The 267,135-nt window shown below is 36.3% G+C and overlaps 15 protein-coding genes across 38 annotated transcripts; 7 read left to right on the top strand and 8 right to left on the bottom strand.

Moving 5' to 3' along the window:
• The first annotated feature begins 6,286 nt into the window (after positions 1–6,286).
• On the top strand, positions 6,287–11,946 carry LOC306854372 (uncharacterized protein). Its single transcript, XM_079392314.1, has 3 exons — positions 6,287–6,513; positions 8,530–10,562; positions 11,432–11,946. Exons 2-3 carry the CDS (start codon positions 8,717–8,719, stop codon positions 11,452–11,454), a joined length of 1,869 nt encoding a protein of 622 aa, XP_079248440.1. The 5' UTR covers positions 6,287–6,513; positions 8,530–8,716; the 3' UTR covers positions 11,455–11,946.
• A 538-nt stretch (positions 11,947–12,484) lies between these two features.
• Positions 12,485–24,633, bottom strand: LOC306854589 (transmembrane protein 87A-like). 3 transcript variants are annotated; one of them, XM_079392734.1, is made up of 21 exons: positions 24,424–24,633; positions 24,046–24,115; positions 23,664–23,755; positions 23,465–23,584; positions 23,218–23,271; positions 22,464–22,529; positions 21,961–22,014; positions 21,736–21,859; positions 21,032–21,093; positions 20,694–20,877; positions 19,416–19,515; positions 19,136–19,229; positions 18,910–18,977; positions 16,444–16,556; positions 15,232–15,290; positions 15,042–15,145; positions 14,881–14,951; positions 14,297–14,358; positions 14,025–14,077; positions 13,809–13,839; positions 12,485–13,382 (listed from the first exon to the last, which is right to left on the bottom strand). In XM_079392734.1, exons 1-21 carry the CDS (start codon positions 24,559–24,561, stop codon positions 13,341–13,343), a joined length of 1,761 nt encoding a protein of 586 aa, XP_079248860.1. In that variant the 5' UTR covers positions 24,562–24,633; the 3' UTR covers positions 12,485–13,340. The 3 variants fall into 3 exon arrangements, with proteins under 3 accessions (XP_079248860.1, XP_079248861.1, XP_079248862.1); XM_079392735.1 differs by having other exon boundaries at positions 12,671–13,382; positions 16,444–16,552; positions 18,906–18,977; XM_079392736.1 differs by lacking the exon at positions 18,910–18,977 and adding an exon at positions 16,871–16,935 and having other exon boundaries at positions 12,671–13,382.
• Positions 24,634–25,788: 1,155 nt separating this feature from the next.
• On the top strand, positions 25,789–30,536 carry LOC306854103 (calpain small subunit 1-like). The gene is made up of 11 exons (XM_079391929.1): positions 25,789–26,063; positions 26,454–26,510; positions 26,620–26,650; positions 26,832–26,924; positions 28,265–28,322; positions 28,409–28,473; positions 28,568–28,636; positions 28,753–28,831; positions 29,021–29,137; positions 29,241–29,299; positions 29,395–30,536. Exons 2-11 carry the CDS (start codon positions 26,464–26,466, stop codon positions 29,419–29,421), a joined length of 645 nt encoding a protein of 214 aa, XP_079248055.1. The 5' UTR covers positions 25,789–26,063; positions 26,454–26,463; the 3' UTR covers positions 29,422–30,536.
• LOC306854104 (synaptosomal-associated protein 25-like) lies at positions 30,065–38,054 on the top strand. The gene is made up of 8 exons (XM_079391930.1): positions 30,065–30,178; positions 32,892–32,975; positions 33,622–33,663; positions 34,729–34,777; positions 35,144–35,261; positions 36,744–36,881; positions 37,357–37,501; positions 37,600–38,054. Exons 2-8 carry the CDS (start codon positions 32,904–32,906, stop codon positions 37,663–37,665), a joined length of 630 nt encoding a protein of 209 aa, XP_079248056.1. The 5' UTR covers positions 30,065–30,178; positions 32,892–32,903; the 3' UTR covers positions 37,666–38,054.
• Positions 38,055–39,254: 1,200 nt separating this feature from the next.
• LOC306854040 (uncharacterized protein) lies at positions 39,255–43,992 on the top strand. Of its 3 annotated transcripts, none has more exons than XM_079391825.1 (5): positions 39,255–39,568; positions 41,240–41,401; positions 41,527–41,982; positions 42,087–42,137; positions 42,780–43,992. In XM_079391825.1, the coding sequence occupies exons 2-5, from the start codon at positions 41,263–41,265 to the stop codon at positions 43,274–43,276; spliced, it is 1,143 nt and encodes a 380-aa protein (XP_079247951.1). In that variant the 5' UTR covers positions 39,255–39,568; positions 41,240–41,262; the 3' UTR covers positions 43,277–43,992. The 3 variants fall into 3 exon arrangements, with proteins under 3 accessions (XP_079247951.1, XP_079247952.1, XP_079247953.1); XM_079391826.1 differs by having other exon boundaries at positions 39,484–39,568; positions 41,178–41,401; XM_079391827.1 differs by having other exon boundaries at positions 39,519–39,564; positions 41,178–41,401.
• A 536-nt stretch (positions 43,993–44,528) lies between these two features.
• On the bottom strand, positions 44,529–49,755 carry LOC306854338 (XIAP-associated factor 1-like). 2 transcript variants are annotated; one of them, XM_079392263.1, is made up of 8 exons: positions 49,666–49,755; positions 47,382–47,517; positions 47,129–47,185; positions 46,791–47,022; positions 46,594–46,661; positions 46,268–46,498; positions 45,650–45,712; positions 44,529–45,556 (listed from the first exon to the last, which is right to left on the bottom strand). In XM_079392263.1, the coding sequence occupies exons 1-7, from the start codon at positions 49,698–49,700 to the stop codon at positions 45,674–45,676; spliced, it is 798 nt and encodes a 265-aa protein (XP_079248389.1). In that variant the 5' UTR covers positions 49,701–49,755; the 3' UTR covers positions 44,529–45,556; positions 45,650–45,673. The 2 variants fall into 2 exon arrangements, with proteins under 2 accessions (XP_079248389.1, XP_079248390.1); XM_079392264.1 differs by lacking the exon at positions 49,666–49,755 and adding an exon at positions 48,724–48,772.
• Positions 49,756–96,779: 47,024 nt separating this feature from the next.
• On the top strand, positions 96,780–136,564 carry LOC306854517 (rap1 GTPase-activating protein 2-like). 8 transcript variants are annotated; one of them, XM_079392611.1, is made up of 24 exons: positions 96,780–97,042; positions 111,717–111,801; positions 118,302–118,337; positions 120,121–120,153; positions 120,600–120,632; positions 122,712–122,936; positions 123,345–123,448; positions 123,553–123,631; positions 124,696–124,749; positions 125,082–125,165; positions 125,258–125,358; positions 125,576–125,705; positions 126,619–126,774; positions 126,852–126,923; positions 127,007–127,093; positions 127,281–127,421; positions 130,036–130,182; positions 130,293–130,408; positions 130,974–131,069; positions 131,316–131,433; positions 132,933–133,041; positions 134,066–134,133; positions 134,358–134,396; positions 135,305–136,564. In XM_079392611.1, the coding sequence occupies exons 1-23, from the start codon at positions 96,819–96,821 to the stop codon at positions 134,364–134,366; spliced, it is 2,307 nt and encodes a 768-aa protein (XP_079248737.1). In that variant the 5' UTR covers positions 96,780–96,818; the 3' UTR covers positions 134,367–134,396; positions 135,305–136,564. The 8 variants fall into 8 exon arrangements, with proteins under 8 accessions (XP_079248737.1, XP_079248740.1, XP_079248739.1 ...); XM_079392612.1 differs by having other exon boundaries at positions 96,784–97,042; positions 132,933–133,032; XM_079392614.1 differs by lacking the exon at positions 120,121–120,153 and having other exon boundaries at positions 132,933–133,032.
• Positions 136,565–136,606: 42 nt separating this feature from the next.
• Positions 136,607–138,575, bottom strand: LOC306854074 (uncharacterized protein). 3 transcript variants are annotated; one of them, XM_079391873.1, is made up of 5 exons: positions 138,160–138,575; positions 137,563–137,898; positions 137,285–137,458; positions 137,083–137,111; positions 136,607–136,987 (listed from the first exon to the last, which is right to left on the bottom strand). In XM_079391873.1, exons 1-5 carry the CDS (start codon positions 138,215–138,217, stop codon positions 136,886–136,888), a joined length of 699 nt encoding a protein of 232 aa, XP_079247999.1. In that variant the 5' UTR covers positions 138,218–138,575; the 3' UTR covers positions 136,607–136,885. The 3 variants fall into 3 exon arrangements, with proteins under 3 accessions (XP_079247999.1, XP_079248000.1, XP_079248001.1); XM_079391874.1 differs by having other exon boundaries at positions 136,611–136,987; positions 137,285–137,455; positions 138,160–138,548; XM_079391875.1 differs by having other exon boundaries at positions 136,611–136,987; positions 137,285–137,452; positions 138,160–138,474.
• A 7,261-nt stretch (positions 138,576–145,836) lies between these two features.
• Positions 145,837–153,943, bottom strand: LOC306854214 (tsukushi). 3 transcript variants are annotated; one of them, XM_079392047.1, is made up of 2 exons: positions 153,710–153,943; positions 145,837–147,770 (listed from the first exon to the last, which is right to left on the bottom strand). In XM_079392047.1, the coding sequence occupies exons 1-2, from the start codon at positions 153,710–153,712 to the stop codon at positions 146,721–146,723; spliced, it is 1,053 nt and encodes a 350-aa protein (XP_079248173.1). In that variant the 5' UTR covers positions 153,713–153,943; the 3' UTR covers positions 145,837–146,720. The 3 variants fall into 3 exon arrangements, with proteins under 3 accessions (XP_079248173.1, XP_079248172.1, XP_079248174.1); XM_079392046.1 differs by lacking the exon at positions 153,710–153,943 and adding an exon at positions 148,940–149,013 and having other exon boundaries at positions 145,843–147,770; XM_079392048.1 differs by lacking the exon at positions 153,710–153,943 and adding an exon at positions 148,988–148,997 and having other exon boundaries at positions 145,843–147,770.
• A 2,747-nt stretch (positions 153,944–156,690) lies between these two features.
• Positions 156,691–167,513, top strand: LOC306853935 (retinal guanylyl cyclase 2-like). Of its 2 annotated transcripts, none has more exons than XM_079391646.1 (19): positions 156,691–157,283; positions 157,846–158,639; positions 159,703–160,004; positions 160,083–160,437; positions 161,219–161,303; positions 161,407–161,503; positions 161,600–161,728; positions 161,828–161,908; positions 161,999–162,175; positions 162,278–162,434; positions 162,550–162,699; positions 162,862–163,010; positions 163,791–163,954; positions 164,301–164,493; positions 164,565–164,739; positions 164,834–164,932; positions 165,020–165,114; positions 165,486–165,571; positions 166,138–167,513. In XM_079391646.1, exons 2-19 carry the CDS (start codon positions 157,895–157,897, stop codon positions 166,220–166,222), a joined length of 3,324 nt encoding a protein of 1,107 aa, XP_079247772.1. In that variant the 5' UTR covers positions 156,691–157,283; positions 157,846–157,894; the 3' UTR covers positions 166,223–167,513. The 2 variants fall into 2 exon arrangements, with proteins under 2 accessions (XP_079247772.1, XP_079247773.1); XM_079391647.1 differs by having other exon boundaries at positions 156,702–157,312.
• A 1,823-nt stretch (positions 167,514–169,336) lies between these two features.
• LOC306854204 (serpin H1-like) lies at positions 169,337–173,374 on the bottom strand. 2 transcript variants are annotated; one of them, XM_079392033.1, is made up of 6 exons: positions 173,242–173,374; positions 172,485–172,532; positions 171,329–171,942; positions 170,669–170,767; positions 170,346–170,578; positions 169,337–170,254 (listed from the first exon to the last, which is right to left on the bottom strand). In XM_079392033.1, the coding sequence occupies exons 3-6, from the start codon at positions 171,909–171,911 to the stop codon at positions 169,952–169,954; spliced, it is 1,218 nt and encodes a 405-aa protein (XP_079248159.1). In that variant the 5' UTR covers positions 171,912–171,942; positions 172,485–172,532; positions 173,242–173,374; the 3' UTR covers positions 169,337–169,951. The 2 variants fall into 2 exon arrangements, with proteins under 2 accessions (XP_079248159.1, XP_079248158.1); XM_079392032.1 differs by having other exon boundaries at positions 172,485–173,374.
• A 2,407-nt stretch (positions 173,375–175,781) lies between these two features.
• Positions 175,782–225,645, top strand: LOC306853893 (glycerophosphodiester phosphodiesterase domain-containing protein 5-like). Of its 6 annotated transcripts, none has more exons than XR_013782781.1 (18): positions 175,795–175,835; positions 176,021–176,108; positions 192,433–192,607; positions 205,047–205,150; positions 207,670–207,763; positions 208,003–208,062; positions 208,341–208,439; positions 209,139–209,232; positions 210,567–210,712; positions 212,391–212,473; positions 214,846–214,996; positions 215,574–215,795; positions 218,275–218,432; positions 218,625–218,772; positions 219,151–219,233; positions 221,388–221,500; positions 223,029–223,261; positions 224,432–225,645. XR_013782781.1 is itself a non-coding variant. In XM_079391578.1 (17 exons), exons 3-17 carry the CDS (start codon positions 192,491–192,493, stop codon positions 224,497–224,499), a joined length of 1,740 nt encoding a protein of 579 aa, XP_079247704.1. In that variant the 5' UTR covers positions 175,794–175,835; positions 176,021–176,108; positions 192,433–192,490; the 3' UTR covers positions 224,500–225,644. The 6 variants fall into 6 exon arrangements, 3 of the variants coding, with proteins under 3 accessions (XP_079247704.1, XP_079247702.1, XP_079247703.1); XR_013782782.1 differs by adding an exon at positions 220,493–220,507 and having other exon boundaries at positions 175,795–176,108; positions 224,432–225,644; XR_013782780.1 differs by having other exon boundaries at positions 175,782–176,108.
• LOC306853894 (heat shock 70 kDa protein 13-like) lies at positions 225,580–230,401 on the bottom strand. Its single transcript, XM_079391579.1, has 5 exons — positions 230,277–230,401; positions 229,509–229,849; positions 229,216–229,429; positions 228,473–228,640; positions 225,580–227,330 (listed from the first exon to the last, which is right to left on the bottom strand). Exons 1-5 carry the CDS (start codon positions 230,299–230,301, stop codon positions 226,762–226,764), a joined length of 1,317 nt encoding a protein of 438 aa, XP_079247705.1. The 5' UTR covers positions 230,302–230,401; the 3' UTR covers positions 225,580–226,761.
• A 784-nt stretch (positions 230,402–231,185) lies between these two features.
• Positions 231,186–240,620, bottom strand: LOC306853806 (SAM domain-containing protein SAMSN-1-like; the record flags this gene model as incomplete). Its single annotated transcript, XM_079391458.1, has 15 exons — positions 231,186–231,587; positions 232,104–232,254; positions 233,097–233,315; positions 233,441–233,592; positions 233,679–233,784; positions 234,592–234,720; positions 234,932–235,012; positions 237,425–237,720; positions 237,811–237,913; positions 238,414–238,476; positions 238,608–238,699; positions 239,529–239,612; positions 239,935–239,972; positions 240,135–240,181; positions 240,486–240,620. 15 exons carry the CDS (start codon positions 240,618–240,620, stop codon positions 231,484–231,486), a joined length of 1,800 nt encoding a protein of 599 aa, XP_079247584.1. The 3' UTR covers positions 231,186–231,483.
• A 3,518-nt stretch (positions 240,621–244,138) lies between these two features.
• Positions 244,139–246,257, bottom strand: LOC306854172 (lymphocyte antigen 6D-like). Its single transcript, XM_079391988.1, has 3 exons — positions 246,167–246,257; positions 245,339–245,434; positions 244,139–244,846 (listed from the first exon to the last, which is right to left on the bottom strand). Exons 1-3 carry the CDS (start codon positions 246,249–246,251, stop codon positions 244,764–244,766), a joined length of 264 nt encoding a protein of 87 aa, XP_079248114.1. The 5' UTR covers positions 246,252–246,257; the 3' UTR covers positions 244,139–244,763.
• Between the last annotated feature and the right edge of the window lie 20,878 nt (positions 246,258–267,135).

Genomic DNA, 267,135 nt, shown 5'->3' with positions numbered 1-267,135 from the left:
TGATATAAAAAGCATTTGGATTGGGTGGAAAAGGATCATGAGGTAATAGTTTCTGTGAAAGATGGCTTTTTAATAAAACATGCAAATGAATTTATCTGGGCTGCATAACTTGCATGATCTCGAACCAAATGTGACTTTATTTTTTTTAATGAGTGTAAATTCATTTTAAATTTGGCTTCTAACTCGCTCTTGCGGTTGATATACTTTAAATGTGGCATTACAAGTTGACAGGGCAGATGTGTATCACAAAATGCAAAAAACGTGAGTAGGGACAACCTGACTCTGATTAGGCAGCATCACTAACTCAGTTTTGCGATGGTTGCTTAGAATTAATATGATGCCACTGACCACAACAGGCCTTGCTTATATCGAGGGACTTGCCACGCTTGAGAAAAGAAAAAGCATTTTGTTTGTGCACCATTCAGCTGAAATGTGCAGCAATGTGCATTCCAGTGCCTTCCATTAACATTAATAAAACTGTAAAACAACACACCACATAATTATATATATATACTTATTAAAAAGCTATATATATATTGTATTATGACTAAAGTATACTTATAAATGTTATTAAATATATATCTGAATTAAATGTAGTAGTAAAAATACAAATATATTATTTATATATATATATATAATAAAACAAAAATAAATTTGATAAACAAAACTTTAAAATACAAATATCTTTATGAGAGAGGGAGAGAGCATTTTAATAAATGGGTTTTATTTACAGTATGATCATATACAGTATGTAGTCTATATAATTTTAAAATTAATGTTCTTACAAATATTATGTGTATAATTTTTTTTAACATTTAACTAAAAAGTTATACATAGAAAGAGAGCCCTCTCTATCAATTCATTTGACCTATATATATTTATAATAGTTTTTTCAACGTTCTGTTTTGCTCCCTTTTCACCCTTACTAAACAGTAAGCTAACACCATTTCATACTGTTCTTACTAGTTTTAGAAATGTCAATATTGTCTGAACTTTGTTTTTGTTCCCTTTAATATGGCCACGATTCATTGGTTATAGACTACTCAATATTCAGACATCAATCTGGCATCAGAACCATGTGTGCACACATTTCACGCTCTGCATGATGGACAGCGGCGGCACCGAAGCCTCTGTGATCAATACTAAAAGAAGCGCTTCACAATGATTAGCTGTTGTTTTCAGATACCATTTCTGCATCCTGCCAACACAAGTGGGCAAAGGTACTCAAGTAACTTAATGAGATAGCATGGAGCTAATCGACAGGATAGTGCACCATTGGGTGGGACCTTGGCTCCCAGAGCCCCCTCCCACACAGCAGGGCTCGGTCACAACAACACCAGTGATTGAGACTGACAGGCTGTGCGCTAATAAAGAGATTACACGGAAATCCCTCTGAAGCCAACACTTCAGGACTGCGTTCGTTTAGAGATCTAGAACAGCTGCACCTCAAAGGTTGTCCATGCGTGAAGTTAATGTTACGTTTAGGCCGCAAGGGACACATTGACTAATCAGCATTATACTATAAAAGGTCTGTGAACAGTGCAACTTGTCTAAGCTGTCCACCAGGGCAGTGGGATGAAAGATCTCAGCTTGCTTAATCGACAAAAGTCCCACAAATGAATGGCTGTCAGGTACAAAAATAGCTTGTAAAAATTAACAAAAAATATGTATATATATAAAAAAAAACTAAATATGACAAAACACAAAATTACTAAAACTTTAATTAAAATTAAAGTGATAACAGAAAATATTACATTGAATTAAAAAATGTTAACAAAAATTATAGTAATATATTACTGATATTAAAATAACACTGGTTCACCATACGATAACATGCATTTCAAAAATAGATTTCATTAATGCCGACTTCTCAGTGTTCCAGTGCATGTTATGATATCACCCGGCCAGCAGCAGGCCTAGCATGGCCAGCTCTTATTTTGGATCAGATCAGGGCTGATGGATGTTTGGGGCTGGCAAGGGCAGCCAAAAACTGTTCATTCCACCAAAGTTCTCCTAGGTACAGGTTGCAGAGGAGTAAAGTATGCCAGAGCAATCTATTTCACACGGCACAGCTGAAACCTAATTACACAGATTAATGTCCCATGGAAGGTGCCATTACTTAAATAGCCTCCTAAAAAAGGCGGAGACTTCGCTTCAGCCCAAATATGCGGTTTAAATGCTAATGGATCCTTCAAATCTAGATTTGAATATGTACATCTTGACTTTCTCCAGTCTGCTGCTGGAGTAAGATTTTGTGCAGCCTTTAATTCCTCCTCTGCAGGCACTTCTCTTGACAATGACAGTAAGCCTGGATAAGTCTCCTCTCTGCCTTCTCCGACGTGAAATATTTAACCAGGCCTGCCAGTGGCAGAGTGAAAGGCTAAACTTATCATTTAATACTGATTTCGTTCCCATGTCTTACCTGTTTAGTGTGCAAATGCCAGACTGATTAAACTTTTACTTCCCCAGTGAACCGTCAGGGACCCGGCGTTGGGGGGGCGGACAGAAGTTGATCGGCTCACTTCTGATCCCGGTGTTTACAGCTACATGTGGAAGCACGTGCTGTCAACCCGCCACGACACCGGCTTCTTAAAATAAGACCTCGGTTGTGGCGGATGAGAGCTCAGGAAATGTAGTTGACAGTCGGAGCCATGAGCTTGATGCGGCCTTCGGTTGAATGTATCAGACCAGAAGCAACCCACCCCCAGCTTCACCCCTCTGCTCACACACAAGCGTGCTGTCGCAAGTCATTAGTGTGGCAGAAATACACACACTTGCTCCTTCCACTCCATCCGAAGCCCGCATGGGCATTTCACAACAGCGGCGCAACATCTTCCCATCTCCAGAGCCATCTAGAGCCTATGTGACATCAGATGTGCATTTACAGGCTTAGTGGCAGGATTTTGTGGGCTGTTGAAGGAAGAAGCTTGTGCATGACCTATGTGTTTACAGATGCCATAACTGTGGGAAGAACAGTGTTTTTCTGAGGAATTCCTGTTGTTTGTCCTTACAATCTGTCATGTCTGATTGCAACCAACAGTTGACCTTCACATCCTTCTTCTCTCATTGCTGTGTTGCTCATGACATTGAAACACAGGTTAGAAAAAAAGTCTCAAATCAATTCAATCATTATTTGTTTTATCACTTTTGCATCACAAATGATGTGAATCATTTATTCATTCATCCATTTGGCACTTTTGATGCAATGTGGCAAGGCATTGCATTGCCTTAAAATTATTTTAATAAATCCATCCATCCATCCATCTATCTATTTGCCTATCTGTCTGTCTGTAGTTGTTTGCTTGTTTTTATTAATTAATGAATTAATTCTCAAATTAATTAATCACATTTCATACACAGTGGTAAGACTCTGGATTGTCTTAATATAATTATTATGAATTTTATTAATTTACAAATCACGTTTCAGACAAAGTGCAAGACATTGCATTGCCTTTATTTTATGTGAATTAATCACTTATTGATTGATTGATTTATTGATTATTTATTCATTCATTGATTCACTTTTTAAAAAGGCATTTAAATTTTCTTTCAATCACATTTCATACACAGTGGAAAGACATTGAATTGTCTTTAAATATTTCACTTTTTTAAAATTATTAATCAAATTGCAAAGAATGATTTAAAAATAATGCATTCATGGATTAAAATTGATACAAAATGAATGAAAAATACATTAAAATAATATAGTGTAATTAGCAAAGTGTAACATAGTGCTCATGCAGCCAATGAATCTAGATATATTTTTATGATATTGTTTTTATATAAATTATTTATATTTCCCAATCCTAACCATGTTTTATCAAGAGGCAGTAGCCTATACCTGATCTATCATCTCTGAAGTGCAGTGGAAGGTCAGACAAAACCTCTGTTCATCACGCATGTGCACACACAGCCACCTACACAATCAGAACTGTTACTTCATGTCCTGTAAAAATAATCCCCTGTTATCCTGCTATTTATAGATCGCTCCTTCAAACTGACCAATCCCTCATGCTCCTCCCCTTCGCTTGAATGAGCATGATTTTACTATGATTCTTTGGCAGCTTGATAATCCTTCAGCGTCGCTCAGTTGCACCATGAACCAGACCGAGACTGAATGTCTGACTCGATGATGCCTCCAGACAGATGTGGCATCCTCCATGAGGAAATTAAAGCTCAATGAAGGAGCGCAAAATTCTCTTGCAGATGCTCAATCGTATGAAATATTCATCACAGAGTGATGCATTTCCAGTGAAACGCACATATTATTCTGGCCTTGGGGCAAATTTTGTCCGATATTTTAAACAGGCCCACAATAAAACATTATTTTGGCCTTGGCACAGTCCTAAATATTCCATTTCATTCCCTGGCTGCTTTAAGGTCTCAAGAGCAATTTCTGTGAAGTAGATACTTGTAATAATCTTTCTTACTGTCCAGTTGCATAAACCCAACATGCACACGGGCCTTTGTTCTGATTCCCCAACAATTAGCTTCAGATAATGAGGTCAGTTGTTCACATTTCTATTTGTGGAGCCTGTGCAAACGTCTTTTCATTTTGTAAGGGAGCGTGTAACACAGGGTGAGATGTAACACCATCAACTTAACCAATTAGAAATTAGCTACAGCGGTGACATCACTATCATAACAGCCTCCTCAGGTGAGAGTAAAAACAATAAACTCTGGTTTATATATTAATTTGACATATTAACAAACATTAAAGAACAGAACCAGCATCTAAATCATATACATTTGATATATCCACACCAATGATCGTGTAAATTAAAAACATGAAATCTCATGGCTGACTATATAGGAAGGTACTTATTATCTGTATTTTGTACTTTATTGCATTTGTGTTATATAAATAAAAAATATATATTTTCCCCCTCACTCTATGAAAAGATAAAATAAAAAATACAAATTGAAGCAAATATATATATACTTATTTTATTTTTAATTTTCTTCTTATTTTTACCCCAATAACAATGTACATAATTTACGCCGGGGCGTGAAAACTTTTAGAATTTGAAGATCAAGGTAAATTTAACTTAATTTGTCTTCTGGAAAACATGTAAGTATATTCTTTAGATTCTGAAGGGCAGTACTAAATGAAAGAAATATGATATTTAGGCAAAACAAGAAAAATATACACATCTTCATTCTGTTCAAAAGTTTTCACACCATGGCTTTTAATGCATGGCTTTTTCTTTCTGGAGCATCAGTGAGCGTTTGAACTTTCTGTAATAGTTGCATATGAGTCCCTCAGTTGTCCTCAGTATGAAAAGTTGGATCTCAAAACCATACAGTCAATGTTGGGAAGGGTTCAAATACCCAAAAATGCTGGAAAACCAAAGAATTTGTGGGACCTGAAGGATTTTTCTGAAGAACAGCAGGCAGTTTAACTGTTCAGGACAAACAAGGGACTCATGAACAACGATCACTAAACAAAAAAACACAGCTGTGGATCATTCAAGGTAACAACACAGTATTAAGAATCAAGTGTATGTAAACTTTTGAACGGGGTCATTTTTTTAAATCCAACTATTATTTTCTCTTGTGGACTATATGTAAACATCTTTTATGTGAAATATCTTATTCAGGCCAGTACTAAATAAACAATAACATGCATTCTGTATGATCCCTTTTATTTTGGTAAAATAATTAACATTTTGCAGATTCTGCAAGGTGTATGTAAAGTTGTATATGCCTCCATAAAAAAATCTATTTTTTATCACAATAACTTTATGCAAATTTTTTTTAATGTCCTTAGTTTTTACATCCCATCATTGCACATTATCTATCATAGCCTACTGAAAAAAGAAGAAAAGCATATAGGCTATTTTTCCCCTTTTTTTATTCTCATTATTTTTTACCATAACTGCACAAAATTTTACATTTATGTTTTACAGCCAACCCCTCTTGTTCACTCTTTATACTTGACATTAATTTACACAATTTATTGATTCGTTGTATTTTCTAAACTACTTCAATTCACAGCAGACAAATCACATCAAAGTTTAAGACATAGCAGTGAGTTACAGACGTTACAACACTCCCCAGTCTCCCCGACCACTCGATCTGTTGCCCTGCGCCAATCTGAAGGGTCGTGATGCAACATCACCACATTTCACGCAAATCAGGGGAAGTGGCTGAAATTAAAGTTACCATCTCAACCCCGTACAGTGTTGGGGGCGTGTGTGTGTGGTGGCAGGGTGTGTGTGGGTGTGTGTGTGTGTGGGGGGGGGGGGGGGGGGGGGTTCTCCCTGGTTGCTAAGGGCAACAGGGTGAGATAGATGGAGCCGCAGCTGCGCGTCTGTTAATACCAGCGCTCGACCCTCAACGTCTCCGCGCGCGCAATTCTCCACACACACACACACACACACACACACTGATCTCTCTTCAGTCAAGGCATGAGGATGCGAGAGGGGATTTAGTTTCAGTGTCTTTTCCAGTCTGCAGCAGATTATTACCTTTCCTCCAGCACACGGGTCGGATTTAGACACGAGGAACAAGGTTCGCAGACTATTTTCTTAGTTATAATATTTTTGTTGTATTATTATGAGTATTTCTGTAGTGCAGAACTTCATTTTGCATTTATGTGTCAAAATACGTGTTGATTTGAACACTTCTCCTATGCAATGCATTTACAGTGGTCTTATAAGGAAGTGCAGAGATTTATTTGGAAAGGACAATAGGCGCGCAATGACTGCGCACTGGATTTGAATTCGTAGACATAGTGAAATTGAGTATTTGGTTCAATGAATCCGTTTCCAGCTTGTCTTGCTTTGTGTTTATGTTTATGAATAAGGACATCTGCTTCACTGTTGCGTGTTTGCTCAAGCAACTGTTACGAGTTCGTTCATTCATTCATGCGATCAACTTCGCCAAAGTGCCAGACTGTCCTCTCGCATGTTATTATCAGACGCACTCAAGTGTGAATTTGCTCCCAGTTGCGTCCAGTCTGTGGTGTAGACTACGTGTCAATGAAATACCTTTTTACAAAGCAAATGCACTTCGGTCGCTGAATTGGATGCTAACGAGATTTCGAGAATAAAACAAGCATGGCTTTACCACAATAGACACGGAATGCGCGCGCGCGGGTTGTTGTTTTCCCACTGCATGATGATTTCATAATTCCCACATCACACATTTACACGGTGACAGACGTGTTAGCGGTTACCGTAAGCTTCGTGAATCGAAATATATATATATTTTTTAATTATTCACAAACTACTGTGAGGTCCTATAAATTGGTGATCTGAATCAAGTGACATGAATGAGCATTGTTCAGGGTTGTTTTCCAGACACAACAGAAGTAGGATGTTGCCTCGAGTCTTTTCGACGCTTTTTTTGGCAAATAACGTACTGCTCGTGCAACGCCGTCAATTAAAACAACTTGGGTGATGTTGATATCAACACATTTTTACAAAATGGAGGATATGGTTAGGGACGCATTAGCAATGCAAATTAGGTTTTGAAGCGCACTGGCACCTGCTGTCTCGAGCATTTGCATTGGCTTCTCCCTCGTTTCTCATTAGAATTATGTTCTACTTCTGCAAAGCAAGGTTAGGGCTTTATCGAGGGAGCTTCTCCAAGTCTCTTCTACTGCGTTTGCATAACAAAGGGAAAGGGTTTTGTCCATGAAAACAGGGGACAAACCCGTCAAGCGTCAATTGTCCCAGTGTCAGTCGGATGGGCAAGCAGGGTCTTGTGCCCCATCAGTAAACAGACTCAGTCACGGCGAAATCCAATTAAGCCATGTTCTTTCCATCAGGCTTTTCACAAGGCAATATTGCTTCTGTTTTTTTATGCTACTGTACTCATTTTATGGTGCATACAGTCATAAGGTTCCTTGAATAAATCAATTATGTAACTATGTCACATGTGGTTTCACCTCTAGCGTCTCTGACCAAAGACAACGTAAAATTATTTGAAATTCGAAAGTGGGTCATTCAGAGGAAGAATTAAATTGCTTCAAGCATCAAGAAAGCCTGACGAAAGATCATTTCAAAAGAATCCTCTGTGTGGAAAAAAAAAACAGCCCGAGTGTTAAGCGATATGAGTTGACCTAGGGTGAAGAGTTTAGAGGTTTATGATAAGATCTTTCATCGTCATATGGGCAATGCTATGTGGACTTATTTTTGCGTTTGCCATTTTCACGTCCTTGCCTGACAACAAATATGTAAGCATTTACGCAATGAGATCAGCTAAATGTCAACAGAAGATGTGGTGTATTCAGATCAATATCTTATATCTAGATTATATCTAGATTTTCTAAAGTACAAGAAAAACTTCAAATACCCTAAATGGTAAAACACGTCAGTGATCATGTGTACACTGTGACTCCAAGGTGACTGGAGGCACTTAAAGACAGCATATGTTTGTCTAGTACATACTTTATTTTTACCCCATGTAGAACACAGCAGTACAGCTAAGATACGCCAGTTTCAAGCATTGTAAATACAATCATTGCTGATTTAAATACATGCAGCCATTTTAAAACTAATTGTTGTTGTTTTCTCCTTCTAGCTTTGAAGTCCATCTACTCCATACGGAATATGATGCAGAATTGCCCATTTCTTATGGAAATAAGTTGGATAGGAACACTCACAGAGCTGTTAGCTGATCATCAATGAACTCAGTGTCCATAAAGAACTCAGGGAAATAAATATATTTCAACAAGCAAGACCTGATAGTTGGAGTTTTTATTTTCGATATGGCAGCAACCGAGGCTAATGCAGAGCCTGTCCAAGCAGACATTGTCGAGAACAAGGCTGAGGTAGAAACCACAAATCCAGCCCCAGCTTCAACAGAGGAAGCCCCCGCTTCAGCAGAGGAAACACAGCCTACTACTGAGGCACCGCCAAGCACAGAGCAACCAGCTGATAGCAAATCCAAGCCAGCCTCTGAGAAAATATGGGACTCTTTTTTAAATAAAAGTGGGCTTGGAAAAGTAATGGGAGGGAAGAAAAAGAAGGAGCAGCAGACAGGAGCTGAGGATACTACTGGCGAGGAGCAGGATAAGGTCTCTAGCCAGAACGATCAAGGGGATGCTGCAGACCCTAAAGAGCAGGAATTTAGTCAGCCAGCAGAAGCTGGCGAGGCTGCAGCTGATGGGCAGACTATTGAAAAAGCACCAGAAAATGAGGAGGCTTCCCAAGAGCAAAAGGCATCTGGTGCCAAGCCAAAGCAAGGAGAGAAATCTAGTGTTAGGGCCTTCATCCGCAAGCCTGTTGCTAAAATTTTCTCGCACAAAAGCACAGACAAAAAGGAGGGAACAGGGGCACTCCAAAAACATGGCAAGGTTCGGTCAAAATCACTAGACAGGCTGGAGGATGCTGATGCCAGTACAAATGTGGCAGACCAAGCAGAGGAGCCTCAGACTGCAGACGAGCCAGACAAGTCTAACCCTCAAACAACGAAAAACATGAAGCGCTGGCACTCTTTTAAGAAACTCATGGCTCAGAAAAGTCACAAGAAAAGCACAGACGAGTCCAAGGATGCTGAGGGTGCAGAAGGAACCAGTGCAGATGGAGCAGGAGATAGTGGGACACTGGATTCCACTACAAAGTCAGAGCACTCTGGGCAAAAAAGGTGGAAACTAAAGAGATCCTGGACATTCCAAGGTCTGAAGAGAGATTCATCAGTTGTTGGAATTCACAAACCAAAGGACAAAGACTCTTCGGATGTTAAAGATGAAAATGCCCCAGAGGCTGAACAGGGGACGGAAGATGTAAAGGTAGCCAGTGACGTAGAAACACAGGAGAAGACTAACGCTGAGAGTGAGGAGGAGAAAGGAGCAACTGCTACTACACAGCATGCAAAATCGGTGGACCAGCATGCAAATGAGATCTGGACCTCTTTCAAAAAACGAGTTATTCCCAAATCAAAGAGGGCAGCTGACTCTGGTGGAGTAGAGGATGAAGCAGCGGGTGAGCAAGAGCAGACTGATGAACAACAGGCGGGTAAAGACTCAGGCAAGACAGCCAAGGCAAAAAGGACACACTTCAACCGTGCTGTGTCACTAAAGAACTTCATACTGCGAAAGGGGAAGAGCACCAGCATGGACTTGGGGGAGGGTACAGCAGCCCAGAAAGATGGAGATGGTACTGGTGAGAGTGAGGCTAAAGACGTGGATGGCCTTGATGACACAGCTGGGGCAACTGATGTCCCACAGACTAGATCAGAGGAGCAGACTATGGCTCCGAGTGGGAGCAATAATGAAGCTCAGGTGGCAGGCGAACACAAGAGTTCTGATGGAGAGGAGAGGTCCCACACTAGTGCACCATCTGATCAGCCATCAGACAAGTCTCACGTAGTGGATCCAGCACCAGAGGGTGGAGGCCAGACAGAGCCAAAAGCCAATGGTGAGAATGGATGCTCGGATGCTACATCAGAGGACACCGCAGCACACAATCATGAAGCAGCAACCCAGAATGACGTGAAGGATGAGGAGACCAACCAGGAGACCATAGACTCTAGTGGCAAAACTTGTCCGAAGGACGGGAAGATCCTCAATCAAGACAGGAAGTGCGATACTGTCAATGCAGTTGCCCAAAGCGGTGAGTGTGAAGCTCCAGTTGACTCGAGAGATCTACAGCAAAATGGAAATGACAAAGCAGAGTCTAAAGTAGGAGTAGGTACTAGTGTTGAGGTAGAGACTGGGGGGGATGGGGCCCCTCAATGTGGAGGGACCCTTTCTGGGTCAGCGAAGCCCAATACAGATGAACAAGAGGAGGCCTTGAAGAGGATGTTCTATGAGGTTGCAGCTTCCATCGTTCGTGCAGTTGTATCCTCAGCCACTGAACAGTTAGCCAAGGAAAAGGACGTTCTGGACAGTAGTTTGAGGTGTTTCCAGCCTGAAAACAATAGCAGTTACACAAATATTGATGTCAGTTACTGTCACAGAGAAGTTACTTTAAAACAGGGATCTCTGTATTGATCCTTGGCGATCCTGAGCGCCTTCATCTGTGTTTGTGGGAACATGTTCTGGTGTTGTGGACACATGTGAAAAAGATATTGCTACACTCTGTCACCCCTTTAAAACGTTGTGAATTTTAGGGTCAGTGAATTCTAAGGAAGATACAGGTGCTTTAATTGAGCCGTTGTGAAGTTATGCAAAGTAGCAATTTGTGTATTCTCAAAAAGTATTCTATACATAGTAATTTATTCAAGGAAAGATTACAGCATGTCTCTATGTTAACATGGAACCACTAATAATTGAGTGTTTTTGAGGTAGAGGTTTTTCACAACACTGTCAGATGCAGTTGTGTAGTGTTTGCTGTCCTGTATTATAAAGTTGACCATTTTTATTGGTGAATCTAAATGAACCTCTTCTCTATGACAAAAATGTGTGTATAATTAATGAAAATTTTAAATGTAGAAATATATTGTAATATATTCTGAAATCTCTTCTGTTATCATTTACCAGAAAAAAAGGCGGGAAACGTGTGACGCCACACAAAGAGGATTAGATCTGCATGGGATTCGTTCAGCGAGGAGCTTTGCCCCCCCTCCCCCCAAAATATGGAGTAATCACATGTTTACGCCACAATTCACCATGGTGAGAGATGCAATCCACATAGTTTTAAAAAAATCTTGAAAAGCAATAATTCAGAATCATCAATCGGTGCAGTTCTTGCTTCCATTCCATCATTGTAAATGTTTTGCCTGTCTACTAGTGAGATTTTATATTGTCATAAATGACATTCCTTTGAAATGTTAATCTCAGTGATCACAAAGTACCGTGATCATAAAGACTGTTAGTTTTATATTAATTGCCATTATGTTTGTAGTTTTCCTTTGACTAGATATATGTGTATATATATATAACAGCCCGCCAGACTGCCCCCAAATTGTAAATTCAATACGGAATGTGCTCTAATCTCTGTGTTTTTGTTTTTAGACTGTTATCATGTGTACATGAATAAACCACCATTAAACATTAAGTACTTCTCTGGGTTTTCTTGCAGATTATGCCATCGTTGACAGATTTGAGAAAATGCTGACTAATATCAGATTAACTAGGTTTGCCGTTTGGGGCAGTTGTAAAATACACTCAGCTAATGCAAATCAATGGAGAGAATGTTTAGTTTCCGTCCAAAAAAACTGTTTTGCAAATAGTGCATAATTTGCATCTTGGAAATGGGAATACACATTACATAAAAACCCTAATATGAACACTATATTGTGGCAAATGTCAATTTATATTGGATTACTTTAACTGTAATTTAATATCCTACTCTATCCCTTTGATATTTGTATTGAGCTCAGGTGATTATGACTGTACCATCCTTGATGACCATCACACTGTCAACTTTTTACACTAAATCATGCTATTAGAACGTTAACCGCAGCTTAACAGAAATCCTAGCAACAGGTTTGGTGCAACACTCCCTGTAGATCACCGCAGGGTCAGGGTTAATGAAGAACCGTGTGGAAGTATTAACAGATAATGAGCTGATTTAACAGGGACAAAACAGGACAGAGATATTGAGACTGTATTGGCAAGTGGGTGAAACTGACACTGCATGACAGACTTTTGAATGTGGCTTTGAGAATGAATCAATATACCTATTGACAACACGACCCGGGTGGACTTTAGCATATGCAGTCAAAGCTTTAGGTCTCTTCTTGCATGTCAAGAAGGGTCAATAACTTTTTACTGTTTGTCTTGGTATAAAAATACTTTTATTTGCAACAGGCATTGTCATATGCTGCTAAATATACTGTGGCCAGCAGTTTAACTGGTAAAAATCTAAAACCTCGCCATCTAACTGTACCCAGGCGAGTGTCTATTAACTATGACACAGAGCATTAAAAACTCACACCAGATAAATCCATTGAAATCCATTGCTTAATGGTGCACAGTCCAACAAGATGACACTTAATGGCCACTTTTACTGAAAATACCACCAGGTCAGAGAGGTACTGTTAATTTGTGAAAGCATACTGACGAATTAAAGAAAACCAGAAGAGAGAGCTTTTATCGTACATGTTTTCCCATCTTTATGTAATTAATAAGAGGATTGTTGTGCAAAAGCCTCTTAGTGAAAGAGCACAATGCACAAACTAATGTGTTTTAATCACATTTTGTACTGTAGATATGTAAACAACAGTCAAAGGCAATTTACAGTTATGTTTTAAGAAACTCTTACAACATTATCTGAGAAAATATAAATACAAACAGGCAATTAAAAATAAAACAAAAGTCCTTTAGTGCATTACCCTCATCGTATCACATATTTACAGACGTTGCTTATGAAAAGCTCGTGTTTTGGGATAAAGCAGTTGTGCATCGTCGTACACATTTTATATATATTACATACATCTTCATAGATCTACTCCATTTTGGACATCTCAAATTTTGTAGTCATGATCTCCTGAGTGGGGAAAAAAGAAAAAGAAAATCAAAATCATGAAAGGAAATCATCTTTTAAACAATGAGGAAAGCGAGTCATTTAAAAAAATGCTGTGCAATACAATGAAATTCCTAAAATAAATAACAGTTACAATTTAAAATCCTGCATTTGTTGTAGTATGTAATCTCTGATCTCCTCTTTTAAGAGATTTATCCACATTGGCTGCTGTTCGATATACGAACACATCCAATGTTAGCTTAAGTGAGCTCTCATTAGTCAGACAAAACCTCCAAAGCCTCAGCGCTCCTTTTGTTCCAAGCAGAAAGAAAACAACTGACGGAGAGGGAGCGAGGGTAAACACTGACGTGACAGGCTGAGCGCTTTCTGCTCTACTTTAGGAGCTCAAAGGGTGCCCACTGCTGGCCAATCAGAATATTAGACACTTACCTCGTCTGAGTCTAGCAGTGGAGGCAGTGCGCTGCAAAACAAAGAGAAGGACACGTCAACGACAAGGCAGAGATTGCTAGTGGCTTTTTCAGGCAAACTGATGACATGTTTGGGTCTACAAATAATCAGGGGACATACTGAATAGTGCTATTAGTGCTTATATCTATTTATCATTCTAACCATAATTTCTATACACATATGGCTCCCTGGACTTACACATCAGCCATTGATGAGGGAATGTTCTCCTCAACCCATTTGAGATCTTCATCCTGGATGGAATATGAAACAAATTTACCATGAGGTGAAGGCCTTGACATCACCAAAAACATACACAACAATAAGCAATTGTTTCCACACAATATGGTGTTTTTGTTTTTATGTAAACAGCATGTCTAATCCTTTATAAGGCATTCTTATACATGGCAATACAACATGCTTATTTTCATGAAACAATTACATTTTTTAGGCCAAGTATTGATATGAATTACCACTTTGCTGGGTTTTGCACTTCCATTGGTCTCTGGTTTCATTCCTCTCATTTTCACACCCTCTGTGAATTCAAGTTTAACTGGTTAGAACCAGCTAAACACAATCAAATGAAAGTACAGCAAACAAAGGCTGATAACCAGATCTGCAGACTTGATAGGCAGCATTCAAGTGTCCTGATGAAATGTAAACTGCATGTTGTTTATAAGTTGGCATGAAATGAAAAATGACCCTATTTTCTAAATGCACGTTATAGATCTTATTGTAAACTTTCTCTATGTATATGTTTATTTAAAAAAAAAACTGACCTAGTAATTTTTTGTTCAAATGACAATTTGTCATCACTTCACCAATCATTTAGTTTGTTTAAACCCATCCCTGCAAGCTCATGTACATCTGCCTCCACTTTTGAGCGCATAAACCGTGACAATTCTGTTTCATCACGACTTTAAATCAAACACATCCTATTTAGTGGAGAACGAAAGGCAGCTTGTGAAGATCCCATGTGCAGAATTATTTCTCCATCTTTAAATACAGGCCACTACTTCTGTCTCACACCTGCTCATTTTTTAATTAAGACTCTTACCGAAGGCTTCATTCATTAGCTGCTCCTCCTCTTCCTCACTAACCTCATCCACCAGTGGACTGAAGGCATATCTGAAGGGTTCAGAAGGACAAAGATTGACAATCTTGTTTCTGCTATTAGCGGAATGGGGTTGACCCATGGGTAGAGTTGAAGCTCTTTACCTCTGGTTGTTGGCTGATGGCCTCCATAAGAACATGATGACAAGCAGGATACTAGAGAACAGGAAGCGCCAGAAGGCGTCATCTATCCACAGCTCTCTCCAGTCCTACAAGAGTAGTTGTGAAGCCAAGGAGGCGTCATTAAAAGTAGATGGACTAGAAGACATATTACATATAAAACGAGAAGGCTTACAGATTGGCACTTGGATAACTTGAAGGTCTTTGTTGTCCACACAATAAATATAACAGAAGCTGAAAGAGAATAAGAATTTCATTATGAGAATATGTGACAAAAAAAGAAAGCAAAATAACTATATATGGAAACTCTTTATTTCAAAAGTTTGGGCTAAGTAAGATTTTTAGGTTACACTTTATTTTAAGTTGTCCTTGTTACAGTGTAATTATACATTTAGGCACCGAGTAATAATAATTAACTAAATGTACTTACTATATGGTTAGGGTTAGGATTTGGCTTAGGGTTACTTGCATGCAATTATGCATAATTTATTGTTATTATAATAGTAAGTACATGTAACGTGTAACAAGGACACCTTAAAATAAAGTGTTACAGATTTGTACGTTTTTGTTTTTTAAAGGTATCTCTTATGCTCCCCAAGGCTGCATTTATTAGATCATTAATACTGTTTGTTTGTTTGTAGTTACCAGTTATAACAGCTATATTCATGGCAATGAAAAAAAGTTGTAAAATTTATTTCAGACAAATTCTAAAACTAAAACTAGTTTCACTTTATTGAATATCTTTTATCATTAATACAGTAAAACAATAATATTGGGAAATATTATTACAATTTAAAATAACTGTTTTCTATTTTAATGTTTTAAAATATAATTTATTCATGTGATAGCAAAACTGAATATTCAGTAGTCATTACTCCAGTCTTCAGTGTCACATGATTCTTCAGAAATCATTCTAATATACTGATTTGGTGTTCAAAAAGCATTTCTTATTATCCATATTGAAAACAGTTGCATTGCTCAATATCTTTTTGGAAAACTACATTTTTCTCAGGATTCTTTGATGAATAGAAAGTACAAAATAACAGTGTTCATTAAGAAATAGAAATCTTTTGTCTTACTGACCCCAAACATTTGAACGGTAGTGTATCATTAAAGAAATATCAGTGCTAGCAAGTTTTCAGTAAAATGATAGTTTGAAAATTTGTAAACCTAAATATAGCAAGAAAGAGAGACGGAGATTGAATGCCCCCAATTACGGCTCACTTTCCATTAATAAATCATGTAACCCAGATGTTTGACACAGACCAATCATAATTTAGTATGTGAAAATTACACAGACATTAATCACTGGCATTTTCAGTGCAGTACTGTAATCCTGTCAAAGACACTTTGCACAATAATGTTGTAGTGGGATGCATGTGCTCACCAATGACAGCGAATATGAGAGTGTTGGTGAAGTGTCGGTAAAGGGAAAGCTTGATCACATTTCTCCTCAGCCGAAGGAGCTTCATCGTCTGGGCCAGGCTAATGAAGATGTGACTGAGTGTCAAGGACTATATCTGATCACTAGGGCTCAGTGACTTCCTGTTCATACACAATCTAATACAAACAGTTTACAGACGTGAAACAGAAAATGTAGAGAACTGTATAGAGTTTTCCAGATTGTAAACGTGCACAGGTTTGTCCCTTAGGTGTTTTCAAGCTTTAGGAGTACGGAAAATCACAGAAATCGCAAAGGAGGACAAAAAGAGGGGTGACCAACATCCCACACACGCAGGGTCACCGTTACACAACCCATTAAAAGAGAAAGAAGGACACACACAAACAGCAATGGAGAAACGTAGGATATCCACCAGCAGAGGGTAGAGTCGAGAACAGCCAAGGGGATGGCAGCCAGCAACACCAGGTCATCTTCAGCCTGGCAGAACAATAAGGGGAAGAGAGAGGGAAAGACAGAGAGAGCCAGAGGAAGAGAGAGACGAGTAGCACCATCACACATACCATCAGAAGGACCTCCATCGGGCTGGGCGATTGCTTATGATATTCAGCACCTTGATATTTAAGTATTTGCTCTGATATGGCTTGAAACTGTGACTTTTATTTTATTTACTTATTTATTTTTTGATCATGTGTTACGGTTTTGGCAAAGCTGAATTTTGAGCAGCCATTAATCCAGTGTTCAGTCTCACATGAAATCATTCTAATGTGCCGATTTGGTGCTCAATAAACATTCCTTATGATCAATGTTTGAAACAGTAGTGCTGCTTATTTTTGTAGAAATCATTAAAAAAAAATTTGACGAACAAAAACTTGAAACAGATAGAAGTTACTATTACTAAAAAAATATTTTCCTATTTTGAAGTAAATCGCTGAATCAGAATTGATGTACAGTTAAACTGATTAACAGAAATGAACAGATCTTACCAACTATTGTAATGATACATTTTCACCTCCAAATAGTGTTAAAACACCTACTGTGGTGTTTAATATTGCAATCAAGACTGAGAGTACCATATGCCAGATTGAACAGATTACGTAAATCTTTTGTTCATTAGACAGTAAAATTAATTGATCAGAATAGGGGGTCTAAGTAGGCAGCAAAATTCTGAGGAATGGAAGGTACTTAAGCTTTTTGCACTGCAGATGGATGTGTACCAATATGTACTTTTGTGTGTGGACTGTATTGTGTAATGTGTGCTGCTGTGAATTAATGTTAGACAGTAAACACTATGGGATGCGAGACAATTTTTGGAAGAAATTCCAACAATAAAGTGAAAATTGAAATTGAATTGAATCATCGGAAATACATTTTAATATTTATTACATCGCCCAGCCATAGTTACTCAGACATTCAGTGTCGATCCTAGGATTCAGGGGGCCCTATGAAAAACTGGCTTCCAATGGGGGGGGGGGTTAGTTAGTATGGTTGGGTTGAAAGAATGGATGAATTCACACTGTTTAAAAAAAAAATAAATAAATAAAAGTTGAGCCAACTTAAAATTTGAAGGCTACCAGCTTCAGCAGATTTTTGGGTTCTCTCAACTTATTTTTGTAAGAGATTCTCAACTTTTCGTTGTAGAAACAAAGTTGAGAAAACTCAAAAATCTGCTGAAGCTGGTTGCCTTCAAATTTTAAGTTGGCTCAACTTTTTTTTTTTTACAGTGCAAAGTCTCTTGAAACGCAGTGTCCGTGTTTCTTGAATTGCGCTCGCGGAAAGCGTTCGAGAAACAGTATCTCTTCCGTGGCTCGGTACGCTTTCAACTTTTTTGTTTTTTTTGGCTCGAGCCTTTGTCAAGAGACTGTACGGCATTCACTTAACAAGATTTGACTGATTTTTACGTAGAGAGAGTGACAGCGCACCGCATTAAAAGAAATGATCATTCATGTTTTCATAACCGCTGGCCAAACTCTAAAACGAAACTAAAATTAAAACATCTTTGAGAGCAAGGGTGCCCCCTGATGTTTCGGGGGCCCTACGCAACATGCGTATTCTGCGTATAGGGAGGATCGGCTCAGCACACATTGCGAAACCATTCAGCCCAACAAAGGTAGATCATGCTACTAGCTTTGAGGTAAGACTGAAAAAAGATATTTCACAAAGTATTATCCCAGCTGCACAACACCATCGCACGAGCCAAAGAAACAGAGAAGAGCAAAGAGAGACTCAAATTTCCATAACATGGCTTCCTAAACAGAATTGAACAGAGTGAATTGTGTGTAATTGTGACCGTAGCCAAAAAAAAAATAGAACTTTAAAAGTTGGATCTACACGGTTCGATCTACTTTCATTTCCATTTATCTGTCCCAATCTACACCATGCAGAAGTCACTGTAATAACAGCACAAAATGAACACAGTCTTAACAGATGATCGACTTATGAAAGGATATCCACCACACAATACAAGAGTCAATGAGGGCCATAACAATGTCACAAAGCAGCCTGCTTGAACCACCGTGCTCCTGCGAGAGAGAAACATTAAGCTTCAAGTGACATTTGGTGCAGAATAATCATTACGTTAAATTAGGTTTGTCACAAAGGTGGACATGTTTCTCCATTGGTCACTATTTTTCATTTTTAGTGAAATTGTGTTCAGTTTCAGCTGTGAGACTCTCCTTACCGTGTTGACTCTCAGTACACCTTCAATGATGGAGAAGATAAGGTAGAGCAGTCCTACCCCCACCACCCTGTGCAGCAATGCTCCTAGTCTTGGTCTGCAGCGAAAAGGCGGAGTTATTGAAAGAGAAATCTACAAAACTATTTACTCAATTTAACAATGTAGTAACAAAGTGTAACTTTTGATCAATTTAATGGATTCTTGGTTAATAAAAGTATTACTTCTTAGATCAGATCCATTTTGTTCAACTGCCTCAATATATTACTGTTTCGAAGCAACTTACTTGACTATGCCATATCCAAGGCTAGCAATGATGACCAGCACTCGAGCCAAGGTTCTTTTTACAGCTGAAAGCACCTCTGCAAACACCACTGCACCTTGAACTGCACACACAAATAATGCACCATAATGACTGCATATACTATAGTAAACTTATCAATGTTTAACAGCAAATTTACACAATCAATAATATCAAATATTAACCCCAGGATTTATTCATATTATAGACAATACCATACTGTACATCAAAACACTTTGTCTTCGTGTTAACCATAAAGCAGCTTTATTTTTAAATTTACTAGATTACTAGAATTAATTATAAAAATATTAAAAAACTAAATATTAAACAGCCCTCAGTTTTCTTCACAATGTGCAGTAACTGATTACATGTAATCTGGATTACATAATCAGATTCCAAAAATTAAGTACTTGTAATTTAATATACTTGTAATCAGACTACAGTTACTTTTATTGATTGCATGATTACATATTCACACAATAGCAATAAACTATTCATATTATATTGATCCTCCTTAATACCTCTTTTTCATCCGCTAAATGTTCCTTTCTAAAATAGGATGCTTGTTATATACATTCAGAAAATCTTCCAGTTTTGTGGACATTGACACAAAGACCAGTCACTATGTCAGGTGGCTCCACAGCATTTAAACACTGGATTTACAAAAAAATGATATCAGGTTTCAGAAGTGTTTCAACATTGTATCAACTACTGATGACCACATTCATTTTTATTTGAATTATCAGGTTATTTAACCATGTATTAGTGTTTAGAGGGCTTTTATTTTTCAAACCCTTTTAAATGCACACATTCACTTTATTTCTTATTTACATGTAATGCAGGCATTCCTGAACTATTTTTGTGATCTGAACATGATATATTCACTTGAAGTAACCCTGAGATTTTAAAATAAATATTTAATAATCAAGTATCACATTTGCACGTTCATGACTCGCTCGCAGGTCAACAAATGTTTACTTTTTTTTTTTTATAAGCGTTTTTTTTTTATTGATGTTATTTTAAAATGACTTATTTTCATTTGAAATTTTATGATTTAATTAATTATTAGCTTTCATTAAACTCACAACCCCCTGCAGTTCATTTACGAACCCCAGTATGAGAAACCTTGATGTATGCACTTCATGTTGTTAATTACAACGAATGGAATATATTTCCTTACTCTTTGTATGGTCTAAATTCAAGTTGTTTGTGAAATGAACAAATATAACAAATATTTAACGACACATTTTTAAGTTGTGTTACCTGAGAGGCCATCATAACGGATACTCTGGAACTCTGCATAGTAGACTGCCTTCTCAATCATGCCCAGGAAGATCACTCCTCCAATCCAAAACTGAATCCGAAGTAGGTCTCTCCAGTAACACGCAGAGAGAGCCAACCACAGCACACCCATAAACACATAGATGATGCACATCACCATGTAGAACTGAAGACAGTGGGCATTGAAAGAAAAATACGAGTGGAAGCTTTGTAAATGAAAGAACCTCCCAAAATGCCACACAAAATGCTAACATGTTGCTACTGAACTACTGCAATTAGACAACTAAAAAAAGCAAAAACAGAAGAAAAAAAAAACTCACAATCATCAATGGCCATTCAGACGCTGAGATATATTGATAGTCACCGTGCATCCTGATCTCCACTGTATAATACATTTTTTAAAATGATTATTAAAATATTAAATATATATTTCACTATAAATATTAATGCATTTATAAAACGTGACCCTGGACCACAAAACCAGTCATAAGGGTCAATTTTCCGATAAATAAGCTTTCCATTGATGTATGGTTTGTTAGGATCTGACAATATTTGGCTGAGATACAACTATTTGGAAATCTGGAATCTGAGGGTGCAAAAAAATCTAAATATTGAGAAAATCACCTTTAAACTTGTCCAAATTAAGTTCTTAGCAATGCATACTACTAATCAAAAATTAAGTTTTAATATATTTATGATAGGAAATTTACAAAATATCTTCATGGAACATGATCTTTACTTAATATTTTAATGATTTTTGGCATAAAAGAAAAATGGATAATTTTGACCCATACAATGTATTTTTGGCTATTGCTACAAATATACCCCAGCGATTTAAGACTGGTTTTGTGGTCCAGGGTCACAAACGGGTTAGTAATTGTACACGTTATTCAAAAGGCCCCTTGTTGTCAAAGCAGGCTGTTCTCTTTCATAAGACATTATAATGGCTTTTTGAGTTCCACAACAGTTTATCACTATATAAACCTCATTATTACTGTTAAGGCATGCCTAATTATAGTCTTACATTGAAAGCTTGGTTTTTTCTCTTTAGCAGGTGGAGGATTTGATGCCTCAATTTTGATGATGAACATATAGGGGCTGTCTTCCCAGGTTTGTGCCACTGCAAAGTCTGATTTAGACTGTTTTTGCTGCAACAACAAAACATGCATGTAAAAAAAAAAAAAAAAAAAAGTGAGAGAGATATTAACCTTTTTGTGAATCATGATTCTGTCTGTGCTTTAATACTCACCGAGGTCTCCACTGATGAAGGGCCTTTGCTTTTTGGAGCATTTGTTGCTGACGGCTAATCATGCAAACATTTGAAACAGTGAACTGCATAAATCTTAACATTGTTGGCATGGAACTTCATGTTACATCATATTACATCATTGCTTCCTTTACAACAAAATGTACTATCACTTAATAATCATATCAAGGCAAAGGAGTAAATCATCCAAAAATTGAAATTCTGTCATTATTTACACACTCTCATTAACATGTAAGTTGCTCTTTTCCATACAGTGAAACTAAATGGTGACTGCAAAAATAACTATATATTAGTTTTGATCCATTTTGAAGCCTGACAGTCCCTAGTCCCTTGTATGGCAGAGAACCGCTCAGATATTCTGCTAAAGATTTCCTTTTATGTTCTACAAGAAAAAAGCATCACATAGGTTTAGAGGGTGAATAAATGACGACAGACTTTTCTTTTTTGTAAATTTTTGAAAAATATTAAACAGATTATGAACCAACATTTTTTGTCTGCTCTTCTGTCTTCACTGCGTCCCTCCTTCTTCTGCCTTGTGCATTTGGGGTTGGCTGAAACACAAAAGAGCCGACAAAGTTTCCCAAGGTGTTTTCTACAGTAAAGCCCAAGTAAAACTTTGGACTGCAGCAATCTTACAAATATTTGATGCTAATTTGCATGGTCATTTCTGATTTCGCAGTTTTAGAAATTTGGCAGAATTCCTTCCACACTGGACTAAATCTAATCAGGATCAATAGTTTAATAGCTTGACAGTAATACGTTTATGAAAGATGATCCTGGGCACACACTTGACTGAGCCAATGACTGATTAGACCAGGCATTCAAATTAACAGCAAAATCTGCTTGTTGTTTAAGCTTTGGCTATTTAAGTTAACAATAAAAACAGTGAGAAAACAGTGAGACAGAATCTGTGTCAGATAATCAGAATGACAAGTGAAATGCTAATTAACAAGGCTCTTTGGAAAACTGGATTCTGATTGATCAATCACAGCATTCTGTGTCGCTGAATTAGGCAACTGATTTCCAACATAGCTAGCTGTTCTAGTTTCATACATCACTCTCTTTCTTCACATATAATCATCTCAAATCAGTATTTCATATAACACATTTCATGTGTTAAATAGTAGATTCAATTATGTACTCAATCAACTTTGCAAAAGTGGATGACCATACAAGCACAAGCTATCACTATTTTTGACCCCGGAAAAACCCTGGTTTAAAAGCATCAGTTCAACTTACTTCAGCAAGAAATGGATTCAGCGGCTTAGGATCATAAAAATCTTTTACTCCAAGCTGGGGAGTCAAAAAAAAATAAAAAATTAAGATCTTTTGGCATTCATATTCATTTATCAGACCTGTCTGACCTGACTTAACTAAAACATTTAAACCTAACACTAAATACAAACACTTTTATGTTCATTAACACAGTGATAAACCGTACATTCATTCAACAAGTTAAGTATGAGAGAGTGAAGATGCCATGTACCTTAATTGCAGGATTACTAACTTCACACATTATAGGCTCATACTCGTGGTACATGTAGAATCCAGAGCTTCCTTCACGGAGCACAGAGTCGCTCTTAAAATACACTTTTGCTGATTCAAGCTTTTTGAAGAAAAGAGAATAATGCATATTAAACTTCTGTAAATTCAAAAATAGCACTTTTTGGTAAAAATACACTCACACCAAGTCCAAACACTTCATCGTAGCAAGGAGAACTCCGCAAATACCATTCTATAGTGACGTTTACAGGAACAGCGCACACTGCAGTGTTCACTGAAATATATACAGCATAAGAATACAAATAATAATCAGAACAGTCAAAGCATGTCATTTCCTGATGCACTGGATTCAATTATTACACAAAATTATAAATTAAAGAGCATATATAAATAAAAATTATATTTTATTTACTTACTTTTCTAAATTTAACATACTGGCCTTTTGGCATGTGCATTGTTACATTTACAATTCTTTTCAACGCTAATAAAAAAATGTCCTCGTCAGTGTCAGAGAAAACTGGGAGAAAAATATAAGAAAGCAGATCCAGTAAAGAGCATACTCACATTTAACTTCAATCATAGTGTTTTTGAACATAGTCTTTGGAAAATAGTAGAACTCCGGGCTCCCATCTACCTAAAATACACAAAAAGAAGGATTCTTACAATTTGTTGAAATACTTCATGCTTATATATTACACAAGAAATGTATTTGTAACTAATAAAAAGATTAGTATCAGACTAAGAAATCTCTGCCTACAGCTTAGCCTCATCTCTTATTACACATGTTCACTGTAGGCAGATAACATCATATTATCAATCCCCGATATATGTTCTACACATTCTTCAATTCTTTTAATTCAGGTGTTGTGTGGGTAAAGACAATAGACTGTCGCGAGACTAAAGATACAACACTAGCGTCACTGCAGGTGGTGATGCACTTACATTTTCCACATCCAGGACCCATTTTCCCGGCTCTGATATAGCAGTCAGCGGTGGTATTAATACAAAATGAAGAATGCCAACAAGCAAAGCTCCTCTGAATCTTGCCAACACCAATGACTCGATCGTGACAGTCGCCATTGTTAAGGAAGCAGTCGACGCTACAACTTTGCGAGCTACACTTCCCTGTGCAAATCTACATCCTGTTCGACGTCACTTGGTGGGCGGGGACCCAAAATATGAAAGATTATAGGCTACTACAGTTATGCATAATCTTAAAACAGAAAAGGAACATGAAAATAAAAGAGAGAAAAAAATCATATAAAAGTATTAACATAAAAAACAATCAGAACGGGGTACAGTCAGGTATTAAATATTAAATTAATATTTTGCATATGTATGCACGTATATAAAAGTAAACAAATACTTTATATATAATTAAAGTAAATAGATTAAATAAAAAATATGTAAAATATTCGTTGAATCCAAAAAGCTAATCTTCCCATAAAAGTGAGAAGATTCTTGAACACTGAATATATTCATTGTTAAATTTCTGTCTAACACCACAATATAACTGAACGAGTACAATGCCCAAACAAATGCATGGTCTCAACATACTCATTACAGAAAGTTCAGTGTATATTTATTTATTTTAATTTTTTATTTCTGTAAATAGTCATTTACTGAATAAAATCTGTGAATGCAAACGTGAATGTTTGATGATCACAGTCAAATCAAATTCTCTAATTCCATACTATATTATATTGGCATTAAAAAAATAAATAATAAATAAATAAATAATAAAAATGCTAGATTTGTTTGCTTTTTCAGTTTTTTGTTGAATTTGATAATTTATAACTGTTTATAATAATGATCATTTATTACTGTTTGTAATTTAAAAAAAATATTTATTTATATAACAATATCATATTAAACCACCATTAGCCTTTTTGGTATTTTTTTATAGTTTGATTTTTGTGTTGGTATTCCAAACGGCCTTTTCAGTGTTAATAAAAAATTACAGTCAGTCAAACTATTGACTTAAAGTAATGTTACAACAGTTAAAATTTGTTTTACTCAAAAATCAAAAAGTACCATTCTAAGGCCCGGTTTCACAGACAGTGCTTAGACTAAACCAGGAGTAGGCCATAGTTCAATTAGGACATTTAAGTCATTTTTATAAACGTCCTTAGAAAAAAAAACATTGCAGGTGTGCATCTTGAGACAAAACAAAGGCACTGATATATTTTAAGATCTGTCAGTGCAAGAGGATTAGGTTTAAACCTGGTCTGTGAAACCGGGGGTAGAATAATCTAGGCAAAGCTACAAAAACTGAATACAAGATTTGCGCACTAGGGGACGCCTAACACACACCTATATGAAAAAGGCATGGCAACTAAGCAGCCTAGCCTACAAATTGACGTCTTGACGCAAAACCTCTGCAGTGTTGTTCGTGAAACTTGACTGGCTGGTTTTAGGACCCGGAGTTTGAGAAATCACTGAACTGGGTGTGTAGAGCTGCTCTAGCCATAAAGAACAGATCGCCTTTGGGAAACTGCTTCTAGTTTTATTTGTTTACCTGAGCAGCTGGTCTTTTCTTCCTCTGTACCTTTCCGCTGGACCTATTCAGGGTCTTTGTTCCGGTAAGTTCTTATTTAAACGTAGTTTATTTTGAAAGCATTGCCCATTCCTGATGTGCGTCAGGATTAAACCACAGCGGCCTGCTAAACTGTAACTTTAAATCTGATTTTACAGTAGTTTAACCAAGACAGCAGCATAAACATTAAACTCGTTTTCATATAAACTCAAATAACTTGACAGTCATAATGCAGGAAATGGTTTGTTTATTCTGTGCAAAAACCATGGTGAACACAGGCAAATACCATAAATAAACTACTGGTACTATGTAATGATAAAGGAGTTTTGTAGTGAGCTGACTGTCACAGCTATTGGTCTATGTATACCTAGTGCAGTAAATTAAACTACAAACATAAAAAATATTGCATAATCATTTGTCTAATCATTTTGTTTAGAGTGCTCAAGATGTTTTTGGCCAACAAACTTATTAAAGGTTTCATAGATGTTGTCAGGTAAGCCTGTTCTCTCACTACTGCTTGTCCAAAGAAAAACAAATACATTTTCAACAATTCATCAGTGAGTGATGATCTATATATACATTTCATTTTTTATGCATAACAGCAACGTCGACCAGTTTATTCCTTCTGATCCTGTAAGTTTGAATATTCCTATATTTATTTGTTTATTTATTATTTGTCATTGTGTTGAATGGTTGTGCAATGACGATAAGCACTTTGGTGTATCCAGGAAGTCAAATATAGTGGTCCATTGATTTCTTACCTTGAAAAAGTTTAATGCACTTTTCACAGTACTTAACTTGTCTGCTCTTCTAGCCTCCTCCCAGAAGACCACTCGCATACGCAAACCAGAATGAATCCGATGAAGAAAGGCAGTTTCGCAGGGTGTTTCAACAACTTGCAGGGGATGTGAGTAAACCTTCCATGCCCACAGACCTTTTATCTGTTCTTTCCAATGTTGTTTTTAATTTCCATTTTATTGCAGTGTCTGATGCAATTTAAACATTCAGAGTTCAGTCAGGGGCCTAATTAACATTTAGGAAGGTTCTAAGTTCATTATTCTCTTGTTTTTGGGAGATTAAATATCATTTTCTATTATCTGGGTCTTAATGTACGTCCCAGTACTTCTCTAATGATCCTATCACCTGCATACAAAGGTCCAGCAAGGTATATGAGTCTGACTACAGGTTTACAAATCAGACACTTCAACACTTTTATGACATGTTCTGGTTTCAACCCAGAAACTTCCACAGGCATTGCCTGCATTCCATCGCTTCACTCCACCCAGAAAGGCTTTCCCTCTATTTTCAGAAAAGTCTGTTGCCATTATACAGGCTTGTATATGTTATTCAGAGTTACTGATCTTCAAACAGACAAGACGGGTGTGGTTATACCATGCAAAACTAGTCCAGGGGCAAGAAGTATGACTAGATCTTCCTCTTTTTCACATTCCTGCCATTGTGAAGTAGATTGTCCCGATGGGGTTGGTTTGTGTTGAGTCATAGAGGGGCGTGGAAGCCTGCTTTACTGGAGTATTGGATTCATTAGATGTGGGAGTGCTCTTAAAGTTAAAGAGAGCACTCTTTCCTTTTTACGCTAGTGGAAAATTACTGTCAAAACACGATTAGTATTAGAGGGATCATGTAAGTGATTTTTCTTGTGACACAATGAAATATGAATATGAAACACTGGTTCTCAAACTTTTGGACACAAAGGCCCAAACTGAACCATTATGACGAAAACACTGTTTGTTTTCAAATTTGATTAATTGATCTATTAAATTCAACAAATACGTTTGTGATTCTATAATATTCCACATTTAGATATGGGGAAATATATATTTTACATCTTGATATTTTTGTGTGTGTATTCAGCCTTTTATTTATGTTTTAATTCATTTATTAAATTAATTACAATTATTAAAAAAACATTCAGTGTTTCTGGTAGGTAGAATGAAACTTTGTATTGCTTACACTTCTCATGTTATTGCTTCCTTATGATAAATAGCTTGTATTCGTCATTTGTAAACGTCTGATAAATTAATAAATGTATTTTTTTAACCATCCCATCCCCTTGCCCCCTGGTTTGAGAACTACTGTAATAAAATACATATTTTATATGCATGTCCATGTTCTGTCTCAGTGTTTTAGACATTGCTTAGTCTCTAAAAATTATAAAAAAATTGTTATTGATTTAAACCTGAAAGACGAGCCATTCTGAATTCTTTCATTCATTTCCTCTTATCATAGGACATGGAGGTGAGCCCTAATGAACTGATGGGCATCCTTAACAAGATTATTTCCAAACGTGAGTTTCTTCAACATATATTTATGACACAAATGAGTCATTATGTAAAAGATTCCAATAACATGATCCCTGGTTTTCACCTCTAGATGGTGATCTGAAGACAGATGGGTTCACTACTGAGTCCTGCAGAAGCATGGTGGCAGTAATGGATGTATCCTTCAATATAATCATGTTAACAGAAAGAGGCTGAATATTACATTTTATGATTACTGTATGTCAGTTTTGCCTTAACTATGTGCTCTCAGAGTGACAGTACTGGAAAACTGGGATTTGAAGAATTCAAGTATCTTTGGAATAACATCAAGAGGTGGCAGGTACGAACATTGTTAATTTTATACTTTTTATACTGGGGGACTATTTTGTCTCAACTTACTATCATGAATATCAAGATTTTAATAATGAGTTTGCAACCTGTTTTTGATTAATCCAGGGCATTTACAAGAATTTTGATGCCGATCGCTCTGGTGTGATTGGGTCCGATGAGTTACCTGGAGCTTTTAAAGCGGCAGGTGAGTAGTGTTGTCAGTACTGAAGTGGTTGCAGTTTGCGTTGCTATTTTGAAAGGCATGCTTGAAGTATGTTTTTTTTTTTTCAATATCGTGGAAAAATGCTAGTGTCATTATTCTCAGTCAGCAAGTCAGATTGAAATCGAATATAGTTTGTTGGGTCTAATTTGTAATTTCCCATTCCTCCTTTAGGGTTCCCACTCAATGACCAGCTTTTCCAGTTAATCATCAGGCGATATAGTGATGAAAAGGGCAACATGGACTTTGACAATTACATTGGGTGTCTTGTGCGCCTGGATGCTATGTGTCGTATGTTGACAGATTGTTTTGCCATCTTAATTCTTTTATCACACGCTCACTATATTTTTTAATTTCAGCATGAATTGCCTGGCTAATGTTGTTTTTTTTACAGGTGCCTTCAAGACACTTGATAAAGACAACAACGGCACCATTAAAGTCGACGTTCAAGAGGTACTGTATGCAAACTATAATTTAAGACTACAAAGTAACAGTATCTCCTAAATTAGCTCCTATATAACTCTTTGTTTTTTTTTTTTTGTTCACAGTGGTTGCAGCTGACAATGTACTCCTGAATATAAAAGAATATACTTGGCCATCTTGATTTAATTCTTTTGTCAGTTCCTCTTTGTGCCCTGTCATTGTCAAATGTCTTTGTTTTAATAACTGACATGATTATTTGTTTCATTGTTAGCTATGACAGCATGAACATACTGTGCCTGCACACTAGATGGCAGCTTTGTTGCAACGCTTATTTGCATCTGTGTAGGTTGTTTATGCCATCATATTTTATTCCATGCCATTGTGCCCTTTTCATTTATTTCATGGTTTCATAATTTACAAAGAGCATTCAACCAAAGTTTAAAAGCCATGTTCAGAATAGAATAGTTTTAGAATACATAATAGCTATTAATTACATTCCAGAGCCATGTTATTTAATCACTGAGAATGAGTCCGCTATCAGTTTTGTGCTGATGCTCAAATAAACGTTATTTGTTTTGAACATAAAGCAGATCTCCACTCATTACTTGTGCAAACACTGTTGCTCTGAGCAACACAAGTTAACCACATTGGGAGCTGATGCAGAAAATGACTGGCATTCACAACAGCCAATTAAAATCCCCAGCGCAAGATAATGAATATAACAACCAATCAGCTTCGCGAAGGGGCGTGGCCTCCGAGTTACCTGTGATGAAGACAGCCGCCTGCTCGCGAGGAGATGTTAAATCAGAATCTATAAGCAAACACAGGTGTTGAGCGCGAGGGTGAACAAAACGGCTTTGTCTTTGCGCCATCCTCAGGGAAAATAAGCGTGTACCTGCTGTCATACATGTAAGTTGTTTATAGTTTTTTTATGAAAATAAATCAACTTTAGGTAATTTTTGTGACCTAACTTACTGAAAAGTAGGCTATATACGAGAATAGGTATGGTGTCTGATAATACTTGGCTTTAATGTGGCGTTGGGATGCTATTTGTTTTCAGGTTATTTTTCATCGCTCCTGTAGTTTATTCTGATATGGTTGCAGAAATGTTTTGAGAGATTTTTATTCATGTAATATAGATGCGAAAGCAAATAATAACATACTCATCAGAGTTTCCAAAAAAACAAACAAACATGTAATATAATTTAAAATGAAATGTATTATATAAATGCAAATGTAAATGACATTATAGTATAAGATGTAAATCAAATGTTTTGTTTCGTGAGATTATTATTAGTATTATTATTATTCAGTGTTATAACAGCTCATGAAACAGGTCAAAAGTTGCTTTTAAAATATTGGTGGTGTTGTTGGACTTGCAAGCAAATTTAGTCTGGCTGTTGTGTTTGGACAGCGGTCTCTCATCAATGAACACATTAAATCTTCTCATTAAGTCCATGTCCACCTGTGGTTTAAAACCCACAGGCAAACCAGTCCAATAAATTATACAGCAAGGCGCTGTGCCCCAGGGAATGCAATAAGATGAATAAATCTTGCCCTTTTCAAGGGACTGATTTGATATTTTCATGTATTAAATGTTGATGATCAGTCAAGATGTGTTCTTCCGCCTTGGTATAATGCAAATCAAAAAACAGAAAATGGTTTGTAGACTAATCAATAATTAAAAACATGAAAAGAATAATTAAAAGTTAATAAAGCCGCCCATCATAACTTGGTGCAATTAATTCCACTCAATTTAGGCTAATGTTTTTAACTTGAATCTAATCAAACAGTCTTCACAGACAATTTGCGTGAATTAACCATTTCAGTGGTTTACCCTAAAAATAGGTTCCTGGGTTTGATGCCATTTGTTTCTCACCTGATTGAAACCACATTTCTTAATCATTTGCAGTCTAAAAAATAATAATGAACCTATGAACTTTTACATTTGTGTTTAATGATGATATTGACATAACCCCTCTCGTCCTGAACCACAAGCAGTATGAACTTTAGTTAGTGATCTGGTAGAGGTGAGAGCCCACCAATTCTTGTTATTATAGATGATGTTACCCATATGCCATGACATGATTTATTGGTCCATCAGCTTGTTGCTATGGTGAACCAGATAATAGGTAAATGTAATTTAATGAAAATAACAATGTTTGTGTGGAGTGGCATTTAGGGTGTACTGCTGATGTAAATTTAAAATCAAAAGACTATAAATACATAAAACTACCCACAGAGGCAGAATATCAGTTTCCTTGAAAAAAGGTATGGGTCTGGTATTGTGGTGCGTCTTGGTTGTTCAGAGTGGAATATGATGATCTTAAAAACATAAACATCATAAAACTTTTTAAAATCAATATGGAATTAAAGGGAAAGTGATTATTGATGTGAAACAATTGTACTTTTAAAGAAATAGCTCACCCAAAATTTTAAAATTGCTGAAAATGTACTTGCCCTCAGGCCATCCAAGATGTAGCCTAGATGAGTTTGCTTCTTCATCTGTGCATCCTCTACAGTGAATGGGTGCCGTCCAAATGGCTGACAGAAACATCACTATAATCCACAAGTAATCCATAAATCTCCAGTCCTTCAATTAACATCTTGTGAAGTAAAAATCTGCACATTTGTAAGAAACTAGTGGCCAATACCAGTTCATATTCCGTAATAATGCTTCTTCAAGTGAAAAAGTCCATCCCCTATTTCCCTTTCACATCAAAATCCACCAACAAATAAGAACGCTTAAAAAGTTTAGAACTGGTTTGGACCATTTTCTGTAATTTCTTTTTTTTTTTTTTTTTATCAATGGAGAGAGCAATATTATGGATAGAGGACTCGTATTTTAGTCGAAAGCTAGGGTTTGAAATTTAAAAGATCTTGACGGATTTGTTTCTTAGGAACACGCAGCTTTTTACTTTACAAGATGTTAACTGATGGCCCAGAAATGTGTGGATTTCTTGTAAATTGTGATGCTCTTATGAGCTTTCGTTCTGACAGCACCTATTCACTGCAGAGGATCCACTTGTGAGCAAGTGATGTAATGCTGAACTTCTCCAAATCTGTTCCGATGAAGAAACAAACTCCTCTGCATTTCGGATGAGCTGAAACGTTTCAGCAAATTCAAATTTTTGGGTGAACTGTTCCTGTAATATATTCATATCATTTCCATTATACATGTTCGTAATTCAGATTATTTGCCATTGCATATGTCTCATAAAGATGCCTCAAAGGATTCAGAATAATTAACTAGCTTCATTGCTTTGTTTCAAATGCCTGCTGCTGTTTTTCTTTAGTCACGAAATAAAGGTGCAAGACATTGTGACAACTTAAACACACCCTCTAAACACTAAGCTCAAGGACTTGTTAAGGTTTGTGGAGATATATAATTTTCCAGCCTATGTTCAGGATGCATGCTGATTCTGAGGTGCTCCTAGCAATTAATAAATGATGGTTTTTGTCTTGCATGAGGGGGTCTGATTTTATGCAACACATCAGCTCTGCCGTTTCTTCTCCGTTGTACCATACCAATTATTGCTGTCAATCTGAGGCATGCTGAGTTTATAAAGCCTTTGCTCTAAGAATAACCACGTCCCTCGACCTGTCCTCCCCCCTGCTGCAGTTCTCAGCTAGGATGGCTGCCGACTCCACCATGAGATCTGAAGTAGAGGAGCTGCAGAAGAGGGCCAATCAGGTGACAGATGAGGTAATGCTGCTAACAATCACCAAAGTAGCAAAGTTCAATATTGATTTGCATGGGTCTTCAGCTGATGGTGTATTTTTTCTATCCTGTTTTGATGAGACTGCTCATCAACAGGCCTACAGTGATGACATCAAACATTTTCCATTCTCAGTTATTCCCATGGTACATAGCAACTAGGATGATGACGCTAAACATATTATATATGCACCTGCAGTATTATTATGATTCTCACTGTGACGAAGTCAGGTAAATCGTAAATGAAGCCATTATTCATCGCCAGATTTTCCACTGGGTGTTATGTAATGGATAATGTACAGTCCATCAGTCTTTATTGCAAAATAAACCCCAGCAGGGTGATCTGGACCCTGACGTGGAGCGCTTATTACACAGCTACTTGCCAAATAAAGAAATATTTGCACATGAAAGAATGGTTTGAAATTGTTTTGTAATTCTACTTGTGGGGCTATATTGTTGTTTTCTGCTAATTAAAAAAAAAATCGGTATACAAAACAAACGGCCTAGAAACAATATTACAGTGATATTAAAATACTGAGGTCCTCCCTTCACTTCAGTCAATAGCTATGTTTTATACTGAGTTTTAAATGTTCTTTTTAGTCACTGTTGTGTTTTGAATTTTTGCCTCCATCAGTCCCTTGAGATCACTAGAAACATGAAGCTTCTGTTGGAGGAGGTGAGTGATCATTATTCATAACAGCATGTATAATAGGTTTAATAATTGCAATTACCTCATCCTGTGTTGTTGAACAGCTGTTAGTGATGTCAATCAGTGTGTATCTCATGGGACAGGTTGAACCTGAGACCACAATGAAAACCTGGGATCTAATTTAAACCTGGAAATAAAAAAAATATTCTAGTTAACTAAAACTAGAACCATTAAACAACCATTTTTGTTACTTAAAATAAAATGAAATATATAAAAAATATAAACACACTTATTTTAGCTACCAAGGCAGCATTTCTTGTTTGTATTTAGTTTTACTTGATGTACAAAAATATCTAAAACTAAAACTGAAAAATCTATTAAATAAACTATATAGACATATTTACAAAACACAAAATAATAAAAATTACAAAAAATTGTTAAAACTAACTAAAATTTAAAACAAACAGAAAATATTAAAATTAAATGAATTAAAAACAGTAACTATTATAGAATCTTAATTAAAGAAGAAATTAGAAAAAAATATTTATTCTGCAATATTTCAAATTGTTGTGCTGATATAATTTGTTTTGATCTGTTTTTGGGAAAATGCTAAATTCACTAAAGGGCTCAAAGTTTTGTACCCCACTGTTCAAACAATCCAAAAAAATCTGTAATACTTAAAACATAATGTCCCGGGTTTACAAATGGGACTTAGCTTAAGCCAGGACTAGGCCTTAGTTAAATTAAGATATTTAAGCAACTTTTACAAAAAAATACCTTAGAAGAAAACATTACAGGTGTGTATCTTGACACAGAACAATGACTGTGACATATTTTAAAATATGTCAGAGCACGATATTTTGAGTTGACCGCTCAAACATGCATTTTAGTCTGGGACTAGCTTAAGCCTTGTCTGTGAAACCAGGGGAATGTAAAATAAATGTGATCATGTGTTTTATTTATTGTTGAGCAGCCCTTCTCTTAAATTGGCTTCTGGACACATTTTTTTTTCATTCATTCAGCTGCAAGAAAATTCATAAATTGTCTACTTTAATGTGGACTCGTACTGAATTAGTTTGAATTCTTCAACAGAGTAAAGATGCAGGGATCAAGACACTTGTTATGCTGGACGAGCAGGGAGGTAATTAATTATCTTCATACATTGTATAAATAGAGAAAATGTACCACAGCTAAACAATCAACTAATTACTTTAAAATGCATCATTAGTTGTTCATTTATCCTGTTGCATCTGTATGACAGGTAGCTATTATCTTTAAGCTAATTATACAGAATATGCACAAGATGTGGGAGTACAGACCGTGTGTTCTTCATCCTTTGTTATTTACTCGTCCTTTCTGTACGACATATATAAATACAGCCATATATGATTACATGCATATGGAAATATGTACCCTTTGTGTGTTTTTGTGTGCATGCTTGCATATTTCCTTTCAATTCCCCTTCCACTGCCTCCCATGCCCTTCCCCATCTCCCTTGCATGGGCAGAACAACTGGACCGCATAGAAGAGGGCCTGGATCAGATCGACAAGGACATGAAGGAGGCTGAGAAAAATCTCACTGACATGGCCAGGTGTTGCGGTCTGTGCATCTGGCCATGTACAAAGTAGGTCTCCTCCCAGACACCTGAGCCATGGCTGCTTGGCGGTCAGTGACGTCACCTCTCTGCCCATGCCTCTGTCCCACTGATAACCTGTCCTGCTGTGATGTTGCTACACGTTAGTCTTTTTTGGCTGTTTTGTGAGCAGAGGTTCATGCAGGACTCCGTGTAAACATTTGAAATGAAGATAAATGTTATGCAACTTGTGCTCACACAACAAATGCAGTGTTTGTAGATATTAATAGCATCATTTTTATATCTGTCCATTTCGCTTGTCATTTGGAGCTAGAGCTGATGTTTAGTCGCTTATGGGCATGTGGCACTTCTTGCTGAAAAAACTTGGATGTGTGGGTTTTTTTTTTTTTTTTTTTAATCTCGTCTCCATACTTTAACCTCTGAAACGCCATACTCTGCACCTTCCATCATCCAGAGCAGCTTGAGCGGATTGAGGAAGGGCTGGACCAGATCAACCAGGACATGAGGGAAGCTGAGAAAAACCTTACAGATTTAGGCAAATGCTGCGGTCTGTGCTCCTGTGATAAGTATGTGACGTTAGGAGGGGCTTGGCTTCTAGTTGCTTGCATGAAAACTCATTTTGTGCCAGTAATTGCTCGTGTGAACTCATGAAATCACAGGAAACTGGTTGGATGTAATGTCTTTTTTTTTTTATATTGTGTATGTGTGTGTATATGTATGTGTGTGTATGTGTGTGTATATATATATATATATATATATATATATATATATATATATATATATATATATATATATATATATATATATATATATATATATATATATATATATATATATATATATATATATATATATATATAAAATAGCTTGGAATAATTAAAATTCAACATATTAGAATGAATTCTGAAGGATCACGTGACACTGAAGACTGGAGTAGTGGCTGCTGAAAATTCAGCTTGGCCATCACAGAAGTAAATTACATTTCAAAATATATCAAAATATAAAACAGTTGGTTTAAATTGTAATAACATTGTAATAACATAACATCACAGTATTACTGTTTTTACTTTTATCAAATATATATATCATAGTGAGCATAAAAGTCTTCTTTCAAAAACATTTTTTAAAACACTTAATTATTCCAAAATTGACTGGTAGCATGTATAAATATATATTGCTCTGTATAAGAAATGTTTTGAAAAGAACAATACCTTCTAAAATTTTAAATGTCAAAAATATGCACACTCACTGGTCTTTAACATCAAAATAATGCAACTCATGACTTAAATTACATAACTATTGTCAGACAAACTCCAACCAAATAATATGTACTGTGATTTTTGTGTGGTTCATTTAAAACAGATGCAACACCAACAACCTGTGTCTTCAGAAACAGCATTGAATCCTCCTCAAACAATTTAGGCAGTTACAGCCTAAATTCCACAGTTTTAATATTAACAACTGGTATGACTAATCTTGTCAATTTTGTCTTTCTCCTTTGGCTTGTCTCAGACTAAAGGACCTTGAAGCAAGTGGGGCATATAAGAAGGTTTGGGGTAATAACCAAGATGGGGTGGTGTCTAGCCAGCCCTCTTCTCGAGTTGTGGATGAGAGAGAGAAGATGACCATGAGCGGTGGATATATTAAAAGGTGCCAGAACTTTTGGCTTCTCGTCCATAAATTGACTACCATTTCAGATCAATCATTCACATTTAAAGTAAATAGTTTTTTTTTTTTTTTTTTACAAGTATGCATTTATTGATCATGTGTCAGGACATTTGTTGCAAAATACATATCAAATAAATGCTGTTCTTTTGAACCTTGCATTCCTCTCAGAATATATAAGTTTCCATTTGTTTTTGAACATATAGAATGAAGGTTCTATATGACCCTGAATTCTGCTAATGGCTGCTAAGAATTCAGCTTTGCTAACACGTGAATGAATTACGTAAATATTAAAATAGAAAAACAGTTTTAATTTGTGATATTTCACAACATTACTGTATTTTTGTTCAAATAGTTGCAGCCTTTGTGAGCAAAAGAATGTTCTTTCAAAACATTTAAAAAAAATCTTATCACCCCCGAACTTTTGAACAGTGTATAAACAATCGTTTCTCTTTGATAGAGTGACAAATGATGCAAGGGAGGATGAAATGGAGGAAAACTTGGCACAGGTCGGCAGTATCCTTGGCAACCTCAGAAGCATGGCACTTGACATGGGCAATGAAATCGACACTCAGAACGTCCAGACTGAACGCATTCAGAGCAAGGTCAGTGTTTGGAAGGGGTTCACAAACATCTGTTCAACAAAGAGCAGCTGAACCTTTTAATATTAACCGTTCTTTTATTGTTTTTGTTTTTTTTGCAGGCCATGGTCAATGAATCCCGCATCAATGAGGCCAATCAGAGGGCCACAAAGCTAATATCAAGATAAAACATAGGATTTTCCTTTGTGAAAAGTTTACAGTCTTCTGTAGGAAAATGTGCGCACATATTGATACAAATTAAGTGGTTTCTCTTTTAAATGACTATTTACTGAACTTGGATTACTGCCTACTGACATGACAGTAAGTTATTAATATTATGTTCCAACAACAGCTCTTCAATACATCAAGAAAAAATTGAATGAATGTTAATATGCTATCTCTAGTCTGTAATTGTAATTTGAGCATGTATTGTACAGGTCTTGTAAGCCCGCAGAACACATGGCTTATAACAGCTGACTATTCGGACAAAGCAGTGTCTTTAAGTTGTATTTGTAAATGTAATTTCTTTGTCTAATTTGAGTAGCTTTTTAAAAAAATAAATCAAGTTTAAAATTTCAAGGGTTTGTTTTCATGATGGACAAAATGTTTCTTTTTTCCTGCTAGGCCTATACCACTTGTACGTTCTTCAAATCTTTCTTCTTTTATTTATTTTTTAAATGAAACTAAATAGATATTTTCAGTTATTCCTTTAATTTTTGTTGTTGAACGCAACCTAGTCACCATTCACTTTGATTCAGTCTTGTTTTATACAATAAAACTCAAGGTTACTCAGTGTTGGACATTCTCCTAACTAACTAAAACAAAGTCAGCCAACTGAGACTTGAAAAAGCGTGAAGATGAATAAATAAGTTCTAATTTTGAGGTGAACTGTGCCTTTTTTTTTTTTTTTTTTTTTTTTTTTTGCAGACTCATGCACGCATATGAGGAACTCACTACACCCACCTAACGGGTGCCACAGACAATTACAATACCACTCCCCACGTCTGACAGAGACAACCTCAAAATGGTGGCGTTTTGTTGCACGACCACCTCATTACAAAACTGTTTGATGGTGAACATTCAACGAATACTCAATTTATTTCATTTTGCTGCCCCCCAAACTTCTGCTTGAAATATTGATAGAATACTCAAGAAGATAAGTTTGAACTGATACGACCACAGATAAAGAACAAGAGATGCAACACAATCCAGTGTTTCTACTTCAATCGCTTCTGTGTAAAGGCCTAAATTCATTCCAGCATTGTTAGCCTACTATGAGGAATAGCCAATTGTGATGTGTAGTTAAATGTTTTATTTTAACCATTTAATAATCTTAGTTGCTTACACATTCTCTTTAATAAACATAAATATATCTGTACAGTATAGCACAAATCGTTGAAGTATAGCATCTGTTTTGTTAATACAGTTTATATAAATTACACCCAGGGCGCAGATCTTTTGATTTATATATTTCCATGACATGAACAGGAAATATTGGATCTTTTAAATATGTGTATATATATATATATATATATATTTTTTTTTTTTTTTTTAACAGAGATTGCACCCTAAAGTAGTAAAACTTATGTCTAGCCGATTATTTTACAGCTGAGCACAACCAGAAAAAATATATATGGATTTTTGAAATGCCCACGCATTTTATAAAATTTCACATCAGGCAATCACTTAAAAAAAATACAAATCGTTTATTTGATAAATTATTTTTTTATAACTATTGGGGGACTGTAGTTTTAAAAATTTCCAAACACCACAAAATAGACATTTAGACGGGAAAAAACGAGTACAAAATCCACAAATATTTTACGCGATATATTTAACTTGTATGTGAATAAAAGGCGACTTAAATGTACTTTTATTAATTTCCATGCTTCTACTGGGCCACAGGGTTTGCATGTATCGTTAGAACTGCCTCCACGCAGGCAAAGGGAAGAATAGAATGTTGGCGAACTATCGTTGTGGAGGGAAAAACACGTAGAGCTGAGTCTGCGCGACGCAGGGGATCACTGCCTACGAAGTTTATCGGGCAAGACTACGCCGACAAATCCTAGGACACATTCGGCCGCACTGTAGGTAATTACCACTCAATCTATCACTTATATCAATAGCAATAAAGTTTATCGCCGTTCCGATGAACGCAGTTTCGATTTGACTCAAAATTCGTTCGTATATATGTCTACGAAATGCGTGCGTAGTCCATTTTTCTACGGCGGGCTAACGACAAACACATACAAATCTGTTCGCGTTTCCTGGTGGAATATTCGCTTATTACGATATCTGAATCTATCTTTACGCGTTCGATTGAATACTGTGCGCGAGATTTTTGAGAAATGGCAGATTAGAACGCTCGCGATAGATGCTGTGTGTCCGTGATGGCGATCGCTCGATTCTCTGTGTTCCTATTGCTCGCTGACGATTAGGCAGGAAAACAACAAAGAAGCAGGAAGCATATGGGCACACCGGCGAGGCGGCGTGAGATCACGCCGCAATTAGTTGTAACAGTTAATTTAAAGTAAAAGGATCCTCGAAAAATATGATTCTGTGCTTTGCCCAAATAATCTCTGTCTGTGCCTGTTCTGTCCTTTTAAAGCGAAGAACAGAAGCAACATTCATCACATGACCATAATAAATCAGAGGGACAGTTAGTTTATTGTACAACACAATATATGTAATTTATTTATACATACATACACAGAACATGTATGCAATGCTAATAGTAATACACTGTATAATATAATGGAAATATTAAATATAGAATATTTAAATAAAATTAATATTTGTACTCCAAGCTAAATATTAAGATGTTTTGCAATAGACATTGTGTGAGGAAGTAAGAACTAGGTAGGTGTATTTAATTAGTATGTCACATTCGTTTTCTTCTTTGCTAGGTAGTTTGAAGAGAATGGATTAGTTAATGTTGAAAGCTTTTGAAAGAATATCAGTGTTGATTTTAAATTAGTTTTTAAAAAAAAATAATTTCAGCCATAATAATATCTGTCTGTGCCTGTTCTGTCCTTTTGAAGCACAGAACACAAGCAACATTAATCAAATTAGGCAATTGTGTGTGTGTGTATACGATAATAATTGTAGGTATCCATAATATACTTTATAATATATATGTATAATAGTGCTATCAAACGATTAATCGCATCCAAAATAAAAGTTTTTGTTACATAATATATGTGTGTATACTGTGTACATTATGTATATATAAATACAAACACATGCATGTATATATTTATATAAGAATATACATTTATATACATGTAAATATTTTCAAAATATATACTGTATGTGTGTGTGTATTTATATATACATAACAAATATATGCAATACACATGCATATGTAAACAAAAACTTTTATTTTGGATGCGATTAATCATTTGACAGCACTAATGTATAATTAAAAGAATATATTTAAATGCATAGAATATTGAAATAAAATTAATATTTTAACACCACTAAGAAGGTAAATATTAAGATGTTTTGTCATAGTGTGTGCGTAAGTAAGAACAGGTTAGTTGTAATAATTAGTGTCACACATTCATTGTCGTCTTTGCTGGGTAGGTTGAAGAGAATGGATGAGTTAAATGCTGTTGAAAGCTTCTGGATGAATATCAATTTTGATTTTAAATGTAATATTTTAATTAAATATTAAAAATTTAATATTTTATTATTTCAGCCATATAATTCATCAAGCCTTCTGATGGATGAAGTCTAGAAGCCCTGTTTGATTGTGATTAGTTTTGAAGAGCGGAGGAAGGAGGATGTCGGAATTCATGCCATACCCTTACAGAGGGCCAGGAGGTGCTTTGATGCGCTTCAAGAAAAGAAAGTCACGTTTCACGTTCCAGGAGGTTGAACTGCTGCTCAGTGAGGTGCAGAAAAAGCGCCACATTCTAGTTGGTAAGTCAAACCTTTTTATTTTCATATCACAAAATTCAACACTATCTGAAAGCGCACTGAAATTATGTAAATTATGCTTTGCATATGTGAAGGGTAATAGTTAAATGAACTGATGATTTTAACAGGAAAGTTCAACCGGGGCATTTCGAAGGATCTGAAAAACCGCACATGGGCCGATGTGACTGCACGTATCAATGAGGTCAGTGAGTGTCATCGAGAAATTATCGAAGTCATTAAGAAATGGGCAGACCTCAAATGCGACACCAAGCGGAGGGTGGCAGCCATGAGGGCATCGGGAGCCACGGCCGCCCATATCGCACAAGAGCTGTCGCCTATAGAAACTATGGTGCACCAGATCCTTCAGATGTCTAACCCTAACAAAAATGTGAGCAGTTTGGCAAATGATGACCAAATGGATGATGAAGACGAGGACATACCAGGTCTCTCTGAGATTCCACACAGCTTCTCACACATGGCAAATGGCAGGCCTCATTCGTTTAGTTTGCCAATGCCACCTCCCTTCCACACTAGTATCCCAGGCAAAAGTGATACAGAGCTTCCTGCACACATGATGTTCAGCAGTGAGTTCTATTTTTATTTGATGTGTAAATTAGTTAGGTGATTCATTACTGAGTGTTTGAATGTTCAAAATGTAATCAATTTGTTAATTTTATTGTATTGATAGATTCATCAGTGCCTCAAATAGATGTCCAGACTGACACATCAGAAAAGCAAGGTAAGAAATAATGCAAAGATACTTGCCACACAATTTTGGTTCTTTTAATGGGTCAATGGCATGTTTATTTTTGTTTGTTTTTTACCTCTATCAGCTTATTTAACTTGTTAAAAGATTTGCATTAAATATTTTATTTTTTATTATTTTCATAACTTTTTATTAATATTTGAAAATATTGTATTTGGGACAGTAGATGATTAATATTTATTCGATTATTGCTTTTTTATTTTATAAAAAAAAATGTAATATTTGAAAAACTCCTTAACTTAATTATTTCATAAATATATTTGAAAAGAGAAAAAAAATACTTTTACCTTACAGTATGAAGATGAAGAATAACACACACACACACACACATATATAATATATATATATAAAAAAAAAAACAAACAAAACAAAAAAAAAAATATATATATATGTATATATAAGTTTATTATATTTTAACGTGATGTTTACAAAGTGACATTTTTAGTTTTAGAAAATTGAAACTTACTGAAAATTGTATTGTCCATTATTACAGACACTCTTAATGTTTATTGACCATAATGTTTTATGTATCCATTTTATATAATAAACGACTCTTAAGTTCTCTTTTAAATATGATGTTAATGTCTTAAATGAACATGTTTCTTATCCTTCCAGGCAGTAACATGCAGTTTATTGAACCAAGAAGCCAACCAATCCAGAATCCTATTGGTATTCCTGGATTCCTCAGCCATCCTATGGCTGAGAAAACCCTTGTTCGAGAAAAACCTAATCACAACACAACATTTAACGGCCCCTCATCTGCCAGTATCCCAACATTTATTGCACCTTCTGCAGTGGGCGCCTCATCATCACGTTCAGCTCCCGCTCGGCTCCCTCCCCAACCTGCTCCTGTGGAGCCTCGCAGTCTGCAGGAACGTTTATCCCAGAGTGCCTCGCTCAGCCTGCAGGAACAGCAGGCCACCACACTGCTGATAGGGTCGCTGTCTCGCTCACTGGAGTCGCTTGCAGAGTCGGTGCAGAGATTGGTCCACACCCAGCAGCAGTTTTCACGCGACACCTTACAACTGCAGCGTGACACACTCCACGTCCTGCGTGACTTCTCCTCCAACGCCTTGACTCTTCTGCAGGACAAGGTCAATGGACATCCGTAGCTCTATCAACAGCTACATTTGGGAGCAAGTTACACAAACAGTGAATGCTGATAGCAAAGAAAATACAATAAGCTTGAGGATATAGTGACACTAGAGTATATGGCAATCTCTGAAAATGTTTTAAGATTTATAGAGCTGACAGGACTAAAAGATTTCCCTATTTATAACATAATAACCAAAATAGACTCAAAATAAACTCTTCTTTGTAGAGTTCCTTGTATGTACCGACTGAATATTTTCAGTAGATGGCTGGGTCTCATAGACTGTTGGACCAATTGTGTGCTGTTTTAAAGTTAAAAATTGACTGGTAATTTAATATAATTATATTTGTGGTGCTTTTTAACATATTGCAAAGTGGCCATTCAATTGGCTGCTTTTAATTTATGTACTCTGATTTTTCTTTTATTTAGCTTTGTTATTCTGATGGTTCTCCTTGTTTAACTTTTAAATCTGAAGCATTGCTTATCAGACCTGCTGTAAATGTTTGTTCTTTTAGCCAGGTGCATTATCTGTTTTAAGTTGTTTCTCTTAACTTGAATTTCCAAAGACTCATTATTGTGTTTTACTTTAAATTCTGATTGAAAGCACATTATCTTAGCTGTAGCTCCTATGGACCTGTGTTTGATCTCCCAGAAATGAAGTCAGCACACTGTTAAAAATAAATGTCTCCTGCTTTAAAACCCAATGTAAAGGATGGGAATAAAACATATAATTTGAAATAATACTGACTTTTATTTAAACTGTTTTCTTCCTTCAGACTAAAGGAATAATCTACCCAGAAATGATAATTTGCTGATGATTTTCTCAACCTCAGGCCATCCAAGTTGTAGATTAATTTATTCCTTCATTGGAACAGACCTTGAGAAATTTAGCATTATATAACTTGCTTATCAGTGGATCCTCTGCAGTGAACGAGAGCCCAAATAGCTGATAAAACATCACAATAATCCACATGACTCCAGTCCATCAATTAATGTCCTGTGAACTAATCTTTTAAGTGTGACAGAAAATCAGGATAAAGGGTTATGGCTACCATATGTCTCTTCTGTAGCGCAGCAATCATTATCAGGAAATACAGAAAGTTCAAACTCTTATACAACATAGGCTAGTTAATGCTGCAATAGTGTGACGGTTAAACAGTCCATCACAAATTTTTATCTAACATGTTAAACTCAAAGTGGCAACTCATTAAAGTTTATGAAGAGACAAAGATTTATATAATGGTTTGTCAACAGATGAGAAAAAAAGAGCTCCGGTTGCTTATAAACGTTTATTCTTGAATTTGCACTCTCAACACTGATCTTTCACAAGAGGAATACAAAAATATCCACTAGATGTCTCTCTTGCACTTTTGTTTCCAAGTGCAGAAAAAAACTCCCAAACCTCGTCACATAATTATATTAGATTAAGTCATTACTAGGACTAGTTTACCACTGGCAAAAAATTAAAATAAAATTCTAATAATAAATTGTAGTAAATTTCTACTCAATTACAAATGAACAAATAGAGCAATAAAAGATATGAAGAACAAAGATATTGAAAGTGACGTGGCTAAGTATGGTACTCGGAATTTGTGCTCTGCATTTATCCCATCCAAAGTGCACACACACAGCAGTGAACACACACACCTGGAGCAGTGGGCAGCCATTTATGCTGCGGCGCCCGGGGACCAGTTGGGGGTTCAGTGCCTTGCTCAAGGGCACCTCAGTCGTGGTATTGAGGGTGGAGAGAGCGCTGGACATTCACTCCCCCCACCTACAATCCCCACCGGACCTAAGACTCGAACCCGTAACATTTGAGTTACGAGTCAGACTCTCTAACCATTAGGCCACGACTGCCCCAAGATAGCATAGAGAGAAATAGTTTAAAGTCTAGAATATATTATGCACTAAATAATTTCACGCACATCATACAAATAGTTGTGTTATCTTTATTTTTTTTGCTGTGGTCTGAGGTTTGTCTGGATTTAACATGCAGTAAGGTTTAAACAACAGATTTATGAAAGAGCCAAATAACTGCCTCATAAATTGGGTAAACAGTCAGTAATAAAATTAAAACAATAAAGTATGCATATAAAGTACCCTTACTCAAGATGTTATTTTTCCTTCACTTGGACTATTATGAAAATGTTAAAGAGCCATTATTTTCTAATTAAAATGATACAGGGATTATAAGAAGCATTGTAAACATGTTTTTAGTTAGTTTCAATACATTTATTCAACAACAAAATATTTAAAATTGTATTTGCGATGATTGGCGAGTTTGCAGTTTCCAGCAACCCTGTAAAGGTAATTCATACACATATTATAATTCATCAATTGCACTGCAAAGTTATATTGGTGATACATTATAATATATTATTTGTATACTTACAGTTAGCTTTGATTTCACCACCCATCATGCCATGCTCAGATGTCTGTGTAATTCACATTTTTTCTTTAAAAATAAAATTGAAAATAAAATATAAATAAATATATAAACACATGAATCATTAACATTATACATTATAACCTACATCAACAGCAGAGGCTGAAATGTACATAAATGTATCATTTACAGTACTGATGAAAAGTTTGGGCTCAATTTTCTAATGTTTTTGTTTTATTATTTATGGAAAATTGATTTTTCATTGTTACAAAAAAAATCCTATTTCAAATAAATGCTGTTCTTTTGAACTTTCTATAGATTAAAGGAACCAGAAAAAAAGTATCACAGTTTCCACAGAAATATTAAGCAGCACAACTGTTTTCAGCATTAATATCAAATTGATCAAAATTTGAATATGATAATACAGAAAACATTTATTTTAAATTAATTAAATTACATTAATTAGTTTTTAAATGTACTTTTTGAACAATAGTGTATTATATTGGTATAATAAATTTACCAAGTTAGTGATATTTATTAAATCAACAACAAAATGACTGTTCAGATTCAACCTGGGGCTGCACAAGTTTAAAATATTACTATGTACAGAACAGTGAGTTATACCTCATGCCATTCCAGTGTCTTTACAGGAAGAGCCAGATGACAGAGCGGGCAGGTGCTTATCTTATCCAGGTCCATGTCAATGTTTCTGTCTCTCTTCACCTTTTGTAATGATGAGAAGGAGAAATCTGTAGTGTCTGGAGTGCTGCCATTAACAGGATTGAAGTTTTCATCCTCATCCTCAGTGTCAACATCCTCATCGCCTGCATACTTTAAGGACTGTTTGCAAAGCAGCTGGTAAAAAAGAATAACAGAAAGATCTGAGGTGTTAAAAATAGATTTTCATAATTACATATCACTACATATTCTTATTTATTGATACATTTTACCTTGTGTTCCTTCAGCTTGTCTGAGGGAATGTATTTCAGACAATTCTGACACTGCAACATAGTCTGCTCTGAAGATAACAGATATTCCAAATCAGTATTTTACAATCACAATTTCTTTGAATACCTTCAAATATGCAGAACTACTAAGACCTATAACATATCTATAACGTTTCAAACTAATCATGTCATTGCCTAACCATCTGTGTCAGAAGTATCATCCTCAGGGACAAGGTGTTTTGATGCTGTGGGGGTGGTAGTAGAGCAGATCTGAGCGTGATCAAGCTGGTCCTTCAGCTTAACGTACCGGCCACAGTCAGAGCAGTGCTCCGTGCGACTCCCACAGGATACTATGTGCTCTTTTAGATTGCTCAGAGGAAGCTCAAGCTGACAAAACTCACAGATCTGAGGCCTCTTGGTGCACTCATCTTTCTTTAAACAAGAAGAGACAGAAACAACAAAGGAATAAGTGTGAAAACACTCTGAGAGAGAGCAGCCTCAGACATGAAATTTTCACGGTGTGAGATTGAATATTCACCTCATGATCCAACAAATGCCTTCGCTCTATCTTTTTATTGCACATCTTACATTTTACCTGTGGGACATAATGAAAAATGAGACCACCGACATGGTTTCTCAGAGGGGGAGATTACAGTGATGAGTAATAAGCATGTCTAGTGGAAAACGTATAGCTGGAAAATTCATCCCAAATAATCTTTTGTGACATACAGGGCCAAGGGCCTGTAAAAAGCAGCAAAGTGTTAACCAGTGTTGAGTGGTGTGATCGTGACCTTTGTGTGCTGTTCGGTTTTATGCTGCTCCAGTTGATCTCGAGGCACAGTTTCATCGCAGTCAGGGCATATGCAAAGAAACCTCTTACAGTGTGGTTCGTGCAGCTCATAGTTTGCCTTCGCCACCTCTTTATTGCTGCATGAAAACATTGGAGAGACTCTTTACAGAGAGTGGAGAAAAGGTGTTATGACACTACAATGTTACGGCACTTAAAGGAACAGTTCACCCAAAAATTTTAATTCTGCCATTATACAGCCTACACACACCAGCATGCTGTTCCAAGCCTGTATGATTTTCAGTTTTTCTGTTGAACACAAAATATTTTTGGAAAATATCGAGGGTGCTCGCTGCAGAGCTCTATAGCTCCCCCACGCTGGAGGCAATGCGTGGAGATAGACACCTAACCTAAACGCCACCCATTAGTTCACATAGAGGGGGAGCTGGAGGCCATTTGCTCTGCAGTGAGCAGTACTTGGATAAAGCAACTTTTGTGAGCACAGTGCTGCTTTGTGTACAGCGTTACAAGGGAAACAGCTGGCACCTAGTGGCAAAGAATGGATTTGCATAAAGACCAACAAGTGGGCGGCAATATATATTTATATATATATATATATATATATATATATATATATATATATATATATATATATATATATATATATATATATATATATATATGCTAATGTTAATGTTGACATCAGCATGAAACGGCTTGGGATTCGTTTTAAAAACGACTCGTTTCAATGATTCAGAGTCGACTCTTTCTTTTGAGAGACAATAATACACGGTGCACTTTCAGATTTAAAACTTTGCAGGATGTTTTCATTCACTTGGTATGGTAATTTTCAAAAATCCATAAAGGGGCACTTTAAGAGTATAAAGATTTACATCGGCCTGTTTATATAAAGCTATAATATCGCTTGAGGAGACTTGGAGTATAGAGCACGAGTCGTATGGAATAGCTACTTCTATGACTCTTGTATGGCAAGTTTTCGGCATCTTACATAAAAAAAAAATCAGTTCCCACATAAAGTGGCCAGTACGGTGTACATTTTAGGACATCCTCAGACCTCAGTCATAAAATTATTCGGTGTCGTGCCTCAGACTGAAAGGCTTCAGGTGTCAGGAAAAACGACATCAGGTCTCGTACAATTAGGCATCAGGCAAAACGGACTCAGATTAAAAGGCATCAGATTAAAAGGCATCAGGCGAAACGGACTCAGATTAAAAGACATCAGGCGAAACGGGCTCAGGTAGAGTATGACGTGTCGCGCTGCCTCGCCCCGCCCCATTAGTTTAACATTTAACTGAAACTGTTAGAATATATCAGGAGCGGCTTACCTCCTTCCGCCATCCTCAACCATTCCACACCACTTGTTTTGAACCGCGTGCGTGTGACGTCACATGGGGCGGGGCAGCGCGACACGTCACACTCTACCTGAGTCCGTTTCGCTTGATGCCTTTTAATCTGATGCCTTTTAATCTGAGTCCGTTTCGCCTGATGCCTTTTAATCTGATGCCTTTTAATCTGAGTCCGTTTTGCCTGATGCCTAATTGTATGAGACCTGATGTCGTTTTTCCTGACACCTGAAGCCTTTCAGTCTGAGGCACGACACCGAATAATTTTATGACTGAGGTCTGAGGATGTCCTAAAATGTACACCTGAAGCCTTTCAGTCTGAGGCACGACACCGTTTAATTTTATAACTGAGGTCTGAGGATGTCCTAAAATGTACACCTGAAGCCTTTCAGTCTGAGGCACGACACCGTTTAATTTTATCACTGAGGTCTGAGGATGTCCTAATAATTTTATGTCTGAGGATGTCCTAAAATGTACACCGTAGGCCAGGCTCTCCTTGTAAAATCCACTTGCTGTGTTTCATGAAGAAAGGAAGTCACAAGGGTGAACATGCACGTGATTAAATGATGCTAGAAATGTTGCTTGAACTATTCCTAAAACCTAATGTTAGCAACAGGCTTCAGCCCGAGAGTGTTTACGTGTTAAAATCTTTCACTAATCAATCCAGCTGAATATCAGTGATAATCCGTCGTACAGTTTACAGTTGGTCCCATCTTTGTTTAAATCAGGTTATCGACAACATAAGGTAGTCATTATTGTTGAGTATTGTTGATTATGTAGACTATGTTTTTGGTTTCGATATTTTGTTGTTGTTACACTCGACGAACACTATTTAATTAGTTTACATATACGTTGGCAAAGCATAGACGTCTTACCGAAACTCTGCGCGTTTGTATAATTACAGCAGACCTATAAAACACTTACCAGTGAGCACATAAAATCTGTTCTTCTTCCTCCATAGTTAGAGTGAGATGACTGGGCTACTGTGTTGGGGTTGATATTTTCACTTATCCTAAACAGAAAGTGGAACCGAAAGCTAACAGGTGTCGTAAAGAACAACTCTTATTGCTAAACGTCTGTTGTTATCCAACAATACAACATTGCATTGTGTTGTGATGAAAAACAGACTCAGCACTATACTTGACATGTTTAAGGTGCACTGTATCTCATCTAGTATGTTCACCATAACTCCTGCTTAGTAACCATTGATCTATAATAGAGAACTGGATTGCTCATGACCTAATGAAAGTGAAGCCGAGCCATTTCAGTGATAACAATCCTGTGATGCTGCATGTTAACCTACCACAGGTTTTTATAGTATAGGCTTATATGTGAGTGAGTGTGTGTGTGTCTATATATATATATATATATATATATATATATATATATATATATATATATATATAGTCTATTATTGTATTTTAGGGAGCATTAGGAGATGCTTTTATTGAACAAGGACACATTAATCAAAGTGACATTTGTAATGTTACAAAAGAATCCAATTTCAAATAAATGCTCTTCTTTTGATCTTTCTATTCAACAAAGAAACTTAAAAAAAAACTGATATCACGGCTTGCACAAAAATACTAAACAGCGCAACTGTTTTCAACAGTGATCATAAGAAATGATACCTGAGCACCAAATCATCATATTAGAATGAATTCTGTTGTAGTCTAGAGTAATGACCAGTGTTGGGTGTAATTAGTTGCTAAGTAATTACTGTAATTTAATTACTTTTCCCTTGAAAAAGTAAAGCGATTACTCTTATTTTTTTCTGTAAATTACTTCTTATGTAATTGAACTTAATACTGTGTATAGACTAGTAGAACATTCATACACAATGCAGTGGATTTAACATAAAAATTCTAACCTTAAAATGCGTGCTTTTTATGTACCCTTCTCGCTTTCAATACTTTGAGTAAATAAGAATATTGGTAACACTTTAGTGTCCAGTTCTCACTATTAACTAGTTGGTTATTAGCATGAATACTCGGATATTGGCTGTTTATTTCTTATTATTGCTTATAAGGAGTGTGTGATTGGGTGATAGTGAGATAGTTCTCAGCTGTGAGCGTGATTAGTGTAATCAGCTGTGTGTGTGTGTGTGTGTGTGTGTGTGTCGTCCGTGCAATGGATGATGGGAAATGCAGTCCAGTGTGCTGTGTGGTGTGAGAGTCAATATGATGGAGGCGACCTCTGGTGGCTATCGGGCGGAAGGCCACAGACCGGATTCGTGACAACCTTATTCTAAATCCTCAATCCTACCCAATTCTTAAATTTAACAACTACTTTACTAAGTATTAGTAAGCAGTAATTAGGAGTAGCCTATATTGAGGCAAAAGTCATAGTTAATAGTTAGTTAATAGTGAGAACTGGACTCTATCTAAAGTGTGACCAGAATAATTTATGTAGTTATCTATTATTTATTTCAAAGAATTAAATCAAAGAACCGTTTCATGCCTATCCTTGTATCTTTAACTTGTCGAGGTTGATATAGGATTTAGAAAGTAATTAGTAATAAGTAATTAAATACTTTTTGGAGAGTAACTCTCACTGGTAATGACTGCTGAAAATTCAGCTTTGTCATAACAGGAGTAAATTACATTTTAAAATACATTAAAATCAATTATTTTACATTGTAAAAATATTACACAAGATTACCTTAAGCTGTGTTTATAAGGTAAAATTATTTTAAAAAGCACTGACCCAACGGGATAGGTGGGTATGTTTCATACATGGCTGTATCTAAACAATTTTATAATATGCTAGTTTGCAGTCAGATTTATTTATTTAGTATTATTTGCCAAACTGTTGCTATGAGGAAAGCAAATTCCAGACTTGTGTTTACCTGCATTTAAACTATAAATTTGACCTTCTCAAGTGAAGTAGTTTACTCATTTACAATGTGTATGCATTAGTATGGAATGGATCAGTTCATGATGTTCAGTTTTGTATCTGCTCTGGATGATTATTGCTCAACTCACGTATGCTGTCACTTTAGTCAACCATTAGGAGTCTGATGGACTTCTGGTTGGATGTCCCTCATTGGCTCCATTAGCAGATACTCACTTATGTTGACTCTCCAGCTCAAGATTTTATTGAGCTGTTAGTTTTGGAAAAATGTTCTCAAAATAATTATACAAGGCTTTTGTATCAAGGCCTCTGAGACATCAGACATCAGCAGCTAATGGATGTTTGTCAGCAGAAACAGCACAGGAGCAGACAGCTGTGTCACGCCAGGGGAATCACAGTAATTACGGTATTGAGTTTCGCATTTTCACTCTTGCCGCAGATGGGTGTGGACAGGGAATTTACACAGACTGGTTCGTTCTCTAATTCCTGAGTGGGTCATCTGTCGCCTGCAATCTCTGATCAGAATTGTGATCAGCATTAGCGCTGCTGCAGCCAAATACACATGAGGTTATCTGGCCGGATGTTGTTTTACATAAACAAGGGAGTTATTGGATTGTACATTTGTGTGTGTGCGTGTCTCTTATTATATAATATTAAAGTTCACGGTTCCTCGCTCCACCAGTCAGACCAGCCAGCAAAGAGCAAATCAAATAACAGGGACGTTAGCATCAATTCAACAGTCAAAGAGTGAGGAGTTCTAGTCTTACATCCTTAATCTCTCGCCGCCTCCTCCTTAGCCCCCCTTGGTGATTACATTATTAGTTTCTGATCTCTTTAAAGTTTTATTGCACTAGAGCAAATTGCTTTTATGAGCACATCGGAGACATCTGAGCTGTGAGTTCAGAAAGAATGCATGAAACTAAATATTGTTTTATTGCACTGCAGACCAATGTCACAACAATTTCATAAAATGACCTTGGGATTGATTTCAAAATGATTTTGAGCTAGTTATTAGGATGCATATTATGCTTCTTATATTAGATTTTTATAACAAACACCTTTCATTTATCCTTTTTTAATAATAATAATACATTTTATTTGTCTAGCACTTATTATACAAGAAATTCAAAGTGAAAGCTCAAAGTGATTTACAGTAAAAAAAACAACAACAAGCACAGTAGTTACTGTTATAATTGATAATTTATTCATTTTTATTTTATAATATATATAATAATAAATATTTTTTTTTATTTGCAATCTAATTTAAGCAACTTGACTGAAAAAACAGTCAAGGTTAAAGTTGAAATAAAAAATAAAGTTTAAAATGTGTATAATTTTATATAATAAATTATATAATTATAATGTAATTTATAATAGAATTTTATACAATGTATATCATTTTTAAATGTATTATTAAATATGTATTCACATGAGTACAAATAAACATGAAAATATAAATATCGTAATTAATATAATATTACATAAAACCTACTTTATAATGATAGTAAAAAAATACTTATATTTAAATAAAAATGGATTACACAAGATGGAAATTAAAACGTAATAATAAAAGTAACACTTAATAATAAATAAAAGCCATTTGATATTTAAAAGCTAAAGTAAAAATATACATTTTCGGCTTTCTTTAAAAGATATTTAGTGCATTTAAATATTGATATTTAATTGATTGAACAGAACATTAAAAATGGCCTTTAAATTGGTGCTAATATGACTCCAGACCATCTCATTCTGGGTTTTTGGCATATACATGTGAATTAAACTACAAGCTGATGGATTTCTTTTCAGAGAGAAGTCACACCTCTGGCTGGCTGTCAGGTGTTGCAGAGCCATATGCTCATTTTTATTTCCTGTCAAATCTAGTCATATGATTGCAGGGAACAGAACGGGTTGATAAAATGCAAAACCTTATTTGAAAAATGCAGTCGTATTTGGATTGATGCTATATATACATATGTTCATCCAACCAAACATTATGGCAAAACACCAAAGAACATTTCCAAAGAGGGTTACCAAGGCAACCCCAGAAAGTGCACCAATTAGAAGGCGCAATGGCTCTCAAACACTGAACTGCCAGGAGATTGAAGGAGATGGAGACAACAGCTCTAAACAAACAGACAAATGAAAGAACCAGGCAATGTCCAACAGGCTCTTTTAGTGGAAGACTACATTAGCCACTACTTGAGGTTGTTGCTGAGCACAGAGGATACGGTTTTCTTGCCTATGATGTTTCCACAAAACTCATCAGATATGTCATGTACCCCTTCATGTCTATGATGTACTGCTTGTGAATCCAGATTATTGATGTTCCTCCAGTACATGCGAGTGAGAGTGTATGTGAGTGGACATTGATCTGATTGGACCCCAGCGGTGGCCAACCGCATTGACCACATGCAGTTCTAATGGCCCGTGAGGCACATGTGTCTGCATGTGAAAAAACAACTATGGAGTGGAATCTTCTTATTTGAGCAGATTCATGTTCTCATTGCATTGCAAAGCTCTGGACTGTTTGTTTATGTGTTGTGAATCTACTGCCCTCCTTACACTGCAAAAGCAGAAGCTGCATCTGAAAATGCATTTACAGACTTTTAATGTTGCAGATATTTTTATTTTTTATTTTGTTGCACAATGTTACTATATTATCGCCCAGCTCTTCATATAAACTTATATATAATATGTATAACTTTATATAATATAGAAAACTTGCATAGCATATCTCAACTGCTTGATTGCTTACATCGTTGAATGTGTAATATCATATGTAAATGTAAAGTATATTATCAAACAGCTCTAATATACTAAATACAACTATAAGGCATGAACATATTAAGATGTTATAAACATTAAAATCATTATTTTCTTTAAGGATAGCTTTGAAACAGTGGGCATTGTGAAAAGTTGAGAAAAAATACAGTTACACAGAAATTTCAATAGCAAAAACAATAGTGTTATAAAATTATTATTATATTATAATTGTTTTTATATTTTTATATATGATTTTATAATCATTTTTAAATGCATAGTATATTTTGTCATGAAAGGCTGGCTGCATTAGCACTTGAACAATATAAAAGTACCATAGGTTATTGACTAATATTAGATATTTTTTATTTGAATTTATTAATGTGTGTGTGTTGTTATTGTATAGCTGTCACGGTGCACACACGAGGGAGGAACCAGGAACACGCAGACGAGGATATAAACTCAAATAATAGTCTTTAAGTTACTTAACATCAGGACAGGGCAGGACAAGGCAAGGCAGACAAGGACATCACACACCGGGGTTAACGAGTAGACCAGACAGCACGAAACTCAACAGGCAGGAACTTAAATACACACGCTAATGAGACGAACACGGCTAGACAAGAATTAACTGATGATTACATATGACAAGGACAGGAAACAAACCAAATATGGGCACAAGGGGCAGGAACACATGACAGACACACAACAGTTCCCTGACATAACTCCCCCCTCCCGAAAGGCTCGTCCCGAGCCTTAACAGTTCCATCGGGGAGGGGGGGTGGGCGCTCTGGAGGCCTCTCAGGACAGACACGGACCACAGGACGGGGACCTCCAGAGCGTAACAGACAGACAGGATCCATGGCGGAGCAGGGAGCTCAGGAGGCCATGGCAGGTGGTAACTGTGGCCATGGCATCCTTCTTCGGCCCACCCACTCCACCCAGAGCTCTACTACCCCCCCCCAAAATTTCCATGGGGAATCCAGGGGGTATCAGGAGCCCTCCGGGGCTAGACGGACAAAACACGACAAGACACGACAGAAACCCTCCAGGGTCAGACAAACACGACAGGACATCCCACAGGAACCAGAAGCCCTCCTGGGCTGGCTAGGAAGCTGAGTCTTCCTCTGGGCTTGACGAGGAGTCAGGGGCCCTCACAGGGTCCCTCAGCAACCTCCTCCACTTCTGCGACAGGGGGGGCAAGCGGCTGCGACTGGCCTCCATGGCCACAATTCAAGGAGCCGCCTGCCCCAGACGAGTCTCCATGGACAAGACAAGACATGGCATGACAAGGTAAGTTTAAAATGTTCCTGTGGGCACAACAAACACAAACACGGCTCTCCTGGCCGTGACATGTGGACTTGATCCACGGAGAGGGTATCGGCGACCGGCAGGCTTGAGTCAGCGGCAATCCGGTGGGCTTGAGTCAGCGGCAATCCGGTGGGCTTGAGTCAGCGGCGGACCGGCGGGCATTGAGTCAGAGGCGGACCGGCGGGCATTGAGTCAGAGGCGGACCGGCGGCGTGCACAGGGGAGCCGCGGACGGCGGCGTGAACAGGGGGAGCCGCCGACGGCGGGTTGGCTTTCCCCGCGGACGGCAGCGTTGATCTCCCGCGAACGGCGGGCACGGTGAAGCCGCCGACGGTGGGTTGGCTTTCCCCACGGACGGCGGACTTGGGTGCACCGCAGGTGGCGGCGTGAACTCCCGCGAACGGCGGCGTGAACTCCCGCGAACGGCGGGCTCGGTGTGCCGCGGACGGCGGCGTGAACTCCCGCGAACGGCGGGCTCGGTGTGAGCGGCGAGGTTGGGATAGCCGCGGGCAGCGGCGGATATCTCCCGCGATCGGCGGGTAGGATGAGCCGCGGACAACGGCGAACTTCTCCCGCGATCGGCAGACTTGCAGGGCTCACGGCCAGCGGACTCGCGGCACTCGCGGTAATCCTGCCGAACTCCCACGCCGACTTGCAGTGGGCTAAGGCGGGATGTCGAGTGGCGACTTCCATGCCGCGAGTAACAAACAAAACAGGAACAAACAAAAAACTTTTCAAAAACGGAAAACAAAACAAGGTGAAGGGGCGCCGCTTACTGTTTAGGTCTGGTCTTCTGTCACGGTGCACACACGAGGGAGGAACCAGGAACACGCAGACGAGGATATAAACTCAAATAATAGTCTTTAAGTTACTTAACATCAGGACAGGGCAGGACAAGGCAAGGCAGACAAGGACATCACACACCGGGGTTAACGAGTAGACCAGACAGCACGAAACTCAACAGGCAGGAACTTAAATACACACGCTAATGAGACGAACACGGCTAGACAAGAATTAACTGATGATTACATATGACAAGGACAGGAAACAAACCAAATATGGGCACAAGGGGCAGGAACACATGACAGACACACAACAGTTCCCTGACAATAGCCTACTCGCTAGCCGATATTGAATATTTCATTGTGCATATTAATTTAAAGTTAATTCTTTAAAAACACTGATTTGGTAACTCTAATAAATGTAATTTTTAGCTATCTTGATTTTAGAATGAAATTTTAAAAAAAGTTAATCGTGTACATTATCATTTTAAGATGCCTATTCATCAAATAATTTATTTACATTTTTAGTGATTTCTTTGAATTTAATTATATAATGCAGAATTTGGTTACACTTTATTTTAAGGTCCATTATCGCTATTAACAAACCATTAACTATGACTTTTGTCTCAATAAACTCCTAATTTTCTGCTCATTAATAGTTAGTAAGGTAGTTGTTAAGTTTAGGTATTGGGTAGGATTAGGGATGTAAAATATGGTCATGTGGAATATTTGTTTATGATAGACATGCTAATGATAGACATGCTAATAATAATCAACTAGTTAATTGTGAGAATTGGTCCCTATACTAAAGTGTTACCCAGAATTTTAATATCAGCCATCTAACATGATAAATTATTATCGGTATCGACTACATTTTAATATTGGTGATTAATTAATTTATTGGTCTAATTAACACAGAGCGAAGCAGCATCAGAGTCACCTTTGACACTTGAGCCTTAAATCTGTTGAAGGTGTCATAAATCTGTTGAATTCTGCATGCATTTAAATGGAAGATTCAACAGAGGTGCATTTTGCACATGAGTTATTAATGCTTTATGCTTTTCCAGCCTCGTGTGAGTGTGCCTGTGCCATAAATCTTCTGTAAGTATGGCTTTTGAGGCTCTATTCAATTTTACGCATGAGAAAGGATCCGCACCCCCTCACAAGCCCATCACGTATTCAATGCCATAGCAACTACTACAGCTACTACCTGCATTCTTACACACATGCACTCTCTCTCTCTCTTGCTCTCTCTCCTCACGATTCACTCACATTCTCTCAGCCTTTTCCCTCCCTCCCTCCACAGTTTTGTTCTCTCTCTCTCTCTCTCTCTCTCTCTCTCTCCCTCTATTTCTCAGAGCGATTCTCTCTCCTCACTCGTGTTGAACCAGTCGTTTCATGCAGCACCGCTGTGTTTACTCAGTCCTACGAGCCACTGATGGCAGATTCAAGGTAAGGTGATGTTTTAATAGATATTCAAGTGCATGATGGATGAGAGAGTAAAGCGTATTTCCTGGTGATGTTTGCCACACTAATGGACAGCAGCGTGTGGGTTTGAATGGGACCTGACTAAACTGTTGTTGTTCATCTTAGGGTGTGTTTTTATTTGTATCCGTATTTTCTTTCTAGCTGTTTTTTGGGAGCCATACATCATGCTCATGAGTTGCATCAGGCTCCCTAAACTAATTTAGAGTTTTAAACTCACACATTTTCTCTCAAAAAGTCCTAAACCGCAACCATGTGAAATTAAAACATAGTCAGCTATCTAAATTAATATCTTGTTTTTGGCTTGTGTGTATGTGTGTGTGTGTGTTGCGTTAGTGACTCATTCCCTTAGTGTATGTTATTGTTTGTAGGAGCCAGAGGGACATTTTCAGCACGATGGCTCAATTTTTAGAAATAAATACAATATGTGGATGATGCACATGAGTAATTCTTCACGGGTTGTGTGAGATTTGGTAAACAAAGGGTGATCATAAATCATAAAGAGCCTTGTGTATTGATAAAATGAAAGGCACTGTCAGCATCAAAGGTGTAAAACTGTTAGCATAATTTATACACAGTTTAAAAATATACACATTTCCTTGTGGTTGTAGCAGGAAACGAAATATGATCTTGGGTTTAACATGACAGAACATTTTGCTGAACAACTGCGGCTATTATTGCAACCTGTAGCTTGAGCTGCTGAGAGTAATTATAGTTTGATTACTGGGATGCACATACATTAGAGTGGTAAATGGACTATATGTTCCTGTCCTCCTGAGTGCAAGAGTGTCACGATGCACAGTTCACCTTTACACCATAATTATGTCTTTTGTGGGTTCTGCCGTGCACATCAGCCTCGTCTGCTCTCTCTGTTGTTCTTCTATCTGTCTTTATCCTTCCATTATTGGGATACTCATCCAGTCATTTCTCCATTGCTAATTTTCTCACTTTCTCTCAAGTCTCTTTCACTGTCTTCCTCCCCTGCGGTCTCTCATTAGTTTGCGGCGTACTCGCTCCATAGCCCAATTTCTCGGCTTCCTCCCCCTCCGTACCTCTGTTCTGTACCTGCCCTCTCTTGATTCGCTTAAAGGAATGAGTGATGAGCAGAAACTTAAATGGAGAATGAGTCACTGTAATGGCAGGAGTGAAGGGTGATAATTCTACTTCTCTTCTCTTCTCTTCTCTTCTCTTCTCTTCTCTTCTCTTCTCTTCTCTTCTCTTCTCTTCTCTTCTCTTCTCTTCTCTTCTCTCGCCTAGTGTCTTGTTCTCATCTTGTCTCGTTTTTGTCTCGTTTGTTTCCTGTTTCATATTTTTATCTCACCTTTTCTGTTCGCTTTCTGTTCTGTCCATGGCAACAGCTCCCACCAAAAAGACGTCAGCGTGCGTACTTCTGTCAATGCGTAACTTTAATTCGTAATAACTGTCAATAACTTAATAACTGTTATAATATCAGAGGTGAAAAAAATGATTGAACTAATATTCATTTTAATGGTATCCCATGGCCACAAATCCCCCCCCACCCCCAAAAAACCCCCAAAAAGAAAACAAGAATGTGGCAGCAGCTAAAAATGAAGTATAAAAACACAATACAATCCAGGTAAAGCTTTAAACATGAAAGGTTCATGGGTGTGGGCTAAATGACTTTAAACACATTTGACAACATTTGTACAAACATAAATGTACAAACATTTGACATTAAATTTCATTCAATGTCTATTTCAATGCGCTGCAGCTTTTTCCTCATAGCCTAACACTCTTTTCACATAATTAAATATTCTCTAATCCAACCTGTTACATTTCTTAATTAGAGTAATAAAATTATCTACTGACTATACCACAGCAAGAAGGCAGAGGGAGAACCAGTGCCCCAGCACCACTGACAGATGAAGAGGAGGTGGTCAAGTATTGGAAGATTTCTAACATCCAAAAGTAAAAAGAAAAACTTTTGCTTTTGTATCAGGAAATAAAGATGACAAAAATCTTTTTTAATAATTTGTTGAGGTGGTGGTTACGGCTCGTACTACTTCTCCATCTGGCATACTTCCATTCCATAATCAGTTTCATTTTCAGAAGGTGTTTTGCTGGCTTTGTCATCAATGCATCCAACCACAGTGGAAATCCTGAAGGAAATTCTGATTATTGGGTTACTTCCAGAGGTCACAGAAAGATGTTATCAAGTGAACGTCATTTATCAGATTAGCCTCATTTAAACCGATTTCTACACCACTGACCTACAGTCCTGCGATACTCCTCTTTGAGGATTTGTTCTCAGATAGAGCGTGAGAGCGATGCACACTTTCCTTAAAATCTGCATACAGGACTTATAATGTACTCTGCATCTCCGATGTTTTGAAGAAAACTACCATTTAAAATATGAGTACGGTGCAAAATAAATTATAATAAAATAAATAATATAAGTCTTGTTTCCATGAAGGGAAAAAAACGAATTTAAGTGATTTTTTTAAATCTTATTTTGCAAATTATCTGGCAATGGGGTAAGAAATTAAAAATAGCTTATTCTTGTTTCCGTTTTCATTAAGATTATTTTTCTTACCCTATGGAGAACAATTTTATATTTTAATAAGTCTAAATAGCTGGATAATTTTTCATCTATAGATAATGCTTCTTAACTTCAAGAATTTTATTATATTTGTACTTGAAATAAGACAAAAATACTCAAAAGCAATTTTGCAGCATGAATGAATTAATGAAGTATTAAAACATCGTTTACACTTTAAAAAGGGGGAGGAGACGGAAAGAAACTCTGGGTTTACCGAAGAAAACCTGCTCCCGACCAGGTTAGGTTCACAGAGTAAGTTACACGGTAACTGACTCTGAGTATAAGTTACCTCTCTTTCAGAAACGGGCTTGACTTACCCTGTTTTCCCGGGTTTGACAAACCTCCCATTTAGAAACAGAAAACCCAGAGTTTCCCTCATTTCAGAGTTAACATACTCAGAGTTTTCACTTAACCTCCTTTCTGAAACGGGCCCCTGGTCTCTTGTCTTGCCTTGTTTTCTTTTTTTCATTTTATTTTGTATTGTTTCTTTTTCTTTTTTATTCTTCTGTGTTTCGTTTCCTTTCTTTTTTTTATCTCTTCTCTTCTTTCATCTAGTCTCTTTTTTGTTTTTTTTGTTTTGTTTTGGTCTCTGCCTCATTTGTGCTCACATGATCTTATGTAATTTATTCTTTACTCATCTCTTCTTGTTTTGTTTTGTTTTGTCTCTTTTTCTTTTTTATTCTTCTGTTTTTTCCCCTTCTGTTCATCTGTAGTCTCTTCTTTTGTTTTGTTTTGTGTTTTGTTTTGGTCTCAACCTCATTTGTGCTTACCATCGTCATTTCTTTACTCACCTCTTCTTGTTTCATCTCATTTTGTTTGTTTTGTTTTCAGCTGGTCTCTTCTCCTTTTGCTTCTTATTTTGTCTAATTTCTTTTCTTCTAAGCGCTACTTTGTGTCTCATCCTATTTTCTTGTCTTTTCTCTTCTTGTCCCATCTCTTATCTCTTATCTCTTGATCTTGGTCTCTTCTTGCCTAGTTTCTTCTTTCTTGTTTCATCTCTTCTTTCTGATCTGTTCTCTTTTCTTGCATCTCTTTGCCTCTCATCACTACACTGTCATCTTGTCACTTCTCTCTGGTCTCATCTCTTTCTCTGTCTCATCTCTGTCTTTTTTCTTCTCATCTTATTCTTTCTCATTTTTTACGTTTCATTTTGTCTCGTTTCATCTCTTCTCAGGTAAGTTTTACAAGGAAAGAAAGGTGTAAAAAGGAAAGAGAAAGAACATCAGTCAATTCATCAGAATTGTCTAATGACAACACGAGTGAGGCTTGTAAACCACATACCACAGAGCTGTGCTGTTCATCCCTCTCTGTAAGCTCAAAAGATAAGGTAATGCATTAAGAGCTAGAAGCATTGCAGAATCCAGCAGTTGTTTCTGTGTGTGCGCACACACATATGTGGATGTGTTTGATGTGCCAGTTTGGTGGGTGTAAACGGGTTGCAGGCTGTGAGTGGGTGTAGTAGCTGAGCTCTTTGTCATGGCTATTGAAATCCTCTCGCACGGAGACGGGTGAGAGAGCGGCGTTCATCGCTAATGAGTGGATCAGAGACAGTCAAGCACGGGAAGTCAAAATGTTAGATGGCCATGTGAGAGAGAGAAATTTAGGATGAGGTTGAAGAGAGGAAGATCAGAGTATTAAGTAGAAACACCCCAAAGGTTTTATGGAGGGGTGAAGGGAAAAAATAATGAGATGGAATAAAAGGAAAGCAGAATCTGTTGTCCTGATTTCAGGTTTTGGTGGCTTGATTCCAGAGACAGATAAGGGGAAGCCCAGACAGTAGATCTAATGAGCCAGATCGTGTGAGCGCTGTCTGTGAGTGATACAACCCCCTTTCTACCCACTAATCTAATGAGAGAGCATGCCGTTCATTTAGCGGCAGTGCTGGAAAACAGCCCCATCAGTCAGTTTTGGCTCAGGACTGCTGGAGCCCACAAAACACTGTTTTCAGACCATTAGGTTGAGCACAATCATGCAAAATGCCTTGCTTAAACTGTTCAACACAACTGCAACATATGCTGCACACTCCAGTGACTGCAGAATGCAGAACTCCAGAACGCAAGTCTAGGTCCTTTTGGTGTAATGGTTAAAGGATCCTGTGCATTCCTGTAGCTCAAACAGTAGTGCAATGCTACCAACATGAAGGTAATGGGTTCGATTCCCAGGGGGAAAAATAAATAAAAAGTGATGAAATGTGTACATGCAATGTAAGTTGCTTTGGTTAAAAATGTCTTCTAAATGTATAATTGTTAATCTTGTGGAGTGGACTTCCCTATTCTCATAGAATTAAAAAGATTATTAAAACTTTATAGTTGTAGTTATCATTAGGCCTGGTGTCAGGAGCGATGGAATTTTCATACTCAATGCAAAACTGCCTCACAACTTCACACGGTTACAGCCAATCTGAAGATATACAGAAAAACAGAATGTTAGACCAATGAGTTGAGCGGAGCTCAGAGTTGGCAGATCAACTGAGTGATTGACCAAATGTTCTGACTGGCTGGCTGGTTAGGATAAAAAGTCATAGTAAAACATTCTTAAACTATCAACTTGTCATCCATAAGGGTAGTTAATGGTTAAGGCTAGAGGTAAATGTGGACTTGTGTTTAAAAAATGTTGTTCCAGGAACAGGAGACAAAATCGTGGTCACCAAGTTGGAAGTTGTTGCTATAAAACATTCAAATGTTATTGTTGATTAGAAACTTTACTTTAAAACCAAGTCCTACTTGAGTGGGAGATTGTAACACCAAACCAGCAGAGGGAGCCTTCACCCGAGTACTGACTGCATGCCGCTCTCTCTGCTTCCTCTACTGACACTTCCTGTTTGGTGACCTTATAAGCCGGATACTGAGCACATGGCAGATTGCGAAGTATTGCCAGTTTACCTGCCTTACCGAGCGTTTTCCATTGTTATTTTCTGCCTGACTTTCTGTGTATTACTCCGCCTGATTATTTCGACTTCTGATTTCCTGGATTTGCCCCTTTGCTCTGTTTATCTGATTGGACGGATTTTTGTGTTTAAGCCCTCTGCCTGCCTCCTGACTCTCATCTTTTGGATTGCCCCTGTGTTGGTCAACGGATTTAACTGTTACTCTGATTTTGACCCTTTGCCTGACTTAGAAACTGATTAGAGAGCAGAAATCAATCTAATCTACATATAAAATAGTCACAAATTTCTGATTATAACCTTCTAAGTAATTCAACACTTTCTAAATAAGTAATTGGCATAGTGCATCTACTAATAGTTATATATAAATAAACCGTTTTTTACCAATACAAATACTGTATGTTAGAAACAATGCATTGCGATACAAATGCCAACATTTATCTGATGCACACTTTTTTAAATTGATGCATCGCATTGTTAACTTGTTGTTATGCCGATGCACCAATGCGAATCGGTGAATCTTACCATCCCTACTATGAAATAATCACTGCCCCTTAGGGGTTGGGTTTTATGGGTTTAATTGGTTAATAATTTGTTGTTCCACAACCTAGAATTTTTTTTCCGGGTTGGCACTGGTGGTTTGACTTTTAAAATACATGCATTAATAATTTATTTGCATAACAGTGCCTTTGAAATGGCTAATTATGTCCTTGCCTTCTGGTAAAAGTTAGCATCATTGATTTTCTCATTGAGTTTTACATTTACTCTTATTGGTGTTCAATCGCATGTAGAGGCCACAGGAAGTTCAAAGGACATTTGAAAATGAGATTCAGGAAGCAAGTGATTTCCAAATCAGATCAATGTGTAAGAGAGGGGCCTTTTACTTCCTGCCTCCCACTTTTCACTGTTTTTATAAGGTATGATTAACCTTGGGTTTGTTGCAGTGCTGGCGCTAAGCCTGATACTGCTTTTCCTCTTTCCTCCCTTCTCTCTCTCTCTCTCTCTCTCTTGCTCTCTCTCATCACTCATTCACACCATGTATGCCCTTCACTCTTCTTTATCAGAGAAGAAATACTGCTGTGTCTCTATAGAGAGGAAAAGGCACACTATACTGGGGTGGTCACTTCTCAGTCTAGGGCTAGATGCAGTACATACACGGTAAATAAAGATTATTGCAGAATTTCACGTTTAATTCAGCGCTGTTTCTTTGTAATGCTTTGTGAAATTACTACCAATTTCTTCACCCATTTTTTCCAGTGTGGATGATATATATAAATTGAGGAAAAATAGCCTATTAACCTAAACTCACCCTAATTTATCTGTTTGTTCTGTTGATACAAGCTCATTTAATTTATTTTTTTAATTTTCACAGATTACCTTTGCATCATCTAACGTTCACATAAAGTTATCTTTAAAAATAATAATTATTTTAGTAACACCGTTAAATGACAGAAATTTAATATCTAAATGGCTGAACATAATTTAAAGATTAAACAATTTTTTTCTTTTAATGTTTCTTTAACTATTTCATTTACTGTCATGCACAAACTCTGTATTGCATAAATGTGTCAATAACAAGAGACAGTCGAGGACAGTAGATCGGACATCAGGCTATTTCAACCCGCACTGAGTCATCACTTTATGAGCTTCTGACTTCACGCCACGGGGGAAGGCCTTGAATTTGTCGACTGTTGACAGCCTGCATTCTGTTTGCCATGATGCTACAGCTGGGGTCCGATGCACTTAGATAGATCACGTCTGTCATATTTGTTCAAGTTCAAGTTTATTTGTATAGTGCGTTTTACGATACAAATCGTTGCAAAGCAGCTCTACAGGAAATTAAGTTTCCACAATATATTTATATATTGCAGGACCTTAATATATTTAACTTATGGCAAAATTAGGTAATTCTGTATGTTGTCTGAGCTTTGGCATCCTCTGAGGGGTTGGCATCATCTTTTCTCAGGTGTTCGGTCATCTCAGATCATTTAAGGGTTGGATCCAGACTGAAGCTTCTGTAATTCCTAGTTACCACGGGATGTTAATCCCAGAAACAGAGAAACAAATAGAGACATAATTAGCGTAGCTGCTGTTCCAGCTAAGCAAAAATGATTTGTTCAACCCAAGCTAAAGAATAAGAATAATGTACATTTGATCAGATATAACTGCAGTACAAGTTTATAAGATGCATTATGTGAATGCTTGGCTAAAGAGATGTGTCTTTAATCTAGATTTAAACAGAGAGAGTGTGTCTGAACCCCGAACGTTATCAGGAAGGCTATTCCAGAGTTTGGGAGCCAAATGTGAAAAAGCTCTACCTCCTTTAGTGGACTTTGCTATCCTAGGTACTGCCAAAAGTCCAGAGTTTTGCGACCTTAGGGAGCGGGTTGGATTGTAGCGTGGTAGAAGACGAGTTAGGTACGCAGGAGCTAAACCATTTAGGGCCTTATAGGCAAGTAATTATATTTTGTAAATGATACGGAACTTAATAGGTTGCCAGTGCAGAGACTGTAAAATTGGGGTAATATGATCATATTTTCTTGACCTGGTAAGAACTCTAGCCGCTGCATTTTGGACTATTTGTAGCTTGTTTATTGAAGATGCAGGACAACCAGCTAGCAGTGCATTACAATAGTCCAGTCTAGAGGTCATGCATGCACGAACTAGCTTTTCTGCATCAGAAACAGGTAGCATGTTTCGAAGCTTGACAATGTTTCTAAGATGGAAGAATGCTGTTTTTGTAACATGGGAAATATGATTTTCAAAGGACAAGTTGCTGTCTAATATAACACCCAGATTTTTGACTTTAGAGGACGTAACAGTACATCCGTCTAGTTGCAAATTGTAATCCAAGAGATTCTGTGTACTGTTTTTTGGTCCAATAAGTAATATCTCTGTCTTATCTGAATTTAATAGGAGGAAATTATTGGTCATCCAATCTTTTACATTTTTTACACAATCTATTAGCTTAGATAGTTGAGAAGTTTCATCTGGTCTTTTGAGATATATAGTTGAGTGTCATCAGCATAACAATGAAAACTAATCCCGTATTTTCTAATAATATTACCAAGGGGCAACATGTATATTGAAAATAGCAGAGGACCTAGGACAGATCCTTGTGGTACTCCATACTTTACTGGTGATAATTGAGATGACTCCCCATTTAAATGAACAAAGTGGTAGCGATCGGACAGGTAGGATCTAAACCATCTTAAAGCCTGCCCTTGAATACCAGCATAGTTTTGTAATCGATCTATGAGTATGCCATGGTCTATAGTGTCGAACGCAGCACTAAGATCAAGTAATACTAGCAATGAGATGCAGCCTTGGTCTGAAGCAAGAAGCATTTGTAATTTTAACAAGTGCAGTTTCTGTACTATGTGAGGCCTGAAACCTGACTGAAATTCTTCATAGAGATAATTTTTTTCAAGAAGGAGCACAATTGAGCAGACTCAACTTTTTCTAAAATTTTAGACATAAACGGAAGATTTGAAATGGGTCTGTAATTTGCCAGTTCATTAGAATCTAGTTGTGGTTTCTTAATAAGAGGCTTAATAACCGCCAGCTTGAATGGTTTTGGGACATGACCTAAAGATAACGATGAGTTAATAATATTGAGAAGCTGTTCTTCTGCTACAGGTAACAACTCTTTCAGTAGTTTAGTGGGTACAGGATCTAATAAACACGTTGTTGGTTTAGATGCACTGATAAGTTTATTTAGCTCTTCCTGTCCAATAGTTGTAAAGCACTGCAGTTTTTCTTTGGGTGCGATGAATGAAGCTGAAATACTAGACGCAGTAGAATCTACATTTGTTATTGTATTTCTGATGTTATCTATTTTATCAGTAAAGAAATTCATAAAGTCATTACTATTAAACTGTGAGGGAATATTTAGATTGGGTGGCGTGTGTTTATTTGTTAATTTAGCCACTGTGCTAAATAAAAACCTTGGATTGTTTTGGTTATTATCTATGAGTTTGCGGATATGCTCTGTCCTGGCAGCTTTTAGAGCCTGTCTATAGCTGGACATACTGTTTTTCCATGCAATTCTAAAAACTTCCAAGTTTTCTTTCTTGAGACAATGGGTATAACTGTTGTACCATGGCGCAGTACGTTTTTCTCTTACCTTTTTCAATTTGAGGGGGACAACAGCTTCTAATATATTAGAGACGATAGTGCCCATGTTCCTAGTCATTTCGTCTAGTTCGTTCTAGTTCGTGTGTATTTATGGGTACACAGAGCAGTTGAGATAAATCAGGCAGGTTATTTGTGAATCTGGCTTTGGTGGCTGGAACAATAGTTCTGCCCAGACGATAACGCGGAGCCATATAATTAATATCAGTAATACGCAGCATGCACGATACAAGGAAATGATCAGTAACATCATCACTTTGAGGTACGATATCTATATCGGTAATTCCATGCGATATAATTAAATCTAGCATATGATTAAAACGATGAGTGGGCCCGGTGACGTTTTGCTTGACTCCAAAAGAGTTTATTAGGTCAGTAAACGCAAGTCCTAACGCATCATTTGTATTATCAACAAATGATGAATGTTAAAATCTCAGACAATTAGCACTTTGTCAACATTAACCAATAGATCTGAGAGGAAATCTGCAAATTCTTTTAGGAAATCTGTATATGGCCCTGGCGGTCTATACACAGTAGAAAGAGCAAGAGATAGGAGAGATTTATTTTGCATATCTAACAGTGTAACATTAAGCAGAAGTATTTTGATTGAGTTAAACCTCCTGTATCCTGTTTTCTGAGTAACATTGAGAATATCACTATATATTGTTGCAACACCGCCACCACAACCAGTCTGACGGGGCTCATGTTTATAACAGTAGCTTGATGGAGTAGACTCATTTAGACCGAAATATTCATTTGGTTTAAGCTAGGTTTCAGTCAGGCAGAGTACATCAAAATTATTATCTGTGATCATTTCATTTACAATAACTGCTTTGGGTGCGACTCAAGTGATCTAATATTTAGGAGCCCAAGCTTTAAAAATGTTTTTTGTTCATTTATTTTGCGTTTTTCTGGTTTAATCACGATCAGATTTTTTCTAGATCCTGCATTAAATTTATATTTTGACCTCGCTATCCGGGGAACAGTCTGTATAGATTGGACAACTTGTGTGTGAGTGCGGCTGCCTGTATGTGTGTGCGTGTGAACAAATCCTTTTTTAATCAATGCCTGTGACCCACCATGAAACATCTCACCCTTTTCATTCGTTACAAATCACAAAGCCGGTGAGGAAAGTTCAAGTGCTACTTGTCTGATTACCTCATATATTGATGTTCCGCCATGGCCAGCATTAATCATTATTGAAGCGGATGTTAATGCAAGGGTGCGGGAGAGAAGTGCATGCCCACAGCGCTCATGATTTGTCCTCTCTTTATTTTAAAAAGCTCTCCAGCTGTCTAGGGAATGAGGATATGAAAATGAATGATTTCAAGCTGTTACATCTATTTTCAGTAGCAAAATGCATCACTACTATAGCCTACCTGAACAAAATGTGTTGTGTTCAATAAACAACGCCAATGAATAGAGAGGTGTGCTTTGAGTTTAGCATCATGCGTCATGTATTTGATAGTGTTTTAATGTGTAGACACTGCCATACATGCTTTATACTAGTTTAAAATTGACGATGTGTTTAACAACATGTGTCTGAAATTGTGGATTTACTTTAACCATTTCTTTCAGAACTTACTAAATTTGACAAATGATTACAAAGAAATGGCAAGTAACATGAGTTAAACAATGAATTGTGATATAGAAAGAAATTTCACACAAGCTGGAGAGATATTGGGCTAAATATTAGATTGAACTTGTGTGAACTTGGAAGTGGCATCATGAAATCCACTAAAAATCACCTTGGGACCAATTGGTTAGAAGCCATTACATAAATGGATCTGCATTTCCTGTGCTACTACTTTGCTGGATGAGTAGCTGGTGTGACCTAAAAAGCCACACACAGACTCATTTATAAAGTATAGAGGGAGGTGAAGTGGAGAAGGGTGGGCGGTTAGGGCTGGGAAACAGGTAGGTGGAGGCATTAGTTTCCTCCCTTTGTGTCCCTTACTCTTCCCCCTGGTGGACTCCCCTAAAAGAGAGGAAAGAGATGAGAAACCTTCTGTCCGTCGCTGACAACGAAAGAGAAAGAAAGTGACGTGGTCAGTATGTACAGGCGGAAAAGAAGTGTATCATTTGGGGGCTTTGGATGGTAGGATACTTTTTTTTGTTTCTTTCTGGCCTCAAACTATGACTCAAAAACATGCTTGTGTAAAGTACAGTTGAGTTCAGTGCATTTGAGTTCATTTAAGGTATAGAAGGAGATGGGTTTTTTTTTTCTGCATATAATCCTTCAGATATGTATGATTTTACTTGCTTTCTAGGAAGATGGCAAATTGTACAGTCATATTTCCTTTTTCATAATACATTTCAGAGATTTCAATTTAGATATTTGTAAAGATATTTTGGGAGAGTACAGCATCAGGCAAGGCAAAAGTGTCCATCTAGTAAAAGATTACATGTTTTAGATTTTTTTCCTTAATTTATTTTTAATAGATCTTTTAAACTGTCTGCAGTCTTTATAAAAGGTGAAAATCAACTTGTATTGATCTTAAGGCTGACGTTTTCTTTACAAGACCAAAAAATGAAAAAGAAATCATCAAGAAAATCATTTCACTTGCTGTCAGGCCTATTTTGTGTGCATAATAGAGATTTATTTTTAGAAAAGAAAGACTAGATTTGATTTGATTAGAACACAGCAGACATGTACATGTATATATGCACATAAGCTACTGTTCAAATACCATTTAAAAATGCAATTAAAACAGTAACATTGTCAAATACTATTACAATTTTAAATAACTTACTAATTACTATTGTAATATATTTGAAAATGTAATTTATTCCTGTGATGGCAAAACAGAATTTTCAGCAGCCATTATTCCAGTTTTCAGTTCCACATGATCCTTCAGAAATCAGTATAATATGCTGATTTCTTATTATCATCGTTGAAAACAGTTGAGCTGCATAATATTTTGTGGAAACCGTGATACTTTGATGAATAGAAAGTTTAAAAAAACTGAATTTGAAGAACTTGAAGTTTACTGCATCCGTGCTGAACTAAAGTATTCTTTCTTTCACATTAACAGCAGACACACACAATTAGTAGCTAACATCACGCATGCTAATAAATTGCAAACTGTCTATTTCTCATGTAGCTGCGTCTAACTATTTATCGTCTATTGTTATTTTTTTCTAGCTATGAATTATCAAACTTTTCTACTCTTTCTCCTAACAACCCATTTATTACTATTTGTAATATTATTTTGACATAGAATGTATGTTTTCTGCTTCAGCTCTTCAGACAGGTGCAGTATGAGATATTCTCAACATATTCAATGAATTAACTCTGCAAGACATAGAATCTGAGGGGATAATCTATAGACTTGAAGCTGAATAATAGACAGAAATTTTCTTTTGAGGTGAAGGAAATAAAAATGGAGGAGATGATTGTATGGGACCAAATGTAATTTTAGAAAGAGAATGAGTGTTCTATGCATTGAGGAACTCTGTAGAGTGTCTTAAATGAACAGAAATTGACACTAATCTTTAGCATCAGTTGTTTACGTGTTAATGCAGCTGCAGTGCATCATGAGCATGCAGATTGTTGTGGTTTTAATGGTGGTGCACCCTGTGGCTGTGTGGATGGTCGGTGCTGATGTTCTGATGATTGCCAGATCTGACAATACACACTGATTAGATGACTGCGTCACGACTGGGGCTGTGACGATACCGACTTTCATATCTCACACCTTTACTTGTATCAGCGTCACTGGCTGCACTGAGCTTAATATGAATTTCATTGTAGAGAGCAGGTTTCAATGAGACAGATAATCAAAACACAATCAAATAAAAAATCTTGCAGAACTGGTTTCTTTTTGCCTTGTGCTTTGAGGGTCGCTGGCTTGGTTTATTAATATCTACATTTAGTTGCTTCAGCTATGGGTTGATAGGGAAGCTAATTTAAGGCACGGTAGATTGTTTTCTAGAGAAAACTAATAAGTCAGCTCCTCTTTTGCATTCTAATGTATTCAGTTGTGTGTGTTTCGGGTTAAAGGTGAATGATTGACAGTTGACCCTTTGACTGAAATAGAACATCGCAGTTTCGTCATTGGGCTGTAAATGTTCACACATTCAAATGGGCAAAATGCTAGAAATGTCCTCAGTCTATGCAGATGGTTCTCTGAAACTCCCCAGGGATATGTTGATGTTGTTCTGAAGTGTTTTTTGTGTGTGAGACAGAAATATAAACACTTTCTCCATGGTGCCGGCAAATTACCAGCTTGTGTTTGGCTCATCACTCATTTAGCTGAAATGATAAACCTCATGCTGTTCTCCACATCAGGCCTAATAGCAGTAATTAGGCCTCAGTAGAATTAGAAAAAACTCAAGAAATTAGAACAGAGAAACAAATTGAACAGAACTAGACTAATCCTTTTAAGATCATGTAGTCAGACCATTTCATCAGATCTGCATGCACAATAAATATTCTCTCAAAAAGTGGATTTGAATAAGAAAGAGAGTACTAAAATGATTTTTTTAAATTATTTCAAATATCAACTTATTATAATAGCTGATGGGGAGCTTCATCTTGCTGTTTTCTACAACATCATGAGAGTTTTTAGTAAATAATGACACAAATGTCTTCCACAAAACTGTCATATAACCTGAGAAGACTTAGAATATAGTAAATGCGTCTTACAAACCACTTCTATGATACTTGTATAGTGCTTTTTGTCATTTTTGGAGCTTGATACCCCTAATAAGTATCACACAGGTTTGAATTTTTTTTTTAAACAATATAATGAATTGAATAAATTATGGCAGAATTAGGCCAAATGATTTTAAAAAAAGCATTTTGTGACTTTATTATCAGAATTGGCCTTAAAATACTTACTTTGGAATGACTAAATGACAATTTATTACTTTTATAACAGAGTTTGTGGCTTATTAATTATGAATAATGGCAGCATTCCCATTTGTCTGGAACATGCTATGAATTTTCAGCTTTAAAATCAGGTTCAAGTGTTCATATGCCATGCATCTAATTGTCAGCCGTGTTTTTTTTTTTTGTCTTTGATTTTGGTCTCTTATTTTAATTTTAATTTATTAATTTTTCTTTCTCTTTCCTTTTCCCTCTTTTCTGCAGGATTGACAAGTCCGGCATTGCTGCCCTGAGAGCCCGGTGAGTCTGTGTGTGTGTGTTGAAAAATCTCATTCCATCTAAAATTGTAAGTCGTAATGCCACACCTGATTATTCAATCAATACGCCATTGATCCAGCAATCATTTCACTCTCACTTTGGTGTGAGATCTTCACACATGCCTGTTCTGTATGACCGTCTCAACCTTCAAGTGTCTATCAGCCTTCTGGTGGGCAGGGACGGGGATGAAAGAGAGGCGAGCGGAGGAGTGGAGGCAATAATCGTGAGCTCGGTATAGACAGAAACGGACAGACATCAAAGTCCCCCTCTATGAAGTAGCACAGGTGGCCTTTGTGTATGTGTGTGTGTGTGTGTGTGCGAGGACATGCTCACATTTATATATGTTCAGATTTTGTCACATATTTCTTTTTGTGTTCTACTTTGTGTGTGTTTTGCAGTCGTGAATAACAATCCCTGATTTTGCTGCTTACTATTTATATTGGTAGCCATGGGAATGAGTTTACAAAGCCAGGACCATTAAAAAATGTGTGTGTGTATGTGTAAGAACAGGTCGGTGTGTCTGGGTTGGTTGTCTAGGTTGTCTGTGCTTTGCGGGCAGAATCTAACCAATGATTTCCACCCCTCCATCGCATCTGCAACTACAAAGTGAATGGTCGGCGCTCTCCACCTGAAGGACAGGGCCACATTAGAGGAGCGGCATAATCAGGCCCCGTGTGTGTGCCTGTTTATGCAGGTGCTTTTGTTTATGTAATAAAGCTTAGTGTTATGTGACTATGCTTTAGAAATGGAAGGACGGAGAGGGAGAGGGAGAGACAGATATAGAGAGAGACGGAGAGGGAGAGAGCAGCGTATTTTGAGTGCACCTTTTACCGCGTAAGATGCCTCGCAAAATCTGGTGAGTTTTTCTGGGTTTTGCTTCTGGTTTTCCAAAAGTTTTCTGCTGAGTTTTGAGTATTTTGTGTTGTTTTTGAATTCAGTGTGTTTTGATTTAAGAGGGTCTGATTTTATAATATTACAGGTAGGTAGATACACATTAAATTAATCAAAAGTGATGGGAAAGACATTTATAGTGTTACAAAAAAATTCTGTTTTAAACAAATGCTGCTCTTTTGAACTTTCCATTCATCAAAGAATCCTGTGGAAAGTATCATTGTTTCCACAAAAAATATTTAGTAGCACAGCTATTTTCAACATTGGTAATACAAAATGTTTCTTGAAAATCAGATCATGTAACACTGAAGACTGGAGCAATGGCTGTTGAAAATTCAGGAATAAAATACAATTTCAAATATATTACAATATTTTTTTTTTCATTGTAATAATATTTTACTATATTATTTTATTTGATTTTTTTCATATTTTCTGATCAGATAAATGTAGCCTTGCTGAGCATTTAGAGACTTCTTTAAAAACAAAACAAAAATAAACATTTTTGGTATTTTATTTATATTAAAATGTTATATTTATATTATAGAAAGTTCATAATGTAATAAATTATATAAAACAAGTAAATGAGAATTTTAGGTTTTAACATTCGCTTTCAGAAAGATAACCGAGGTAAGTTGTTTCCTAAGTGATTTGTATCTTTATGAGACCTAATGAAGATCTCAGGTAGAATGAATTTTGTTTCAGATGTTTCTCCTAAATCTCCTCAGAAATAACATAGGCTGTTGACACAGTAAGAGCTGTAAAATTAACGTGGATTGCATATAGGATAGATAATTTCATCTTGGAAGAATCTTGGCAGACTTGGCAAGTAACCTGAGCACACCATATAGCATTCTTGAAATCTCTCCTGAATTTTAATTAAGTTAAAAGTTTCCAATTTATCTGTATTTAATCTTCTAGCTACTAGGAGATTCAGTTGAGATATTTAAGTTTATCAATAATTTTATCTTTCCTGTGTGATAGTTTGTTTCCATTTTCAATGCAGTTTTGATCAGTGTGATTTGTCCTTTTTTCTTTTTTTAAAATGTAAAGGGGCTTTATGGTTTAAAAAAAACTAGTTTAAGCCATAAATGCCTAGTTCAACAGGGAATTAAGTTGCATTAGATTGCTGTCTTAATACAAGACTGGAGATAAAAGGTCTGACACCTAAATGAGACACCGCCTGAAGAGCTGTTTTCAGCTGTCGCAAACAATCTCATCCCCACTACTGTGATTTAATTATCTCCCTCCATAACGATCTAATATTGGACTCAACAGCCTGTTCTACCGGGGTGCTGTGAATGGCTGACAGCAGTGACATTAAGTGACTCTGAAAGACTGTTGTCCTTTATCTATAAACTAATTTGGTAGTGGGTCAGCAACCTGTTCCTAAAACTTTCTGCTTGTGATACTATAGACTTGATATGGGATGTTTAGACAGAAAAGACCACTGGGAGCGCTCAGACTGAGTCGTTACTGTGCATGTATCACAGGGGAGTATGGTTTTACTGCTCTTCTGGGATGGCACTGTGTCTCCAGCCACATCTGCAGCTGTCTCAATTATGCCTGTAGTCCTACAGGAGGCAATTACAAGCATAGACCCACAATTACCCATTACACTGAACAGAGACTGAGAGCAATAACACACAAGACTCCAGACGGTATGGAGATGAGTTTGCTCTCGTATGAAAATGTTAAATGTCAAGGAGCATACATTTCCTTCTGCTCTGACCTTCTGCTATATTTTTCTTTGCATATTTAATGCAACATATTAATGAGTGTATCTATCAATCATTTATTTGTGGATATGTGCACAAATCTCACTTGTTTTGCTCAAAAGTTTCTAAGCATTTAGAATCTGTTTATTTACTAAAATAACCTGTTTTGTGTCTAGTGGCCAACTATGACCTTTTTGTATGGATTTGTGAAAACAGGGTTAACTTAATGTGCGTACACTTGCATAAATTAGTAATATGTTTCACCGAGTTTGTTTGGCTCTAGAGGGCAGTAGAGATGCAGGTATTATGCAGGGATTTTTTTAGTAATTGTCCTGCAGAGGGCAATGCTCTTGAATGTTTCTGCTTCTTCCAGGAGGACATTGTTTATATTTGTTAATATACTTTTTTCCAAAGTGACTTTCAGCTTGCACGGTCTGCATATTATCAGTATGTGTGTTCCCCTGGAATTGAACCCATGCCATGACCTTTGCATTGCTAGCACTGTGCTCTACCTGTTGAGCTATGAAAACACCTGATAATGCATACATTCATATAATACATATATAATATTAGTGTTATAAATAAAAGTTTATTTTATTATTATTATTATCATTATTATTATATTTTCAAATTATTTAAATATACTAAATATATTGCTGCAGACTGAATAGTGGTTGGCAATCCATTTTGGTTCTATTATTATTATTAAGAATATTATTAATAATAATAAATACTTAATAATAATAATAATAATAATAATTATTATTATAAATTATAATAATTTAACATATAAAAATGATTATAAAACATTATATATTTAATATATTATTATTTTTTATTAATAATAATAATACTTAGTTTGAATAATATCATATTTTTTGCTAATATTATTTAAATAAAATTATAAAGGTTATTATTATTATCATTTTCATTTTAACAATTTAAACACAAAATAAATTGCTACAGTTTGAATAGCTGTTTGTAACCATTTTGTTTCCATAATGTTATTTTTTGGTTTGTTTGTTTGTTTGTTCATGCAGTTTTGTTATGCAATGCAATGCAAAAAAAAAAAGGATAAGACTTGAATGTAGCCATTGGGAATTGATTAGATTGTGGGTGTTTAAAGTTGGCGTTATTATGCCTCAACTAAATGTGAGTGTGCTAAAAAAAAAAGAGCAAAAAAGCTATTTAGCTATTGGTTAATATTATACAGTTGTGACATAAGTGACATCAGTTGAAAAAGGAAAGTTGTGTAGAGCAAGCTGTTATTGTTTGGTTTAGATGAATTGTTCACAATAAGACTAGGAATGTACATAAAGAGTGTACATATTGTCAGTTTTGGCTGTTTGGTTATTTGCAATAGTGTCATCTCATTTTCTTTATTTTTTAAAGCATGTCTTTATAAAAGAGGGTCACTAAATTTGTGGGCGGTGAGGAGTAAGGCTCAGCATGTTGACAGTGTGACAGTCTCGTGGGCTACGGTCATGACAATGGAGTAGCAATACATCAGAGACAGTAGAACATTCCAGCTGACGAGAGCGCTTGTTGCCACGAGAAAGACAAACATGACGAAAACTTCATTGTTCATCATTAGCTATGAAACACCTGGTGCTGATTGACAGTGCTGAAGTTTGGCTCTGGGATGTTTTGGTTCAGCTGTTATGGATGACACTGGCATTTGGCATGGCTTCGGCCGGGACAGCTTGTGTTATTGTTATTAGACCCACAGCCACAGATGCTTAATGATTAACTGTAGAATTATTATTTCTCCTCACCTTCTACTTTTCTCTCTCTCTCTCACACAAACACAAGTCGGCTGCCAAAATCTGTCCGAGAAGGCGTGCAGTGTTGCGGACTCGTGTACGACTACTCCTCCACAAATCTGTCTTCAGAAGCAGCTGCCCTCGTCTCCTGACAAATATTTACTACTCTGCCCCCATTGCAGCGTTCTGACGGCTCTGATAAGGGCGCCATCTGGCAGCTTGATTTTAATGGGGCTTTTAAGGGCCATAAAGAAACCGAGAGCCCACTGGGAGGATGGCTCATGCTCCTCTCCTGTCTGAAGAGGTGGGTAACAGAGACCTCCGGCGGGCCAGAGTGGAGATCTCGAAAGGAGCGTTTAGCTTTGGTCCTGTTAGTATGTCTTTTTCACCTTGATTGATTTCACATAAGAGCCGAATGTCCTTGAGATGTGACGGGTTAAAGTGATATTGGATGAATAAATCCCATATAATGCTTCTGGGATGTGACACTCACCGGGTGAACTGACTGTCAGTCAGCGTATGTTTTGAATTCATCTCGGTGGCCCTAAGTCTCCCGTGACGTCCTGTTATTTGCATATCCGTTGAGACTCAAGCATTAATGAGCTGATGTCCCAAAGCCTGGAGACTTATATAATTGTTATTATTACTACCATCATTATTATTATTGTCATTAAAGGATTTCTGCTGTTTGAATAATTGTTTGCAACACATTTGAGTCCCTTTATTATTAATAATTATTAGTTTATTAATAATAACAATAACAACTTTTATTATTATTATTATGTCCTTTTGTCACGGGTTGCCGAGGCGAGGAGTTCGAAGGAGTCAGATGATCCAAAATAAACAGAGTCTTTAATGAATCCACAAGGAAACACACAACCACTTAAAACAACGTAGGACAGGACAAAGAAACCAGGGAAAGGCAGGACTATAAATACTAACCAAACGAAAGGAACTGATGGGATAATTAACAAACACAGGTGGAAACGAATGAACTATAACGAGGATTAACTAATGAGAACAGGAACTACCAAATAAGGACAAACAGGAACTCAAACATGTGACAGATCGCGGGGCGCCCGCCCCCCCTCCCTCCCTCCCTCCCTCCCATAACAGTACCATCGGCTGGTGCAGGACTGGAACAGGGTGGAGACAAGGAGAGCCTCCAGGGCAGATCAGAAAGCCATGCCGGATTTTATTATTATTATTATTATTATTATATTATATACTATTATTATTATTGTCATCATTATTATTATGTCATTTAACTGTATAAAGTAAATTACTGTAGTTTGACAAGCTGTTTGCATCCCATTTTGGTCCTATCATTATTATTATTATTATGTCCTTTAACCGTACAGAGTAAATTACTGTAGTTTGTTTCCATTAATTGTGGAATTTCCATTAATTCCATTGAGTTCCCCCATTATTATTGTTTATTATTATTATTATATATTTTTTTTCACTTAAATGCAAAGAAAATCAGTGACATAGAAGGATAGAACTTGATTTGAGGCACTGAGAATTTTAGGCATTGATATTGTAAAAAGTGTGTTTTTGTTTTGATTTCATCTCGGTGGCCCTAAAGGCCGGGCCACACTACACCTCCATTGACATCCAGTTATCCACATATCCGTCGAACACTTGAGCGCAAATGAGCTGACGTTCCAAAGCCTGGAGACTTACTGCATATACAATGTGTAGAAAAGGATATGCTGGGCAGCGGCACTACTGGAATAGTTTAGCATCTGAAAGGGATCAGGGTGAGAAACTAGAATAAAGATACAGAGGAGGGAAGGTGGAGGATGGTGTAGTAAGGCTGCTTTTGCTTCATTTGACTTCGCTGTGGATTCACACTCAAAGCCCCCAAGGTGTATGCCGGTCATGTGACCAACCAATGAGGACAATGATACCTGTAGAGAGCTATCTGTTTGCATTCCCATTCATCTCAGTTGTGTTAGAAATGCAACCATAATATATAACATCCTGAAATTTGTGATTTTAAGGATATATACCATACTAGATATTATCATGGTGATTTAATATTAGAGTTCTTTTTAATGAATTGTATAAGATAATATTAAATATTAGTTGTACATGTTAATTTTTTTTGTCATACACTTTGTCATACACTCTAACTTGTTATTTCCTAATTTTTTGATGATTTATTGTTATATATATATATATTCATATAATATACATTATATATAATTAGTGTATATTTCCAGTCTTTATATGAAGATCTCAGATGCAAAACCCTCTAAGTGCCATCTGAAATTTTCTTCTAAAATCAGCATTTTCTCAGGCTCGTGTGTAGGTTCAGCTCAAAAGGTTCTTTTCATTGCTGTTAAAGGAACACTCCACTTTTTTTTCTTTTTTTTTGAAAATAGGCTCGTTTTACAACTCCCCAAGGGTTGAACAGTTGAGTTTTACCGGTTTTGAATCCATTCAGCCGATCTCCTGGTCTGGCGGTAGCACTTTTAGCGCAGCTTAGCATAGATCATTGAATCGGATTAGACCGCTATCATCTCGCTCAAAAATGACCAAAGAGTTTCAATATTTTTCCTATTTAAAACTTGACTCTTCTGTAGTTACATCATGTACTAAGGCTGACGGAAAATGAAAAGTTGTGATTTTCAAGGTCGATATGGCTAGGAACTATACTCTCATTCCAGCGTAATAATCAAGGAACTTTGTTGCCGACTCCGTGCAGCAGGCGCAATGATATTACGCAGCGCCTGAAAATAGTTCCCAGCTACAGTGCCCTCCAAAAGTATTGGAACAGTAAAGACAAAATTGCTCTGTTGGCTGTGGATTCAAGACATTTACAAATATGATTAAAAGATGAATATGAGACAAAACTACAGAATGTGACATTTTATTATTGGGTGATTCAACACATAGATGTTTTACCAGCTAAGAAGTTCAGCTCTTTTAGAGTTTCATCCCTCTATCTGATGTGAGCATAAGTATTGGAACAGTTGCCTCGCAGGTCTTTCTAAGTGATCAGCTGTGTCCTGTTGCATTAATTCTTCAGATATTAAAAGCAGGGAATGTGTCATAATCCGATCCGGCACCTCATTTTGTCGGATCCCCATCCTCACGCGCCAATGAAAGACGTTTGTGCTGACCTATAATGTGCATAATATGAAAAATCCTCTATAATGACCACGCTTGCGGCACATCTACATTTGAAATAAAGAACCTGAGCACGCAAAAGACGCGACATGTGAACTGCTCTGCTCTCACAAGGCATAATGCACGGATCCATAGCCTATACACACTTTCTCAGCTGTGAATAAATGTTTGCAGGAATTTCCCTCATTATAAACTTGAAAGCTGCGGGGATGAGTAAAACTGTGATATACACACAATCCCCCACGAAATTCTAGACAGGAATAATTATAACTCTATTACAGAGATTTGTGAAATAAAAGTCTTTTTAGTAGCTGATGACAGACAAATCATAAAAGCTGAGAAAATGAACCCTACAAGACGTGTCTTTAAAATCACCAACAACTTCCAGAAAGCTGGGGTGATGCTCTGACAATCTACTGTCCTCAGGAGACTTTGACACAGAATTACAGATGCTACACAGCAAGATGCAAACCTCTGCCCAGCACCAAAAATAGAAAGGCAAGATTAGAGTTGGCAAAAAAGCACAAAGGTGAGCCAGAAGAGATTTGAACTGTGTTTATGGACCGATGAGACAAAGATGAACCTTTATCTAAGTGATGGGAAAGCAAAAATGTGGAGAAAAAAAGGGAACTGCAATGATCTGTAAAGCATACAGCCTCATCTGTAAAGCATGGTGGAGGTGGTGTCGTGGCATGGGCATGTATGGCTGTCTCTGGAACAGGCCATCTCAACTTTACTGATGACTTAATGTATGATGACAGTAGCAGAATGAATTTGGAAAGGTACAAAACCATCTTGCCTACCAATATTCAAGAAAATACCACCAGATTCATTGGGAAGTGCTTCATATTGCATCAGGACAATGACCCAAAACACCCTGCCAGTTCAGTCAAGGAATTTATAAGAGCAAAGAAATGGAAAGTCAATCTCCAGATTTAAATCCGATTGAACATGAATTTCACCATCTGAAGAGGAGAGTAAAGGCAGAAACTCCCCAAAACAAGCATCAATTGGAATTGGCTGTATTAAATGCTGGGAAAAGTATTTCAAAGGATGAGACCAAGAGTCTGGTGATGTCTATAGGTCACAGACTCACTGCTGTGATTATGCGCAAGGGATCTGCAACTAAATAATAGCTTTTAATCTTTTATATCTGCCTTATGTTCAACTGTCCCAATACTTATGCTCACATCATGATGAACTCTAAAAGTACTGTTCTTTTTATTTGGTAAAACATATATGTGTTGAAACGGCTAATAATAAAATGTGACATTCTGTAGTTTTGTCTCATAGTCATCTTTTAATCATATTTGCAAATGTATTGACTCCACAGAGCAATTTTGTCTTTACTATTCCAATACTTATGGAGGGAACTGTATATCATAACTAGTTACCTAGCTGGGGACTATTTCCAGGCGCTGCGTAATATCATTGTGCCTGCTGCACCCATGGTACAGAAAAATCAAAGTTCCTTGATTATTACGGGGAGTTGGAAAATGAGCCTATTTTCAAAAAGAGTGGAGTGTTCCTTTAAAGTGAAATAACTTAACGTAAACATTGGAGCATGAGAAAAATGCTCATTTTATATATATTCAGTGCCCTCCAAAAGTATTGGAACAATAAGGCCAATTCCTTTATTTTTGCTGTAGACTGTAAACATTTGGGTTTGACATCATGAGATGAATATAAGATGAGAGATTAACATTTCATCTTTTATTTACAGGTATTTTCATCTGGATCTGATACACAACTTAGAAGATAGCACCTTTTGTTTGAACCCACCCATTTTTCATGTTACCAAAAGTATTGGAACATGTGACTCACAGGTGTGTTTTGTTGCCCTGGTGTGTCCTATTAATTGATTATTCAAACAATAAATAGCACTGAATGTCTGCGCTCAGTTTCAGATCCGTGCAGACTGCATTTATAGTTAGTTAGACGTGTAACCAACATGAAAACTAAAGAGGTGTCTATGGGTGAAAAACGAGTAATTGTGAAGCTGAGAGAAGATGAAAAGTCAATCAAACCATTGCACAAACACTGGCAATAGCAAGTACAACCATTTGGAATCTCCTGAGGAAGAAATAAACCACTGGTGTACTAAGTAACACCTCAAACGGGTAGATCAAGGAAAACATCTGCAGTTGATGACAGAAACATTGTGACAGCTGTAAAGAAAGACCCTAAAACAACTGTTAGTGACATCAGCAACAACCTCCAGAGGGCAGGAGTGAAGGTATCACAATCTACTGTTCGCAGAAGACTTCATGAACAAAAGTACAGAGGCTACACCAGAAGATGCAAACCACTCAGTAGCAAGAAGAATAGGAGACGAGCCTCAAAAATTCTGGGACAAGGTTTTATGTGCTGATTTTATGGACCAAAGTGATGGAAAGCCTAAAGTTTGGAGAAAGAAAGGATCTACTCATGATCCCAAACATACAAGCACATCTGAAACACAGTGTACACAGGTGTACATTATAGTACACATTACACAAGTAATGTAATGGCTTGGGCTTTCATCGCTTCTTCTGGGACAGGCTCATTAATCTTCATTAATGATGTAACACATGATGGCAGCAGCAAAATTAACTCAGGAGTCTACTGAAATATTTGGTCTGACAATTTACAGAAAGATGCAACCAAACTGATTGGGAGATCCTTCACCATACAGCAAGATAATGACCCAAAACATAGTGCCAAAACAACAAAGAAGTTTATCAGGGGCAAGAATTGGAAGGTTTTAGACTGGCCAAGTCAGTCTCCACACTTAAACCCTGCAGAGTATGCATTTTACCTGCTAAAGAAGAGACTGAAGGGAGTAACCCCCCAAAACTGAAAGAGGCTGCGGTGAAAGCCTGGAAAAGCATCACAAAAGAAGAATGCACAAGTTTGGTGATGTCAGTGGGTCACAGGCTTGATGCAGTTATTGAAAGCAAAGGATTTAAATATTAACTAAATATTAAGTCTTTTTCACTTTAATCTATGTTAATTCTATCTGTTCCAATACTTTTGGTAACATGAAAAATGGGTGGGTTCAAACAAAAGGTGCTATCTTCTAAATTGTGTATCAGATCCAGATGAAAATACCTGTAAATAAAAGCTGAAATGTTAATCTCTCGTCTCATATTCATCTTTTGATGTCAAACCCAAATGTTTTCAGTCTACAGCAAAAATAAAGGAATTTGCCTTACTGTTCCAATACTTTTGGAGGACACTGTATATATATATATATATATATATATATATATGTATGTATATATATATATATATATATATATATATATATATATATATATATATATATATATATATATATATATATATATATGATGGATATGATGAATATTTCATCATATCCATCTTCTGAATGAACACTTTATTTTAACCCAGAATGCTTCAGTTACAGCAGGGGCTAACTGACTAATTTTTACTTCTTGTGACCACCAACTTTCTGCTCATTAAATAAAGAAAAAGGGATTTTCTCTTTTTTATTTTTTTAAACTAATGAGAACAGTTCTGTCACTTGCATAGCAGGTCTGATACCCTTCACCAAGTCTCCATCTAGGAGTTTATTCTGCATTAGAGAATGCTGGAAAACCCTTGAGGTCAATGGAAAAATGGTTGTTAATCAGAGATAATCTAAATGTAAAAACAGATATCCAATATCCAATTAAATATCTAATATGGGCTGACACTGACAAATGAAAAAATCTGTAATACTGGCCAGTAACCAATATGGCATTGTGCATCTCTACTTGGAACATATGTTTATGCATCTGAGCCTTACCTATTCTGTGGGTGCCATTAAAGCACAGGCATGGTGCCATCAACAGCAGAAGGGTTGAGAACACAAGACCAAGTCGTATGAAGGCTAAAACATGCCTCTTTTCAAAGAGACACACGTGGCAAAGGATATGCCCCAAGATTTTTATCATATTTGCTAAATTGACTCTGACCTCTGTTGTCCTCTTCTTCCTTTTCTCTTTGTTCCAGTTCTCCAGACCTCTCTCAGATCTGTCATTTTACATAAGATATGCATGAAAAGAAGACCTGCAGCTGGATTCGGTGTGCCTCCTATCTGCACTCATGAATGACTTTAGAGAAATCTATTAAAACTAAGGCTGGTGACTGCTTTCTGCATGCGTCACAGATAAGAGAGAGAGAAAATCAGTTTGCTTGCTTGTGGATGTCTCGTTTGTGGCTATTATTGCCGTTTTACCTGTTGCTTTTCATCATATCAGGAACCTCACATCTGTGTTACTGGTATATTGCACTTTATATCATATCAATCGCATGGTATTTACTCATCTCCTATTAGTATATTCTGTTGTTCTTCCTCTCCTCCAGCAAGTAAACACCCTTCTCTGAGGGGAATCAGGGCAGGGGCTAAACAATTATCAGATCAAGCTTTGTCAACCCTTTCCACAAACAGAAGGAAGGGACCAAATTGATTTATGACTCAAATTAAATATATGACATTTGCAGCAGAAGAGGAAGAAAGGGTTTGGGAGGAGGAGGAGAAGGAGAGGGGGGAGATCAGTCTGGGTCTGGTTGACTGAATGCATCATGGCGGAGCAAAAAAAAAAAGAGGATGTGTCTGGCTGAGAGAAAAACAGACAGGAAACGATGGAAGAAGAGTGGAAAAGTATTGGACAGAGATTAGATGCAGAAGTCTTTTTAAATCTAGGCATTCACTGAGAGAATCTTATTTTCATAGAGTGCTGTGGAACAATGGTGCACTCCGTGTCTCTTGAGCCAAATTAATCGGAGATGATAACCAGCTTTTCCAGCATGGAAGGGCAGCTAAGCAATTAGTAGCTGCATAAAGATGAGAAAACGTCAGTCGTTGTGCATTTCAGAGACCATCTTTTATATGTGTGCCAAATTTTTATTAATGAATTCACAGCAGATTGATTTCAGTGCCAGGCTGTGCTGTTTGTTTTTGAAACAAATTCTTGAAATTTTGGATCATTGAAGCGGTTCTTTTCTAAATGAAATCAAAATTGACTGTATTTACACTCATTGCATGTGTTTCTGGTCTTATTTTAAAAGATTCATGGGTGCACAAAGGCTGCGCCAAAGTAAAAAATGTATTTCTTTTTCTTTCTTTGTGAATTTTAATCAATGCACGGCCTCTAAAATGACTGTTTTCACACTGACGTCACTAATGACACATGACGATAATCTTAATTATAAGGATGCACGATAAATATGTTTTGTTTTATAGAATATGTATATTATATTTTGTGTGAAAAAGTAAAATACACCAAAATAAATTAAGTATATAAATAAAAAATAAATGATATTAAATAATGATTAAGTAATTATTTTTCAATTCTACAGGTAAATTTAGACATATAGTGTACACTTCTGTTCAAAAGTTTAGGACTGGAAAGATTTTTATTGCTTTTGAAGAAGTCTTATGCTCACCAAGGCTGCATTTATTTAATCAAAAATACAGTAAATACAGTAATATTGTGAAATATTATTACTATTAAAAATAACTGTTTTCTATTTGAATATATTTAAAAAATTGAATTTATTCCTGTGATGGCAATGTTGAATTTTCAGCAGCCATCACTTCAGTCTTCATGATCCTTAAGAAATCATTCTAATATGCTGATTTGAAGTTCAAGAAACATTTCTTATTATTATCATTAATGTTGAAAAAAGTTGTTCTGCTTAATATTTTTGTGGAAACTGATACAGAACTGTGATTTTTCAGTATTCTTTGATGAATAGAAAGTTCAAAAGAACAGCATTTAACTGAAATAGAAAAATGTGTAGTCTTTACTGTCAGATTTTCAATTATTAGTGCTATTAAATATTAATTTTAAGTGAGTGCTTGATGGCTACAAAGGTCATCCAAATGTAAAAACAGACAAAACTTAGCTTTCAAATTTAAATATATCAACCAGTAATGGTAAATAAATAGTGAAAAGTCCCTTATTTCTTTATTTCACATACCGCCATCATCATACATCAGTCACAATTCTCATTTGTAACATAATATTTATTATCCAAGTTCCCTGTCAATTTTCTCAGGGATTGCAGAACTTCTATAAGTGAAAGATTTGTCACGCTAACCTCCAGGCAGCCTGTCATATTGGGTGCAGACACTTGCAAATGATAGATGATCTCTCGGCCAGTGTCCCGGATGCCCCGTGTCAGAGCAGAGAGGTCTTAATAATTACAGTGACAATGTCTTTGTCAGAGATGAAGTTAGAAACTGACATAAAATGATGAGGTGTGAGAATGAGATTCTTGCAATCCTGAGTTCATAGCAGAGTGGTGTGGGAAAAACACAGCTCCTCAGGGGTTTGCCTGGAAGCTAATAGACGTCAAATGAGAGTCTTTTATTCCTCAGGTTTTAATCTTTGTGTCTGGGAGTCGTTGTGGCATAAGCCTGGAGGGATCCGTTTCATAATGTTACTCACCGTACCTCAGGTGACCGATCCTTCACCCGGCCCAGAGGGACGGCGGCTCTTCTGTGAAGTGGAATGAAGTTGAGATAAATGATCAGGAAACATTAAAAGAGCTCTTTGTTATCAAACAGTTATTATTCTGCTTACCCAGGTGGGTTTGGAGTATTGTTTTAAGATGTTTTGACATCTGGTACTGTAGATTGAGGCTTAAAATAGGCGACCAATTACTCAGATATTAGTAAATCAAGCCTTTGACACCAGTTCTGTCTCCAAATTTCTCAGTAGAAGTTATCGCACCACATATCAATGACATTTGCAAAGGTCACGCTCAAATCGAGCTTTAATTTCCATAACATTTGCATTTTCTCATTTTGCAGATGCTTTTGGACCAAAGTGACAGTGCAAACAGTCAACTGGTATAACAAATACAATTACAGAGAGCATGTGACTCGATAATACTGAGGCAAAACCTTAGAGAACGAATTTTGGAAATTAAATTTGGATCCCCTGCTCTTTGAACAGAGGACCGATTAACATAATTACTTTCATGAACCCTCAAAGTAATAACAGAAACATCAGTGCAGTGGCATAGTGGTACTCTAGGGCAACCTGACAAAAATTATAGTGCATTTAGACATAATAGACTAGTTTATGTACTCAAGCTAACTTAGAAAGGAATGTTCACGACCTCTGTTTTTTTCTTTTTTCTTTCAAATGTTGTAACTGTAAATGTAGGCACATGGCACTTGCTGTCTCATTTATTTAGTCTGTACGTTGCTGTTCATAATTCCAGTTGCACATTGACATTGAATTGACCTTGGCCTTTAAAATTAGCATTATATATTTTTAACATAAACGTGTACAGTGAAAACACACTGTAATCTCTTTAATGTACATGATTATTATTGAAATCAGTCTTAAAATATGCATGCGCTAATGTGCAAACATTCATTCATTAGGACGTGATCCAAGAAGGTTTAAGTGGGGACTTCCTAAATGAAGTTTGACAGTCGTAAATTTAGTGCATGGTCTTGGAAACACATTATACTAGAGAGTTGTCATCATCACCTAATGACATATCTCACCTTGTAAAACACATTTGCGCTGAAATGGTCATAAAGAAACACGCTACTGTCTTTCCAACAGATTTTAATTGGTACTATTATGCAATCTCTGGAATACTTGATTCTGAGTGGTCAGCAACATTCAAATATTTTTTGTACAATGACCATTGAACCATATAATTGTTCCTTCCTACCTAATTTCATGACTTTCAGTCCACAGACCAGTTATTTTAGTATTATTTAAATTCTATTATAGCATTTATTGATATTTTGAATGTTTTATATTTTCAGTTTTCATTTTAATTTTAGTAATTTTAGTACTTTTTTTACTTATTTCAGTTAGTTTTAACCTAGACTGATTGGAAAAACATTCCTCTACTTACATTTATGCCAAAGGCCAAAAATGTACCTGTACATAGAATGCACGGCAGTTTCCAGCTGAAATGCACATTGGAGGCAGTGTAATGGCAACACACTTTATTCCTTCTTTACACTAAGTATAATTACAGGGGCAGATTATCAATTAATAATCAATTAAATATTATCCTTGTGCAGTTCTAACATTTGTACTGTGGCACATGATTTGTAAACTAATAAAATCCATATGTAAGGCTTTTCTATTTTAGTAAACTTGCTCTGAAGCTCACCTGGTGCAACATTGTACTTGTGATGTGGAGCGCTTGAAAACGAGTCCCATGAAACATGAGTAACAATAAAAGGGCTCAAAGACTTGTAAAAGCAATCTATATTGAGATCTAATCTGAATTCATTTTTACCTCAGTTTTGCTTTTGTTAACACGTGGTTAGGTTATTCAAATGCGTTAGATCCTTAAACTTTTAGTGCCACACACCGGACATTTAATTTCTGAACTGCTGCGATACATATACCAACCAACCAACAACTATTGTATATAAAAGGTTGCCTCATTCATGTTCATCTGTTTTGATGTTTGTTAGCTCTGCTCACTTCAAAGTGTCATTTTGATTTTGAAAGTGTCTTGGAACATATTATAATTTTTCTTAAATTATGGTACAGGCATGTATTTCCAATGAACTTGGGTTTGTTAATTTCCAAGGCAGCACTTCTAATTTTTGTAAAACATTTGTATCTAATATTTATATTTTATTTTATTTCAGCTTTATCAATTAGCAAAATAGTTTTTAATAGATTGTTAACAATAACAACACTTACATAGACTGTTTCATTTTTGCGTTAAAAACGGCTCAAATCAATATTTAATGTACAGTTATTTATTCGGTAAGTAGCCATGAAATAAGTTAAATATTGTCCAGCCAGCTGGCCATTATCGCAAAAATAAAACTCCTGAGACCTGCCAAACTGTCTGGGTTTATTTTGCGATAATGAGCAGCTGGCTGTTTCCCTTTACTTAAGTTCAGGACTGACATTATTATGCTTTCCAAAGTTTACTTGCAGAGCTTGTCGATCCTTTCCATACCATTTACAGCTAACTTCTCAGTAACTATCCAAGGGTCACCCTTACCTGTGACCTTTGAATTAACCATTGAGTTTCAGAACTTTTTTATTGGTAGTCTCCAACTGTACATTGCATCAGTGCTTTTGTTCCAATCAAGCTAATTATGTCAGTAAGTTGCTGTTCAAAGAGTAGGTGTTTGTGTAAGTTGCTGCTATAGTGTGTGTATGTGTTTCAGAGATTGTGAATGAGCCTGTGTTAGTGTGAAAGTCTGTAAACACACACTTATACAGCGCTGTGTTCATTAAGATGCTCTGGCTTGGCTGGGCTTGGCTCCAGGGCCACATGTTTCTCCTGTGCGGTGCTCGGCTATTTCTGTCTGCAGTATTTGGCTTGGATTTATACTCAGCTGCTCTCTCAGTCACCTTGTCTTGTCTTGTCTCATTCTTCATACAGCGTCAACCAGTGTTGGGCTAGTTACTCAAAGAATGTAATATATTACTCATTACTAGTTACTCCTTTCAAAAGTAATATTGTTACTTTACTTATTACTTTCTGGCAACAGTAATTAGTTACACTACTAGTTAAATTACTTTTTCTTCACGCCCCACAAAAGTTGTAACTGTGTATCTTCCACATAAAAATTATTCAAGAATATTACTAACAACATATTTCTGCCTCATCATTTGACCAAAGTCCACGTTGGATCACAGTCAGAAGTTATTATAAACACTCAATAGTGATTGATAGTGACATTCAAGTAGAAGTGTTGTATTGATTTCAATTGTCATGTATAGTTTGAAGCTAATTGTAATTTCTTCATTACCCATATACAATTATATTTCATTATGCATTTTATCAAATCACAGAAGTTTGTAAGAAACTGTTTAATTTTCCAAAAAGATTTTTAATTATAGTAATAATGTACCATATGCCGATCAGAGGGATGTGGGTGGGATGTAATGCCAGAGTAAAGTAAAGCTACAAATTACACAACAGTGTTCAGATCATCTTTTTTTCCTGACAAAATAAATCTAATGCAATATTTCCATCTGCTGAATGCAAGCTTTTCTATATTCCAAGCTTGCCTGCTGCACTGGGGACATCACATGCATAACATCACATCGAGTCTTGAAAATTATGAAAATAAATCTAGGAATTATTTGATTGTTTGGTTTTAAATCAGTGGGGTTGAGGCATCAAAAGTAACTAACTAAGCTGTTTTATGGATGGTAACTGTGATATTATTACTGAAATCTTATTAGTAATTAGATACACTACTAGTTACTGCAAAAAGTAATATTATTACAGTAACTAAATTACTAGTAACTAGTTACTGCCCAACACTGGCGTCAACGCATTTCTATCTTGGCTGGCTAATAGACCTATCTACTGTACACTTGTTTTGATAAATTTAGAGCGCATGAGCTTCAGACAGAAACTGGATTGAAGGCAACCTTAAAACCTTGTGTTCCAATTGTCTGGTTCAGTGTTAGTCACCTTCATTGTCTCCTTAAAACTGGTTTTGAACACGTACATCTGCAAAACCACATATTTCTGAATATGTTGAGTGTGAAATAATGAAGTGCGGGACTTATCCTTTCAGATCTGATTGGTTACCTCTGTTATGTTCACATTATGTGCTAGTAAATTATTATTTATGCTAGGATACCATTATTTTTGTTAAGATTTTATTGGCTAATATTATTTATGCTCATATATTATTGCCTATTTGTGCCATTTTGGCTAATATTATTTATATCCATTATTACTGGCTTTTACTTATGCTAAGATATTTGTAATGCATCTGGTCCATGACCTTCCGTCTGACTGACACAAGAGGTCACTCCTCCATCACATTGACTTTCACACCACACAGACTGTTACATATTACCATGGACTACATTTCCCAGCAGCCATTTCACAAATCACCCGCTCACACCTGAGAACTAATCACACAATCATACACGCTTTATAAGCCTTAGACTTCTTCTTCCAGATTGCCGAGTATTGTCTAGCGTTTAGCACTCTCCTAGTGTTAGCTACTGTACCAAGCCATTCCGTATTTGTTTGTCTAGTCTCTAGTATTGTTCTGCGTTTATCACTCACCGTGTGATAGCTGCTTTACGGAGCCTAATTTCTAGTTCTAGTTTAGTCTTGTCTTTTCATATCGCCTTGTTTCCTGTTTCCTGCCCGTGTACCTTGGATTAACCCTTCTCTCGCTGCTCAGACTCTGTTTGTTCCTCGTTTGGATTATTGCTCACGTTATCGGATTACCCCTCTTGTCAAGCCCTCTGGATATTGTTCGCCGATCAAAGACCTACGCTTGCCCTAGGATTACTCTTGTGTCTTGCCCGTGCCATACCTGTTTGCTGTTGTTCGACCCTGCCTGTGTTATGATCATGTCTATGAATAAAAGCTTGCACTTGGATCCGTCTCGTTGGCTCAATTACAATATTATTGGCTAATATTATTTATGCTCATATATTATTGCCTATTTGTGCCATTCTGGCTAAAATTATTTATATTCAATGTTATATTATTGGATAATATTATTATAGCTAGAATTTTATTGTTTAATGTTATTTATGCTAGGATATTATTGGCTGATAATATGTAGACTTCTATATTTGCTAATAATTTTCACGCTAATATAGTGTTAGCTAATATTATTTGTGCTCAGCTACAATATTGGCTGGTATTTCTTATGTATTATTGGCTAATATAATATGATATTATTTATGCTAGGAAATTTTTGGCAAATGCTATTTATACTACAATATTATTTATATTTATGCGTCATTGTCTGTTATTATTTATACTACATCTTTTTTACTTCAGTATATTAGACCTTTTGTTAGAGTTGGAGAAAATGGTTTAATATTGAAATTAAAATATTCAAAACACTAATTTTGAAAACAACCTATGTAGCTAACCTGAGGAGTTTGATCTTGCTTTGAGTTTGCTCACCTTTTGCTTCTGACTGCGTTTTAGGGTTTGATTTTGTATATTTGTTTTGTGTTAGTATGCGATAAACTTCACAGGTGTGTAGTTTTCAGATGGCAGACGCTCTGCTGGTTATTTGATGTAACTTGTCACCATTCTTTTGTCACTGGAGACGTTTCCCAGGCCCTGCGTCCCCTCGTGATGGCCAAAGTGTTTTTTTCACCTGAATGTAGAAGACAACTGGGATATCATGTGAAGTGCAGTGAAAGGTGTGAGAGATGTGTGTTGCTCTGAGCTTCTGCAGATGTTTGGAAGGGAAGAATTTGTGATTTCCTATAGGGTATTTACTGTATACTGTGTGTGTGTGTGTGTGTGTGTGATGTGCTGAGGGGCAGTGGGAGTCATGTTTGTGTGTTTGATTGTTGAAGGAGATGAGGGAGTGGGCGAGGGGGATGTGTTTGCTCATGCATTTGTGTTTGTGGCTCTCTCAGGGGTTTAGCCTGGAGCTTCATGGATCTTTGTGGAAAGACTGCTCACTTTATGTCCATTCTGAATATCTCGCTCTCCATCTAACTCTTTTAACAGCTCAGCCGAGAGAATATAGTTCACCTTTCCCTAACAGACACCTCACATATTCATTTCGCAGTACCTCTTCACAGATACAAGGTACCATGTCTCTTCCACTGATCACATGACCTGGCTTGCTTGTCAACCAGTCCCTTCCCCAGAGGAAGCTCAGGGTTGCTGTGGGGATGAGGATCTTGGTGGCAGATTTGGGGAATCTGAGGCGATGTTACCATGGCAGAGTCTGAGTCTGGGGAAGGGGTACATTGGCTCTTTGAGGCACTTGTTGTTGTAGCTGTTTGCTTGTTTTTGTCTCTTTCCTAATATTTTTTTTACACTCAGTATCTTAGGGAACAGTATCTTACATTGAATAAAGAAATAGATAATTCAGTATCTTACCTTACAAACTTCACGTCACATTCATGTCTAATTTTAACAATACAGTTTACTGCCATAATTTAATGTACACTTAAAAGGTTTGTGGTCAGTTTCTGGACATTTTTTAAAAGATGACTCACTCATTTATCAAATAAATAAATAGAAAAAATAATTATTTAAACTGAAATATTAATGCAATTTGAAGTAACTGTTTTCTGTCCTATTCTATTTTAATATTCTATTATAATTTTCTATTTTAATTTATTTAAATTTTAAATGTAAATTTTAAATTTTTTCAGCAGCCATTACTCCAGTTTTCAGTGTCACATGATCCTTCAGAAATCAGTCTGATAAGCTTTTATCAGTCTGATAAAACAAACAAATTCTTATTATTAACAGTGTTGAAAACAGCTGTACTGCTTAATATTTTTTTTACTTTTTTAGGATGAATAGACAGTTCAAAAGAACATTTATTAGCATTATATTTTTTTGTTACATTATATATGTCTTTACTGTCACTTAATAGACCCTTGCTGTATAAATGTAATAAAATAAATATTAATTTATATCAAAAAAGAACCACAAACTTTGCAACATCAATGTATTTCCAAGGGAAACAAGATATTCAGCAAGAAAAAAAAGACTTGATTGTATTGATCTGGAACTGATTGAACCATGAAAGGTGATGGTTGCAAGGCCTAAATAGAAAAATAAGAGGGTTTGAAAGTTGAAAGTTGTTTTAGTGGCAGAGCAATTCAAAGATGAAAGGTTAAAAATGTAAACATGTTTTATTTCAACAGTGTGCATTGAAGATCAGGAATGCGTTTTAAGAAAGTAAAGCAGAAAAGTACATTTTGATTTAATGTCAACTTTAATCCTTATTGATTAAGAGAGAACCAGCTGGCCACTGTTTTCATTTTACCTTTCATTTTAGTTGTCAGAGAACCATCTGTTTTTGCAGACATGGGTAGTTAATCTTTTGCAAACAGAACAAAAAACTGGATGGGTAATGGCCATTATTAGACAAAAAAGAGCACATCTGACTATAAGCGTTGGACAAGCAGTGAGGCAAGGAAAGAATCATGACATTGTTGTACCGTGATACACTGCATTTCCAGTGTTGATTGGGTGGCAAAGATCAACCAGCACCACAATTTTTACAGAAATTGGTGTAAAAGCAATTTTTATTCAGAAATCTCAAAAATAACAAAGAATCGTCAAGTAAATTGAATTAAATATGATTTAAGGTAACATACTCTAATAGCTCAACTTCAAAAAAATTATTTTTAGAGTGTACCACTCAAAAGTTTGTGGTCAGTAATATTTTTCTTTGTTTTTGAAAAGTCTGGTAACACTTTACTTTAAGCCTTTATGTATAATGCATTATAAAATTATTATTAAAGGGTATAATGCACTATAATTATTCATAATGTGCATTGTAATACATTATATTTTGTTGTAAATAATTATAACCGAATTTGAATTCATAGTGTAATAATGAATTAATAAGTGTTATAATGTCTATGGTTACAATTATTCTTGAGATTGTACAATGCAAAAAAACAGTACACAGAATCTCTTGGATTACAATTTGCAACTAGACGGATGTACTGTTACGTCCTCTAAAGTCAAAAATCTGGGTGTTATATTAGACAGCAACTTGTCCTTTGAAAATCATATTTCCCATGTTACAAAAACAGCATTCTTCCATCTTAGAAACATTGCCAAGTTTCGAAACATGCTACCTGTTTCTGATGCAGAAGAGCTAGTTCATGCATGCATGACCTCTAGACTGGACTATTGTAATGCACTGCTAGCTGGTTGTCCTGCATCTTCAATAAACAAGCTACAGATAGTCCAAAATGCAGCGGCTAGAGTTCTTACCAGGTCAAGAAAATATGATCATATTACCCCAATTTTACAGTCTCTGCACTGGCTACCTATTAAGTTCCATATCATTTACAAAATATTATTACTTGCCTATAAGGCCCTAAATGGTTTAGCTCCTGCTTACCTAACTCGTCTTCTACCACGCTACAATCCAACCCGCTCCCTAAGGTCACAAAACTCTGGACTTTTGGTAATACCTAGGATAGCAAAGTCCACTAAAGGAGGTAGAGCTTTTTCACATTTGGCTCCCAAACTCTGGAATAGCCTTCCTGATAACGTTCGAGGTTCAGACACACTCTCTCTGTTTAAATCTAGATTAAAGACACATCTCTTTAGCCAAGCATTCTTATAATCTTGTACTGCAGTTATATCTGATCAAATGTACATTATTTTTATTCTTTAGCTTGGGTTGAACAAATCATTTTTGCTTAGCTGGAACAGCAGCTACGCTAATTATGTCTCTATTTGTTTCTCTGTTTCTGGGATTAACATCCCGTGGTAACTAGGAATTACAGAAGCTTCAGTCTGGATCCAACCCTTAAATGATCTGAGATGACCGAACACCTGAGAAAAGATAATGCCAACCCCTCAGAGGATGCCAAAGCTCAGACAACATACAGAATTATCAAATTTTGCCATAAGTTAAATATATTAAGGTTCTGCGATATATAAATATATTGTGAAAACTTAATTTCCTGTAGAGCTGCTTTGCAACGATTTGTATCATAAAAAGCGCTATACAAATAAACTTGAACTTGAACTTGCATTATAAGATGCATTACAAGACATAATTAATTAATACATTAAAACTGCTTTTATAATGCATTATTAAATAAATGCTTTAAGTAAAGTGTTAACGGAATTAGTATTATGAAGTACTGTATTATTAGAATTTACAGTTAGAATTTTTTAAATTACAGTTTAGATTTTAAAGTTCAAAAGTACAGCATTCATTTGAAACATAAATCTTTTTCTAATATTTAAATGCATGTTTGCTGAAGTATTAATGTTTTTAAAAATAAAATCTTACTGACCCCAAGCTTTTTTATTTTTATTTAATGTGTCTCCATGAGCAAAAAAAAAAAGAAGGTAGATTTCAAACCAGTACTTCTGGGGGTTCCTGCACTAGCTGAGCAGCTGCCACTGAGATGAATGGAAATGCTAACGGATAGCCTTCTCCAGGTATTATAGACCTCCTTGGGGCAAATGCTCAGCAGGCCCATACCTTAATCCATCTATGAGCGAGATATGCATGGAAAGAGTCAGACCCAGCACACTAGGCAGACAGCAGAAGAGCTGTGTAACTTCCTGCAGTGGGAAAAGGCAAACAGAAGGAGAAGATGAAAGACAAACAGAGACAGGACTGAGTAATGAAGAACAGGTCAGACGAGATGCTGTAGGGAGCGAACCGCCGGACCGTGGCACATACAAACGCAAATATACTGAAACATATAAAGGAGATTCTTACTTTGGTACAGGAAGAAGGTTACTAATGTTGACCGCCTTATTGTTATACTCCTGAATTTTCTGAAAGCATTTTGTGATGCCATAGAAAACAGGAAAAGGGGTCAAGGATGTTGACTGACAGGTCATGGAGTTTCTTTCTGTGCTGAACAAAAGGTGCATTTTGATTCAGAAAGATGCAAGATGCAATTAAGTCTGACTGTATTTGTGTTAAGAGAGCAGGAGAGGACAGTTTTTTGTTTGTTTTTTTTAGATTGAACGAGTGCGGAAAGGTCTGGCAACAGAAAGCTGAACAGTCCAGGAACAGAGCAGATGGAAAAGTGAGAGAGGGATTGGGAGGGAGGGGCTGGGGATAAGTGGGCGTGGCTTGTATTCTGTTCAGCCTATCAGATCCAGACAGAGGCAGGCAATGAGAACTGGTGTAGGAGTGAGTGAGAGGAGAAAAGTGAGAGAGAGAGATCATGAGAAGGAGAGAGGTAGAGGGATATGTCTATTCTCAGTCCCTCAGCCCGTGGCAGAGAGCTTGGTCGCACCAGAATAGCACAGGACAGTCCTGGTCCAAAGTCTGTTTCGGAGTGTGAGCCGGACAGCATGTCGGATTCTGAAGCCAAAGTCAACTCCAAAAAAGCCGGCATTCGGGCTGCTGTCATTCTGATCGGACTACTGCACAAGTCCAGACGACAGAGGGAGAAAGAGAGGGACAAGGAGCGGTGGGTGAACTTTTCTTTTTCCCACCCTCTAGTTTGACCTGTGATTCAGATCTAGCTGTTGTTATTGGCCTGGGTGCTCTGCTTGACCTGCATTTTGGTATGAGGTTCCTGGCTATGTAGGTCATCGTATGTACACTTTATACATTTATTGTCATCCCAAGTGTGTTGTAATTGGGTTAGTATATCGTAAAGGACCCTTTTTTTGTGGCTCATTTGAGGATGCTCTCGTTTGCAACTTCCAAGCTTGTCTTTCTCCTCATATGCCCCAAAGCAAAATACATTTCTTGTTCATAGCTCAGGATACTCAAGCTCTCAATTATGTGTCATTGAAAAATCTCAACTGTTTCTGATGGAGAAACAACATAACACACAAATAAGACAATTGTTGATATACAGTAAAAGTATATGTCTATAAAATTAACATGGATTGCATTTTTGGTCTTGAAAGAATATAAAGAGAAATGTTTCATTTAATCACAGATTTGACAAATCTCAGCACAGTTTGAGGTGTTGATTTACTGTTATTTATTTTTGTATTTTAAGTTGTCATTTTATTTGAGTAATTTCTTCATTTGTATTATTTTTTTATTTTACTATTTAGGTTCAATTTATTTTTATTTCAATTTTAGTTTTTTTTTCAGTTAGTAAATTTAGTGCGTCAACTTCAGTTGGAAACATCTCTAATTTTTTCAAATAATATGTACATTTTATTTTAATTAACAAAAATACTTTAATTTTGAATAATAGTTGAGAGTCTCCTGAAACACTTGTTGGTTTTTTAGGTCTTTTTTTGTTTTTTTTAGAAAAAGCAAAATCTGCCTTGCTCTCTATGTAATCTCATTGCTGTCTAAGAGAAATGGTTAAAGGGGTCATCGGATTGATATGATATGATTGAAGTTGATATGATTCTTAATGCCATGTCTTAATGAAAAGTCTATAACATACTTTGGTAAAAATTCTCAATGGTAGTGTAAAAAATACCTTTTTAAACCTGTCAAAATCAGCTCTGTCTTCAGCACTCTGATCTAGTCCATGTTTCTTTAAATTCTAGAGAGCTCTACTGACTCCGCCCCTCTCTTCCGTGGAGTGACGAGCAGACCATAGATATGTGTAGATTCCCTATTCGACCGATCCGGATATGTTGACGCGTCAGCCATCTCGCGTTCACCATAATAATCAATGAATATTCAAAGATATACAAGCGTATTACTTGCTGTTGTAGACGCACACAGTCAATGCGCTCAAAGATTCGCAGACCGTTCCAAAAATAGCGGATGGCTTAAATACCGCGGCCCATAGAAACAGTCGATAATGAGGCATCTAGGTATATGTATCTATGGAGCATACTAAACTTCAGCTGCGAAACTGGCTAACTAGCACATTATTAGGAAAGGTGATTTGCAAAGATTCATAAAAACCATTATACTCACTTCTTCTGTAAATAAAGCTGGATCACGAATGATTCGCACAAACATAGATGCATTTATGTAGATTAGGGATCGGCGCATTCCCTTCAAAAAGTATCGTTAATCTTCTGCGTCTTCATCGGCTCAGATGTCAGGAGTAAATGACGACTGCTATGTTCATCATTACATCTAACAACTAAACACTTCAATCGCTTAATTGGAGACATCTTGTCTTCCCCTGCACCGGAGTCGATGACGGACAGCTCTCAGATCACTCAGGGCGGGTCTAAGGTAAGACGCTAGTGTCAATCAACTATCGTGGGAGGGGCCTGTACAGAACTACGTCATTCTGACAGGGCTCTCAGAGCAGCCTGATTTGAGAAAGGGGATTTTAGAATAGGGATTTAAAAAAAAACACTGGGTGGATTTTTATCATTATAGGATGGATGTGTACACACGCTTCCAACACACATTTATGTTCAAACAACTTTGAACTTTGCATCCGATCACCCCTTTAATATAATTAGAAAATTGCATATGTATTTTCAAATGTACTTTGTGTAACCGTCAATGTACAAAGAGTTCCAAGCAAATACAGCACTGTTAAACAAACAGAGTAAACAGAGAGAGAGAGAGACAGTTTTCACCAATCCCTCCTGGTCAGGGTCATCCAGGTCAGATCGTACAGTTTGTGGAAGTAAATCTCCTAGGATGAGACCACGAAACTAGTTCTCAGCTACCATTTACCCAGCTTCTCCAGTGCTGTCTGGTCAGTAGCCGTGTTGCTCCATATCAGCTGGCATCATCATCACTAACAGTGGCCCCAGTGTAAACTTTGTCTAATCATTAATTATACTGATTTGACTGCATACTAACACACTCCCAAACACACTGATTTACGCAGGTGTCGTGCCGCTTGGAAACACAATACAATTTGTGTTCGCAGGTGCCATGTGTGCGGCTCCATTTGCATAGATCTCATCGATAACTGTCATGGTTACTGACATCATTGCGAGACGGCCCAGCTGGAGTCGCCGCTTTTATCAGTTCTGTCCTGTTCTTTAGCTCAGATGTGCAGAAGAGAGTCTATAAATCAAACAGGCTTTTCAGAGTGATAAGTGGTTCATATTTATAAACGTTATAATGGGATTCACCTTGATGGCTGGGTGTTTCAAGTTTGGTCTGTGAGGAAGGTTATTGCTCCCTCTTGTTTTAATCGAAAGGTTGATTGGTGTAGTAATTGCGTTGTTTTATTTTAAAATTAAAGGTTTGGTACCAGATTCGAGAGCACTTCAGAGTATAATTTGTTCTCAGATTAGAGTTCTTTGAGTAGGTAAAAAGATCTTTTAAAAAGCATTTTCTTAAAAAGTATTTTTGTATTGTTTGCCAATAAACATCACAGAGACTATCCCTTGAATCAATTTATTTAATAATTAATATTTAATCTTGCATTATTTATTATTTAATAATTGTTCATCTAAAAAAACGCTGACACTTTATATATAGGGACCAATTCTCACTAGTCGCTCATTACAATGCATTTTATTAACATATTTGTTGTTTATTAAAGCACATATTCTGCATGACCATATTCTACATCCCTTATTCTATACCCAATACCTAAACTTAACAACTACCTTACTAACTATTAATAAGCAGCAAATTAGGAGTTTATTGAGGCAAAAGTCATAGTTAATAGTTACTCGACTAATAGCGAGAATTGGATCTTAAAATAAAGTGTGAAAAAAACATGTTTTTACCTCATTGGCAGATTTTTGGGGCATAAAACAACTGTGAGTTTAATTCTTTATGCTATTTTCCAGTGGGTTAACTGATAATATATTATCCATAAAATTAATTCATTAATTTAAATTAATTCATAAAAAGGTAAATTTACTTCTCTAATAAATACCTTTTCACATAACATATAATATTTAATGTAATTTAATATATTTAATATATATTATTAATAGAACATAATCTTGAATTTTATAAAAAGTAAACAATGAAATTTTGAATAAGATTTAATCTTGAATTATTTATTTATTTATTTTTACCCCAATGGCAGATTTTAAGAACATGTAGCACACATAAATCAATAACGTTTTTTTGCATACTATTTTCAAGTGGGTTAAATTATATGTTTTCTGAAAACTAGTTTTAATGCCTCGAGTAAATTAATTTTATTCATTGTTATCTCTTGATATTTTTACTGGAAAACAAGAGAGAAAATACTTAAGATAACATTTGCATTATTTTTTGTTGTTTGCAGTCTCTCTACCAGGTTGACTAGTTTTATTTTGGTTATTAATAATTCTTTATTTGCCATAATGTTCCTCATCTATTTATCTTGGCAAGTGCTGTAAGCTGAGAGCAGCAGCGAAAGCATTTCTTCATAAGTTCATTAAGCACCAAAGCAAATGTTTTTCTGGTTTCCTGTTTCATTCACTGAAATCTAATTTTCTCCACCTTCATCACTCATTTCACCCATGATCCTGTCTCCTGCAGCTCACATGAACTGCCTTCACCTCCTGACTCATTTTGTTTCCATCACACTTTATTTTCCTTCAGCCTTTTTCACTTTTCTCCTTCACGTCGTTTCTTCACATATAATTTTTTATCCCTATGCACCTCCGCTGTGCCCTCCCCCCGTTACTTCCTCTTTGCTCAGTTGTTTTTCCCCCTCTCTCTCTTTCTGTTTTTGAGAAAGCATTTTGATTAGCAGCTGTGAGAAATTAAACTAAACTAGGTCACCTTTTGCCCTCTGTCTCTCGCATATAAACATACAAAGACTCAAAGTCCTTTAGGTCAGAGGATAAGATTCCTAGCATAAGATTCCAGTTCAGTTCCTCATTCAGTACCAAAGATGCATCATCGTTTGTAACTGTAAGAGAGAGTCATCGTGAGTACCTGGAAAAAACATGCACTCATTCATCCAGAAGAGGCCGTAAAACAGACCTCTGGCTGCCAGCACAATGGCAAAGCACACTCAGTGATATATACACAGTATGTCATAAAAACTCAAAGTAAAGGGCTCAAATGGCAGCACTATGGCGTAGTGATGGATTATGATATAATCATGTTCCTTATCAGTCCTGCTAAATGGAAACATTAAATGGACAGAATGTTGCTTCTGTAGCTCCTTGGAACATTTTGAGATTTAGAGTCAATAACAAGTAAGTGTGCCCATAATGAAGAAAAGAGAACTTTTATTAGTTTAACTTTGTATTCATATTGTTCATTAGATTTTTAGTTTAATTTAAATAACTCTAAATAGGTTGTGGTGTACCAAGTAAAAAAATAACATTTAAATAACATTCTTCTTGCACCTTGAATATGTGTTTGTGTCGAAGGTTGTTAAAAAAGTTTTTAAAAAGATACGTGTGTGCGTATATATATATATATATATATATATATATATATATATATATATATATATATAAAAGCAAGATGACTTGAGTTATGGATTTCTATTGGCACGGCTGTGATTCGGCCGTAGGTAATCACAGCGTGCCGATATACAACAGTATCTCACGTCTACGAGTGGGATATTGCGTTTATACAAAAGTTCGATGGCATGAGTGTGTAAATACATAAACAAAATTACTACGGAGTGTCTTTAAAAGCCCTCTTTTGTGCAGAACTACTTCCTTCCGCCACAAATTCAAATCTAAAGTCGACAGTTTAACAGCTGAGTCCAAGCCTCCGTTACTAATTCCAAAATGTCACTTTAGAACTAGTAACGAATGAACATTGAATTGCTTCATTGAAAGCTTATTGCATTTCTGTATTAAAATCTCACTGTATTATGTAGAGTATTATGAGAGAGAGAGATGGACTGGGTGAGTGTGATTACCTGTAGCTGATTTCTTTAGATCGGTCTCATATTCACAATAAACATTAGTTTGAATATCTGCTGAGGAAAGCGTTATCTTTTTTGTAACGTTACTATCCTTTCAACTGTTAAGGGTGAATTTGCTGCTCAGTGCATATGTTCGCTGCGTCAAGCTTTTGTTGAAACTAAAAATAACTTCCGTTTATAGCGTTTATAACTTTTCAATGTAAAAGTTTTTACTGCTGACTCACTCATAAAAACAGTCTCTTGTGTACAATGTAACTAAAATCACCATCATCAACACACACCGCTTCTCTATATTAAACACTATTATTTATTTATATATAAAAAAAATATTGAATAGTAATAATTAATAAACAACAACAACAACAGCCATCATAAAAGTTGCTAGGCAGCTCAGTCAAAAGTACAAAGGCAGCGCTCTGATATACAGCATTGAATTTACATAAACATGAGATTTTGCCAAAATCTTCTCTGGAGCAAATAGTAGATTAATGAGACCAAAGACAACCGTTAGATTTACCCATAAAGAATTACATCTCATGTTTAACCACTAAAGAGACATCTGAGCCAGCGGTAAATTCCAGAAGATCTGGCTGAGGTGAGGCGCTCTCAGGCGGCTTCATGAGCGCAGAACGGCCTCTGACCATCTGAAGCTCAATTTTCAAACAGACGTTATTTTTATTAACAAACTGCATATTTGAACTATAAACAAGAACGTTCTCTCCTGAAAACCTCTTAAAACTATATTCCGTATTTATAAAATGATACTTGATTTGGGCGTCCCCCATGACACTCGCTGTAAGAAGTACCGCAAACAGAGTGATATGATCACAAACTGAAACGGCTGTTGGATTTCTGATCTCTCTCTAATATCACACTCTTATCAGCCAATCAGATTCAAGGACCAAAAAGAACTGTTGTATAAATTAGTATATTTATTTATATATATAACTATTGTATTACATATATATATATATATATATATATATATATATATATATATATATATATATATATATATATATATATCTGTATATATATATATATATATACATATATATATATATATGTATATATATATATATATACATATATATATATATGTATATATACATATATATGTATAAATATATGTTCCATATGTAATATGATTATTAATTAATATCACATATGCTTTTTGTATCACATGCCATTTTGCAAGTTAAATATCCTTGCATGTCATGAAAAGGTCTAATTAACTCATGTTTTACTTGTGAAATTATGCCAAAATACTAAATAAGGATATTTTTTTCTCTGTTTTACCCTCAATGAGTTAAAATGAATTAATCCAGAAACATACATATAACTAAACTATATGTTGTGTATTCAAGTCACTTTATGTGAGATTTGCATTGCTTTTAAAATATTGTTTAATAAATGAATAAATCCAGGACATAAATAAGCATCACGTCAATCTCATAACTGATTTATGAGCAAAATCAAATCTTTTAGAATATGATCTAATATGATTTAAGGGGGAAGTCGTGGCCTAATGGTTAGAGAGTCGGACTCATAATCCAAAGGTTGCGGGTTCGAGTCTCCGGCCGGCAGGGATTGTAGGTGGGGGGAGTGAATGTCCAGCGCTCTCTCCACCCTCAATACGACTGAGGTGCCCTTGAGCAAGGCACCGAACCCCCAACTGCTCCCCGGGCGCTGCAGCATAAAATGGCTGCCCACTGCTCCGGGTGTATGTTCACGGTGTGTGTTCACTGCTGTGTGTGTGCACGTTGGATGGGTTAAATGCAGAGCACGAATTCCGAGTATGGGTCACCATACTTGGCTGAATGTCACTTCACTTCACTTCACTTCATCTGTCGTGTGACAGATGTGTTTGGCTCTAAGATCAGATTCAGAGAAAACAGAGTGTGAAAACTGATATCAAATCAATCAAAATTCAATCAAAAACATTTTCCCAGCTTCACTGTTGCCGTAGTTACTGCATTTGACTTTTTATAGAGAGGTAGTGTAGTTGCCATTCATTATCAAAATAAAAATATCTCTTCTGGTGTGTACGCATATATCGGTCCATTGAACTGTATCAGTAAGTGTAATAGGTGATGTGACCGTGTCTCTCTTAACAAGTGCTCCGAGACGGTTTCACTGACAGGTTGTATAGAGCCTATTTACAGAGCAGTTGAATTGAGGAGGGTATTTTTAGAAGTCACTTTTCTTTTCCCCTTTCTCGCTCTCTCAAAACCCTGTGGCGTCCTCTTTGTCTCCTGTTAGACTGTTGATTTAGTGATATGGACAAAGGATTAATGCATTTAAAAACCCCAGAGGAGCACAGGTTGCTTTAATAGAGGGAGTGATATCAAAAGCCCTGCTCAATGCCAGCATCTCACCGGCCCCCCTTAAGGCCCCTGTGATGGTCTGCTGAGACTCCTCCAGAGTCCAGGAGTTTGTTCAGGCAGAAGAGGGCTTCTTTAGGACTTTTTGGATGCAGTAAACCTTCAAAAACGAACAACTGTCCAATTTGTCCAAGGGCAAATAAACACAAGCTGTTCTCAGAGTCATGCTGGAGGCAAAATGTACACAGACTGAAAACTGTCAAGCGGGTGAAGGAAGGTATCGCTGATTTGAGAATGAATTTGATTTATTCAGACAGTTGGAAAGAGGGATTACGTATGAACAGGTTTGTTTTTTTGTACTCTGATGTGATCTGCTCTTTTGACTTTGTTTTCTTATTTTGTTTGAGTATTATCTGATTTGATAAAACTCATATTCTAGAATCACTTACCAAAAAGTACAATGGTAATACTATTCATAATGGTACTGACTGATGCCATTGTTGCCTATATGATTATCCTACTGTGTGGGTCCTCATTTTTAAATTATAGCAACATCTATTATAATTTCATTTAGGATTTACTTTGAAATCATTTTCACTCGGCTTCGTAAGAATTCTCACTCAGAAATTGCTAGTGAATTTTACAAATAATAAAAGAAATGTCAGGTAACACATTGAATTGTAAAATAGAATGACTGAAATAGTATTTTCTTGTAAAATGTACTCCAATAATCTGTTTTATTTTTAGCTTTGAAAATAATTTTACAATGTAGTAAATTTCGCAAAATAATTAGGAATAAACAGCAAGTAACATGAATTAAATTTTTTTACAGTGTATATATTTACATATATAAAACTCCACTTATGCAGTGAAATGTTATAAACAATGTTAAAATATTATCTGGAAAATATTTACTTTGTGTAAATTTCACACTTTATATATATTTTTTTAAATATTTTATTTAATTTTTAGTGCTTTTAAATCGATTAATCGTGATTAATCTCATCCAAAATAAAAGTATATGTTTATATACATGTATATATATGTATATTTTAAAGAAATATATGTAATATATAGTACATATATTTCTTAAGAATATACATATATGTAATATAAATCATAAATAAATATTTTTTTAAATATTTTATTAAATTTTTCCTCAGTATTATGAACATGGAAGAGAATGCAGGCAGAACTAACTTAAATATGATCATAAGCATAACTTTTTCATTTTTGACTTTGAAGCCTAGATTGTTGTATTATCCTCAGAACTCCCTCCATTACAAAAGCTAAAAACTGTCTTTTACCCGTATTCTTCGGAAAAAGAATGAAAAACACATTTAAATGTATACAATTTAGTTCTGACTGCTTCACTGCTACTCTCGTCCTGCTGAGAGTCATTAGCCAGTGCTGCTGTTATAGGGTGTCAAGCCTCTGAGCAGTTGCCATAGTACCGAGGCTAGTCTTGCTAATGTGTAATGGCGACTGATTGGCTATATTAATTGAGTTATTGATTGTCTACAGGCGTTGTTGGTACACCACAGGTAGAGTAAAATGAAAAACAGGTGCAAAGAGTCTAAGGCCAATCAATTTCCTCTCAGAAAAAAATGCATTTGTAGAGATTTATAATGGCCAGATATATATATTGCGTCATTAAGTGATCATAGAACAGCTGTTTTTTGTTGTTGTCGGAACTAGTTATTTAACAGTATGTGTGCAGAAGGAATAAGCTTGAATTTGATCAAATAAAAATCCTAGCACAAAACCCAATGCTTTAATTGAGCCCTATTGAGCGACTTTTGCACGTCCTTCTAATTCTTGTTAGCACAGCAGGGACTAAAAGCAGTGAGGGTTTCAACAGCACTCAGTATCGATTGTTCCTTTTACGTGTTGAAACGTTCTGTTTCAGCAGCAATTATTCCTTAATTAAATTTCCATATGGAGTTAAATTACCTTTGTACAAGTCATTTTCATTTGTGAGTGTGCTAGTTTGTGTACACAACTTGTGTGTGACTGAATAAGTCTATGCGGTTTGGGACACTGGCCACTGGCCACTGTCCACATTTCTCACTTTCTATAAATAGCCTCGACATATCATCGTACAACAGGAAGCAGCACTCTGGCCACTCCAACAGCTATCTGAGGAAAAAATATTATCCTTAAAAGACACTGGTATTGCTTCCCATAATCCCTTGCTGGAAGAGGAACGATAAAAGACTACCTCAGCATGTGGACTGTCAGTTTAGCTGACAAGCAGAGCTTTGACACTGTCATAATAATCGTGTAAGCATATAGATAATATTTAGGCCACTGACTCAGATGAGCGTAATGTATCTGTAAACCAATGAATCTGACAGGACTGTATCAAATTAGTTTATGCGAGCAGAACAAATACACACTGCCATTGGTAGGTAGCAATCTAATTTGTTGAATATTAAGTTCATTACTGCAGTGATGTGGCTGATCAAAGAGGGAATGATCAAGTTCATTATTGGTTTTCATGGGTCAAAAATAACATTTATAATTAGGATTTAATTGGCAGCCCTCTGGCAATATCTACTTTCCTGTAGTCTGGTGTCCTCGCCTGTCCTGTTTCATTTGTAAGTGATTATGTATAGTCAGCATGTCAGTATCACAAAATAAACTCCAACAGGGTAAACAGTAACCAAGATTTCCAAATAAAAATTGAATAAATAAACACTATTATTTTATTTTATTTTATTACAATTTAAAAATATTACTTTGAGTTATTACTTTTTGATTATATTTTACAATGTCATTTATTCCTGTCATGGCAAAGCTGAATTTCCAGCAGTTTTAGAGTCACGTGATCCTTCAGAAATAATTATCATATGCTGATTTGGTGCTCAAGAAACATATCATATTATTATCAATGTTGAAACAGTTGTGTTGTGTCATTTTTCTTTTTTTTTATGAATATAAAGCATTTTTTCAAATAGAAACCTTTTGTAACACTATAAATGTATTTACTGTCACTTTTGATCAATTTAATGCAATGAAAACAAATATTATTTGTTAAAAAAAATTACTGATCCTAAACATTTAAGTTGAAATTATTTTATTATGTGAGAAGAAAGTGACCACAGAGTCTTCCACGACCACGAAATCATATTTATTTAGGAAATTGGTCACTGCCTAATATTTCGACCAATCAGAATCAAGACAACTGCGTTACAGTTCTCTACTTGCATAATAAATACTCAGTCTGTATGTTGTCTTTTTCTCTTTGGAGTGTATTCAAAGCATGAGGCATGTTGCTGGAACATTAGATAATCATAATCACTGGGCAGATGTGATTAGTATTGAATCAGACCTAATTAAAGAGGCAGATATACAGCCTTGTGATGAAACTGTGGACTGGAAATGAAGGGAGACAGCACGTGCTGGACAACTAGAGATATCGCAGCTTCCCGCTTCTCCTTACGAGCTGATAAGATTCTAATGAAGCAATAACTGTGATTTACTGTGATTGTAAATCGTGTTTCATGGCTGCTGTAAGGCTTTATTCATAAGTAAGCATCATAAACGAGTTCCAGGAAAAAGTTTCATGTAGCTTTCTAATAATCCTATTTCTAAGACTTCATCTTTCCATTGTGCACAGCACAGCAAACCTCTCAACCTCTTTTCATATCCCTCATTTATATTTTATGAATTTAAACACATGAAATCTTGATCACTGTTTGTTCTTGTGCAATGAACTAAGCCTTCATTTAGTCTTAAAGGAATAGTTCACCCAAAAATTATCAAATTTGCTTAATATTTACTCATCAAAGATGTAGATGAGTTTGTTTCTTCATTGGAACAGATTTTGAGAAATGTAGCCATTTATCATTCACTTATCAATGGATCTTCTGCAGTGAATGGGTGCCGTCAAAATAAGAGTTCAAACAACTGATTCATTAAGGTGTTTTAACTTTAAACTGTCAATTCAGGCCAAAACACCAATCAATAATCCATAATAATGCATGTTTATTACTTGTGGATTATTGTGACGTTTTTATCAGCTGTTTTGAGTCTCATTCTGACGGCACCCATTTACTGCAGAGGATGCATTGGTGAGCAAGTGATGTAATACAAAATTTCTCCAGATCTGTTCAGATGAAGAAGGTAACTCATCTACATCCTAAGGGTGAGTAAATTTTGAGCATTTTATTCATTTTTGGGTAAACCATTCCTTTAGGGTTTTTTTTATATAGTTTTGTAATGTATATTTAAGAAAATCAGCAGTTGAAAATCTTCCACTAATGTATAATGATTGAACGCTAAGCATTCGGTGGTCTTTGTAATGCTGTGTCTGTGGACCTGTCCCTTCATGCTAAGTGAGAGTGATGTAGTCAGTAATGCAGTTACATCAGCAATGAGTGTCATTAGACGGTCAAAATGCTGATCACACTCCCTTTAGCAAAACACATTACATTGGGTCTCTATTAAAGCCACAGTGGTTTTAGGCTGCATGTGAATGCAGCACATATATATGTATTACAGTGCCCATTTTAACAAGCAACAGCATTTACATTGCACGAAAAATGACTTCTAATTTAGACACAAGTGTTCAAAAGATTGGGGTCGGTAAGATTTTTAAAATGTTTTTGAAATAGGTCTCTTCAGCTCACCAAAGCTGCATTTATTTGATAAAAAAATTAAATAATATTAAAATGTAAAATTGCTGTTTTATATTTCAATATATTTTAAAATGTTATTCCTGTAAATGCAACGCTGAATTTTCAGAAATAATCCTAATATGCTGATTAATAATATTATTAATATTTCAATAATATTATTTATTATATATATATATATATAAATATTATTTATATAATGTTTTTATTATTATCAATGCTGAAAATAGTTGTGCTACTTAATAGTATTGTGGAAACCATAATTTTTTTCAGAATTCAGAATTTGAGTTCATAAGAAAAATATTTATTTAAAATATATTTTTTTAACTAATATTATGTTTTTTTCTTCCTGCCACGTTTGATCTATTAATGCGTCTTTCAAAATTTTTCAAACTCTTTTTTTAGCAACTTCTAGTGTTGTGATACCAGTGCTTATTTTTATTTTATTTTATGTATTTTATTTTATTTTATTTTTTTATTTTAATTTAATTTAATTTAAAAATAATAATAATTAACACACATGCCCTTATGGTTTCAGTATTTGTTTTATAAATGTGTCTTGAATTTGTATGTTTTTTCAGTTCATCACACAAAACATAGTTGGGTCAACATGTTCAATGTCTAATTTTATGAATCTGTGCCAAAATACAGTAGACTTGGACCGACCCCACGACCTTTGACATCAGCTTCTACTGTTGTCCATCTGTTTGTGCTCTTGACTTCAGACCCACAGCAGCAGCTGGCATTGTTCTGGTGACCCAGCTGGGACAAAGGTGCAGTTGCAGCATAGAGGTGAATCTGAACATGACTGGTCATTCTCAACAAGAGTCATGGTGTTCTGGAGCTTGTCCCCTCAAGCAGCTGCCTTCATGGCTTGATGAAATAGATGTTTGCTCAGTGTTTCCTATTAAGAATGGAAAAACTGGCAGCCAGACACGCACTCACATTTGGCTTTTGGGTCTAAGGGAACTGTTTCTGTGTGCTGGATGTATTTCATAAAGGAAAACATGGAGTATGCGCATCAGCAAAGTACATTAACATTGACTTTGTCCATCCACCTAATGTGATATTTTAGTAATGTCCAGGTCACCTACCCATGCTGAAACTCTCTAGAGAACAAAACAGAAAATATGCTTTGTCACTGCATTAGAGTACTGGATGTTTCATTCATAATTTACAGTCGGGTCCTAAGAGATGATTAGTTAGATATTTGGTAACACTTTATTTTAGACGTTACATGCACTTGCTATAAAAATAACAATAAATTATGCATAATTACATTTATTTTTTTTATTACATAACAATCAATTTTGAAAATGACCGATTACGATAACCATAAAAACGCTTGCTATTGGAGACGATAATCGGCCAGGCCAATAATCGGTCAGCCCTACAACAAACAACATGTTTATTGTGGTATCACTGATAAGATATAAATAATAAATATTATGTATAAATATGGCATGGGTTCCATTCTCTCAGACTGACTCTCCTTTATCTTTCATTGAAACTTTCACGTCCTCATATATGTATTTTCTGTGGCATTTTCCAGCTAGAGATGTGTTCAGTTTTGGAGTTTAATGACCATCGGAGGTCTAATGTAAGGAAAGATTTTAATGGACCCTCATTTGAGACCGTCTGCAAGGAGCTTCATTTCTAGACCAGAGTTTGTCTGCCTGACTAATTTTAATTCCAAGTAACCCCTTTCTCATTTGTCTTTGGCTAAAAGAACTGCTTTTAAAATGTGATCATGTTACTGCTTGGAGCCTTACACCTTTCTGTATGCCTCCCCCCCTCCCCCCCTCTTTTACCCCTCTCCTCTCTACGTCTTTTTTTGACCTACAGCAGTCTGTCTGCAGGGGTGGCTGCCCTGAGTTATTCTTGTTATGTCTCTGTGCAGATACCAAAGCAAACAGAAGAATTGTTATTATTGAGTTTTTCTATCCCGTAGTCTTTCACCTTAGTCTCTGGAGACCAGGCTCTTTTCAGTATATTTTCTCAAAGGGTACTGCACTGACCCTCTGCCCTCAGTGTGTTTGTGTGTGTGTGTGTGTGTGTGTGTGTTTGTATACATCTGTGTCTGAGGCTAGTCTTCTGTTTTAGTGCAAAACAATCTTGGTCTTCAGCTAAAGTGTGTTGATCTGCCTGGCTAACTGTGTTATTTTGAGGGAACCAAATTTCTGAAATAGTATACATTTTGAGACATGCTTATGTATGATATTTATTTATTTATTTATTTAGTTAAATATGGAACATATTTTAACCCAATTGACATTAACCCAAGTCAATGCAATGCATACAAATACGGTGAAATGTCTGTTGGCTTCTGCATTTGAGGGCCAGTCTTCTATTTTTAGGGCCAAACTTCACCATATCTGATTAGTCTACTACATAGTGTGCTGACCATTTGCCTGGCTAACCGTGTGTGTGTGTGTTTTGCAGGAAACAAGAGCTGCTGACCATCTCCAGTGTGCCTCTGGGAGAATGTCCACCCTCACCTCCCCGCACTGCACCACCCACCATGAAGGTGAGTGTTTTGGCCATGCATTAACACACATACACACACACAAACACTGCTCTATTAGCTGCTGTTAGCCGAAATCTGCTGCATTCGTCTCCCAGACATACCTTTATACTGAATTAACCTCTATTAGCAGTGATAGCATGAGAAAGTGAGAATGCCCTTTGCAGCATGCCATATAAAATGACTCTCTTTTCACTACCAAAATGTCAACATGCTCTTACATAATGCCTCCAACTGATTTAGACATGCACATTAACCTGCGGTACTGTCTGTGAAGGTGCATGCGGTGTGTTTGAGGTAAAGCTCTTTATTCAAGGTTACCTCTAAATGTAATTCTAATTCATTTGGACTGATAAATCCATTTTCTTCCAAGCATTAAGGTCCCATTGAGCTCACATGGTATCCCTATCTCTTTATATTTACAATAGCTCAAGAGGGGCTGGAAAGATTTTCTGTCTTGTTTAAAAGTGGTACACTGAATTCAGAGATGGATCGTGTGATGTGAGTGGAGCACAGTCGGTGTCACCTTGAAATGAGACGCACTTGCAGAAAATTCAGAGAAAGAAGGATGGAAAGATTGGTGTTTATGCAGGAAGGGAGGGTGAGGGGCTGAGGCGTCAGGTGTGATATTAAGATGAGAAGACATGAAGTCGAACCCAGAGGTCATGATCCTGTTAGCCAGCGCTTTAATTATGAATATCGTTGCTCATAAGAACTGATTAAATGCCTGAGGCACACAGCACTTGTTGAAAAATCATACTTGAAATTTATTGAGGTCTCCATCACGCGTTTGCTGAGTTATTACCTGTTGTTGGAGGATTTGAGGATTTATAAATAGCTTAAATATGATTTGCCATTCTTGTGAGCAGCTGTTTTAAATTCTGTCATCATACTCTTATGTTATTTCAAAACCTATGACTTATTTATTTCTTTGAAACATAAAAGAAGATATTTTGAATGCCTAATTTTTTGTTCATACTATGAAAGTCAATGGGTTGTTTTTTGTGTGTTGTTGTATTTATACAGGTTTGAAATTACATGAAGGTGAATAAATGATGAAAGTGTTTACATATTACACTACTTTTCAAACATTTAGGGTCAGTAAAGTATTTTTTAAGAACTAAATACTTTTATTTCACAACGACACATTACAAAGTTCAAAAGTAACAGTAAAGACATTTATAGCGTTACAAAAAAAAGTATTAAAAATCAGAATATTGGAATGATTTCTGAAGGATCATGCAACACTGAAGACTGGAGGAATGCTGCTGAAAATTCAGCTTTACCATCACAGAAATTAATTACATTTTAAAATATATTAAAATATAAAATAGTCATTTTAAATTGAAATAATATTTCACAATATTTTAGTTTTTACTGTGCATTTTTGATAAAAAAAAAAAAGATTTGGTGGGCGTAAGAGGCTTCTATTAAAAACAAAAATAAATAAATAAATAACACCAAAGTTTTGAACAATAGTGTATTATAAATAAAATTATATTTTGACTTGTTAGCACCGCATATACTTAAAAAAAGTGTATAGTATTAGTTTGTATTGCACCAATCCTAAAATATACTTGCCATTCAAAAACTCACATAACAAGTTTACAGTTCCCAACTTTGGTCTTAAAGTCACTTTACACTTTGCAAAGAAATGTTTCCAGAACATAACACAATGTACTGTACCTCTTTTCAGGTTTAACTATTCTTGTGGGGACGTTTGGTCCAAACATTGTAGCCAAAACCTGACACACAAACACACACTCACCCACTCAAAACACTCAATGTGCAAAGACTCCATTAACACCTGTGTTTGAGTGTAAACACCATACATTTAGTAAGGACATATTTATGTGTATGTGTACTTGTCCTTTAAGATATATAATTATGTGTTGTTCACACAGTTGGTGGCCACTCCCAGTGTAAACCCAAGAAAAGAGGAAAGGGTGGAAAGCAAGTGTGCGGACTTGATAAGGTCTAGTGAACTGTGGTTCAAACAGCTGTTGGTCATACACAAAGCAGAACTACAAAAGGCAGAGCGAATGGGAGAACTTAATAACTCATAAGTACAGACACGCTGGTAAGACCAGTTTTAGGGTGTGGAGAGCAGAGCACACTGCCAAGCGGACTTGGTCGTCCTCTTCCTGTTTTGTAAAGTGTTTTCATAGAGGAGCACAGCTAAGAGAGGTATGATCGCCTGTGTGACGGGGGGAAACACAATGTGAGAGGTATTCGACTCGCTGTGTGTTTATTGTGGGATGGGGGTATTGATCAGGCTTGTTAGTGTGTATTTGACACAGCATAGACCTCCTGCACCGCTGCAGTTCATTCATTCATTCATTCATTCGTGTGCGTCTTGAGTCTTTATGTAATATCTGTTTATCAGCCAGTTCTGGACAGAGCCCCAGATGCACACTTTATTACCCCACTGCCTCTATATCAGTGTCTATTTCTGACTATAACTGCTTGCCTATTCAAATAAGCAATACTTTCAAGTGTTTTTTTATTAAAGAAATGGCAGCATTTTACAGTAAGTTTCAATTTGATAACATTTTATAATGCATTTATTATAATGAACTAACAATGAACAGCTTTTTTAATTTAGTTTTATTTTATTTAGTTAAGGTCAATCATCAACATTTGTGCATAATGTTGACAACCACAAAAATTATTTCAACACGTCCCTCAAAATAGATGTTACAGTGAGGTATTTACAATGAAAGTAAACGAGGCCAATATGTGGATAATTTAAAAGCAGATTTATAAAAGCACTTACATTAATTCTTCTGTTAGCATGTGTTTATTATTTGAGCTGTAATGTTTTTCATCTCATTTCAGCTGTCGTTTTAGTGTTTTAAGCATACATTGTCATGGCATCAGAGTTGTAAAAATGAATATAACTTTACTCAAAAAAAAAAAAACGTTAAAATCATGTTTTGTTTTTATTTGTTTTATTCAGTTTTAATATGACATTAGCTTTTCCAGAACAAAGGTCCAAAAGGAAAGCGATAGTACGGTATACTAGTTACAAATAAATTCCTCTAATGTTCAAAATAAAGGGTTTCCAAACAGATCACAGTGATAACATCAGCAGGGTGTGAAGAAGAAAAAAAAATAAATGAATAGATAAATAAAAAATAAAAGTAAATAAAAAAAGAAAAAAAGAAAGTATATATAATAAAATAAATATTAAATATACTGTGTATATTTATTATGCATATATAAATATATATATACACACACACATGCATGTATATATTTAAGAAAAATATGATATTTATATATTAAATATATTTGATATAATATAAATTATATTAGTATGAATATATACATGTAAATACATGTAAATATTTTCAAAATATATACTATATGTGTGTGTATTTATATAAGCATAATAAATATACACAGTACGCACGCATATTATGTAAACAAAAACTTTTTATTTTGGATGCGATTATAATATACAGACAGAGTATTTTTTACAGAATATAGATATATATATATAATTTGTTTTTACAGTGATTGATGGTGTCTTATCAAATATCAGGAACTTTTTATGTTTATTAGTGAATATTTGGATGTATTGTGTGCTTCATTATAATATGGGTGAAACTTCAAAGATCCAGAGTAGGATTATAATCTTGTCTGAGACAACAATGGGACTAACAGGTTGTGTTGGGAGATAAGCTCTGTCTCTTCATAACCTTACTATGACACTACGGCATAATTTAAGACCTATGTGAATTTTTTATCATGTAGCTCTTATGTTTTATATTTGATTTGATGTGCTCACGCAAACTGTTTCAAGCATTGGACTGCTGACTCGTGAGTTTTGTTTGGTTGTGGGACAAAAACAAAATCAACATTCAATATAAAAGCAAAAAAGGTCAAAAGATCTTTGCATTGCAAAACTTTCAAATCCTTTCCAAAAATACACACATTATTTTGCCTTAATTGCCACGCGTTCCTCTTTAGCATTTAAGGAGTTACCCTCATGTGTCCTATTGATGTTGTGGTCTCAGTTCCTCAAGGTTATTTGGTCAACTATGTCTCAGCTGGGCTTTACTCTGTTGACTTTGTGAAGTGAGTTGCCCTTGGATCCATGGCAGGTTAAACATTAACCAATCTGCATTTGTCCTGTCCTACTTGCATCTGTTACACTCCGTCCGATCACTGTAATATTCGGAAACCCAGGGTATCTATTTTGAGCAAATATCAGATGTTTTTCTGTTCTACTTCCTCTTAACTAGCAGGGGTGCTCTGTCAAGTTAAGAGACTTTGGGTTCAGTAGAAATATTGTGCAAAGAATATTTGAGAGCTGTTTTTATTATAAGCCCTTCAGGTCTATACTACAAATTGTGCTTTAAGCCTCTATTGTATTTCTTAAATAACTAATAATTAAGCCCTAATGATTGCGCAGCCCATAAATTAAATGCAGCGGTAAAGGTTCAGTATGTTTGATTAAGAGTGAGGATGTATTATTATGGTTTGTTAAGTCTGCATGGAGAAAGAGGCATTTGAAGTTATTTGCAATGCATTGAGCATATCTTGGCCTATATCACATTCCATATTTATGATATAGTGCTACAAATGTGCAGTGCATTGCGGACAGGTCTGTAGTTGTTGACTTGATTTTAGATACGTTCAGGTTTTGCTGTGTGAGAATGTGGGAGTTGGGTGTGTAGGCTTGAGAGTCCAATATGCATGGGAACTTCTTTAGTATGGTTTAAAAAGCATCCCAGGATGCACCTCATGTTGATTAAGGGAATGTCTAGAGTGAGCAGAAAATCTATAGACAAAGGGTTGGGAGCCAAAATGAAATGTAAGACTGAAATGTAAGATTTGTTTTGTTTTGTCATTATACTAAAGTCATTTATTATATTTTTGTATTCTTAGGCCCAGTTTCACAGACAGGGCTTAGACTAAATCAAGATGAGGCCATTGTTCAATTAGGACATTTAATTTTTTATAAATGTGCCTTAGAAAAAAATATTACTGGTGTGCATCTAAAGACAAAACAAAGACACTGATATGTTTTAAGATCAGTCAGTGCAAGTTTCTTTCAATTGAAACCGCTCAGCCTTACATTTTAGTCTAGAACTAGGCTTAAGCCTTGTTTGTGAAACCGGGGCTAAAGTTTGGCATTTTAAAAGTATTTTTAAAGTGTATTTTAGTCATTATAAAGTGATTTAGTTATTTATTTAGCTTTTTTAATAACCGTTAAAAAACAATTCTTATCTTGTACTGTATATTTTGGGCTTCAATTAGGTTCCATATCGATTATAGGTTAATTTAATATGATTTAATATCGTTTTATTCTTTTATTTATAAGTATTTTTAAAGTAATTTAATAAAAAATAAAACTCTTCATTTGTACTGTATACTGTTGCGGAGCTCCAAGGATGAAGATGAGATCGGGCAAAAATAATCCAAAATAACAGTCTTTAATAAACAGCCTACTCAAAAACGTGTAACATAGACAATAACTGGCAACTGAAATGGGGAAAACTCAGGATTTATAATCCCAGGGGCTAATGGGATAATTAATGAAACAACAGGTGGTGACGATGAATTTAACAAAACACAGGCACAAACTAGGTCAAAAACAGAAACTCACAGACATGTGACATATACTTTGGGTTTTGATAAGGGATACTCAATAAATTGGTTCCATATCAGTTATTTTTTATTTTATTTTATTTTTCTTACATGCATGCTCATTTTACCCATTTTTACTTCTAGATTATGTTGTTAGTGCTCACTTAATGTTGATCTTTAAGGCCTGGTTTCACAGACAGGGTTTAGGTTAAACCAGGATTAGGCCATAGTTCAATTAGAACATTTAAGTACTTTTTATAAACATGCCTTTGAAAAAAACAATACTGATGTGTATCTTGAGACAAAACAAAGGCACTGACATATTTTAAGATCAGTTAGTGCAAGTTTCTTTAAATTGAAACAGCTCAGACTTACATTTTAGTCTGGGATTAGGCCTAAACCTTGTTTGTGAAACCAGGGATACAACTAATTATTTAATAACACTGTTAAATGTAATATTCCAAATCTCAAAATAAATATTCACATTTTAATATGTTTTGATGCTTATTTTCATCTGTAGCATTTAAAACGATGTAATGATTTTGGGATTTAGTGTTTTATTTTTTAATTATTTAGAAAAAGTTTATTGAATTTTAATCTGCCCTTTTTCTGTTATCAACCATAACATGAAACTAATTATTGGTTTCTTGGTATTGGTCGGACTTTTCACAATGGTGCAAGTTTTGATGCCTTGTTTTATTATTATTTTACAATATAGAAAATAATATAATTTATTTATAATAATTTAATTTTTGTTATATTTTTTGTTGTGTCAAAATGTATTAACCTCTATTTCTTTCTTGATTATAAAATTTCCTGTCAGGTAATAATAATAAAAAAATGGTTTGATGTAGATATCACCACAAAACCATGCATCTCAATTTATTTATTTCTCTATTTTCCAGTCGGCGGAGTTCTTCGACATGCTGGAAAGGATGCAGGTAAGACTCCTTGCATCAATCAGATGATCTTATAAGTGCATGTACTTCTTTAGAATAAGATTCCTTTAATAACAGTATTCCTCCAATAACTTTGTACTTTAGCTGCAGAGCATTTTACTGTATAATAATATAATAATCACAGCAGATTTTATTATTTTATTTTTTTTGCCCTTGAGTGCTGGCTAAGTGTTCTCTCTCCAGTGGGCCAGTCCCCAATTACTCTGAATGAATAATTACACGTTCCAGCTCATTTCAAACTCATTGATTTAGCCAGCACTTTTCTCTGTGGTGGGTCTTTGGTGGGGGTTTGGTAGGAGCTCCACAGGGGTGAGAGACTGGGAACAGGACATACTGACCTTTTGTATAACAGCAGCATGATGGTGTTGTTGTCATTGTGTGTGTGTGTTTGTGAGAGTGTGTGTTTGTGAGAGTGTGTAGATGATGGGCAGCAGGTAGCTTAAGATCAGCTGATCGATACTATGTTTAGGCAGGAGCATTAGTGGTATTAAAGCCCTCAGTCGTCTTGTCCAGACCTCAGTATGAGTGACAGATCGATGCAAGGGTTTGTCTGGAGGGCTGATGTCTCTCTCCAATGGATCACATGTACTTGTGATGTTCTTGATCAAAGATGATGGTGTGTCTTAGTCAGCTCCCTAGTTCTGTAGCATAGTTCTGTAGCATGTACAGTGCTTTATAACTGCATTTCATGCCTAATATTTATGAAAGAGAAACAATCCCACAAACTTAAAAAAAATACACATCAATAAAATATGATAAAAAATATATTTTTAATTTTACATAATATATTTGACCCTGGAGAACAAAACCAGTCATAAGGGTCAATTTATTGAAATTGAGATTTATACAGCTGAATAAATAAGCTTTACATTGATGTATGGTTTGTTAGGATAGGACAATATTTGGCTGAGATACAACTATTTGAAAATCTGGAATCTGAGACTGCAAAAAAATCTAAATGTTGAGAAAATCACCTTTAAAGTCGTCCAAATGAAGTCCTTAGCAATGCATATGACCAAATACCAATCAAAAATTAAGTTTTGATATATTTATTGTTGGAAATTTGCAAAATATCTTCATATTTTTAGCATATATTTTTCAAATATTTTTTAATTAAAGCTAGAAATGTATTAGTATTTATATATTAATTAATTAAAAATAATTTAAATATGAAATAATTAAATTAATGAATAGAATACATTTATTTACAATGTAAATGCAATTTATTTTATTAATTAATTTACATATGTTTTTTATTTTCATTGTTTAATGTCTAAATGCCATTATGTAAATTGTTTGTTTAATTTTAATATTGTCATGTAGGACACTCTCTGTACTCTGTACAGCTAAAATAAAGAGGTTGACTTACATGCAGTGTTATACAGCAATATTGTTGACAAATATCAGCTACATTTAATATCTGACATTGTATTCATGTTACAGATAATTGTCACTGGTGTCGCAATGTTCAGATGTAGAGGTTCACAACAAACATTACAAATGTTTCCAAATGAACTAGAGCTTCTGCCTTTATTTATCTCTAAGGCAACTGTTTTTTCCGGGACTGTCAGGTGGAAACAATTTTGTGGTTACCAGTTTTTGACAAAACTTGATATTAGCCACCAGTCACAAAAAATTAAAAAAGGACAAAAATGTTCTGGAAGCTCCTTTATTTGGGGAGCTCATTTGATTAACAACATTTAATGTTTAGTTTGTCATTTATTCTTCCTCTTTTAACCCTCTTCTGCTTTCCTGGACACGGCAGATTCCCAAAACTGAGGAGACTAAGAAATGCAAGGTTTGGCTGGTATTATGAATGTGTGTATGTGCATATTGTGTCTGTAAGTGCATGTTCATGAGTGGGGTCTTTTCTTCTCTATTAATATTCTGATAAACATCAGCCACAGTCTTGAGTTCTACAGCATCAATCAACATCAAGTGCTTTTTATATTCGGTGAAGTAAAGGTCAGTGATGATGGCCTTCATATTCTGCCAGAGAGACCAAAAGCAGACTAAAAACCTTTATATCCAATTTATAGTTATTGGAATGCAAGCAGAGAATAATCAAGATGCCTTTTTTTTCTGTTGCCATTATTATTTTTTTTTTTTATCAGTCACATTCTGGTGTAGATATCATTCCTCTATCCTGTTACTGGGATTTTTCATTGCAATAAACAGACTGTGATATATGTGGTTGACTTTTCAATGTTATCCTATGATCAAATTTATTTTTCTCTCCTACAGGATGACTACATCCCTTACCCCCGGATTGAGGATGTGAGTCCATGAACACACACACACAGACACATAGACACAGACACAGACACACACACACACACACACACACATGTTGGTTTTTGTGGTTTATGGGGACTCTCCATAGGCGTAATGGTTTTTATACTGAACAAACTGTGTGTGCTATTGCCCTACACCAACCCTACACCTAAACTTAGCCCTCACAGGAGACTTTGTGCATTTTTAGATTTTTTAAAAAACACCATTTAGTATGTTTTTTAAGCCTTTTGAATTACGGGGACATAGGCAGTGTCCTCATAAACCACCTTCATATTGTAATACCTCTGTCATACCCATGTCATTATACAAATTTGTGTCCTCATAAACCACATAAACATGCACACACACACACACACACACACCTAAACACACAACAGTTCAAATTAAAACCTAGTTCTATGTACTCTATATTATTTTGTTTATGTATTAGCAATTTCATTATGTTCAAGTGTTTTAAGGCTGAAAGGAACACACATGTTGGTTTTTGTGGTTTATGGGGACTCTCCATAGGCGTAATGGTTTTTATACTGAACAAACTGTGTGTGCTATTGCCCTACACCAACCCTATACCTAAACTTAGCCCTCACAGGAGACTTTGTGCATTTCTAGATTTTCAAAAAAACACCATTTAGTATGTTTTTTAAGCCTTTTGAATTACGGGGACATAGGCAGTGTCCTCATAAACCACCTTCATATTGTAATACCTCTGTCATACCCATGTCATTATACAAATTTGTGTCCTCATAAACCACATAAACATGCACACACACACACACACACACACCTAAACACACAACAGTTCAAATTAAAACCTAGTTCTATGTACTCTATATTATTTTGTTTATGTATTAGCAATTTCATTATGTTCAAGTGTTTTAAGGCTGAAAGGAACAGATTGTCTATTTATTACATGGCTCTTTGGAATACTTGATTCTGATTGGTTAATCACTGCATGTAGATGTTTGTGTAATGATTGCTAAACTGTTGTCCCTGGCAACAAATCTCACTGTGCTATTTATTTTTCCATAGTTTTATAGGTAGCCATTAGCTTTCATTAATATCTTCAGCATTGTTATTGTTAAAAGGTAATGGTTATAAATGTAATGAAAGTTTGATTAAAATTTTTTCAAATAGACATTTCATTTGTAATGTTATAAAAGATTTCTATTTTAAATAAATGCCATTCTTTTGAACTTTGTATTCATCAAAGCATCCTGAAAAAAATACATCAAGATATACGGAAAAATATTAAGCAGAACAACGGTTTTCAACATTGATTATAATAAGAAGCACCAAACCAGTATATTAGAATGATTTCTAAAGGATCATGTGACACTGAAGACTGAAGCAGTGATGGCAGATAATTCAGCTTTGCCATCACAGGAATAAATTACATCTTAAAATATATTCAAATATGGAGCGTCAAACATAGCCATTGTCATTCCCTTTCATACGGCCTTTCTAACACAAATCATGTCTTAAAAAAGTTAAATCAGTATATTGTTTTCTGTGAATGAGTGGACAGGATGATTTTCACATCATTTTGTAGCAAAAACTCTAGTCTACAACCAGTTCTCAGAAGTCTTATGAACAAGTGTTCTGTATGTGTTTTATGGCCCTATTTCAGTGACATAAAATTTAGTTTTTCACTAACCACGCATATACACAAATAATCTTACTTATTATTGTAGCCCAGTTTGTGCTGATTACAGTGTAATCAGACTTTAGCCATTAATATGTTTTTAAGATACTAAAAAACACAAATGTCAGGGCATGTCAAAACTTCTCCAGGGCCCCAAAACCCCCTCAGACCCTATAGCGTTAAATGCAGCCTTGGTGAGCTTTTTTTTCTTTTCTTTTTTTTTTTTTTTAAATCTTACGACCCCCAAATTTGTGAAAGGCAGTGTGTAAGTGTGTACAATAGTTAGATTGTAGTTGCAGATCTGTGGGGCTTGTGAATGATTTAACAACAAAAAAAATTATTAAGTGTAACTGAAATATATAAGTGAAACCAATTATGACTTTGCTGACCATTTATGTTTTTTTGGCTTTGTTGTCTAGGTCCTGGAGAAGGGTGGTCCCTACCCTCAGGTGATTTTACCTCAGTTTGGTGGATATTGGATTGAGGATCCCGAGGCTCTGGTCGGGACGCCCACATCCTCAGACAGCAGCTTCTGTGAGGAGGAGGAGGATGGTCTGAGTCCCGGTGGAGGAGGAGGAGGCTTCAGCTACAGGCTGGAGTGTAACAGCGTCTCACGGGCTTATCGCAAACACTTTCTGGGCAAGGTGAGGATCCTTTTGTTAATGCTGACAGTATGTTTAATTTCTACACTTTAGGTTTACAGGGCCAAAAGTATCCATATTTGAAGAAATACCCACGTATGCCCAGGATATGCCCTTTTAGCTGAAAGTATGGTGTCCTGTCTGAGGTAATATCTCATGTGCCCGAAGCCTATTCACTCACAGTTCTTCATAACACTTGCATATGTGTGATGTGATGGCGCCTCTTTGAACAAACTATTTGTATGGCATATTTTGGTATCAGTTGTGTGTCACAGAGAGATTGACTGGAACGACAGAGAGCCACACTTGAGTGCAAACTCAGTCTACTAGAAAATGAACTTTTGCATATCGAAATATTTGAGGAGCGAACTTGTGAAATGACGCCTGTGGAAACACCTCTCTTTTTCTCAGGAGCACATGAACTATTACTGCACAGGCAGTAGTATGGGACACCTCATCATGTCTCTGAAGTATGAGGAGGCAGAGGGACAGGAGTCACTCCGCATCATGCTCAGGTGCCATGTCCAGCACATATTGAAACTCTGGTATAGTCATTGCTAGGTAGGTCTGTAGTGTCATAGTAAATAGCTGAGCATTTTTTTTTTATATCACTTTCTAGGTCAAAAACAAAGACCCTTCATGAGCGAATCCCACTTGAAGGCCTCCTCCAGCTACCCAGCGTACCACAAATAGCCAAGGTGTGTATTTGCAAGACACACGGCACCAAACCAAAGTCAGTGCTTTTAAATAACACAAATGGAAAGGATGCAGTGACCAAACAAACCAAACCTGTTTATTGGCTTAATAACAACTTTTCAATGAAACAGTCTTTAGGATCATAAAAAACATAGAGACATTTTCTGTGACCTTCTGATGAATCTGGTTTCATGTAATGTCTAATAATCTATAACAAGTATAGGTTAGCTTTACACATCCAAGCAAATATTTAATTTATAGAAAATAGGAAGTGCTATATACACTAATGTTTAAATGTTTGAGGTCAGCAAGATTTTTAAATGCTTTTGAAAGACATCTTATGTTCACCAAGGCTGCGTTGCATATAATCACAAATATAGTAAAAACAGCAATGTTGTGAAATATTATTTGTTAAAAATAACTGATTTCTATTGTAATATGTTTTAAAATGTAATCTATTCATGTGATGGAAAATTTTCACCATCATTACTTCAGTCTTCAGTGTCATATGATACTTAAGAAATTATTTGAATATGTTGATTCAGAGCTACAGAATCATTTCTTGAAAAAAGTAAATGATCATTTTTTTGTGGAAACTGTGATACATTTTTCAGGATTCTGTGATGAATATAAAGTTGAAAAGAACAGCATTTATTTAAAAAAATGTGTTATTTTTTTGTGTGTGTATATATATATATATATATATATATATATATATATATATATATATATATATATATATATATGTAATAAATTTTGAACAGTATTTATATACAGTATTCTTTCAACTGACCACTAAGCCTAATAGGATTGTGGGATATCATAGGCAGTAAAAGCTACTAGGATTAAAATATTATCCAGATGAAGGCATCTTAATAGACTACAATCCCATCATGTAGGTCTGCAGTCAAACTTTTAAAGTGTATGAGGACACAAATTCTCAAAAACAAAATTCTCTCACAAAGTCTCTCAAGACTTCAAGTACTTGGCAGACCTCTTTTGAACTTTCCTCGATCCACTCAAAAGATGTGAGATGTTCACATCAGATGTGTCCTGTGTGTTTCAGCTGCTCTGCGATGACGTCACAGGTCTGAAGTTCAACCCCGTCCTCTACCCTAGGGTGAGCATTTCTGTTTCTCACTCCATCTGTGGTTTACCTACTCCAGGCATCAGGGTGAAATTAGGGCTGGGCTTTGCTCCGTTTCACCCTAGTACCCAAGTCATCTGAATTAATATGTTCCTGTGCTCCGGGGGAGTCACAAATCCATCTGCTTTATACTGCCTGGCATGCCTGAGCCACATAGTGTGTTTGAGAGGAGCCTTGACCATCTCAAGGCTTTGCATGGTCTGTCAGGCATGGCAAACACAAACGCCTGAATTATGGAAAGGCACTGACACACATATTTACCCCTGCGGGCGCTTTCGCTCACTTTCTGTTTTCTCTTGCCCAAGGCCTCGCAACTGATCGCCAGTTTTGATGAGCACGAAGTGAACAACACTTTCAAGTTTGGAGTCATCTATCAGAAGTTTGGTCAGGTGAGAGTCAGTCTAGAGCTGTTGTCTTCATTGTACATACTTTCACTTAAGTTCTCTCTCTTTTTCCCACTGGGATTATCTCTTCACATCAGACCACAGAGGAACAGCTGTTTGGGAACAATGAGGAGACGGCAGCCTTTACTGAATTCCTCAGTGTTTTAGGAGACAATATTGAACTGCAGGATTTTAAAGGGTGAGAGATGGAGATTAAGCTCTGAAAACTGCTGCCAAGGTTCACCTGCGCACTCATAAAAGGCTTGTTTTAATATTAAACAATATTCAAAGAGTGCATTTGTCAATAAGTTATTTAATTTACTCATTGTGTGTGATTTTGACTGGGAGACTGATCTGCCAAAGCAGCGCTTCTGCAGAGTTAATTTGACTGGTGTGTGTGATATTGTACTGCTCAGGTTCAGAGGCGGTCTGGATGTGTCTCATGGGCAGACTGGATCTGAGTCTGTCTATACCACGTTCCGTCAGAGAGAAATCATGTTTCACGTTTCCACAAAACTCCCCTTTACAGAAGGAGACATTCAGCAGGTGTGTTTCTTTTTTTAATGTTTAATAATTAAAATTATTTTATAAATATTTTTCAAATTTTACTTAAACTTTTTAAATCAAATAATTATATATTATTTAAATATTTTGTAGTTATTTATTATAATATATATATATATATATATATATATATATATATATATATATATATATATATATATAATATTTTTTTTTCAAGCATTTTATACTCTTTATATTCATATTTCACTCTAAAATCAACAAGAAAAAAAATATTGTCTTCACAGTTAAGCACATGTTCCTTCCGAATCTAAATTGCTGTAATGGACAAAAAAAAGAAAAAAAAAAAAAACATCCTGACTGCAATTCTTAACAAAAAATTTTATTAATCAATTCTTTGAAATTAACGAAGATACTACCTTTATTTATTTATTTGTGTTAACCCTATCCATTAGGGTAAACAGATGAATAATGTGTTTGAAATTGAAATTGTGGAGATAAATGAAAAATAGGGAGAAATGTTCAAAATTTTTATTGCTGTAATAGATAAAAAAATATATATATCAAATTTTCCTGACTGCAATTCTAAGCACAGTGTTTTTATTTATGATTTTTTTTATCAATTTTTATTAAACAAAGAATTAAGTAAGATACTACCATGATTTATTTACTAATTATTGTTATGTTAACCCTAACCCTTTAATGGAGATAAAATGAAAATTAGGGAGAAATGTACTTAATGAAATTCACATTGCAAAAAAAAAAAGTTAAAATTTAATTTAATTCAATTCAATTAATTTAAAATTAAGAATTTAATTAAAATAAACTATATTTAAATATAATCCCTGTAGCTTTATCTTAACTAAAAATTGTGTTGGCAAATCCATTACATTTAAAATATTTATAAATATTTTCCTCTTGTGTCATATTCTCTCAGCTCCAGAGGAAGAGACATATTGGCAATGATATTGTCGCAGCGGTCTTCCAGGAAGAGCCCACACCATTCGTTCCTGATATGATCGCATCCAACTTCCTTCATGCCTATGTGCTAGTGCAGGTGGAAAACCCCTGCACTGATCACACCACGTACAAGGTTTGTCAAACACCTCACTGAATTACTCCAGATACCCATCAATCCCACTGATCTGAGGTATCGATTGGTGTTCACAGGTGTCCGTCACAGCTAGAGAGGATGTCCCTCCATTCGGCCCCCCTCTTCCAAACTCTGCGGTCTTTAAGAAGGTAATATAGAAGATTGCTTCCGTTACATGTTGAAGGAGATGATGATTTGTATCATAAGATGATGGAGATCAACTCTTTCCCAGGGTCCCGAGTTCCGGGAATTTCTCTTGACAAAATTGATCAACGCAGAAAATGCATGCTGCAAGTCAGACAAGTTCGCCAAACTGGAGGTGAGAAAAAAATCCAGAGCTCCACGATTTACTATAAACAATCAATTTGTAGGAACAATCACCCAAAATATTAATATTCTGTCATTATTTACTAATGAGTTTTCATTTTGGGGTGAACTATTGCTTTAATTAGCCTATCTGAATCATCATCTATCGTTCTGTGTGTGTGTGTGTGTTTGTTTGACAGGAGAGGACACGGGCAGCACTGTTAGATAACCTTCACGATGAACTGCACAGACAGACACAGGCCACAGTAGGACTGGGCTCAACTACAGATGAAGAAAAGCTAGAAAATGGAGGTCATGGAGGGCTGCTGGAGTCTTTTAAGGTGAGATGTCCTGTCTTTGACCACTTAAAAACCCAGAGAACTAAAGATTTTACTGAATGATGTTGCTCTTTGCATTTGTTCTATTCAGTGAAGTATTCTCAAAAAATATTCTACAATGTGTTCTACCAATTAACATTTTGGGGTCAGTAAGATTTTTTTTAAGGAATTTGTACTTTTATCCGCAAGTATGCATTAGTGACAGCTAAGACAGATAATATTACAAAAGCTTTCTATTTCAAATAAATGCTGCTCTTTTGTATTCCTCAAAGAAACCTGAAAAAATGTATCACCTAAATATTAAGCAGCATATCTTTTTTCAACACTGGTAATAATACGAAATGTTTCTTGAGCAGCAAACCAGCATATTTGAATGATTTCCGAAGGATCATGTGACCCTGAAGACTGAAGAATAATTCAGCTTTGCCATCACAGGAATAAAATACATTTAAAAATATTTTAAAACAGAACACAGTTGTTTTAAATTGTAATAATAAAATTTCAAATTATACAGGTTTTCAAATAAATGCAGCCTGTTGAGCATAAGAGACTTAAACCCAAAACATTTCCTGTTTACTTAAATACAGTATCTCACAGAAGTGAGTACACCCCTCACATTTTTGTAAATATTTTATTATATCTTTTCATGTGACAACACTGAAGAAATGACACTTTGCTACAATGTAAAGTAGTGAGTGTACAGCTTGTATAACAGTGTAAATTTGCTGTCCCCTCAAAATAACTCAACACACAGCCATTAATGTCTAAACCGCTGGCCAACAAAAGTGAGTACACCCCTAAGGGAAAATGTCCAAATGTCTGGTCACTGGAAGTTCAGCATGGCACCTCATGGCAAAGAACTCTCTGAGGATCTGAAAAAAAGAATTGTTGCTCTACATAAAGATGGCGTAGGCTATAAGAAGATTGCCAAAACCCTGAAACTGAGCTGCAGCACGGCACCATACAGCGGTTTAACAGGACAGGTTCCACTCAGAACAGGCCTCGCCATGGTCGACCAAAGAAGTTGAATGTGCTCAGCGTCATATCCAGAGGTTGTGTTTGGGAAATAGACGTATGAGTGCTGCCAGCATTGCTGCAGAGGTCCGTGATGTCGTCATGGAGGAGTGGAAGAGGACTCCAGTGGAAACCTGTGACGCTCTGGTGAACTCCATGCCCAAGAGGGTTACAGCAGTGCTGGAAAATAATGGTGGCCACACAAAATATTGACACTTTGCGCCCAATTTGGACATTTTCACTTAGGGGTGTACTCACTTTTGTGGCCAGCGGTTTAGACATTAATGGCTGTGTTGTTGAGTTATTTTGAGGGGATAGCAAATTTACACTGTTATACAAGCTGTACACTCACTACTTTACATTGTAGCAAAGTGCAATTTCTTCAGTGTTGTCACATCTTTGTTGGACCTAGACAACAATGATATAATAAAATATTTACAAAAATGTGAGTGGTGTACTCACTTCTGTGAGATACTGTATCTGTCTGTCTGTAAGTGTGCACATGATTCTGTTTGTCTGAATATGCCCTGGACTAAGCTCTTAGAAGGCCTGTGTGTGTTAGTGACCATATGCATGGTTTTGCTGTGTGTGGGTGTTTTCAGACAGGGTGGAGGTGTGTGTGGGGTGGTTTGCAGACACACACATACACTGCAGTGCTGATCTGCGTAGCAGCCGTGACTGTGTATCATTACCAAGCCGAACTGATGCAGATGACCAGTGCACATTAAACAATACATTAAACATGTATACAACAACACAAGACTCCCAGATTATTTCATAGATTGTTTGTACTTTTGTGTGAAGTTTTTCACGTTTATTGTTTATTTTTTTATTTTATTTGATATATATATACTATACACTACACTATATATAAACTATATATAAAATAGTTTAAATGTTTTTTTTTAGGGGTAACATTTCATATTGAAGAAATTATTATATTATATTACATTATATTATAAAATGTATATTTTTAAATGGTTTTTAAGTGGCAAAGTTTGTAAATTTACAAGCAAAAAATATAAATGTGATACAAAAAATAAACATGGAAATAACACAGAATAGAATAGAATAGAAAAGTGTTTTCTTACCGTTGTTTGGCCATTGACCTTTAGTACAGGGCTGTCCAAACTCGGTCCTGGAGGGTTTAACTCCAACCCTAATCAAACACACCTGAAGCAGCTAATCAAGATTTTACTAGGCATACTAGAAACTTCCATGCAGGTGTGCTGAGGCAAGTTGGAGCTAAACTCTGCAAGACACCGGCCCTCCAGGACCGAGTTTGGACAGCCCTGCTTTAGTATAAAGCTGGTGTGTAGCTCCACCTACTGGTTGTTCATGGTAATACAATTCCATTTTTTTCAAACTCCATCATCATTATTATGGGTAGTTTTCTAAACAAATAAATGTCATAAAAGTAATAAAATAAGTCATTTAAGATAAATTATTAACCAACTAATATAAATAATGCACATATAACCCTTAAACTGTGACATAAGTTCTTATTTCTCTTTTTTTGCCAATATAAATATATTTGTGCTCATGCTTAGTACAGTTTTGTATTTTCTGTTCCTCTTTTACCCTCTTCCTCTCTCTCTGTCAGAGGGCCATGCGTGTGAGGAGCCACTCTATGGAAACGATGGTAACTCATAAACACAAGATTCCTGGAGTGGCGGCAGGGGTCCCGTCTAGTGTGAGCGGTGGAGGACTCCAGCAGAACAGCACGGAGTGCACCAAGAGCACCTTCACTGTACTTCCATTATTTTCATTTTATTCAGATTAAAGTCTTATCTCATCCATAGTATAAACATGCTGAAGTCATTTATTATTATAAAGCAGTGTGATATTTGTGTTTGTCAGCCTCCAGCGCTGTCTGCAAAATCTCCTTTAAAGAGTCCAGTAAAGCGGCGCTCTGGTCTGTTCCCCAGATTGCACTCCAGCACAGAAAGTCCAACTGAGAAACATCCATCTCGCAGGTAAACAAATATACAGACAATTTATACATAACTCTAGTCTTCAGTGTCACATGATCATTCAGAAATCATGATAATATGTTGATTTGCTGATCAAGATTAATTCCTTATTATTATCAATGTTGAAAACAGTTTTTCTGCTTAACATTTTTTTTTTATTGTGAAAATAATATTTTTTTTTATTGTGATATGCATGATTTAAAAAAGAGAGAACAACATTAATTCATACTTTTATTCAGCAAGGACACATTAAATTGATCTAAAGACATTTCTAATGTTACAAAAAATTCTATTTCAAATTAATGCTGTTCGCTGACCTTTCTATTCATCAAAGAATCCTGAAAAAGGTATCAGTTTTAACATTTACAATAATTGGAAATATTAAAAATTGAGTACCAATAATAATTGAGTTCCAAGTCGGTGTATTATAATGATTTCTGAAGGATCATGTGACACTGAAGAATGGAGTAATGACTGCTGAATGTTGTGTTTGTCTGTATGTATTTACATTTTTGTGCATTAGTATTTCAGAAAAGCACTACATAAACTGTATTCTGTGTTTTTGTAGTGACCAAAAAACAGAAGTGTTACCTCACTCGCAGGATGTAAGGTCAGAGACGTCATCCAATCCGAGTTCACCAGAGATCTGCCCAAATAAAGAAAGGTGGGTTTCATTGCGGTTTCTCAGTTCCAGTTCCTCAGGTACAGAAGATGTGAGTGCAGTGTTGGAGTGTTTTCACATTTGATGAATCAGATATGTAGTCGGGCTTCATTTTTAAATACTTTACCAGCACCTTCACTTTTAGAATTCATGTGAAAGGGTATTCCTGTCTCCTTCGTAGTTCTTCAGTAAACAAAAAACTGTGGATCTCTGTTGTGTAATCTCTGTTCCGTTGGTTTGGTCCTGCAGGCCATTTGTGAAGCTGAAAGAGTGTAGCGGCAGAGCTAATATCTCCCGATCCTCCTCCAGCACCAGCAGCTTCAGCAGCACAGCAGGGGAGGGAGATGGACTGGAGGAGCTAGAAATGGTGACACACACTTAAACACACACACACAGACAGAAGAGTTCTGTTGACCTTTCAAGAGACACACTGCAAAAAAACAAACAAAAAAACAGTATTTCAGTAACAGTATATATTATCTCAGCATCCTTAAACCTTGAGTACTTTAGAAGCAAAATTGCGTAATATCTTATGGTGATATATATATATATATATATATATATATATATATATATATATATAGTACTTTTGTATGTACTAATAATGTATGTACATTTATTTATCATAATATGATGCAAAAATATTGTGAAATATTATTACCTGTAGTTTAAAATAACAGTTGCCTAATGTAATATACCTTAAAATATAATTTATTCCTGTGGTGGCAAAGATGAATTTTCAGCAGCTATTATTCCAGTCTTAAGTGTCACATGATCCTTCAGAAATCAGTCTAATATGCTAAATTATTATCAGTATTGGAAACCATCGTAAGCCAGCTGCCAGCATTTATTCAAAATATAATATTTTGTTACAATATTAGTCTTTACTATCACTTTTTCCCAATGTAACATCTTTGCTGAATTAAAGTATTAATTTCTTTAAAAAAAAGAAAGAAAAAATGTGCTGACCCCAAATTTTGAATTATCTGTATGATACAAAAAATAAATAAACAAATAAATGTATGTGTGTATATATATATATATATATATATATTAGTGCTGTCAAACTATTAATCACAATTAATCGCATCCAAAATAAAAGTTTTTGTTTACATAATATATGTATGTGTACTGTGTATATTTATTATGCATATAAAAATACACACACATACAGTATATATTTTGAAAATATTTACATGTATATACATTTATATATTTATATTCTATTTTATATTATATATATATTTAACATATTTATATATATATATATATATATATATATAAATAAAGCATATTTAATATATAAACAACATATTTTTCTTAAATATATACATACATGTGTTTGTATGTATATATACATAATAAATAAACTTTTATTTTGGATGTGATTAATCGGTTGACAGCACTAATATATATATTTAAGTTTATGGTTAAAATAATATTTTGACAACTGAGTTTTAAAAGGAACGAATGAAAAAGTACATTTTTTAAGGATGTTTGCATTTTTCTTTTTAAGCTGGAAAACAACAACATGATTATGAGAATTATCTTTGCAGTGTGTTTCTTCAGTCACGTCTAGGTGGTTTACATTTTTTTTAAATTGGAAAGCAGGACGAATCACCTCAGATACGCTCACCATGAAAACAATTAAATTATGCTTTAGAAACTTCCTGTACACAGCTGATTTGCAGATAACATCACACACTAAATGGCCCTTCGCATTGATCCTCTCAGCCTGACGTCTGTCGATATGCCTAATTACTTCAGCACAGCTAGTTCTAGGACAATCCATAGCGATGGAACTATTATTAACATTACCTCTGCAGTTTACTCAGACTGTCATTTGGTGTGTGTTGTGTCCTGTAGAGCAGTCACCCGTCCACAGCTTCATCTGTGTACAGTCCATCTCTCAGTGTGGAAAGCCAGAACACCGGAATGCCGCTGATCATGTGCCGTAGTCCCACAGGTGAAATCAGCAATCATACACAATAAAAATAAACTGAAGCAATCATACACTGCACAGCCAAAAGTAAGCGGACACCTGAAAACCAACATATTTTATCAATAAGCAATTGGTAATAGTTGAAAGAGGATAGGGACTATTTCATCTTTAACGTTTTCTGTAATTGCAATAAAGCTAAAATAAAAGATAAATATTGAAAAACTTCAATAAAAATAAATAGCTGAAAATTTACTAACACTTAGGCCATCCAAGATGTAAATGAGTTTGTTTCTACATTGGAATAGATTTGGATACATTTAGCATTACATAACTTGCTCACCAACATATTTGTTTAGAACTGTTTTGGACAGTTTTTGCTTGCAAATGGTGCTTGATCTGCATATTTCTCTACTGATTCAGATGTTACAACTTTTTAACTGAACAAAGTAATATTATGGATATTACTGAAGGTAAAAATGTGATGATGGATTTGAACATGCAGCTTTTTGCTTCACAAGACATTAAATTATGGACTGAAGTTTTGTGGTTCACTTGTGTATTATTGTGATTTTTATTTGCTGTTTGGACTCTCGTTCTGACGGCACCCATTCACTGCAGAGGATCCATTAATGAGTAAGTAAAGAAATCTCCAAATCTCTTTAGATAAAGAAACAACCTCATCTACATCTCGGATGGCCTGAGGGTGACAACATTTTCAGGAAATGTTTTATTTTTGAGTGAACTAATATTTGAAAATTAGAAATGTTGAACATTAAAATGTTAAGTAAAATACACAAGTATTTGGCTAAAAGTAATTGAACCCTTGAAAACCAGACCTATATATGCTTGTTGAACATTTATCATTAAAACCATTAATAGGAAATTGGTAATAGTTGAAATAGTCATACTCACAATTAAAATAGTTATAACTCATCAGTTAAAAGATGGTGTCAACATATTTGTGGCTATGAGATGTGCATAAACATGAGTATACTTGCATGCACACACAAATGCTTGCACTTGGCACAAAAACAATCTCACCTGTTGTTTTTCTTAGATGGAAAGAGCAAAACTTCACCGAGGTCAAACTTGAAATTCCGCTTTGACAAACTGAGCCACTCCACTGTAAGTACTGTGTACTTGAATAACTTTAATATTGACTGGGCGTATTTTGAAATCAATGAACAATGCTGATGTTGAAATGATAACAGTGTGCATGTTACTCTTTTTTTTTGAAGTGCAAGTGTTTGTTATCGTAAGTCTGTAACAGTACATTTGATTCCATTTGGTAAGCTGACTAATGAGATTGGAATTCACTTACTAAGAATAATCATTCCTCTTTCTTTCAGGGTCATTAGGTCAGACAGAAGACACTGCATGGACAAAAGGTACTTTGCATATTACTGTATTTACATCTCTTTAAGATAGGTATAGATGCATCTTGAAATACAAACTTGGTACTTTTTTCTTGGTACTTATTTTATTACCTTTTAATTATTTAGCATAAAAATTAATGCAAATCAAGTTTTGAAGTAAAAAAATGAATTTTGTTATTAAGTACAGTATATATATATAAAGAATAGTAACTATTTATTCTTTTACTCATCAGAACAAGTAGAAAAACTGAAATGTAGTTAATAAATAAACAGCAATAAATGAGACATCATTTCCAGTTTAGCCCCTTTTAATGCTAATAATGGAATGCTAAATTGTGCTAAATTAATTACCTTTTTTTCTAAGAAATCACAAAGGATTTTCATCTGTGTTGTTACTATTAACTAAAACTAAAACTATTACAAAACAGTTTTTGTTAAATGAAATAAAGCTGAAATTAAACAAAAATATAAATAAATAATAAATGTTAGATGAAAAATATAAACTTGCAAATTAAGAAATGTTGTTTTGGCAAGTAACTGAAAAAATTTTGAATACTAAAATTACAAAAAAAAAAAAAAAATATATATATATATATAGGCCTATGATATTTAAAAAAAAAGTTTTTATTAAAAATAAAAATAAATTAAAGCTAAATAGAAATATTAACAACTAATAAAATCACAAAAGCACATCATAAAATTACCGAACAAAAATTAATTAAAAGGAAATTTTAAAATATAAATATATCTGTTTTTATATTTATGTCAGAAATAGTGGCTATACATAGTACTTGGTGTCAGATCAAAATAAAATAAAGGGTTTCACCTATCCCCATTTTCATTTTATATGTACTTTATTAAATCTGTGGACTTTTAAAGGTACATAGTTTACCCAGTATGTTTGTTCTTTATCTTTCTAGGCTGTGACTTTGAATGGATTTTTATAGATTGGAAGAAAAAGGGACCATTTTCTCTTGCCGACGCAACAGTTATCACTGTTCAGCATAATATACAACTGAACACTATTGTAAGAACTGATCCTACAAACACAAAAATGGTTCAGAGGACAGAAATGAACACCAGTCTTAGTAGAAAAAGCAACAAATGTCTCTGTTTTACCAACATTTTAAATATAGTGCTCAAACAAGTGTTGAAAACTGTCCTTGCCTAACTGCAATTGCTTTCTAGACAGATGCTCATTATTAACACAGCCACTTGAAATACTTGAAGAGTTCTCAGTCATTAAATGTAACAAGAGATACGAACTACAAAATAGCATTATAAGCACCTGTACTGTACTCAGTCTTTTGCAGAGATTACAGGTCATTTCGAGTCTTGTATCACATCGTCCATCAGTGTAAGCCTTAAAATACTATAGAGAGCTATGCTCTGCTGAGGATTGAGTTCTGTTATTTTTGACTGATGTGAAATGGTCAAATTCACCTTTCCCGAGGGTAACCAAAGATGAAGATTGCCATGGTTTATTTATGGTAAAGGGGAAAGGTTTTAACAAAAAAACATATTTCATGGATGGCGAAGACACATTTTATTATATATTTTTTTAAGTAAAATCTGTCTGTTCATTTTCAGCATACATTTAGTTCTCTAAATACAGTATATTTGTTCAACACTAATTTTATTGAACAGATATATTTGCACAATTGAACTTAAAAAATTAAATTATATACTTCATTAAATTTCATTTTGAGCTCTCAAACACACTTGAGAAAGCAGACACATAAACGTTTTTTTTACTTTCAGACTTGTGGATGTACAAAAAGGTCCTTTGTTGTAAAAGCTTTGTTATTCAATTATGGCTGGCAGAATAATGTTTGAAGGCTTTTCTTTTGAAATTATGTATTATTTATTTACATATATGTGTCTCTTCTCATTCCTCATGATTTAGTTGTTAGTTTTCAGCGGTACTCATTGGTGAGGGCATTAGACTGCAGAGAGCGAGTTAAATATTCTTGTACAATAGTGACAAACTTTGACAAAATGTGTTGGCATATATGTTTGTACTGCCATAATTGATTGCTTTTAAAAATTGTTGATGTTACGTAAAAAAAAAAAAGTCAAACAAGAATAATTTAAAAGATCATGTATATGTATATTTGGTTATGGCATGTGCCATTAAGAATTTATTATAAAAAATAAAATGTATTTTGTGTCAAATACTTGTCTGTTGTGAAAAATATTTGAAATATGAGTCCAATGCAATTGTCTCAGATATGTCTCCTTTTATTTCAAGTACAACCAGACATTTTCTATATAAAATGCACAACAACATTTAATATGGCTTTACAACTACTGAATATCAAATCAAAGTGTAATATTGCTAGCATTCACATTTCAAAGGATGCCAAGTCAAGTTGATATCTTTTCATTCTTGTTGTCTAACTTTGCAACTGTACTGCCACTATGTTTACAGTCAAATTTGCTCTGGCATTGAAAATAACCCACAGCCACATGAGAGATAGAAATGCAAGATGTCTTTGTGTTCAGGAGAAACGCACAGAGGAATAGGCAGTTGGCTCAGACGCTTGTCTTGGATGATCATTCTGCCGCCTTGAATCGTTCATTGCAACTTCTGCATACACCAACTGCACAAATAATAAATACAAGTAAAGAAATGGATCATATTGACTGATTTAACAAATCAGATTCTTATCAAAACACCATGTACTGAGATACTTACTTCCTTTTTTGGTTTCACTCTAGCTGCAACTAGAACAAGAAAACAAGTCATTCAAAAACAAATCTGAATTATATATTTTTATAACTTAAATGTTAGATTAAATAAAAAAAAATACATTTATACATTTAAATAAAAAAACATGTAAGGTAAAAAAAATTGATTGGTATATGACATATTTGCAGAATATGGAGTTGAATCTTACAGGACGTGCGGGGGCGAGGTGGGACAGGGGGTGGTGGTGGTGGATGATGATCCCTGGTGAGACACCAAACAAATCCCAAAACAACAGGAAAACACATCAAGGCACCAAAACAAAGCAGGAATCTATGAGAGAGGCTTCTGCCTGATGAGTCTACTGCTGCTGCTGCTGCTGCTGCTGGCCAAAAATAAAAATAGATACTTTCTCATTTTAACAATATATTGTGTGCAAATTATGAACCCAAAAACTGAAATAATTTCAACCCAACAGCATGCATATACCTGCAGTCACATTAACTTGTGTCACATGTCCACTGCTAGTGATATTCTGAGGCCAGGCTATCAAACACTTGTACGCTCCAGCATCTGACTGGTTGATGTTGTGAATGTGGAGAAACAGATCTGTGCTATTGGCTGTTAAGTTGGAACTGGACATCTCGATTCGTTCAGAGGCAATGAGGAATGTAAATCCTAATGTGTCCAATTCCTGGAAAACCCATCCTCCAGTCCAGCCAGCCAGCCCACAGTGTTGCACTTCACAGCCCAACTGGAGACTGCCTCCCTCCGCCACAAACTTTGTAGCACGACTTGCTCGAACGGATGAGCACAGTTCACATACTGAAATGAAACGAGTTTTGTTACAAAAAGCACTTTTGGACTTATTACGGAGTCCTTGACGTGACTTGAAATGCTAATACGAGAGACGGGCGTGAACAAGAAAATTGTACAAAATATGAACATAAACCGGAAACTATAACACAACAACATTAAAAGGAAATGAGAATGTTTAAAACATTATTTAGAGTGATGAAACATCTATTTTAAGTACTTTTGAAAGTGCAGCAGCTGAATCTGCTATGAATCTGAGAAGTGACTTACCTTTTAAGATACACAAAAACGCCAGTAATGTAAAGAAACACCTGTAAGCTCTTTTCATCCTTTATGCTATTTCCATACTATCGTAGCCTCAGAACAGATTCGGAAGAGTTTTAAAGTCAACACACGACTTTCTGTGAAGTTCCCGGGAAGAACAACAAAAAGGTAGGTTAAGTTGTTCTAAACACTTCCTAGCTCCGTAAACACCCACTCTCTTTATTCACAGCAGGAAAATTGACTCCACTTTCCGTTTAATTACGTTACATCTAGCAGCTCCAGCCGAATTGTAAGTGTGCACTTGAGGAAGGAAATGCAAGCTCACCACACGCTCTTCCTGTTGGAGAAAGGAAATTTACTCTCGATCACTGTTGACATTCCTTTATAACTGGACTGAAACTAGGACACAAATGTTGGGATCTAGATAGACAAATGTTGCTAAAATGTGAATATTTCCTTGTAATGTGATTGTGTGGTCTGTCCAGCTGTGATATGCCAAATCTTTCATTGGGCAGTTTGGGAAGGAAATTAAACAACCAAGAACAGGTATAAAAGGCTTTCCCCCAATTATTATTATTATTATTTTAATGCAGTCGATATTTCATTTTCTTTCTGTTGATGTTTATGCTGTTTAGACTGTATTACCATACCACTGCTAATACTACTACTAATAACAATAGTAATTTTCATAGTATTTTTAATACTAAAAAATACAATCAGATTCTTCAAATCTGAACATCCTTAAAATAAGATGCATTTATGTGAGAAGAAAAAAAAGGAAAAATAGAGACATTAAGAAAATATCGAATAGGCCTATAATATACTCCATTGGCAAATTATATATCTATATACAGTATAGATATATAACTGTAAAACAAGACAAAAATACTGATAAAAGTTTTTTTATTATTTTTTTCCCCGTTTGTTTATACATTTAATTTTTCAGTTGAGTGCTTTATATTAAGATATAGCCTACCACAGAACGCCACAGTTATTCTGGCTGAATTATTATTATTATTAATATTTATTTATTTAGGAAAAATGATTGCATGGTGCCAGATAGCCTATATCACGGTAACACTTTACAATAAGGTGTCATTTGTTAACATTAGTAAATGTATTAATTAACATGAATGAACCATGAACAATACATTTATTACACTATTTATTAATCTTTGTTAATGTTAGTTAATAAAAATATAGTTGTTCATTGTTTGTTTATGTTAGTTCACAGAGCATTAACTAATGTTAACAAACAAAACTTGTGATTTTAATAACGGAGTGTATTTACACTAAGTGTTTGTTGGCAAAGCTATTTACACTAACTCAGCCCAGCAACGCATGATTGAGTTAGTCAACAATAAATAAAAAAATGTAATTTTGCATTAGTATCAGTGGCGTGACGCGGTCAACCCGAGTTCGATTCCGCATTTTGCCGAACTTTTTTTCTCCCTTTTCAAATCTCATATCGCATCAGAAAGACATTGTCAATAAAAATTTGAAAATAAAAAAAAAATTTGAAAATAAAAGTATCGGGTAGGGTTAGGGTAGGTGTAGGGAGGGCTTTATTGTCCCAATAAGGAGGCATCCATTTAATAATTTGAATTAAAACGCTCTGGTTACTCACATAACCTTGGTTCCCTGAGATAAGGGAACGAGCGTTGTGTCGTCATATTTCAATGACGACTGCTATGGGGGAAACTCCTGTTTACACTTTTACTGAAGCCAGATTGGTTAACGTTTGTGTACTGCACAAACCAATGGCGCTCAAGCCCGCCAGACCCAGCACGCCATTTCATCAGAATCAACGACTGAAGCAACAGCCATCGATTCACGTGCAGCTATAGCACGGCCAGTTACGCAATGCTCGTTCCCTTATCTCAGGGAACTCCCGTTGCGTCGTCATATTTCATTGACGACTGCTATGGGGAGCGCATCCATTAGCGCCGTGCTATAAGCAGAAGCAGAACTAAGCTTGCTCAGCGAGCTCAGCTCAGGCACACTCACACGCCCAGGAAGAGACCATTCCTCTCGTTGAGTGGGCCCTCACACCTATAGGGCACTGTACGACCGCTGAGGTATAGGCCAGGGCGATAGCCTCTACTATCCAATGAGATAGCCTTTGCTTTGGGACCAGCAGCCCCTTAGATCAGCCTCCAAAGCACACAAAGAGCTGTTCGGACTGTCTAAATGACTTAGAATGCTGTGTGGCCGGAGAAGACATTACAGTCATTGGGTCCAAACTCAAGACAGGAAGCACTGATAGATAGAGCTTGCAATTCACCCACATGCTTGACCACCAGGGCCAAGAGTAGAGCGGTTTTGAGCGTCATGACCCTTAAGCCAGCTGTTTGAAGTGGCTCAAAGGGAGGGCCCTTGAGGGCTCCGAGGACTATAGATAAGTCCCAGGTCAGCACAGTCTTAGGACGAGGAGGATTCAACCGCCGAGCGCCTCTAAGGAACTTAACAACCAACCCATTTATTACTCCCCTTGTCCAGCAACTCTTGTAGAAAAATAAGCACATGGGACACATCGCATGAAATCGGATCCTGGTTACGTGCTGAACACCTGTCGCTGAAGATTGACCACTTAAGAGCATAGTCCCCTGGGCCGCATGTGTAGCAGGCCCAGGGGAATAACTGAGGAGGCTTCAGCCATGATTTCGAGGCAGTGATATGCAGGCGGATATGATATACAGAGCGCCCCAGCCTGAGCTGGATGCATCCGCCTTTAAAGATAAAACCACTCGTGCAACAAGGTATTAATCCTGATGTGTAAAACACACTGGCGGATCAAAGCGCTGAGGGGAGAGTGGGTCGCGCTGTGCCGGCGTGAGACGCACACTCTCACGATCGGTCTCAGTGAGTGCAGCCTCAGCATGGAGGTTACCCAGGCGAGTGGTGCACTCAAATCCAAGGCTGTCAGCGATGTGAATCACTAGTGACAGCCCTTACTCTGATCTGCCTAGAACATCGGTCTCAAACTCAATTCCTGGAGGGCCAAAGCTCTGCACAGTTTAGCTCCAACCCTAATCAAACACACCTGATCCAGCTAATCAAGCTCTTCAGGATCACTAGAAACTTCCAAGCAGGTGTGATTTAGAGCTGGTTGGAGCTAAACTGTGCAGAGCTGCGGCCCTCCAGGAATTGAGTTTGAGACCAATGGCCTAGAAGGACAGAGCCGCTCGATGAAGCGAGGGGCGCTGATCCTCACATATAAAATACAGTAGCAGATCAAAGTTCTGCGGTAAGAGTGAAACACGCGGGACCTGTGCCGACATAAATCACTCATGCCTGATCGCTCAAAACTCATGAGTTCACCATTTATTTTTTTTGATTCGTGAGCGGAGAAGAGCGAGACTCATGTCCTCTGAGAGAGCATTCCGTCTCAATGAGCATACAGTCTCTGCATGGGGCTGTCCAGACAGGTGACTCACTCATTGCCCTTCTGCATCATGCAGGACTCCTTGTACGAGCCACACTCGCGACATTTGCAAAAACGTAGCAGAGAAACGTACAGGAATTGCTCTTACCAGCCGGATAGCCACAGGGGAAGGCTTCTCGCTTCTTCCGCTGCCGGGGGCTTGTTTCTACGACGCGAGCTGCAGGCTGTACTTCTGCTTTGGCTTCTTAATTGCAGAGTCAGCGAAGAGATGGTCTCGTCGCTGAAGGAGAAGATTCTGATGAAATGGCGCGCTGGGCCGACTCCTGTAGCAGTCGGCTCCGCCCCTTCTGGCGGGCTTGAGTGCCATTGGTTTGTGCAGTACACAAACGTTAACCAATCTGGCTTCAGTAAAAGAGTAAACAGGAGTTTCCCCCATAGCAGTCGTCAATGAAATATGACGACGCAACAGGAGTTCCCTTTCGATAGTGATCTATAATTTACACTCAATACGATATTATTGTGTGCTGTTTTATAATGTACTACAATACTGAGGAGCAGATAATTGCCACTACTTGCAATAAGTAGTATAAATAGCAGAAAATAGGCTATTGCTATTTTAATGTAAATAGAATCTATTGCTATTTGCACTTAGTGCAAATAGCCGCTGCCTTTTAATAATGCATTAGTAAATGCTGAAATTATCAGTATACCTAAGATTAATAAATGCTGTATAAGTATTGTTCATTCTTAGTTCATGTTAACTAATGTAGTTAATGTTAACAAATTAAAATGATTGTAAAGTGTAACCTATATCACATTCTGTCAGTGAAATGTCATGAAGAAGAGAAGTTTGTTAACTTAAATCATGGTTTCTTTTGTAGCCACAGGGTGGTGCTCAAAGTAAAATAGTTTCTCAGTAGTCCGCTGGGAAATCTGTACTATGGTTGAGGCAAAAAGGGGCATGTGCAAGCAATTTCACAGCTGCTGTAGATAAAATAAAAAACTTAAACAGAACCTGCTGCTGCTGCTTTGTTGCTTTAAGACAAATGATCTTTACATTGTCTTGATATGCAATACATTGCACTTGAAAAAATTACTTTAGAGATCTCTAAAACAAGTCAAATTCATATGACATGGAAAGGAGCCTTGAATGTTAAGGTTTCAGAGTTTAAGGTTTCAGGTTCAGAGTAGAACTTTTTCTTTGAGTAGAACCCTAATCAAATATGTAATGAAATGTGTCATTATTTACTTACCCTCATGTCGTTCCAAACCTGTATTCTGTTATTTATGTGACAAATATGCTCATTAACTGTAATATGGAATGATTCTTCAAAATATTAAAATTTTTGCTCTAAAGAAGAAAGGTTAAGAATTTACAATTTTGGGTGAACTATCACTTGAAGCAACAAATGAGGCTCGGGCAGCATTTTGGCAAAGGGAGGCTCCCTCAAAAGGTTGCTTTGAGCTGTGCGATTGTTTCCTGCAGTGAGTAACTTGAGTTAACGGACCTTAATGGTAACCAGATGTGTAGGACGTCAGTGTGGGCTTACAATCTCAGGATATGTCTGTTTTTCTTGGAAAGCCTGTGGTACAACACTAACCCTAAGTTACGCAAGTGCTAATAAAATTATTTAACCATTTAGTTGAGTCATATTAATATAAGCTTGTACGTACAGGAGAGCATTTTGTAAATGTCCCTTTTACAGGCCTGAAAGTGAATCTGATCTCCAATCCTTATTTTTATCAGTCAAAACAGGAAACTGGACATTGACCACCCAGGAATGGGCAGGAATGAGGGTGTGCTGGTCAACCCACATGGGTTAAAGCAGATAAGTAAAAGCAAACACTCACAGGTCTGTGCTCAGGAGCAAACAATAGTGTATAATTGACTAAAATGGCGATTTTGTCCATGTTTTTGATGCATACAGGACAAAGGAATTAGCTAAGCTCAAAGCCATGCACTGTACAAATCATTTTTGTTCACAAATGAAAAGGCAGATTAGTGTCCTCTGAATGGTTCAGTCCCAAGAAAGAATGGTTTCTTGGCAGTACAGATTGCTCCATGATCAGATTACTCCGTAGGCACGTCCTCAGCCTTCACTGAATGTGCAACAAGGCTCTTTTTTGTTCTCTAGTGATGAGAACAGGCCCTCTGAGGTTTCTTGAATCCATGCTGCAGAGGAATGCAAAAAATGACTAGTTTATGATGGTATTGCCCTAGTGCATTACATGGAATGTAAACATCATTAGGTGGTCAGCACCTTTCAAGGAAGTTTAGCTACATCAAATGTTCTGCTCTGACACAAAACACTAACCCGGCTGAGTGTGACGAGTGAACACAGAGCCTGGTGTATCTATTCTGGTGCACAATAAAGCTTTTCTCTTGCACGCAGTGTTACAGTGAGAAAGCCTCTATTGTGCTGGTTTTCTGATACTGTGAGACTTACGCTGGGTCTTCAACAAAAGGGAATGAAGATGACTGTGCTGTGTGTGACTCCAGCAGCAGCTTGAAAATTAAACTTTTATGCACTGCCTCACACTCAAGTATGGAAGCCCATTTCCATTTTAAGTAATTGTGTACTTTTTATTTCACAGTTCAGACATTTTTTTCCTCACAATTCTGAGTTTATATCTCACAATTCAGACTATTTTCTCAAAAATTTGAATTGTGAGAAATAAACTCATAATTAAGAGAAAAAACTCTCAGAACTGCGAGAATTTTTATATATTTTTTTATAAAAAAAATATTATATATACTGATATATATAAGTTTATATATCAGTTTGTATCATATTACTTATCACTTTATATCAAATTTACATAATATTTTCTCAGAACTGCGAAAAAACTTTACAAGTGAAATCTACAATTCGCAATTACAACTGTGAGATGTAAACTAAGAATTCAGGTATGTAAACTGACTTTTTGTCAGAATTGTAAGAAAAGTCAGAATTGTGAGAAAAAAGTCTGAATTATTAGATTAAAATGTTGCAATTACTTTTTTTTATTCATGTGGCAGAAATGGGCTTCCATACTGAATATTTAGAGGAGGAAAAAAAACTTTTTATTTGTTGTCTTTTTAAAAAAAGCATGGTCAACTAGATATCAGCCAAGAATAATTACAGGCCTGTCTTTGTTTATTCGAAGAAGCACATGAGAACTTTAATTTGTTTGTACTGTGCACAAAACCTGATCTCCTGAGAAATAAAAACAATATTACGAGGTGGGGATTTTGAAAAAAAAAATATAAATATAAAATATGTCATGTCAACATTGGCTCTGTCTCTAATGAACTGTGGCTTGGATTGATTATGCCATATCAGATGGTTCACCTAAGGCCCATTTCATTTCTGTCCTTATATAAAGTGAGAGCAAGTGATATGAGACACTAATAGATTTATGATGGCTTACATGCAGTATAGTACACACAGGTAGGAGAATTCACAGTAGTTCATAACCCAGTGATCTGTGTCCCATAACTGCTTACATCATCATGTCTAGTGCTACCTCTTACATGGTAAGGCAAGTTGAAGCTTATGAAAGACAAGGAAGATAAGCAGCGTCTGTTCTAAATCAAATTTAGCAATTCATTGTGACCACGCGCAGTGTTAACAGAACAAAAAAGGAAATGCTAATCTAGTTTATTTTGAATTATTTCATGATAACATTCATTGACTGTTTGTTCTTGACAGTTGTTCCTCTTTGGCCCTCGTTTATTTACATTACTTATTAATCCTGAGCATGGCAGGGAACGCAGAATTGATGAAGAGAAAGTTTAGCCGTTAAGTAAACCTTTTTTCCACTAAGCTTTTGTGTAGAAAAGAAGGGGGGGGGGGGGGGGGGTGTCTTTGGCATTCGTCTCCTAGAATTTCAAAGAGCTGGATCTTGGCAATAATTCAGAGCAGCTAAGGGGATATATGAATACTCGGTCTGTGAGGCCTACAAGCCTAAAAGGCTGAAGTCATCTGTTCCAATTCAGCCATCAAGTCTTCTGTTCGCCTAAAACTGCTGTCCAATGGTTAGTCTGAGCAAATGGATAATGCCTTTTTATTGTGTAAAAAGAAAAAAGAAACAAAAGTGTGGGATAAAACACTGGGTGTGTTTTTTATAAACAAATCATGGCTGTCTGAGTGTGTTAAACTGAGGATAACCACATTAGCGAGGCCTGTATTATGACTAAATGCACTGCGTGACTCAGAAAGATGTGCCGAACGACACGTCAGCCCTGGCTTAACTTTGGAAGTTTTGATACAGTTTGGGGAAATGAGCATTAAACGTTTGAACACAAACACACTGTTATGTGTAAAGTTGATTATCTTTTATTAGGAGTATAATTTTGTACAAACATAAAACATACCTCAGCTCACATGATGAACAATCATTGTGCATTTTTTTTTTTTAAATCCCTACAAATCTCATAAAAAGTGCAAAATTTCAGAGCAACATCAAGTAAACGTCTGTTAAATGATGATTTAGGAATTATAAAGAGATGTGAACTCAATGTTACATTTCAGTCAAGTAGCAGTCTGAGTGATATTTTGTAGTTTGTAAATCATATTTTGGGTTCAGTATTAGGAAAACTTTTCACTGACAAATTAATAAATTACAATTAAATTCTTAAACTCCACATATTGTATTTTATCTTTTGTGCTTCAGTTAAAAATGCCCCATTTTAAACCAAGTAAAACACCTAAATTAAATACACCAAATTGTATTGTCCATCACAATGATTTAAAATTGAACATAAGGGGGCATCCAAACATTAGAAACATATAATTCCAAAATACTTAGTTAAATGAATTACTGTTTAAGGCACCATGACTTCTATATTGACCTGTAACACTGGTGTGTTTGTACAAAGTGTTTGTTACACACCTTTAAGACTGTTAGTGTTTACCAACAAAAAAAAATCACATCAGAGCTGACATCACACCGCAAATCTCAAGTTACATATTAAGTAGAAGAACAGAAATGTGGTAACTAAAGTGCATGAGTCATTGCGATGTACTGTGTGTGCTTAAATGTGATGAACACATGTAAAATAATGGACCTTAGTTGGCATAGTATGTGCAAATATGATGCAATCTTGAATTACAAAAAATAAAAGATCTTATGAGAACATGATCTTATATACTAACAAGGCACAGAGATGAGAAAGAGAGTCTTTCCTGGCACTTCAGGCTCATAAGATCATTCCTGCGTTGTCACAGGTAAGTATATCATTAGGTTTGGCTTGTCCAATCTGTCTGTGAAACTGTCCTTGCTTGTGTGTCTTCCAGCAATGCACGTTTGGACCTAAAGTTATGCTCTTTATGCTTGGCATCTGTGTAAAGACGGTCCTTGATAATGGTGTGACTGGAGTATTAGACAAATTGAGCTCTTGTAAAGAGACGAGTCCACTAAATACATCTGGGCTCAATGTCTTGAGCCGGCTGTTGTTTGACAAGTCTAAGACCTGAAGGTTCTTCAAACCTCTAAAAGCACCTGGTTGAATGAGGGTCAGGTCAGACAGGCTGCTGAGAGACAGGTGAACCAGTTCTGTCATCGAAATAAAGGCCCCTGCATCAATGCTGGAGATGAGATTCCCGTCCAGGTTCAGATACTGAAGCGGGATCCCATTAAGCATCGGCACCTTCTTCAATTGGTTGCCTGCTAGCATGAGACTCTTGACGTTCAATGGATGGCCAGGGGTCTTCCTGGAAACGGAGGTAAGAAGGTTTCGTGACAGATCCACCATGATTGGTACATCCTGTGCTCTGGTGGTGAAGAGATCAAGACTGAACTCTTTGAATCGGTTTTCACTCAGGTCCAGCTCAACCAGAGGGAGTCCGGTGAAGCAGCCGTCGCCGAGATCCTCAAGAGCGTTATTGCTCAGGTCCAACGTCTCAAGGTAGCGAAGTTTGGAGAACGCTTTGGGACTGACATGTGAAATGAGATTGCCGCTCATGTCCAGACTAACCAAGGTGGTGTAACCCGGTCCGGAGAGCATCGAGTCACTGATGGAGGAGATTGAGTTTAAGGAGAGGTCGAGGTGGGACGTGTCCAGAGGGATGGGGACAGGAGCGTTCCCAGGGCCGATTCCACTGCAGTCCACTTTGGTAAGGCTGAAACTGTCGAAGAGGCCAAAGCTCTCCACTTCACACCGACACTGTGGATGGCAGTTCTTCACCGCTCCCATGACAGCCAGGCCAAGCAAAGAGAAGAAGAGACACAGCAGTGTGGCCATGGTGAGCTATAAAACAAAAAAAACACAGTACAGGGTTTAATTTCACAGTCATAAAAGTCCCAAAACAGAATGAACCAATAAAATTCATCTTCAACATTTAGTTCCCTATAACTAGTAGTTCCTAGAACTACCCTGTTATCATCAAAACTGAACCATATAACCCACTTCAGGGGTCTTTGAGAGGTTTGAAGAGATTAGCAGTTGCTCATTACATATGGTAATTGTGTAAACCTATGCAGCCAATCATTTACAGCTGCACGTACATGCTTGTCACTCTGGGTCTGTTTATTCATCCGTTAAGCTAAAAGTATAAATATTCTTCTCTTCTAGTGCAACTCGATGAGTCCTAATTTTTACGCACATTCTCAAAGGATTTGACCTAATTCTTATGATCAAAGAGCCTATTAAATTTGACCATCTCAATTACAGAAACAACTTGTCATGATTAGAAGGGTGCAAGGCTTTTCTCATGGAGAATTTAAGAACGGTTAGCACATAATTATTCAGTTAAAGAATATTGAGAACGTCAAAGACTTTGATGCTTTAATATATATATAAACCAGTATTTTAAAATATTACATTAAGTTAAATTATTATTATCATCTATATTATCAGGTTTATTTGTAAAATAAATGGAAAAAGTTGTCAATCTAAATCTACATTCATAGTAAATTCTGTAATAATTTAACACATTCAAATTTGTAATTCAGGTTATTCAATATGACAGTAAGATAATAATATAAAAATGATTCAATATAAATTATATCAATAAAAAGCCATCACTTCGGTCTTCAGTCACATAGAAATCATTGAAATATGCTGATTTGGTGTTTATGCATCATTTCACATTATCAGTGTTGAAAACAGTGCTGTTTTAATGGAAATCATAATACATATTTTCAGGACTCCTGATTAATAGAAAGTTCAAAAGAACAGCATTTATTTGAATTAATGTTATTTTATTTGATTAAATATTATATTGCACCCTTGCTCAACAAAATTCTTCATTCTCCAAAAAAAAAGAAAAGTTTCAAACTTTTGTAGTAACAGTGTGTGTGTGTATATATATATATACCTGAATTACACATGTAAATTGTAAATAACTTAACGATTGCTAAAGAAATCATAGAGCAAAAAATTATTATGCCATCATTATATGCATAAATCTTGCTTACGCGCTTTCATGGAGTATGCAGAAGACAGAAGATTTATGAGTCACGCACGTGTAGATGTTCTCTCTGACTCCAGCTGAACTCTATAAATGCTCCGCCACGCTCTACTGGCGACTTTTATTATCGGACCGCCCTACCACGTGCTCTTTATTTAACCCTCTGGTTGTGTTCGGACTCCTGTCACACTTGTGGTGTTCCCGGTCAAAAATGATCGGACTCCAAACAACTGCTTGTAAATCTGTCATTATGCTATATTATCACCAAATATTGGATTAATTATTTTTGTCAACTTGTTTTCTTTCATTTAGGACTGGTTTTGTGTTTCTATTTGCATCTGATTAATCACAAGACTCATTTATCTGAGATTAGGTACCTTGTTTTTTGAGTGAAAAAAGCATTTTATATGAATAATTTTCACAATATTAAACAAACAATTATAAAAATTTGCACTGTTTCTCACACTAGTGTACTTTAATGTTTAATCAGGAAGTTTGCTTTTAAATGGTTTTATTTTGTACAAAATTGCACAAAGTCACACTTGTCAAAAATGGCCGGCCATTGAAAGTGAATGGGGAAGAAAGAAAGTAAGAGAAACAACTAGTGTTCAGGAGCATGATGTGCTTTTAAACAAAGGCCTTGGACCTGTGCGTGTGTGGATGCATGTATACTCACGCTATCTTTTCCAGGTCAATTTGACCTGAACACAACCAGACAAAATGACCTAGGGGTGGGCGATATGGCAAAAATATATCACAATATTTTTGTTTTTAATATCACCATTTTATCACGATTCTTTGTCATGTTGGTTTTACTATTTTGTCTGCACAGCACAGCCAAACTAATTTCCCTATCATAAAGACAAATCCTTTCAAGGTAACAAAATATAAAAAAAGAAAAGAATGGTGGATATTTAGGCCAAAGTGGGCGAAGATGAAAATCTTTATCATTATTTTATCTTTGTTATTAAAAAATAAGAACAAAGATACACATTACAAATACACTTAATATAGAAATAAAACAAACAGTGCTTTATTTTCAGATACAATAGGTGTATTTAACAGGAGCACTGAAGAAATTGAATGAACAAATATAAAAATAAAACACTATATAGATTGATTCCTATTAAAGTAACTTATTTTTTTCAGTCAAGAGTAGCGAGTTATTTTTTGTGTGTTTTGTTGTTTTAACATTAAAGAATAAAAATTCTGTCATCTGTCTGTCGAATGTTGATTCTGTCAGTGTTTATATTTATACCATCATTTACTCACTCAAAATGAGTTTTAAACCTGAATGAGTTTCTTTCTTCTGCTGAACATGCATGCTATTTTGAAGAATATGGAAAACCACACAGTTGCTGGTCCCCAGTGACTTCCATAGTATTTTTTCTATCAAAGTCAGTGGGGACCAGCAACTGTTTGGTTACCCACATTCTTCAAAACTTCTTTTGTGTTCAGCACATGAAAGAAATTAATACAGGTTTGGGACAACATGTGAGTAAATAATGACAGAAATGACATTTTAGGGTGAACTACCCCTTTAATGACAGTCGGCTGCATGTTTAGTACTGTCTTTTTAAGACCTGCACGCATCTAATATACAGTTTTTCTCTCAACTTTACTTTCATTTTATACATAAGCAACTGAGTCTATTGTGTGTTTTGACAGTATTAGCTCAAAAGATAAATTAAGTAATCAGGCGCTGTTAGACAGGGTTTTTAGTGTGCGTGCTTCGGGTGTACGGGCTCAGAAAAAGCTCACAAATAATGTACTTTTGTGATTGCGAATAAGTGCAGTGTTCCGTGAGTGTAACTCTACCGCCGAGTTAACACTGAATGGATGTGTTGTTGTAAAGTACATACAGACGGCGGTGCCAGAACTGCAGCTGATACTACGATATTTCTTCAAAAGCAGATCATGGAGACATTTTTATCATCCACGATCAAAAATCGTCATATCGATTACAATACAAACAATACTGCTGAATCTGGGCATAGGTTAACCTGATTACAAAGCAGGTCAAAAGAAACTTGATTAGGTTCACACAAATCATTGGAACGAAGCAGCAAAAAATGACTGAACATTAGTTTGCAAGATTGCATGTAGTGGTATGTATAATGATTAACAGAACCAGCACGCTAGGTACAACAATGACCTCTTATGTAATTGATTGCATAATAGGTACAATGAAAACATTTCACTTAGAGTGTATATAACTGTTAACTTCAAATCTGTGCTACTAACACAATGATAGACGTGCTATAAGAAAGTAGTACCCAAAATAAAATAAAAAAATAATAATATTAATATTAATATATATATATATATATATATATATATATATATATATATGACAACAAAGTGCTACTTAAACTTGATGAATCTTCTTAAATAGGAGTATTTGTTAGGGATATAGACAGACCTATAAACTCAGACATGTCTTTCCTTTTCCGCTCTCGTGTCAAAGAGAGACAGCAGATGCGCTGTCCTGCCCTACTCTCTTCTCACAGTTCGTCGGTTTAAAGGAATAGTTGACCCAAAAATTTGAATTTGCTGAAAATTCTCACCTTCAGGCCATCCCAGTTTTTTTCTTCATTGGAACAGATTTGGAGAACTTTTGCATTACTTCACTTGCTCACCAATAGGTGCCGCCAGAATGAGAGTTCATGTCTGATAAAAACATTGCAATAATCCACAAGTAATTCACAAGAACCATTTACAAGAGAAAACAGTCCAAAACAGATCTAAACATTTTGATCTGAGAAGACAACAGGGGATAGACATTTCCACAGAAGGAAAAGTTATTAAACATCTTAATAATGGATGTTTCTTACAATCATGCAGCTTTTCACTTCACAAGACATTAATTGATAGACTGGAGTCTTGTGGATTACTTGAGGATTATTATGGCGTTTTTATCAGCTGTTTAGACTCTCATTCTGATGGCACCCATTCACCGCAGAAGGATCCAATGGTTGAGCAACTGATGCAATGACAAATTTCTCTAAATCTGTTACGATGAAGAAACAAACGTATCCACATCCTGGTTGGCCAGAAGGTGAGTAAATGTTCATTTCTGGGTAAACTATTCCTTTAACAGAAAGTCTCAGCCTGTTCATGTTCTAACAGGGCCTTGCAAAAACACTACAAACTGCCTCATTTAATTCCCCACCAATTAATTCTGTATTGTCAGATTGATTACTCATATGTAACAATAATTTTAGAACATTCAAAAAGAATGGAATTTGGTGGCATGGAATCTTCTGTCAAGCTTGTGGTTGCATGTTTCTAAGTAACCCTGCGTAGACATCCGCCCGTGTGACGGGTTATGAACTCTCCAGGTGTTATACACCTCCCACCGTAAAATCCCTCCTTAAAATGCCTAAAGTCTAAGTGGTATGTCTTTTAAGAGCAATCACTGTCAGTGGTTAACAGCTACATATTTAAACCATTTATCTTTCTCCTAAATGTGGGAAATTCCCCTAACACCTTCCCTTTCAGTGAGTATGAGAGACTCACCCGTGAGTCTGCATGAAAACAGTCTAGTATTAGATCACAGATCATTCTCAACTTACTTTATCCTTCTGCAGTTTACACAGCCAAAAGAGAACTACAGTACAAGAGAACTAAAGTCAGTTCTTAACCAACTTAATTAGCAGACATCCTAATCCAATAAAGCTGAAAGAATGCAGTAATTTAAGGGGGGTCTGATTTAATGGGAGCTTAACATCTCAAACAGCTCACTTTTGAATGCCAGGTACTTTTTGTGATGCCAATTTCATAGCAGCACATAACTTTTGAATTATATGCTACAGACATGCATCAAAGCTCTGTTGACTACAGCACAGCTGACATCATGCAGATTCCCACCCATATCATAGAAAGCTCATGCACAGTTTTATCTCATTCTTATGCAATAAAGCACTTGAGATCCTTAGAAGAAGAAAAAAAAGAGTTAAAAAAATGTCAAGACAGGGATAGATTGTGGGTCATAAGTAAACTTTCATTGCACCGTTATTGATGGGTATAGTACCCAACGAAATGGTAAAGAAACAATCAGTTTGACTGCTATTTTTTTTATTCAAGTCTACTGACAAATGCACCATTTGGTGGGTGTCTAAAGCATTGAACTTAATGCTAATGCTTCTTCCTCCAACAGGAAACAACATAATTACTCTTATTTCATTCAGGTGCGAAAAACAGAAATTTAAGCCCAATTGTCAAATAGAACCCCAAACAAAGATTAATAAGATGTATATATATTTTTTTATTTTTTTTTTATTTTACATACATATGACCCCATTATACATTCTTCTTTAATAATATGTTTGACTTATTTTGAAAACAGCAGAAATAAAATGATAATTATTTCTTTAAATAACTGTACAAAACTATATTGGTTGATTTACAGTAATATCAATGTACCATCATGCAGTCTAGGTAGACAGCTGACTAGGTTTTGAGACACAGCCAAAAATCTCTGATTTGATTGTTTGATCCACATCTGTATTCAGCTAAAAATACAATCGCAAAGGAACTTTGTAACAAATTAATGCTCGACAAACGTGTGACTTCCACAGCACCAGAATGAGGGAAAAAAGCATAACGTTACTTTTCCATTGTGTCTTTATTTTTCATTAAGCGAACTACTTCTGGGATGAAGCTATCAGCATACATTTAGATTTTGTCACGTTAAACAGGCAATACAAACAAACGCCAACAGTAAGACACGTTTGTGAGATACAGGAGAAAACTTCTTCTTTTTCGTCAAACTTACCATGTGCCGCGACTCGTCTGTCGGAGAGCTTTTACTTTTTCAGGCCAGCATCGGAAAAGACTTCAGTTTTAGGAGTTGTCATATCCTGTGCTTTCTGTCGTGGGGAGAATGAGCATGAGTTTGCGGTATTATCTTGGTTATGACTTTGTCGATCTATCGGTTACAGACTGGCTACAGAAGATGAAGAGATAAAACGCCACCGCAAGCAGCACAGTCTCGTCTAGAGTTTCACTCACTGAAGATAATCCGCGCCCACCAGAGTCTAGACGCGGCGAGCGTCAACAGCGCCATCTAGCGGCGAACATAACACTACAGACCATTGAAATGGATACAAGGGGGTTGAATTCTGATCTTTTCCTTAGTGCAACCGAATATGTTAATGTTTTTATTTTTAAATTAAACAAATAAATAAATAAATAAATAAACAACAGCTTTTATACTTCATACTGTACTGAAGTAAAAAAAAATCTGAAAAATATTTACTTTATAATAAAGGAAAGGCATGCCTGAGGACAAGTCTAGAGTGAGAAATAACTGTGTGTGTAACCATAACAAATATTCTTGTTTTGACTGTTTGAACAGGCCTTTACAGATGCACATTCACAAAGAAGATGGTCTTTTTTATTATTATTTATGCACCATATTCATGAAGCATTTGTGTATTTACAACATTTTGAAAAATCTATAATAACAATAGTAATAATAAAATCAAATCTTATCATATTTTCTATCTGGGCCCCCTTTATGGGCTGCTGTAATAGTTCACTGAAATCACATTTTGGTTTTTCAAAATATGAGGTATCAAATTAATCACAACTACTTTATTAATATATTTATGTTAACATATAAACTCACGATAATCTTATTAATTCTACAATTTAATGTTGAAAGTCATGACTTGATCTTAAATTTAATCTGTAATGGTAAATGTTTACTAAAATTAATAAATAAAAAGATGCATGTAATATTATTTGTATTAATATTATTACTGGTTCATGGTTTTCAGGTAGGAAAGAAAGAGGATGATGATGATTATGCAGGGATTGAAAACAACCTCTAATCTGTTGATTATGAATGAGTTTGCATGTTTAAAAGAGTGCAGATTCTTTTCATACACTAGATGGCAGTACAATAAAACAAAAACAGTTGTCTTCAGGAAGCCCACATTTCAATGAAGAGAGTAAAACAGTCATTTTAGTTATTCACAAATATTATTAATTGTAACACAAATATTTAAAAGTATATTAAGTGCATATACAGCAATGGTTAACTAATAATATCTATACAGATGTCAATTCAAGCCCTGTATATTTTTCAAAGATGAAAACACTTGGTTTGTTTCCTTTAGAAATGGTTATTGAGTATTACAGACTACTGTAATATTACCTGTAAGTGCTTTGGGTGCTGTTTGCTGAGTTTGCATCCTCTGTTTCTGGTTATAGGGCAGAGGTGTCAAGGTGTAACATTTAAGAAGCTCAGAGGCTTATTGGATATGGGTCAGCACATCTCTCTCTCCCTCCTCCCGCTCTCTCACTCTGACTACACATATCACCAGAAAATCTCTACAGTAACGTGAAGGCAAACGTACACAGGCCTGCGCCCATGCCCAGCTGCATTAAGCTCCTAAAGCACATCAGAAATCCCAAAAGTCACGTGATCCATCAGAAAGTCAAGACATATGCAACCATTTAAAGTTTTAATAGCCAGCAAATGAGAAGCAATGAAAATATATATCAAACAGTGATAAAAATGTTTTATCATTATCTGGGCTCGTATTTCTCTGTAAACCATAAACATTGTGCTAATAGTCCAAATGAGCTCAGAGAGACCTCAGACGAGTTCTCAAAACACAAGGTTTAACTGACGCAGGCAAATGTAAGAGAACTCTAGGGATCGTCCGAGGGAGCGCCCTTCGTTAACTTTAATTATACCCAATACACCTTGTGCAAATTCAATTGAAGTGGGCCTATCACAGCTACACCAAACAAATGCCTAATTACACTGCATAAACGCTCATGCACAAAGGGGTCTCCATGGCGAGGTGGAGGCTGCTGAGACCGTGCTCAACCTTAAATAAGAACCTGAAGATGAGAGCTCAAAAACATAAAGCATAAACATAACAATTAAATGTATTTTTTTTTTTTAAATTTTTGAATTAAATGTCATTTTGATATTTTTGTGGAGCTTTATTTGACTGGAGGTTGTAATTCTTGAAATATATGATATGTTGGCACATGTAGCTTGGTTTGTATGTACACATATACATATATATATATATATTAAAAACATGTTTGAAAATGTATTTGAAAACCTATTTGACTTATGTAAATAATTAAATAAACAAACAATCCAGAGATCTATCAACACTGTGTCAAGTTGTTTGGTTTTTGTGGTTTATGGGGACTCTCCATAGGCGTAATGGTTTTTATACTGAACAAACTGTGTGTGCTATTGCCCTACACCAACCCTACACCTAAACTTAGCCCTCACAGGAGACTTTGTGCATTTTTAGATTTTTAAAAAAACACCATTTAGTATGTTTTTTAAGCCTTTTGAATTACGGGGACATAGGCAGTGTCCTCATAAACCACCTTCATATTGTAATACCTCTGTCATACCCATGTCATTATACAAATTTGTGTCCTCATAAACCACATAAACATGCACACACACACACACACACACACACACACACATATATAAATGCAAAAAGTAATGGAATTTAATGACTATATGGCATGATCTGATCGGTTCATTGCATTTAATTACTCTTCTTGGCCCATTAAGATGTCTTCCTAATGTGAATGATTGTCATGATTGTACATCATAACACGTATTAAAATTATTTTATATTTCCTTCGTTTGTTTAAAAAGTAACTAGTTGCTTTCATGGCTTGCTCAGTCAGTAAAGGTGGGTCTGAAGCGTTAACGTATGTCTGCAATCCTCTTATTTTGTCCCTGACCAAGTATGGATTAGATTCATCCGCGGGTCACTTTCAAAGGACTTTCATTGTATAGAGAAACATCTAGGCCTCTAGATAATTTTTAGTGGATATATATAAAACGCAAACCGCTTTTTCTTTTTTTTTAATTAGATTTTATTATAAGGATGCATTTAATTATTTTCAAGCTGGTCAAGGATTTCAGAAACTACCATGTAAAGGAAATAAGGTAAAAAATTTAGGCTGACTAATCTTGACAACACTATCGAGTAGCTGTACTGCAATATTCATAACAGTGAAGCTGGAAAATGTTACTGAACGTTAGGTGTGAATTGTGAAGGTGCAAAAGGGCACCTGGATTGATGACTGCAGGCATTAAGTAGCTCTCCAGGGTGCTGAAGTTGAATCTCTCAACGCCACTGACGAGCTTCATCAAACTCTTGTTTGTGAGCTGAGATCTACTCAACATTTGTTTATGCCCTCGGCGCGACTGATGCTGGAAAACCGCCGTGAAAGATGACCGTCTAACCATATGAAGGATATAAATCTACTTTATTAAAGAAAACACTGGAGGAAAGAGGTACAACTTTGTGGAGATGTTTTCATGCATCAAGAGGCCCATATAAATAATGGTAAGTTCAGTTTCTCAATCGCATTTTATGTAACAATGTGTTTCAGTTTGTTCACTAGCATAAATATAAGTGCAGTTATTTTATTTATTTATTTAGTCCTTTTTGCATTTGTTGTGCATCAAATAATTTGGTAGTGAAACAATTTCACAATTAATTACAAAGAAATGACAGGTAACTGAATTAAACATTAAATTTAAATTTAAATGTAGAAAGACTGAAGTATTATTTTCTTGTAAAATCACTCCAATATCCTGTTTTATTTTTAACTTGAAAAAATAATACAGTTAATAATATAATACTGTGTATGAAATATTTAAATTATGTCAAAAATAAATATTTTCCCCTTGTCACAAAAATTTAATGTAATTTCTACATCCACTATGTTCTAATATTTTAGACAGAGTCATATGTTTCAACTCTAATTAAATTTAAAATACACTGCAGATTGTCAATTTCGAAGATCAACTTTGGTGAGCTGAACTGATTTGTATATAACAGATAAGCCTATAGTTGATCAACAGGTGCCATGACTTCAGTTCATGTGTAATCTTCTGTTTTCTAGCTGTCTCTTTGTAACATCCATCTCTCATAACGGCTTCTGACGGAGGACAATGCAGCATATTCACCTCCCATTTGGAGGTGCCTTATTGGAGTTATCCAGTTACCCCTGCTGCCCCGTCCTCCGGAGCAGACACAACCTCTCTACGCTCCCATTTTACAGCATTACACTATGGATTATTCTTGGTGTTTTGACATTTCCATGCTGTGTACAATGCCTGATTTTCAAAGTAGGTGTTCTGGGGCCTTGGAACTGTGACCCTTATTATGCAAAATCACTTCCTGCCATTGCGTCCAGACTGGCTGTTGGCCGCATAAACGAGGATTTTAGTTTAGACCTGGGCTGTACAATGGACTTCGTCATCCTTCAAGAGGCTTGCGAGACTTCCAAAGCCTTGACCTCATTTGTACAATATGAGAATACGGTTGATGCGTTTGTAGGCCCTTCAAATCCAGGATACTGCAATGCCGCGGCGCTCATGGGCAAGAATTGGGACAAGTCTATGTTTTCATGGGCGTGCATTAACTATGAGTTAGACCGGGTCCAGGGCTACCCAACATTTGCTCGAACTCTACCGTCCCCGACACGGGTGCTCTTCAGTGTGCTTAGGTTTTTCAGCTTGGCTAACATAGCCATTGTGTCTTCTAATGAGGATATATGGATTGACACAGCTGCCAAATTGGCTAGTGCTCTCAGAAACCAGGGGCTTCCTGTTGGCATCGTTGTGTCCATGGGGAATAATGACACCATGCTGGAGAACACGTTGCTGAGCATACAAAACGCAGGGGAGATAAAAGGTAAAGTGTTTTGGACACATCGATTTGCAGTGTCTGCATAAACATTCCTTTTATGTTTAGAGGCATTAAGAGATTTTTTTTCTCCAGTAAATATTTCTCAGATTTTTAAGGTCAGTTTCTGTATAGACTTTTTAAGATGACAATTTTAACCAGTACAACAAAAGGTATCATATAAATCATATACAATTAACCAATAAATATTATGATTGCTTTAATATATGATAACTTTCCTTTCACTTTAAAATGACAAATCTATTATTTATAATTAATTAATTAATTAATTTATAATTCAATTATTTTTTATAATTTTATAATATAATTGCACTGTATTGTATATATTTTACTATATTTAAAGCTATTATATTAAATACTAATTTATTTACAGTTCTTTTCAATTGATTATATACTTTGAATTTTTGTCAATGTGTATTTCTCAGTGTTTCGTTTTAAGATTACTCTACAAAACATTTCAGGAAACAGAAAAAAATGTAAAAGGCAACATATCAAACATATCAAAAAAACATATCACAAACCATTGTTTTAACCAATTAATATAATGATTAAGAAATTGGATACATTTAAAATTTAAGTAACATGACAACTCTCCCTTGTCAACCTTTAATGATATACGTGTGTGGATATACTTAATATGTTATACAATATTTAGAATTATTATCATACTAATATATTTATACTTTTTTAAAGAGAGAGAAAATTTTAAACCAACATACAAATCCACTGCTATAAAAAGCAGGCATAATTTGGACTCAAAATTCAGTAATAGATACAGAATAGCAGCTGAAATTTTGCTTTATCTCTCATCATTTCACTTTCTTTTGTTACAATGATCAAACGGAAGTTTATGTTTAACAAACTAACAAAAAAGCATTTAGTTAAACCTTAGTGTAAATGCATGCACTACATTTGTTGCTCAATTAAAGATATTTATGTGAAACTTTCATTTTTAAAAATTAAGTAAAACATTTTAGGTTTAGGTACAAAGTACATTATATTTTCTAAATTATGATTCAACACAAATAAATGTATTTTTCATGTGTTTCAGTCATCATTATGTGCATGCACTCAGTGCTTATTGGAGGAGATCAACAAGCGTCTTTCCTGATGAAGGCTTATGACATGGGATTGACGAATGGTCAGTATGTGTTTATACCATACGACACCCTCCTGTACAGCCTGCCCTACACCAACACCACCTACTTCCCACTGCAAAACAACACCAAACTGCGCAAAGCCTACGACGCTGTTCTCACCATCACCGTAGAGTCAGACCTGATGTCATTCAATGAAGCGTACAATATGGCCAAACGATTTGGAGAACTGATGGTGCCACAAGAGCCAGAGCAGGTGTGCACGGTGCACTTTCAAACATTTATTTGTACACATGCATAAAACATTACATTAAAAGGTTCTGCTACATTTCAGGTCTCTCCGCTCTTTGGTACAATCTACAACAGTTTATACCTCCTTGCCAAGGCCATGCACAACACCAGAAGAGCTGGTAAGTGGTTCTCTGGGTCCAACCTGGCCTCCTTCACGAGGAACATTACATTTTCCGGGTTCAACCAGAACATCCGCACAGATGCCCAAGGGAACGGGCAGACCAACTACGTGATCTTAGACACTGATGGCTGGGGATCTGAACTGTATCGTTGCTTTTATGTGAACCTGACGTTAGATAAGGTGCTGTTCGCCGGCACGTACATTCATTTCCCTGCAGGCTCACCTCCACCTTCAGACTCCAGCTGCTGGTTTGACCCCGATGCCATCTGCGCAGGAGGTACAACAAACCCACACAAAATCATACTCAATGAGAAACAGATATTTGACTTTTAAAAGTTTTATTTTTTCTGCTTAAAAGCCACCTTCATTATTATTATTATTATTATTTAAATAATAACATTCAAATTCAAATAATTTTAAAGGATTATTACTTGGTATTTTATCTTTAATATTTTTTAGCAAATGACCATGACATTATTATTATTATTTTAAGTAATATTTTAAAGAAAATATCCATTTTATTTTAGAAATAATACATTTTTGTGAAGAAATAATTGAAATAATTATTAAATTATAGTTTATTTATATTTACGATTAAATGATAGTTTATTAGCAGCTTTCTCTCTTTCTTGCTCTTTCTCTATATATTTATATTTATACATTTATATTACCATAGTAAAAATAAATGAATATCTTTATACTGAATTTTTTGTTGTAAATAATCAATAAAAAAAAAAAGATTATTCAAAGCCAAATAATTAAAAAAACTAATTAATTACAATTACATTTAATAATTAAAATTAAACATTAATATTTTATTTTTAATCACGCTAACAAATGACATTGCTATTTTCATGATTATTGTCACGGTCACATCATGACTGTATAATTTATTATTATTATTATTATATTAAGCCATAATTTGCATAGATTAATTTAAATTTTAATATGACATTGTTTTTTATATGATGACTGTTAACTGATGCATATCATTGTATGTATAATTACTAATTTATATGCTATGCATTTGTTAACTGATTTATTGTTTTGTGATATAGGTGTGGAAATAACATATGTCATCATTGCGTTTGTGATTGTCCTCATTGTGGTTCTTGGTTCTATGGGTCTAACTCTATTCATAAGGTAATATTGCTGTGGTTTTGATAAGATCCTATGATATTTTTTTCATTTCATGGATATGTAGAAAGTACAAGAAGTTGTGTGTTATCTTGTCTGATCTTTGTAGGAGGCGAATCCAACAAATCCAGTTGATCAAAGGGCCCAACAGAATCCTGCTTACGCTTGAGGACCTGACCTTCATCAACCCTCAGTTGAGCAAGAGGGTATGCATCACGTGACCAGCTGCTCTCTTTAAACATTAAGCTCTTTTTTTTTTTTTTTTTTTTATATATATATTCTATGTATCTCTTTTCTCACAGAAAATCACCCTTGAGGATCTTAGCGACTCAAAAAGTTACATTGAGGAGAAGAGCACAGGTGAACGTTCCCGCTCTGTGAATAGCATGGCAACAGCAACACATGAAACTTCAAATGTGGCTGTATATGAGGTGATTTTTGTTGTGTCCTTTCATTTTTTTTTTTTTTTTTTATTAAACACACTATGTTTTTTCAACTCGACACAATTGAAAACATTTTGATCTTTGCAGGGCGACTGGGTGTGGCTAAAAAAATTTAAGGAGGGACATTTCAAGGAGGTTAAACAGAGCACCACTAAGATCTTCACCAAGGTATTGGCTCAAAACTCTTAATTTAAAACTAACAGTTTGCTATGAGCTTGTTCTTTGAGTGACATATCCTATCATCTTTATAATTCCCAGATGAAGGACCTACGGAATGAAAATGTCAATCCATTTTTGGGGTTCTTCACCGATTGTGAGATGTTTGCTATTGTGACTGAACACTGTTCTCGGGGGAGTCTACACGATCTCCTTCGCAATGAAGATGTCAAACTGGACTGGATGTTTAAATCCTCTTTATTGCTGGATCTCATCAAGGTACTTTTGAACATTATAATGAATATTAATGAAAAAATGTGATCTCCAGGTGATTTTCAAATGCATTTATAATGTCTGCCTTTGGTTTCTGGTTTCCAATAGGGCATGAAATATCTTCACCTCCGGGAATTTGCTCATGGGCGCCTGAAGTCTCATAATTGTGTAGTAGATGGACGTTTTGTCTTAAAGATCACTGATTATGGATACAATGAGATTCTTGAGACCCAGAAAGCTCCAAAGGAGACCCCACCTCCAGAGGGTATGGGTGTTTACTTTTATAAAATCTGGTTGATTTACAATGCAAATCTCACTTTTACTCCATTCAATTCTCTGATATTAAACAAAAAATGATAAGGCAATTCTTTGTCTCTCAGATCTATTCTGGATGGCTCCTGAATTCCTCAGAGACCCTGAAAGTCCACGGAAAGGCACTTATAAAGGAGATGTGTACAGTTTTTCGATTATACTTCAAGAAGTGGTGGTCAGAGGAGCGCCGTACTGCATGCTCGGCTTGTCTCCTGAAGGTTGGTTATAAAGAAAATCTACAATATTATTTCTCTTACAGTATTAGTTTGATGAACCAGTTTTAAAGAGGTAAACAGGTTGTTACAACAGTAACTGGGCAGGTATTATCAGTGACATTTGGCATCTCTTTATAAGCAACGGCATGTTTATTGTATCTACAGAGATAATAAGGAAGGTGAAGAAACCTCCACCTATGTGCAGGCCCACTGTCGCTCCAGATCAAGCTCCACTGGAATGCATCCAGTTAATGAAGCAGTGCTGGAGTGAACAGCCTGATAGAAGGCCTCCTTTTGATCAGATCTTTGATCAGGTGAGTTTAATGTAGTTGTTTTTGGAGTTTATTGAGTGCATTGGCTAACAGAGTAACAAATATAGGATCTAAGGAACTTTGTAGTTTTTAGAAAGGTTGATTACTTTGTGTTGTTATTTATTGAATTCCATTATTGTTTTAGCATCATAATTGATTTATTTTGTGTTATTTGATGCATTATTACTATTATTAACTATATATTTACATTTTTTTTATAAAATAATACTTCCATTCAGTAGGAACGCATGAAACTGATCAAAATTGACAATAAAACATTTCTAATTTTACAAAAGATTTCAGATATTTCAAATAAATCGTGTTCTTTTGAACTTTGTATTCATCGAAGAATACTGAAAAAATAATAAGAAATGTTTCTTGAACACCAAATCAGCATATTAAAATGATTTCTGAAGAATCATGTGACACTGAAGACTGGAATAATGGCTGCTGAAAATTCAGCTTTGCCATCACATGAATAAAAAACATTTTAAAATATGTTAAAATGTATTTTAAATTTATCTTACTTATTTTAGAGTTTATTAATAGTTAACACATTTTACAATATTACTGATGTACTGTAATCTTGTAATTAAATAAATACAAATACAGCCTTGGTGAGCATAAGAGGCTATGACCCCAAATATTTGAATATATATATATATATATATCTCACTGGATTGCTTTACTTCCAAATTTTACATTAAAGACACTTTCATTAAAGTTTCTTGGCAAAGGTTTATGTATATTCAGTGATACTTGTTCCTTATTTTCTGTTCTCAGTTCAAGCTCATCAACAAGGGCAAAAAGACCAATATTATTGACTCCATGTTGCGTATGCTGGAGCAGTACTCCTCTAACCTGGAGGACCTGATCAGGGAAAGAACTGAGGAGCTGGAGGTAGAGAAACAGAGGACAGAGAAGCTTCTGTCTGAGATGCTTCCTCCGTGAGTATACGTTTTCATACCCCAACACACCCTTTCACATACATTTACATTTATTCATTTAGCTGACGCTTTTATCCAAAGCGACTTACAATTGCTATATATGTCAGAGGTCGCACGCCTCTGGAGCAACTAGGGGGTTAAGTGTCTTGCTCAGGGACACATTGGTGTCTCACAGTGGATTCGAACCCGGGTCTCTCACACCAAAGGCATGTGTCTTATCCACTTATGCCATCACCACCCCGAGAAGTGCTGGAGTGAACATACTTCATTTTATTTTCTCCATTAAGACATGTTCCTTGATCAACATTTATGTAAAATTAAGCTTCATGTAATTTTTCATTCACAGTTCTGTGGCAGAAGCTCTGAAAACCGGTGCCTCCGTGGAGCCAGAGTACTTTGATCAAGTCACCATCTACTTCAGTGACATTGTAGGCTTCACCACCATCTCATCCCTTAGTGACCCAATTGAGGTTGTAGACCTGCTCAATGACCTTTACTCCCTATTTGATGCTGTGCTTGGCAGCCACGATGTCTACAAGGTACGTTTGGAAGTCTGAGTGAACCGAACAGAAATTGATTTCCACGAAAAGTTAACTCATCTTCATCACAGGTTGAAACTATTGGAGATGCCTACATGGTGGCCTCTGGGCTGCCGAAGAGGAACGGCAACAAGCACGCAGCCGAGATCGCCAACATGTCTCTGAACATTCTCAGCTCCGTGGGCTCCTTCAAGATGCGGCACATGCCAGAAGTTCCGGTCAGAATACGGATCGGCATTCACTCAGGTGAGCTCTCAATCTCCAGCAGTTTTCATCCAATTAGTGGTACTTAAAAAAAAACCCTCTTGTGATGCTCCTATCATGTTTCTTCTCTTTCCAGGGTCGTGTGTTGCTGGAGTCGTGGGTCTAACTATGCCTAGATACTGCCTTTTTGGAGACACAGTCAACACCGCCTCTCGTATGGAATCTACAGGGTTGCGTATGTTCCAGTCAGATATTTTTGTGATATACTAACCCATGATGTACTGTAATGAGAAGACACATCAATAAACATTATTTCCTTCAGCTTACAGAATTCATGTGAACATTAGTACAGTGAATATTCTCCGCTCACTGAACGATGGGTACAAAATAGATGTCCGAGGAAAGACTGAGCTTAAGGTACTTACATAATCATACTAAATAATATTTGAACATACACTACCATTCAGCAAGGATGCATTAAATTGATCAAAAGTGACATTAGAGATTTCTATTTTAAAAAGATTTCTATTTGAAATAAGTGAGAATTTTTACTCAGCACCAAATTAGTATATTAGAATGATTTTAAAATGTATTGAAATGGTAAACAATCATTTAAAATTGCAAAAAAAACGTTTTTTCTTCTATATTTTTGATAAAATAAATGCAGGCTTGGTGAGCATGAAAGACTTTGAAGAACCTTAAAATATCTTACTGACCCCCAAACATTTGCAGTAACTTACTGTGAATATTTTTCATTTTTATTCATGTTTATGGATTTTTTTTTTTAGGGGAAAGGCATTGAAGAAACATACTGGCTTGTTGGAAAGTCTAATTTTACAAAGCCTTTGCCAAAACCACCAGAGATCAAACCAGGGTAAGAATTTATACACATACACACACACACACGTATATATATATTATATAAAGGAACTAGCATTTAATGTAAAGCAGTGTCCTTTTAATTAGACTGCACTTTATTTTACTGAATATAAATTGTATTTTACTGCACCACTTTCTAAATAAATTGTACTTTTAGATTCATTTTGTGTTTTAGATTTATTCTCTTTGTACTTATGAATGGGATACTATTTACGGATTGGATAATTGGATTTATGCATCAGGGAAGACAACCATGGTTTGAGACCTGAGGACATTGAGGCTTACAGGAGAAGGAAAGCTGAGAAAAAGGCTTGAACCTGTAGACATTTGCAAGGAGGTAGTACCTTGCATGCTGTGCTGTATTTGTCACTTGGTTAGGGTGTTTTCTGGTGGGTTTGTTTGTGCTGTGATGGTGGTGTTGGACTTTCTGCTTATCTGATTATTGGTGCATGTTGTGTATTGTTGTCGTTTTCGTGAAATGCATTACTTACCAAGCTCCAAAAAAATGATCTACAATTCCGTCATCATTGCTAACTTTCTAAATTATTTCTCATCTTTTAGAGATAACTGGCAAGACATGATGACAGAGGAGATAAAGTCACTATTTCGCAAGGCCAACAGACAAGTGGACAAGCCCAAAATTTGAGAAGCCCAAGGATGTTAAATCTGACCAAGAAGGAAAGACACATGACAAGTTGCATGGGAGAGAAACAAAGGACAACACAAGCATGTGTGTTTCACTGCAGCTTACAAAGACTACTTTAATAGGATTGGTTGTCGTCTGCCTAATCCGACTCTGCCCAGCGCAGCAGAAACAACAGTGCTAATGAAATGGCCGCTGAAGAACAAGTAGTCAGTGAAAGTGTATTCCTTTCCCAATGTCTTACACTTGTCACACTTACTCTGTTTTGGTCACAGAGTGGCTCAATGTGCATCTCGTACCAAAGGTGACTTCACATTTGGGTTTTTTTTCACAGATGTTTCGCATTTTGTGTTCTCACATATTTGTTACTCGTGGTGGAGCTTTAATTGATTTTCTTTGATCTTCTCTAACCAAAAAACAATGTAGTGACATAATCAGATTTGGCGAGGCTTAGTGGACATCTGCTGCAAAGACCAAATGGGATATTCTAGCAATGTTTATGCAAAATCCAAATCGACTGAGGTTGGTTGATAGCAAGCGATTGCAAATGTAAGGCTGCTGTGCGTTGTCTCTGGACTCGTGAAAATATGACTGTGTTTATGCTGAGTAAGAAGATGCTTAAGAGAAATTACAAAATGGAATGCAATAATTCTGTGAATTCTGATAATTTATGCAAATATATTTATTTATACTATGCAGAATATTTATTAGTTGTACCTTGCAATACATTTAGAAAACAGGGCAAAACTTATACTGCTTTTAAATTACATATAAAATCAGTCTAATCAGTTTAATAAAGGGTCCTGTCTCTCTCTGATGATACACATGTGCTTGTACTGGATATAAAGTGAAATGTTGCAGATGCTGTGCAGTTTAAGTTGTATTAAACATATAGGCTGGGTTTGTCTGAGAGGGATTGACTGCCTTACATAAACTGTTTAAAATGATAACTTGCATTTTCTGTAAATCAAACCTATCAGGCACAGTCTGAGTGGCATTTTTAATTATAATTTTTCTGACTGATCTCGTTTTCTGGGAGTCAATGTCAAGGCCGGTCAGATCTCAACAGGCCTCTCTGTAATAGTTCAGTTTTGCACTTCTAGCATTTTTAATTGTCTGTTAAACATGTATATGCGTACTGTACAATATTATACTATAATTGTTACTTTTCATGAGCAATTGTATTGATAAGGATAGCAGTAGTTCAATTTCATGCTAGCAAAAGACAATGTTGTTCTGATGCTCCATACAGACAATAACATAGTTGAATAAAAAAGACAAGTCATTTTTTGTCATGCTTTTTTGTTTCTTCTTACATTATAGGCTATAATGAAAGCTGAGTAAAAGCCTCAGTAAACAATCATGTCCATCATTTCCAAACAGATGAGTCACCTGATTCATGGTTTCTTCCTGCAGGCGTACGTGTGACACAAGAAAAGCAGCAGTTAAGTTTATTTTTTATTATTATAATTTTTTTTAAGGCTACCGACGTCAATTATATCAGGTTTGATATTAGCTATATTTCGCAGCATATCAAGGCAAGCACCAAATCATTGTTCTTGTCACTTTGATGAACACTTTGTGTTCATTTCCTGTTTGGTTTTTAGTATGGCGATAACTTAAGTACGTTGCTAACAAGTTGTTAAGTGAGGACTACAACTACAAGTAGCTGCCTACAAGTACAGTATTTAAGATTTAGAATTGGCGACACTAAATAGCAACTTGTTAGCTTTAAGTGATGACAGCTAATTTTATTATTATTATTTTTAATAAACGTAGCCTAAAATAAATATAAGTAAAAAGGTGTTGTGACATAATTAAGGCCTGTGTGTGCGGTGTGTAAATATAGGCCCAGCATTATCTGAAATGTGTCGAAAAGTTTAAAGTTGTTTAATTGGTTGTTCTTTATTCTCAATCATTCCTCTTTTCAAACGTTTGAGAACCAGTGTAGTGTCCATTTTCGACTCCCTGCCAAATTATTACCGCTCTCGTTGAAATCACTATATGAATGCCTAATCCTAACCTCTCCCCCACACCTAACCCTAAACCTACCAATACTAGGGGGGTAATAATCTGGCAGGGGTCTTTTCTGCAGTTTTGTTGCTTACCACTAGATGGCCCTATTATAACGGTTTTGTTCTGTGGATCAAGCCAAAGCATTGATACCGTATTCAGGCCGGTTTCATAGACAGGTTTTAGCCTAAACCAGGATTAGGCCATAGTTTAATTAGGACATTTAAGTAATTTTTATAAACATGCCTTAGAAAAAAGCATTACTGGTGTGCATTTTAAGACAAAACAAAGGCACTGACATGTTTTAAGATCAGTCAGTGCAAGGTTCTTTCAGTTGAAACAGCTCAGATTTACATTTTAGTCTAGGACTAGGCTTAAATTTTGTCTGTGAAACCGGGGGTAAGTATTCTCTTTAATCATAATCCTTAAACCAGCTGCTTTCATTTTATAAATATTATGCATATTACTTTAAATCAGCTGGGTTATCCTGGCAAGGTTTACAAGTTGGTTATTTATCTTGACAATCTCCTCTTTGACTGTTTTCTTAGCCTCTTCTAGTTGCCCATCTCACCATGCGAGCCTTGACTCCAGCCTCTAATCCTTTTATTGTATATGTCCACTTACTGGCTCATTCAGCCTACAGGATGGATCTGCTAGTATGAAAGGAAATAGCTACTTTCTCACGTTAAAACTCCTCTTTGTGGTTTAGAGGTTTATGGTGCCATAAAGACAGCAGGGTGTCTGGGAAATCTGTGTCACTTAACAGGTGAGGAGGTGAGACAACACTTTATTCCCTCTGTGGAATAAACACACAGCTAAAGCTTCACATTCTAGTCCACAGAGGGTTGACACAACAAACCAGGCGGAATGACTGGGATTAAACTGTTAGGAATGACAGAGCAGTGACAATGTGCTGTGCTTTTATCTTTCATTATTAGTTATTGTCAGTTATTCAGGATATTATTTATTCAATTTTAGATTTTATTTATTTGTTTTATGTATTATTTTAGATCTGATCTTTTTTATGGATTTATTTATTTTATGTTTTCATTTATTTTATGGATTTATTCACTTATTTAAATAAAAAACTGGACCATATATTTTCAAAAATTTCAGTTTATTGAAAATAAAAATATACAACAGAATGAAAAGAAGGAGAAAAAAATCAGCACACTTTGTCAAAAGATACTATATGGTAAAGACATATTTAAACATAACATCTAAGAAATTGGAGACAGGTATCATTGCAGGAGCCAGGAGTTTTTGTTGGATGGATGTGAAATCATAGAAACCTACAAACTGTGCTTAAGAAACACTTGAATAGGACTACCTTTTCACTTTAAACATTAAAGATAAGGCAAACCCTACATAGATGTCACATACTCATAAAGAGAGGTTCTACAAGCACAATCTTAAATACCAAAGCTTAACATCAATGACACTACACTTAATATAAGCATAGTGGTTGATTGAATAATACACATGAACAAATTGATGTCAAATCTCTGGTTGCATTTGTAGGGGTCTAATTCTTCACCTAAAGGATTGCATTGCTCCTGATGTTTATAACCAGTCTCAAAATATGTTTTTGTACTGACAGGTTCAGTGAGATTGTCCATACACAGATAATCCATCAGAAGGGCCACGTGAGGTAACAGTCAAATCATTAATAACAACAATGCCATTTTAAAACATCAGAAAATTCAAATAGCCTAAAAGTTACAATTCATCTCTCATTTTATCACCCTTAGGCCGAACTAGCCTGCCAAGAAAAAGAATGGAGTTGGTCTTGTTGTCTTTCACAAGGAAAATGAAGGGATGGTCGGCGTAGAAGAGCTTGGGGTTCTTGATCTTCTCACTACCATAAATGCTGGCGTCAAATGGATTTCCCTCTGTGTCCCACTCCAAGGCAGAGGCATGGAAGACATTGGCGAGGTAAAGATCTTTTTTGCCAGAAATGTTGGACAGGTCTGCCTTAGACTTGTCCACAGCTTCAGTGAGACCAAGTTCTGCAAGATGTTTCTGCAAATCAAGAGAAAAGAGCCTCATATATCATGCAGAAAGTATTAGAAGTGGTTATATAGTTACTATATAGCAAAAATCAGCTATTTACCTGAAGGTCGTGGCTGACTTCCATGCTGACTTTAGGCAGAGAGATGGCGACTGCTCTCTCCTCAAGCTTGCTGACCCAGGTGTTCAGCTGCTGGCGAGTGAGCAGTTTCTCAAGCCTTTCCAGAGGCTCCACATGGTAGGGCATGATGAAAATCATGCTGGACTTCTTATGTGCTAAAGGCATGCTGACCATAAGCAGCTTGTTCTGTGTGTCGTCATAGAAGCCGTAGATACCTGTAAAGGGCAAAGATAAATACTGTTAAGTTCACTTGTAGGTATAGAAGATTTTGAGTAAGAGACTTCAAAACAAGCTGTTGGTTTTACCTGTGCGATGCATCATTGGAACAGAGATCGTGTGAGAGCGGGAAACCAGGAAACCACGGTTGTCAACCATCTTGTGGTGGAACTTCTCATCCCAGTGGGCTGTGGAACAGAAATAAGCCATTAATATTAATAATTAGATTTGATCCTTGTAGTCAGTATTGTGTTTGTCGTTTTGGCCTGGCTCTCTTCAAGATAAATAATGTAAATTAATACTTACAAAAAATAAATATCATTCATAAATATCTATCAAAAGTAAATATCAATGCTGACTTAAAAAATAGGAAAATCCAGAATAACAATTGGCAACTAGTTTTGAATCTATAATTACATATGATATTGATAACAAAATATTTATTAAAAAAAAAAAACAGGACATGAAAAATGGGGCCTGCCAAGATCAGTATTTAAATAGAATTGAACAATTATTAAATATGATTTATATAGAGATTCCTGTAACTATTCAAGTAAATATTCATCCTATCTATATAAATAAGTCAGGACATGGCGACTAGATCTGTGTGAATAATTTAATAAAATGTAATAATTTAGAAGTAAATCATACAGACATTCTTGGAGCTATTAAAGTAAATATTAATTGGGGGTTCGTCCGGGATGAATAATTAAATGCAATTTAAATGACATCTTAATTTTAATACTTACGTTTAAAAAACATTGCGTTGGCAATCATAGCCCCATCTGTGTTTTTCACATCCTTGGTAATTTCTGGCAGCTTTCCGTCAGTTGACTTGGCAGCCCACTCATTGATGGAGTTAATGGCGCTTCTCTTATCACGGAAGTTGATCTTCGAGTGTTCGTAGTTGTAGTGCTTCTTGCTGTTCTTGACAAAGTCGTCAGAAAAGCTGACAGAGCTGGGGCCATACAACCTGTTGCCGATCTTCCACGTGACGTTGCGGGCCTGGGGGTCGCTCACCTCAGTCAGAAGCTCGGACAGGCCTGTGTGCAGATGGTCATCCTTCAGGGTGTCAGCCTTCAGGAGACTCTTCACCTGGGACGCAGTGGAGGATTTGCCCCCCATGGCAACCATTCCCAGAGAGGAGGCCACCACCACAGGAGAGATGAGGATGTTGTCAAGATTCTTTTCTTTGGCAATATTGTGGTAGAGATTGAAGGCCAGGTTAGTGCTGGTGTCTGCCATGGAGATTGCATGGGGACTCAGCTTTTTGTCCTCCCCGGACACGGCCACAGCCAAAAGGCACAGAGAAATGAGGTTGGATACCAGCATGCTTGCTGTATTTTTGGGTAGCAATGAAAGCCTAGAAGAGAAAAGAGGCAACAAGTGATACTGGGTGAAAATTGAACAATTCTTCACTAATTCAGATTGATATGTTTCTGTGTCTGTTTTAGAAACAAAAGGCTGCTTAATGAATTGCTTGATCTTGTGCTTTATATGAGATTTAAATAATTTTGTGTTAGGATTTTTAGGTTTTTGAAATGTATGCCACCTAAATAGTTAAACCTATGAAATAAAGCCTGTAGGCCATGTTTTCTAGGTCAAACCAGTTAAACAAAAGCAATGGCAATGACTAATCAGACAGGAATGCACTACTTAACGTGGCTCTACTCATTTTATACAGTTATGAAAAGTGCCAACTCACTTTAAAATACATATTAAAACACTACTGCATACAGAGATTACATTGCATGTTGAAAGTGTGATTTACAACTATGCTTAATAAGCCTGTGAGATGGTATGTGTCCCTTTTCACTAACAACCTCAAGATAGAAGCTTATGTAAGTCAGCATGGTTGTTCATTCACATATTATGTTTTTTGTTGCTTTTTATCATCTTGGATACCTTGACACGTTTTCATATTCATAGTTGTCAACGATTGCGATTTTCACTCTGAAAGACAAGAGGTGCATTTGGGTAATCTATACAAAAATATTTTTATATTCATTGGTTAATGTGCAGAAAAAACTTGAGCTCCTTTCTTCTCCTCATAAGCAAAGGCTAAGCAGTAGCAGAGCAGATGTCTGTTGCTACTGCATGCACACAGAGAAAGAAAGACACGTAGATTCTTCTTATTGGTTAGATGATCTAAGGTGGAAACTTTTGACCACTCAGAACTTCCACAGTGGACCCACATCTGAATTCCAGAGGTAGCAATGATTACGTGACAGCATAAAATCACTCCCGAATGGAAAGATTTCACTCTCTTGTAAATATAGGGTAAAAAATAATGGCAAAAAATTACACAAATCTGAAAAAAACATGCATCATTGAAAATAACCTAAATTGACTGTCCAACACATGTAAACTGACCTGTAGGTGTTTTATTTATTTATTTTAGATTTTCCCCTTCTTCTGGGGGAAAAGCAAAAGCAAAAACATTAATAACCTTATACTTGATTTTGGATTGAGTTGCCTGTAAATGCATTTTTAAAAATGCAAAACGAACTGAAAAGCAGAAAGAAGAGTAAAGAAGAGGATTCTCTGACCCTGTGTGCAGTAGTCTTTTTAGCATGCAAGTAAAAAATAAATAAATAAATAAAAATAAAACCCATTCCTAGTTAATATTTGTGAAATTCAAGCATTTTTTCCCAATAATTACCTTGGATGTGTTCCTCTTCCTTTCTCAGATGTTCTCCTCTTCTTTTCTCAGATGTTCTCTTCTTCTTTTCTCAGATGCTCTCCTCTTCTTTTCTCAGATGTTCTCTTCTTCTTTTCCCAGATGCTGCTTTGCTGCAGAGTGCTTGAAGCAGAGACCTTTATACTCCAGGAAAGAAACTTCTAGAAGCTGGAGCTGGGCTATTCAAATGAGGATGTTTGGATTTCCTAGGAAAGCTGGGAGAGCCCTCCCTCTGGATCCAATGACCACAGGATTCAACCTCTGCAAGGTCCTAAAGCCTTCTGAAATCTGCAAACAATCAGTTAATCTCTGCCATTAAACTAGTGTCATCTTCATTTAAACTATCGTAAATAGTCGTAAATATAAAATTGTATATATTGGCATGAAATGTGTAATGGAAGATGATAATGTTTTGTCCTGTATTATATGTTACCACTGAACCCAGATTTGCTCAGTGTTTTGCACAACAGAATGTGCATTTTATGCTAGAATATAAAGTTTGAAACAACTGTTTGTTGATAAATCACATAAATGACCCCAGGATATATGAAGTAACCATTAAAATGACAAAGTTTTCTGTCTTTGTCAACATTCCTTCTAGATTGTTCTGTCGGGGGATGTAGAGACATGCCCCCCAAGCTCACATCCTCTCTCAACACTGCCACGTCAAAGCGTAAATTCTTTTTCAGGCTGTGGGTGTGGTGCAGAAATGGCCATAAACATTTGAAAGTAACTTTTATAATTTTACTGAACTTAATATAGTATTTTTATGAATTTTATAATGTGTTGTGATCAGTCTTTTGCACATTTTGTTTTGTTAAGCCTATTGGTCTGAGCTTTTTTGCTTATACACTTCTTCTTTATGTAGCTTTTTCTTCTGTCCCCTGCAGTAGTGAAACACACATTTCTTTCTTTCTTTCTATGCATCCACTGGGCATCGAATGTGCATCAAATGAGCTCCATAAAAATGCATTAAAGATAAAAATTGCTGTAAGAAGTTCAGATTTTTATTAGGTCAATTTCTAAATGTCTTATAAGCACAAAAGCGTGTGTTTTGTGCATTGACCACCTGTGTGTGGTATGTGTTGTCCAAACATGTGGCTCTGCTGCAAATGGCAATCTGTTGTTTACCGGAGGAGAGTCTCTTTAAACATCTCAGTTCTCCCAAGACTTCAGTCTTGCATGTGGCAGATGCCTTACTTGCTACAGTGGCAAAACACTCAAACTTTGGTTCTGTTTAATAATGTTTTAAGAATATATCCATATATGTTCATTGAACCTCAGAAAATCTGCTCAAAGCAGTCATTGATTTATGGGTTGAGCTGGGGGCTGTGCCAAACATGTATGATGTAAGATGTGAGCAAAGTTACTTCTAAAACGCTGATGTAACTTAGTGCAGCATTGCATGTGTCTTTGATTTCTTATCGAAGAAGTGAGAAAAACAATTTACGCTGGTTTTGTTGGTTTTATAAATGGTTTATGTGCAAAACAAATTCATTTATTTATACCGGAATTCACATAAATCATAAATCACAAATGGAACTGTGTTGTTTTACCACTGCGGCAATCAGAAATTTCCATCATATACTGTTGGTCTGATCTGCAACCCCTTGGAGTTTGTTTTATTTTAAAAGTCCTTCTTTTGAAAGACACAATGACCATCTTTTAGGGTGGGTGCAGTAATCAGACAAGTTTTTTTTATAGCACCGTAAGATGCATGCTATTGGAAAAATAAAAGCAAAGTATAGGCAAACCTCCCAAACAAGTATGACAGTTCAGTTGCACTGTAAGTCAGAAATATTAAGTATGATTTTGGCTCTGTCGTGACTAAAGGAAGAATAATCCTTGCTCAGGCTGATGAGGAGCAATGCCCTTTAGCATATCTGGGCCTATGTGTGTTTCATTAATGAACAGACTCTTAGTCATTGTGGATAAGGAGTAATTGACTGTGACCTAAGTCACTTTTACTAATTGAAAGCATGATGATTAGTTCTTAAGGTTTTAATCCCAAAATTTGACTTGGTATGTTTAAGGTTTTGAGGTAATTATTCAGATAACCTTTCTCTTGAATTGGGAACAAAAAGTTGCTTAACTCAAAACTTCTTTTTTTTTTCCAGCGTGCACCATTTTGACCACCAGATGGCGATCAAAGAAAACAGTTGTATCATACAAGTGATGGCTTTTCTAAATTCAGGGGTAGTCTGATCAGAGAATAGGTGTCCACTTTATTTTCACAGGGCCCAGGAGACGCAATTACCTGCTGCAACCTGAGCAAACGTGCCCACACATACTTACCAACACTGGGGATCACAAAATATAGGCTTCCCAATATTTTATTTTTCCCTGTCAAAAATTATTTCTAAAGTCGAAATAATCCACAAATAATTGCTAAATACATGTAAATGTATTTCAAGCTCAGCATTGAAAAATAAAATAGACTCTATCCTTTACATACTGGACAGTAGGGAGCACAATAAGACAGAGTAGCATTAGGCCCCGCCCACATGGCTTCAGCCCCGCCCATAAGCAATCGGCACAGCACTAGCGCTGTCTCACGACCATAGGCACAAGCGCAGGTACAGCACTCGTTTGACAACACAAAGAACGCCTGGAGCTTGCTCTTTTAGTTTAAACACTTTTTATTGCTTCTAAACATGATTGTCGTGTCTGCCTGTGCGAGTGCCTTTTAATTTGGTCTCATGTTCTTTTAATATCCTTTGGTTGAGTTGCTGTGTCAGTTGTTAGCTACCTGTCCCGTTAGGTGTGGAAGGACGGACGGAACGCACACAGGAAACGGTCCTCCAAAGTTCACTTGCTGAACAGCTACAGGGCAAACGCGTCTAGATAAGGTAAGAAAACTTGTTAACGTGTCTTTCTTTCTTTTTGTCAGCTGCTCCTTTTGTAAATGGTTTGTTTGATCGATGACCACTAACGTTAGATGGTGAATAAACAGGTTACATGTTAATGTATGGTATTAAGTTAATATAAGGCTATTAATATAATGTAATAATTTATGTAATGTTAAAAGGCAATCAGTTTATTGCAAGGACACAGGGCGTTGTCTAAAGTTGACCGGGTGCGGTAGGGGTCTTAAAAATCCCCAGGAGTGAAACAGAAAGTTTGAGGGGGTTTCATGCTTTCAAACATTTCAGTCACTATAAAAGATTACAAGGTCAGTTAAAGCTCTTTCATAACACAAATCGCGTTGTAACCATAGCAACAATATGGCTTCTTCTCACTTTTCGTTAGGATTATCATCAGATTTAGCCTTTTTAGTTAAGATTTACACATTACAAGTGTCACAAAAAACGTGAGTGATTTATTTTCAATGCTTTTAAGATTAGCTTTTACGTTTTAGATTAGCTCGAACATTAACAGATATTTATCTGTACATGTAATCTCCATATTCACAATAAATTAAGCTGTTAGCATCTCCTCAAATTTGAGTAGAACATTTTCAAGAAACCAGAATATTGGCTTACTCTGGTTTTGGCAATCAGGTTAATTATTTTACATGAAACTTGGTCATATTTTGACTAACACCGAATCAGTCATCATTAATAGAAATGTTGTTTTAGGTCCAACAAAGGATGTTGATCCGGGAAAATGTCTTGATTGGGTAAATCACTTTAAGCACTTTAGATCAGAGGTTTTCAACCTTGTTCCTGGGGACTCACTATCCTGAAGAGTTTAGCTACACCCCTAATCAAACACACCTGAAGCGGCCAATCAAGCTCCTCAAGCTGCTTGAAAATTGCAGGCAGGTGTTGCTGAAGCGGTTGGAAATAAACTTTCCAGGAGAGTGGGTCCCCAGGAGAAGGGTTGAAGACCTCTGCTTTAGATGATATAATCAGTACAATCATAACCTACATCACCGGTTGTTGAGCCAGATAATCTTGCTTTGTTTAATCTTGTAATCTGCTTGACTTGTTTGATATCAATGCCGATTTACCAGTTAAAGAGAGAGTTCACCCAAAAATGAAAAGTTTGTCATCATTTACTCACACTCCGTTTGTTCCAAACCTGTAAAAATTTCTTCTATTGAACACAAAATATATTTAGAAGATTGTTGGTAACCAAACTGTTGACAGTAACCATTGATTGCTGTAGTATGGAAAAAACACAATGAAAGTCAATGGCTAATGTCAACTGTTTGGTCACCAACATTCTTCAAAATATCTTCTTTTGTGTTAAACAGAAGAAAAAAAACTCATACAGGTTTGCAACAACTTGAAAGTGAGTAAAACATGTCAGAATTTTTGTTTTTGGGTGAACGTTCCTTTTAAGCCACTTTTTTTTTTTATACTTTCCAATATTTTCTAACTTTTTTGACATGCCTTAATGCCATTAGGAAAAAAAAACCAGACCAAAAGTTAAAAATGAACCCATTGCTGGTGTTGCGTGTTGTGAAACACACTCATACTGGCTTTTATACAAGCTTTCATCTACACTGAAGAATAAAGATCTGTTAGCTGAGTAACAAGAATCACAGTTGCCCATCTCTAAGGATACAGTCTTCATTTATCTAGCATGGCGGGTGTAACGTTGAATTATCCCTCCTTATCTTAAGTGAGCCGGGTGACGCTGTGAGATGACCTATTATTATTGTCAGTCCTGTGGGAGCTGAGCCATGTGCTGTCTTTGATTAGTTCACACCCCCCTCCCACATGTCAGGGAATAATGGATGAGACTCAAAGCACAGCGTTGTATCATTAGTGGACCAAATGACGTCTACCCACTTAAGAAGTCCGCATCTGATGAGGTCCACTTTAATACTTGGGGATATTTAATCTTCATTGTGTTTGGCGTTGGGTGATTTTTAACTTAGTACTTAAAGCAGAAATCTGTGGTTATTTGATCAGTAAGGATTTGTTTTCTAAATAACAGCTATTTAGATTAATTGTGAGGCCTTATTGGCTATGGCATGTTTGACATTAGAAGACTAATTTCAGTATGCACCTTATTAATGATATGGCAAGTAGAATACGCCAAGAATATGAACACAACATGAACATGAAAGTCAAGGTGAAAAAGTACATTATCCTTGATGCTGTGAAGAAAATTCCACCAGAGAGCTCGGCAGTGAACACTGCTCCCATGAAACACTTTTTTAATGTTGTGATTTACCTCGTAGCTGGTTGTTTTGGTTCATGGCTGATAATGCTTTAGCAAAACCTTTTTAAAATCCCTAAAGGAAAAAATTAATGGGACAAAATACTCCTAGAAGTGACGCCACAGAAAAAGTGGACTCTGGCCACATCTGTTTGGTTGTACATAGCATACAGTAAAAGCATACATTCTTAGCATGCCCAAAACTTGCAGTTTGTTCACATGATCGTTGTTCTTCAGTTGAGAGGTGATGACAATATTTGTGACCTAAAACACAGGGAAAATTGACAGGTCTGTGTGGTAATTCGATGGCTGTTTTGCCCTCAAGGTCTCTGCACCAGTCATGTGACTGAAACTATGAACTGATCATGTATTGTATGTTGATCATTCAAACAGATGGCACCTGTGCTTACTGCCTCTGAGATTTCAGGTGGCAAAGGAAGGGTTAAGGCTTTGATGGCCTTCGTTTCAGTCAGAACAATGTTCCCTCTGTGACTGCATGCCTCGAATGCCTTTGTCAGGTGCTGGTTTTCCAGGGAAATGTTTCAGCACCATATACTGTATGATTAAAGTTTGATCCAGAATTACTTTCTTCTCACCAGTCCATTGGACTTAATCACCAGGCATTGTTGCAAACTACTCCATTAGGCCATTCTTGTGCTTTCGGCATTAACATTCAGGAGGGCAGCGGGTTCAGCTGGATGGAGAACGTGCCAAGCTCAGCATCCCTCTGTTTGGAGTGAGTGGAACCATCTGAGCACAGTATGTTTATCCTGGTTTGTTGTTCGTTGTGCTCTGTCCATCGTGTGTAGGAGGTGTGATTTTTGTCTCACTTTAAGATCTTTTTTTTTTTTTCAAAAATATTTTTTATGGCAAAGTTTTTCATACAAGGTTGTCCGCTGATTTTGTATTTGATTTGGATTTAATTTGCATTGAGAATTGCTTTAGACATAAAATAATACATATCCTGAAAATATCCTGTTTGAGTTCTAACACCAAGGCTTTGCTCATATTGCAACTAATTTAGTTTGTTTTGTAAAACTAATAAGTGTAACTCATTCTTTCTGAACATATTGGAACCCATTTTCAAATATCTGTTTTTTTGGATTGGATTGATTTTTGGACTGTTTTGGCCAGTATGCCAAAAAAAACATGCCAGATTCTTCCTGCCTGTCTGAACAAAGCCTTAAAAGGCTCTCAAAACGCAACCGGAAAAGCTTGGCATAGGAGTTAATTCTAACCAAAGATGGTCGATTGCAGGCAGTCAAGTAGATGGCTAAGGAGGAATGATTATTTAAAGAACACCACTGAGCGGTGTTACGTCTTTAGCTCCATTACTCTCCTGAATAAATGATGCGGCATTAAATTAACCACATTTGATCTTTCAAAAATGGCGCTGTTCCACATTAGCATAATGATCTGTGAGGTGAGGTTGTGTCGTCCTTGTCGTCTTTGATCTTTCTGCTCATAATTAAAACTATATTGTCACTGATGTGCATAGATAAGCTTGTATAGAAGATAGATAGTAAGAGAGAGAGATTTTAAGCAGCCATTACTCCAGTCTTCAGAGTCACGTGATCATTCTAATATGCTGATTTGGTGCTCCGGAAACAATGTTGAAAAATTGTTGCTTACTGTTTTTGTGGAAACTGATACATTTTTAACAATTCTTTCAATGAAAAGAAAGTTCAAAAGAACAGCATTTGTTTGAAATGCAAATCTTAAGGAAACAAATGCCTTTTTTTTTATTTGATCTGTTATTTGTGTTATGCATATTAGAGTATCACTTCAATAGATTAGCAAAATGGTAACATAATTGCAAATGTTGGGGTTGCTGATGAGGGCACATGACTAGGATGGCATGTAGGCAGTAGGTATCTAGGCAGCTCACTAGGTTTTGTAATGGATCTAATCTGGATCATAATTAACTTAATAGATTGTAATATGTGACCCTGGACCACAAACCCAGTCTTAAGTCGCTGGGGTTTATTTGTAGCAATAACCAAAAATAGCCTACATTGTATGGGTCAGAATTATCCATTTTTCTTTTATGCCAAAAATCATTAGGTTATTAAGTAAAGATCATGTTCCATGAAGATATTTTTTACATTTCTTACCGTAAATAAATTAAAACTTAAATTTTGATTAATAATATACATTGCTAAGGAGTTAGTTTGGACAAATTTAAAGGCAATTTTCTCAGTATTTAGATTTTTTTGCACCCTCAGATTCCAGATTTTCAAATAGTTGTATCTCGGCCAAATATGGTCATATCCTAACAAACCACACATCAGTGGAAAGCTCATTATTCAGCTTTCAGATGATGTATAAATCTCAATTTTGAAAAATTGACACTTATAACTGGTTTTGTGGTCCAGGGTTGCATATATCAAAATGTGTGAAGAGCTTCCCATTTGTTAAAATTGGCTTGATATGGTGAAAATAAACTGTAATATTGTAATTTCAAAAATCTTTGAGCAAATTTATTTTTGGTTATTGTTGCTGACTTTTGTTGTAAAAAATATGTTGTGTGTTGCAGGTTCGTCATGATTTTGGCTTTTGTTCCCCTACTGTCTCTTTTTTCCCCCCAAATGACACCACCTGCTGCTTTTAATTAGTGCCAGAGAGTAACTAAAATAACGCAGCCCTCATCTGTGGCATTTTAAATCATAGACTGTCTCCAGTCAGGGAGGAAGGCGGCGCCTGTAACACTATATTGCTAGCCTTATAATTACACTGATGGGCATTTAGCATTGTAAAACGAAGGTAGTGGTTCTTTAAAAAGTGCTTTGTGTCATTTGTCACAACTACTAAATAATGCCTACTTTTAATTGGTTCCAGTGCATGGTGCTGAATTTTGCTTTCTGAAACTAGCTGTGAGATAAATAGTCTTATTCACAATTAGCATTTTTTTATGATGTCATTTTAATTAGAGCCATTGTATAATTTCCTTTGGGTTTTTAAAAATAAAAATCACATTGTCCTGACAGTGAGCGTTTCTTCTAAAAAGACATCAAGTGGGAAAAATGGCAGCACCTAACGACTGTGTTCAAGGCTACAGTAGCTTGTATAATAGAGCAAAGGAACTATATTTAACTCTAATCTATTACAGTGTCTTCGATCAATCAGAACAAGGTCTTCCTTTTAGATGCTTGTGGCTCAGCATTCTGCTGACTGGGTTTTCCAGTGAAGATGTCCTTTCCTTGGCCTGCAAAAACTTGTTTGCTTGATCGCTCCACCCAAGAGGACAGAGCTCTCGGTTAGTGAAAAATGAATAAGGAAATTCATCGGACATTTGACCCAGTTCGTACGCTCACTGATCATGAGTGGTTTATCATTATTATGATGGCTGTCATGGCATGGCAGTCTATTAGTCATTTAGTAGTAGAAAATTAAGGACTTGTTTATTTGTTTTTGATTGCCATGTGTCCCTAAACCAGCCTTTTAATTAATTTACAAGACAGAGACTTTTATTATTTTTTTTATTTAATAAAAAAAATTAATTAGCCTTTTTTCCACTTTCAAAGTCTGTTCCCGTTTAAGCTCTTATATTAGCAACAAGTGGGAATGGCATGCAATGAAAGAGGTACAGTCAGTCATTATTGCAAAATAAACCATGACAGGGTGATCAGAACCCTGAAGAAAAGAGGAAATCTCTTTTTTATTTTTTTTTATTTATTTTTTTTATCTTATTTTTGCTTCATTACAACAATCCGTCAGCTTAGCAACTAAAAACAAATTGAATTTGTGGACTGATATGCGAAAGTAGTATGTTGTCAAATGACAATGGTGCAGTTTACAATTTAACGGTAATTATAAAAATTATTTGACGCTCTGTGCTGAGTTTGACCAATTGGAATAAAGTATTCACAAAACCTGTGTAATTTACAGTTTACAAATTTACAAAAATCCCATTATTGTGCAAAGCTAAACAATAAATAATGCAGTTAATTTTGACCTACACTAACATTTTGCATAATAAATTAGAATGTGACAATTAAAGCATTTGATTCGAAAAGTGCCATAGTTTGATTCATGCATGTATTTAACGGTCCTTACGAATGATGTTGGACCTGGCCACATGACATTATTACTTACGGTAAGAGAGGTCCATTTTTCTCTGTGTAAATTGAAGTCTCTCAGGGACGCGTTCACTTAGACTGGGCCTTCTAAACCAAATGAGTTTATTAACATCTTAAATTGTCTGACATGATTTTATTTTCTTGTAGTACAGTATGTGAAATTAAATATGTCAGATATTTCGAAGTGGTATCTATTGAATAAAAGAAATTTGTCTTTGAGAAAAAAAAAAAAAAAAGAGAGGTCCATTGTTTTCTTGACAGTATGAAGAATTGTGGCCTCTCCTCTCTCTCCATACAATTAGATTTTTGCTCTGTGCCAGTGTAGATTGCGATCCCCATGCATTCTCATTTCATATGACATGAGGGAATGACTTTTAAAAAAACGACTTGGGCGTTTATGTCATTTGTGTCACTTATTGGCCCAGAGCTTAACAAGCAACATATTCTGCTGTCTCACAAACATTTTCCATTGCAATATGTGTCTTGAGCTGCCTTAAAGTTTGAAAGCACTGCACTGCAAATGTCTGCATTTTGGACCCTCTGAATTAACGGATTTCCACATCAGCATTTTGTCATTCTCATTAGCATTCTGAGTGAAGTCGACATCTTTTTTCATTCTAGAATCCTTGGGTGAAATAGATCGATGTCTGAAATCAATCAAACATGGAGCTTTTGTCAAAGCTCTGTCACCAAGAGTAAGCATAATTGCACTTGAGCTGTTTTTCCTCTTGCGGTCAGTGTAACTTTGTCAGATCTATTTTTGACATTAGGTACTTCTCAGTGTTTTGATTACTGATCAACCAATACATATTTTTAATGTCTGATGGCAATACTGACATATAGAAAGTAGAGTAAAAACAGAAAATGTAAGGTCAGTATATCCTGGTCAAAATATCAGTCTTTCACTAGTTGTAATATATTTTTACCCATGCTGGGTGCTAGATATGCTGGTTGTTTAATTGTTTTGTGGTTTAAAATTATTTAACTGTTTACACAGGTTAAATGTCCTGCAAATGTCCTTTAATTTGTCTCTCTCTTTCTTTTTTGATTTCCTGAAGTTGTCTTAGTCATGGCCATTGCCAGCTATGAGGTCACCAAGGTCCGGACCTCTGTAAATTTTTCATGTTCAAAAATAAAATTTGTTTTCTGAATGACTAATTTGTTGTTTATATGAGTGTCTGCATGTATAAATCAGTTTAGACCGTTTGCAAGAATGTTTTGTGTCTGTGGTCTGGAATGAAAATAATTGCTGGTAGAGTGAACGAGGCTTGAGAGACTTGAGTTTAAGTGAGGGAGATCGCAGCCAGATCCAGCTATTATAAGCATCTTGTCCTTTCCACGTAATTTGACACTTTAGAAAGTTAATAAAGTGGGAAGTTGCAGTTTAGGGTTAGCAATATCTTTATCTTATCTTATTTACAAAAGATTTGAACTAATTTCAGTTTATTTCTATAGGGGTTTTTACAACACAATTCTTAAAGGGTTACTTCACCCCAAAATGAAGATTTTGTCATTAATCACTTACCCCCATGTTGTTCCAAACCCGAGAATACTTTTTTGTATGCAAAGAAAATAAAACAATTCGTCTCATCTGAGTCACCGTAGCGCCATTTTGGAGAATATCCGCTGAACGCAAATAGCGTATGCTGTTCTGTGTCAGCCGCGCCACAAGGATACGCTGTTTTCGTTCAAATCAAAGCGAATAAAGTCCATCCATCCATCCATCCATCTTCTTCCGCTTATCCGGGGCCGGGTCGCGGGGGCAGCAGTCTAAGCAGAGATGCCCAGACTTCCCTCTCCCTAGACACTTCCTCCAGCTCTTCAGGGGGGACACCGAGGCGTTCCCAGGCCAGCCGGGAGACATAGTCTCTCCAGCGTGTCCTAGGTCTTCCCCGGGGTCTCCTCCCAGTGGGACGCGCCCGGAACACCTTCCCAGGAAGGCGTCCAGGAGGCATCCGGAACAGATGCCCGAGCCACCTCAGCTGACCCCTCTCAATGTGAAGGAGCAGCGGCTCTACTCTGAGCTCCTCCCGAGTGACCGAGCTTCTCACCCTATCTCTAAGGGATCGCCCAGCCACCCTGCGGAGAAAGCTCATTTCAGCCGCCTGTATCCGGGATCTTGTCCTTTCGGTCATGACCCAAAGCTCATGACCATAGGTGAGAGTAGGAACGTAGATTGACCGGTAAATCGAGAGCTTCGCCTTGCGGCTCAGCTCTTTCTTCACCACGACAGACCGGTACATCGACCGCATTACTGCAGAAGATGCACCGATCCGTCTGTCAATCTCCCGTTCCATCCTTCCCTCACTCGTGAACAAAACCCCAAGATACTTAAACTCCTCCACTTGAGGCAGGAACTCTCCACCAACCTGAAGTGGGCAAACCACCCTTTTCCGACTGAGGACCATGGCCTCGGATTTGGAGGTGCTGATTCTCATCCCAGCCACTTCACACTCGGCTGCAAACCGTCCCAATGCCTGCTGAAGGTCCTGGCTTGATGAAGCCAACACGACAACGTCATCTGCAAAAAGCAGAGATGAAATCGTGTGGTCACCAAACCTGACACCCTCCGGCCCCTGGCTGCGCCTAGAAATTCTGTCCATAAAACTCATGAACAGAACCGGCGACAAAGGGCAGCCCTGCCGGAGTCCAACATGCACCGGGAACAAGTCTGACTTACTGCCGGCAATGCGAACCAAGCTCCTGCTTCGGTCATACAGGGACCGGACAGCCCTTAGTAAAGGACCCCGGACCCCATACTCCCGGAGCACCCTCCACAGGCCGCCGCGAGGGACACAGTCGAATGCCTTCTCCAAATCCACAAAACACATGTGGACTGGTTGGGCAAACTCCCATGAACCCTCCAGCACCCTGTAGAGGGTATAGAGCTGGTCCAGTGTTCCACGGCCCGGACGAAAACCACACTGTTCCTCCTGAATCCGAGGTTCTACTATCGGCCGTATTCTCCTCTCCAGTACCCTGGCATAGACTTTCCCAGGGAGGCTGAGAAGTGTGATCCCCCTGTAGTTGGAACACACCCTCCGGTCCCCCTTCTTAAAAAGAGGGACCACCACCCCGGTCTGCCACCCCAGAGGCACTGTCCCCGACTGCCACGCGATGCTGCAGAGGCGTGTCAGCCAAGACAGCCCCACAACATCCAGAGACTTGAGGTACTCAGGGCGGATCTCATCCACCCCCGGTGCCCTGCCACCGAGGAGTTTCTTGACTACCTCGGTGACTTCAGCTTGGGTGATGGACGAGTCCACCTCTGAGCCCCCAGCCTCTGCTTCCTCAATGGAAGACGTGACGGCGGGATTGAGGAGATCCTCGAAGTATTCCTTCCACCGCCCAATGATATCCCCAGTCGAGGTCAGCAGCTCCCCACCTCTACTGTAAACAGCGTTGGTAGGGCACTGCTTCCCTCTCCTGAGGCGCCGGACGGTTTGCCAGAATCTCTTCGAGGCCAGCCGATAGTCCTTCTCCATGGCCTCACCGAACTCCTCCCAGGCCCGAGTTTTTGCCTCCACAACCACCCGGGCTGCAGTTCGCTTGGCCTGTCGGTACCCGTCAGCTGCCTCAGGAGTCCCACAAGCCAGCCAGGCCCGATAGGACTCCTTCTTCAGCTTGACGGCATCCCTTACTTCCGGTGTCCACCACCTGGTTCGGGGATTGCCGCCTCGACAGGCACCGGAGACCTTACGGCCACAGCTCCGAGCGGCCGCTTCGACAATGGAGGTGGAGAACATGGTCCACTCGGACTCAATATCTCCAGCCTCCCTCGGGATCCGGTCGAAGCTCCGCCGGAGGTGGGAGTTGAAGATCTCTCTGACAGGAGACTCGGCCAAACGTTCCCAGCAGACCCTCACTGTACGCTTGGGTCTGCCGAGTCTGTCCAGCTTCCTCCCCCGCCATCGGATCCAACTCACCACCAGGTGGTGATCAGTTGACAGCTCCGCCCCTCTCTTTACCCGAGTGTCCAAGACATACGGCCGCAGGTCAGATGAAACGACCACAAAGTCGATCATCGACCTACGGCCTAGGGTGTCCTGGTGCCACGTGCACTGATGGATAAAGTCGATATTTTTATTTTCTTTGCGTACAAAAATTATTCACTTCATAAAGTTCAGATTGAACCACTGATGGCAGATGGACTATTTTGACAATGCCTTTAATAGTTTTCTGGGCCTTGACAGTGTTAATTACTTGGCAGTCAATGGAACAGTCACAAGCCTCCTGGTTTTCATCCACAATATCTTAACTTGTGTTCCGAAGACGAACTAAGCTTTTACGGGTTTGGAATGACATGGGGGTAAGTGATTAATGACAATTTTCATTTTGGGGTGGAGTAACCCTTTAACCCCACCCAAGACCTCGCTAATTTTCAAACCCTGGTTACGGCCATAGCCTTAGTATGTGTTTGGAGGCTATACTATATTGGATGAATTCCAAGCTCTTCCAGGAAGGTTTTTACACTAGTCATTGAGAAGTAGGGTTGTTATAAAACTTGAAGTAGAATAAAACTTTTTGAAAGGTAGAAGTAGCATGCGCTGCACAACCACAGAAGTTTTTCATTGTACAAAAAGAGCTAATGCATCCTTTTTGGTTTGCTTAATAGGCAAAAAGTTTCTCCAATAAAATTCTAAGAAACAGCAACCACCACCCCAAATATTATTTCACCACCAACCGCAATAGCTCCTCTGGTCTTCTGCTGCTCAGACTCTGTCTGTGTTTATTTAGGTGTACTGTGGAAGAGGTCAAGTCTGAACTGTTTGTGGTCTTTGTAAATTCCAGCCTGAAGTGTTTTAAAAAGTGTCTGTCTAATCTGTGAGGTCACATTCACTCCCTCGTTGTAAGGGAGTATTTCTACTCAGGCCTTGTGCAATGTATTTGGCAGTTTTGAGCAAACAGATGGCCACTGGAATATCTTTTAGTAGTTATAGAGAGAGGGGGGGTGGGGGGTGCTGACACAGCATTGGGACGCTTCCATTTAGGAGGGAGTCAGACATAAACAACCTGCTAATATGAGTCAGGCCATGGCAGGGCTTGTTAATCTTCATCATCACCACCCCTCTATGTAGTACATTGTCCATGGTACACCGTCTAGTCACTGTGGTTTAGTATTAATATGAAAACAACATGATTTGGACTGATTAGGTACATGATTTAGACTAGGTAAATGCCAGCTTGGCTGTAAAATTGTTTTTGTTATTGTCATGTTGAATCCTCATGCTAATAAATATTATTTTCTCTGGTAATTAACAGTACAAATGGTGTTGTGGATATTATACAAAATATTTCTTGCATATTATACAAAATATTCTTTAAGGAGCAATTTGTTCCAGTTCAGATTGGTGGAATAAAGATGCTTAAAGGGAATATTTTGCCTGATACAAGTGAAGACGAGCTTAAGAAAGCAATTTGTCTCCTGCTGTGGAAAAATGCAACACCTTTGTCCTGTAAATAGATCAGCTTTGACATCTTACCACTGAATAAAAAAAAATGTCTGCAACCTTTCCCTAAGGCAAAGAGGCAATTTTTATAATTTTCTGCAATTGTCTTCACTTGTCAAGGGCCGATGGTGGTCATTTGTAGCGCATCAGTTTGAGGAGCCCTTGATTGTCTGAGGTTACTTTGAATGTCTCATAGTGCAATGACATCTGAAATGACTCCGGGGGGCTTGTTTAGTTTGTCACCAGTCTGTAACGGTCTAACTCCCTGGTCTTTTGCTCAGTGTGACTGGTAGTTTGACCTTAGTATGTAGTAAACATGTTTAAGATGCTAATAGTAGATTGACTCACAGAGGCCTTTTCAGCCGATAGGTGTGGTCAATTTTAGCATTATTCAACAAAATACACCTAAATGGGAATTTCACATGAGGGCGAAGAATCCCAAGCAGATTTTACAACAGGTCCAAGTTGGTCACACGGATTTGCCACACTGACCAAGAAAAAGCTGCTTGGTTTGAAAGTAACTTCTATATGAGGATCATGCATTGCCACGCTATTGACAATTAACCTTTTTTGCCTACAAAATTTAGTCTAAATTTCACTGTGACCACACTTCGAGACTGTCAATGATACTGAGGAATTATTTTTATTTTTTTTTTGCTATAGGAGGTTCCTTTTTAACTCAACCTTTCCCTTCTACACTAATCTGAGATGCAAACTGCTGAACCGGTTCCCTTTATGGAGGCTGTTTGTCACTGTTTCGTGGCAATAGGAAATGAAGCAGCAGAAAAAGAGAATATTGTTCCTAAACTCTCAACTATGTCAGTGCCCTAGAAATATGGTACAAGAGTCAGCTAGACATGAAACTCCCTCTGTGTCTGAGAGAGTTTCACGTCGATTGACAGAAACTGGCTTTGAACCTCACTGGAAGACATTTCATTTTATGCAGGTGTGAGACTCATTTTCTGAGGGTATATTCTAAGGCCCTGTTTACACTAGTGCATTTTAAACCCTAACTGTTTTAAAACGCATAACCTTTGCTACGGATATGCCTATCGTTTACACTACTCCGGTGTTTTCGAGGTTGAAAATGGAGACTTTTGAAAACGCTGCAGATCCTGTTTTTTTTAGTTTGAAAACTCCGGGGTTGAGTTGCAGTGTAAACGGACCAAAATGGAGACTTTTGAAAACGATGGCGTGGCTGCCCACATTCTCCAATGAAAACGTCGGAGTAGTGTAAACGATCGTGTATCCGTAGCAAAAGTAATGCGTTTTAAAACGAAAACACACTAGTGTAAACAGGGCCTGAAAGTGTTTTTTTTTTTTTTTTCTCAAGTGCTTAACTTTGTTTACCTTTTCCCTTTCAACTGACAATTAAATGAACTGTTGACCCAGCAAAAAGTTGTTATATTTAAAGAGACTGTAGAATTTTCTATTGCTATGTGACTTGACCGTGGTCTTGTGTTATAGCATGTTTTCCTTTTCTGAGAGTTCTGTTGAGACAAGGAACAGCTGACGGCTGCATTTCATTACTAGTTCATAAAAACGATGACTAATCATAATTTTTAACCTCCTGCTTGTGTTTATTTATTGTGCCATTTAATGTTTGGATCTTGATAAAATAAATACATGATGATTTATTCTTCTTCACATAGATATTCCTGGCATGCAAACATTAAAAATGTAAAAAGTTGGTGTAAGAATTAACCCATAATTAAGCCACCTGGGGCCGGTTGCACCAGCTGTACGTAAGTTCCAACTTAGCCTAGTTTTGACGTAAATGGGCACCAAGTTACAACTTACGCACTACTAAATATTTGTTCGTTGCACCAATACACTTAGTTGAAGTGTAACTCTACGTATAAACTAAATATTTACAGAAGCGTCTGGTCAGGAGTAACGGTTGGAATAAAATATCAGACTGAGTGAACTGCATCAATATACTCTTCTTTTACCCGATAACCTTCAATCCTTTAGGCATATATGCTGCTGACATTTACACTCACATAGCCTACATATTAATAGAGAGAACAATATGTGAATAAACGTACTTTGTTTTTATTAGCGCGTCTTCAACACCCCATCAACAGTGCGCCTCTGTGCACTTCGGTCCGTGTTGCGCATGTCAGATGAAATAATAAACAAATGGCATTTGTTATGTTTTTGTTTTTCTTTCAGTATTTATTGATCCTTATTTCAATTAAAGTTTCTGAATGTTATTTACATATAAAATCGCTTACATATAGACTAATGTTATTAATGAATCGTTTTTAATGGAAACTTGTTTTTACCGTTAGTATACGTGAGGCAAAAGAAGTTAGAATGAAGGATAAATTAAAATTCATAGCATTTAATCAGGTTCTGCTCGCGTATTTGAAGGTTTCTATTGGATGATTTGGGGTAAATGTCATATTATGCAACTACGCATTACTTCACGGAGAGCTTACGAACTACTAGCTACGTCCTGCCTTACGAGCAACTGGTGCAACCAAATAATGTATAGATTTAGTTACAAACTAGCTAGTAGTTACTAAGCCTCTAGTGTGGACTTAATGTTCTAATTTAAATTAGAACTTACGAATGGCTGGTGCAACTCTACCCTGGTCTATAGATTACCGTTCCCCTCCTAGATCTGCCACACGCACAGCAGTAAATACAGAAGATGCTTAATTATTCAGCAGTTCTCCAAAATGGATTATCTTCTCTCAATGGGAGTGCAGGAATAATTGCTTTCTTTGCAATTAAAAAACACTGACAGCTAATTTACAGAAACACAAGTTCATTGAAACTCATTTTGGGTATGTAAGAAGTCATTTATGTCTTATAACACACCCTTGAAAAAGCATATTTCAGTCTGGCTTGTAAAAGCTGAGCTAAAAAGGTTTTCACATTGAAGTCCAACAACATGGATTGATTTAGCTGATTCTAGTACAACATTGCAGCCTTCGCAAGTTCATCACTGTTGAAATTAGGTGATGTTACCCGTCATGTTGCCTGCTATGTTCAGCTAATCTATAGAAGAGTTTATCCTAATATTTTTAATGAGCCTTTGGTTTATTTTTGACGTGGGCATTCACATGAGACCTTGGTGACGTAAACTAACTCCCGTTGCTCTGTTGGGTCCTCTAAATGCCGGATACGCCTCCCACCAGCGTAATGCACATGAAAGACTGCTGGTGGTCCATATTCTGTCCCTGATGTTCCTGATTGCTGTTTGGGTGCACTCTGCAATGATTCATTTAGAAGATAAGCAAAGGAGGTATTCAGAGATATGATGTGCCATGCTTATAAATACAGGAGCCCTCATGAGAGGCAGACTGGAGATTAATTTGGATAATTTTCGTGTGTATTTTGTCAACACGACTTGTTTTCTTGAAATTTATTTCTCTATAGATCAACCTGTCATATTTTTGCAAGTTTTCATTTAACATCAAGGCTGTATTTATTTGATTAAAAATACTGTAAAAACAGTAATAATGTGAAATATTATTACACAATAACTGTTTTTTATTTTAGTAAATTTTGAAATGTCTTTTATTCCTGTGATGCAAAGCTGTATTTTCTGCCATTACACTGCAGTTTTCAGTATCACATGATCTTTCAGAAATCATGCTAATATACTGATTTGCTAAACATTTCTTATCAATGTTGAAAATGGGATTCTTTGATAAATAGAAAAGTCTTTACTGTCACTCTTGCTCAGTTTAATGCATTCTAGCTGAATAAAAGTATTAATTTGTTTCTTTTAATATAAATAAATACTGACCCCAAACCTTTTAAACTCTTGTATTTTAAACATCATTTCTTAAACATAACTTTTTAAGCAGATTTGTAGCAGAAATCAACAATGGACATCATTGAAGCACTTTTCTGTCAGCTTTTTTCACAGTGCTTGGATTTGTGCAAATGAAAAGCTGTCTCATTAGATGACAGTGTTTTGGCTGATGCCAGGGCCACCCTGGCTTTCCTGATAAGGGTTCCAGAGGCTTAGTCCCTCACTCACAGAGACTGATAAGCTAGGGAAAATCTCAGAGCTGAGGCTGCAAGAAGGTGAATTTATTCTCTTGGGCAATTCAGCGATGATTACTACAGGCACAGTTTCGATCTGGTGACTGGCACACATGAACGCGAGAACAGTGGAGGGTTCACTACTGTTACGCTGACAGTTTTCAGGTGTTTATGGGATCCACAGACAGAAAGAAGTCTCTTATGTCCATCCAGGCTGCATTTTTTTTTTATCTAAAATGCAGTAAAACCTAATGTTGTGATACATGATTACAATTTAAAATACTGTTTTCTATTTGAATGTTTTTAAAATGTAATATTCCTTTGATGGAAAAGCTTAATTTTTTGCCATTATTCTAGTTTTCGGTATCACACGATCTTTGGAATGGCATTGAGCAGTGACAATGTTGGAAATCGAGGCTTGTTCCTCCACTGCTCCCCTCATAAGATTTATGGATGTGTCAGCCATTTTAAGTGTCACATGGTGCTAATGCTAATATGCTGTTTGCTCTGTGTGTGTCTTTCTACAGGGTCCTTGGTGATCAGTGGGATGATAGTGAGGCGGGTTGGAGTCTGGATTGAAGGAGCATGGTGAAGCACCAACCATTACAGGTCTATGAGAGACAGCTGTGTTTGTCATGCCTAACCGGGATCTACGGATGCCGCTGGAAACGCTACCAGCGGTCACATGATGACACCACCAAAGTGAGTTATCCCGTCGCCAAACCATCTTGCTGTGATGTGAAGTGTTTCGGGACATATTTCCATGAACCTTATTTAAGGCAGGTTCACACTTAAGTAACAACCTATACATATGCAGATTGTTTTGAAAGCATAATACACTCTTAAAAGAACCTTTAACATTCATGGACCATTTCTATTGCGCAAAAGGTTCTTTACAATTGAAGGTTCCTCAAATTATTAAAATATTATTCCCATTAAGGAAAAAAAAAAGGTTCTTTAAGAACTGCACACAGAATGGTTCTTCTATTGCATTGTTACTAAAACCCCTTTTTGGAAGCTTTATTTTTAAAAGTGTAGGTCAACTAGGATTGGAAATTAATCAGGTCACATGTTGAGTCATAGTTTCCAAGAAAACTATTTTGAGAAGATCAAAGTTTCGATTAGTCAAGGTTCACGGTTCAGTATGGGGTCAGAAATTCATTAACTGATCGCAAACTCTGTTTCCTTGTGGTGTTTATTTGTCACTCAGATCAATGTGACACAGCTATCATTGTCTTTGTTTTGTGCATAGACATGGATGATTTAGTGTCAACATGAGAACACAAGCTTAAGAAACTTAAAGATCTTATCACATTGCCAGCCATTTAAAAATGTTCTTAGTGTATTTTGAATCAACATTTGCACTGTAAACATATTGAATTACCAGACCTTATTCAGTTATAACACATTAAAGTGAGATGGAAGCAATTCATTACTGATTTTACTATATTTAATGATGTTCTAGAAATTGAGTCCTTTTGTTTAAGGGTCTTTTGATTTGGGTTTGCTCACATCTGCTTCAATAGAGTCAAGTATAAGTAAGTAACGATCAGTCTTTTAAGCATAAAAGTACTTTTTGTCTAAGATACTGCTTCCCTGCATTTAATTAAAGGACATGCGCTGAGCATCAGTGGAATTGTGACGTTATTTATGTGTGTTGAAAGAGCCGTCTCCAGACTGCCAACAAATGGTATTATCCTCATTGCCTAATGCAGTGAGCGAGGCCAAGAGTCCACGAGGAGGATGTTCTGCTTTAGTAAAAGACTTTAATCAAAGCATTGCAGGTCTGTATAATTTATGTTAGTGGAATATGTAGCTAGAATAGCAGCTGTGAATTTGTGTGTGTCATGGGAATGTGTGCCCTTTCATTTGCCACTGTAAGTGTAACGTGTAACGCTTTTCCTTTACCATGGTCTCTCCAAATAGTTGCAGTGGCTCATCAACACACAAGTGTTAATGGAAAACCTATAGGCCTGTCTTTTCATTCAGTGTTTTTTTTTTTTAATCATGCTAATCAAATATCCCTGAATGGTTTATTTATTAATGTTTGCTTTCCTTCAGAGGGAGTTTTGCCTTAGAGCATTACTGTTTTCAGATGTGCACTCTGACAAGCAATTGTGTCCCAACTGTCTTCTCCCAAAGGGACCTTTACAGAGAATCAGGCTGTAAGATGAGACGCAAGCGAAAGGAGAAGACTTTGCGTTGAAAATCAGTGACAGATTTTGACCGTGTTCATGTTGCTGAGAAGGGCTGGAGAGATGGTTGTCAGAGAAACCAAGATTGTGGAGTCAAAACAATGCCGCATATATTTGCAAGAGAATTTAAGTATTGCAAACAGAAAGAAGAAAGAAGAAAATGAATTATTGCAAGAAAATAAGTTTTGCAAACAAAAATAAAGAATTGCAAAAGAAAATGAAGTATTGTGAGAAAAAAAGTTTTGTAAATAAAAATATTGTAAAATATAAATAAAACGGAGCAAAAGCAATGATTTTGCAATACATATTTTCCATGGCCATATCTACTAATTTATTTGTAACGCTGCTTTTATTTTGCGTTTCAGTCAAGTTTGAGCTTACGATACTCTTTTCCCCTTTGCGCTTCACATTTCTGCGCGTCTCACTTTGTGGCACCGTTTTAACGTGGGGGTGGAGTCAAGGGACGGGGCGTGTATAACAGGCCTGGGCACGCCTCCCTGGAAGTGACGTCATCAGGCCCGAGACGCAGATCACAACTGATCCAGGCACTGTCGTTTGAGCAGAGGCATGCGGGTGGATCGTTTCTTTTATTCACTAGCTTTAAAACAAGGTATCGCAAGCTCAAACTTGACTGAAACGCAAAATAAAAGCAGCGTTGCAAAAAAATTTGTAGATATGGCCATGGAAAATATGCATTGCAAAATCATTGCTGTTGCTCCGTTTCATTTATATTTTGCAATTCTTTATTTTTGTTTGCAAAAAGCCCATTATTTTTTCTCTATACTTTCATTTTAGTTTGCAAAACTTCAATTCTCTTGCAAATATATGCGGCGTTGTTTTGACTCCATACAAGATAAAGTTGGAGGATAATGTTGATAATGAAAGGAGGATCGTCACACAACACCAGGGAAACTACATCAATTACTAAAGAATTTGTCTGGGAGTAAGTTTGATAATCATTTGCAAACTTCATTTTAAAGTATGTCCTTGTTATTGGTGCTTACTCATAATACTGACATTAAATCATGCAGGAACTATTCCAGTGGATCTGAGGTTATTTTAAAATTTTTTTCCTTTGCTAGGCAGACAATAAAATGGGTGAAAGAATCCATGAACTATAACATTAACTATATTTTACTTAAAAAAACAAAAAAAAACAATTATAATAATTTAAATCGCATGCATTTTTTAAAAATTGAAATTAATATAATTTTAAAGTGTTTTTGATATATTTAAAATGTATATTATAGATGAGATAAAATGTGTGAATTATTTATATAAAATATATAATTGTAAAGAAATGTGTGTATGTGTATATACTGTATATTACACACAAACACTTAATTTTATATAATTTGTAGTATAATTAATAATTTTATATATATATATACACACACACACACACACATAGTTTGAACATGGTAATATGATAATACTGTGATTTTTGTGTATTTCTTTACAATTTTTTTGACATACTATGGTATTCCATGGTATTCAAGTGCCTTATAGTGAATACCATGATAATTGCATGTGAAAATCATCCCTTTCTGTGTTATCAAAATTCTGTAGTATTTCCATTCGAATCCATTGGCGTTCCATGCTCAGGGTAGGTGTATGAGCCGTTTTTGGATTCAGAACATAGTGGGAGTCAACTAGATGGAAATATGCATCACATCTACAATCAGAGTGCAGTTGGATCAATGCCTACTATAATATAATGAGCCATATCAGATAAGATGTATATTTCCATTTTAATTTCACAAAAGAAGACTACGCCATTGCCCTGGTTTCCTGTTGTTCTCTGGCTCTCAGCTGCTTGTACTGTGCTGTCAGCGATTTCGGCTCAGTCTTGACTGTCCGCAGCGGGAGGCCTGACCCTGTCCACAGAAACAGCCAGTTCAGCTGTCTGTGATAGAGAGAGAGAGAGATACCAAGACCAGAATGCACTGTGGTGTCAATTCTCAATGAATACAGCTAATGTAGTTTCCTGTCACTTTTAAGTGAAACAGGATATGCTGTCTTTACTTATACATAAAAACTTGAACGTAGTCCCATCCTGCCACAGTTGATAGTTTTATTGTCCAGGTCTCGCCCTTATATGACATACTAAACTCTGAGCTGAGAGACCAGGGATGATGCAAAGCGCATCCATATTTCATGATTCCAGACTCGATCTGTGAAATTATTGGAGCGGAGAGATTCTGTTTGGCATTTCAAACTCAATACAAAGCCTTTGTGCATTAACCCCAGTAGAGCATGGTGTACAGTGGTCTAATATGACTAGTAGTTCTGTTGAATTACTCTATATGAAGCCTGTCTTTGTGTTTTGTAAGAGTGTGTATGTCTGTGTTCGTCTCCTGTTTAAGCTGTAAGTTGTGCTCCACTGAAAAGAGATCCCTCCTCAGTAATAATTGAGAGTTTTTCCATTTACGTATCCCAACACAAAGGGCACGTGAATAGGAGTGTCATTTTCTCCCACAAGCCCCTGTGTGGTCTGTGAAAACCAATATAGCTCACAAAACACAATACCAGCAGCAACCAACATGTAGTGCAATAACTGTGATCCATTATATATCGTGCCGTCCAAAAGATTTTGAAAATGTTTTTTAAAGAGGTCACTGATGCTTATTAAGGCTGCATTTATTTGATACAAAAATGCAGTTAAAACGGTAGTTTTGTTGAAGATAATTTGAAATGACTTTATCACATTCAAAAATGGTTGTGCTGCCTAATATTTTTGATACTTTTTTTTTCTTCACTCTTGCTAAATAAAAGGATTTATTTATTTAAAAAGATGTTGCTGAAAGCTTTCAGGATCTACCCAAACACTTCCACAGTTTCCTTTTCTCAAATGTTTTTCGTCTGAGAGAGGTTGACAGCTCTATCGTGATTGACAGAAAGTTGTAAATCACAATGTGTGGTACACATGCATGCGTCAATGACAGAGCATACAGCTAGTTGTTGACTTTGCTTCCATTCATACAGCACACATCAACTAAAAGCACTCTTAAAATTCGATTGTGAGTCACAGTTTATAGAATGTGGCGGTCAATCTCTTTCATAACAAATTTATCTATAAACACAACCATAGTAAGCCTCCAAACAGGACTGATAGTCATATCCTGCTGCAGTATGAGAATAGCTAGTGTTTGAGTGTTTAGCAAACTTTTCTCAAGTTTGTTTACTTTTGAAAAATAGTCCCAAAAATTTGGAAAGAAAAACTACCTTGATGACGCCCTGAAACAAAAACCCTAAATTTGGAAATATATGACCATTTCTGTTCATGTTTTCTGGCTATGGCATTCAAGCTTTTGGTGCATCCCTAAAAATACCATTTTAAAGGGGCTGTTCAACCCAAAATCTAAATTCTGTCATCAATTACTCACTCTCATGTTGTTCCAACCTGAATTACTTTCTGCTGTGGAACATAAAAGAAGTCCTTTCCTTAAAAAATATATTCTGAGAGATGTCTCTAGGTGGGTCCCAAATCACGTACAGTACTTATGCACTATTCTATGACGTTTTGTAGTATAAATAATGCGAGTAGTATGTTCACATTGAAAATTCTGGATGATGCACCGAAAATATAACCGAAAAAATGAAGCGTGGAATTTTGGACACTTCATGCACTCAACTGTCGCAGCTTTAATTACATTGCGAAAGGAGCGGGGCTATCAAACTCCTATAATTAATGACAAAATAACCTTTGTTGGAGAATAACAGTTAAAACCCAAGGACCAGGTATGATGAACAAAGACCAGGAGTCAGAGATGCGATTAATTAAAGAAAAATTTACTGAAGAAAATAGTTTGCAGTTTCATCAGCAGAAGTCAGCTTCAACACTCGCAATGGAGTTCGTAGGCCGCTCTGCTTTACAATTCAAAAACACCAGCAATTATACCCTAACAGAGGTTGCTAATTGCGTCAATACATAATCAATTCTGATTGGTTCTAAAACCTAGATAAACTTAGACAATTTCCACATATGGACGCAAGCTTGAAGCATATCTTCTGACGACTATTTTAGTGACAAGTGATCAGAGGTCCGACGCAATACGTCTCTCCGAAGACGTATATCTGATACGCTGGACATCAGCAGCGGAACGTTTGTCCTAGACTGTCTGAGCTTCTCCCTGTACAGACAGATACTAACACGCATGCGCAGAGAAACACTAATCTTACTTCAAGGTTGCCTCAGCCTTAAACCTTATCTGGCATGGTTACACACACAATGAGAGCAACTTCTTAGAGAGTAGAAAGGCAGACTAAAGCCATAATCAACTTATTCTCTAACATGCATAAATGTAACTGATTAATAATTATTCAAGAAATATTATAATTAATATTATGAAGGCCATTGTAGATCTGTGATCCACTCCTTCACCTTTTAAAATTCATACACTGTTGAGTACATGGTACATAACGAGGGGTGAGAACCAGAAGGGCGTAAGTGGCATTTTTGGTGAAATGGATATACATATATATCTCAAATGAAAGCTCTTAATGAGCTCTTTCTACTGGAAAAAGTACTGTCATCCATGAGTGTACAATTTTTTTTTTATTTTTATTACGAACAATTGAAATCAGTACACAAAGTCTGATCAAACTATGATAAAATTATTGTTTTGACTCTCCTGTAAAGTTGGTGAAATGTTACTTGCACCTTTCTGGTTCTCACCCCTCTGTATAAGTGCATAGTGTATAGTGCGTCATTTGGGACGCAGTATCTGTGTTTTTAGTATAAGTTAGTGGTCACCAAAATTGCTTGGTTATGAACATTCTTCAAAATATCATCTTTTGTGTTTCATAAATGTTAGAATGTCAAATGGATTTGGAATGATGTAAGTAAATAGTGACAGGTTTTTTAATTTTTGGATGAAATATCTCTCTTTACACCTCGCTGGTAAACAGTTTAAATACATTGTGGTCTTGTAAAAACACTGTTAAAACGTTCTCCTTTTCCAGTCGGTACTGAGGACAGAGTGTCACCACAGACATGATGCGCAATGACAGACAGTGACTCTACCCATGTACCTGCTTACAGCGTGTACAAAACCGCCGCAGACGATTGGAATAAACTCACAGACATGTACATGCATCAGCAACAGACCAGGGCTCTTAAACACTTGCCATCCCTCAGGAATACAGATTATGCCTGTGATTACATTCTGTTCTCTAGACGCTGTATTGCACATAGTAATCTGTTCACTGCAATGTTCTTCATTTACTTGGATTCACATTAGGAGGACATTGCTTTAAGATTCTCCACTCCAGTAGTCCAGTTGCAGTCATTCAGGGCTCATGTTTTCAGCATTCGTAAATGGCTTTGATGAATTTATCTATGGGTGTGTTATCTAGTGCCAGCATTTCCTACAAGGTGACCTACAATGCTTGTTCTTGTCAGATTTAATCTTTCCCTGTCTGTCAACATGCAGATTATTAGGTTATGCTTACATTGGAGAAAAACAAAGAACGATGTTAAAGGTATAGTTAATTCAAAAAGATAAACTCTGTTGTTTTGAACCTCATTGACTTTCACTATGACATTTTTCCAAATAACATTTTCATTCATTTTTATGTTCTTCAGAGGAAAAAGTAATATAGGTTTGAAATGACATGAAGGTGAGTAAATGATGACCGAATTCATCAATTTTCAGATCTGGTTAGTCAGTGCTTTTGAGTAGAGATTTATGTGCATCTGACATTTAGTTCTTTGTCATCCATGTTTAAAAATAAATATTCAATTTTGTGCATATTTGCAAAGGCAGCTTATAAAAGTACTCTTTGTGGCACATTGTTGACCCACAACAATTTTACATAGCAATTAACATCAATGGAACACTTTGAATAGAAATAAATGTGTAATTTCAAGTGGAAATTGGTCAGGTTCACAGCGTTTTCATTTAGACATCCAGCATATCTGGCTGTAACCCTCAGGCAGACATTGTCGAGCTGTAGTGAACTACTTTCAGGACCAAAAATACCCTTATGCAAATACCAACACTATAGTGAGAATGTACTGTACATCACACCTCTTCCACTATACAACTGGTCTATTCAGTAGAAATGATCCAATCCAAAAAGCTTTAAGCACTAGTAGTGTTAAATTGAATCCATGTGGGTTAGTAAAGGTAATTTTTGCATAGTCCTTTATATACAGCCACATTTTAATTCCACATGACCTGAATTTTACCTCAAGTGACATTTTATTTTCAGTTGTGTAGTCACATATCGAAAGGTACTACTGTACACCAGTATAATAATCGCTCTATGAATAAAACATCTTTTCTTTGAAAAGTTCCTTTAATGGGTTACGTGACATCTGTTCCAGACCAGATCAGAACCTGATTTTGCACCTCGCTTAAGGATGGGATTTAGGTCGTTGTTCAGCTACTCCCCTACCTTTTCCACTTCCATTTTTCAATCCGCTCACTTCCACCCACTGCTTCTCCTTCACTGTCTCACATCAGGAAGCCGGCCTCCCCGTGTTCTTTGCCCTTTGCCTCTGTGGAATAGATATTTAGCAGTCAGTGGGATTTTGAACTACAGTTGGTGCCTCAAGGGAGCAGATGTGCACGCAAAATACTTACAGTATGAATAAATTATATGATTCCGGGGCGTCAAAGTCAAGGCACTCCAAGGAAAAGCTGCTGTCTTGTTTTTGGGCAGTGGTTCAGCTTGGCTTGGTTGTTTGCTCAGGAAATGCTAAAAAATCTGTTGGCTAATTTTCATAATTGCAGCCAGTGCTTGGCAGATCTTAGTCTGAGATATTGTTATCATACCCATATTTCAGCAGCAGATAAGCCTATTTAACTTAATGAAGGTAATTGAAGGCAGCCACTGTAACCATGCCATTTCACCCCACCTTAACCAATTAGCGGGAGTCTTTACAGCATTAAAACGTACTCGGTTACTAACGTAACCTCGGTTCCCTTAGATACGGGAACGAGTACTGCGTCACTAGACGCTATGGGGAAAAACTCCTTTTTCTCCGAGGACTGAAGACTTTTTCAATCACGCAGTGTGACTGCACGGCCATTGGTTCGCGCAGTAATAAAAAACGAACCAATGGCTCGTCAGTGGTACTGCAATGGCTCGACAGTGGTACATGCTGTCATCTAATAGCTCCTCCTCAAAAGCACCGAACGAGATCACGTCACTCACGCCAACCGAGGGACGCTGATCCGCGTGCTCAAAGAGGACGGGAGAATCCACTCTGCATAGCGGGGGCGAGGCACGCGGGGTCTGAGCCGGCGTGAGCTCGCTCGCCGCTGAGCGCTTAAGCCCTTTACCCCGCCGTTTTTTCCCACCAGGTCCCTGGGAGGAAGAAAACGGGAGAGCGCGAGGGGCGGAATCGCTCTCTGAAAAGAAAACGATCCGAGCGCGCAGAGTCACGAGACTCATGTTCATGCAGTATGAACATTCCATCTCGCTCAGAGCGGCCTCTGCGTGGGATTTACCCAAGCAGGAAACACACTCTGAGTGGCCGTCGGCATCGTGCAGCGAAAGCTTGCACGAGACGCACTGACGGCGCGGCATTTGCAACAACGCCGCTTGCTCTTTTAGAAGAAATTTGCTCTTCTTGAAGGCTCGCCGGATGGCAGCAGGGGACGAGCTGACGTCCGCTCTGATCGCTGAAGCAGCTCGGCGAAGCGGGCTGGATCAGCGGGGAGCGGGGAAAAAAGGCAGCCTTCCAATCCGCAGCGATGCGTGTCAACGGCGAGCGTCTGGAGTCCTGGTTCAGCGAAGAGGTCGTTGCTGAAGGAGAATTGATCTGTTTTCCTATGGCGACGCGCCCACTTATATAGCCAGATGACCCCGCCCCTTCTGGCGGGCTCTGGCGGGCTTTGCCGCCATAGGCTCATGCAGTACCACTGACGAGCCATTGGTTCGTTTTTTATTACTGCGCGAACCAATGGCCGTGCAGTCACACTGCGTGATTGGAAAAAGTCTTCAGTCCTCTGAGAAAAAGGAGTTTTTCCCCATAGCGTCTAGCGACGCAGTACGAGTGTAGTATCGACAGGGAACAAATGTGCCATGCAGAGCTTTGCCGGGATCGTGTTAAAGAGAATTGTTACTTTGATTTTCTTCATAGAAGTGTTTCTGTGATAACTCTGTGATTGTTACAACGTGAAACGCTGTCATAGACACACAATACAAATTCAACTCTCCCCTCAGGAAAATGTGAGTTTACTTTGGTACTAAGTGGTGGAGTCGTGCTGTCATCTCAGATCAGTGGGAGGGGATGAAACGAGGCTTTTGAAAGTAAGCTTTTTGAGGCTTAATGATGAGATAATATTCTTGTTTAGAGAAGACACAATTTGCCGCCCAGCTCTACTCTGAATCCCTCTTGTTAAGATTTATGCTGCTTGTTGCTCATTGGCCCTGATGATGTCATGGCAATCTGTTCAGCTGTTATAACCACATGAGTGCCAAAAACAGCCGTGTTTATCAATTAATGTGCTGAACTATTGTCATCTCGTTAAGGTTGTGTGTTCAAGGTTATGAAGGATAAGTCATGCCATAAACAATTGAAATATTGGACATCCCTGAAAAAATGTAAAAAAACCCTGAAGACTTGCATTGGACAAGGGACCTGAGCCATATCATAACTCGGGGCACTATACTGTCAAAAAGCACCGTCTTTCGGATGAGACGTTAAACCGAGGTCCTGACTCTCTGTGGTCATTAAAAAATCCCAGGATGTCTTCCGAAAAGAGTAGAGGTGTGACCTCGGCATCCTGGCCAAATTTCCCATTGGTCTCTGACCATCATGGCCTCCTAATCATCCCCTTACACTGATTGGTTTCATCACTTTGTCTCCTCTCCACCAGTAAGCTGGTGTGTGGTGGGCGTTCTGGCGCACTATGGCTGCCGTCGCATCATCCGGGTGGATGCTGCACACTGGTGGTGGACGAGGAGACACCACCCCTCACAATGTAGAGCGCTATATAAATGTAATGAATTATTATTATTATTAACTGCTTAGCATCATGCTAAAAGCCAATCAGATAACGGCATAGTAACGCCCTGCAACCACCAACACTCTACGGTTGTGCTAATGTCTTTTGGCAGGTGATGTCAGTGCTGAACATTTCTGATTCTGTTGTTCTCAGTCTGGTGCCATTTTTAAAGTAGTTGGAAAAATCATTTGGAAAAACAATACTGCAATTGACATTCGACCTGTTTTATGGTGTTATATTGCTTTTGCGCCTTCAGACAGTCTGTGATGCTGGTGGGAGATCTCAGGTTTAGCAGCATTTATTTGCGTGTATTATTTTTCTACTCAGAATTACCCATAATCCTCTTTACACATCTATATTTAGGCGTTTTTGGATGATGGGGCTTAGGAATTAATACATGCTTTCTAACTGCTTTTTGTAAGCCAAGCAGATAATTAATTTCTGAACGAAACCATTTTTATTGACCTGCTGTTTTCATTCTTTGTGTAGTGATGAGGAAGAAGATTGTCAGTGTGTCTCCACTGATTTAATTTAATTTATTTATATATAATTTTTTTTTTTAAATAGGAGCTGTCGGCCTTCATGTTCTTTATTGTGCAGTAAGAACTGTCATTTCTTCATGTAACCTTCAATCTTTCTTAACAGAATTGGATTTGATTTAACCACATTGGTCATGGTTTTTATTATTGTGGGTGGTTTATACTTGTAATCTTATGCCCACTTCTAGTCCATTTTCCAAAACGATAAAACCTTATGCAAATCATGTGCAGGAATTAGAGGAAGTTGTCTGCCATATACGGGACTGACACTAAATCCCTAAGGTAGATTAAAGAGGAAAACCATTACGAAAATGACTGATTTTAAAATTATATTAGTCTATTCCGACATTAATTATTCAGAAATAAATGTTTTATTTGTTTTTCATGGTTTATGGAATTGCACACTAGCCATTTCATTAATACACAAAACCTATTTCATTGTGTGTCATAGACAGTGCATTATTAAAAAAATAAATAAAAAAAAGAAACTCGATCTTAAAGAAAATATTCTTGAATACTTGACTTTCTGGGTGTGAGAAATGCTAATAGAGAGCCAGATTTATTCACTGGAAGATTTGAGCTGGAGCACAAATAGCATTGTGGCTGTATGTACTAGGGATACATGTTAGCCTACAAAAGTACAGTACCAAATTTGATGAAATTTTACTCACCTTCATGCCATCCAAGGACCGATTTGGAGAAATTTATCATTACATCACTTACTCACGAATGGATCCTTTGCAGTCAATGGGTGCCGTCAGAATGACAGTCCAAACAGCTGATAAAAACGTCACAATAATCCACAAGTAATCAACACGGCTCCAGTCCATCTTTTAATGGCTTGTGAATTACTTGTGAAAGTGATGTATTACTACATTTCTAAAAGTCTGTTTTCATGAAGTAACAAACTCCTCTACTTCTTGGATGGCACGAGGGTGAGTAAATTATAGAACATTTTCATTTTTGGGTGAACATTTCCTTTATTGCAGATATGAAGTAAATGTAGTGTTTGTATTTCCTGTACATTTTGATGCTTCTCTTGGTTGACTTAGTTGAGAAAGTGAGAGCTGAATGCAGGCAACAGAAAGGCCCTTTCATTCACCTGCATAGAGCAGAACTAATGTTTCCCTAATGAATCTGTGATGAAGGCAGATCTCACTATTGAAGCTGCTCTATTCATATTAACTGACTTTAATGTGATATGCAGTCATGACCTGAGGCACTATGAAAACTCTATATTAAATTTCACTCAATTTTTTAAACCGTATTTTGAAATATTTGTTCTTGAGATTTTCTTTTGGCACAGTTTCTCACAGTGACCGTATTAATTCACGCTGGCACCAACACATTTAATAATACTGATGTTGATAGACAAACATTTTGTAACAGATTTATTTGAACTCTTAAATAAACAGTTTTTATTTGTTGTGTTTCTTCGTTCCAGTGGGAGTGTTTGTGGTCCTTCATTCTCTTCTGCACTTTCTCCTTGTTACTGGTATGGTTTTACTTCTGGTGGGAGGCCCACAACGACTACAGTGAGTTTAACTGGTGAGTAGGCCTTATAAAATCACACACTTTCGTCAACGATCCCACAATCTCTGAAGAGACATATCTAAGAAACTCATCAGCTTTCCCAAAAACAAATTTGGCATAATCCTACTCTCAAAGTAATCCAGAGTTCATGGAAAGTTCTCTGATAGAACAGATTGCATGTAATTCTAATAGATAGACTAGACTGTTTTTGGCTAGTATTCAGAATGGAATAGCTCACTGCATACTATGCAGTGTATACTGTATACGTCATAGTACGTTTAGTATGTAAAACAGAATGCAGTATGCAATTAATTCATAAGACGAGTGTTGTTGTTTGAATGCAAAATGTATTAGCTTTTGTGATTCCAATTAAACTAAGTCAAGAAAAAAGCTGTTAAATTCAGGCTGTTGATATTTCTAGTTAAACATTAAATGCAAGGTCAAATTGATTAGAGTGGATTTTTTGATTTAGGACCAAATGCAATGTTTTCTTTTGTCTATTGCTCACTTTTGTGTACTAAATATAGTATGCGTAAAATACAGAGCTAAAATATATATTTATAATATATATTACTTTAATGTATAATATTTATTCATTTATATATAATTTAAACTATAACATATCTGCATGATCCTGTGTAATATTAAACTCACAAAAACACTCACATTTACATCCAGTTATGGTTTAGCTATTAAATCATGCTCTGACGTTTTTACAGTACCCTTTGCTACATAATCTTATATTTTCCAGGAGCCACACACTCTGGAAAACTGGTTGAGGACATTAAAAACAACGTGACAATGAAAGCCATTGTTTGCTTTGTCCTTCAAGGTCATTTTCTCCTGATCTTTTATAATTCTTTCATCTCCTGTTTTCTCTTTCTTTTCATTGTCACTTCTCTCCTCCTTTTTGTGGCCTCCCCCTCCCCCCGCACGGTCTCAGGGGAGGCACATGAGTCCTTGATGTTACTGTAGAGGACAAGAGAGTTGATTCACAACGACCTCCAGTTATTGCCCTGGAGGACTGTGCATGTAGAATCTGTGATCAGACAGGGAATGCATCCAGCAGGCAAACCCTTGATATGGCTCCACCCACTGAGCTGCATTTAGCCAATCAATCCTGAAGGAGTGCTTATGGGTGATCTATAGTCTGCCCGCCCCATGTTTCCATTCTGATCCTAGGCTCAGTATAACATACTAACATACTACTATTGCTGCAGTATATAAGTACATGTGTGAAAGTCTGGCATCAGTAAGAATTTTTAAATGTTTATGAAAGAAGTCTTTTTGCTCACCAATGCTGCATTTATTTTATTTAAAAAATACAGAAAACATAGTAATACTGTGAAATATAATTATTACAGTTTAATATAACCGTTTCCTGTTTTAATTTTACAATTATTTTAAAATATATTTTATTACTTTGGCAATTCTTTTTTTTTATGGAAACTGATAATTTTCTTTTAAGATTCTTTGAATAGAAAGTTTAAAATAAAATGTTTTTGTAATATTATAAATGTCTTTACTGCCGCTTTTGGTCAATTGAATGCATCTTTGCTGAACAAAAAATTCAACACAAAATAATTAACACTTTAATATAGGGACCGATTCTCACTATTTGTTGCTTTTTAGCATGTTTAGTATTAATATTTTGGCTGTTTATTAGTACACAAAACCAATTCTGAATGACCATATTCGACATCCCTAATACTACCCAATACCTAAACTTAACAACTACCTTAATAACTTTGAGGCAAAAGTCGTAGTTAATGGTTTATAAATATAGAGAATTGGACCTTACAAAAGTAAGAGTATCTTATATTCAGCCATTTCTGTTGATCAAATTGGAAAAGGTTATTTTTTTATGTAATATTGTAACATTTGTCATTTGTCACAGAATTACATGAAAAGTTTTTCTTTATTGCATACTACGCAATTTTTATCTTATTTAACTTTTATCTTGCTTTATGCTCCTCTCTAAATTAAACATCTGTGTGAAGATGTCATGTGACAAACATACATAGCATACCTAGTTGAAGCATATTGAGGAATACTATGTACTTTCGCACTCACCATTTTTATAAATTACTAAACAGCATAGAGAAGTTTACTGCACAGTATTCAGGAAAACATTAGCCAGTGTTCAATTCTGATCACAGCCGCTGAGTTTAGATGTTGCTGAAAGCTAATACTGACCTTGAAACTGTTCTCTATGGTCTCATGTGTTTTATCTCCCTTTGTTTCAAAGATACACACTATAGGCAGATGATGCTTTTTGCAAAACAGATGCCTCTGTCATCCACATCTTTGGGAAAAGTATACTTATATAATCCTGAGCTCTCATAGGAGCGAGTAAGAGAAATGTGTAGCCAGTCAAAAGATTAGTAGCTTCTGTTTGTTTTTCAGGGGCTTGGTTATTTGATTAGGCCTTAATGCAGTCTGACCATTATGGAGAACATAAGACAACCAGGAATTCTAATGCTGAATAATCAACTGATAACTTTTTTTTTTTTTCCGGTATTGTGCTCCCACAGGTATTTATATAACCGTTCAGGGGAGTGGAGTGATGGAACCGTTCCCATATTGGCCGCTACAGCAGCTGGTTTCACCTATATTACATTTTTAATGGTGAGTTATAACTGCTCTGTAGCAGTGATACTGCACTTTGGATTTGCATACTAAAACCTCTCCAAAACCACTAGTGCTTTAACAATCTCTCTCAGACATGTGTATACATGTCACCATTTAGCATTATTATGATGTTTTAACTCCATACCCCAGTTATCACCTCATCTGAACAGTTGCTGTCATCCAGTTTTTCACTGAATGTAATATTTGTTATTTATTTGTTCTTTTTTTCGGTCCAGATTTTAGCCCTGTGCCATGTGGCTGCCGGGCAGCAGTTAAACCTCCACTGGCTCCACAAGGTACTCGTCAACCTCTGAAATGCTTTTTTTTTCTAGAATAGAAAAAGAAAAGCTTGTCCATTTGTGCGAGACAACCCAAATTAACCTTGACACAGTGTCACAAACACCTTGTTATGCCCTGAGGCTTTCTGGCCTGTTGGCAGAGTTAAAGTAGTATTTCCTGTTTGTTTATGAACAGAAATGGAGTGGTGTGTTTTTTCAGTGTAGTTTGCTGAATAAATGAAGTAGAATTGTGTGAAATGAAGTGAAACTGAATGAAGTGGTCTTTTTTTCTCTAGATTGGTGTGACAGTTGCTTTGCTCTCTACAATAATTGGTGTGATATCGGTCACTCAGATGTGGGGAGAGGAATGGGATGTAGTTTGGATTTCTCTTCAGGTATGCTTTTTTTTTAGATGTCTGGTTTCCCACAGTACTGGAAAACCAGAAAATATTAGGTATTTCAAAAGTCAGACATGGAGAATATTAAAATGTCAGGGAAATTTCTGTATATTTTTGAAGTTGCACTACAGTTTGGGGTCAGTAAGAGTTTTTTTCCCAAAGAAATTAAGACTTTTATTCAACAAGGATGCATTAAATTAATTAAAAGATTTCAAATATATGCTGTTCTTTTGAACTCTCTATTCATCAAAGAAAAAAAAAACTGTATTACATTTTCCACAAGAATAATAAGCAGCATATTGAAATGTAAAAAAAAAAAAGCTTGTTAGAATGATTTTTAAAGACTCCTGTGACACTGAATATTGGAGTAGTGGCAGCTGAATATTAATCTTTGCCTTCAAATTAATAAATTATATTTTACGATATGGTAAAATGGAAAACGGTTACATTTTTTTCTGTATTTTTGAGCACATAAATGCAACCTTGGTGAGCAAAGATTTTTTAAAAACATTTAAAAATCTTACTCCAAACTTTTAAATAGTGCTTTTTAAGGTATACCTTTAGGCTACAAGTTTCTCTTGTGTGCGAGGTCTTTTTTTCTGCAGACTCTTTAATGTTTCTCCAGTTGTCTAGGCATTTCTCTAATTCTCTGTATGTTTGTGTATTAAGCACAAATTAATGTCTCTTTGTTTTCAGGCTACTGGTCCTTTCCTGCTCATCGGTGCTTTAGCTGCTGTTACCGCTTTGGCCTGGGTGGTGGCTGGACAGGTGGCGCGAGCAGAGAAAACCAGTAAGATGAATCCACCTCCTCGCTTAAAGATCAGTCTCTCAGTTAGGCATCATTATTAACTGGATGTTAATTATTAAAGGGATACACAGAGAAATCCTCTTTCCTGATACATTCCTGTCGTCACAGAGAAACATTGCTATCTCTGCTAGCTCAATGCACTGGTGCTTCATGTTACAGCATTAGAGGGAAAATTAATATACTGCTATTGATTCCTCATTTCAGTTTGCCCAAGCTCCTCTGATTCATCTAAGCACAGATTTAACTGGCTCATCATATTTAGTTAATCAGAAGACTTTCTCTTCATTCCTCAGGGACATACACTGAGCATAAACTACCATTCAGACATTTTGGAGTTGATGAGATTTTTGAGACTGCATTTATTTAATAAATAGATACAGTAAAAGCAGTTATATTGTGAAATATTATTAGAATTTAAAATGACTGTTTTCTATTCAAATATATTCTAAATTGTAATTTGTTCCTGTGAAGACGGTACAATTTTTAGCAGCTGTTACTTCAGTTTTCAGTGTCGCATGATCCGTCGGAAATCATTTTAATATGCTAATTTTGTGAGCAATAATCATTTCTTATTAAAAAGGATTTTTTTTAAATTAATATAGAGTTTAAAGGGACAACAATTACTTGAAATTGAAATCTTTTGTAACATTCTAAAAGTCTTTACTGTCACTTTTGATCAGTTTAATGCATCATAAAAAGTATTATGCAATGACAGCCCCCACAATTTTGAATGTTAGTGTCTTCATTTGTAAATTTCACTAAATTACTCTAACATTTAGAGAACTTGTTTCTCCCCTGAAACATACTTTATGCAAGCCATGTGAAGTAAAATAGCTGTGCAAGCTCAGTTCCATATATCATGTGTTCAAAAATGTGTCAGAATGCAAACCAAGACATTTTTTAGCATTGCTGCAAGGGAAGTTATTGCATACTTTAGTCTGAACTTCTACACTAGTTTTCTATTTCAGGTCAGCTACTGTCATGGCCGAGCAACATTTGAAAGAGAATCATGTGGAATCAGCACTTCTTAACTCTTAACTTCTTAAATATTTTACAGCATATGAATAATAACACATCCGCTTGCTTACAGCAACACTAACGATAGAAAACACATTACATATGTATATGTATATGAAAAAAGAAAGTTACTTAGACACTTAGCTTTTGCAACAAAGGTGACATAGCACATGTGATCACCATTCAAACTGATTCAAAAAGCTATTTTAGAGCCATTTTTAGTTTATGCCTTTAAAAAGGCTTTTTTGGAAGCTGTGCCTGAGTTGTAATTGCAGATAACTAAGTTGTTGGTTCTCTAGGGTTTCAGGTGTTGGTTCTCCTCATCTACCTGAGTGTTCTCCTCACACTTTACTTCATTCCGCTGTCAATCACCTCACCCTGTATTATGGAGCGTGGGAGTCTCAAAGCAGCACCCGCCATCATCGGCCATCAAGGAGCTCCAATGGTGAGATTCTAAATTGTCAACATTGTGCTGTGCACTTCCTGTCTTCCCTAGATGCTACTTCAAGCTCAGGCTACATCAAGGATAGCTGGAGGCAGTTTGGTCCTTCCTCTCTCTGTGCCTGTATCTCTTTCCTCTGTCTTTCCATCCCTCACTATCTTTCTCTCTTTCTTTCTGTCCCACCATTTATCTTTCTCATATTTCTTTTCCCTGGCTTGTCCATAACTAAATATAACTCAGGAAAGAGCCGCTGAGAATCTCTGTGTAGGCGTTGTTCAAGGTTTGGTGGTTATGAAGGGTTTTCAGTACAACCGTGTGTATCATTGGTGTATTGTGCTCTGAAATGGCAAATACGCTTTTAACGTGTGCATGTTATTTCTGTTTTATAGCGGCACAGAAATAAAATGCAAATGTTTTTGTACAGTCGTAGTCAAAATCCGTATGTGGACAGGATTACATTTCTGAGCTAGTTAATTTTATATTTAAATGTAATAAATTATTTTATATTTAAATTAGTAATACATTTTGTATGTATTTGTATATTTAGTATTTGTATATTTAATAATAATATTAATACTAATATTAATATTAATATCTGTCTATCTAAACTAATAAATATGGTGTGTGTGTGTGTATGTGTATATATATATAGTCAAAAATGGGTTTCACTTTATCAGAAGTTGTATATAAAAAAAAAAAAACTGGTAATTTTCTCTAATTTTGCAGGGTTCGTGTGAGAAAAATCTGATGTTTATTTGGTCTGTATTAAAATCGCCTTTGAAAATGTTTTGCCTAATTTCCTCTGGGAAAAGCTGGTCCTCCTCTAAATAGGGCTACAGAAAAATAATTGATAAAATCATCATTCCTATGGGTGGCTTGCTATAGCAGTAGTGTTATGCAACATTTCAGCTAGCCTATTAGTGAACAGTTGTTTTTGGAAGAACTTGCCGTAATTGTCCTCTGCCACTCCTAGCTACAGCTGTAAACAGCCAAACTTGGATTGAAAACAAGCCTTTACCACACCGCAGGCGCTGGTTGGAGATCATAGGTGTAGTATCAACCACCATAGCTTTAAAAGCCAGAATTCAAAAATGCAATAACCATAAGTGCTCTCCAAAGACACATGCATACTGATCCTAATATATTCCTCTCATTCTCTTGTGCTTCAAAAGAGGAGTCCTTCATTTTGCATTGATGTCACATGTACTAGTACATCTAGACCCTCAGTGTGCAGATGATCTCAAGTTGCTGCTTGCATGCCTTTGCATAAGCATGAACCGCAGAAAAGCTGTAGATTGTGCATGTGTCTGGCCCTCAAGCACTCAATGAACCTTCATGAGATGTTATTGATTTATATCCAAAGAGCAAGGAAGAGGTTTAGCTACTGCTTAGCTCCAGGGAGAGAAGAGTCTCGCATTTTGGTTTAACAAAGATATTTCCATTCTGAACTCCACAGGATTCAAATATGCAATGTCTTATTCTCTGTATCCTTTTCACTTAATCATTTCATGAATTTAACTTTTCCGTTTCCATGTTTTTTGGTTACATCATGCTTGAAGATAGAGAGTCCAGTTACATGCCTAAAATAATTAAATAAATGAATATTTATACATGCATGTTATTTTTTTGTTGTATTTTATGTAATTATAAAAATTATATGTTTTTTTTCCCTCTTGTTCAGCTGGCTCCAGAGAACACTCTCCTATCGTTCAACAGAGCACTGCAGAGAAATGTTAGCGGGTTGGAGGCGGATGTGACCATCAGGTATTCATACATTTATTCTGTCTGATTCTCCTCCTCTTTGTACAGTTCAATCAATAGATTGTACAGAGCAATGTGTGTGTAGACACAGTGTTTCAAAGTGTGAATCCTTGTGTGGCTGTGTGAGACTGCTGTAATGAGAGGGTGGCGTGACGTCTCTTAGCCCAGTGGGCGCATAGTAATTGAACACTGGGATAGACAGGAAGACTTTATAAAGAAGCCCCCTTAAGCTATAATCTACTCTGCCTGCTTAACACGCATCTTTAGATAATGGAGCAGAAAATGTCCTTCTGTTGGGTTGTAATCACTCAGGCTTTTTTAGACGGAGATATCAACTCTTGTCTTTTAGTTTTTTTCTCGTTTCTTTTGTCTATACAAATACAAGCAACACTCTATGGACAGCATCTTCATCTACAATTTTTTTTTTTTTTACATTTATAAATATATTTTTATTTAAATATAAAATTATTATAATTATTGTTAAATATTCAAATATAGCCCAATATGTTTGTAATTTATTGCTATATAATGCAATGCAATATAATATAAATGTATTATAGTTATTGTTAAATATTAAAATATAGGACAATATAATTGTAATTTATTGATTTATAATGTAATAAAATATTACATAAAAATCTAATCGTACCTTGTTCAAAAAGGCAAATTTTTGTAATTCTGTAATCCCTAGTCTAAAATTGCATCATTTAAACAATAAAATGGTTAAAATTTGTTGGCTGTTTTCTCATGATCATCCATCTTGATCATTGTGTTGGCAAAAAAATATTTTAATGGAGTCAGTTTAAAAAAAGCTTTGTAAAGCTGCTTTGGAACGGTATATATTTTGAGAAACACTATACTTGAAATTGAAGTCTTGTGGGCCATCACTATTTTGTGATTGGTTGTTTCAGGCCACATGTTACTATGGTTGGGAACATCTGGTTTAAAATGAAATGGGTGACTAAGAGGTTAAATATCTTGGCTGGTAACCAAGATCAAGAGTGGTTGGTTCACAAAGTACTACCATAGAGCTCTTGTAAGGCATTTAACTTCAGGTTGCGGGTTGTTAAAAGCATATTCTAAATAAATAATAATGAGTTGCAATAATACTACTTCTATTGCACAACAGTCCCACCTAGGGCTGGGCGATAAATCGATTTTATCGATTAACTCGAATGCGTAGTTTGTCGACTTGTTTGAATGAAAATAGTTTTTTCTAAAAAAAAAAAAAAAAAAAAGATGTGTACTACAGAACTATTATTATAAAAATACTTTCTCTCGCAGTTATATCATTAGGTAATCATAATTGTGGGCATCAGGGAGACGCTACTATGCATGGCATTGAAACTGCTTTTGAATGCACGATGGCTTTTTAGTTTCACTTTCGAGATTGGCGATCGCACGTACTCTGTTTTTACTATGGAGCGGCAGTAGCTTACTTACCACACATTTTACAAGATTAGATGATTGTCATGACTCATGGTGCTCATGATCTGCAAATCATTCGTCATCGTCCTCGGTCATCTCTCCTTACTCTGTGGTAGGCTAAGTGAAATTTTAATGTTCTGTAATGCAGTGTTTCCCATACATTGTTTTATTTGTGGCGGCCTGCCACAATATCAAAACTGACCGCCACAAATATTTTTTATTTTATTTTTTTTTAAAAAGCTCCGTGCTCTAAAAGTGCCTTCTGCTGGCAGATAATTAATTTGCATATATGCAGACACAAATAAAGCCACAAATAAAGTCCAAGTCTGTGGGAAACACTGGTAATGTAACAGGCAAGCGTTAGCAATCGTTATTTGTTTCCTGTGCCTTTCTGAATACTGAATATTTGTTTTACTGATAGTGTTGTAAAGCACTTTGTGACTCCTTGTCTGTGCTATATAAATACATTTTATTTACTTAATTCAAATTATTAAATGGATGCCACCTTATTGGGACAATAAAGCCCTCCCTACACCTACCCTAACCCTACCCGATACTTTTATTTTCAACTTTTTGACTATTTCCTTAATTTTTATTGAAAATAAATGCCTTTCCGATGCGATTATGAGATTTGAAAAGGGAGAAAAAAAGTTTGGTATAAGGCAGGGTCGACTGGGGTATAAATCTGATTTTTTGTGAAAAAATCAGGGATTTTTTTTCCCCAGGCAATATCGCCCAGTCCTAGTCCCACCATTCAGTAAATGCATTCAGATGTTTTTTCTGTCAATCACAGCGCAAGTCAGCTCCTCACTTTTATTCTCTCTCTTATCATTGAATATTATCCAGCAGTGCTGGCAGGTTGAGCCCTAATGGAAACATTTTCTCAGTTGCAATCTAAGTGCTGTCTAATCACATATACTGCTGTGTAACTCTGGCTTCGGCTGTAGTCTAGATGGTGTGCCGTTCCTCATGAGAGACCGGACGCTGAGGAGAACCACAAACGTGAGAAGAGTGTTCCCAGACAGACAGTATGATGATGCTTCACTCTTCAACTGGACTGATTTGAGCTCGCTGAACGCTGGCCAGTGGTTTCTAAAGGTGTGGGCCATTTTGGCTCTAAACTATGTCTACAGTACAGCTGAAATAGTATGTAATCGTGTTAGTAATGTAGATCTATTTATGGTAAGACTGAAGAGTGTTTTTAGATATGTAGAGTACATTTATAAGAGTTCAATGTACTACACTAAAATAAATTTTCGAAGTTGTAAATAGATTATTAGAGTATGTTTAAAGAAAATACTTCAGTCTTTCTACTTCAAAATTTTATGTTTAAATCAATGTAATAATAATTATTTGTGAAATTTACTAGCAAGTTCTGAATGAACATGTGTATGTAGATGTGCTTTAATATTAATGTAAAGCTTCCTCTCTTGATCATTTATGAAAATGATTTTGCAAAACAGGTTACTTAGAATAAGTCATAGTTGGGATGTCAGCATATTAACATATAGAATTCTTAAAGGTACAGTAACAAAGGTATTCAATTAAATGTAAAGGTTACGTAAAACTAAATTATAGCTGTTTTCGGTGAAAAATATTAGGACTTAACATTTACATTATTGTATAAGTATGTATTACGGCATATAAGTGGACTAACTGATTTTACTGAATGCAGGATGATCCCTTCTGGACTGTGCAGTACATGTCAACATCTGAGCGCTGGTCAGTTGGGAACCAGACAGTTTGCAGCTTGGAGCAGATGCTGAAACTAGTGGCTAAGTCCAAGAGCGCAGCCGTATTCACTCTGCGCAGACCACCGGCCAATCACCCCCACCGCCACGACTGGGTCAACCTCACCCTGGACACTGTTCTGAGGTCAGGAATACCACAGCGGCAGGTCAGTCTTGAGGGAGTGATGCTCACGTTTGATGTGCTACTGGAAATCTCATTGTCCTTGGTCAGGGGTTGAAATAGATGTGTTCAGGGATAGGATTGAGGATACAGGATACCAATCTGTTCCTGGTTTATGTGGTTGTATAGTAGCGCCCCCTAGCTGTGACTAATATTAATTGCATAATGGTTGTAACGTTAACCCTATAAATCCTACTGAATTTTATTTAATATACAAATTTCTAAGGCCTTTAAATGATCAACATGATCAAAACTTTGCTGAAAAACCTGTTGTGCTGTGCTGTTTAAAGAAGTTTTCTTTAAAAATAACTACTATTTTTATTTCACCATGAGCACTTAAGTTACTGGACTTAAAGGAACACTCCACTTTTTTTGGATATAGGCTGATTTTACAACTCCCCTAGAGTTAAACAGTTGAGTTTTACCGTCTTTGAATCCATTCAGCCGATCTCCGGGTCTGGCGGTAGCACTTTTAGCTTAGCTTAGCATAGATCATTGAATCGGATTAGACCATAAACTGTAAAAAAAAAAAGATGGACGACGCGTCTCCACTTCCTTCCACTATAGAAAACTCAATACATCTCAGTATGGCCACTACTATCTTGAGTAAATTACGTCATTTGGAGCCCGAGTCTGCGCAGTAGAGGTTCGTTTGGAGCCAGAGTCTGTGCAGTAGAGTCGTGAGGTGGAGCTGCGGAATCAAACTCCCACAGACCCAATCGACCCTAACGACACGCCCTATTTTTATAGCATCAAATTACTAGCTAAAATCAAACTTATCACAAAAACGAACAATTGAACATATATCCGCGTGATAACAACTACCTTAAATGACCAAAACCGTATTTTGGAAAATTGTATTGGTAGTGTAATTAATTTTTTTATTTTGACTGAAGTCCCATTCGTTTACATGCCCACCAGGGGGCAATCAAAGAGCCCGCAGCTTCACTTTTCAGGACGAGTGAGACCCACCCGGATTAGACCATTAGCATTTGGTCATCAAAAATGACCAAAGAGTTTCGATAGTTTTCCTTTTTAAAACTTGACTCTTCTGTAGTTACATAGACAAACGGAAAATGAAAAGTTGTGATTTTTGTGACCGATATGGCTAGGAACTATACTCTCATTCCGGCATAATAATCAAGGAAGTTTACTGCCGTACCATGGGTGCAGCAAGTGCAATGATATTACGCAGCGCCTGAAAGTAGTCCGCAGCTAGGGAACTAGTTATGATATAGTTGGGGACTACTTTCAGGTGCTGCATAATATCATTGCACCGGCAAAATCAAATCGCAACTTTTCATTTTCCGTTGGTCTTAGTACACGATGTAACTACAGAAGAGTCAAATTTTAAAAAGGAAAACTATCGAAACTCTGGTCATTTTTGAGCGAGATGCTAACGGTCTAATCCGATTCAATGATCTATGCTAAGCTATGCTAACTTGGCTGTACTTGGTAATCCATATATCATGTTTTTCGAAATATGTTTTAATTTGAGTATCGAATCTGATGCATCATGCTTTAAAGGAACGTAAATGTGTCATTATGATCTCTGTCATCATTGTAATGCATTGCATTGTTTTGCCATCCGGAATAAAAACTACAAAGCTTTCAACATAAAACCAAGCATTTAACAATACTGTCATGCAAGAAATATGTCAGACTTTGTCTGATAATAAAATTGTCTCATCATAATTGCATATTGTCTTCCTAAGACATTATTGGGAGATACAAAGTGACAACTGTTATTTATATGCATTATTTTAGTCTGCTATACTGTTATAAAAATCTCATTGATTTACATTACCGGCTAATAGAATTTCATTTTAATTTTGGCCATAAAATTATAAATATAATCAGGTTTTATAGTAAAAAAATACTTGTTTTTTTTTTTTTCTTTTTTCTTTTCTTTTTTTTTGTACACTGCTATTCAAAAGTTTTCTAAGTTTTTTTTTTTTTTTTTTTAAGAATTATTTTCTGCTCATCAAGGCTGTATTTATTTGATTAAATATTGTACAGTAATATTGTAAAACATTATTGCAATTTAACATGGTGGTTTTCTGTTTTAATATACTTTAAAATAGACTTTATTCCTGTGATGCAAAGCTGAATTTTCAGCATCATTACTCCAGTCTTTAATGTCAGATGATTCTTCACAAATCATTCTAGTATGGTTAATTATTTTCAATGTTGGAAACAGTTGTGCTGCTTAATATTGTTTTTGAATGTGATACTTTTTTCTGGATTCTGTGTTGTATAAAACCTTAAAAAGAACACCATCTATTTAAAATAGAAATATATGTATGTAAAATAGAAATAAATATAAATGTGTGTGTGTTGCGCATATATATATATATATATATATATATATATATATATATATACATACATACATACATACATACATACATACATACATACATACATACATACATACAAATTCTTTTTTTGTGTGTTATGTGTAGGTGATGTGGACGTTGGACAGTAACAGGGAGATGGTGAGGAACGTGGCTCCAGGTTTAGAGCAGACATCTGTGCAGAAGCTGCCTCTCGACACACTTCATCATAAAGGCATCAGCAGGGTCCTGCTGCGCTACAACCAGGCTTCTGTGCAGGACGTCCGGTAGGATGCTGCCCTATATACAGACACCTGGTCTCGCTTACAACACCTACATTACACAATAAAGGACAGTTTTGAAACAAAAGCTGCAGTGTCTGCGCCACTAGTGTAATGAACTGGAAATGCAAAAACCTGTAATTGCGCTGTCAAGTGTGTAAAAGCTATTCATATATCTCTGTGTGTTTATTTTAATAGGCTGTATAATGAGAACAACATCAGTCTGACTCTGTATTCGGTGAACGAGCCGTGGCTGTATTCCCTGCTGTGGTGCAGTGGGGTGCCGTCCGTCTCCTCCGAGGCCCCGCAGGTGCTGAGGAAGGTGCACTATCCACTCTGGCTCATGGTACGAACCCTCATCTGCTTGTAGATTATTTATTAAGCAACAGCACAAAGCCGTCATGCTTTTCCAAGATACATAATTGGTCAGCATCTGCTGTTCTGGCCTTTATTCAAAATGAGAAGCACATTGCCTTTTTAAAAACCTTTTTTTTTTTTTCTAGAATACAATTTAAAAATATGATAAATATGTTAAGGGGCAAATACATGATTGAGATTGACATTTTTATATAATAAATATTGATGATATTACTTTATTGAATAATTTATATTTTATAATTAATGGTGAAAAAAATGATCTAGCAATGGCTGTAATATCTATTCTCTTGCGCCATCTATTGGTGTCTCACAAATCTGCCTCAGTAACATTTGTGTCTTTTTCTAGAGTCCGGATGAGTACTGCTTGATATGGATCTCTACTGATCTCATTTCCTTTGCTGTAGTTCTGGGAATATTTATATTCCAGAAGTAAGTGTCCACTTGTTTGACATGGTATGGTGTAGAATAGATTATAGCGATAATGTTTTATTCAAAGTAAGACCTAGTTCTAGTTCATTGTTATTTTTGGATTATTTATATACTGCTGTAGTATTTATTAATATTTATATACTGTTGTAGTATTTATTTGAATTGTTTTCATTTTATTTAGCTTAGTTTAAGTCGCTATGTTATGTGCATTTGTAATTAATTAATATATATATTCAACAAAAAAAATCAGTTTTAGTCATTTTAGTACTTCAACTTTATTTTACTTTTTCTATTATTTATAATGAAAAAGTTGGTTGCCAAGACAACAATTTATAATTTTTGTTAAAACTTTATCTAATATTTTTATTTTATTTTATTTTTCCCGTTAGATTTAGTTTAAAAAAAAAAACTTTCAAAATTTTTCTTTCCAACTTCTTTCCAACTTTCCAATTCATATACTAAATTACTTACATTTTAAGTTCTTATCATGTCAATCTCATATGTATTATGAGCAATAAAGTATTAGCAAAAAAACAAATATTAATGTTTATCGAAAATGACAGTATCTATATACAAATGTTTAATTTATTCTACTAAAGAAATGTTTTATTATAGTATTTTAATTTTAATCATTTTATGTTCTGTGTGAACATAAAAAAAACTTGAATATTTTTAACTGCTTAAATTCGCCCGCAGTACAGTTTTGGTCTGAAAGAAAATGACTCAGAATGTTGTAGTAATGAAAGCTAAAGTTTGTTTGAAGTCACTCCTAAAACATCTAGATTGTAAATTCTAGTAAATAAATATGAAATAACTTCACTTGGATTGTTTCACACAATCAAATAATGTGTTGTGGTTTCATCAGATGTAATCAACTACAGCCTCCCATCAGAAATTCACATTGTTTGACCTTTGCAAAACAAAATGTTAATGTATCCTGAAACAAGATTACCTCTAGTGAAAGAGAAGGAAAGAAGGATACAAAGAAAATGTGTTTGCATTGATGTTGTTTTGCATTATAATATTATGTTTAATGCTGGAGATCAGCATCACTGGTATAACTCAATGTTATGTTGGGCTCTGGATTCTGATTGTTGCGCTTGCCATAGTGACATTTGCATCTGCTTATCTGAACTGACCTCTTAATTCTCTCCCTTTCTTTTACTCTTGTACCCTTTCTTCCACCTCTCCTCCTCTTCTTCTTGCTCTCTGCCTGATGTGCATGCTCCTCTTCTCTGCTGCATTCTGGCATCTCTCAGCTATCACATGATCAGGTAATTGGGTCAGTGCTGTTGGCCCATGCTGCCAGTGTGTATCTCCCTTTCTTTCCCTTCTTTCTCTGTATAACCCTGTTTCAATCTATCTGCCTGGATCTTTTGTTCTACCTGTTTTTTTTTTGTCAGTGCTATTACTAACTCTTCTCACTAAACCACAGCCCACATGATTACACTTTAATATCACTGCTTATCATTTAACATATAATTAATATCTAATTGAGGTACATTATGTGGAATGACTTGGATCAAGGTTCACAAACAGGAGTCATTCCGCTTTTATTCACTAGGGGGTGACAATCACATGACTGCCAGTTACAGATTATTAGCTGGCTTTTGTTTCAGTCAGAGAATAATGTTCTACCTTTTGTAGAAGTGTTTTTTCCCCCCACGAAAACAGTTTACACTTATATGAAAACTTGCTTTTAACGTTAAGATGATATATTTCTACCAGCTATCCAGTTTAATTCAAATGCTTTTGTTTTGGACCAAACACGCCCCAAAATGTCCGTTTTGACAGATGGTGTCGGATTATAATATTTTTTGTGGAATATTTTTGCAAGATTATTTGATAGAAGGTTTAAAGAACAGATTAATTTGAAATATAAAATTCTGAAATGTATTAATAGTCTTTGCCATCATTTTTGATCGATTTAATGCATCCTTTCTTAAAGTATTAATTTCTTTAAAAAAAAGTCACTGACCCCAAACTTTTGATAGGTAGTGTAAACACTGTATATATCATAGACTACCAATTACATTAGTAGATCACTGTGAGATTAATGATTGTAAAAGCAGAGTCAGCAGTATCAATGTAAACTCTGTTTGGATATGTCTCTAAGGTCAGTCTGTGTATGTTTGTGTGTGCACGTGATCACAGGTGGAGAATGAGCGGGATGCGGAGCTACAACCCAGAGCAGATCATGCTGAGCGCAGCCGTCAGGAGATCCAGTAGAGATGTCAACATCATGAAGGAGAAGCTCATCTTTTCTGGTAAGAGCCACCTAACCACATCCTTTTGACGTTTCTCATGTTGCGTATGTATGAGAATGCTATACGTAAGCTTTACACTGTGCTTTATACTGGATTCTGATTGGTCAATCAGATATTTGTATAATAATTACTAAACTGCATATTTCACCATTGTCCATGGCAAAATACTGGTGTCATATATTACTCCACATTGTTTCTCTTTTTTTACCAAGAAGTTAGAAAAGCTCATTAGCGCCATCTTGTGACTCAGGAGGACTTTAGTTTTTATTTTACACTAAGTGCAAATAGCCCGCCTTGTTGGCAAAGGCTATTTACACTAACTCTGCCCACCAACGTGTGATTGGGATAGTCAACATTGTAAAAAGACGCTTGTTTCATTTTGGTTTCGGTGGTGTAGATGGTAAGGCGCATGCTTTTTGACGCGATCGACCCAAGTTCGAACCCGCCTTTTGCCGAACTTTTTTGCTCCCTTTTCAAATCTCATATCCCATCGCAAATGTATTTATGAGAATGAGCTTTATTGCCAGGTATGTTTACACATACGATGAATTTGTTATAGTGACAGAAGCTCCACAGTGCAACAGAAAGACAGCAACAGGACAGGACAATAAAAAGAATAATATACAAATATACAAAATAGGCAATGTACAAGAAAAGCAAAAACACAATATATAATATAGACAATTATGTATGTACAGGTATGATATGTGCAAATTTTATTTTCAATAAAAATGAAGGAAATAATCAAAAAGTATCGGGTAGGTTTAGGGTGGGTGTTGGGAGGGCTTTATGTCCCAATAAGGTGGCATCCATTACACTTAGTGTAAATAGAATCCATTGCTATTTTCACTAAGTGTAAATAGCATCCATCGCTATTTGCACTTAGTGTGAATAGTATCTATCGCTAAGAAAATATGCAGTTTGCACTTAGTGTTAATAGCATCTAATTGCTAAATGTAAATAGTATCTATTGCTATTTGCACTTAGTGCAAATAACCGCTGCCTTATTTTAAAGGAATAGTTCACCCAGGAATGAAAATGTGCTGAAAATATACTCCCTCTCAGGCCATTCAAGATGTAGATGGGTTTCTTCATCGGAATAGATGTGGAGAAATTTTGCTATGCATCACTTGTTCACTTGTATCCTCTGCAGTGAATGGGTGCCGTCCAAACAGCTGATAAAAACATCACCTTACAAACACACAGCTTTTCATTTCACAAGACATTACCTGATGGACTGGAGTGGTGTTGCTGAGTCTGACGGCACCCATTCACTGAAGAGGATCCATTGATGATGTATTTCTTTGAAAAGTAGCTGTGTAATAAGTGGGATAATGTACAGCCAATGTTCATTATCGCATTATCTCTTTCAGAGTGACACAAGATCCCTCTGTCATGGGTTATTTTGCGATTAATGTCCAGTTGACTGTACATGTGTTGCATGCAATGTGTTTTTGGTTTAATGTTGTGTGTGCATGTGTCCCAGCAATGTTTGCATGCCTCTGTGTGTGTTTGCCCTGTCACTAAGGTCAGCCACAGTAGCTGTCCACCTCCTGGGTTTGAGTCTGTCACCGCATCCCTTCATCCCATTCCATCGCATTCTCTTCCCTCTCCTTCCTGTCTCTCACTGTCTACCACCATCCCGTCTCTTCCTGCATCCATTCATCCATCAATCCATACTCCGCTGGCATCCCACAGCTTGAATGATAGCTCATGCAGGGCTGTGGAATCAATGGCCAGGGTAACTGTGGCCTGCGTTTGGTGAGTATGAGGGTGATGATAACTAACCCGATCATTCAGATTTGTGGAATTCACAAAGAAGATCTACAGTTTTCTTTTCCCCACTGGCTCTGTTCCAAGTGTGCAAACTACATAAGTAGCTACCATAAAAAGCACATTAATATATTGAACTTTATGACGGAGTTGAAATGTTCTATACAGGCATAAACTCAGTATACGGTGAAGTTTGGAAGTTGGTATTTTGTTGTTATTTTTGAAAAAGTCTATTTTGCTCACCAAAGGCTGCATTTATATTATCAAAAATGTTGTGAAATATTATTACAATTTCAATTAACTTTTATATTTGAATATATTTTCAAATTTAATTTATTGCTTTGATGGCAAAGCTGAATTTTTTCAGTACTTCAGACTTCAGTGTCACATGATCATTTAGAAATCATTCTTATGAATTCTGTTCTTTTCAACATTGATAATAAATGAGTGTATATGTAAATCTTTAATGCCACTTTTAATCAATTACACCCATCTTTGCGGGAAAAAATACATCTTTCTTAAACCAAAACCCACTGGAATGGTAGTTTACATAAATACTGAATGAAATCATTTTTATCAAAAAACTTTTCTATTGATATTAAGTGAAGGTTTTGAATGAAATATTGTTTCCTTCAACTTTGTCTGCCATTTTGAATATGAGAGACTTGTCTATTGAAAGTTGATTGTTGAAAGTAGCGTTAGCATGTAGCTAAGCTAATTAATTTATCAGTTACTCGGCACAAAAACACAAATATTGTAATTTTTTTAAATGGTATGAAACTGTTTTCTATTGATATTGTTGAAGAAAATTAATAATAAAATATAGTTTCCATCTCCGATTTCGTGAATAAATTGCTTTTCACAATTACACTATCTGTAAACAATGTGTAATACTGACTTTGGCCAAGATTTTTAGACACAAATCCATCTTATAAGGTAGAAGTAGTATGCGGTTTACTGTTTTAAACTGCTTTCACATCAGATTCACACTTGTGATGCCTAATAAAGTGCTGTCAGCTCACTAGGGTTTGGAACAGAGCCGGTATATCTCCCGTATGATTGAAGATTCTTGGTTTGTGGTTTGTCATAGTGGAGGTCTTGTAAACGTTTTGGGCGTTAAGCATAATTAGTATTGCCTCCTGCCGTCTTATTCCACAGAGGTGAGCAACGGAGTCACCAGCGATGACCCCTATACGGAAAATGGATTTAACTACTACACCAATTAAGACGTTGCTCACTGACTCATGGAACAAAGGAATCACATCACATCCTGATCAAGCTTTTGGTGTCTCCTCTGAACTACTGACTCAACTCTTAGCCTACTGTTTCTGATGGACCCGTGTACAGAGAATTCTGTTTTTCTTCCACTATTAAGTTGCTTGTTTTAAATTCTGAACAGTAAAGAGAAGTAGGAAGTGCGGTTCTTCTGTTGACTATTACCAAATCTGTGGCCTCTTCCCCTACGTAACGCTTGAGGATCCTGGAATGCCCGTTACTTGCTTCGTATTGAAAGCATGCCTGTGATAATATAGTGGATTTTATCTGTCGGTTTTTGGGGATTTTATTTTTCTAATCTTCCGTAGCCAGCCAATGTGGAGTATAACATTATGCCAGTTTTTTTATTTTTTATTATTATTATTATTTCTAGACCTTGGTATGGTGTGATATTCAGTCTAATGATGCCTTCTGTTCAAACGGTTGTGCATTTTTAAGAATAAACAGGTGTTTACAGAGTGCCTGTCTTTAGCCTTCAAGTTATATTTGCTGTAATTAATATACCACCTATTTAGCATGTGGTTCAGTTGTCATTTTGGAAGGAAATCACCCAGCCTTATCGTCTTGGTAGGTATGATGCCAGATTACATGGAATAGTTTGGCATACATATATGTGGTTTCATTTAGGAAGAAAAAAAAATCCCCTAGTTAGGTTGAAATGGTGGATTACAGAAACCAAAATTTAAAGATCCATGAAAAAGGGTCTGTCCAAAATTGAGTTTGGATTGTATAGTTGAACACTGTTTATAAAGGAAGCTGGCTTGGAGTTTCAATGCTGTGCAATATTACTCGGACACTGTCCTATAATAAAAAGTGTGTTTGAATATTGTTCATTGATTTTTATTTTATTTTTTAAACCGTCACATTGTCATTTTAGACTGAACCCCTTTGTTTGAGTAGCTTTTCATGTATTAAATATTTTGTACAGGGCTTCCCATTGCTGAGATGTCCTGACCCTTTACTTAATATTGTAAATGTGACATTGTTTACAGTGGCTTGTGCTGTCACACAGAGGACGAGGCTGAACGATTGTGCTGTTTGATGTTTTTATTTTGATGTGTTTCAGAGGTCGATCAATAAAAAAAACTGCAGTTTTAACAAGGTTTGTTTTTCTTTGCACAGTAGCAAAAGTTAAAGGACTTTAATCACACACACAAACCAGGTTCTGTGCATAATGCAACAAATGAAATGTTACAGGACTGTACAAAAATAGAATTCGATATTTTTTATAGTTACAGTAACGTTTTGAATATGCATTCACACTGATAAATATATACTTGTTTTCCCTTTTGACTTTGTGCAATGTTCTGAACTCTATATTTAAAGTGCATAAAACTATATTCACACTTTGCAAAAAGTATTTTCACCTCTAATATTAAGCTTTTAGCATTATATAAACAAGACAGGTCAACACAAAAACCAACATCTTTTTTTTTGGTCCACGTGGGTAATTATCCTTCACTTTTTTAATATGCAGAAAAATGTGAACCTAAACACGAAATATGTAAACATTTACGTATCTTTTCATTCACATTCTTATAAAAGCTTCAGTTTGAAGAGTTAATGATTTAAATCCCACATTGGTCATGCTGGTACATTTAACAGTTGGCAGGTTGTATTATGGTTTACTAATACTCAACTCTATTGCAAAAAAAACTTAAGTCTTTAAAAATAAAGTACAAAGCAGACTATGTTTAGTCTACGGTTAACTGTGGCAATGACTAAAAAGGCACAAGCAAAACTCCAGTAGACAAACAGCTAGCTAGCCTTGGCAAAATAAATAAATAAATAGCTGAGACTGGAATGATTATTCAGTTGTATACAAACAGCTGCTTCCCTGAATATAACCTCATTAAACCTGCCAAAACCAGTTGTCAAAGACTTATTGCACAGTTAGTACCAATTAGGCACAAAGATGGCAATAAACTAACCAATATGGTCCCAAGCAGACACTTGCTCAAGATAACAGGGGAAAAATATTCTCACAATGCTAAGATAAATGTATACATTTTAATTTGGGCCAACAAGTCCAGATGTTAAGTACAAATGAACCAGTAACCATTGTGTTTGGCCCAATCAGGAAATCATTGCAAAGCTATTGCGTTTAAGGAAGCAAAAACTTATAACGCACATCGTTTAACCGGTTTTTGGTTTGTTGGCATATAGCAGTCACGTGACAAATACCCAAGTAGCAGTTTAAGTCTCTCAGCCAATCAGCTGAAGTTGGTCTTACGAAGCTGCCTGTTGGGAATCTCAATTGCGCTGACCTGGAGAGGCCAAGAGCCGCCCATGATGCCTGCTTGAATGGCTACCCCGGTCACCACGGCGAGGTCAGGGTCCACTGAGGTGTTTGGTTCCTTTCCAAAGTACTGACTAATGAGCTGTCTAATGCGGGGGATCCTCGTAGACCCTCCCACCAGGACAATCTCATCCACTTCCTCTTTCTCTAGATGGCCCTCTATGAGGACCGTCTCAATGGGTGCCAGAATCTTCTGGAAGAGATCTGCATTCAGCTCCTCAAAGAGTTCCCGCGTCAGCTTCTCCTGAAACAGGACTTTTTCCTCCTGCGCTCCTTTCGCTCCCGTTGACTGCAGGTGAAGAGGAACACGGACGTGAACGTGAGGCTCCTGGGTGAGGTTGAGCTTGGCGGCCTCCATGGCCTGTCGGAGGAGGTGGATGTCTTCTTTAAGAGTAGGAGGCACGCCGTACTGCTGCCGCACTCGCTCGATGGTGTACTGCAGCAAACGCTGGGTGAAGTCCTGCCCTCCAAGCTTGTTATTACCTGCGGAGATGAAGAGCACGTGTTAATCTCATGCTGAAACAGGATGATGCCACCTGATGTGACACCATTCTCATGTGTGTTATTAGGTAAATGTCAGTGAGGTTTCGCTGAGATTGCACTACCCAAAACCTTCTAACCTAAATACCAACTGAGGTCAAACCACAGAGCCTGGGGAAAAACAGGGTATGTGTATTAAAATTAAAAAACAAAAGTTCATAGCCAGGGTCCCTACATTCGCTAAACAATGAATTTGTGATTTTCTATGAATTTTCTAATAATTTGACTGTATAAGGTTATGACTGTATAAGGATTTGAAAAAAAAAAAAAAAAAAACAACTCACAAAAAATACTGTAGAAATGAACTAGAAAAACTTACAAGTTATAAGACAGAAAAACTGTCAAAGACAAAACACAAGCGTAAACATCGGTACGGGACACAACGACGGAAGAAATGCTGAGTCGCCTCTCTTTTTTTTGTTGGACAGGACAGGTAAGCAAATTCATAATTGTGACTAAAACCAAAATGCTTTATAAAATGATAAACCTGGCATTCAAGCCTTTAAACCATTTTAAAGAAAAGAGGCGAGTGAAAATTATAAAGAATGATGTATTTTATATATTATTATTAGTCTGAACATATAGCAATAAATTGCAATGTATTCGTTATAATAAAGCGTTAGGACGACAGGAAAATACCATTGAACCCTTTCTGAAGACAGAAAAAAAAACCTCTGCACAAATCAAGTGAATGGTTTCAATATTAAAGACAGTTATCATAACATTTTTCATTACACAGAGTTTTCATAACGAATGAACAATTAAGTGCAACACTGAAACTAAAAAGCTTCAAATTTCTTATTTCTGTAAATGGACATCAGCTGAATTCTACATTAATGTGTAAGTTAAATTACAATAAACTTCTTGGCAAACTTATACAACTATACTTTGCTTAATGTTACACCCATTATTTCTTCCTCATCATTGCTTTAATAAACAAACCCTCAATTATGGAAAAATACAGAGCAGCATGTGTCTCAAATATTTAAATAACATAAAGCCCATTAATAGCCACACAAATATACCCACCATAATAAAATCTCTCCCAAGTTGATACATTTATAATGTCATATCACCCAGCTCACCTGCCATTGCTCTGGTAAGGAACATGCCACCCTGCTTATTAAGAAGTGACACATCTAGTGTTCCTCCTCCCAGATCCACCACCAGCACATTAAACACTTCTGCTTTATGCAGTCCATAAGCCATCGCCGCTGCCGTGGGCTCGTTTATCACCCGCAGGATGTCCAGCCCTGATGAGGAAGACATGCACAATGATCGATCAGTCAACTACTATAGATTTAAATCAGAACATTATCAGCTTTTACAAGGATACTTGTACTGATTTCTATGGAAGCCAGTTTCTGCCAAAACAGAAACTTGCAAAACAAGTCAGATATAAACTTAGAATTCTGACTTTTTTCTCGGAATCCTGAGTGTACATCTCACAACTCTGACTTTCTTCCTCTGAATTCGGAGTTTCTCAGAATAGCAAGGGAAAAGTTTGAATTGTGAGATAAAAAGTCATAATTTACCTTTATTTATTTTTTGTTTGAGTGGCTTCCATAGATTCCAATAGCAAGACATAACCAAGTTGTGACAGACTAAAGCTGTGGTTACATTAGCTAAAGTTGGTGTGCAAAAAAAAAGGTAAATAATCAATAGCATAGAGATGCATGAAGGACAGCTTGCACGGAAGTTACTTTCAAACCAAGCAGCTTTCTGTTGGTCAATGCAGTGAATGTGTGTGAAAAATATTGTTGATTCCTAATGAAATGACTGGCTTTTGCAATTAATGTACACCTTAAGAAGTGAGTAGTAAACTGACCAGCTAGGTTAGCAGCTCTTATGGTGTAGTTTCTTTGCCTCTCATCAAACTCAGCTGGCACTGATATAATGGCTTTATCGATAGGTATTCCTAGTTGCTTCTCTGCCATCTTTTTCATTTTCAGCAGGAGACGGGATCCGATGAATTCAGGAGTAACTGTGAAGGTGCTATTTGTAGAGACAAAAAATTCTGCACTCCCGTTGTTGAATATCACCTAAAATAGTAAAGAAAATGTTAGAGACACAGCAAGCAGTGCAAGAGCAATTAAAGACTGTAAAATACGAAATGTGTACCTTAAACGGGTATCGTGTGCTCTCTTTCTCTAAAGTGTCTTCGTCGAAAATCTTCCCTATAAATCTCTTGGCATCATAAATTGTGTTTTGAGGATTTATGTCAGACAATTCCTGGCCCTCATGTCCAGAAAACACACCGGTGGGGGTGAATGACACCACACTCGGAATGCTTTTGCGACCTTTGTCATCTTCAATAACCTCAATCTCGCCTGTGCCTGGCTGAAACACTCCCACAGAGCAGAAAGTGGTCCCAAGATCCAACCCAATGACCCTGGGCTTCGGAGGGGGCAGGTACTGCTGTCCCAGATATCCTGCCAGGAACAAAGCCAGGATGACAGAACCTGTAGTGACACACAAAAATATATAGAAAAATGGTGAAATCAGGAAATGTTTCTGTCGTTATATAGGCTACCATATAACTCAATGGTTACTATACGTATGTCGTTCAAATGTATTACAAAAATATTACGCAAATAAGCTGTCTAGATAGTTAGTTAACTAACACAGCCGCTGTAACATCTGTCTATAAATGGCGTGTAAATATCAGCTGATGTTTGAGGCTGACTGTTTTGTCTAAAGCTGGACAATATCTGTATGTCTGATATATCGGTAGTTATCCACGTAACGTTACAGTCAGTTATTTATGACTTTCATGCTATATGCGTCAGTTCTATTTCTAGCTAACGGCTAACTTACATGGATGGTTACTCTGTTAAATTTGACATATATCTTTACGAGTACATTAGTTTAATGTAATTTAAGACTTACCTATTATGGACATTTCCCCGGCCATGTTTCCAACCCAATATGTTATGGATATTTGTATAAGAGATGTTCATTCAGCATCTACGCCGAATGAGCGAACATACACGTCGACCTAATACGGGCTGTTTGGCTGATGGGGGTTGTAGTTCTTTTCATCAGCAGCATGGTGATAGGAACTGCTGCCGTTAACTACATTTCCCAGAATGCACTGTAAAACGCAAGCGGACTTCTGTACAACTTCCTGTTATCTTTTTTTAATTTCTTTTTCTTTTCCCCCCCTCTTTTTTTAGTTTGCATGGTACAAATCCAATATTAAAAGTTGTAATTAAAATATTATTGGCAAACCTGCATTTATGAATTATGTAATAGTATTATTTATTGTTAATTGAATAAAAATATTTTTTTCCGTTCTATCATCATATGCTGCATGAGTTTTTTTGTCTCACCCCCAATTTCACAAGCAGAGAAGTCAAATAAGTAAATGTGGTTATTTCCTGCCACAAAACCTTAGTTGATAATAAATATGTAGGAATTGATAATATGTATGAAATTTGACAAACTATAAACTTTAGTTGTCTTGTTTCAAATAACTTTTTCATTTACCAAAAATAAACACATTTTAGGTAGAGTCAAGATTGGATCAGTAAATATTGGTAATTAATTACCAATATATATTAGCATGTTGATCAGAAGTTGCATATTTAGCATTAATTCTGGTAAAGGATGGAAACTGGAAAGTGCTTTGAAATGATCTATCAGTCGTTGCACGTGACTAGTCATCTGGAAACTCATCCCACCAAAACCACAAAGTTATTTTGAGAAACAGATGGAAAGTTAATTGCATAAATTTTAGCTGTAATAGCAATGTGTACCTATTCAAACACAGCCAAATGAGGAAGTAATAGAAAGCTTTGGAATAAATAACATTTTTTAATAATATTATATACAGTTCAGTCATCATAAACATTGGTAAAAGCTGTAAAAATTCCTCACACACAAGTAAGTTGCCATGAAAGTTCAAATAACATCTGCATTAACAGAAATAGGTTACATCAACACAAAGCTGATGAAAGAATGTTAAATACAAAACACAAGTACATCTAAATGAAAGATGAGCACACAATGTGACAAAAGAAAACATTAAAAGAGCTCTGTGTCTGTTTGTAGTTTTAACATGAAATGATATCAGGAGAGAGACATGAGATAACTCTCAGCTGTCAGGACACTCTGCAGGAATAAAACAACCCGAGTCTCTGGGACAGTCATTATCCTCGTCTTCCTCCTCATTGCCCTTCATCGCTCCCTCTTCATCTTCTGTAAGCCAAAGCAAAGAAAGGTTAAATCTCTCATACAGACTCCTGCTCATTAATTTCATCCCTGCCGAACAAATCAGGTTTGCATTTGCGCAAAAACCCAAATGAAATTAATGTTAATTAAATGACAGTATGTCTTCCTGGTTATTATCCCACACTCATATCAGCCAGAGCAGCCCAGCCTTGTGCCACCTGCTCACAGTGAGCCCACATCCAAACGCCAATTAATCCTGACCTGCATTTACAGGAAAAGGCTGTTCCTAACTGCACAGAGCGTTATAGATTACATTAAAACAGATAAGGTTGTGACTTTTAGTAATTCTGGACTCACTGTCCGACTCTAATATTTCAAAAGGGCAGAATTTCATCAAAACACAAAAATAGACGATGCAAAGATTGCGGTATCTGTGTCCTTCCTGAGGCTTGCTGACATAATGTTTCCTGAGATGGACACAGAGAAAACCAAAATATAGTTTTGCCCAAAGCTGTCTATCAAACTGCTTGTATTGATACTCACTGCTTGTGACATAGAGGCAGTCTGATGCAGCAAGCAACCTGCGTCTGTGCTCTGGATCGGTCACATTCAGCTCAATCAAATGCCTCTCTTTCAGATGTTTGAGATCATCTACTGTCTGGTAGCCATTGATGAGTAATGAAGAAGCATATTCCTGTGACAAAAGAGTTTTTGAACATTAAAATGTGCAATACAGTTATAAACTATCCAGTCAAAGACAAATTTATGGACATTTATAATCAACATTTTAGGGGAATTATCTTGCACTTGCACTAAATCATAGATGTCGACAAGTGTGGATGTGAACGGCATTTTTAATTAATTCTCTAGGGAGCTGAGTGTTTATTTATTTATTCACTTTTTTGTGAGATTGATATGTAGTAACAAGGAGTGAGAGAGTCAAAGTAATCAGAAAAGCTCAAATATGCCAATAACAAAAATGGCAGTATATTTTATATACTATTTAGCATTTTTTTAAATTGGATTTTATAATTATATTCATTTATATTTGTTTTAAGAATGCTTTTGTCAATTTTATTAAACATTAATTATAAAGCTATTATTATTTATATTATTTTATTAATATATTTATATACTATCACATATTACTATAATATAATTTAGATTGTTATATTTACATTATTTTAACTTTACCTTAATTCTTTTTGAAGTTTTTCATCTATTTTTACTTTAACTTAAAATTATTTAAGTTAGTTTACAAGGCAACATTTCTAGAAAAAAATGCTTTTAAGTCTTTCATCTACTATTTAGATTTAATTTTATTTCAAATAAAAAAAAAATGTTTGTAATAGTTTTTATTGTAGTTAACAATTAAAACACTGGTCGCAGCCAATCAGTGTGAGGTGAAGATAGTGACGTTAAAATCCACAGATAGTTTTCTGTAGGATTTTGCTGAATTAAGCAGGTGGGCATGAAGGATAAGTGATGTTTCCACGTGAGTACATGTATACACCTGTGTCCTGTCTGTGGTTATACCTCTAAATGAAGTCTCTCTAATAACTCCAGGAGTGTATTTGGTCGTGGCTTGTTGCACACTTTCACAGGTCTTATTTTTGGGGCCTCCTCCTCTTCTTCCTTCTCTTTCACAGGCAGAACATCCACATAAATAAACTTGAAATTTCCCACTTTATTATTAAGCATGCCAGTCCATATGCCCATGGGTGGTTTACTTATGATGCTGATGATGTCTCCCACCTGAAAAAGATTACCAACACCATTAACTTACTATTGACAGTTAATGTTTTTCCTTTAAAATTGCGCTGATTAATTCAACTGGAAGCAATCTTGAATTAAAAAAAAAATCTAAATTTTTATTTCACCTTCAGTTTTAGGGAGTCTGTATCATATGGACTGGGGACAAAGTCTGTATGTACTTTAGCTCGCCCGCAGAACTGTCCCGTGTAGGGCACTTCCTCTTCCAGTTTCAGGCTGTCTCTGTTACTGGATACATCAGAATTGCTAGCCACACCACCTGAGCCAATAAATACAAAAACAAAAAGATTATGATTACTATGTCAAATCACTTTCCACTTCAGTCGCTTGTGTGCAGATGCTTACTGGATGAGCTCTGTCCACTGTAGAGGCTTTCTAATGAGTTGCTGGTGTGGTCTGAGTTCTTCTCTGCTGAAGAGCCATTCTCTGTTTCTCCCTCAGTGTCATCACCCTGCGCCAAACAAAATATCAGTCTGGATATTCGTATGAACTATTCTACAGATTAAGTGATAGGGAGAACTGTGGTTGGTTGGTTTCAGAGGTTGATTTTGTGGGCCGTAATTTCTGGGTCATAAGGTACACTCTCAGAAAAAAGGTACAAAACTGTGACTGGAGCAGTCCCCTTTCAAAAAGTACTAAAATGCACATTTAGGTACTAATATATAGCTTTAGCTAACATTTTTAGCTTTAGGACCTTAGGGTACTGCTTTGTATTGTACTTTTCTTTCTGAGAATGTACTTCATTTTTTTTCTGGGTATATCTTTTTTCAATTTTTTTTCTGATTAAAAACAGATTAAAATGGAAAAGAGTCATGATCTGAGGAATCAAAATTCCCTTGATCTTTTGACATATAGGTTGTTGTGTTATAAAAACATCCTGTAAGTTTCGGAAAACTTTCTCGTCATACTTTCTTGTGACATATCAATATGGAGCTGCTTTACATCTTAAATTGGTCACTATTGCTTTGTCTGTTATTACATATATGTGTGTATATATATATATATATATATATGTGTGTGTGTGTGTGTGTGTGTGTGTGTGTGTTTATATATATATAAAAAAAAACATTTTAGGATATTAAAACAACCAACAAAGGGAATAACGCCCCCACTACTATTTAGACATATATTTAATATTTCTTTAAATGTGCCAACCAACCCCTGTGAAATCTGATGAACTGCTGATATTTGGGTAATAAAGAACTTTGTTGCTTAATCGGTGTCAGTAATCAAATGAGGAACTTGCATTGTGACTCACCATGTCTTCAGAGTAGGATTTGATGTGCTTCTTGGCCATCCGTTTACGCATAGTCATCGAGATGGCTTTCATCTTTTTTCCCAAACTTCCTGGTTTCTCACAGTTTTCTGCTGGTGATTCACCCTCTGCCTGTTTTATACACACAAAACAATATGTTTTGATAGTCCTTTGCATATATATATATATGTATAGTGGCCAGTTAGACTATTGTAATTAAAGCAGGTTGATGGTTTTTCATTTAAGAAAAATATTTTATGAGGAAACATAGTATAACAGACCAGAAACATAATGGGGCATAAACCAGATTAATAAATGCCTTATTCATGCAAATTTCTCTTACCTCAGGTGCTCCATTTTCCTCAAGTCTGGAAGGGGAGTGTTGATTTCTGAATGTGTCAAATCTTCCAAAACTGGTGGATCGCTGTGTCAGGTAAACAAAACCGACCACATTTATAAAAGATATAACAGCAAGGCACATGCAACATGTACGTGTATATTACTTTGCATAAAACAAAGAAAAAAAAGGCATTATAGTGTCCATGTCATCAAGTTATAGAGCACTTCAGTTCATTATGCCATCGTTTTACAGTTTTCAATTTGATAAAAACACTGAATGATTCATAATCTGCTCAAAACCTGTCAGCTCTTCCACAGGAAAATGCAAATAATTATCTACATTTAAAATCCATATAATCTCAATCAAATAGCAAACTATGGTATCATTAAAGCCATTCTCGTGAATTTGACCTTGACAAAGCTGTTCATAACTTGTTCAGAAATGCTGTGTGGTGTCAAGCTGTTTTCTTTTTGTTACATTGTCCTTAAAAATGTCCATTTTCTTGGTCCAATTTAAAACGTCAGATCTCCTATGATATGGCAGCACTACATGATACATCTATTATAGCCTAATATATCTGAACTACTTGAATAACACCTTCAGATTATTATCTGAAATCTTAAAATACATTAATAAATCCTACCTTAGGTTTAAGACTTTTTGGTTTGTCTGATGCATTTGAAGCAGCCCTTTGAAGCATCGCCTTGAAGTGTGCGTTCAGTTTTTCCTTAAAATTAAAGTCTAATCTGAAACTAGCGGGTTTACCTCTCAGCTCCACAAGTGTAAGAATGCAATGTCTCAGCAGAACAACCGATTACAAGAACTTCCTTAAATCACACAGGATGTGAGCCAATGCGTGTTCTGTCTATTATCGAGGCATCACTTCTACAAGGGGAAAAACACTAAATGCTTGAGTCTGCATTTTGTGGTTCACCACTTCACAGTCATTTCGAGTAACACAAATTCATAAGTGCAACTCTGTGGTACACAGAGAAAAAAAATAATTTCCATAGAGGTGTTTTTATGATTGAACCCTCCTTGCATCATATTAGTTTCACGAAGGCCCTCAGATTGTAGAATAGATGCAGGAATCTGTGCTTCCACTATGTTTTTCATTTAACTTTTATGATTAATGTCACGTTTATAATTTTACATTATAGGAAATCTATAAATATACTCAAGTGAAAGCATATTAATCAAAATTCCTTTTGTCCTTTGCCCAAATTGCAAAATCTGGTCTCTGCATAGGGGAAGTAGCTCCACTGCACGCAAGGAAGTGGACCCATGCTTTTGAAACACTTCCTGTCTACTTTCACAACTTTCAGTTTGGATTGTTTTGCAAAACTGCACAACGACGAGTTTTATCTGATATCTGTCTTAGGTACTTTGCATATGTAAAGCATGTTAGTCATGGGCTCTTTATATGTCAAGAATTCAAATCTAGCCTTTATATATGCCGAAAACTAAAAGTAAGCCATAAATATGTTTATTTTCCTGAACAATTTGCACATTGTTTCACCAGCAACCAATGACATGAGTTTGGGGGCAGGACTATTGTTTGAGTGGCAAATGGAAGATGTGGAGAGTGTTCTGGAAACTTGTTTGAAATGAATCATAATTTTGCAATTACATTTTGCGTTGCCAGAGGCACATAAATTTAATACTTTTTGTGTTTAATTTAATGAAAATTGTGGAATTTAATTATAAAAAGGTCGACAGATTGATTACAGATTAATACAGATTGCTGTACAAGGCATGAACTGACCAATAGTGTTCAAGAAAACCCTACAGGCAATAACAGCCTAATCCAGCTGTGTGCAGTTGGCCATAGCAAAATCCAAATCCAGGATTACAGTATATTAACCTATTTCTTCAAATACTACTCAAGCCTTTGAAAACAAACAACCCTTCCTAACCTTTTATGAGAGCTTCACTTTATTTGAGAGTTCTAGAGTGTAGTTATTCACTCCTGCTCAGTGCTAGAAAGATGATACATATGAGAATGCAGGAAACAGGAAAAGATGATCAATTTACACGGTCTCTATATACCTTCAGAAAACACTGGAGGTCATCACCCTGAAGTGTGTGAAAATATCACTGGTTGGCATGACAGGACAAACTTCGAGTCTTATATTGTAATAGTAACATACATTCAGTACTTGATAGCAGGTTAACAGCTTGAGTTTATAACACATGAAATAAAAAGCTTTGATAATTTGCATATTTATCAAATATTCATGCTTTGCAAAGAATAATGTGAAATAATAATTTTTTGAGCAGCAAATCAGCATATTAGAATGATTTCTGAAGAATCATGTGACCCTGAAAACTGGAGTAATGGCTGCTGAAAATTGAAAACTGAAAACATTTCAAATATACTAATATAGAAAACTTTTTAAATTGTACTGTATTTATGATCAAATAAATGAAGACACTTCTTCCAACAACATTTTAAAAAACTTTTGAATGATAGTATATCTATCAAAAATGACTTACATTGGAGGTACAGAAATCCACACTGGTGCTAGAATGCAGCACTCCTTTGGGGAAGGAGTCTCTTTTTGAGTTTCGAATGTTGATTTTATCTTCTTGACTTGGAGTTGTGGATGTAGTCCAGTCACAGATGTGGACTCGATATTCATTGCAGGGAGGTAGACAGGTGTTGTTGGCTGGTACCCAGTTTAAGGCTGTTTCAGTGGGGTTACTCCAGCGATGTCTGGCGGGTGCTGTCTCTGTGACCCTTGACCCCCCAGCAGTGTCACACATCATTCCTTTGGCACCTTTAATGTGAGCTTTGGAAGACACGGATAAAAAAATATCAATATGTGTCACTGACATTACAAACAGCTTTTGATTGCATCAAGTTTAATAGGTTTATTTACCTGTTGTTTCTTGTGTTGGAGTTCCTCTTTGACTACTTTTCCTCTCTACTTTTTTCATCCGTGTCCCTCTTAGCTGTGTCATGTCTGCAATTGCTGTCTCAGGCTGTCAACAGAGTAGACATAATAATTAAATGTCATGAAATAATACCTACTTACATACATGCATATTAAATAAAATAATTAAACAAATTAAATAATATTTATAAAAAAATACATGTAATTCTAATTTATAGGAACATTAATATATAAACATAATTATAAGGAGATTGTTTAAAAAAAATAGATTTATGATAAAAATTATTATGTATGTTTTTTACTCTACACCCTTATGACAGTATTGATGACTCTCAACAGTGAGCCCATTGACGGAGTACTACACTGGTGAACCCATAACAGATTTAGCAGTCTCGACTGACTCTAATGCCATGTGGGCAAAGGGATTACACGGGCAGAACGTGCCCCTCACCCAACCATCTGTACAGACACAATCAACCACGATACCCTGTACAGGGACAACTGTTGTTCCAGCCCCTGTGTAATAAATGACGATCAGTTACATTCCAGCTGGCACAAAGCACCTGGGAGGACAGGGCTTGAACTCACCGTGCCATTCTGTCTGCTTCTTAGCTGTTCTTGGTTTGGATTACACCCCTCATAATAGACAATCTACCAATGAAAGAATGAACATTTTAAATAGATAAATTTATGAAAATAAATAAATATGCCATAAACATTTTCTAGGTTCTCTAATTATACCAATACAACTCGGCTAGACACAAATGTCATGTGTTTCCGACCTGGACAGGAATCTCTTGCTGTATGTTTCTTGAAATGGTCTTTCTGTCTGCCATTGTCTGGCTTTCAGCCCTTCTTATAGCTCTCACCATATCTGAAATTTAAGCACATTTAATCTAATTATTAGGTACTTAGCAACCAAGTCACATTTGCTTTTTTATTTAAGTTTTTATTTTATTAAGACATTACAGAATCTCTGTTAGACAAACAAAAAGACTAAACCAAAGCGGAGCTCAAAATAGTACATTCCGTATGAGAAAACGTATGTGGTTTTGCACCTCGTTTCCTGTTTTGCTTCTTCACATATTTTGACGAGAGGAAATACCATGTAGCAGGTGATTTTACTCTGCTTAGTCAAGGAAATGTGGCACATCAATACAGACAGGTTCAACAGCATTGCTACTTTAAAATAAATGTGCAACACCATTTGAAATGATTCATTATTATCCATCTTCAAATAATAATAATAATTGAGAGATTACATGGAATATTTGTACTTTTAAAACTACTGTATCACACCAAAGGGCCATTTAATAGGTAAAAGGATGTTTGAAATTGGCAAGAAAAAATGGTGACTAAGTATCAGACTAAAAATATTCACTTCTCCCCTATATATTTTAATCTAAAATAATGAATGTTGATTTAAGAAGTCCTTTGAAAGTCCTCCACAGTTGTAAGAGGCTGAAGTCTAGTGCCCTATTTACAATTAAGACCCTGCTGTTTCTTAATTAATCCCACACAGGACAGGCAAGTGTGAGCTGACAACTGCACAACACTCTCCATTCACTGTCAGTGGGATTTGACGCAGTCAGAATCTTATAGGCCATCTGATTGGCCAATAGTAAGTGATGTTGCTTAGCTGTGTGTGTCTTGTAAATGAAATCTAGTCTGGTTTAACCTACAAATCCTCAGACCGGTTTTACCTTCATTCTGATTCTTCCTCAGGAGGACTAAATCTTCCTGCATTTTGGCACTGGGCCAGACCGAATTAGTGCAGACGGTATTATCTGCAGGAGGGAAATCAAAACCATTAGGGGTTTGTTCATTTAAGGTCCACTAATGTTCCATGCTTTTACTGTTTCACTCTGTAAAATTTAATTTAAAGGCAAGAAAATGTAGAAAATCTGGTTTGTCCTTTCATTCATGTTCATAGTGATCTGATGCACAGTGTACCTTTCTTTTTTATTATCTATTTACTGGTTGCCTGTCAGTCAAGCTAGTTGAGCATTAAAGCAGAAAAAGTGTGTACTATCGCAGCTTAGTCATGTGATGCAGAAAGAAGAAGTTTAGGAAAATGTATAAAAAAATATCTCTCAAAATATCACATACCTAAAGCTTCATTTTCAGAAACAGATTTTGGTAGTGAACTGAAAGAAGATGCAAGGAAACATTTAAAGAAAGTACAAATATTCACATGTACATTTTGCATTCTCTGTCAGTATGAAAGCTTCAAGGGCTCTTTCACTTTTGCTTTGACTAGAAGTTCAACATTTTTCTCTTTGTTCGCTAACAACACCGATTGAACTCACCTTTGTTTCTTTTTTCTAGTGTTGTCTGAGTTGATTTGTGAAATTTCCTGTAGACAGATCCAGTATGAGGCAGTTTAATCATTTTATCTAGAAACTTTAACATGCAGAGTCATGTTTTTGTTGTATATATTTATTTGAAATTGTGAAATGTGTTCTCAAGATAGGCAGGCCTCAAGTAGACCTTAATATATTTCCACATGGTTACAGCACAATCTATTAGCAGCAGCTTTTATTTAATGGAAGCTCATCATGTCCACAGCAGTGTTATAGCGTGTGTCCAGATGGCCGATACATTTCCCATGGCAGTGCAGTATATGGATTCAACATTCCAGCAGACATTTCTATAGTTACCATGGAGATGGAACGCCCCACACTTCTCCATTTGGTGGCGTCATCTGAGAGAACAGCTGGGCTGCAGGACCTGCTGGGGATAGTGTACACCTGAGCCTCGCAGGACTCCTGCACAGCCTCGTACAGGCTGTCCATAGAGCCCTCCTACAAAACAACATCATGTCGGTCACAACCCACGCTGCTAATAACGTAAAGTAAATTGTATGTAAGACACACTAAATATCTTGTGTTATTACGAGGGTCGAGGGTAACGGGCCTTGTTACAAACATGATTATTATAGTTAACACTAAAATCTTAAAAGTATTTTTGTTACTAGAAATAAAATAAACTGAAATAAAAACAGAAAATCTAAAAATAAAAAAGTTCAAAATATTAATAGACACTATAATAGCATCTCAACTGAAATATACTAAAATAACCCTGTTTATAATATACCTTGTTTAAAAATTAGTGTTGCATTGCATTTTAAGCCTGGCATTTTAAACAGGCATATAGTATAATAATAATAATATCAAGTAATTAATAATCAATATTAAAATAATTGTTGATATACAGTGTCATATGCAAGTGCATTTAAAATTAACTTTCTAAAATGTATTATGGGTGTAACAGTGGAGCATTTAGCTGAATTTAAGCTTCTTAACTTTAGCTTTGGTTGAAGCTAAGTTCATAATGTATTTTTGTCTTTTTTTTATAAAAATTAGTCAGAAATCAAACAATTAACGTAGTACAACCACCGATCCACTAGGGGTCACAGACCACCCGTTTAAGACCCTGATTTATTGCACAGTGTTTAAAGTGCATTTAAAATCCATTTGTGCAAAAGATGACACAAATAACCAGAGGCATTAGTTTGCTTACAGAAGATCACACCAGCGTGAATTCAGTGAAGCGAGACCACCATTAATCATAAACTGCACAAAACAACACAGCATGTGGCAGAGAAACTCCGTTAAACCTACACATTTCACCAATGTGTTTTGTTCAAAAAAAATTATAATAATAATTAAATTGAAATATTGTGACGGTAAGATAAATAAAATGTATCTTTAATGCTAGGGCTACACATGTAAGCCATAATAAACTAATGACTTGACTTCTTAACCAAAAGAAAGCATAACAAAAGGCCCTCATGAGCAGCTAATGCTTAGTTCCTGATCTTCATGCACTGTCACATGTTCCCTTCACATCCTCCAGCAGGTCACGTTTCATCCACGCACTGTCAATCTACAAACCACAGAGCAGAAAAGGTGAATCACTTACCAGAGAAAAGCAGAATAGATTCATTCTGGAAAGTATGGTTTCTTTCCAGTGCCCACAGCACAGGATGAACAATGGGACGAGTCAGAAGCAGACAGAGAGCAGGAGTGCTTAGTGTTCCAGGCTGCCTACTGCTCACAGATTAATACTGAATGACATCCTTCCTCTAATCCAATAGATGTGGAGGACCATTACCACTCCAGGCAGCCCCTCAATCAACTCCTGAGCTCGTTAATGCTGATGTTGTTTACTTACCAGCAAACTGGGTTGAGAGCTTTTGTTTGAACTATGATAAAGTCACAGCCGTTTGCGTAAATGTGGTGCATAGGCACGTAATAGGCTTCTTTTTTTTTTACATTTGCAATTTTTTGGATGCTGCACTTAAATTGTATTTTTTAAATGTTTCATTTAGCCATATTTTCTCTAAAAAGTAATTTTAATTACATTAAATTTAGACTGAAAACAAACAAGTTATATAGGAACAGAACACCTGCAGTCTCTACACAAGGAGCTTATTTCATGCTGGTGACATAGAAATATACTTAAATATGGCAGTGAGAAATATTTTATTAACCAAGCACCATGTTCTGACTCCATCCACAAACGAAGGTGACATTAAATCACAGCCCTTAGGATAATTCATGAATCTTCATGAATTCAAGTACCTTCAAAAAGCTTGACTGCACTGTAAAACACATTAGGTAACCTAAAATATACTTCATATGGAACCTTCTGAACTAACTTAAGCTCAAAAATTGTATTTAATACGACTGAATCATCCTCACTGGTTCGTAAACTGTAAAGCTCAGGTCACACAGAAATTTCCCCTTAAGTGCAGTTTCACTTTCTACATTCTACTCAAGGAGTGTGGAATGACATTTTGTAATAAGAACTTTATTCGCTTGTGCAAAGCTTTTTTCTTCTGTTCTCAACTATAGAGGAAATCTGCCCTGCCGAGGATGCGCTGTCTTGGCATATGACACTACCTGCTAGCACAGCTAGTGTTTCTTAGCCAAAGTGCATGTGATGTCTTGTCAACAGTCCTTAAGTAGCTTATATCTGGAATTGTCTTGAAATAGACCCAGATGATTATGGTGCACAACGCACCATTTCAGACCTCAGGCCAGAAGGTGAATCTGCTTCAAGAATGTCTAAGCTGGTGCAGAAAATGGGTCAATATGAAACCAAGGTGTTCATGGTTTCTCTCTGACTATGCACGCAGATGAATGTGAAGGTCATCAGACATTTGATTTGCTTCAGTGATAATCTGCTTGTTTTGATTTTTGGAAGTTTGCCCATTTATGCAATCTGTTCATTTCTTGTATGTTGCAATGAAAAGGGCAGTTTGAGGTGATGGCTGGTCTGGCACTAGCAAACTAATGCACTCAAATAATTAATGTGCCCTCGTAAATTTAATGATAAGCTCTGCATGTTTACAAATGCATATTCTGAGATATGTCAAGTAGCAGATTCTATTGTAAAATCAACAAGAAATAAAAAGGAAGCCTATTGAATTTCTTAATGCACATTCCTGGTCTTATTATGCATAATCCATTGTGCAATCCATTAGTGGTGTTATTCAAAATTAAAATATGCAATTGTTGCAAAAAAATGTATCTTTCTCTTATATGACTTTCCTTTATGCTGACATCATTTATTGACAAATGGGTATTTAGGGATCATTTTAACAATTTTATGGTGGGTAACACCCACTTTCACTGTCCAATCAGCTTGCAATAGATACAATTAAACCCCACCCAACATTTTTTCCTCATTTAGTGTCAAATTATACTCAAATTGTAGAACTAAAATGGGTTGCAAACTGGAATTCACTTTGACCGTGGCCAATCCAAGATGACAAAAGAGGCCTTTTTCTGCAACCTCAGTTAAAGTTTAATCCATCACTGTTATGTGTACCTATTCCCCCTCTTTTTTTCCTCTTTCTTGACAAATCTTGGAAATATCTCTCTCCCTTAATCAGCGAAAGAGCTCAGATTCTCAGAAACGACAGCTCATTCACTTGCTCATTTCTTAGAACTTGTAAATTGACAAAAATGCCATGTCAATTCAACACACAGAGGCCTCTGGCTCTTAATCTTTTGCTGTCCATTAAAGAACATGACAAGATAAATTGCTGTGCAGGTTGCTGTGTGAAAGAAGGTGCGCAGCTTCCCAGCTGGTTATTTTTAAAGGAAGAAAATCCTCAATCTCTTTAATAACAAACCCTTCAGTCATGGAAATGGAAATAAAGACGGGAGGATTAATTCACGTCTGACCCATATTTCCTTGTTTGAATTAACATTATTAGAAGCAGCCCAATTTTTTTGTGTACATACAGGGAAGGTATTTTTTAAATAATGTGTGTTTATGCATGTATAGAAGACTGCAATGTAAATTTCAAAAAATTTAATTACAGTTAGTATTATTATGCATAATAAAATGAGCACAATAGTAATCTGTGTATAATACCCAGACTGAACAATAAACTTGTTGACTAAGAAAATTGGTTGATAAAGTGTACAGAGCATCTCATCGTCTCTAATGGAGTTAGGCTTGTTTGGAAACATGCAAGTAATTGTTTAAATCACCTTTAATCAACAATTGATATGCATTATTTTATTTTTTTTTGCATTTCGTGAGAGATATTAATGCCTGGACTGCATGTCTAGCTTCCAGTCTTCTCATCTGTTAAAAGCAGCAGTTAATCCAGGCGCATATGGCATCTTAACATCTCTCTTGAATGACCTAAATTCCTCTGATACTGAACACACACATACACAGCATTTTACTGAGCAAAGTTTATTTAATTCATAAATCAAATCATACAGAGCTGGGACAGAAACCAAGTTTATTAGACATTCCTTTAAGCTGTGCTATGTAAAGCAAATCGTGTTGATTCAGATGGGAAAAAGTCATTAGAAAAATGAAACACCTAGAGTAACCCAGTGATATTTTTTGTGCTATGTTATTACAATGAACATTAGTGACTGATTCGATGACTCAATGACGTTGAGAGATCAGTCACACAGATCAGAAGTGCAGCAGTGGATGTTCACTCCAGGAACACAGAACTCCTCACATGTCCGGCTGAACACAGTGGCTATGGTTTAGAGCATAATGAGAAAACAGCTCAATATCCTATCTTAACTTCTACAATACAGACCTCTAATGAAGAAAGGACATTCTCCTTTTTTAATCACCAACCGAGGGGTAATAAATATGAATCTGTTACTAAGGTTATTTTTGTTAACAAAAACTAAAATTAAAACCAAAATTTCATTACTTGAAATAAAATGAACTAACTAAAATATATAAAATATTTTAAAAAAATATATTTTATTTAAGCTAGTTGCCATGGCAACATTTCTCAGTTTTGTTTAGTTTAAGTTGAAGAGCTAAAATGACTACTAAATAAACTAAAACTATATAGACATATTAAAAAAAAAAAAAAAAAACTAATAAAAAAAAGTACAAAATAGAATAAAATTCAAAACATTAACAGAAGGTCGTATATCATGATACAAAAATGACATTGGATATTAATGACTATTGAAAATTTAGTAAATAAATTATTTTCATATTAATTGCTTACCTGTTGAAACTGTTTTGCAGAAGTTGCTTGAGGCTGGGCATTGAGTTGGGGTCTTGCAGTCCCCATCCACACAGGTGTAACATGTCAGCGAGTGCACTGTTACATATTAGACAGAAAGATAGCAATGGTGAAAATATCTGCACTTCATCAGAGCATTTTGAAAAACTTTAAACTACATTCCAAATCGTAATATTTGACAATTTATTTCACTACATTTTATATAATCTAGTGCTGTCAAACAATTAATCGCGATTAATCGCATCCAAAATAAAAGTTTTTGTTTACATAATATATGTATGTGAACTCTGTATATTTATTATGTATATATAAATACACACACACAGTATATATTTTGAAAATATTTACATTTATTTATGTATAAATTTTATATTCATATAATTTATATTATTTATAAATATATTTAATATATAAACATAACATGTTTTTATTAAATATATACATGCATGTTTGTGTATTTATATATACATAATAAATACTCACAGCACACACACGCATATTATGTAAACAAAAACTTTTATTTTGGATGCGATTAATTGCGATTAATCATTTGACAGCACTAAATAACCTTCCTTCCTCATTGTTTTGAAGTGATGACATCATGACCCGCTATGAGACATGATAGCAATGTCCTGTTCATGAAAAAGTCTTTCGTTTGAATCTATTCTTTAATCAGTTGAACCATTTCACGAATTGCACTGAAATGATTAATTTGCGAATTTGTATGATTCAGTAAGCTCTAACCCATTTTGAGCAGGAAGATAAAGGATGGATGGATAGATAGATGAAAAAAGAAAAGCTTTGTCTTACCTGAGGCACTGCAGAGAAGCACCACAATAAGAGCACACACTAGAGTCTTCATGATGGAAGCTGGTCTGATCATGCGGAGGAACATATTTCTTTATATACCTCGGTTACACCTTGTACTGACAATACAATACATTCTTCCTAAAGCATGTCAGTAATGCTGCATGACAGGTTTCATGTAACTAGATATAGATGTCAGTTTAGTTCCTGTACAAGGAAGTAAAATTATTTTTCGGTAATTCTCTGCTAGCTTAATGTCTGTAGCTTCTGAATTGTTTTAGCCAAGATGCAAGATCTGAGATCTTCTATCAAGCCTGTAACTCCACTATATCTTTTCTTAATCTTTCACTTATTTATTTCTTAATATTTTCCCTTATTTACCAATAATTTATCTGATTTATCTGACTCTGATAAGTTGGCTATTTTAATATTGAGATCACTATCTGTTCCAGCACTAGCAGATACAACCACAATGCATTACATCCGTAGGAAGGAACCATTTAAGGACTTTTTTTCTTTCTGAAATATCACAATTAATGTACTTCTATTTTATAATATAATTCTTTAATAACTGAAACCATAAACCACACTATTCTGTGAGATGGCCATCTAAAGTGCAGAGCTCTTAAATTCATATTCCTCCTGCATTACTAAGCCTGTCAGGTACTATAGAAAACATCCAATTAATCTGCACACCAACAATCCTCTAGTGTTCCACTGGGATCTGTACTTGGACCACTTCTCATTCTATACTAAATCACTCAGTTATTTCATAACATCTCATGGCCTCTTACCTCTTATTAAAAATGCAAATCTCATCTCAAAGTTGAAATTACAGGCCAGCTGGCAAAATCATCTCTAATAGCATGCACCTCAGGGCCGTGAAGCCAAGTGAATTCAATGCTTATTACAGCTGGGGCACGGACAGGCCTTATGGGTAATCTGTCTAAAGATTAGTCTTTAATTGTTTTTAGGCTCTGGCATTTCCATAGAAGTTTGAAACTAGTTATTGCTTTGAGGAGAGATATTAGGGACTGCAGGCATTTGCAAATGTTTAGCTCTCAAGACTAAAGTTAAATTGCCAAAATATGATGGATATTTTCCTCTTTAGAATCCAATATATCAGACAAGTACATTTTATTACAGCTTTACTTAAAATTGTCACTAAGATATCAAATTATCCGCTTTGTTAAAACAAGTGCAAATGGTTATTGATCATTCTGATATCACTGCACATGAGGCATCTGTGAAAAAAGTACAAATATACCTAAAGGAATCAAATTTTTTCAGTAAATTCTGTAAAATGTAGACCTAAACACATGATTAACTAACACAGACAGCAGGGGGCAACAAAGATCAGAAGTAATTATGGCAAGCATTTGGCAAATAGCCTTCATAAAATAAAAATAAAGATAATATCAATACTGGAACAAACATGATTGGTGTGGGTATAATATACTATTAATATACTGATGTTAATATTTTATTAAAATGTATGTTATTTATATATTAGTTATAGATGTATCATTGCATTTATGCAGTACATGCTTTTAATTTTGACAACAATGCATGAGTAGAATCAGAATCAGATTTCATTAAGTACACTAAAGACAAATCAGACATGTTTTAATTAATCAAGAATGTTGTTTGAAACTATTTCAGTTTGATATACAAACTTAGCATATTATATGAAAATATATAATAATACTTGAGATAATAAGGGCTTTGGAAGAAGAACATTAGCATCCCTCAACTTAAACATACATCTGTCAGTCTCTCTCTTTAGTCATCCATCCATCCATTTATTCATAAATCATTCAACCGTAGCCTACATCTATCGAGCCATTAATTCATTTTTGAATAAAAGCAATTTATTGGAAAGCTTACAGTTCTGTAGTATACCACTCAACAAAATGAAATCTTGGACTTCTAATGTAATTTTTCTATGCATTAAATGAATTAACTAAAAGTTCCATTTCATAAGCAATTGATTCCTGTGTAAATAATCACTTCAATAAAATGTTTTGGAATTCAGTTAGCCTCTAACCTTATAGGTGACAGTGCTCACGACAGTGATTTAGGGTTGCCAGAACATACAAGCTTTGGAACACTCTGAACTTTTGAAAAGCACATTTTACAAACTTCTTAGCAGCACATCAGCTCCAAGCACAGACAGTATGTTCTGAAAGCTGAGAAGAAGCATAGAAAGTTGAGTGTTTTATGGTTTTGAACTAAGCGTTGACTATATGACCTTCTGAAGGTGAACTTGCTACTCTGCAGTGACGTCTCATAATTCCTTCACCTGTGCCAATGACGTCCAAAGGAAGACATCTCGAACAGAACAGTCTGTCTTGAAACAAAACACTAAAACAAGCACAGTATGACATTTTTATCAGACTAAGGTTAAAATAAGTAAGATTGCAGTTTTTTTAATAATACATAAGAAGAGTAATAATAGGCTAATTAATAATACTTAATAAATACTCAACAGCTTGATTTTTTTTTTTAAACATAGTTCTCAGAAACAAGGCACCATGATTGTAAAACTTCCATAGTGGTGAACGGATTTTTTTTTTGTGATTTGCCCCATTAGCAAAAGAAATAGCATTTCTATGAGAGAGAGTCACTAGTCAAAAGAGAGGAAGATGTCAAATTTGTCGTCACTCCCTCAGCTGTTGTTTTAGAAACACTCACGCAGCAGCGTAAAAAAAAACAGTTTTAAATGTACATTAAAAAGTTAAAAATGAAAATATAAATAGCTTTTCTAGATTTACGATGTTAATAACTGTGGAAACCATCCTTAAAAGCACTTCATGGAAACATAAATGAGCAAGCACCGCTACGTGTCACTACAGACTGCAGTACCGTTTAAAGCCAGCAGATGCTACCCTTGAGCCAATCAGTTGTGTGAGTGCTTCACTTATTTTGTTTGCATTTCACAGCCGAATTAATAAAATCTCTTCAGAATGCAGTTGGCCAAAATAATCTACGATTCTCATTTGAACAACCCAACACATCGCTTTGCCAGTACATCTCTGAAATAAATGAAACCATTTGCAAACTAAAACAGTCTGACAGAGCAAGCAGTCTGATCTCGCCGCTTAAAAAAGTCATTCTCTCTTCCAAAGCGCAGTGACTGGACTTGATAGCAAAAAGCTTCAGATTTCCCATCTCCCTCAGTAAATTGCAGAAACAGAGTGTTCTCCATTAGGCGCCATAAATCTGAGTTGATGTGACAAAGGGTAATGAAGCAGCTTTCTAATCGGCCTGCCCACGGCCCCTCATGTCACACTGCAGACAAGCCTGGGCCAAATGCAGGAATGATGTGGTTAACAGATTACCGAGCAAAGCTAAACCTACAAACGTTTATTTAGAGCCAGAAAATGGCAGCATGTATGTCAATAATGGTATATGTGAGGGACGGCTTGGCTAAATGCAGATGAAAGTTGGTAGCATTTACAGAAATCTATAATACAGCACCAGACAATTTAATGAAAGAAGATAATGATCCTGTTTATCCTCAAGCTAAACCCGTACCTCTCTGAAAAAGAACAACCAGTCCATTTCCAAATGCTGTTTTATTGTATTAGTGGCTCTGTTTCACAAGAACAAGAACTTCCTATAAACTTGAATCTGTGGGAGTCGTGCTTTAGCCTCTCAGGACGGTGTGTGGAACACAATGCAGCAGGATGACATTAAACTCTGGGCTTGTCCCATACAGTACATGTGTTCCTCTTGTCCTTGTCTCTGAATTGGAACAGAGCTTACTACAGCGAGACCTGGCTGGCGCTTTATCACATAAACCTTCGGTATACCTAATCAAATAACCAGCCGAGCGTGAAACCATATTCCACTCTGTTCACGTAGCCTTGCGATGAGTGCCTTGCAGAATCAAACAGGACGCAGGATTAAGTGATGGAGTCGGAGTCTTCCAGAGGGCCTTGTGCTACAGCGATTAGGACAGAGGTATTAGCGTGATTGTGGGCGGTACAATACATAAAGAATGGGGAAAGAAGTGCAAAGTAGCTCTCCATGACCCATCAGGTGCTCATCTGTTGAAATATTGCCTTGTGGTGTAGTTTTTATAAAATTACAATGATGAGAGCTTTTATGTATTTTCAATACATCAGATTTCACACCTAAGAGTAGTGAAGCAACTGGATCTGGTGAAAGAAGGAAATAATGTTGATAGAAAAGATTTAAATGATTAAGGAAAAATGTTTGTTAGATGAATGCACTCTATCAAATCTCCTTTGCCTATTTATAATAGAAATAACAAATATAATTTAATAAATTAAATACATTCTTATGTAATTTACAATATTAGTAATAGTAATAATAGTAATAATAACAACAATTATTATTATATCAATTATAATAATAATTGATATACCAATTATATCAACAATAATCTAGAAACAATAATTTATAGCAACAAATAATATATAATTAAATACATTAATATATAAATAATTGAATAAATAATTATTATAATATAATCTGTTTTTAATAAAATTTTATTAATGTATAATAATAATGTTATATATTGTTATATACATTTTAAAACATACATTTAAATTTTTTTTTAAACTTTTAATATTTTATTGTAAATCCTAGTTTCCAGATTTTAAATGGAAAAAGTGTTCTGTAAATGCTATTATTATACTTTATTATTATAGTCAGGCACAAAAGCACAAAATGATCTTTGAAAGTTTTTAAATCTGCTGCAAAAAATGTGACAAACTAAATACTTGCCAATGCAAAATAAATGCATTTTCACTATAGTGGTCTCAGACTTTTGAATATTTTTGAAAAGTTTTCTTTTTCCGATATTCACTGTACTTTATTATATATATATATATTTTTTGGAGATATTTGACACATGCAGTTCTGAATAGCTGCTAATGACTCACTTTATCCACATCCCTTTCTTTGTCTCTCTGAACTCCTATCTTTGCACTCGGCTGAGAGACTGTGAGGGGTCGTGACCTCTGTGGCCTTTTGTTCCCTCAGTGAGTTGGGTTACAGACAGTGCCTCATCAGCCATGCTGTAGATGACCTTCTGTACTCCTGTCCCTCAGAGCTATGCGGGGCCATTGGCCTCTCTGCCTCAGTGTTAAAGCTGCCTTTTATAGAGTAGCCTGCCCCAGCAGCATGCTGGGAGACAAACAGAGACAAATGGGCTTGTTTTTTTTTCTTCAGAATAGTTAAATCAACAAGTGCGACAGAAAAAATGAATGCAAGGTGGATGTATATCAGTGTAATCAGGGTCTCTGATATCTCTGGCTTTAAAAAAAAAAAAAGAACTTTGCTAACTTTAAAATGATGGCTGTGTTGCTAAAGCTTAATGTCCTCTGTATGAGGCTCTTAAAGCCGTTCCAAGACCCCTCGGAGTCCCAGGAGGTATTTAAAACTCTGACGTGATGCTGTAAAAATAATTGAAAGAGCAGGAAGAGGAGTTATTAAACCGAAAGGAAAGTTGCAGAAGGCGGGAGGGGTGTTCAGACAGCAGGGGTCTTTGATGAGCGTATCCAGACCGGGCCGGATGAGAGCTGAGTAATGTGGGGGAGCTTTATCCAGGTGCACACATTGTGCTCTTGAGTCTACTCCTTTCTGCCTTCATCCGTCTCTCTTTCTTTCTCTTTCACTCATTCACTCTCATTCTCCCCCCTTTTCCCTTCTCTGTCGATTCAGCTTAAGCGCCGGGAGTCAGATAGATGGTCCAGCTGCATCCTCTTGGTCACTATGTGCCAGTTTATTTGAGGTCTTCTTGGAACAGAGACCTCCCTGTGAATGTCTTAATATATAGCCTGTGTGTTCGTGTTTGTTCTCGGGAGAGCAAGTCACAGTCCCTAAATACATCTCAGGGTCGGTTAGATTTAGAACGCTGAGTAAATACTACACCGATTTTTTTACGAGTGTTTGCATGAAAGGGAGTGTAGTCATGGCTTTCTCATTATGTTTTAGACTAAGGAGGACCATAGCACCTGGAGAAAGCCATCCATTAGCATTCTCATTCATCTCAATGGCAGTTTCTCAGAATGGAGCAAGAACAAGAACGCACACAGTCCCACAAACATCACTAGCGACCATCCTGGGATGTGACGTGAAAGGCAACAATGTAAGGCTGAATATAATAATAATGATAATTTATTTTACTGGCATTCAAAAGTTTGATGTCAGTAAATTTCTTGTTTTTTGAAACAAGTCTCATGCGCACCATGGCTGCACTTATTTGATCTAAAATACAGTAAAAACAGGGATATTGTGAAATATTATCACACTTTAAAATTTTTTTCATATTTTAATATATTTTAAAATGTAGTTTATTCCACTGATGGCAAGGCTGAATTTTCTGCAGCAATTACTCAGTCTGCATTGTCACATGATCCTACAGAAATCATTCAAATCTGCTGATCTGCTGCTCAAGAAACATTTATTATTATAGCCAGTGTTAAAAACAGCTGTGCTGTTTAATATTTTTGTGTATAAAATAGCTTTAACAGGTGCTACTGACTGGGCATTTTGAGTAGACTCATTGAAATATATTGAAATATTCTAATATATGTATATATGTATGTATGTATATATATATGTATATATATATATATATATTTACCACACAAACTGTCTCACATCAACACAATTTTTTTTTACACAATTTCACACGTTTTAACTTATTGCTATAAATGTATGAAAAGTGCTCTCTGATACCCAGCCTGGTCACTTCTGTCCTGTACTGGCCTTGTCAAATGCATAGAGATAGTCAGGTTTGCCATTTTTCATTTCGAACGGTCAGTCACACCACTTCTAATTAGATTCCTTATGCAATTTTGCCTCCAAAGCAGTACAGCCTTGGTTGTTGTTGTTGTTGTTTTTTTTTTGTCCCTCACCAGTTTTCAGCTGCGATCGGCTGTCCACAGGCCATCAATATTGATCACCTTGCTATATGAAAAAACCCTAAATTCCCTCCATCCTGATGTAAATGACTTGCACTATTGATTAATTAATTTTAGATGTTGACATCAGCAGTATGAACATTAGAAAAATGAAAGATGTTGAATTTATTCAAGTGAATTAATTATTAATTTCATTCATGTATGCATATTTATATATTCATTCATTATTAATTTATGCAGATTTTTGGAAGCCGTAAAATGCTGTAGTCCTTCAATAGACATAAGTCATGTCACTTTATACTAACAGCTCAGCCTGTCCTGCCTAGGAGGAGGTGATTCACAACTTTTATTGCACCAGAACTGCCTACTCATCTGCGCTATCCCTGAGCAGCCTGCGCTCTCCTGCGTCATACAACAGTGTCCTCCCTGGGACCTTTAACTTCTGATGACCCCCTGAGGGGTGGAGCTCATTTCCTGCCCTGCTGGTGACTCACACCCATCAATGAAGGTGTTTATCAGTCTGACCTTTCATGACCTCTCCTGTTTCCTGCTGATGACTGGATGACCCCTCTGGGTGACCTCTTGTTGAATTTTATCTGCTTTTAACACATATCCAGTTTATGCCTCAATGCATCTTGTCAGAAATGTCGTGCTTGTTCATGATCCAAGCTTGTTCAGACTCATTCTTGATCCATGTGGATTTTTAAAGGCACTTCAAATTTAGGTTAATTGGGACAGTTTTTGCCATTGAAATGACTTGAAAAATACCCACAAAATAGATATATTCGTGCCTAAATGAGACTAAACTGCCAAAAAATAGATGCACAATGATGTCCCTGCCACTAGCAACTCATCAATGTGTCATCATGACAGATTATAATGTTTGTGTAATGCATGTACATTTTAATTGCAAATAGATTTCCTTTTACATGTAACAAATCCATAGGAATTCTAACTAAGAATAAGATAAATGTGTGGATTATTTGTATGTGACACATATTAGTCCCTTTATGGGTGTTGCATACCACTAGAAATTTCTCTTTAAAGATTTTTTGGCTTCCATCACATATAATTGTTTCATTTCATCTCAGCATATGGGACTGTAATCGTTGCTTTTCAGGCAGCAGAAACAATAAGCTTTTTGATTAAGGATCCAATATGACCAATTACCACACTGTAACTAGCCATGTTGGCAGAATGTGGATGACAGAAGATCTTTAATGGCTTGTACATTGCATAACAGCACGGATGAACAAAATCTGTTATCACCATATTAAAATACAGGATGCACATATTTATAACCACAAAAATTAGTTTAAAAGCGTGGATCGCTCAGTATTGTTTTGCTAGAAAATTACAGATACAATTTACAAGGTGACCCTTAAAGCCTCATTTATAATGTTTTCCAGGGAAAGCAGTGTTTAAAAAAAGTTGCAATGAAAAAGTACAAAAGATATAAGAGTTGTGAATGTGAGTTTGTTGTGTATATAAAAATAGCATGTACTGAGATTTGTCTTTAAAATATAATAAACATTATAGAGACATTACAAATCATATTATAATATTATAGTATAATTTATATTATATATAAATAATTTTTATGTCTGAGCATAGGCATGTGTTTTCCAAAACACTTGTTAAATCAGTTTAAATGCAGCTTAGTCTTTTGAAAAAAAGTAAAAAAGCTTTTTATTCCAAAACAAAAGGTACATCTGCAACTCTTTGGTTCAGTCTACATGCCCTTGTGTTTTTTTTAAGTTACCTCAAAAGCAAGGCCAAGAGCACGGACTAGAGATGCAGGAAGAGGCATGGGAGGGGCAGAGCCTTCATTGTCTCCTTGAGGACCTTGGTACACTTCATCATACATTCCTTTTCATCTCCGTGTCCTCAACTTCCAACGGTTTTCCGCATCGCCGGCGCTGGAACGCACGCTACGTGATCAGGGTGCACCTGCTGGCTGTGGGAATTGACCCGCTATCCTCAGTTTAGATGTCAATAGTGGGCAATATTTTCCCTCTTCCTCAAGGTCATTGTGACCTGGAGTGAATCCATAAGAGACTAGCCTAATTACTGAGCAACAACAGGCAGTGCTGCAATAACCTAATTATTCTTGGCATATATTAGATAAAGGGGCCTATTGCTGGCTTTCCTGCAAGGGGCCTGTTAAAAAGGAATTTGATTTCCCCAAATACTTCTCCACCAGATCGTTCCTTGTGTTAATTGGGCATTTTAAAGCAATGAGGGATACAAGCTGAGGAGCTCTTGGAGGTAAAGGGACAATGCACTCAAAAATTTTAATTCTGTTATAATTTACTGACCCTTGCATTGACTTTTCTTTCACTGAAACACAAATGCAAATTTTTGGTAAAGAAATTTTCTGCCTGTTTGTTTTTCATATAATGATATTGTCATCAGAGGATTAAATTAGATTTTAAAATGTATTAATATAGAAAACAGTTATTTTTTAATTGCAATAATATTTAACTGTTTTTACTGTGTTTTTGATCAAATAAATGACATCAAAACATAAAAACAATGTTATTCATGTCAATTATTCCAGACTTGACCAGTAGTGTATGTGTATAAATTATTATTATTATTATTAAATTAAATTATATATAATAATTATTTTAATTATTCCAAACTTTTGACCGATTATATATATATATATTATCATATATACAGTGCCCTCCATAAGTATTGGAACAGTAAAGACAAAATTGCTCTGTTGGATGTGGAGTCAAGACATTTGCAAATATGATTAAAAGATGAATATGAGACAAAACTACAGAATGTACATTTTATTATTAGCCGTTTCAACACATATATGTTTTACCAAATAAAAGAACAGCACTTTTAGAGTTCATCCCACTCATTGATGTGAGCATAAGTATTGGGACAGTTGAACATAAGGCAGATATAAAAGATTAAAAGCTATTATTTAGTTGCAGATCCCTTGCGCATAATCACAGCAGTGAGTCTGTGGCCCATAGACATCACCAGACTCTTGGTCTCATCCTTTGAAATGCTTTTCCAGCCTTTAATGCAGCCAATTCCAATTGTTGCTTGTTTTGGGGAGTTTCTGCCTTTACTCTCCTCTCCAGCTGGTGAAATTCATGTTCAATCGGATTTATATCTGGAGATTGACCTGGGCAATCTAAGACTTTCCATTTCTTTGCTCTTATAAATTCCTTGACCTGGCAGGGTGTTTTGGGTCATTGTCCTGATGCAATATGAAGCACTTCCCAATGAATCTGGTGGCATTTTCTTGAATATTGGTAGGCAAGATGGTTTTGTACCCTTCCAAATTCATTCTGCTACTGTCATCATACATAAGTCATCAGTAAAGTTGAGAAGGCCTGTTCCAGAGACAGCCATACATGCCCATGCCACGACACCACCTCCACCATGCTTTACACATCTTTTGCAGTTCCCTTGTTTTCTTCACATTTTTGCTTTCCCATCACTTAGATAAAGGTTCATCTTTGTCTCATCGGTCCATAAACACAGTTCCAAAACTCTTCTGGCTCACCTTTGTGCTTTTTTGCAAACTCTAATCTTGCCTTTCTATTTTTGGTGCTGGTCAGAGGTTTGCATCTTGCTGTGTAGCATCAAGTTACAATTTTTTTTTACATTTTATCAGCTCTTGGTGAGTTGTTGGTAATTTAACAGACACGTCTTTTAGGGTTCATTTTCACAGCTTTTATGATTTGTCTGTCATCAACTACTGTTGTTTTCTCAGCTGATCAGGTCATTGTTTGTTGCTGGTGGTTTCCAAACTCTTGATTTCTCCATGCCCTTTGTTTTTGCTTTAGCTCTAACTGACTTCCTCTTTTCTTTTAGCATCCAAATTGCTTGCTTTTCTCTCAAAGTCAGCTCCCTCGTCTTCATCTTGGTTTGTGTGTGTCATTATCGAATGCAAGATTCAGAATACAGAAGTAATGGATATAACTGATACGACACATTCCCTGCTTTTAATATCTGAAGAATTAATGCAACAGGACACAGCTGATCACTTAGAAAGACCTGAGAGGCAACTGTTCCAATACTTATGCTCACATCAGATAGAGGGATGAAACTCTAAAAGTGCTGAACGTCTTAGCTGGTAAAACATCTATGTGTTGAATCACCCAATAATAAAATGTGACATTCTGTAGTTTTATCTCATATTCATCTTTTAATCATATTTGTAAATGTCTTGACTCCACAGCCAACAGAGCAATTTTGTCTTTACTGTTCCAATACTTATGGAGGGCACTATATATATATATATATATATATATATATATATATATATATATATATATATATATATATATATATATATATACACTGTATAAATAAAAATACATGCATAAATAAATTCAATGATGTATTTATTTATTTTATTTATATTTTATTTTATTTAAACCTTTATTATCAGTACCAGAATATATATATATATTTTTTAAATTAAATGATCCACACTATACATATCATCAGCTAAATTTGGTTTTGTGGTTTAATAATAATATCACACAATTAACATATTAGCTTGTAACGTCACTGTGCAAGACATCAATTTTTGGAATGCTCAGTGTGAAATGTTTTCTGCCCCAATTTGCTTAACCTGTTTCTCATCAGTCAGTCCTATACCCCCTGAATAAGACACATTGTGCAGTGGACAGCAAACTAATGCAAGTTTCCCTGCAGGCCATACCAGTGTGATCCTCATTGACCATGTCATGATGAATTAGCTTCAGCTATAGGCAGCTGGCTTTCTTATAATACACCTACAGGTCAGCAGCCAGAGTTCATCGGTTTGTTATGGCCACAGTAAAGAGAAAGGTCTTCAGATGCATGTCCTCATAGTGACTCACTATCTATAAACAGGCAATTAAGCTGGAACTTAGAGGACACAGTAGCTTATATTTGGAAGTGCGCTGTCAGAAATAGAATCAGAGATATCACACGGTATTATTTGTTCTCTGATTTAGACGAATAAAATGGCTGCCAGTGTGTTTACGGGCATTTTATCCATCTATTAAATTAACAGTACATTTGGACAGTACAACTTGGTAAACACCTTGCTCAAGATGAGTGACCTTTCATTTACTGAGTTACTTGGATCCAATCCTATAACCTTTAGCCATTAGTGGTTCTCATAGTTTGGCTTCATTACCCAGATTTGACATTAGACCCATTATCAAAAAATAAATAAGTAAATAAATCAAATGTATTTTTGTAACTGTGTGCAGTTATTAATTATAAATCTATTTTATTTATTTATTTTATTTTACTTTTACCCTCATGATGAGCTGAAAAGCCTTTACAAAATTGGTACTCCTGGTCAAAAATTACTGGCTTAAAAAAAAAAAAAAAAAAAAAAAAAATTCAAATTAGTGCAGGTTTTGTATTTCTTTTTGGAACTAATTGATCTTAGGCCTCATTGATGATTGAGTTAATGCACCTCAGTTTTTGAGAGAAAAAAAGCATTATTTGTGTATAATTTTGGCACTCATGTTCACTGAAAACACTTCACTGAGGTGCACAAGCTAAGATCAGTGAGGCTATTTGAAAGAAAACTAATTGACAAAAAGTCTGAATTTAATATTTGGTAATAATATAGCATAACGACATATTTATAAGCAATTATTTGTAGGCTGGTAATATTTCAACAGCAACACCACAAGTGTAACAAAGTGAGAAAAAAATACTTTTTTTTTTTTTTTTTTGGAGGAAGATGTTGTACATTGTGTGCGCGAAGTCAGTAAGTTTGAGTCCAATGTGATAACATTAACTAGCATTTTTGGGAAAAAGAAAAGCCCCTCTGTGTCAGAATTAATTTATAATTAAGAATTTTGAAATTAATATGATTTATTTTTATTAGTTGCATTTATCATTATTTTTTCCCTGCTGTCAGACCCACGACTATTTTTTTTTTGAGTCTCGGCTCACCAGTTGAGAACTATTTAAGTGTGTATATAAGTGCATACCTCTGTCCTGTTCTGTATTGTCTGTGTCAAACTGCTGTCAGAGAATGAACTGACAGATGCTGAATTATTCTTCCAGAGAGGAATGCTGCAATGTTTTCATGGAAGCACTGTTGCAGCAAGACTTCATATTCAGTAGATCACTGTGGCGTCCAATAACATGTTGTGTTGCCTTCTGAATGCATCTTGTGTCTGCATGACTGTGTGTGTGTGTGTGTGTGTGTGTGTGCATACTGTGCATACTAGTGTGAGGGAGTGCAGTGTTGAACAGCAAAGGCTGATCATGGTGTTTGAGCTTGTAGCTGCTGATGCATGAAATGGAACTCAGACAAGCAGTCTGCTTAAGCCTGTCCCCATGTCCTCCTCCAGATACCTACATCACTCCATTGATTTTGCAGCAAGAGATGGAAGTGGGGGTAGAGGTAAAGCTGGCCTTGAGTTTGTAAGTCCTGTAATTCAAACACAGACATGTTTACAGTCCAGAAAATGCTACACAAATTCTCTAATTAAGAACTTAATAAAGGAGGCCGGCAGGTTATGAAGGATCAGCCGTGATAAATTGGACAACTTTAAAAAAGCCTATTTATTAAAAATACTTTCAATTATAGGGTACATATTTGTACATTTGTAAGAATATAAACACTATACTGTACATGTACTTATATAAAATTCATTTACTATATATATATATATATATATATATATATATATATATATACTGTATATAGCGTGGAAACTGTTTTCACTTAAATTGCTAGTAGATTCTTTTACAGTGTACATACAGTGATATGGAAAATATAAATATTAAAATAGATAATCAACAACCTTTTTTAATTATCTTTGGTTGATTTGATTGCTTATAGATACAGTAAATCCATCATTCTATGAATGCAGATTTCTTTCTGTGGTGCAATAAATGCCAAATTATAGGTTATTAATTAGGAAACTAGGTCAACACTAGTTTAGCATAATATAATAATGTTTGTTAATGTAATTAATCAAAGTTAATATACAGTGTTTCCAAGAAAATCTGGTATTTTCATACTAGGCTCAGAGTCTTGAAGGTGGTCCTTGGGACAAAAAACATCGACAACGACTATATTTAACATTAATCCTCATTTTTAATTCTAATAATAATTCTCATAATTCTTTTATACTTCTCATACTTTGTATTTCACTGTTGTTCTGCAAATAAAAACAGACTTGTTTATGCTTATGGATGTGTTGTGTAATTGCATACCCAAAATAACAGATTCTAAAATGTCGCAAAATAGGTGCAAAAGGCTACAGCCCTTGGGATTCTGGGATCTGTCTTCTGACCTCCAAAAGCAAAGTAGCAAGTTAATGAACACCCATTACAACAAATCACACATGAGCTTGGAATGCTAATCGGGTCTTAATTGCAAACCCACTACCAATGGAAAATGCACACCTCTGCAAATGGCAGATGCTTGATCCTGATCAATAGCAGGCATGCAACTATCAATTGCAAAATCAATACTGTTGTATTTGGTTCTCCAATCTTCTGTCTTGTTGGAAATAAGGGCTCTAACAGAGTGGCCAAGGATAACGAGCTTGACCACTGAGACCTTTGTCTTTATCTATCAATGGGTCAATCCTCAAGTCTCCAGTGACCTGAGGCTGGTGCGGTCCCTCACCACATTGTGTATATCTTTTTTTCATTGCTTAAATGGTTAGTGCACCTTAAAACACAACCTCATTGTTCCAAATCTGCATGCATTTCTTTCTTCTGTGAAACACAAAGTAAGAATGATTCAGCTGTCTTTGTCCATACAATGAAAGTCAGTTTAGTCCAAAAAACATCCTAAAATCACACAGGTTTTCAAATGACAAGAGGGTGAATAAATGATGATAATATTGTCATTTTTTGGTGAACTGTTCCTTTAAGATGTCTTATGACTTCAATGTTAGCATCATAAATACCTGAAGGCCTACGGTGTCTTATTATTTCGCAGTGCACCGAAAAGGCTAGATATTTACTACTCTGTGTTAATAAGGAATATTTAATGAGACAACACAGGTCGTAAACCAAGCAAATGTTCATTTCTGAGTGCTGTCAAACCCCAGAAGTGCTCCCTCTTTCCCCATATTTCACATAAGCCTATCTATTAAACGACTTTCAATGCACCAATTTGTCTTTGGCAGATGAATGTCCTTGTTGGCACAAGATTGCCCCAGTCCCTGTTTTAGCCAGTAAATGCCATCTGTGATTGACAGAGAGATACGAGCCAAGAGTACATGCCTGGGCAAATGGTGTCCAGTAAATGCTAAAGCAACATGGATTATGGTTTGATTCGTTGAAGGATGATGTTTACTGAGGATTTCACATCAATTCTCTGACACTACTAATGTTCGACTAATGTTTTAAACCCTTAGAGGATGGAATGGACTTTTCATCTGACCTTTGAACTTTAATTCTACATAACTTAAAAACAAGCATCACAGTTCAGGTCACACTTCTTGTTGGCATTCATAGTTCAGAATGATGCAGTGATTTGACATTAGACACCGTTAAATTGCTTGATGAGGGCGGTAATATCCAATGGTTTGAGGCTTGTTTTTAAATAGCTTTAGAAATAATGTCATGCACCAAGATTTGATACTTGCACATTTTTTATATATAAAAGTGAATAAAATCTATTTAAAAAATAAATATTTGTTTTCTACATCACAACAGTGTTATTGTAGTATCATTCAAATAATAGTATGGTTTTTATTCCTATTTTTTATTTTGCTATTTTGGTTTTTAATTTTAGTTAACATTTTAGTCATTTTACTGTGATTTGTCATTTTAGGTTTTTTTTGTATGTTAGATGTATTAGTATGTCTAAAATGTCATTTTCAGTCTGTATTTTTTCCACATTTTTGTCAACAGAGCTTTGACCTCAGTGACCTCAAAGTGAACTGACTAAAAAAGGCCCGTTCCTGTAGCTTAGCTGGTAGAGCATAGCCAAGGTTGTGGATTCACTTCACACTCGAAATGCAGAAAGTCGCTTTGAATAAAAGTGGCTGCCAAATGCATAAACGTAAAACTCACAACCCCCGATTTTGATATCATGGAGCCTTGACTTCCTTTCCTAACTAGCTTACATGTACAGCAGGCGTATGAATCCATGAATACTCAAAAAAACGCCAGCGACTTGTGAAGAGAATTAAAAAGTGAGCCAGCTTTCACAAGGCTTTGTTCACCTTGAACACAAAGTTATTTTCAGAGAATAATAACGAAGGGCGTTGTAGATAAGGAGCTCGGCGGACAAGGACAAGTGAAAATCATGCCGTGCAAATGCGCCGCAATTGCGGAGGCCCTTTTGAGAGATCACCGGTGGTTTAAATTGCAAAGATGAGTGTCAAAATGGATGAGGCGTCTTCAGGCTCTCTGGTGCTCGCCTTTGCGATTTGCAGTAATTACTCATTGAATGGGGGACATCAAGAAGCTGCTGACGCCGTCTCGTTTTTCAGCAATAACAGAGCGCTTTCCACATCGCTCTGCGTCACAATCATTCAGTCACCTGGAAATGCGTGTCCCTCACCGCACAACAAGGCATATGAGCAAAGTTTTTTTGTGCTTCTGCTGTGTATTGATCAATGCGGAGGAGAAACGGAACATAATACTACATGACCTCTGTTGACATTATAATGTTGCATTATTTGGTAATAATGAGGAAAGTGATGACAGCTTAAAAAGGCCGCTGCATGAGTATAATAGCTGACCTATGTACATTTTGCATAGACAAAGATAAGGAGAAACCCCCACAAGGGGCGAGAGAGAGAAGTGTGGGAGTGAAGCGGGAGAAAAGAGAGCGAGAGCGAGAGAGTGTGGTCTGATAATGGAGGGCAGGGGAAGGTTGCTGACCTGCAGATCATTCTAGGGGTTGTGTTACAGAGGCAGGACAAGGTCAGCCTCCTTAGTTTACCACTGTGGTTTCATCATCTGTGTTTTATTTAGTATCACAAACAAATTCGGAGATACCCTTAAATAGACATTACCGAGCATCCGACCCAAATGGCATCATTTCTTTTCACTGTGATGAAAGGCAGAGCAGTGGGGATGTGGACAAATAACCGAGTGCAACAAAAAGCACATTATTCATTCATAGCTAAATTTTAAAACAAAGTTGAATTTAATTTATGTGCATATGGATATGAATCCAATGATACTGGAATGGTAACAAGGGTACTATCACGATCAAGGTCCAGAAGCGTAGTAAGGACATTGTTAAAATAATCCATGTGACATCAGGGGTTCAACCATAATGTTTCGAAGAATACTTTTTGTGCGTAAAAGAAAACACAAATAACAACATTATTCAACAATTTGTCTCCTCCGCGTCATGCTGGCACCATTTTGGAGAGTATCACAATGTATGTTTTCTTTTTGCGCACAAAAAGTATCCTCGTAACTTCGAAAAATTATGGTTGAACCCCTGATGTCACATGGATAATTTTAACGATGTCCTTACAATATTTCTGGGCTTTGATCATGGTAGTACCCTTGCTGTCTATGGGAGGGCCAGAGAGCTCTCAGAATTCATCAAAAATATCTTAATTTGTGTTCCAAAGATGAATGATGGTTTTACAGGTTTTAAACGACATGAGGGTGAGTAATGAATGACAGAATTTTAATTTTTGGGTGATCTATCCCTTTAATGGATGTTTCATTATCTACAGTACTTAGCGTTGTTTTTGTTTTTTTTTCAAAAAAAATTTAATTCAATCAAGTTCAAATCAAATAAATTCCTTTATGCAATATTTTAGTATTTATTAGACAAGATTTATCGATGCACATCACTACTTTTTTTATTAATTTTTTTAAAATTCTCTATATGTTAAATCATTATTTTTGTTAAAGGGGTCATCGGATGCTCATTTTCCACAGTTTGATATGATTCTTTAGGGTCTTAATGAAATGTCTATAACATACTTTGGTTAACATTTATCAATGGTAGTGTAAAACCACCCTTTTTACCCTGTTTAAAACAGCTCCGTTTACAGCAAGCCGTTTTGCTGTATGTTCCTTTAAATGCAAATGAGCTCTGCTCACCCCAACCCTCTCTTCCGAGCCACTCTCTGAGAGACTATAAACTTTAGCCGCATTCATCGTAAAACTTGCTAGCAAATTATTAGGAAAGGTGATTTGCAAAGACTAATAAAAAACCTTATACTCACTTCTGTAGGTGAAGCTGGATCACAAATAATTTGCACGAACATACAGTATCTCACAGAAGTGAGTACACCCCTCATTTTTGTAAATATTTTATTATATCTTTTTATGTGACAACACTGAAGAAATTGAACTTTGCTACAATGTAAAGTAGTGAGTGTACAGTGTACATTTTCACTTAGGGGTGTACTCACTTTTGTGGCCATCGGTTTAGACATTAATGGCTGTGTGTTGAGTTATTTTGAGGGGACAGCAAATTTACACTGTTATACAAGCTGTACACTCACTACTTTACATTGTAGCAAAGTGTCATTTCTTCAGTGTTGTCACATGAAAAGATATAATAAAATATTTACAAAAATGTGAGGGGTGTACTCACTTCTGTGAGATACTGTAGATGCATTTAGATAAATTGGGGGTGCATTCCCTTAAGAAACAAAAGTAATCTGCTGTGTCTTCAGCGGCTCGGATGTTCTGTGTGTATGTGATGTTCTTCTATATATATATATATATATATATATATATATATACAGTATATATAGAGGACAAACCAATCTCAAATTAGACATTTTATTTAATTTTATTATAACTTTAAAACCCGACAAATTTCATTTTTTTTCTTTCTTTTTGTTATTTGATGGTCACATTAAAACTGATAAAGGAGCAAGACATTTTATTACAAAAATGATTAAAATTACATTTTCATCATAAAATGTTATCGAATACGCTAAATCACAGTGATGTGAACATTTCCAGGAAAAAATTGTTTTATGGAGGGAAAAAAATCACAGAATTATCCATTCTATATAGCTGAAAAAAACAGTTTCTAATTTCATCATTGTTGTTTTCAGGATTTCTAATCCAATTTTATAGTTTCATAATTGGAATCAGTTGGACTCAAGATTTCTACTTCCATTACTTCCAGCTCATAAAGCAACTTTATGAAGCTTGTCCCTTTCACTCAAGACCATTTTCGTTCACACATACACACACTGCCACAATTTCCCAAGAGCCCACAAGTCACAAACCCCCTATTCCCCACATAACATATTCTTCTTGCGCTGAGTCACCAGCAGCGTTGCCCTTAACACTGAGAATCCCAGACAGACAAATATTCGGCCCTATGTTCCTTTGTAAGCAGTGTCAGTATCACCACAGTGACTTGCTAGCAATGGGCAAGGGGTCATTGGCTGTTAACCTTTGGACCTGTAATAGAGAGTAATGGGATTTTAGTTATGAATGGTGGGGCCTGTCCCGTATGCCAGGGCACGGCAGCACTCTGTGCCCCAGACTACCTCCTGCTGTTCTGGTAATGAGTAATCAGGGCAACAGCATGTCAATAGCTTGCTGTGAACTGGATTGACCCTGCTTGCATTTTCTCCCTGGTAGCTCGGTGGCAAGAGCTGGTAAGTGGCTTGACCACCCACCCCCAAACATGGCCCACTCTGGCCTTCTGTGTATGCATTTGTCTTAAAAACATGACACAAAGCACTGAAAACAACAGATATCCAACGACACACAAGAATTAGCGCAGATTTGTGAAAATGCATCATTCAAGTGCAACCCATTATTTCCAGAGATTGTTTTTCTTGTGTGATATTTATGTATGTTTAAAAAGTGTAAATACAAATTCAAGTTTATTTATTTAAATTACAATTAAATAATTTTCACAATTTATTGATTTTATTCCAGTAAAAATCATAAAATCTAAAAAAAAAAATGTAGTAATATATATCTAGGCTATATAGATACACACCTATTTACATACATTATATACATTATTATGTTATTATATAAACAATCAGCCACAATTTTAGACATATTATTACTTTAGACATATGTCTTATATATATATATATATATATATATATATATATACATTTTCAAATGGAGCCCATTATTTTAGACAATTTTTTGTTACATCTAAGTCATATATACAGTGCCCTCCAAACGTATTGGAACAGTAAAGACTAAATTGCTCTGTTGGCTGTGGAGTCAAGACATTTACAAATATGATTAAAAGATGAATATGAGACAAAACTACAGAATGTCACATTTTATTATTGGGTGATTCAACACATAGATGTTTTACCAGCTAAGAAGTTCAGCACTTTTAGAGTTTCATCTGATGTGAGCATAAGTATTGGAACAGTTGCCTCACAGGTCTTTCTAAGTGATCAGCTGTGTCCTGTTGCATTCATTCTTCAGATATTAAAATCAGGGAATGTGTTGTATCAGTTATATCCATTACTTCTGTATTCTGAATCTTGCATTCGATGATGACACACACAAACCTGGACGAAGTCAGCTCCCTGGACGAAGACGAGGGAGCTGACTTTGAGAGAAAAGCAAGCAATTTGGATGCTAAAAGAAAAGAGGAAGTCAGTTAGAGCTAAAGCAAAAACAAAGGGCATGGAGAAATCAAGAGTTTGGAAACCACCAGCAACAAACAATGACCTGATCAGCTGAGAAAACAACAGTAGTTGATGACAGACAAATCATAAAAGCTGTGAAAATGAATCCTAAAAGACGTGTCTGTAAAATCACCAACAACTTCCAGAAAGTTGGGGTGATGCTCTGACAATCTACTGTCCTCAGGAGACTTTGACACAGAATTACAGATGCTACACAGCAAGATGCAAACCTCTGACCAGCACCAAAAATAGAAAGGCAAGATTAGAGTTGGCAAAAAAGCACAAAGGTGAGCCAGAAGAGTTTTGGAACTGTGTTTATGGACCGATGAGATAAAGATGAACCTTTATCTAAGTGATGGGAAAGCAAAAATGTGGAGAAAACAAGGGAACTGCAAGCTCCCAAGCATTCAGCCTCATCTGTAAAGCATGGTGGAGGTGGTGTCGTGGCATGGGCATGTATGGCTGTCTCTGGAACAGGCCTTCTCAACTTTACTGATGACTTAAT

Source organism: Barbus barbus (genome assembly GCF_936440315.1).
Source record: "Barbus barbus genome assembly, chromosome: 34".
Taxonomy (NCBI): domain Eukaryota; kingdom Metazoa; phylum Chordata; class Actinopteri; order Cypriniformes; family Cyprinidae; genus Barbus; species Barbus barbus.
Note: the sequence above shows the minus strand (reverse complement) of the source record. Positions and strands in the feature narration are given on the sequence as shown.

Bases quoted from the DNA above. Each gene is read 5' to 3' on its own strand.
- LOC306854204 (XM_079392032.1), bottom strand. From the start codon at position 172,552: ATGCACCTCTTGTCTTTCAGAGTGAAAATCGCAATCGTTGACAACTAT. The intron at 170,768-171,328 runs GTAAGTATTAAA...TCTGTTCCACAG, and splicing joins CAACGCAATGTTTTTTAAAC to CCCACTGGGATGAGAAGTTC. The intron at 170,579-170,668 runs GTAAAACCAACA...TGCCCTTTACAG, and splicing joins TCCAATGATGCATCGCACAG to GTATCTACGGCTTCTATGAC.
- LOC306854589 (XM_079392734.1), bottom strand. From the start codon at position 24,561: ATGGCGACTGTCACGATCGAGTCATTGGTGTTGGCAAGATTCAGAGGA. The intron at 19,230-19,415 runs GTAAGTTGCTTC...TTTTCGCTGCAG, and splicing joins CTTGGATATGGCATAGTCAA to ACCAAGACTAGGAGCATTGC. The intron at 13,383-13,808 runs GTAAGTGTCTAA...TTCCCCACTCAG, and splicing joins CACTGCTAGACTCAGACGAG to GAGATCATGACTACAAAATT.
- LOC306853894 (XM_079391579.1), bottom strand. From the start codon at position 230,301: ATGGCCGGGGAAATGTCCATAATAG. The intron at 229,430-229,508 runs GTACACATTTCG...TTACTATTTTAG, and splicing joins GCACACGATACCCGTTTAAG to GTGATATTCAACAACGGGAG. The intron at 228,641-229,215 runs GTCAGTTTACTA...CTTCCTCATCAG, and splicing joins AAGAGCTGCTAACCTAGCTG to GGCTGGACATCCTGCGGGTG.
- LOC306853893 (XM_079391576.1), top strand. From the start codon at position 192,491: ATGGTGAAGCACCAACCATTACAGGTCTATGAGAGACAGCTGTGTTTG. The intron at 205,151-207,669 runs GTGAGTAGGCCT...GTGCTCCCACAG, and splicing joins GACTACAGTGAGTTTAACTG to GTATTTATATAACCGTTCAG. The intron at 209,233-210,566 runs GTAAGATGAATC...TTGGTTCTCTAG, and splicing joins GGCGCGAGCAGAGAAAACCA to GGTTTCAGGTGTTGGTTCTC.
- LOC306854517 (XM_079392611.1), top strand. From the start codon at position 96,819: ATGTCTATTCTCAGTCCCTCAGCCCGTGGCAGAGAGCTTGGTCGCACC. The intron at 125,359-125,575 runs GTGAGAGATGGA...TGTACTGCTCAG, and splicing joins GAACTGCAGGATTTTAAAGG to GTTCAGAGGCGGTCTGGATG. The intron at 127,422-130,035 runs GTGAGATGTCCT...TCTCTCTGTCAG, and splicing joins GGCTGCTGGAGTCTTTTAAG to AGGGCCATGCGTGTGAGGAG.
- LOC306853935 (XM_079391646.1), top strand. From the start codon at position 157,895: ATGCAGCATATTCACCTCCCATTTGGAGGTGCCTTATTGGAGTTATCC. The intron at 161,909-161,998 runs GTATTGGCTCAA...TATAATTCCCAG, and splicing joins CCACTAAGATCTTCACCAAG to ATGAAGGACCTACGGAATGA. The intron at 162,176-162,277 runs GTACTTTTGAAC...GGTTTCCAATAG, and splicing joins TATTGCTGGATCTCATCAAG to GGCATGAAATATCTTCACCT.
- LOC306854338 (XM_079392263.1), bottom strand. From the start codon at position 49,700: ATGGAGGAAGAAGAACAGATTTTATGTGCTCACTG. The intron at 47,518-49,665 runs GTAAGTGTTTTA...GTTTTCATGCAG, and splicing joins CAGATTTTATGTGCTCACTG to CAATAAAGAGGTGGCGAAGG. The intron at 46,662-46,790 runs GTTAGGCAATGA...TGTTATCTTCAG, and splicing joins TGATACTTCTGACACAGATG to AGCAGACTATGTTGCAGTGT.
- LOC306854372 (XM_079392314.1), top strand. From the start codon at position 8,717: ATGGCAGCAACCGAGGCTAATGCAGAGCCTGTCCAAGCAGACATTGTC. The intron at 10,563-11,431 runs GTGAGTGTGAAG...ATCATTTACCAG, and splicing joins CAATGCAGTTGCCCAAAGCG to AAAAAAAGGCGGGAAACGTG.
- LOC306854104 (XM_079391930.1), top strand. From the start codon at position 32,904: ATGGCTGCCGACTCCACCATGAGATCTGAAGTAGAGGAGCTGCAGAAG. The intron at 32,976-33,621 runs GTAATGCTGCTA...TGCCTCCATCAG, and splicing joins CCAATCAGGTGACAGATGAG to TCCCTTGAGATCACTAGAAA. The intron at 35,262-36,743 runs GTAGGTCTCCTC...GGCTTGTCTCAG, and splicing joins TGCATCTGGCCATGTACAAA to ACTAAAGGACCTTGAAGCAA.
- LOC306854172 (XM_079391988.1), bottom strand. From the start codon at position 246,251: ATGTTCCTCCGCATGATCAGACCAGCTTCCATCATGAAGACTCTAGTG. The intron at 245,435-246,166 runs GTAAGACAAAGC...AATATGTAACAG, and splicing joins GCTTCTCTGCAGTGCCTCAG to TGCACTCGCTGACATGTTAC. The intron at 244,847-245,338 runs GTAAGCAATTAA...TCTAAACCATAG, and splicing joins CTGCAAAACAGTTTCAACAG to CCACTGTGTTCAGCCGGACA.
- LOC306854103 (XM_079391929.1), top strand. From the start codon at position 26,464: ATGTTTTTGGCCAACAAACTTATTAAAGGTTTCATAGATGTTGTCAG. The intron at 26,925-28,264 runs GTGAGTAAACCT...CTCTTATCATAG, and splicing joins TTCAACAACTTGCAGGGGAT to GACATGGAGGTGAGCCCTAA. The intron at 28,323-28,408 runs GTGAGTTTCTTC...TTTCACCTCTAG, and splicing joins TAACAAGATTATTTCCAAAC to ATGGTGATCTGAAGACAGAT.
- LOC306854040 (XM_079391825.1), top strand. From the start codon at position 41,263: ATGTCGGAATTCATGCCATACCCTTACAGAGGGCCAGGAGGTGCTTTG. The intron at 41,402-41,526 runs GTAAGTCAAACC...TGATTTTAACAG, and splicing joins AAAGCGCCACATTCTAGTTG to GAAAGTTCAACCGGGGCATT. The intron at 41,983-42,086 runs GTGAGTTCTATT...TTGTATTGATAG, and splicing joins TGCACACATGATGTTCAGCA to ATTCATCAGTGCCTCAAATA.
- LOC306854074 (XM_079391873.1), bottom strand. From the start codon at position 138,217: ATGAAAAGAGCTTACAGGTGTTTCTTTACATTACTGGCGTTTTTGTGT. The intron at 137,899-138,159 runs GTAAGTCACTTC...GTTTCATTTCAG, and splicing joins GTTTTTGTGTATCTTAAAAG to TATGTGAACTGTGCTCATCC. The intron at 137,112-137,284 runs GTAAGATTCAAC...TTCTTGTTCTAG, and splicing joins ACCTCGCCCCCGCACGTCCT to TTGCAGCTAGAGTGAAACCA.